General features: G+C 43.4%; 2 protein-coding genes across 4 annotated transcripts; one reads left to right on the top strand and one right to left on the bottom strand.

Annotated features, from left to right (window-relative positions):
• Window positions 1–26,745: 26,745 nt before the first annotated feature.
• On the bottom strand, window positions 26,746–31,682 carry LOC137384935 (putative nuclease HARBI1). Its single transcript, XM_068059645.1, has 3 exons — window positions 31,563–31,682; window positions 27,017–27,585; window positions 26,746–26,932 (listed from the first exon to the last, which is right to left on the bottom strand). Exons 1-3 carry the CDS (start codon window positions 31,680–31,682, stop codon window positions 26,746–26,748), a joined length of 876 nt encoding a protein of 291 aa, XP_067915746.1.
• Window positions 31,683–74,452: 42,770 nt separating this feature from the next.
• LOC137384717 (mucin-2-like) lies at window positions 74,453–286,542 on the top strand. Of its 3 annotated transcripts, XM_068059032.1 has the most exons (89): window positions 74,453–74,577; window positions 80,187–80,255; window positions 82,004–82,232; window positions 91,653–91,770; window positions 93,018–93,096; window positions 93,271–93,362; window positions 107,112–107,310; window positions 107,449–107,574; window positions 110,392–110,512; window positions 110,613–110,751; window positions 110,881–110,973; window positions 111,060–111,132; window positions 111,218–111,355; window positions 115,335–115,490; window positions 118,414–118,508; window positions 119,334–119,460; window positions 123,962–124,208; window positions 124,295–124,350; window positions 124,447–124,541; window positions 125,287–125,438; window positions 132,019–132,157; window positions 133,484–133,588; window positions 134,918–135,106; window positions 136,317–136,556; window positions 136,643–136,799; window positions 138,704–138,829; window positions 139,129–139,270; window positions 139,848–139,879; window positions 141,681–141,737; window positions 143,354–143,395; window positions 150,893–150,952; window positions 160,936–160,977; window positions 161,857–162,216; window positions 163,226–163,285; window positions 165,493–165,552; window positions 166,947–167,306; window positions 168,316–168,375; window positions 170,583–170,642; window positions 172,037–172,396; window positions 173,406–173,465; window positions 175,673–175,732; window positions 177,127–177,486; window positions 178,496–178,555; window positions 180,763–180,822; window positions 182,219–182,578; window positions 183,588–183,647; window positions 185,854–185,913; window positions 187,310–187,669; window positions 188,679–188,738; window positions 190,946–191,005; window positions 192,401–192,760; window positions 193,770–193,829; window positions 196,037–196,096; window positions 197,493–197,852; window positions 198,862–198,921; window positions 201,128–201,187; window positions 202,583–202,942; window positions 203,952–204,011; window positions 206,219–206,278; window positions 207,674–208,033; window positions 209,043–209,102; window positions 211,310–211,369; window positions 212,765–213,124; window positions 214,134–214,193; window positions 216,401–216,460; window positions 217,857–218,216; window positions 219,226–219,285; window positions 221,492–221,551; window positions 222,946–223,305; window positions 224,315–224,374; window positions 226,582–226,641; window positions 228,037–228,396; window positions 229,406–229,465; window positions 242,471–242,530; window positions 250,925–250,951; window positions 257,434–257,490; window positions 259,017–259,426; window positions 264,738–264,909; window positions 265,347–265,579; window positions 267,428–267,611; window positions 267,726–267,936; window positions 270,127–270,302; window positions 273,621–273,690; window positions 274,287–274,393; window positions 276,867–276,898; window positions 278,360–278,470; window positions 279,499–279,550; window positions 282,015–282,117; window positions 286,068–286,542. In XM_068059032.1, the coding sequence occupies exons 1-89, from the start codon at window positions 74,529–74,531 to the stop codon at window positions 286,258–286,260; spliced, it is 12,642 nt and encodes a 4,213-aa protein (XP_067915133.1). In that variant the 5' UTR covers window positions 74,453–74,528; the 3' UTR covers window positions 286,261–286,542. The 3 variants fall into 3 exon arrangements, with proteins under 3 accessions (XP_067915133.1, XP_067915134.1, XP_067915135.1); XM_068059033.1 differs by lacking the exon at window positions 229,406–229,465; XM_068059034.1 differs by lacking the exons at window positions 183,588–183,647; window positions 185,854–185,913; window positions 187,310–187,669.
• Window positions 286,543–288,358: the final 1,816 nt, after the last annotated feature.

Raw genomic sequence — 288,358 nt, 5'->3', positions numbered from 1 at the left:
CGTTAAGTGAGTTAGGATATGGGCAGCAGATTTTTGGATTAGGTCATGTTTATGTAGGATGCAAGGTGGGAGGCCAGCCAGGAGAGCATTAATGCCTGGAGATAAAATTACATGGAAGAGGGTTTCAGCTGCAGGTAAGTTGGGCAGGGGCAGAGACAGATGCTGTTACTTGGGTGAAAGTAGGTGGTTTTGGGATGTACAGGATATGCTGTCCGATGCTCATCTCAGAGTCTAATAGGATACAAAGGTTGTGAATGTTCTGGATCAGCCTCAGTGACTTGCCAGGGGCAGGAATTGAGTCGGTGAGAGGGAACGGATTTTGTGGCAGGGAGTGAAGACAGTGGCTTCTGTATTTTTTAATATTTAATTGAAAGGATTTCTGCTCATTCAATACTGGATGACAGAGAGGCAGCATGACAAATCAGAGGTAGTGGATGTAGTGCTGTGTTGTGTTCTTAAGTCTTCATTAAATGATAAATGCAGGCATTATATTCAGATTCAACACAAACACCATTTATTGTCTGTCTTATCTGCATTGCATGATCTCAGGTCCAGGTCATTTCCTCACTATGTGTGCTCTCTGTATGCCATGTGCTGAGTGTATCTCTCAAAATGTTGTCTCCAGCTTCTATATGTATGATAATGTCATCAGTTGCATCAATGGCCTGGTCTTTTTAAAAAAAATCATTCATGGGATTTGGGTGTCGCTGGCCAGGCCAGCATTTATTGCCCAACCCTAATAGCCCTTGAGAAGATGGTGGTGAGCTGCCTTCTTGAACCGCTGCAGTCCATTTGGGGTAGGTACACCCACAGTGCTGTTAGGAAGGGAGTTCCAGGATTTTGACCCAGCGACAGTGAAGGAACGGCGATATAGTTCCAAGTCAGGATGGTGTGTGACTTGGAGGGGAACTTGCAGGTGTTCCCATGCATTTGCTGCCCTTGTCCTTCTAGTTGGTAGAGGTCGTGGGTTTGGAAGGTGCTGTCTAAGGAGACTTGGTGCATTGCTGCAGTGCATCTTGTAGATGGTGCACACTGCTGCCACTGTACATCGGTGGTGGAGGGAGTGAATGTTTGTAGATGGGGTGCCAATCAAGTGGGCTGCTTTGTCCTGATTGGTGTTGAGCTTCTTGAGTGTTGTTGGAGATGCACCCATCCAGGCAAGTGGAGAGTATTCAATCACACTCCTGACTTGTGCCTTGTAAATGGTGGACAGGCTTTGGGGAGTCAGGAGGTGAGTTACTCATTTCAGGATTCCTAGCCTCTGACCTGCTCTTGTAGCCACAGTATTTATATGGCTACTCCAGTACAGTTTCTGGTTAATGGTAGCCCCTAGGATGTTGATAGTGGGGGATTCAGCAAAGGTAATGCCATTGAATGTCAAGGGGAGATGGTTAGATTCTCTCTTGTTGGAGATGGTCATTGCCTGGCACTTGTGTGGCGCGAATGTTACTCGCCACTTATCAGCCCAAGCCTGGATATTGTCCAGGTCTTGCTGCATTTCTACACGGACTGCTTCAGTATCTGAGGAGTCACGAATGGTGCTGAACATTGTGCAATCATCAGCGAACATCCCCACTTCTGACCTTATGATTGAAGGAAGGTCATTGCTGAAGCAGCTGAAGATGGTTGGGCCTAGGACACTACCCTGAGGAACTCCTGCAGTGATGTCCTGGAGCTCAGATGATTGACCTCCAACAACCACAACCATCTTCCTTTGTGCTAGGTGTGACTCCAGCCAGTAGAGGTCTTTCCCCCTGATTCCCATTGACCTCAGTTTTGCTAGGGCTTCTTGATGCCATACTCAGTCAAATGCTGCCTTGATGTCAAGGGCAGTCACTCTCACCTCACCTCTTGAGTTCAGCTCTTTTGTCCATATTTGAATCAAGGCTGTAATGAGGTCAGGAGCTGAGTGGCCCTGGCAGAACCCAAACTGAGCGTCACTGGGCAGGTTATTACTAAGCAAGTGCCGCTTGATGGCACTGTTGATGATACCTTCCATCACTTCACTGATGATTGAGAGTAGGCAGATGTGGCAGTAATTGGCCGGGTTGGACTTGTCCTGCTTTTTGTGTACAGGATATACCTGGGCAATTTTCCACATTGCAGGGTAGAGGCCAGTGTTGTAGCTGTACTGGAACAGCTTGGCTAGGGGCGCGGCAAGTTCTAGAGCACAGGTCTTCAGTACTATTGCCGGAATATTGTCAGGACCCATAGCCTTTGCAGTATCCAGTGTCTTCAGTCGTTTCTTGATATCATGCGGAGTAAATCGAATTGGCTGAAGTCTGGCATCTGTGATGCTGGGGACTTCAAGAGGAGGCCAAGATGGATCATCAACTCAGCACTTCTGGCTGAAGATTGTGCAAATGCTTCAGCCTTATCTTTCGCACTGATGTGCTGGGCTCCCCCATCATTGAGGATGGGGATATTTGTGGAGCCACCTCTTCCAGTTAGTTGTTTAATTGTCCACCACCATTCACGGCTGGATGTGGCAGGACTGCAGAGCTTAGATCTGATCCGTTGGTCATGGGATCACTTAGCTCTGTCTATCGCATGCTGCTTACGCAGTTTGGCACTCAGATAGTCCTGTGTTGTAGCTTCACCAGGTTGACACCTCATTTTGAGGTATGCCTGGTGCTGCTCCTGGCATGCCCTCCTGCACTCTTCATTGAACCAGGGTTGGTCTCCCAGCTTGATGGTAATGGTAGAGTCAGGGATATGCCGGACCATGAGGTTACAGATTGTGGTTGAGTACAATTCTGCTGCTGCTGATGGCCCACAGCGCCTCATGGTTGCCCAGTTTTGCACTGCTAGATCTGTTCGAAATCTATCCCATTTGCATGGTGATAGTGCCACACAGCATGATGGAGTGTATCCTCAATGTGAAGGCGGGACTTTGTCTCCACAAGGATTGTGCGGTGGTCACTCCTACCAATATTGTCATGGACAGATGCATCTGCGGCAGGCAGATTGGTGAGGACAAGGTCAAGTATGTTTTCCCCTCTTGTTGGTTCCCTCACCACCTGCCGCATTCCCAGCCTAGCAGATATGTCCTTTAGGCCTCGGCCAGCTCGGTCAGTAGTGGTTCTATCGAGCCACTGTTGGTGATGGACATTGAAGTCCTCCACCCAGAGTACATTCTGTGCCCTCGCCACCCTCAGTGCTTCTTCCAAGTGCTGTTCAACATGGAGGAGTACTGACTCATCAGCTGAGGGAGGACGGTAGGTAGTAATCAGCAGGAGGTTTTCTTGTCCATGTTTGATCTGAGGTCATGAGACTTCATGTGGTCCGGAGTCGATGTTGAGGACTCCCAGGGCAACTCCCAGGATCTATTCCCATTTGGAAGAAAATGGGCTTATCAGTGATAGGCAACATGGTTTTGTGCAGGGAAGGTCATGTCTTATCAACTTAATAGAATTCTTTGAGGAAGTGACAAAGTTGATTGATGAGGGAAGGGCTGTCGATGTCATATACATGGACTTCAGTAAGGCATTTGATAAGGTTCCCCATGGCAGGCTGATGGAGAAAGTGAAGGCGCATGGGGTCCAAAGTGTACTAGCCAGATGGATAAAGAACTGGCTGGGCAACAGGAGACAGAGAGTAGCAGTAGAAGGGAGTTTCTCAAAATGGAGACGTGTGAACAGTGGTGTTCCACAGGGATCCGTGCTGGGACCACTGTTGTTTGTGATATACATAAATGATTTGGAGGAAAGTATAGGTGGACTGATTAGCAAGTTTGCAGACGACACTAAGATTGGTGGAGTAGCAGATAGTGAAGGGGACTGTCAGAGAATACAGCAGAATATAGATAGATGGAGAGTTGGGCAAAGAAATGGCAGATGGAGTTCAATCAGGGCAAATGCGAGGTGATGCATTTTGGAAGATCCAATTCAAGAGTGAACTATACAGTAAATGGAAAAGTCCTGGGGAAAATTGATGTCCAGAGAGATTTGGGTGTTCAGGTCCACTGTTCCCTGAAGGTGGCAACGCAGGTAAATAGAGTGGTCAAGAAGGCATACGGCATGCTTTCCTTCATCGGACGGGGTATTGAGTACAAGAGTTGGCAGGTCATGTTACAGTTGTATAGGACTTTGGTTCGGCCACATTTGGAATACTGCGTGCAGTTCTGGTCACCACATTACCAAAAGGATGTGGATGCTTTGGAGAGGGTGCAGAGGAGGTTCACCAGGATGTTGCCTGGTATGGAGGGCGCTAGCTATGAAGAGAGGTTGAGTAGATTAGGATTATTTTCATTAGAAAGACGGAGGTTGAGGGGGGACCTGATTGAGGTGTACAAAATCATGAGAGGTATAGACAGGGTGGATAGCAAGAGGCTTTTTCCCAGAGTGGGGGATTCAATTACTAGAGGACACGAGTTCAAAGTGAAAGGGGAAAAGTTTAGGGGGGATATGCGTGGAAAGTTCTTTACGCAGAGGGTGCTGGGTGCCTGGAACGCGTTGCTAGCGGAGGTGGTAGATGCGGGCACGATGGCGTCTTTTAAGATGTATCTAGACAGATACATGAATGGGCAGGAAGAAAAGAGATACAGACCCTTAGAAAATAGGCGACATGTTTAGATAGGGGATCTGGATCGGCGCAGGCTTGGAGGGCCGAAGGGCCTGTTCCTGTGCTGAAATTTTCTTTGTTCTTTGTTCTTTGTTCCTTCCCTACTGTATACCACTGTGCCACCACCTCTGGTGGGTCTGTCCTGCCGGTGGGACAGGATGTACCCGGGGATGGTGATGGCAGTGTCTTAAAGGTATGGTTTCTTAAAAGTGAAGTCACCACTATACTACATTACATTACCCCATTCTTTTAAATTTAAAGTTTCCCCCATTTCTTTAAAGATTAATTATTGCAAAATTACATTGAACAAACAAATCTTGGTTGGACTGAAGTTTGAAACTTGGAGGGGATAGCTTTCAAGCATAACGCCCTCAGACCAGACTTTTAACCTGCCTGCCTCCCCTCATCGTTTGCATGGCATAGTCTTTAAATCATACAGGTAATCGATGAGGTTTTGATGCTTTCTGTGGATCTTGCAGTATTGATCTCGGCAATGCTTGATTTGGCTGAGCTGCTTCTTGGGTTGTCAAAGGCATGAAGTCATCGAAGTCATCTTCATCAATTTCTTCTGGAATTGTTTTAGCATTGACTTTTTTGAAGATGGGTACATTTCTCTTCATAATGTAGTTTGCTGTCTTCACTATGATCATGTTTCCTTTTCTCTGAACTACCATAAGCACTCTTGGGAGAAATGGTGAGCTAATTTTCGACGTTTTGTCTCGCTGAACCAAGACTCGGTCTCCTTTTATCTCGCTATCTTTTGCATGCATCCATTGGTCTGCATGTGTCTTTATCCTTTGTTTTTGACTCTTGTCTCGATCCCTCAGGCTTTATGTTGAGTGCATGTAAATTTGAGTCGGCGTGAATTGTGACAGTGGATAGTTCTTCAAATATGTCTTCTTTCATCAGGGAGTTCTGTCCTCTTATGGATCAACTTCAATTCACTGGCAGTTTTGAAACTTAGCAGATTTATCTTGCTTGAGTCTACAACATAGAACTCAGTCTGATATGTGGACCCATGGGAGGATTTGAAAGTAACATGGATGAACCCTAGGACAGGTAGAGGGGTATCTGATCCATTGGAGAAGATTTTAGATATCAGCTTGTTCAATTGCAGTTTCTGTTTTCCCTGTAACCCGTGGAATGTTGACTGTTGACTGTTGCTCCTGAGTCAATTACTGCAGAGATTGTTGAATTGCCTATGAACACATCATATATGGGCAGGCATTGGTACTTGTGGTTGCAAGCAACAAAATTATTCTCTTGTGCTGCAAAGATGTAATCCTTCTTCTGGCATTCAACTCTATTAATGTCTTCTGCAGGCTTCAATCGGCATACTCTTGTGAAATGTCTCATTTTCCCGCAGGCTTTACACTTCTTTCCTTTCTCAGGACATGTTTTGTAGTGAGGATGTGCACCACTGCAATGATTGCATGTTTGAACGTGAAATGATTGTAATCTCTGTCTTGGTCTTCCTTGATGTGCCTTCGGCCTTTCTCTGGGTTTCCTCTGTTCCTTCGTGTTTGGTGTGTTTCTCTGGTGAAACCATTCCTCTCATGGCATTCACGGATTCTATTGACGATCCTGACCTGGCTTCAGGGATTCTCATCTTATGATATTTGTCTCTTTCCCTTCTAAGACTTCAACTTGTTTTTCACTGGCTTCCAGTGTTCTGCCAATATTGAGTAACCTTTGTAAATTTAACGATTCACCCTTTCTAAGAGCTTGTCTTCTTAGTCTTGATGATTGGCAGGTCATAATGATCTGGGAGATGGTTTCTTTGTCCATGTCTATGAAGTTGCAATTCTGGCTCAGACTTCTGAGCCTTGTCATGTAGTAGTCAAGGGTCTCGCACTTGTCTTGTTTTGCTTGCCTGAAGACATAAACCAAGGTCTCCCCCTTCCCCCACCCTCGCACTCTCCCAACTTCCCCCACCCCCACTCTCTGCTCGCGTTACACGATGGCGTCATCTGCGCATGCGCCAACCACTCCTGGCAATGCGGAACGCAGCGCATGCGCAGAGAGTAGAAGCCAATCTACGCATGTGCGCAGGTTGGCGCAGTCTGATGACGTCAGCTGCTGGCTGCATTGTCAATGATCACTTTGTTATTTGAATGCATCTATTAGATATTAAAATACCTGAGTGGACCATAACATAACATTAGAATTGAGCCTGTGGTTGGTGTTCTGAGGTCATATTACTGAGACATAACTAATGTTATGTGACTGGCTTGGAATTTTTTTTAAAAAGTAGCTTTCAGTTGTCATGCTATTTCTATCCTTTGCCACCAGGTGGTGTGGGACTATTATTTATGTTCAAAACACTTCAGCTACCAGGACAAGATAGAATAGAATTAACAGTGGCATTGTAAGCAATGATTATTTTCAAAATATTAATAATTTTCATAAATAGAATCAAATAAGGATACAATGCAAAAGGAGGCCATTTGGCTCATTGTGCATATGCCAACACTTTGAAAGAGTTATCTAATCAGTCCAATTCCCTTAGTTCTTCTTCCAAGGAGAATTGTTAAAGAAATATAATTAAGGGAATGGAAGAGGTAAATTCAAACGATTACTTTAAATTAAATTGTGAGAGTAACACAAGGAAGACAAGTTTAATCCAGTAAAAGGTAAATGTAAGACTGCTATCAATCTACATACAGAGTGATCCAGACTGAGTATTGGAGACAAAAATTATTTATGAAATAAGTTGATGCTGCAATGGGTGGGGGGGGAGTGGTTTCAGGGTTGGTTGAACAAGTAGCCTGAGAGTCATGCTAAAACATTTCCTTTCAGAGCTCACAGAAAATATTTCAGGCTTTCAAATGATTGCATCTTGTCAAGTCTGTAATACACCTCTAGGGGCTGCTGTTGACATTCTAGTATCCTCCGACAAACCAGCACTGGACTGTAAAAATACAAGAGCTGAGTTTTTCTTAACAATCATTGAATGTCAGTAACATCTGGGTTTTGGTTTTAAACTTTGAAGTACGCCAATCTCAAAAATAGTTGATTCCATATTTTTCAATATGTTTTCAACTCATGCTAATATTAAATGTCACTCTCATTTTTTTAACATGAACTCTTTCTGTCCTTTCCTGTTCTGAAACTGTTTGTGTATCATTAACCAATCTAATTATTTCAATAATAAAAGCAAAATACTGCGGATGCTGGAAATCTGAAATAAAAACGGAAAGTCCTGGCAATATTCAGCAGGTCTGGCAGCATCTGTGGAGAGAGAATCAGAGTTAACGTTTCAGGTCGATGACCTTTCATCAGAACTGGCAAAAGTTAGAAATGTAATAGGTTTTGAGCAAGTGAAAGGGAGGAGGGGGGAAGGGGGAAGAAGAACAAAAGGGAAGTTGTGTGATAAGAGCAGGGGATATTAAAGACATCCTGTCCTCCTCCCTATCACACACCTCTTTTGTTCTTCTTCCCCCCTTACCCTTTCACTGCTCACAGCCTAACTTTTACCAGTTCTGAAAAAAGGTCACAGACCTGAAATGTTAACTCTGTTTCTCTCTCCACAGATGCTGCCAGACCTGCTGAGTATTTCCAGCACTTTCTGTGTTTATAATTATTTCAATTTACTGTAAATGGTTGTAAAAAGAACCCTCGTTGATCAATTCTTTGGAAGTTGCTCCCACTTCCAGAATGGATGGTCGGAGAGAAGGGGCGTGGGACACTTTGCGTTATCTTTGGAGAATGAAAGTACTTAAAATAGAGTAGATTAGAGAAAAAGAATTAAAAATTAAGTTTAAAAATTAGAAAATTAAGTGAGAGAAAGGAGAGAATATGAGAAAAAGGAAGGTTTGACAAACCAAAATAATATGTTACATTTTTGTTTTAAATTGTCACTTAAGTCTTAGTTTTGAAGGATTTTGCCAAGGCAAGTGTCTGCTGTTATTAGCTCTGTACAGTGCTCTGGCACACACGCACGCAGCCACACAAACTTTCACCTCAACCAGCTGCATTCTTACATGGGATGTTTATCAATATTATGGATCCCTCTAGTCTCTCACATTACCACAAAACAAGCCATATTCATGACTGATACACCTTTCATGTACCACGTACCTAGGCACATTACTTTAAGAAGGAAATCAAGGTCATAGAGAGAACGCAGTCAAGATTTACAAAATAATATCAAGAATATGAAGTTTTAGTTATGAGGGGAGACAAGAAAAACTACGAATACCAGAAACCTTAACCCATGCCTGTTGATTGCCATGCAGGCAGCATGCCAACTTTGTGTTGCCTGCTCATTTCAATGATTGCAGGGTCCACCCATTGCTAATTGCGCTGTTATTTGGCTGGACACATCGGCGGGGGCCCAATATTGTGAGTGGCTAGCACTATTTAAAGCCAGCCTGCACTGCTTACAGAGGAGGTGCATTGTAGCTGGAGTAGGTGCTGGCAGCTTAAGAACATAGGAAATAGGAGCAGAAGTAGGCCATTCAGCCCTTTGAGCTTGCTCTACTGATCAATATGACCATGGCTGATGTTTTACCTCAACTCCACTTTCCCACCCAATCCCCTTACCCCTTGATTCCCTTAGTATTCAAAAGTCTATCAATCTCTGTCATGAATATGCATGACACAGTTGTGCAGGAAGTGATTTTGACTAGGAAACATTGCAAAATGGCACAACATGGGAGAGAGAGCACAGGCTCCAAGGTTTTCAGTCACTGCACTGGAGTTTAGTTTAGTTTAGAGATACAGCACTGAAACAGGCCCTTCGGCCCACCGAGTCTGTGCCGAACATCAACCACCCATTTATACTAATCCTATATTCCTACCAAACATCCCCACCTGTCCCTATATTTCCCTACCACCTACCTATACTAGTGACAATTTATAATGGCCAATTTACCTGTCAACCTGCAAGTCTTTTGGCTTGTGGGAGGAAACCGGAGCACCCGGAGAAAACCCACGCAGACACAGGGAGAACTTGCAAACTCCACACAGGCAGTACCCAGAATCGAACCCGGGTCCCTGGAGCTGTGAGGCTGCAGTGCTAACCACTGCGCCACTGTGCCGAAAGGAGGAGAGATCCTTGGATCTACAAGGGAGGCAGGAGACCCTTCAGCAACATGCTCAGAAGGCAGTGGGAGCACATTGTTGTGACAGTCAATGCCAGGAGTCCAAGCCCCGAGTACCGAGTTGCCGTGTCACAAGTTCAATGACCTTCCACACGTGGTCAATGTCAGTGAATATATCTTCAAATGTCATATCCTATCAACTACCCCATTACAGACATGATGGGCCAAGTGACCTTTTTCTGTGCCGTAAACTTTCTATGATTCAATGATTCTGGCCTTGGGCACTACTTGATTCACCACACCCTCTTCACTCACCTACCATCAATCTCTTTCAGTCATGACTCATAGTTTACCTTTATTTGCTCCACCACACCCTCACACATGTAGCACTGCTGCAGGCCTCACACTCACATTGCACAGGTTGCACATAATGCCAGCTATTCAACCATGACAGCCAAATTACCCAAACAGATTGCATAACACTCATTGACATACTTTACTCTCTGTTGACATACTTTACTCTCTGTTGCTAAAGAAGGTTGACACATAACTTGAGGCAGCAGGGTCTAACCAGATAGGGACAGGCATGCCTGCATGTCCTGACTCCCATGGAGAAGACAGTGTTGGCCGTGATTGGGATGGCCATTGCTGAGGCCATGGCCAGCAGCAGGGCTGAAACCATTAAGGAAGCCTTATACCTAATCCTGCTTTTCACATCCCACCACTCCCTCATCCCACAATCTCTTCTGATTTACAAGCTGTAGATGGTGTAAGCATGCACCTCTTACATTCCCACCTCCCCTCACCCTTGTGCCTTTCACCTTTCAGATCCCCAAGAACTGCCACCTGGACACAAGTGGCCTGCAACCGGGGCAGGGGGCATGGAAAGTGCAGGTGCCAATGCACTGGAGGGCAAGATCACATATGCAGAGGACTCAGAAGAACACTTTGATGGGGCAGCTTACAGAAGAATGCTGATGGGATGCACAATGAAATGCTTGGTCCATTGGGAAGTCTGCCAGAAAGCTTACAGTCAAATGTCCACGAGCATGGAGGAGTCCAGAAGCAACTTAACACAGGGCTTTGTGCAGAGCATGGAGCCCATCCTTTCCATTATGGAAGTGGTGGCCAAATCCATTAGCACACGTGTGGACCCAACCATGACAAGGTGTCTGATGGCTGATGTTGCAGCTTCCATTGCAGCACAAGCAGCAAGCACCCAAGGGAATGCTGCAGGGGAAGCTCAGCTTGCTACTATGCAAGCTTGGACTGCTGCCATCATGGCCATGGATTACAGTGTGCAAAGGGGCTTGCTGGGTGTTTGAGCAGTCCAGCAATCCAACAGACTACTAAGATTACTGAGGCATCACCCTGGGGAGTGGCAGTGACTTCATGAAGCAGGAACCTGCTGTCCTCTCTCAGAAATGGCAGTCATCCTCCCACCCACTGCCATTCCGCCAGTTCCCTTGCTTTTACCTTTCAGCCAGCCGGCCCAGATCGCTGCTCTGCATGCCCAGATGGTGCAGTCCACAGCCAGACCTTCTAGACCCAGAGCTGCTCGCAGCCATCCTCCAATGTCGGCTGCAGACCCCCCCCCCCCCCCACACTGAAAGTCGACAGTCATGCTGGAGCCTCAGGGGTAGCATTGACACATGGAAGACAGGCAAATCAGGGATGACACAAGGGTGATTGGCTGACTTTTGTATGCAATATTACATGAATTCATGTATAGATTTTGTTTGGAATGATTATTTTGTGGTGGCTTTTATTTTTGCACGGTTGCCAAGCAGGTGCTGTGATGATCAGTGACAGAGGGAAGGTAAGGAGTGGGACTGTTTGTGAATAGGGAAGTGGATTTGCAACTACTGGTATATCTTGATTATGGACAGCCCAGTCAGAAAAGGTTTGTTTACGTTGCCTCCTCCCTTCCTCTTCCTCATGCTCCTGCTCCTCAGCTGCTGAGTGGATAGCTATTGTTTGGGGCTGTTCTTTCATGATAGTGAGATTGTGCAGCATGCAACAGTTCCCCATGAATCTTGGGACTTGCTCTGCCGTGTACTGCAGGTAATTAAGGTCATTAAACAGCCAATTGTCAGGTATATTTCTGCCTTTTTCTGATTTTAGCAATGTCGGATGGGATGCATGAAGCTGAGTCTCACCAAGTCAAACAATGAGAGATCTGGGTGGCAGATGAATTGTGGAGGGAATTGGCAGCCATACTGTGCAGCTGTCTGTAGGCTGTGTCTTTAAGAAGCGGGACTATCATGTTTGGAGGCACTGCAGACAGTGAAGTGAAGTGCTGCCAGTGGAAAGATGTCTCCCAGGTCCATAGCAACCGCAGGAGGCAGGAGAAGGTTCTTGAGAGGTTCAGTTCAGTGGAGGCTTCATCTGGCTATGGAGTCAATGGTTTCAGACTTTGACTGCTCCAGTGAGGAGAAGAGTGGCACAGAGATGGGGATGCAGACACATGGAGCACCTGTGCAGTGGCCAGGGGAACTCCAGCGACCTGAGGAAGCTGGTGGATGAGAGGGCGCATGGGGGCAAGAGGCAGCCTCATGGTCGCAAAGGACCCAGCTCAAAGAGTGTACTGTCAGAATCTCTGCATCATCGAGATGTCCAAACACAAATGTCTCCAGGAAAGTGTTGGTGGAGCTGTGCAGTATGCTGCAGCAGGTGTTGAGTCCATTGGGAAGAGGTGATCACCCAATGTCTGTAGCCTTAAAGGTAACTCTGGCACATTAACATTTTCACCTGTGGCTTGTTCCAGGGCTTGTCTGGAGATCTCTGCCTCTCTTAGTCTGTGGCCCATTGCTGCATAAATAAGGTCATGGATGCCATGTACTGTTGGGCTGGACAACATTTCAAGTTCACAACTGATCAGGCCAGTATGGCCGAGAGGGCAGTCGGCTTTGGAGCTTCCCCAGGTGCAGGGGGTTATTGACTGTACCTCTGTACATCAAAGCTCAAAATAGTCAGGCACCTTTGTGAACAGGAAGGGGTTCCACTCCCTGAATGTTCCAGTCGTCTGCGACCAACGTAAGTGGATCATGCAAGTGTGCGTGAATTTTCTGGAAGCTGCAAAGATTCCTACATTCTTCGACAGTCCAAAGTGCCTCAGCTGTTCAGAACACCTGAACACCTTCGTGGCTGGATCCTGGGTGACAAGGGCATCCACTAAAGATGTCGCTTCTACCCAGTATGCAACCCCAACACACAGGCAGAACACACATTCAACCGCTGCCATATGATTACAAGGGTCACTATGACTCAGATGTCACAGAGTGAACAGTTTCTTTGAAAAGCAACAAGGAAGGGACAGGAAAAATGCTTTTGGTGGTGAGATCTTGTCAGAGATGGCAAAGCATGATCTGTCAAATGTAGAGGCTGGTGAGGTGGAAAGTGAAGACGAGAGACCCTATTGCACTTATGGGGTGGGGAAAGTGAAGGCAGAAGCATTGGAAATGGGGTAGGTCTGGTCGAGGGTCCTGTCTAACATAGTGGAGGGAAAGCCTTGTCTCTGGATGTATTTCCAAAAATAGATGGTGATTCAAAAAGTTAGATCTTATAAAATAGCAACAATTATATGTTGGTTAAGTATCAGGTTGAAATCACACACAAGTTGAGATTCTGAGGAACAGAGATTTACATTGAAACAAATGAAATGAGGCATTTCAGGGATGGGGAGGGAGAGATCATGGATGGATTTGTAAATGAGGATGAGAATGAGCATTTTAAATTCAGTGCAGTGATGGGGATGAGGATCGGGATGATGGGTGAATGACATTTGCTGCGGCGTAGAATGTGGGTGGAGGAGTTCCATTTGGATTACAATTTGTGTTGGGTAAAGCTCGGGAGGAGAACTAGCAAGATATAGGAATATAGAAGCAGGAGTAGGCCATTCAGACCATCAAGCTTGCCCTGCCATTCAATACAATCATGGCTGATCATCCACAAATGCCTTTTTCCCATACTATCCTCATATCTCCTTATGTCATTAATATTTAGATATCTGTCAATCTCTGCTTTAAACATACTCAATGACTGAGCTTCCGCAGCCCTCTGATGTAGAGAATTCCAAAGATTCCCAACCCTCTGAGTAAAGAAATTTCTCCTCATCTTTGTCCTAAGTGGCTTCCCCCTTATTTTGAAATTGTATCCCCTGGTTCTAGACTCCCCAACCAGGGAAACATCTTACCTGCATTTACCCCGTCTAGCCCTTTAAGTATTTTGTAGGTATCAATGAGATCACCTCTCATTCTTCGAAACTCTAGAGAATACAGGCCCAATGTCTCCAATCTTTCTTCATAGACAGTCCCGCCATCCCAGGAACAGGCCTGGTGGACCTTCATTGCACTCCCTCTATGGCAATAATATCTTTCCTAAGGTAAAGGGACCAAAATTGCACACAGTACTCCAGGTGCAATCGAAGTAAGGTTCTATACAATTGAAGCAAGACTTACTACTCTTGTACTAAAATCCTGTTGCGATAAAGGCTAACAAACCATTAGCCTTCTTAATTGCTTGCTGCACCTGTATGATAGCTTTCAGTGACTTATTGACAAGGACACCCAGGTCCCTTTGTATATCTACAATTTCCAATCTGTTAGCATTTAAGAAATACTCGACACATCTATTCCTTTTACCAAAGTGGATAATCTGACATTTTTCCACATTATATTCCATCTGCCACATCTTTGCCCACTCACTAAGTCTGTCCAAATCCCCTTGAAGCTGCTTTGCATCTTCCTCACAACACACATTCCCACCTAGTTTTGTGTCATCCGCGAACTTGGAAATATTACATTTGGTCCCCACATCCAAAGCATTGATATATATTGTGAACAGCTGGGGCCCAAGCACTGAGCCCTGCGGTATTCCAGTAGTCACAGCCTGCCAATGCGAGAATGACCCATTTATTCCTACTCTCTGTTTTCTGCTTGTTAACCAATCATTAATCTATGCCAATATATTACCTCCTATCCCATGTGCTTTAATTTTGCTAACCAACCTCCTGTGGGGGACTTTATCAAAAGCCTTCTGAAAATCCAAGTATACCACGTCCAATGACTCCCCTTTATGAATTCTGTTAATAACATCCTCAAAAAACTTGAGCATGTTCGTCAAACGTGATTTCCCATTCATAAATCCATGTTGACTATGCCCGATCAGATCATTGTTATCAAAGTTAAAAGCAAAATACTGCGGATGCTGGAAATCTGAAATAAAAACAAGAAATCCTGGAAATGCTGCCAGACCTGCATGTGTCCATTAATCACATCCTTTAGAATAGATTCTACCATTTTCCCTACGACTGATGTAAGGCTAACAGCTCTATAATTCCCCGTTTTCTCTTTCCCTCCCTTCTTAAATACTGGGGTGACATTTGCTACCTTCCAATCTGCAGGAACCATTCCAGAATCTATAGAATTTTGGAAGATGATCACCAATGCATCCACTATCTCCATAGCTACCTCTTTCAACACCCTGGGTGTAGAACATCAGTTTCCGGGGTCTTATCAACCTACAGCTTCATCGATTTCTCCAATACAACTTTCTTACTAATATTAATTTCCTTCAATTCCTCATTCTCCCTAATCCCTTGGATCTCTAATTCTGGGAGATTTCTTGTATCTTCCTCAGTGAAGACAAACACAAAGTAATCATTTAGCTTCTCTGCCATTTTTTTATTACAGTGACCTATGTCATTGGTACCAATGTGGACCACAACCTCTGGCTGTTCACCCTCCCCCAGAAGGATGTCCTGCAGCTGCTCCATGACATCCTTCACCCTGGCACCAGGGAGGCAACACACCATCCTGGATTCACGTTTACTGCTGCAGAAATGCCTGTCTGATTCCCTGATTATCAAATCCCCTGTCACTATTGATCTTCCACTCTTCTTCCTCCCCTCCTGTGCAGCTGAGTCAACCATAGTACCATGGACTTTGCTCTTGCTGCATACCCCTGAGGAACCTTCGCTCTCACCAGGATCCAAAATGGAAAACTTATTAGCAAACAAGATATACTCAGGGGACTCCTGCACTGCCTGTCTGGTTCTCTTAGACTGCCTGGCGGTCACCCATTCCCTCTCTGCCTGCACGTTCCTACCTGCGGTGCGATCACCTCCCTAAACATGCTATCTGTGTAGTCTTCTGCCTTGTGGATGCACAACAGTGACTCCAGCCATCGCTCGAGCTCCAAAACCCAGAGCTCAAGCTTCTGCAACTGGTGATGTCTCCTGCAGCTGTGTTCATGTAGGACACGTGGTGCGTCCATGACTTCCCACATACTGCCGGATGTACATTCCACTTGGCCGAGCTGACATGCCATACCATAACTTTAAAAGCTTTTTATTACAATGAGAAGTAGAATAACTTACCAGTTACTCACCAATCAGTTTCTTCCCTTGTACCAAAGAGAGAGGCAGCTACTGGAGCCTGAAAAAAGGAGAGAGAGAGAAAGAAGGAAAGAAAGAAAGAAGGAAAGAAAGAAAGAAGGAAAGAAAGAAAGAAAGAAAGAAAGAAAGAAAGAAAGAAGGAAAGAAAGAAAGAAAGAACTTTACACTCTGTGCACTCAAAACAGCTCTCAGTGCAGTAAAATTTATTGAATTGGATTTATTGTGAAAAGGGAAGACTTAAAAAAAAAATTGTTCATGGGATCTGGTGTCATTGGCAATGCCACAGACCAAGGCTGTAATGAGCTTTTGACTCAAGTGGTCCTGGTGGAACCCAGTCTGGGCAATGGTTAGCGGTTCATTGATGAGTAAGTGCCCCTTGATAGGACTGTTGATGACACCTTCCATCACTTTGCTGATGATTGAGAGTAGGCTGATGGGGTGGTAATTGGCCAGTTTGGATAGTTGCAAAATGGATTCCGGTCCCATAGGCCACAATCTTACTAAGTACAGTAATCGAGGTTCTCATTGAATACGATTACATAATCTCATTTTATCATAAGGATATAAGGGAAAATCTATGAATCTGCACTGTTGACATTAAGATGCAGATACCATTGCACCTCTAATCTAGATATATGGTAGGAATATCAGTCTGCTAATACAACAAGGAAAAATCTCCACTGGTTGAAGTCATACCTAACACACAAGAAGATGGTTGTGGTTGTTGGAGGTTAATCACCTCAGTCTCAGGACATCACTGCAGGAGTTCCTCAGGGTAGTGTCCTACACCCAACCATCTTCAGCTGCTTCATCAATGACCTTCCCTCCATCATAAGGTCAGAAGTGGGGATGTTCGCTGATGGTTGCACAGTATTCAGCACCATTCGCGACTCCTCAGATACTGAAGCAACCCATGTCCATATGCAACAAGACCTGGACAACATCCAGACTTGGGCTGATAAGTGGCAAGTAACATTAACATACAAGTGCCAGGCAATGAACATCTCCAGCAAGAGAGAATCTAAGAATCTTCCCTTGATGTTCAATGGCATTATCATTACTGAATCCCCCACTATCAACATCCTGGGGGCTACCATTGACCAGAAACTGAACTGGACCACATAAATGGTGTGGCTACAAGAGCAAAGTCAGAGGCTGGGAATTCTGCGGCGAGTAACTCACCTCCTGACTCCCCAAAGCCTGTCCACCATCTACAAGGCACAAGTCAGGAGTGTGATGGAGTACTCTCCACTTGCCTGGATGGGTGCAGCTCCACAACACTCAAGAAGCTCGACACCATATAGGACAAAGCTGCCTGCTTGATTGGCACCCCATCCACCATGTTCAATGTTCACTCCCTCCACCACCGACGCACAGTGACAGCAGTATGTACCATATACAAGATTCACTGCAGCCACTCACCAATGCTCCTTCGACAGCATCTTCCAAACCTGCGACCTCTACCACCTAGAAGGACAAGGGCAGCAGATGCATGGGAACCCCACCACCTGCAAGTTCACACACCATCCTGACTTGGAACTATATCGCCGTTCCTTCACGGTCACAGGGTCAAAATCCTGGAACTCCCTTCCTAACAGCACTGTTGGTTACCTACACCCCAAGGACTACAGCGGTTCAAGAAGGCAGCTCACCACCACCTTCTCAAGGGCAATTAGGGATGGGAAATAAATGCTGGCCTGGCCAGTGACACCTACATCCCAAGAATGAACAAATAAAAAAAAAAGGAAATATCTTATTCACTACAAGCCAGAGAAAATTGGACCTATACTCACTAAATTGACCATTAGAGACCAGACCAGCTATACACAGACATTGAGCCGTCAACCTACTGCTAATATTTTTTTTACATGTCTACTTTTATAATCACTCTTCCGCCTTTATAAAACAGTTGCAAGCATTCCTGTAAACCTCTGTTTCCCATGCTTTACTAGTAACCTAAGATTAATGTTTCAGTAAAGAAAGTCTCTTCGTGCTCTTTGACAAAATTATGGAGTAGATCGACAAGTCATAATTTTCAGAAACTTATAAACACAGCTTCATATTTATCAAACATATTTGTTTTACTCTTTCTACAGTGCACATTTAATTAATTTACTAACAGTGAAAAAATGAAAACACACATCACATAATGAAATAATTCGAATGTGCTCATCACTTATGGCCCATTCAATATTTTATTTGCTGTAAACTGCTAATTCGTGATTTCTATTCTCTTATGAGACAAAGCCATGCTATGTATCATTCATAACAAAAGAGTTGTTATGTTCCTTTTTGTTTGTTTTTGTTTGTTAAACTAGGAGATGAAGGAACCCGATGCAAACACATTACTGCATTTTGTTCTGAGTATTTGGAAGTGCAATGTCTCTCATTCCATTTGAAAACCTATCAAACAGTATTCTGCAGGAAAGTGATTTAATATGATGAATGTATTAGTAAAGAAGCAACAATGAAGTGATATGCTAAATATACTGGTTGATCTCCCATGGTGTTGCACACATAAAACTGGAGAATATGGAATTTTCCTATTCATGGCAGTCTTCTGGTATCTTGGGAGTTCCAGCCATCACCACAACCCTGTCCAACTTATCTGGGTCGACATTCATCACCTGTACATGGTGGACCCTCTCTGGAATGCTTGCATCAAGAGGGGCTCACCAGTGCGACTGAGGAAACTGGTGGCACTGCAGCAGGGTTGTCGCTGATGTGGGAAGAGAAGCAAAAGAGAAAGAGAGAAACAAATAGAAGAGGAGAGGTAGAGAGAGGAACGGTTAACATGAAGACAACAGAGATGAGTAGGCTGACCATATTCTCTGACATGTACAATGCCACAAGAGAGCCACCAAAAAAAATTAAACGGTAGATTTGGAGCCTTATCATAAGCTAAGTCTTGACAGTGCGGTAAGAGAGCATGAAAAGAAAATTTATGACTGATGCTAATAACTTCTAAATGCAATTCAAGTGAATAAATGTTGCACAAGTACAGTCAAAATTTCCAACAGTATAAGAATATTTAAACTACAGAGTTGCTTTGTAATTGGATCTGCTCCTATCAAAGCCTCTCCTTTAACTGGTATGCATGAGTCAAGTTTCCCGAAGTAACTTAAAAATACAATGGAGTAATAGTTTTGATATATGCCAGTAGAACAACTCATTTGGAAAATTTTAAGCCGGGAGGTATGATTTAAAGTAAAAGAATAAAAGACTGATATATTCTGAAGCTGTTGCTATGTGTGTATGAATCAGTAAGGAATTTGTGATTGAAGACAGCACAGGATAGAAATATATGAGGCCACCCTTAAATCGCTGTGGTGCACTGTAGCTGGGTTAAAATTTCATATACTTAATAGTTTACACTTAATGTAGGAATATGTTGCAGAGAAATGAATGTGAAAAAATGAATACATAAATCAGCTATTCACAAGTGGCATTTAGTCTTCAACCTATTTTTAAGGGGAATCTATGAAGTATTAATCACCTTGTCTGTCTCCTACTTCCTTTAATATATAAATCTGTTCCTCTGCACTTTCCAACAGTTTGTTCCATCTCTTCCAGTATCAGTAGTAGGTCAATTAGCAGGATACTCAATCCACCTGTTTTCAGATTCCTTGCCAGATGCAATGAAGTGTCCCCTACAAATGTTAAACGTGACTTAAGATTAACAGTTATTGCTAATATTTTTATCCTTTCTGTGGAGCATTGAGGTTCTTTTTTGTGAGCAAAGTGTTGCATTGAGTCCAAACTTATGCTAAGTATTAAAATACTAGAACATGCAGCACAGTACTACAATTCTGGTAATCCTATCTGGTACATATTGTTTAAAAGCTCCCCCTTAGAAGTCCAATTTTGTGATGCACTATTTGAGCACCTGAAGGCTGAATAAAAATTCACTTGAGCTCATTCTTGGGCTGAGACTTGTTGCTTTGGAGTCTGTGCCTTCCCATGACAAATTGGCTGACCCCAGAGATATTTCCTGTAGGTAATTGGAAAGAATCTGTTGCACAGATGTTGAGGGTCATGGTGACCTCAGTGTCACTGATGGTACCAGTTGATGGTATACTCTGTTCCAGATGGCAGAAATCATTGAGATTTCCTGCTGAATCACATGGACCTCTTTCTCCTCACACATAGATCCTTTATAATGTGCAAGTATGTCATTCTGCTGTGATACGCACTTAAGTAAGTATTCCTTCAACAGGTTTGCCTGTGCAACACTCATGAGGTTGTCCACACAGAATTAGTGTTCTATGTTGTCATGCTAGGCCCCCACCTGCCAAGAATGAGGCACATTAATTTTGTCATGAACATTGATTTTAAACTGTTATTGGAGTGAGGGGAGGTCTTGTTGAACAGATCGACCGTGGCTGGAAGGGATGTTTGCATATTAACAGACAGTGTTCGGAAGGACAGAGCAGCCATTCCCTGACATACTCAACCCACAATGGACTTTTGATCACCAGATGTTGAAGGTGGGGGGGGGCTTGCATTCCAGGTTGACTGCTAACATGGCCGAATACACAAACCAACATGGTCAAACCAGCTAGTCACATGTCTAGCCTGCTGGGCAACCTGAGTTTTTGAATTTGTACAAACAGCTTGGGCAGAAAGTAGAATGTCCTGTCTGCTCCCATCTCTTTCTCACAAGCCTCTGAATCCACTGAGGACACATGAACCCCAAGAGAGAAAAGTCTCCTACAGCGAACAAGGTTTAAGAAGAAAATTATGCCCCAACAGATCTACCTACAAGCAAAGACTCTACAGTGAGCTTGAAGAAACGTAACAACAACTCTTCAGATATTTCCTTAAACCTTTCCACTTTGTTTTCCTTCTGCTCTTTTCTTTCTCTATTTGCATGCGTGTATTGCGTATGCATGCTAGCATGGGCACGTTATGTATCCATAGGCGTCAACTGAATTAGAGTTTAAGTTTAATAAATTTAAAATTTTCTTCTTTGAACCTATGAAAGCCAGTTTGTGCTGGTTTCTTTGCCTTATAATTGGAAAGCAGTGAACAACGATTTACCAAGGGGGAGCTAAAAACAGGTGTATTTAAAATTAAATCCTGTTACAGTAAGACCAGGTGAAGGCTGAAAGGGAACCCTAGACCTCTTTCTCGCCTGGTCGTAACAATGTTATGATTTTTTTTTACAAAGCATCTTTTCTTCTTCAATTGTTTCACAAGACTTTCCATTATCAGTTTTGTGTAGTTTTTCATTTATTGCTTGTCATTTCACACATGCCCAACCTAAGTTTTACAATGAACCCAGTTTGAAATAGGCTACATGTTGGATTTTTTGTATGCTTGATCCCTTGGCCAATTTTTATCATCTTTTGATGATCTGTGGTGAATTGTATCATTTTTATGCCAATGGAAATAGATTTGTGTATGTCAGTGGGCTGGAGAGTTAGTCACATGGGGGTTTGCTGGATCAATTCAATTGTGCATCAATTGGAGTCGGGGGTTGGCATAAATCCTATGTAAAGTGAATGTAATCTGCTAGAGTGCACAGCAATTAAACTGCAGCCTTTAAAAAGGTAGTTCTGGCTGAACTTTGCACCAGCAGCCTTGGCAGTGGTGGGGATGGGGGTGGTGTCGGGGTGGTGGCAGTAACGGGGGAGGAGGGCAAGGTGAGCAAGGAAGGAAGGAGCAGTGCTAGGCTCTCACTGACTCCCAGCTATATTCATTCTATGTCTCATCAATCTTTTCCTGATACTGTTTAAGAATGTCTGCCGCATAATCAACTGGCAAATGCAGCCAAACAAGGCAGGGCACTGAAGCGGGTGCTTTAATTTCACTTCTCGAGGAAATCCCACTGATCAGTGGTGACCTGAATCGAGGGTGCTGTGGGATGGTGAAAGCTGGAGTACTCCTGCTTTATATGAGCGGTATCACCAGACATCTCACTGTGGATATCGGTTGTGGGTGGGAGGGAGGTGAAAATTTGCCAATGATCTGACTCTGTTAGAAACAGTCAGAGAATGGATTCAGAGTGCCCACAAAGGCAGAAATTGCTAATGAAACTATAGTCTTTGCTGGCTGAACAATTCCTCACTTCTATCAGTTTCACCAGCGACTCTGTCTCAAAATTTCCGTTCTAACTTACTAGAAGTGCAATGCAAATGCAAAAAGCAGGAAACTTGGAGCTGTAACGCCTTTGGCCCTCATTATAATATATGTAAATGAGCATCTCCAGAAAAATATCTGTTACGGCCATGTGGTGCAATGTGGGTATGGTTCCCACTGTTCAGCTCCCCACCTTACCGCAGCAGGCATTTTGTTATTAGGGTTTAACTCCTTGGTGTTTTATTTTCAAATGAACGGACAGCGACAGGTTTTCTTGTAGGGTTTAAAAAACAGAAAGTCAATTGTTTATTGATCAATATGCCTTATCCTGAAATTCTCACAACCGCATCACTCACGCATTTGCTCACGTACACTACGAAGAGACAGATAGGAAGAGATAGATAGAGAGGGAAAAAAAGTAAGGTGACTTTTAGTGGGGGGGAGGTCATGATAAACCTGTTGAATTCTCTTGGAAATCAAGTTCTCAATGGGTGCAGGCCTGAGATGATTGTAGATTTCTCTCTTAATTGAAGGTTCAGTTGAGGACATTGGGTCACTTCTAGTTTACTGCTGTATAACGTATATATAATGCTGTAGATGTAGGATTATGCAGCAGGAGACGTGCCTTCTGGCTTGCTGGAACACAAGCTGTTAGAATGTCGTTTCTCTCTCTCTCTCTCCCTATCTCTGTTTAGGCTGTTTCTTTAAGGTAAAGCTATGTAACTTCTTAACTCCTGGTAGGAGACGTTCTGATCTTTTCCCCATGGTGATCGCACAATGGCCCAGGACATGGCTACTTCACACTTTCTTTGTTTCGGAAGAAGACATTTGATTCAGGAATGTTTTTAGGATGGGATCCAATTGACACCTCTTAGCTTTGAAGATTTGTCCTTTGTCTTTGTCAGACAGTCTGAATACACAAAGGCCAGTCCCTTTCCTTTGGTAGCCATTTTGGACCATTGTTCATTTTTTCTAAAAAAAGATTCATTTTTAAAAGACAAAGTCATTTTTTCATACCTCTTCAGAAATGTTCCATAGTTTATATCATCACACTTTTGGTGTGTGTGACACATCATTAACTGGATTATGTTTATGTCTAACAACGGCCACACCATTAAACACCATTTATGAAAACACAGTGGGAGAGAAACCTTAGTCTTCTGACAGAAATCAAGGGTGGAATTTATCATTGCTGCTGCCTTCCTGACAGTGGAACCAGAAGTTGTCATAACTTCAGCTCCGGCTGCAAATCCCGTTTCCCACGCGATTTTGTATTTAAATGAGCCATGCTGCGATGGGCATGGGGAACACGTGGGATCAAACGGCAGGGGCGAACTTTCATTGGTGGAACCCACCGTCACTGCCCCAAGCACCATGATGGCCACAGATATAAAACATTCTGTGCTATCAGCCTAAAGGAGCAGCAGCCTTCCTTTCATGTAAGTATCTTCAGAATAATTTAGTTGAAGCTTTCACTTAAATCAAAATGTTTTTCCTCTCTTATTTTGTGAAACTCGCCACCAACTTCATATCATTTATTTTCCCTACAGCCAAAGTCGATGACATGGCAGCCAGCAGGCAGCGTCCCGCCCCACAGTTCAGTGATACCTCCTGCAGGTTCTCCTCCAGGCTGTCAGGGAAAGGTGGGAGGTCCTCTTCCCAACAGATGGAGTCAGAAGGCTCACCAGCCTCACCAAGGCTGCCTGGATGGAGGTATCGGAGGAGATTTCGAACTGTGGGGTAACTGTTAAAATATGGTTACACTGCTGCAAGTGCATCAATGACTTGCTCAGATCAGCGAGGGTAAGTGGTCCTGGTGAGACTGCTGCATTGATTTCTTCCATGACTCCATGTCTTTAAGGCAGAGGGTACGCAAGGAATGCATTCGAATGCATGAGCAGCCTTGGTGCCATCTACTAAATGATGAAGATTAGCGTTGTTTATGTGATTGGATGAGTCGTGCGAAAGCCAATGCAGAATGAGAGATGTTGATGCATGAATGCAATGGTTCTGATGCATCATTTGCCATGTCATTAAATTTGCACTGTCTGTTGCAGGAAAAACGAAGCCACAACCAGCATGAATGTGCTAAGATGGGAGGAAGGGTCCCTGACATCAGGCTGCTGACTATGGCTGAGGAGGAGGCTTTGGAGCTTGCGAGAGAGGAGTGAGGCAGGGCGAGTGGAGATGGTGAGGCAGGAGCCACAAGGGGTAAGGATGAAGTGACATCTCTGCTTTTGTAGTCATATGTGGAAACTGAAGGAAATTCTCTGAACTCATGTGAAGCACATGTTTAAAGTGTCTCTGTTTATGTCTCCACTGCAGGTGCCCACACTCGAGTAGCAGAATGCCACGTGGCCCAAGAATCGTCCTCTGGGGAGCAAGATGAAGCCAATGCCCCAGAGGATGCACCGTCACCTGCCTCTTCTTACACCTCCGCCAGCGCAGATGCATCCACATGGTCTGTGGTGGGTTTAAGATTTGAATCTGGGTCACAAGCTGGTGGGCACGACACAGACACGTCCCAGCAGCTGAGGGAGCATGTGCCAGCCTGGTCCCCTGACAATTGGAGGACTGTTGAGGACTAGGCCCCTGCTCAGCCCACACTCATGATGATCCTCTGTTAGTTGCTACGAGGTCTGCTGGATGTGCAGCTAAGTCATGTGGAAAATATGTCAGAGATGCCTGCAGTAATGCATGTCTTAGCGCATGATCTGGAAGAGTCCATGCAAGCCATGATGTCTGCCATGCCCTAGGCATTTGAGCATATGGCTTCCATAGTAGAGAGTATGGCAAGTTCCATGGCATATCTGGTTGAGCACTCGAGCTATATGCGATCTGACCTGCACTCCATTGCTGTTGCCGTGGGCTCCATGCAGTAGAGTCTAAGCGAGAGGGGGTCGAGGAACCTGGTCCTCCCTCCAGGTGCTCCTTCGCCTCAGGGAGATCAAGTGCCATCATGCACAGAGATTGAGGAGGAGCATGTGCCAGCTTCCCCGGGGCCTTCCTCTCAGGGCACCCCAGGGAAAGCGGCATCTCGTCCTCCCCCCTGACATTGACCCCCTTACCTCCAGCAGGCGAGCACACGGGGGATACTCAAGCACCAGTGCTGCAGACCCCCAGTAGGATGGAGCCATTAAGGCCCAGTTCCTTCAGAGGATGCCCACCACAGTCATCCACAGCAATGGGGCAGCGCACTGAGCAGACCGCCTCCACCTCAGCTGCTAATGTTGGGGTATCACCTAGATGTAGTGGCAGGAAAATAAAATTGCAACTGTTTTGAGCATGGAGGTGACACAGGTGATGTAGAAATGTTAATGAATGCAAAGATGTATTAAAACATTTTTATTCCTTGCAAAATTTTATCCACTCTCAGAAATGTTTTGCTTGGTTACAGATGGATACAAAGAAGTTTTCTGGAGGCATATGGTAGGAATGCAATGATACTTGCAAAGCATCTCAGGAAATGTCCAGTGTCCATATCTCATTGGAATTTTAGTCTTCACTCTTCAATGATGGCTGCTTTCCTATTGATGATTATTAACTTTTCCAATACTGTCATGCCTTACTTTTGTTTTCTACAGTTATAACTTAACACAGCTTGCAGTGGTGTATGTTCGCATTGTCAGGCAAATCACCCACCTGCCAAGACTGAGGCACACATTATTTCGCCACATGAACAAAAACTTAAAATTGCAAGCCCTGACTGGAGCACTTTGCATAGTACCAGACAATGTTGAAACAATGGGGATCCAGCAGTTACTTCCCCAATACATAAAAGTGGTCAGACCAGTTTTAGTCACATGACTAACTGGCTGTTGCAGAGAATTTGAACTTCCAACAAAGGATTTTGAAGAGACTGTTCCATATAAGGAGCTGGTCACACGACTAACCTGCTAGGCAACCTGGTAGTTTTTTTGAATTTGAACTCCCAACAAAGGGATTGAAACAGAGAATGCCGTGTGCTCATGGACTGAGAACACCTCCTCTCCTGTCTGCCTGTTCCATCTTTTCCCATGGAACTGAATCTTGTGAAGACATGTAAACTCAAAGAGCGAAAGGTTTTCTACGTGAACAAGGTTTTAAGAAGAGTACTGGGCCCCAACAAAATGCAAGACCATATCTTCAATCAAGGACTACAGTGAGCTTGAGAAACAGTAATAAGATATTGCCTCAAACTGTTGTCCTTATCTTTTCTTCTGCTCTTTTCTGTCCCTATCTGCATATTTATATCACATGTGCATGCTAGCGTGGGTGCGTTGTATATCCGTGGGCGTGAACTGTATTAGAGTTTGAGTTTAAGATTTAATAAATTTCATCATTTTTAAAACAAAGAAAGTCTGTTTGTGCTCATTTCTCTGCCTTATAATTGGAAAATTGTGAACAAGGATTCAGAAAGGGGAAGCTCAAAACACAATGTATTTAAAATTAAACCCAGTTACAATAAGACCAATTAAAGATAGCAAAAAACCCCTAGACAGCTTTCACACCTGGTTGTAACAGCATTCATCATAGCCTATAGATGATTTCAAATGCCAATCACATGTAAGTGCAGCCATGTTTCATTAAGATTACAGGGATGAATAAGACCACATGTAAAAGGGAATTTCTGTGGGGAATTGTTATGTGTCTCCTCCCAACATTCCTTGATGATGTGTCTTATTGTTGGCTGAAACGTGCATAAATTAGTTTCTCCCTGATGTCCATTGCATGTCTCTCCATGGCTCTCATATCGATGACAGGATCGTTGTCATTGTTGTCCTCCTCCTTACCCTCTTCATCGTCATCCTCATCTGAGGAGGACAGATGTTCCTCCTGTTCCTCCGCCTGCAGAATGTTGCCGCGTCTAATGGCAAGGTTGTGCAAGACACAGCAGACAATGATTATTCATGCCACTGTCTGTGGCGCATACTGAGGAGCCCTTCCTGACTGGTCAAGGAAAGGGAATCGCATTTTCAGCATTCCAATGGAGTGGTCAATGATGGCTCTGGTGGATGTATGAGCAACATTGTACCTCTTTTCAGCAGTGCTTTGGGGATGGTGTACTGGTGTCATCAACCATGTGCAAAGTGGGTAACCCTTGTCACCCAGGATCCATCTGTCCACGTCAGCTGCTTCCTCGAAAACTGGTGGCAGCTGAGAGTTCCTCAAAATGTAGGAGTCATGACAGCTGCCTGGGAAATGTGCAGAGACATTCATAATTCTTCTCCTGTGGTCACAAACCAGTTGCACATTTAAAGAGTGGAAGTCTTTGCGATTAACAAAGACAGCAGGCTGGTCCCAGGGAGCTCTAATGGCTGCATGAATACTATCGATCACCCCTTGCACTCTAGGGAAGTGAGTGGTGGCGCTGAAGGCTGCAGACCTTTCTGCCTGGCTATCCTCGTCTACAGGTAAGTAGATGAAATCATTGGCACATTGAAAAAGGGCATTGGTTACCTCTTTGATGCACCTGTGGGTTGCAGACTGCGAGATACCACAAATGTCACCCGTTGATTCCTGGTAGCAAAGAAATTGAGTGCAGTTGTAATCTTGAGGGTCCGTGGCATGGGGTTTCCAAAGAAAACAAATGGCTGCAGGTAATGCTGAAGGATCGTACACATTTCTGTTGCCATTACAAGTCACATCCTTGTGCTTCTCTTGTCATTGCCTCTCTGACATCTGAAGGTAATGTGTCCTTGAACTGAGGATGCGATGACATGCCAGTGCCCATCTTCAATAATGCCTTTCCTGGATGGCTTGATTCTGAGCATCTTCATCCTCTTGTGCAGCCTGCTGCTCCTGTTGTGGAATCATCTGTTATCGCCAAAATCCCTCCTCAGTTTCTCACCGTGCAATTGTTCACGTGTTAGAGGACAAATTGCACGTATGAAACTCATGTCTTTGCAGCTTTTCAATTGTTCAGATGAGAAGAGTGTTGTAAAACTGCTCTTCTTCTGTCATTCAGCAGAACCATGATAGTCATGAGCAGATCGCTGTTATGTGCATTACATTTGCATATAGCAGGAAATCCCACCCATCATCATTTGTTTCCTCCCTTTCTTGGGCACGTGGTTTGCATTCTTCTTCCAGAAAATGTTGTGCCTGCGATACCAGGCAAGTTTTCCCACCTTCCAACCTCCTCCTGTCACCTTCCAGCCTACTCTCATCATCCTTGACCCACCCAACTTTACCTTCCCCCTTCCCCCTGTTACCATAGAGCCTCCCCCAATTACCATGGACTGGCTCATCATCAATGCCATCCCCCACCCTGTCCATACTCCAATTACCATCCAACTGCAGACTCTCACCCTTGAACCTCCAAGAATCCACCTTGGTATAGTTACAGATTCCCAATCCCCTCCCTATGATGACCTCAAATACCCAATCATAAGTCTTGACCTTCCCCCCACAATATGCAATTGCCCCCTGTGACTGTGACCGTACCTTCTGCCAGCTAGTCCCCTGATGTGGCCACACAAGACTCTGACATCGACAGCGTTCCTCCCACCTTTTAGGTCTCTCATGACCAACAGTTTTCTGACAGGAACACATCAACTCATCACTCCCTGAAACTGCACACATCCAGCTTCATCATCAAAATCAGCCACTATACACTCTAGACTCTGCCTTCCTTCCTCCCTTGCTCCTTCACGCACCCAAATACAAACCCTAGACACTGCTTTACTCCCTCCCCTGCTCCTCCATGCACCCAAGACCCCACCCTTCCTTCCCCGACTACTCTCCCCTGCTCCTCCATGTAGCCCCTGCCCATGCTGTCGCCGCCATTCACTGAGATGATTCACCCTTGCTGGTACCGAGCCTGGAGACAAACATCCATTCCAATGCTGGCGTTAGTTTAGCGGCTGAGTTAAAGAGAGAAGAACACAGTCCTGAGACTCAACTGCACAAATCTGACTGTTGCACGCCCTGTTGAAACATTTGTGAACCGGATGGCACTGGAATATCACTTGCCATTCACTTAATCTGACAGGTAGGACAATATCGTACCTATGCATAGGGTAATGAGTATTCATGTTATTGAAATGAATGCAAAGCTGCAATCTACCACTGTGCTGGGGGAACCCCGGAACGCCGCAAACCTGCCACCGACTTAATTCTTCTAAAATATCCTGTCGTCGGGAATCTGAAAAACACTTCCCGCCTAATTATATCACCCCGCACGCCACAAAATCTGCTGCGGCGAACTGTATAAAATTTCCCCTCTAAGTTTCTGATACGGCTTTTTAGTAACAAACATTTTTCTGTGCAGGAAGCCAGAAAGCCAGAAAGCCAGAAGCCAGAATGAAGAGAGAGACCCAGCCCAGCAAGAAGACGCTACCAGAATACCATCTTTAAACTATCTAGATGCAGAGACAAAAAGGTGACCTTTGAAACTCCCTACCCAAGAAATTGTAACAGGATTTTCGCCATTGAACAGTGACTGAGATTTGACCAAAGAAGTCGGCAACAAAGCATCTGTCCACTTGAAACTTTCCAAAGTTTGAAATCACTGAACCAGGAAAATGGAAAAACAGCCCTGCACCATTTTTAAATCTCACTCCAGGGGGAAACAAACAAGGTTTCACAACAAACTCTTTTTTAAAATCATCAAACCTAAATGCATGCTATCTTTTAATCTTTATCTTTTCTTGTGTGTACATGTGTGTGTGTGTGTGTGTGTGTGTGTTAAGTTGCGAATTTTTGGATATTGTCTAATGAACATTTATCTTTAAACATATGAGAAAACTTGTCATTTGGCTGTATATTGACCATTAAAACGCTCAAGGGTTAAAACGCAATTCTAATATAAACTCTGTCTTTGGTCAGTTGAGAGGTGAAGTAGGAGAACTAACCCTATCATTTCTCACCTGTCCGTAATAGTAGCCAATGGGATTCCCTGTTTCAACCACATATTTCCATGCAGTGGAAATCATTCAGATGGGAATCCATGGAATAAATGTGCATCCATATTGTGATTATCAAAGTCTCCGTTAGAATATTTTGAACACTTTGACATTCTAAGACAGTTTGACCTGTTGTGTGAGTCAAGTGTTCAATTGCTGATTGGCTGTATTCCATTTACCTCTGTACAATTATAAAATCATGTAAATAAGTTCTACTACTTTCAGCCTAAATGACATGAAGTTTTCGCCTTAAAACCTCTCCAAAGGTGCATAAAGATATAAGTATCAGATCATATCAAATGTGTGGCTGCCTATGGAAACTGCAATTTGCATGAATAGAGAGGATTGGGAAGAAGCTCAAATTATGGCCATTTATTTAGAGCAAACTTTAAAATTCCTCAATATTGATACTTAGTTTGAATGTGAGACATTAGAAGCAAAATTTTCCCTTTTATTTTCTTCTGGAAGAGTTTAACATGTCGGAATCCGATCCAACATTCTATCCCAAAGAGCTGAACTGGGACCCTAATCCCTTAATAAAAACAAATAACATTACTGTCATATTGCTGATAGACAGCAGGTTTTAATGGCTCATTCCTTTCTAACTTTTTACTGGGATTCTAGTCTCTTCAGGAAGCAAAGTGGAGTGGCATAGCCTTAGCCCCCAAACAAAGAATGAAGTAGGCATTCAAGGTAGGATGGAAGTCAATCCACCTTGTTGACGATATCCCAAGAGGCAGTGGCTGGAACTAGAAAAGCCCCATGGACTAGAGTCTGAAACTTTTTTTTCCAAAAATATACTTTATTCATAAAAACTTGCAAAAATACATTATAAAACAATTCCAAACAGTTCAAATTTCACATTTTGGAAAGTACAATAGAGATCAGATTTCTCCGATACAGAAAAACATGAAGTGCCTCACAATTCTTGCCATTCCATTTTAAATGCAATGTACATTGGCATTACATAGTAAAAAACATTTTGGTGCATACAGCCTGAGGAGTTTTTCATGGTTTCCAGCCGCTCGGTTCACTATGGCGGGAGGACCTTACATAGTGGCCTTTCCCCTTTGAGCCTTTGTGGCGGCTGCTCCAAGCTTTTGTGCTTCCCTCAGCATGTAGTCCTGGACCTTGGAATGTGCCTGTCTGCAGCTCAGTCGTGGACAACTCTTTTCTCTGAAAGACCAGTAGGTTTCGGTCAGACCAAAGTGTGTTCTTCACCGAGCTGATTGTCCTCCAGCAACAGTTGATGTTTATTTTGGTGTGCGTCCCTGGGAACAGCCTGTAGAGTATAGACTCCTGTGTTACAGAGCTGCTGGAGATGAACCTTGACAAAAACCACTGCATCTCTTTCCACACCTGCTTTGCAAAGGTACATTCTAGAAGGAGGTGAGCAACAGTCTCTTCTCCACCACAGCCACCTCGAGGGCAGCATGCGGAGGCAGTGAGATTCAGGGCATGCAGGAAGGATCTGACGGGGAGGACCCTTCTCACCACCAGCCAAGCTACTTCTTGGTGCTTGTTTGAAAGTTCTGCCGATGAGGCATTCTGCCAAATGACTTTGGCAGTCTGCTCGGTGAGCCATCTGACAGGATCCACCATCTCCGTTTCCCGTAGGGCCTTGAGGACATTCTGTGTGGACCACTGCTCGATGGATTGGTGGTCAAAGGTGTTTTTCTGCACAACCTTTTCCACAAAGTGGTACGGCATGGTCCAACTGAACGGAGTGTTCCGCGGTAATGTGGCCAGACCCATCCTTCATAACACCGGGGACAGATAGAACCTCAGCACGTAGTGACACTTGATGTTTGCGTACTGGGGTTCTACGCACACCACAGCCGCACCCAAAGGTGACCATCAGGATGAGGGTGACGTTGGGTACGTTTTTCTCCCTTTATCCTGAGGACTGAATATAGTGTCCCTATGGACACGGTCCATTTTCGATCTCCAGATAAAGCGAAAGATGGCTTGGGTGACCGCCACAGCGCAGGAGTGGGGTATGGGCTAGACCTGCACCACATACAGTAACTACGTGAGCGCCTCACACCCGATGACCAGGGTCTTACCCACAATGGAGAGAGAACGCTGCTCCCACATGCTCAGCTTATGTTTTGCCATGGCTATACGCTCCTTCCAGTTTTTGCTGCACACCCCATCCCTCTGAACCATATCCCCAGCACCTTCAGGCAGTCTGATCTGACAATGAAGGGAACAAAGGATCGGTCGGTCCAGTTCCCAATGAACATGGCCTTGCTCTTGTGAATGACTCTGGGTTAAAGATTGACTCATGACTCAAAGCTGCCCTGTTTATATTATGAATCACACTTCAGAGTTGTCCCAAGTCATGCTATCAACTGGGTTATGCTCACCTGCTCGTAAATTCAACAATGTAAAGTAAAAGATAATTGAAACCATAGATTTCTTTTGATGATCAACTCTGTTTTATTACATTCAGATTAAACCACTGGTGTGAAAACTCATCCAATTCATATGTTTTGCATTAGTACCAGATTTTGTATAACCTACTAACTACATTCAGTTCTCTTGGCCTACTAAATAACCTTAGCAACAGTGCACAGCAGGGCACATAGTCGTCTCTTTTGCCCAGCATTACAAGGGCACAAATGGAGGGGTAAATGCCTGATTTTAATCGGATTCAATGAAAGACAATTAAGGTGTGGCCAAACTGAAGGAAAACTCTGACAAAGTAGGTGTGCCCAAAAGTATTTTACTTTGTCAAAGGGATTGAATGACACATTCACAATGAGGATTTGCATTTTTACCATACCTTTCAGTTTAGTGCTCAATGTTAGAAGTTTACTTTTCATGACAGATGTTTGCTCACTCCAGATACTTTTACTTAATTATAAGTCTGCTTCTATAGGTTTTCCTCATACCCTGTGAACTGAAATGTATCGTTATGAACAAAGTATTTTGACATAGCCTGTCTGACCAAACAATAAATAAACTCCTGTATTGCAAAATTGTGTATAAAGAAGTATATTTAATGAAAAACTATAGGTGTCCCATGGAATTGCTTAATGAGAACTGTGGCTTTATAAGAACAAGAATATTATACAAAGTAGCATTACTAGGAATCGTGACTGATTGGCTTTGGGGTGATCCTGCTAGCTTGGAGTACTGGGATAGGGTCTGAAGGCTACCAGTACTTAGAGGTGGGGGTGGGGGAATGGGGTGGGTCACAGGATTCCAAGAACACTGGTGAGAGAGAGGTTCTTGGAAGGTTAGGTTAGGCCTGAGCCTTATTCCGCTTCATATGGGGATCCAAAATGGACTGGGTCTGGAGGGACACGATGTTCAAGCCTCTGGAAAAGGGTGGGAAAAATGTGCGTCACAGTAACAGTTTTAAAAAAAACAGTTCTCTTCCCTGCAACAGTTGGTGACATGTCCTTGATGAGACAAATGACAATGCAGGGTGAATGCAATCCTGGCTCAGTTTTTTGCTGGAGCCAGTTAATTCAGAGCTTCAAATAGAGGTTTACATTTCCTGCTGCCTGGGAACTGCAGTTAATGATGGGGCAGTTCATGGAGTAGGAAAAAGACATTCACAGAGTTAACTGCAAATGCAGATGAACAGATTGCCATGACAGCTTCTGTCAGCCAGCTTTCCCCTCAGAGGCCAAGAAATCATCTTAGAAAATGTGGCCCTTGGTTTCCTAAAATTAACACTGCTGTTCCCAGCTGCACTCAATTCAATACCTATGCAAATGGTCACTTTTACTGGAAGCCATAATATTTCTTTCTCTTCTATATGGTAATATTTCTTTAGCGTAGTATGGCTTTTAGTGTTGTAAATAAGTGTTTCAAATTTATAACTTATTGATACTGCCATGTTCTGTGGTTGTTGCTGAATTGCGTGCCTGGATGTTAATAAGCTAGTTTATTTTAATGCTGTTAGATAATCCTGCATGGTGTCTTTAAATATAATTTGGGTTCAGTCCATGTTGAATCAGACATAATTACATATGTATGTATTTTAAGAACATCAATTTAATCATTACTTATGGCAGACCTCATGTATATGAGCAACATTTTATAGCAATAAGAGGACACTGCACAACATTCTACCATGAGGAATGTTGCCAATCCTTACTGCCTTACTGCCACATCCCCGGAGGTGCCCAGATCATTCAGGATAGGCTGCAAAGTGCCAATGACACATGAGATGACATCACATAGACTGGAAGCAGATCTCCATAAAAGGAAAAAAGAATTTTTGTTTTTATAGAGGTGTTCACAACCTCAGGGCATCCCAAATACTTCACAACCATTTAAGTACTTTTTTTGGAAGGGTAATCACTTGTAGGAATGTAGAGAAATGTAACTGCCAATTTGCGCAGAACAAGTTCCCACAAACAGTTATTAGATAATTAGATAACCTGTTCTTATTGGTATTGTTGAGGGAGAAATATTGTCCAGAACACCAGGAGCATTTCTTTGAATAGTGCCATGGGATATTTTGTGTCCAACCTGTGAGGGCGGATGGGGCTTCACTTTAAAGTCTCATCCAAAAGGGCGAAATCTCTGACAATGCTGCATTCCCACAGTGCTGCACTGAAGGGCCAATCTAGATTATATGCTCAATTCTCAACATTGGGACCTGAAACCATAACATTCTGATTTAGAGGCAAGATTGCTACCACTGAGCCAAGTCTTACACTTGGCTACAGTAATAACTTAGCTGTAGTGGTGAAACGCCTTGGCAGGCCTTCTCTGAAGTATCTTCCTGTCCAGGAGGCTTGTACTGGTCAGTAGGACTCAGAGGAAAGTGTTACAACCAGGTGAGAAAGGGGTCTAGGGGTCCCTCTCAGCCTTCACCTGGTCTTACTGTAACCGGGTTTAATTTTTAACACACTGTATTTTTAGCTCCCCCTTGGTGAATCCTTGTTCACTGCTTTCCAATTATAAGGTAAAGAAACCAGCATAAACAGGTTTCTTAGATTTAAAGAACGTTGAAATTGATTAAAATTAAACTTTAACTCTAATTCGGTTAACGCCAATGGAGACGTGATGCGCCCATGCTAGCATGCATATACGATACACACATGCAGATAGAGACAGAACAAAGCAGAAGAAATGAAGTGGAAAAGTTTGAGGCAATCTCTGAAGAGGGTTTTTGTTACAGATCTTCAAGCTCACTGTAGATTCCTTGATTGTAGGTAGATCTTGCTTTTCGTTGGGGCCCAGTATTCTTCTTAAACCTTGTTCACTGTAGGAAACTTTTCTCTCTTGGGGTTCATGTGTCTTCAGTGGATTTGGAGTTCCATGAGAAAAAGATGGGAACAGACAGGAGAGGCTGTGGCGAGTCAGCCAGGAGAGATCTTTTCAGTCCAGGAGCAAACAGACACTCTGAGTTCAAACTATTTGTACAATTCAGAAAAAAACAGGTTGGCCAGCTGGCTAGTCACGTGACTAGCTGGTCTGACCCTGTCTGTGGATTCTCTGGTCTTAGCCAACCCTGGAATGTCTCTTCTTACACACAATACCTGGTGCTCAAAGTCCATTATGGGTTAAATTTGATAAGGGAAGTAACCCCTTTGTCTTCACAAGCACTGTCTGTTAATATGCAAATATCTTTCCAGCCAGGGGCCTGGTGATTTTTTGAACAAGTCCTTTCTTCACTTCAGCAACAGTTTTCAAATCAATGTTCATATAACAAAATTAATATTCCTCATTCTTTGCAGGTGGGGGTCTAGCATGGCAAAAGAGAAAAGGGATAAGAATTAGGATGGAAGATAGAAACTGCACATTTTCAGTTGATAGTCTTGAGAAAACAACTTGCTGCACCTTCACTAAGGTAAAGGGAAGGTTGTAAGTAATATTGGAAACTCCTGCTCTGGTATTCCGCCAGCTTTGTATTCAGCAATACCAGCTCCTCCTGGACGTCCTGCTGTGCTGGGATAAGGTCTTGACTCTCCCCTTCACATTGTGCACTGTCTTTCGACATACGACCATACGAATTAGGAGCAGAAGTAGGCCATTCAGCCCATCAAGCCTGCTCTGCCATTTAATAGGATCATGGCTGATCTGTTTGTGTCTCGGATTCCACACTCCCATCTACTTCCGATAATCTTTGATTCTCTTGCCTAACAAGAATCTATCTGCCTCCGCCTTAAAAATATTCAATGAGCCTACCTCCACCACCATCTGAGGCAGAGAATTCCCAAGTCGCACAACCCTCTGAGAGAACAAAATTATCCTCGTCTCTGTCCTAAAAGAGCGACCCTTAATTTTCAAACAGTGTCCCCTAGTTCTGGACTCACCCACAAGAGGAAACATCCTTTCCACATTCACCTTGTCAAGATTGTTCAGGATCTTATATACTTCAATCAAGTCTCCCCTCACTCTTCTAAACTCCAGTGAAATCAAGCCCAGTCTGTCCAACCTTTCCTCATAGGACAACCCGCTCATTCCAGGTATCAGTCTAGTAAACCTCCTCTGAACCGCCTGCAAAGCATTTGCATCCTTCCTTCAATAAGACCAAAACTGCACACTGTATTTAAGATGTGGTCTCAACAAGTCCTGTATAACGTAAGCTTTTCAATTCCTCTCATAATAAAGGAGAGCATTCTATTAGCCTTCTTTATTACTTGCTGTACCTGCATACTAACCTTTTGTGACTCATACACAGTAATCCCTCTGCACCTCGCAGTTCTGCAGTCGTTCCCCGTTTAAGAAATACTGTGCTTTTTTATTCTTCCTGCCAAAATGAACAACTTCACATTTTCCCACATTATACTCCATCTGCCAGATTTTTGTCCATTCACTCAACCTATCTATATCGATCTGCAACCTCCTTATGTCCTCTTCACAACATACTTTCCAACCTATCTTTGTGTTATCTGCAAATTTAGCAACCATGCCATCGCTTCCCTCATCTAAGTCATTGATATAAATTGTAAAATGTTGAGGCCCCAGCACAGCCCCCTGCAGGACTCCAATCAGAAAAGGACCCATTTATGCATACTCTCTATTTTCTGCCAGCCAGCCAATCTTCTATCCATGCTAATATGTTAACCCCCTACACCATGAGCTCCTATTTTGTGCAATAACCTTTTATGTGGCACCTTGTTAAATGCCTTCGAGAAATCCAAGTACAGTATATCAAGAGGCTCCCCTTTATCCACAGTGCATGTTACTCCTTCAAAGAACTCTCTTCCTCCACCTCCTGATTTACAGCTATTACTGGAATGTTTTTTGTATCCTCTATAGTGAAGACAGAAGCAAAATATTTGTTCATTTCATCCTTATTATCTACTATTAACTCCCCAATCTCACTCTCTAGAGGACCAACACTCACTTTACTTACTCTTTTCCTTTTTAAATACCTGTAGAAACCCTTGCTATCAGTTTTTACATTTCTAGCTAGCTTCCTCTCATACTCTAATTTCTTTCTTCTGAGTAACCTTTTAGTCATTCTCTGCCGTTCTTGATATTCTGACCAATCATCTGACCTGCCGCTCATCTTTGCGCAATTATATGCCTTTTCCTTAAGTTTGATGCTTTCCTTAACTTCTTTAGTTAACCATGGATGGTGGGTCCTCCCCTTAGGATTTTTCTTTAGAGTAGGAATATACTTATTCTGAGTATTCTGAAATATCCCCTTAAATGTCTGCCACTGCTTCTCTATTGATGTATCTCCTAGTCTAATAACCCGTTTCACTTCAGCTAGCTCAGCTTTCATGCCCGCATAGTTTCTCTTATTTAAGTTTAAAATACTAGTCTTAGATTCGCTCCTCTCTCTTTCAAACTGGATGTAAAATTCAATCATATTGTGGTTGCTGCTACCTAGAGATGTCTTTACTCTGAGATCATTAATTAATCCTGTCATGTTACACAATACCAAGTCTAATATAGCCTGCTCTCTGGCTGGTTCCAGAATCTGCTGCTCTAAGAAACTATCTCGAAAGCATTCTACACAGTGGCGCAGTGGTTAGCACCGCAGCCTCACAGCTCCAGTGACCCGGGTTCAATTCTGGGTACTGCCTGTGTGGAGTTTGCAAGTTCTCCCTCTGTCTGCGTGGGTTTCCTCCGGGTGCTCCGGTTTCCTCCCACATGCCAAAGACTTGCAGGTTGATAGGTTAATTGGCCATTATAAATTGCCCCTAGTATAGGTCGGTGGTAGGGAAATATAGGGACAGGATGTGGTAGGAATATGGAATTAGTGTAGGATTAGTATAAATGGGTGGTTGATGGTCGGCACAGACTCGGTGGGCCGAAGGGCCTGTTTCAGTGCTGTATCTCTAAACTTCTCATCCAGGCTACTAATACCAATTTGAATTTTCCAATTTATATGTAGATTAAAATCACCCATGATTATTGCTGTCCCTTTATCACAAGCACCCTATATTTCTTCTAGGTTACTTCGTCCTACGTTGTTGTTACTGTTAGGGGGCCTGTAGACCACTCCCACTAGTGACTTCTTTCCCCTACTAGTCCTCATCTCCACCCAAATCAATTCCACATCCTGATCTCCTGAACCAAGGTCATCTCTATTGCACCAATGCCATCCTTGATTAACAGTGCTGCCCCTCCACGTTTACCTAGCTTCCTATTCTTCTTGAATGTTATATACCCTTCAATATTGAGGACCCACTCCTTGTCATCCTGCAGCCATGTCTCTGTCATACTTATTTACTTCAATGTGCACTATCAGTTTGTCTACTTTGTTATGAATGCTACGTGCATTCAGATACAGAGCCTTTAGTTTTGTCTTTTTGTTATCTTTGTAACATCTAGTCTTGACTGTTGGTGTGTTCTTAGGTTTTTTCTCTCTGTCACTTCCTGCCATTCTCTGATCTTCATTTCCCATATTACTATTCTGCTTTCCTGCCTTGACTCTAACCCTTGATTTGCTCCATCTACCCAAGCTTGATCCTTCTCCCCCCTTGTTTAGTTTAAAGCACTCTCTACTTCTGCAGTTATACAATTTGCTAGAAGACTGGTCCCAGCATGGTTCGGGCGCAGACCGTTACAACGTTACAACCCCCACTTTCCCCAGTACTGGTGCCAGTGACGCATGAACCGAAACCCACTTCTCCCACACCAGTCTTTGAGCCACGTATTCATTTCACTAATCTTATGTGCCCTCTGCCAATTGGCACGTGGCTCAGGTAATAATCCAGAGATTTTTACCCGTGAGGTTCTGATCTTCAATTCGTTGCCTAACTCCTCATACTGTCTAAGCAGAACCTCTTTCCTAGTCCTACCTATGTTGTTGGTCATGTAGAAAGAGTGGGTGAGAGTTAATGGCTGATGAAAAGGTAAGTGGAGATATGTGGGGATTGTGCATATAATGGATGTGTTGGGAGGTGAAGAATCTAAATAGTATGAATATGGGGAGGTTCTGAATGTACGGCAAAGTTTGTGGAAGTGAGGAAGGAATGATGAGAGGAATTGGTGCAAGTGCCAGTATGTTAGAAGAGAATGATGGTGTGTGGTGTGAAGATAAGAAAGAAAGGGTTGAGTTAGATTGCAATGAGAAAAAAGATGTGTGCCCTTGTGATTGAAGGGAAAGAATTGTTGAGAGTGGTGGGGGTGTGAGTCAAAAGCATGTTGAGGGGTAGAGAAATTAAGAAGTGTACTTACCCTAAATGGTCTTCTGAGGTCATGGAACCTCTTCCTACACATAAGCCAGGTCCTGCGAGTGATGCTGAAGACACAGACCCTTTCAGCTACCTCTATCCATGCCTGCCTCATCCTGGCCTTGGAGACACTCATGTGGATCGTGGGGCAGAGCTTCTCCCTACTTCCACTCACTTCCTTAATTAAAGCCTCCAGGGAATATAGTTGTGGTTGTTGGGAGGTCAATCATCTCAGTCCCAGGACATTACTGCAGGAGTTCCTCAGGGTAGTGCCTAGGACAAACCATCTTCAGCTGTTTCATCAGTGACATTCCCTCCATCATATGGTCAGAAGTGGGGATTTCGCTGATGATTGCACAATGTTTACCACCATTTGCGACTCCTCAGATACTGAAGCAGCCCATGTCCATATGCAGCAAGACCTGGACAATATCCAGACTTGGGCTGATAAGTGGCAAGTAACGTTTGCGCCACACAAGTGTCAGGCAATAACCATCTCAAACAAGACAGAATCTAACCATCTCCCCTTGACGTTCAATGGCATTACCATCGCTGAATTCCCCCACTATCAACATCCTGGGGGTCACCATTGACCACGAACTAAACTGGCCAGCCACATAAGTGGTGTGGCTACAAGAGCAGGTCAGAGGCTGCGATGTCTGCGGTGAGTAACTCACCTCCTGTCTCCCCAGTGCCTGCCCACCATCTACAAGGCACGAGTCAGGAGTCAGGAGTGTGATGGAATGCTCTCCACACTTGCCTGGATGGGTGCAGAAGAGAACCAAAGGGAAAGTGTGTAATAGGACAGAGGGCTGGAGAGATTAAATGACAAAGGTGTCATGGGACAAAGTCAAAGGGAGTGCTCATGGTGTGGTGAAAGACAAAGAATTACTCCAGAGAGAGTGTTAATGACAGAATAATGAACAGCTCTGTCAAAAAGCACTAACATGAAAAACCAAGTTTAAGGCAGGCACATGCCTTAAAAAAAAATACAATAAAAAAGACCAGTCATGCTCTGAAATTATTGAACTCAATGTTCACTTTGGAAGTCTGTAGAGTCCCTAATCGGTAAATGAGGCACTGTTCCTTGAGCTTGCATTGATGTTCATTGGAGCACTGCACCAGTCCAAGGACAGAAAATGTGGGTGTAAGAGCAGGGTGCTGAATTGAAATAGCAAGCAAACAGAAGCTCGGGGTCATGCTTATGGAGTGAGTGAAGGTGTTCCACAAAGCGGTCATCCAATCTGCAATTGGTCTCCCCAGTGTAGAGGCAATCACATTGTGATCAGTGAATACAGTATACTAAATTGAAAGAAGTACAAGTAAATCGTTGCTTCACCTGAAGGAATGTTTGGGGCCTTGGATGATGAGGAGAGAGGAGGTAAAAGGGCAGGTATTACACCTCCTGTGATTGCATGGGAAGGTGTCATGGGAAGAGGATGAGGTGTCGGGGATAATGGAGAAGTGGACCAGGGTGTCACGGAGGCAATGATCCCTTTGGAATGCTGACAGGAGAGGAGAGGGGAAGATGCATTTGGTGGTGGCATTACGCCGGAGGTGGTGGAAATTTCAGATTTCCAGCATCCGCAGTTTTTTGCATTTATATATTTTAAGTGGTTGCTCAAACCATTTACAGCACAACTCTGGTTGCCTCAGAAAAGAAGGTGGAAACTTGTGCTATGATCCTGTAGTTTTTTTTTCCCGGGAGGAATGCGGTGTGCCTTTAAGGCTGGAGAGGGAGCAGTACAGTTTAAAGGCAACAAGCTCCAGAGACTGAGTCAAAGAATGCATTCTCACTGCCGGGATACGGCCACTCAGGACCAAAGACACAAGATACATTGTTGCTGATTGACGTTTGAAAAACTAGCTTTGGAGAGACAGTTAACAGAGAAACAGACAGACAGCTGGACCAGCATGCTCTGAAGGAAAGAGAGCTCTCTCTTGGTTTATTTAAACCATATTTATTATACTCTCAGAATTCTGGTGTCAAGCCAGATTAATTTCTTAAAAAGAAAATAACCAATTCCTTTAACTACTGAACTGTAATTGTTGAATTCATCGCTGGAAGAAGAGCATCGTTTTAACTTCTGAACTAGACCACTGACTATCCTACTGTTGAAGAACCTTTTTTTCCCCCATTGGACGGCTGTGAGGACTTCAAGCAACCTTGGACTATTCCACATTGGAATATTTCACTTCGGCAGCAGTGTAATATGCAGGGACACTAATTTTTTTTCTATTTTAAATGTTATTTATATCTTTGTAGTGCTTCAGAATTTAGTTTTCCTAAAGTTTTTCTTTAGTGTCTAGAGACACCTGATTTGGTTAGCCTCATTCGGGGGTTAATAGATGGTACAATTTGGCTGGGTCTTTCTTTAATTTGTAAAGTTTAAAATTATATGTTAGGCGATCTGTGGAGGAACGGGATTGAATAAACAGCGTGTTTCTCCCACCACATTCAGAATTGTATATTTTGATTGGGGGCTTTGACTTTAGCGGTCAGTCGTAGCATATTAATTGGATTTCTCGTCCGGGATTTGAATCATATCTTAATTGGGGGCTCACTCGAGATTGAATCATATTTAATTCAGTGGCTCACATCTGGGATCAGAATCAGACTAATTTGGAGGGCTTGCATTTGGAATCATATTAACTACTCATCTCTGGGATAACATATTTAAATTGGGGTCTTGTATTTGGCATCATATTTATTTCTCTTGCATTTGGGATCATAGCAATTGGAAACTCAATTGTTGGGATCTAAATCTAACAACAGTTAAAAAGAAATTAAAAGAACCAGGTCTCTTGTATAATAAAGTACAGTCTATACCATTGTAATTTCATGAGTGGTAGTAGCAGAGTTTTTGGGAAAGCAGAATGTTTCCCTGAGTGATTTGATAACTTAAACTAAGAACAAGTTGAAATAATTGGCAGTTGGGGTTGGAATTGAAATCAGGTGCCAAAAAAGCAAAGGTAATTGACATAATAGCCGAACATCTGGAATTAGTAGAAGAAAATGATGATGATGATGATACTGTTGAAGAGGAATACGAGGAACAAGAAAGGGAATATGAGAGAAAAGAAGGTCGTAGGACCGAGAGTGATGCAGTGGTATTGGCTAGGATTCAGTTAGAAGCTAAAAGACTTGAGGCACAGTGGCGCAGCCTCACAGCTCTAGTGACCCAGGTTCAGTTCTGGGTACTACCTGTGCGGAGTTTGCAAGTTCTCCCTGTGACTGCGTGGGTTTCCGCTGAGTGCTCCGGTTTTCTCCCACATCCAAAGACTTGCAGGTTCATAGGTAAATTGGCCATTGTAAATTGTCCCTAGTGTAGGTAGGTGGTAGGAGAATGGTGGGGATGTGGAAGGGAATATGGGGTTAATGTAGGATTAGTATAAATGGGTGGTTGTTGGTCAGCACAGACTAGGTGGGACAAAGGCCCTATTTCAGTGCTGTATCTCAAAATTAAAGAAAACTTGAATTGGCAGACAGGGAGAAAGAGAAGGAATTTAAGTTAAAAGAGATGGAACTAAGACAAAAGGGCAGTCTTGAATCCAAGGAAAATTCGGGTCAGGAAGAATCTGAATTTGGATCGGGACCCAGCGAAAGATGTTTAAATTTGTGCAGGCTCTTCCTAAGTTCGAGGAAAGGGACATGGAGGCATTTTTCATATCTTTTGAAAAAATAGCCAAACAGATGAAATGGCTGAAAGAAAGCTGGACATTGCTCATGCAGGGCAGGCTGGTAGGCAGAGCTCATGAGGCTTATGCCATGCTTTCTGAAGAGGCTTCTGCAGATTATGAGATGGCAAAAAAGACTATTCTCGCTGCGTATGAGTTAGTCCCTGAAGCTTACCGTCAGAAGTTTAGGAACTTGTGGAGGTTGGCTGGACAGTTATATTTAGAATTTTTGACAGGGTGAAACAAATTACTTTTGACCTTTGGATATGGGTATTAAAGATAGAAACCATATATGAGAACTTTTGAGAATCGATTCTCTTAGAAGAGATTAAAAACTCCATTCTTTCAGTAGTGAGAACTCATATAGATAACATACAAATTTTGAAAGCTAGGCAAGCAGCAGAGATTGCTGATGATTTTGAGCTTGTGAATAAGCCAACCTATTTTGTTTGTCACCCCCATAAACCCGAGAAGGATAGAAAGTGAGAGAGTGAAAGGAAGGCAAGTAGCTGGGGGACAAGAAGGAACAGCTGGGAATGCCCCAGGATCACCTCCTCAGGTCAGAAAGGAAGGTGCTGAGGGTAGAAGTGAGGTTCGCAAGCCAAAGTGTTATAATTGCAACAAACTGGGTCATCTTCGTTCAGAGTGCTGGAAATTGCATGGTAAACCCATAGGACTTGTTGGGGTACACAAAGTTAGTGCAGAGGAAAAGATTCTGACTGAGAGTATAGCAGACCAGGCGATAGCTTTAACGACAGTTGTGAAACCAGATACGAAAACTAAGAGGAGTTCAGAGGTTAAGAATAAAATACCTGAGAGTTGTAATGAAATTTTGTCAAAGGGGAGAGTAACTCCGTATCCTGTAAATGAGTCAGGAAAACCTATCATTATACGCAGGGACACAGGAGCAACCCAAACACTCTTGCTGGGGAAAGATATGAGGTTTCCACCAGAGAGCGCCTTGAACACTGAAGTTTTAGTTCATGGAATTGGTGGGGTGTGTATACCCTTACCTTTGTATAAAGTATGCCTAGAGAGTGACTTAATATCTGGGATAGTAACTGTAGGTGTTGTCCACAGTTTACCAGTAAAGGGAATTGATCTACTCCTAGGAAATTATTTGGCTGGATCAAAAATATCAGATTCTCCTATAGTTAAAGAGGAGCCAAGTGAAGCTAAGGAAATGGAACAATTACAGGAGAAAGTTCTGGGAATATTTCCTGCCTGTGTAGTTACCCGAGCAATGGCTAAGCAAGATCCATTGTCGGAGGTAAAAGGGGCACCACAAATAGATAGCCAAGTACCTGAAACCTTATTTGGGGATTTAGATAATCCAAATGAGATGTTTAACAGATCGTCTATCATTGCAGCACAGCAAGCTGATCCAGAGATGTACCGAATAGCACAGACAGCTCTGTCAGATGCTGAGGTGAAAGGAGTTCCGGAAGGCTATTATATGGCAAACGGGTTTTTAGGAGAAAATGCCTGCCGATGAAGACTGGACAGTTGTTGAACAGATAGTGGTGCCACCTAAATATTGACAAGGATTATTAAGGTTAGCACACGACATTCCTTTTGCAGGACATAGGGGAATTTGGAAGACCAAATCACACATAAGCCAACATTACTACTGGCCAGGTTTACAAAGAATGTGAGGCAATTTTGTAGGATATGCCATACCTGTCAAATGGTGGGAAAACCACAACCTATCATAAACTAGAGGATGAAGTATTAGTTTTGTTACCATTACAGGGAGAACCATTAAAAGCACACTTCAGTGGCCCATGTAGAGCGATCAAAATAATGGGTAAGGTAGATTATTTGATTAACACCCCTGATCACTGGAAGAAGAACCAGTTGTGTCACATTAATATGCTCAAACAATATTACTGCAGGGAGAAGGATAAGCCAATACAGTTACGTCTGGTAATCGGGACAGTTGGAAAGGGAAAGGATAGTGAGGATGAGGCAGAAGTAGGCCGAGGAAATTTTCAGATTGAACCTCCAACTATCCAGTTAGCGAATACAGAATGGCTAGGTCTTGATGTCTAAACCTGGTGGGTCGGCCCAAACTTGCATAGACTCTAGAAAAGTCACTGTGGTAAAGAAGGCAGACTTCTACCCAAATTCTCATTTAAAGGACTGTATGGACAGAGTGGGCAACACCATGTGTCTTAAAGAGACAAATGTGTTGGAGGAAACCTAGCAAATTCCTTTGACATCCCAGGGTAAGAAAAATCAGCTTCTGTTACCTCGGACAGGGTTTTCCAGTGTCAAGTGATGCCACATAGGTTAAGAGATACTCGAGAACCTTCTCAGAGAATAGTGAACCCGCTAGTGGTCAGTGCTCCTAGCTGTGCAGTTCACCTGGCTGAGGTGATGGACAATAGGGACATGTGGAAGGAAAATACAGAACAATTTAAAGGCTATGCTTGGAAATTTGAAATGTGTTAATTGGGACAATCTTTTGAAAATTTATAGCGGAAATGTTCTGGTGGTTTTGCTTTGGCATCTTGCCATAGAGTAAGTGTGCCAGTTATGTCTCACAATAATTTTTTTTTTAAATTTCCCATTTTAAATAGGATTATTTCTTTACTACATTCATTTGCTCCATAGGGCTTTTAAAAACCTTCCACCCTGGGACCATTAAGAACTTTGTGTACCAGGGCAGACAGCCACCTGTTTTTCCCAGTATTACTAGGGCGCAAATGGAGGGACAGTGACTGAATTTCTATCCAATCAAATGAAAGACCATTGTGATGTAAACAGGCTGATGGAAAATTCAGACAGAGGCAAGTGTGCCCAAAAATATTTGACTTTAGGCAAAGAAGTTAAATTGAACTTCTGCAAAGAATGGGAGTGTATATTGCTGTCATACCTTGCACTAGTTTGAGTACACACTTCATGAATTTTTGCCCAAGAGAAACTAAAGGAGAGTAGTGGTGGTGCAAGCTACAACTGGAAAGTGTCTCCAGTCATCCCAATCTGAGCTGCTGCTAATTACTGAAAGAAGGAAAACATTTTCTAGTCACTGCCAGAAGTAATGTGGAGGATTGAAGCAGAATATGGGAATGTTCCCATTGCCATTTCTGTACTAACTCCCAGCTCCCATTCCAAAGCTAACTCTACAACAGATCTGACCTGATCACAGCTGTTATTCATGACCTAGCTCCCCTGCCATAGCCAACCAGTTCTTTATTGACCTGGCCTCCCCTGTCAGATCAAACCTGGGGCAAGAATTTTAGGTCCTGCGGGGGCAGAAACAGAGGCAGGTGGGCGCCAAAAATAGCGCCACCGGCCGGCGTGCTGGTTTTCCATCGCCCTCCCTGCTGCCAATAGGTTTTATCAGGATGGGGGAATGCAGGCCCTGGCAACCTGCCCGATTCTACAATGAGGCAAATTACAGTAGTTAACAAGCTCATTGAGAGCTCATTGACGGCCAGTTTAGGATTTTGTTGGGGACACACGGGTTGCAGCCTGGGTTGGGTGCATATAGGGGTCAATACAGCAGCGAATCAGTCATGGCCACACCATTAATTTAGGTGGGCCCATAAAAAGGAGCATGGCTTGGAGGGGCACTCAGCCATTGACGCACTGGTGCCATTGGGTGTGCACAGGTTGCAGGGAGACTGGGCTGTAGACCTTTGGGCAGTGCAGGAGATCATCACCCTCCTGGCACTGCAAAAACATAAAAAAACTTCCAAACATAATCGGAAGTCCAGCTGAATACAAGGAATACAATAGCTGGCAATGGGAGTGCGACTCTCAAATTTTGGGTCTAGTGGCAATGATGATCAGCAGGAGAGGCAGACCCCTGGGTATGAGGAGGGCAGCAGAGAGGGACAAGGGGCAGGCAGGCAACTGAGGCCATGCCCTCACCATAGGGTCTACCACTGAAGATTGAGCAACCAGAACATGCTGGAGAATCAGTGGCGCAGGAGGCTACGCCACTGTGAGTCATCAACAGGAAAGGCTTCAACTCCCTCAAAGTTCAACTGGTCTGTAATCACAAGAGCTTTTTGCATGTGTGAGCTCACTTTCCTGGCAGCTGCCATGACTCCTTCATCTTCCGGCAGTCCAGGTTGTCGCAGCTCTTCACTCTACTCACCAAACTTCATGGTTGGATTCTAGGGAACAAGGATCATCCCTTGAAGAGATAGCTATTCACTCCCTTGAGAGACCCTGAGACAGAGACACAGAGGCACTACAACTGAAGCTATCTGCTCATATGGAGCAACATCGTGCAGACCATCAGGCTTCTGAAGATGTGGTTCCGGTGCCTGGACAGGTTGGGTGGTGCCCTGCAATACACTCCTGTAAGGGTCTCGCTCATTGTCGTGGTTTGTTGTGCTCTCCATAACATGGCCCTACAGAGAGGTGTGGACCTTGGAGAGGGTGAGGCCCTGGAACAACACAGCTCATTGGAGGAACAGGATATGGAAGAGAGGGAGGATGAGGAAGTGGAGGTGGAAGATGTAGAACACAAAAGTGCTCCAGCTGCACAGGGAGGTGGCCAGGCCCGGCACAGGACTCAAGGGTCACATCAGGCAGCCGTCAATGTAAGAGATATCTGATCCAGGCACATTTCAGCTGAGCCCTTCTAACCCAGGAGGACCACATGGTCTGGAACTCACTTTGAGCAGCCTGGAATAGATCAATCGTCAATGAATGATCTACGTCTGTCCATAGGTTTCACTGTTCCCTTTCAAGGACCCTTGCTTCCTTTAGTCACCTCTTCCCTCTTTTCCAGTGTTCCCATTAAAGAATGGAAGCTCATATGTCTGGCTTCATGTGTCAATATTCACATTGTGTTGAATAAGAGGAAAAATGCACATTTACAGGTGAAATAAATCCCAGTTTATTCACTTCTACTCAGTGCTGTCCTTGTGGCCTCAGATGAGCTGGAGGTAGCCTGCTCGTTTGTCTCTGCTTGCACATGGAGGTCAACCTCATTGTGAAGATGCCAGTGGGGGCACCTCCAGAGGTTGCTGCACTGGTGTCAATGCAGGAGCAGCCTCTGTTGCTGGGTCCTGCAGCATAGATGGCCCCTCGGTCAGAGGGGCCAAGGAGGCCGATGATGATGATGATACCCTATGAAGGGCGGCACCCTCATCCTCCTCTGTGACAGCCTCAGCCCTTGGATGGTGCTCCAGATGGCTGGAGGGGAGCACCTTCTGGGGTGCAACTGGCATCCACTCCATGCCCCTCTGCACCACCAGTGCCACTGACTGGTCAATGCTACAGCATGTGGCATGCATTCTGTGCATGTCAGTGTGCTGCTCCTGCACCCACTCAGAGTGCTGCTGAATATGGCTTTCCATGAGGTTGGCCACTCTCTCCATGGAGGAGCTCATGCATTCAGTGCCCTGAGCCATGGTGGTGCACATGAGCTGAATGAGCTCCTCCATTCTCAGCCCATGACCCTGCACTGTCTCATGGAACTGTGACATGTGGGAGCACATCTGTTGCTGCCAGTCTAAGTACAGCCTCCTTTACTGTGACTCCTGAGGCCCTGCATCTGTGCCCAGCTGAGCATGGTTGTATCTGTCCTCCATTTTCCGAAGGGGTCTGTCCACAGCTGCCTCTGCCTCTCTCACCTCTTCCTGCACCCTTGTGACATGCTCTTTACACAATGCTACCCTATCTAATTGCTGCAAGGACCCACCGATGTGAGTGTGTCTACACTGGTGGAAGCTGTGCTTGTAGTGACGGTGCTTTCCCTGATGCCTTTGCTTCCAGTGTTTGCCTTGGAGCCCGCGCTGAATTCTGTTCTTTGCCCGCCCTCCATGTCAGACCCTGCAGGAGACACAAGTAGACATCATGAGCCCTGAAGATTAGAAGACTCTGCTGAGGCTTCCCAATGCCGCTGAGTTGTTGGCATGCTATCGAACAGGGTGCAGTGCACTCTACCCCTTCAGCTACAGATTGCAATATCTTTTTACCCTCTCTACCAGGAATGCCCATCTTGCCTTCCCCAACTTGTTCCTGGGGGGATATCCTGACGATCTCCATGGCTCCCCCCTCCATGGCGGTGATGATGTGCTGATTGAGCACTGCTCCTCCTGTCAGCGCCTTTTCCTGGGCATTATGAGCTCTCTTCTCCTGCAAGTACAAAAGAGAGATAGATAAGGCACTACTGTCTTCTATGGCCTGTGCCAGTGGCTCATTGACATAGGAAGCTGCATGTAACAGTGTTGGCAGTTCCTCAACAGCACTATGGCTCTGGGTCTTGCTGAGGGGTCAGTAAATGCCCTGGGCACACACTCCTCTCATGTTCAGGAGCAGCATGCACCCTGAGGCTCCTCAGCTGGTGTGTCTGCTGGAGGTTGAATATCCAGAAGCCTGTCCTGTGGGTCTGGCATTGCACTCACTTTGCCAGAGCGAAAAAGGTAATTGACCCTTTTCTGGCACTGCACTCAGTTCCTGCTGCTTACAGTGTCTGCTCACCTCTCAGCAACCTCAATTCATGCCTGCTTAGTTTGGAATGGTGACCTTCTCCTGCCACCCTTTGAGAGGACCTCCCTCCTCTCCCTTACTGCCTCAAGGGGGATCTCCAGGATAGCGTTGGCAAAGCAAGGGCAACCCTGCTAGGGGTGCCAGCAGTCTGCCTTTCCTCTCCCATCACTGCTGCATCCATTCCTTTAGTCAAACAGCAGCCACAAAAGTGGCAACTGTGATGTGTTTAAATTTGGCCTGCACTTGCACAGTCCCACCTCCATTCCTACCCGCAACGGCCAATTAGCAGCCCACCTCCATGGAAATTGGGGACTGTGACTGCTTCTGTCCCTCAACAGGCTAGGTAGAGACCCAGAAACGGTCCCGACGTCAGTTTCCTGACCCCGGAAGGAACATCAGGCCCCTGATCTCTGCTGCAATTGCAAACTATTACAGGACAGTAGGAAACCCACCATTGGTCTCAGTGTCTGGGCTGGTGCTGGCTTAGGTGCTCTCTCCTGGAACCTCATTTCCCTCCCCGAATCCTTTTATATTAAATGATGTTCTAACCTCTATCTTAATAGCTACTTGTGGTGAAGTATCCCATGGTCTAATAGTCCTCAGTTCAAGAACCATCCTTATCCTGTCTTCCTTTCTTTCAGTCTTCATTCTCCGACCCTCATTCTCCATTTTCCCATGGGTGGAAACAAACTTCCACCAGGCACCTATACCAAGGTCCCCAGATTTAATTTGCCCCTAAACTGATAGCTCCTCTCATAGTGCCAGTTTCACGCACCATCTTGCGATGGCTCTGCCGAAAATGCTGGTTCCCAGGCCCACCCCATTCCCAGCCTCAGTCCCATCCCCACTTGATCCCCAATCTCCTGAATCCCATATCCCTCTCTTCTCCCACTTGAGCCAAAATCGCCCAAACCTGAGTCCTCCTTTATCCACAATCCCAATCCCCTTTGCTTCCATGATCTTATTCCCTATTTCCCCTCTTCCTCTGACCTGTATTCTCCAGTCTCCCCGCTTCACAATCCTGACACCCCTATTCCTCAGTCTACCTTTCTCCCAGATCCACAACCCCCAGTGTCCTATTCCCCTCCTTTGAGCGCCATGTCCTAGTCTCCCTCACCCCTTCCTCTGACCCCCATTCTGCAGTTTCTACCCTCCCATCCTCTGATCCCAAATCACCAGTTTCCCTCCCCCCCATCTCCTGCCCCCCAATCCCCAGTCTCCCTGTTCTCCCATTCTCTGATACTCATTCCCAGTATCCCGCTCCATGATCCTCATTCTCCAGTCTCCTGCTCCGATCCTCATTTCCAGTCTCCCGCTCGATGATCCTCATTCCCCAGTCTCCCGCTCCATGGCCTTCATTCCCCAGCCTCCTGCTTCACGATCCTCTGATCCCCATTTCCTTGGGCTGGATTTATGGTTGTTGAAGGGGAACTGTCCACCGGCTGAAAAGTCGGTGGCGATCCCGCCTCCACCGGGCCTGGGAATCCAGACCGGATTTTATGGCCCCCAGGCCCTTAATTGGTCTTGGGCGCGACTTCCACTTCATTGAGGCAGGAGGTCCCGCCTGATGGAGCTGCCAGCCAATCAGTGGGCCGACAGCTCATTCCGAGCAGCGCCACTGGGAGCGGTGGCCACTGCTGGGATTACACCCAACTGTCGTAGAAAGATGACGGCTGTCCCTGGAAAAGAGGTAGGTTTTTGGGGCCTCGCCGGGGGCAATCGGTTGGGCCTGGCGAGGCAAGGGGAGTCGGTTAGGGGGCAGGGGGCGTCTTGTGCATTTTGGGCAGTTGGGGCCTAGGGGGCGTTCTACCATGGGGAACAAGGTGCCCAAGCAGGTGCGCCCCCCCAACCCCCCAGCCCCCCAAAAGGTCGCCTAGTTTTATCAGGTCGGTTTTCTGAGACCTCAGCCGCCCATCTGCCAAACATAAAATACCCGTGGTGGCGGGCAGAGGTCCTTAAGTGGAAGATAATTGGCCACTTAAGGACTTAAGGGCCTTGTTTGGCCTGGGGCGGGTGAGCCGTTTCTCACCGTCGCCGCTCCGCTTAAATTGGCAGCGGAGGCTGGAGCGGGTTGGGAAGGCCCCCACCAGCCTCCCACTGCAATTTATGCCCCCTCCACCACCAGCTCACTCTTTTGCGGGGGCATAAAATTCCGGCCCCAGTCTCCCACTCCCCCCATCCTCCGACCCCCAGATTGTTAATTAATTTAAAAAATCTAATTTAAAATGTAGTTATTAATAATGAAGACATTTAACAATATTTGACAAATATAAAATTATCTTTACAGGGCCAGATCTGTTATAGAATAGGATAGTTACAGCACAGAAGGAGGCCATTTGACCCATAAAGCCCATGCCAGCTCTCTGCAAGTCCCACTCCCCTGTCCTTTCTCCATAGCCCTGCAATTTCTTTTCCTTCAGGTGCAGATCCAATTCCTTTTTGAAAGTCACCATGGAGTTGGAGGCTGGTGGCAGTTGGTGATACATTGGAGCGGAGGACGCTTGCTGCTGCTGCAGAGAGAAAACAAAAGCCAGATTATGTTGCAATGACTTGTTGTGTACTGCGCTTGGAAAATGCATGTGTGGCAAGACCGTCTATTGTAAGTTGCAGACTGCGGAGGTGTCGGTATGGATGAGATGCAGTGACAGAGGTGTAAGGTTGTGTTGAGGACTTGGAAAGTGTTTCCCTAGTTGACTTGATACTCAGCTTTTATAGCCATTTGTGGTAATGCGCTTCATATCCTAATAACATTTGGTTGGTTAAAAAAGAATCCTTCTAATTTTTCACTTGAAATGACAAATTTATGCCCCTTTATTTCACTGGCGGAGGGAAATAATCTTTCACTATTTAGTTTCTTGAATTCTTATTAAAGAATCCCTTATAAGCTTTTCATCCTCCACTCAAACAAATATAAAGGCTCGGATTTTGGAGTCAACGGCGAAGCAAGGAAACTCACTACTGACCTTGAAGAAAGCTGCTGTGAAAGATCCAGCAATCTCTGTGGTGAGAACTTTAACTCTCTTGATGTGCAATTGATTGTCGTTTAATGGGGATTCCTAGCATTGAGCTGCAGTGATGTTATCAAGCTGTCCAAGCAGCCAATCACATTAAAGAATTCTCACAGACAGCCAACCTCAAAATGAAAAGCACAAAATATCAAATCACTTTAAAAAATTTTTTACAGAGAGCAAAGTAAAGGGATTTACACTTGGGGTGAAGGTAGAAGCTGAACTATCATGAACCAACTTTAAAAGGAAACTTAATTAATTAAAAAAATCTAGTTTAAAAATTTAGTAATTAATAATGAAAACATTTAACAATATTTGACAAATATAAAATTATCTTTACAGGGCCAGATCTGTTATAGAATAGGATAGTTACTGCACAGAAGGAGGCCATTTGGCCCATTGAGCCAATGCCAGCTTTCTGCTAGTCCTACTCCACTGTCCTTTCTCCAGAGCCCTGCAATCGTTTTTCCTTCAGGTGCTTATCCAATTCCTTTTTGAAAGCCACCATTGAATTTGCCTCCATCACCCTTTCAGGCAGTGCATTCCAGATTGTAACCACTTGCTATGTAAAAATGTTTTTCCCCATGTCTCCTTTGGTTCTTTTGCCACTCATTTTAAATATGTGCCCTCTCATCTCAATGCATCCGCCAATGCGCACAGTTTCTCTTTACTCTGTAGACATCTCATGAACTATTGTTTAGCAATAGTTATTACTCACGTTGCCATTAAAAACCCAGCGACACCTGATTTAACAGGGCTTAACTTTTGATGGTGTTTCTGACAGTGATATGAGAGTGGGAAAGTTCTCACCAGATCAATTGATTTCACTTATTGCCGGTTTGGCAGGGTCCAGCAGTGAATGACACACCTGAATATCAGGATTCCTGTGTTAATCTGCCTCTGTGCTAAAGCCTGAAGTTGTGGTCAGTTTCAGGGGGAATGACAGAATGCTGACATTTTGCCATCAAAACCCTGCAACTTCTTGGCCAATGCTATATTCTTATTTTGAATAAGGTGTGGGGGTGGGGGGTGGGGGGGGGTTGTGGGTGGTGAAGTTGAGATGTGAGATGAGAAATGAAACTCTGGAAATCAGAAAATAAAATAGAAATGATTGGCAATGCATAGAAAATGTATCAGCATTTGAAAGAGATGTGTATCTTCACCTGAACTGAGACTGTGAATTGTGAAATGGGAGTACATTCCATAATATGCAGGAATGCCAAAATATTTCTCTTTACAATAGCCTTTTCAAATAGCAATCTATAGTTAAACCAAGCCTTTCACTGATTATATTCACAATGTTTAAATTTATTAAATTGCTTTAAAGAATTTTTGAGTGAAAAGAAATCTTATGGAACTGGAAGGACCAGTCAAGTACCTCCCTGCAACATGGTTCAATGACATTTGAAAGTAGTACGCATAGAAAATGCGACCCTATTCTGAAGAGTTAACTTTGAAGAAACTTTGGGACCTACATTCGGAGTAAGGGAAAAAAAAGGATTTGTATTTATATAGTGTCTTACAATTGCAACATATTTTAAAATGCTTCACACAACAAGCTACTTGCGCTCTGACTGTTGTTACGTAGGCAAATCTGGCAGCTATTCTTCACCAGAAATATCCAACAAACAACAATATAAACAACCAGTTAGTATTTATCCATGACTCTTTTAAAAGCTATATTGGCACCCATTTTGCGATAGAAATAACAGTGAGGCCATTAGCACTCACGGTTACTAAGCAGTTAAATGCGAAAGTTGCTCTCCGAGTTGCCCTTGCTCCTCCAAATGCTGCACTATACCAGTAACTCAGCATTCACATACATGAGGCAGCATCACATTGTGGTACTTATCTGTTGGATAACCACTAAACTTATCAGATAAAATCAGGGCTTGTCCATTCAAGTGTAAGTGAATTTTGAATCGTATGATACATCACAATTACTGACAAACAACCCCTCTGCCATTAAGATTCACTTTTAAAAGTGCGGAGTCTCATTCCTTCCGATTTTAATTATTGATGAAGTTTTTTTTTTAAAGTATTTTTTTACTTTTTCTTTGTCTCTTTTTATCCCTCTCCCTTAATCCCACCTTTCTTTCCCTCTCTTTATTTCACTTTTTGTTTATTATTTGCCATTTAATTAAATATTTTAACTTACACTTCCTAGTTTCAACTCTGTGTTTCTCAGTAAGGATTGTTCAATCTGATTGGTTAAAGAGACACACCGTTGCTTGCCCTATTCACCCAGGTCCCAGATTCCCTATGGAGGGTGCTGTGCTGTTTTGGCTCTCTAATAAACTGCAAAATTGAAGTGTAAAAGCCCATAGAAAGTCTGTGGGCGAGTGTAGGTGTATTGCTATTTGTTCACTGTTGACTAAAATCCGGGCCATTATGAATTCTATTCACATTACAATTTCTGGTGTGGATTTCTATACCATAACTACCCTTTGCATAAAACAATTCTTCCCTACAACTTCTCCATTAATTTGATGGTGATCTTCAATTTATGCCCTCTGGCTACTGATTCACCAACTGGTGGAAATAGCTTTTCTTCATTTACCTCATCAAAACATAGGAGCAAGAGGAGGCCATTCAGCCCCTCTGGCCTGTTCAACCATTCAATTAGATCATGACTTATTTGTACCTTAACTCATTTACCTGCTTTGATACCCTTACTTAATAAAAATTAAAACTACCAATTGACTCAGCATCCACAGCCTTTTGGGAGAGAGTATTCCACAGTTTCACTACCCTTTGTATTTAAAAGTGTTTCCTGGTTTCACCCAGTATGACCTAGCTTTAATTTTAAGACTGTGGTCCCTTGTTTTGGCTTCTCCCACCAGAGGAAAGGACTTCTCTGTCTCTACTCTGTTAAATCATTTTAAACACCACAATTAGATCACCTCTCAATCTTCCAAACTCAAAGGAATGTGAGCCTATGAAACTGCCCTCATGATTTAATCCTTTAAGCCCTGGTATCATTCTGGTGAATCTGCACTGTGCTCCCGGCAAGGCCAATATATCCTACCTAAGGTGAAGTGTTCAGAACAATACAGTCTGACCAAGGCTCTCCTCTTTGCATTGTGATAAAGGATAACATTTTAATTGTCTTTTTTGATTACATTTTGTACAATGAACTAATTTTTAGTGATTTATGTACCTGGACACCCAAATCCTTTTGATCCTCTACAGTTCCTAGTCTCTCACCATTAAGAAAACATTCAGATTTGTCTTTTTTGGATCCAAAGTGGATTATCTCACACTTCCCTAGATGGAACTCAATTTTCCACAGTTTTTCCCACTCACTTAATCTATGTGCCTTTGTAACATTCTCAGACACTTCCTATCAACCATGCTGGTGACCTCCTCAAAAAATACAACTAGTTTAGTCAGGCATTATCTACCCTTCACAAATCCACACTAACTCTCTTCAATCAGCTCATGCTTGTTCAAATGCTCAGTCACTCTGTCCTTGATGACAGATTCCAGTAACTTGCCACACCTGCTGTTAAACTAACAGATCAATATTCTTTTTGATTACTCCGTTCCAACTGCTTTAACCAATGGAGTGCATAATTTTTCAATGCAAAGACACAATTCCTGAATTTATGGAGATTTGGAGAATTGTAGCTAGCATACCTGCATTTTCCCCAACTATTTCTTTTAATACCCTTGGGTGCAAACCATCAATCCTTGTGTCAAACATAAGTCCCAGTATTTTCTCCATTACCATTTTGTAACATATTAAATCCAGTACGTTTCTCCCCCTGATTTATCTTTAGGTACCTTGTACTATCGGTACATCGTACTCTACCTATACTGTGAAAACAGTTACAAAGTATTCATTTAACAAGTCTGCCTTTTCTTTATTTTCCATTATAGTCACACCTGCATCTGCCTTCAATGGGCCTAATCTCCCCTTTACCATTCCCTTTATCTTAATATATTTATAAAAACATTTACATAGCTTTGATATCTCTTGCCAGTCTTTGTTCATACTCCTTCTTTCCACCTCTCATTATTTTCTTTGTATACCTTTGTTGTTTCTTATAGCTTCTCCAGCCTGCTGGATTTCCACTTTTCCATGCACTTGTGTAACCATTTTTCTTTCAGCTTGATACTGCCTCTTACATTGTTTGTTCCCAATGGCTGCTATATCATGATCCTGTATGCTTTATGTCAATGAGGATTCCTGACCCTGTAAAAATGAATTAATAATTGATAGCAAAATTTAGTAAAAATGGCAAATTCATTTGCTAATGGCTATGGCTATTCAGAACAAATTTGTGTAGAATTCTAGAGCTCACAGTCCAAACATCAAAAGTGTCAGGTCAGAACTGCTGTAAGTGGTTTAACAAAAGGCAAAATTTAAAGATTATCACAGTAGAAGTGAAACTGCAGGGGACCTTTCACCCTGAGAATTTGGGTGCAGCTGTCATTGCTGGTTTTCAAAGTAAGCAAAGCATGAAGAGAGCACAGCCCAAAAGCAGGGAGGGAAAGAAGGCACACAAGCCAGAAGTTTTACTTTTGCCAGTAACCTAGATAAAGGGGAGGAGCAATTCATGAGGAGACTCAGGCCAAGGAGAATGGGATCTATCACCTGGGCCCTGGTGACCGGCAGAGACATCAGGCTGTATTTTGTGTGGCCCCCTGAGACGAGGTCAGAGGCGGAGGGGCACGGAGTATCCCAACGGGTGGCGGGGTGGAGCACCCGCGCCGAGTGATCTTTCCAGGGGTGGGATAGACCGATGACAAATGACAGCCTTCATGCCCATTAATGGCCAATTAAGAGCCTCTTACTGCCGCTGCTGGGATCTTACCAGCAGCGGGGGAGGGGAGGGGGTGCCTCCGCTGCATGGGAAGGATGCTTGCAACATGAGGCGTTCTCCCTGTGGGCTTGTGGGGGGTGTTCCTCCTTTGTGGGCAATTTGTGGGCCACGGACGACCCCCCACTGGGAACAACTTTACCCCATGGGAACCCCGTCTCCTTGCACTACCCATCACCCCCCCACCCCCCCTCCACCCCCCCTCCACCACTACCTTCTCACACCCCTTCACTGCCCCTCACTTACCTGAGGTCTGGTGTTCCAGCACTGGGCCTGGGCCCGAGGCCTATGCATTACCGGCAGTGCCCGCTGCTTCCGGTGGTGCTGCCAATACTGCTGAACTGCCGGCCCTCTGATTGACCGGTAGCTCTGAGAGGTGGGATCCCCAGTTTTAAAGGAAAGGGGATACCCACTCCTGAAACTTTGGTTTAAAAAGACCGGAGGATCACTCCAGGGAGCACGAAAAGGCAAAGGTGGGGAGTCCCCCGCCTTTTTGGCCCAGCACCAGGAGCGCCACCTCCAAGACAAAATCCAGCCCATCATCTGTCTTGCACTACACGTGGTAGTTACTGTCACCACTTCCTTCAATCTTTACGTTATAGCTATCTACAGGAGGTATCACAACTACTTTATATGACTTTTGAAAATGTGACTGCACAATGAAATGAAGACAAACTGCACAATGTATTAAAAGTAAATTAGTTTTATTGCATTTTTCGGTGCCAGTGTTGTAGATATTTAAATGCATTTTGCTGCTGCATTTGCCTTTTGTGAGTTGCAAACTTTTTTGAATTTGGGGATGATTCATTCTGTTTCTAGATGTTCCCTTAGTTAAAGTAGCTGGTAAAAAAGAAAAGATAAAGGAAGAGAAAAAAAAGTAAAGGTGTGAATGTTAACTTCAGGGTGGAAAGACATGTGAAATCACCGGTCCTCAGCCTGGGAGTCGTTGTGGGAGGCCAGGTTGATTTTAAGGCCCTGTCTTCATTAACAGCTTCCCAGCCAGCCTCCTGCACAAAACAGGCACAAAGAGGTGTCCGTCTGGCTGCTTGCAGGTGAAATTTGTGAGGCCCAGATTTGTGAGCCCTACCAACACACAAGTAGGTTGTGGAGGCTGCTTGTCAGGGTTCTGCAGGTGAGGGAGTCCAGGTGGGCCGTGGAAGAGTACTCCTGCTCTTCCAGCTCCCACATTGAAAAGTTTTTTGCTTACCTTTTGAGACCACTGCTGCTTCTCATTGCCTGGCGCAACCATGGTGATGGCCCCAGCTAGTAGGCCATGAAAATTACCTGAGGGTCCTACCTGTGTGATTAGCCCAAAAGGCATTCGATAAGGTGCCACATCAAAGGTTACTACACAGAATAAGAGCTCATGGTGTCGGGGGTAAGATATTGGCATTGATAAAGGATTGGTTAGCTAACAGGAAGAAGAGAGTAGGGAATAAATGGGGCATTTTCGGGTTGGCAAACCATTACTATTGGAGTGCCACAGGGATCAGTGCTGGGGCCTCAACTATTTACAATGTATATCAATGACTTGGATGAAGGGACCGAATGTATGGTTGCTAAATTTGCTGATGACACAAAGATAGGTAGGAAAGTAAGTTGTGAAGAGGACATAAAGAGTCTACAAAGGGATTTAGATAGTTTCAGTGAGTGGGCAGAAATTTGGCAGATGGATTATAACGTGGAAAAATGTGAACTTGTCCACTTTGGCAGGAAGAACAGAAAAGCAGAATATTATTTGAATGGAGAGAAATTGCAAAACCTGTTGGTATAAAGGGATCTGGGTGTCCTGGTACATGAATGGGATGGTCTTTGCTCGAGTCATTCTAAACAGGCTCCAGAAGCTGGCCGAGCGCATCTACCCTGAGGCACAGTGTGGCTTTCGTGCAGAGAGATCGACCGTTGACATGCTGTTCTCCCTTCGCCAGATACAGGGGAAATGCCGTGAACAACAGATGCCCCTCTACATTGCTTTCTTTGATCTCACCAAAGCCTTTGACCTCGTCAGCAGACGTGGTCTCTTCAGACGACTAGAAAAGATTGGATGTCCAACAAAGCTACTAAATATCATCACCTCATTCCATGACAATATGAAAGGCACAATTCAACATGGTGGCTCCTCATCAGACCCCTTTCCTATCCTGAGTGGTGTGAAACAGGGCTGTGTTCTTGCACCCACACTTTTTGGGATTTTCTTCTCCCTGCTGCTTTCACATGCGTTCAAGTCCTCTGAAGAAGGAATTTTCCTCCACACAAGATCAGGGGGCAGGTTGTTCAACCTTGCCCGTCTAAGAGCGAAGTCCAAAGTACTGAAAGTCCTCATCAGGGAACTCCTCTTTGCTGACGATGCTGCTTTAACATCTCACACTGAAGAGTGCCAGCAGAGTCTCATTGACAGGTTTGCGGCTGCCTGCAATGAATTTGGCCTAACCATCAGCCTCAAGAAAACGAACATCATGGGGCAGGACGTCAGAAATGCTCCATCCATCAATATTGGCGACCACGCTCTGGAAGTGGTTCAAGAGTTCACCTACCTAGGCTCAACTATCACCAGTAACCTGTCTCGAGATGCAGAAATCAACAAGTGCATGGGAAAGGCTTCCACTGCTATGTCCAGACTGGCCAAGAGAGTGTGGGAAAATGGCGCACTGACACGGAACACAAAAGTCCGAGTGTATCAAGCCAGTGTCCTCAGTACCTTGCTCTATGGCAGCGAGGCCTGGACAACGTATGTCAGCCAAGAGCGACGTCTCAATTCATTCCATCTTCGCTGCCTCCGGAGAATACTTGGCATCAGGTGGCAGGATCGTATCTCCAACACAGAAGTCCTCGAGGCGGCCAACATCCCCAGCTTATACACACTACTGAGTCAGCGGCGCTTGAGATGGCTTGGCCATGTGAGCCGCATGAACTAAGAACAAAGAACAAAGAATAAAGAAAATTACAGCACAGGAACAGGCCCTTCGGCCCTCCAAGCCAGCGCCGATCCAGATCCTCTATCTAAACCTGTCATCTATTTTCTAAGGGTCTGTATCTCTTTTCTTCCTGCCCATTCATGTATCTGTCTAGATACATCTTAAAAGACGCTATCATGCCCGCGTCTACCACTTCCTCTGGCAACGCATTCCAGGCACCCACCACCCTCTGCGTAAAGAACTTTCCACGCATATCCCCCCTAAACTTTTCCCCTCTCACTTTGAACTCGTGACCCCTAGTAATTGAATCCCCCACTCTGGGAAAAAGCTTCTTGCTATCCACCCTGTCTATACCTCTAAAGAACAAAGAAAATTGCATGGAAGATGGCAGGATCCCCAAAGACACATTGTACAGCGAGCTCGCCACTGGTATCAGACCCACCGGCCATCCATGTCTCCGCTTTAAAGACGTCTGCAAACGCGACATGAAGTCCTGCGACATTGATCACAAGTCGTGGGAGTCAGTTGCCAGCGTTCGCCAGAGCTGGCGGGCAGCCATAAAGGCGGGGCTAAAGTGTGGCGAGTCAAAGAGACTTAGCAGTTGGCAGGAAAAAAGACAGAGGCGCAAGGGGAGAGCCAACTGTGTAACAGCCCCGACAAACAAATTTTTCTGCAGCACCTGTGGAAGAGCCTGTCACTCCAGAATTGGCCTTTATAGCCACTCCAGGAGCTGCTCCACACACCACTGACCACCTCCAGGCGCTTACCCATTGTCTCTCGAGATAAGGAGGCCAAAGAAGAAGAAGGTACATGAATCACAAAAACATAGTATGCAGGTACAGCATGTGATTAGGAAGGCAAATGGAATGTTGGCATTTATGGCAAAGAGAATACAAAATAAAAGTAGGGGTAGTGTTGCTGCAGCTATACAGGACCTTAGTTGCACCGGATCTGGAGTACCGTGTACAGTTTTGGTCTCCTTACTTAAGAAAGGATATAATTGCATCAGAAGCAATTCAGAGAATGTTCACTCGATTGATTCCTGGGTTGAAGGGGTTGTCTTACGAAGAAAAGTTGAGCAGGTTGGGGCTATACCCATTGAAGTTTAGAAAAATGAGAGGTGATCTTATTGAAACATATCGGATCCTGAGGGGACTTGACAGGGTGGATGCTGAGAGGATGTTTCCACTTTTGGCTGAGTCTAGAACCAGGGGATACAGTTTAAAAATAAGGGGTCTCCCATTTAAGACTGAGATGAGGAGAAATCTTTTCTCTCAGAGGGTTGTTAGTCTGTGAAATACATTTCCCCAGAGAGCAGTGGCGGCCGGGTCATTGAATATATTCAAGGCTGAGTTAGATAGATTTTTGATTGACAAGGGAGTCAAAGGTTATGTTCAAGTTAAATTTATACATCTTAAAATTCTGAAGAAGTTTGGAGTTTCTGAGGGATGGTTTTCTAGAGTAATATGTTGAGGAACCAACTAGACAACAGGCCATTTTAGATCTGGTATTATATAATAGAGTCATAGAGTCGTACAGCATAGAAACAGGCCCTTCGGCCCACCGCATCCATGTCGACCATAATGCCTATCTATACTAATCCCACCTGCCTGCATTAATTCCATATCCCTCTATGCCTTGCTCATTCAAGTACCTGTCCAGATGCCTCTTAAATGTTGCTACTGTTCCCGCCTCCACCACCTCTTCAGGCAGCTCATTCCAGACACCCACTATTCTTTGTGTGAAAAATTTACCTCTTTGATCCCCTTTAAACCTCCTCCCTCTCACCTTAAATATATGCCCTCTAGTTTTAGTCACCCCTACCATGGGAAACAGTCTCTGGCTACCTACCCTATCTATGCCTCTCATAATTTTATATACCTCTATCATGTCCCCTCTCAGCCTCCTTCGCTCCAGGGAAAACAGACCCAACCTATCCAATCTCTCTTTATAACTCAAGCCCTCCAAACCAGGCAACATCCTTTTGAATCTTTTCTGCACCCTCTCTCGCTTCATCCCATCTTTCCTGCTGTGCAGCGACCAGAACTGTACACAGTACTCCAAATGCGGCCTAACCAATGTTATGTACAACTGTAACATGACGCCCCAACTCTTGTACTCAACGCCTCGGCCGATGAAGGCAAGCATACCATACGCCTTCTTCACCACCCTGTCTACCTGTGTTGCCACTTTCAGGGAACTATGTACTTGCACCCCAAGGTCTCTCTGCTCAACAACACTCCCCAGGGCCCTGCCATTCACTGTATATGTCCTGCCCTGGTTTAACTTCCCAAAATGCATCACTTCACACTTGTCTGCGTTAAATTCCATTTGCCAATCCCTTGCCCACTTTCCCAGTTGATCTATATCCTGTTGTAACCTTAGACAACCTTCTTCACTGTCCACTATACCATCAATTTTGGTGTCATCTGCAATGCCCCTTACATTCACATCCAAGTCATTAATATATATGACAAACAACAGAGGGCCCAGCACCGATCCCTGCGGCACACCACTGGTCACCAGCCTCCGATCTGAAAAACAACCCTCTACTACCACCCTCTGCCTCCTATCACCAAGCCAATTTTGAATCCAATTTGCTAGCTCACCCTGGATCCCATGTGTTCAAACCTTCTGGACCAGCCTACCATGCGGGACCTTGTCAAAGGCCTTGCAAAAGTCCATGTAGACAACGCCCATCGCCCACCCCTTGTCAATCCTCTTGGTCACCTCCTCGAAAAACTCAATCAAATTCGTGAGACATGATTTCCCACGCACAAAGCCATGCTGACTATCTCGAATCAGACCATGCCTTTCCAGATGCATATAAATCCTGTCTCTCAGAATCTCTTCCAATAACTTTCCCACCACTGATGTAAGGCTCACTGGCCTGTAGTTCCCTGGCTTATCCCTGCTGCCCTTCTTAAACAAAAGCATAACATTCGCTATCCTCCAGTCTTCTGGTACCTCACCCGTGGCTAACGATGATGCAAAGATCTCTGCCAGGGCCCCAGCAATCTCCTCCCTTGCTTCCCATAGCATCCTAGGATACACCTGTTCAGGCCCTGGGGATTTATCCACCTTAATGCGCTTCAAAACCTCCAACACCTCCTCCTTTGTAATGTTGATATGCTCCAGGATATCGCTGTTCCGTCCCTTGAACTCACTAGCTTCCATGACCTTCTCCACGGTAAATACTGACAAGAAATATTCATTTAAGACCTCGCCCATTTCCCGTGGCTCCACACATAGATTGCCACACTGATCCTTAAGGGGACCTACTCTCTCCCTAGCTACCCTTTTACTCTTAATATACATGGAATCTTTTAGGATTCTCCATTATCTTACCTGCCAGGGAAATCTCATGGCCCCTTTTCTCCCTCCTAATTTCCTTCTTAAGTGTAGTCCTACATCCCCTATACTCCTCGAGGGATTCGCTTGATCCCAGCTGCCTATACCTGACATATGCCTCCTTCTTTGTCCTGACCAGACCCTCAATCTCCCTCATCAACCAAGGTTCCCTAAACTTGCCAGCCTTGCCCTTCCATCTAATAGGAACATTCCAGCTCTGAACTCTTCCTATCTCACTTTTAAAAGCCTCCCACTTGCCAGACGTCCCTTTACCTGTATGCAGCCTCTCCCATTCAACTTTTGAGAGTTCTTGTCTGATGCCATCGAAATTAGCCTTCCCCCAATTTAGGACTTCAACCTGAGGACCAGTCCTATCCTTTTCCATAACTATCTTGAAGCTAACAGAGTAATGGTCACTGGTCCCAAAGTGCTCCCCCACTGACACATCAACCACCTGCCCATCCTCATTTCCTAAGAGGAGGTCGAGTGTAGCCCCTTCTCCAGTAGGGCCATCCACATACTGCTTCAAAATACTATCCTGGACACAGTTAACAAATTCTTCCCCATCTGATCCCTTTGCACTACGGCAGTCCCAGTCAATATTAGGGAAGTTAAAATCACCCACTATTACAACACTATAATTCCTACACCTATCTGGGATTTCCCTACATATATGCTCCTCCACTTCCCTCTGTCTGTTGGGGGGTCTATAGTATAATCCCATCAAAGTGATCACCCCTTTCTTATTTCTAAGTTCTACCCATGTGACCTCGCTGGACGTTCCCCCCGGGATATCCTCTGTAAGTACTGCAGTGATGTCCTCCCTAATCAATAGTGCAACTCCCCCTCCTCTCTTACCTCCACCTCTGTCACGCCGGAAGGATCGGTACCCTGGAACATTGAGCTGCCAGTCCTGCCCATTCCTCAACCACGTTTCCGTAATAGCTATAATATCACAATCCCATGTACCAATCCATGCTCTGAGTTCATCTGCCTTACCTGTAAGGCTTCTTGCATTAAAGTAAATGCAGTTTAGCCTATTTGACCTTCCATGCTCCCTGTCCTGCCCCTGCCCGGCCTGTCCACTGGACTTGCTTGCTTTAACCTCTACATTTACCTCAACTATCTCATTGGAGAGACTACTACTTTGGGTCCCACTCCCCTGCAAGACTAGTTTAAACCCTCCCGAGTATTACTAGCAAACCTCCCCACAAGGATATTGGTCCCCTTTCAGTTTAGATGCAACCTGTCCTTCTTGTACAGGTCACCTCTGCACCAGAAGAGATCCCAATGATCCAAGTAGCTGAAGCCCTCCTGCCTACACCAGCTCTTCAGCCACGCATTCATTTGCCTTATCCTCCTAGTCCTACCCTCACTAGCACGTGGCACAGGAAGTAATCCTGAGATTACAAACCTAGAGGTCCTGCTTTTTAACCTTCTGCCTAATTCCCTATATTCACTTTGCAGGACCTCGTCTCTTTTCCTGCCTATGTTGTTAGTACCAATATGGACCACGACCTCTGGTTGCTCACCCTCCCCTTTCAGAATGTCTTGCAGCCACTCTGAGACATCCTTGACCCTAGCACCAGGGAGGCAACATACCATCCTGGAGTCTCGTTTGTGGGCACAGAAATGCCTATCTGCACCCCTTACGATAGAATCCCCTATCACTATAGCTCTTCCAACCCTTTTCCTTCCCTGCTTTGCAGCAGAGCCCTCCGTGGTGCCACGAACCTGGCTGTTACTGCTTTCCCCTGGGAGGTCATCCCCCCCAACAGTATCCAAAGCGGTATATCTGTCTGAGAGGGGGATGGCCACAGGGGACTCCTGCACTACCGGCATATGCCTACTACTCCGTCTGGTAGTCACCCATCTCTTTTCTGCCTGTGCAGCCGTTACCTGCGGTGTGACCACCTCACTAAACGTGCTATCCACGACGTCCTCAGCATCGCGGATGCTCCATAGTGAATCCACCCGCAGCTCCAGCTCCGTAATGCAAATAGCCAGTAGCTGCAGATGGATACACTTCCTGCACACATGATCGTCAGGGACACTGGAAGCATGCCTGATTTCCCACATAGCGCAGGAGGAGCATATCACGGGGTGGAGCTCTCCTGTCATGACTTACCCTTAGGTTAATTAGTTACTCCCTTAATTAAAAAATACTAATTACTCATTAATAATGAGAAAGGGCTAATTAATAACCTTCTTGTAAAAAAACCTTTAGGATGGGGGAACGATAATATGATAGAATTTTACATTATGTTTGTAAGTGAGGTAGTTCATTCTGAAGCCAGGGTGTTAAATTTGAACAAAGGAAATTCTGAAGGTACGAAGGGAAAATTGGCTAAGGTGGGTTGGGAAAATACATTAAAAGGTATGACAGTACATAGGCAATGGATAGACTTTAAAGAAATATTACATAGTTTACAGCAACTATACATTCCTTCAAGGCACAAAAACCCCAAAAGTAAAAGCAGTGAACCGTGGATAACAAGGAAGTTAAGGATTGTATAAGATTAAATGCAAAGGCCTATAAGGTTGCCAGAAATCATTGTAAACCTGAGGATTGGGAAGATTTTAGAATACACCAAAGGAGGGCGAAGAAACTGATAAAGAAAGGAAGAATAGAATATGAATGTACGCTGGCAAAAGCCATAAAAACAGTCTGTAAAAGCTTCTTTCGGTACATAAAAAGGAAACGTTTGGCTAAGACTAATGGGTCCATGACAGGCAGAGTCAGGAGAATTTAGAATAGGGAATGGAGGATAGAGAAATGGCAGAGAAGCTAATTACTTTGTGTTTGTCTTCACTGAGGAAGATACAAGAAATCTCTCAGTATTAGAGATCCAAGGGATGAGAGAATGAGGAATTGAAAGAAATTAGTAAGAAGGTTGTATTGGAGAAATTGATGGGGCTGCAGGTTGATAAGTCCCCGGGACTTGATATTCTACATCTCAGAGTGTTGAAGGAGGTAGCTATGGAGATAATGGATGCGTTGGTGATCATCTTCCAAAATTCTATAGATTCTGGAATGGTTCCTGCAGATTGGAAGGTAGTAAATGTCACCCCACTATTTAAGAAGGGAGGGAGAGAGAAAACAGGGTATTACAGACCTGTTAACCTTACATCAGTCGTCGGGAAAATAGTAGAATCTATTCTAAAGGATGTGATAAATGGACACTTGGGTAATAATGATCTGATTGGGCATAGTCAACATGGATTTATGAATGGGAAATCATGTTTGACGAACCTGTTGGAGTTTTTTGAGGATGTTACTACAGCATTGATAAAGAGGAGTCAGTGGGTTTTCAGAAGGCTTTTGATAAAGTCCCTCACAGGAGGTTGGTTAGCAAAATTAAAGCACATGGAATAGGAGGTAATATACTGGAATGGATTAAGGATTGGTTAACAGGCAGAAAACAGGGGGTAGGAATAAACAGGTCATTCTTGCATTGTCAGGCTGTGACTAGTGTGGTACTGCAAGGATCAGTATTTGGGCCCCAGCTGTTCACAATATATATCAGTGATTTGGATGTGGGGACCAAATGTAATATTTCAAAGTTTGCGGATGACACAAAACTAAGTGGGGATGTGTGTTGAAAGGAAGATGCAAAGCGGCTTCAAGGGGATTTGGACGGACTTAGTGAGTGGGCAAGAACATGGCAGAAAATGTGGAAAATATGAGGTTATCCACTTTGGTAGGAGGAATAGATGTGCAGAGTATTTCTTAAATGGTAAGATATTAGAAAGTGTAGAAGTACAAAGGGACCTGGGTGTCCTCGTTAATAAGTCACTGAAAGCTAACATACAGGTGCAGCAAGCAATTAGGAAGGCTAATGGTATATTAGCCTTTATCTTAAGAGGATTTGAGTACAGGAGTAGCGAAGTCTTGCTTCAATTGTATGGAACCTTGGTTAGACTGCACTGCAGTACTGTATGCAGTTTTGGTCACCTTACCTGAGGAAGAATATCATTACCATAGAGGGAGTGCAACCAAGGTTCACCAGACTTGTTACCGAGATGGCGGGACTGTCCTATGAAGAGAGATTGGGGAAACTGGGTCTGTATTCTTTAGAATTTCGATGAATGAGAGGTAATCTCATTGAAACCTACAAAATACTTAAAGGGATAGCCAGGGTAGATGCAGGTAAGATGTTTCCCTGGTTGGGGAGTCTAGAACCAGGGATACAATTTAAAAATAAGAGAGAACCCACTTAGGATCAAGATGAGGAGAAATTTCTTTACTCAGAAGGTTGTGAATCTTTGGAATTCTCTACCGCAGAGGGCTGTGGAAGCTCAGTGAGTATGCTTAAAGCAGAGATTGACAGATATCTAAATACCAATGACATAAGGGGATATGAGGATAGTGTAGGAAAAAGGCATTGAAGTGGATGATCAGCCATGATCATATTGAATAGCGGAGTAGGATTGATGGGCTGAATGGCCTACTCCTGCTCCTTTGTTCCTATGAAAGCGTACATAGGACAGCTATGACATGCAATATATTTGAGATGTGAACAAGGTAAAGAAAAATTCCCACACAAGTAGCTGTGCCCAAAAATATTTTGTGTTTCAGCCAAGATTGTAGGATGCTTTATCAACACAAGGGATAGTTCCACCACACCTTTTATGGGCTATGTTAACATCTCATGAACTCATGAAAAATGTCAACCAGCTGTTTGCTTTGCAGAACCTAAGTGGCAATAATTATATTGAGCTAGAAGAACCAGTCAGATACATACCTATAACATGGCTCAGTGTTATTTGAAAAGTCCTCAGTGTAGAAAATATGTCCCTACCCTAACTGATTAACTTTCATGGTCAAATTTCCCTTTAGGCACGAACACAAACAAAATTTGAAAATAAGCAGGTGAGTAGAACAAGTACTTAGAAGAAATAGCTCCACAGTTACCAACCCAGAGATTTGAACACAAAATCTAGGCTGACGTTTCAGTGCTGTGCTGAGGGAGCACTGCACTGTCGGAGGTGTTGTCTTTTGGATGAGATATTAAAACCAAAGGCCCCGGTTAAACCTGTCTGCCCTCTCAGATGGAGGTAAAAGATCCCCTGGTGTCCTGGCCAAAACTTATCCCTTGATGAACACCACTAAAACAGATTATCTGGTCATTATCTCCTTGCTGTTAGTGGAGTCTTGCTGTGTGCAAATTGATTGCCTCATTTCCTACATTACAACAATGCCTACACCTCTTTGACTGTAAAACGTTTTGGGACTTCGTGATGTTATTTTTTGACATGGTTACTTTTTGTTTTGCTTCCATTAAAAGTGATATACATATTCTTCTGAGATTGGTTGTTCCAAGTTTAGAATCTACCTTGAATATTCTCTCAGATACTGTGGTACTGGTCACTCCATGAAGTGATTTGAGCATCTTGGGAGTCTTGCCTTAACTAATTTCCCAAAAGCCACTAAATTATAATGTTTATAAATATAAATCTCTGATCACTGGAAAAAAAATCTTTTGGCTAACTCATTATAAATATGTAGCACTGACAGCTGGCAACCACAATGTTCTTTGTGGTTCAGTTTGAAGGATGAAGTGAGTTGGCAAGATGCAGTGAAGTGTGGAGTGTGTGGTGTAATCAATCTACCCCCAAATCATTCAATTTTTGAGCAACAAAAAAATCTAAATTTGTTGACTTCCTTCTATTCCTCCCTACTCAGGGCCCAGTGAACAGCAATAGTGGGAGCCTTGCACACATTGTGCAATAATGAGGAACAATCAATGAAACCACCAACAAAATGCTCAGCTGCAGTAAAAGTGATGAATAATGTGCTGGGTTGTGTTGCCAGAAGGAAGGACTACAAATGAAAAGGTTCAATTTGGAGAGATTTTCCTGGGTCTGCAACTAAGTACACTGGGATTGTTTTGGTGCAGCAAATATTGGAAAATTGGGTGGGTTGGAGTGCATTCCTGTAAATCTACCCTATTATTCGTCTATTAATTTATTTGAAAAGAAAAGCAGGCTCTGGTTCCTTTCCATTACAGGCATATGCTCCAACCTGCCTAATTTTCCAGTATTCTCTGCGTAATCAGCCATGATCCCAAGGAACCTCCTATATTATTGTATGGTCTGAGTCCACTTGGATTACAGAATGTGGTTCTGGTTATCTGGTCATAAACAGAATGTCATTGTCAGGAGGGCACAGAGGCAATGAAGATGAGCCCATGCATGAAAAGTTTCAGTTGTGGAATAAGTTGGACTTGTTATTTTTGGAAAAGAAACGTTGTCAGGTGGCCTGATGAATGATTTCAAGATTATAACAAGGATTAACATCACAAGGCTAATTCCAGAAAATTGTTCACTGTATGAAGATTTCAAAGCAACGTTCATGTGTTTCCCCTCAGAAATTTTCAAGACTGAGATTAACAGATTTTTATTGGGTAAGGGTATCAAAGGATCTAGATTAATTTCACACAGCGAGTGGTTAAGGTCTGGAATGTGCTGCCTGAGAACGTGGTGGATGTAGGTTCAATTGAAGCATTCTAAAGGGAATTAGGCAGTTCTATGAAAAGGAATAATGTGCAGGGTTATGGGGAGAAGGCCGGGGAATGGAACTGAGGGATTTGCTCTTTCAGAGAGCCGGTGCAGACACAAAGGGCCGAATGGCCTCCTTCTGCACTGTAACGATTCTGTGATTCTGTGAAATAGAGTTGACCTACAGATCAGCCATGGTCTAATTAAATGGCGGAACAGGCTTGAGGGGCTGTATGGACTACTCCTGTTGCTATGTTCCTGAGCATTAGGATGTTCTGCAATGTTGTGTAAAGCCCCATGTATTCCTTGTGAGTGAGCTTCAGGACATTCTTTCAGGCTTCTGCCTTCATGCTATATGTTGCCATAATGAAGAACTTGCAAATGCAATTGAGTACCTGACCAAATCTTGAATTTTAGCTGGGATGTGTATTTGCACTCCAAGATCCATGGATCCACAGATGGGAGACTCCCTGAGCCTATCCATCTTGAAAAATGAATTATCAATGGCAAGTTGGATAGTACCATTATTGATGTCATTATTTATACTATGTTACATGGCTAAAGACAGGATCTTAAAAATATTGGGCTAAAAATTGGTTTGCACTCATTTTCGGGTGATGGGGTTGCGATTGGCAATCTGCTCGCATCTGTTCCCATTGAAACAGGCAGCACGCAAACTTCATGCTGCCTTGTCATTTCCATGATTTCTTTGTACAGCCCAGTGCGACCTGCGCTGCTGGCTGGCTGCACGCACAAAAGGGGGCATAAAAATTTGTGAGGCTAGCGTGTATTGCAGTTAGCCTCCAGCTCTTAATGGCAGTCTGTCCCTCTTAAAGGGAAGCAGACTAAATCAAAGGAGGCTGGGTCCGACTATTAGTGCTGCAAGGGCAGAGAGATGTCTCCATGGTTCACGGATTCAGCTCTGGCAAGCACAACTCAAACACAGTGCAACACAAGCACTGACATTCTGCCCTCTGTCATGCAGTACAAGGTGCCCTATAATCGCAGTGAGCAGCAGAGAACAACTGGGAGCCAGGCACACCTTCATCCACTGAACCCAACGGAGTGGGTGGCATCATGGGGCTGGCTGCGACAGACCCCATTGCATCCAGTGACGCTGAGAACATTGAGGATGTCTGTATGTTCCTGCCTCATGCCTCTTCTTAACCCTCACCTCACCCTCAACTTCCTATCTGGCATGCAGTGCAAGCTGCAGATGGTGTGACCTTTTGCTTTATACACTACTGCCACACTTCCTGCCCTGTGCTCCCCCCCCCACACCCCGTCCCAACCTTCCCTGTCTGATTATGCCTTTGGATATCCAAGAACTGCCACCTGTCTGGCCACAACAGCCCCAGGAGGAAACACTGATGAAGAGGCCCCCTCACTTGTTCTGGTATTTGCACCCAACAGCTCAGATACTGGCACTACACATACCTTAGAAGCTAAAGCGTCAGGCTCTACACATGGTGTGTCACTGAATGCGAGTGGGCTGCAACCAGGCCTGGGTGAAAGAATATTTTATGTGCTAGCTGACCAGAGGGTGGGGTCGCCGATGAGTTCGGCTACAGGAGACTCAGATGAAGGCTTTGATGGGGTGGCATACAGGAGAATGCTTATGAGACTGCTAACTGAGGTGCTTGGAACATTGAAAGCTTGAAGCTGATCCTTTCCACCATAGAAGTGGTGGCCATCTCCATGACAGCAGTAGTAGACCCACCCACCATGTCTCAGCTTCCGCAGCAGCACAGGTGGAAGCCACCCAATGTCTCAGTACTGCAGCAGAAGCTCTGACGGGATGCATGAGATCTATACATGCTGCCATGCAGGCTCAGACCGCTGCCATCATGGTTGTGATACTTAGTGCTCAAAGGGTTCTGCAGGCTCTCCCAGCAGTCCAGTAATCTGTGATCCAGCAGATTACCAGGATTGTTGATGTGTTGTCCCATGGGAGTGGCAGTGACTTCATGAAGCAGAAATGTGCTGTCCTCTCTCAGGATGACAACATTTGTGTTCCCACCAGTGCCCTTGCTTTTGCCTTTCAGCCAGCCCAGACTGCTGTTTATCAAGGTTGACACTGCTGTTCAGTACTCAGGGAGTGCTGCATCTGATGGAGCTGTCTTCTTTTGGTTGAGGCATTGCTTAACCAGGAATCAATGTAGGTCAGTGAGCACATGAGTGATAGGTGAATAGGATTTGGTGCGAGTTAGGATTTGGGCAGCAGAGATTTGGATGACCTCAAGTTTATCGAGGGTAGACCGTGAGAAGCCAGCCAGGAATGCATTGGAATAGCCAAGTCTAAAGGTAACAAAGGCATGGATGAAGGTTTTAGCAGCTGATGAGCTGAGATAGGGGAGCAGTTGGGTGACGTATGAGGAGAGACTGAGTTGGTTCGGATTATATTCGCTGGAGTTCAGAAGAGTGAGGTGGGGGGGGGGGGGGGGGGATCTCATAGAAACCTATAAAATTCTAACAGGACTTGACAGGGTAAATGCAGGAAGAATGTTCCCGATGGTGGGGGAGTCCAGAACCAGGGGTCATAGTCTAAAGATACAGGGTAAACCTTTCAGGACTGAGATGAGGAGAAATTACTTCACCCAGGGAGAGCTGAGCCTGTGGAATTCGCTGCCATAGAAAGCAGTTGAGGCCAAAACATGTTTTCAAGAAGGAGTTAGATATAGCTCTTGGGGCGAAAGGGATCAAAGGATATGGGGGGAAAGTGGGAACAGGTTACTGAGTTGGACGATCAGCCATGATCATAATGAATGGCAGAGCAGGCTTGAAGGGCCGAATGGCCTACTCCTGTTCCTATTTTCTATGTTTCTATGTTTCTATGTTAGGGAGGGGGAAATAGTCGATCGTAGTGATGGTGTGGATATGTGGTTGGAAGCTCATCTCAGGTTCGAATATGACACCAAGGTTGCAAACAATCTGGTTCAGTCTCAGACACTTGCTAGGGAAAGGGATGGAGTTGGTAACTAGGGAATAGTGTATGTGGCGCTGAGCCAAGACAATGGCTTCAGTCTTCCCAGTATTTAGTTGGATGACATTTCTGCTCATCTAGTACTGAATGTTGGACAATGATTCTGATAATTTAGAGATAGTGAAGGAGTTGAGAGAAGTGGGGGCGAGGTAGAGCTGGGTATCGTCAGTATATATGTGGAAACTGATGCTGCGTTTTCACATGATGTTACTGAGGGGCAGCATGTAGATGAAAAATAGGAGGGGAACACTAGGTCGGCCAATTAATGGCCAAAAGGTGCGCTCGCTGTTCAATTAAGGATGGTGAGCAAGCTTCATAGATTGGAGGGCCAATAGGAAACCCTCTAGCAGTGATACATCGGCAGCACCACCGGCTGAGATGGGAGCTGCTGATTCCAACATAGAGGGAAGGCACCTCAAGATGGAGACCAGGTAATAAAATTTAAATTGAAAAAGACCACAGCTGTCTGGCTGTGATCGTGGAGGGGCAATCCCTCCATTGAATGGCCAGTGGCTGCAGCTGTGGCCCAACGGCCAATGCAGGTGTTGGGGGAGGCCTGAGCTTGATAGGCCCCTTAACTGGCCTAATTGGCTACCTGCCAGGTGTGGGCAGGTTGCCATTTTGCCCCCAACTCGGCTTCTTAAAAAATGGCTCTGGGTTGGAACCTGCTGGCAAACTGGCACGTTGGCTGGCAGTGGGAAGTACCGGGCTTTCCTGACTCTGGTCCCGCTCCCATTGGGCCTTGAAAATTTGGTCATTAATGTCAGTATGATGTTCAATAAAATTTGGGCCTTGGCTGCAGGTTGGGTGAGGGGGGTGGGTGGTGGTGGTGGTTAATTCAGAAACGCCTTTGTGAGTAACTGCATGTAACACTGTGAACAGGACTGCTGATAGGAAATGGCTTTGTGCCAATGTGTGGTAAGCAAATTGGAATTGTGTAACTAGCAGATGCCATAATTTTAAGCAAAACTTCATAAAACATTTTATTACTCTTACTTTTCGTTAGACAAAAGTGCATAATTAAGAGGTTGAAATGTTGTTTCAGAATGCAAAGGGTTAAATTTACCATCAAAGTGAAAATGCTCAGCAAGCAACGGCATTTAACTTCCTTATTCTATTCAAATGAGAATGAGGAGCAGAGCTATATAAATGGATGTAAGAAATAGATTCTCCATTAGTGAGAATAATTCACTGGGTTGACCCTAGTGTCTTAACAAGTCACAAACTAATACAATGGGAACACTTGTATTAGTTGTCCTCTGGGCTCTGTCCATGTGCAAAGGTAAGTCAAGTTCACACACTATAAAGTATTTATAATTTTACAGTGGTATAGCTTATATGTGTTTTTAGATTTATGTAAACAGTTATTGTGTGATATGAAATATTATAGTATTATCATAAAGACTTTGCAAGTTCTCCCTGTGTCTGCGTGGGTTTTCTCCGGGTGCTCCGGTTTCCTCCCACAGCCAAAAGACTTGCAGGTTGGTAGGTAAATTGGCCATTATAAATTGCCCCCAGTATAGATAGCTGGTAGGGAAATATAGGGACAGGTGGGGATGTGGTAGGAATATGGGATTAGTGTAGGATTAGTATAAATGGGTGGTTGATGGTCGGCACAGACTCGGTGGGCCGAAGGGCCTGTTTCAGTGCTGTATCTCTAAACTAAACTAAACTTTATTCTTTAATTAATTTCACAATTGGTTTGAATGAAAAAGTTGGGGGCAATGGAAGCAGGGAAAATGGAAATTTCAGGGGGTGCTCCTCATTCCACCAGCCTCACCTCCATTTGTGGTTTCAGACTGCAAGGGGTGGACACAAAAACTAACTGTCCCAGTCCTCATAGGCAATATAGGCTTAAGTTCCAATGGACAGCATCATTGTGTCCTATCCCAGTTTCTCCCACTGAATTTTTCCCCACATCCCAAATCCTCTGGAAAGTTTATGGATTTTCTGGGTCCATGTTGGCAGTTGGGTCTCAGCATTCCTGGAGGCAGGAGCAACCTAATTTACTTAAAGTGCTGGTATTAAAGTCAGGGCTTTAGAATTTTTGGTTTTCATCAAAGTGAGTCCTTGTATTGGACTCCTGCACAATGGACTTTGGGAATTCTGTGATGTTTAAGGTGAACAATTCTTTAACCCAGTGGCCTTCATTGTGCACATAAAGGGTAATGAAAGCAAAAGCAATACAATCAGTAGAAAAAAAATGACATTCTTCTTACTGTTTGATAGAATGAGAGGAATCATTGGTTGCAGCACTTACATATGTTTCCTCCACCAAGGTGAATTATGCAAAATCAATGATATTTTAAGAACACATAAATTGTATTTAATATCTCTCCAGGATAAGCATTCCTTCAGTATAACATACTTTTCTCCTAAAATAAATTTGAGTGAGAAGTTAAAATCAGCGGAATTAAACTCATACCTTGGTAGAGCATAACCATTGGCCACAGACATTTAAAGCACAGATGGAGGCCATTCAATATACAGGGCTGAATTTTACAGGTCCTCGGGCATCGGGGGTCATGGCGGGAAGGCTTGGAAAATTCTTCCGGGAGACGCCCGCCACGACGCTGGGAAGGCTCTGTCGCATTTTACTGGTGGCGCGAGGCCTTGGTGCGGTCCCACGCCACATGGCGGGGAGCCTTCATTTGCATATTATAATGAATACAAATAAATGTTAAATATCTTACCTGGATCGGGCGGCTGTCCCACGGCGATATTCCGGCTGGTGGCTGGAAGTCCCGTGCCTTCAGAACCCCATTTGGGGAACCGAGGCGAGACACTGGTGGGGAGGGGTGAGAAGTGTAATTCTCAGGGTGGGGAGAGTGGGGAGAACTATTGCCTTGGTTGTGGGGATGGTGGGAAGGGGTTGAGGGTCAAAGGTGCTGAAGTCAGGAGGGAAAGTTCAGAATATCAAAAGCCGTTTTTTGGGGGGATAAGTCAAATTATTAAATGAAGACTCAGTGGGGTGGGGGGGAATGGGTGGGAGGGGGAATCGTAATAAAATTAAAAGTATTCTGCAGTTTTCTTTGAAACGGGACCTTTAAAAATTTTAATGAGACTGAAGGGCCAGAAGCCCTTTAAAAATGACACCGGACGCCATGGCCGGGGTTGGAGTGGCTGCCCCCTCTATGTCATTGGGTGTGGCCGTTCCGCCCCCTCCATTTAAATGAGCCCCCGTGCAAAATATTGCAGGGTCCCAGCAACGGCGTATCTGCGCCTGAAGATCGCCGAGATCAGAGGGCGCTGCTGCGATTTGTGACGTGCACATAAATTTCAGCCCATTATGTCTCCACTGACTCATTGCTAGAGGAATCCGCAGCTAATCCTACGGTCTGGTGTTCTCCCAATACTCTTGTATAGAGCATGGCTACCCGACCCGAACCCGACGGGACACGACGACATGTGTCGGGTTCAGGTCGGGTTGGGTCGCTCTTCCGGGTCTGGCATTCGGAGTCGGGTCGGGCCGGGTTGGACACACTCCAACACTCTAACAGCCTTGCGTTACAATTGTGTTAGTGAAACACTGGAAACCGCAGATCTTTTGAAGTGTGCTTCCTACTCTGCTTGGTATTTCAGCTTACTGTGTACTAATCAATAAACGGTTCTTGCGTATTTTGTAGCAGAACTCAGCCCCAGGCTCATAATTATCTGGCTAACTCTTTCTTGCCCTTTCCTGATTCTAGGGGTGTTGAAGGTCTTTGCCGTATTAATCTTAATGAAATATTTACAATGTAATCAGTTGCTGCACTGTAATGTAATAAGATGTTTTTAATGAATTCTATTTTGCATTGACACAAATTTAACCTTTTTGTGTTTTGGTTTATCTCTTGGTTTTCCTTCGCGCTTTGTATTCTTGGTGACAAAAGCAGTTCAACAGCTTCAATCTGCATTAATAGGAACTTGGCCTTTTTCTTTAATTGCACCGTTTTCAAATGAATTGACTGCATCCCATTAGGGACTGGTAAGACTTCTCATGCCTGCCTCAAAACATATTGTATTGAATAAAGAATGTAAAGCAAAGGAGGCTTGTAAGGTAAATTAAGAGATTTAAAGGGGAAAGTGTGGCGAATCGAAGAGACTTAGCAGTTGGCAGGAAAAAAGACAAAAGCGCAAGGGGAGAGCCAACTGTGTAACAGCCCCGACAAACAAATTTTTCTGCAGCACCTGTGGAAGAGCCTGTCACTCTAGAATTGGCCTTTATAGCCACTCCAGGCGCTGCTCCACACACCACTGACCACCTCCAGGTGCTTACCCATTGTCTCTCGAGATAAGGAGGCCAAAGAAGAAGAAAGGGGAAAGACAATGAATTATGCTCTGAATTTGGAATATATTTAATTAATTGTCAGACCTGATAAATCGCTGTTTTTAGTTTAATGTGACCGCAGTGTTTATGGATAATTAACAAAATTAAGAGGCATTTTTTATATACAAAGTTGCACATTAGTACTTAATAGTTGATATATAATTTTGAATTTATTTTAGTTTCTTAATTCACATGACACCGCTAAATACAAAGCAGTCTTAAATCAGTTAATATTTTTGTTTGTAAAATCTGACCTAACGGATTAAAATATTACATCAAGGAGAGACATTTCAAAGATTACTGGACTAGTAATCCAGAGGCCTGGACTCATGATCCAGTGACAGCCAGGACGTCAAGGTGGGAAACACTCCGCACTAGTCTGCAGTGAGCAATTCCATTGAAGCTAGAGCACAACCACTTTAATATAGGAATGTATATTTTGTAATAATTAATCACTCAGAACCTTTATGGTCTCTACATCTCAGTTGCTCACTGGATAAACTTGCAGCAACTTACAGCAACCTGTAAAGCAGGAGTCTAGGTAATATATAATGATATTTTCTGAGCCTTCAGGCAATGCTGTGTTTATTTTAAGCAATACAGATACTGGTACAGTGTGGGACAACCTGTCTAGACACAACTCCATGGGTTTCTGTTTAACTAGTGACCAATCACTAACTTCTATGGTAACAATCTTCGGCTCATCACCTCTGGTACGTGGCTCCAATCTGAATGTACTTTTTAAACAACCTTTCAAGTCCAGTTACAGTTTTGTTGCTTATCTGCACAGGCTTAAAATGTGAAAAATGGAAGCTAGGTTAACTGAACATTCCGGCGGTCGGGTCGAGAATGGGAAAAAATGAAAGGACTGGGGCCGGGTCGGGCTCGGGTCGGGTTTCATTTACAGACCCGAGCCCGCCTTTACCCTTGTAACTTCCTCTTTTTCAAATATTTATCTAGTTTTTCTTTAAAAGTATTGAATGGTCTCTCCCTCAACTGCTCCCTGTGGTTAAACATTCCAGAATCCAAGTACGCTGAAATTTTTTCCAATCTCTCTCCTCAATCCCTTATGTTATCATCCAGGTACAGTATCGAAATGGTTTGAAAAATTAAAGCTTGTCTGTTAACTCTTTATGATGAAAGCAGTCATAGAAAACAGATAATTTTTACAGAAGAAAGTGTCCAGAAGCATTATGATCAAGCTTTCTCATTGGTACCTCAGACTGAAGATAGCTCACCACTTGTTAGCAAACTGCCCAATTCTAATTTCACATGTAATTAATAGAAGAGCAAAGCTATTTTAGATTGTATCAATCAGTTTATTAGTTGAATATAAGAAAAAGAGTGGGTGGGGAGCATGCCCATGTGTTGGTGCTGCTATTGGAAGATAACGTTTTTTATCACAATCCAGTGTTTGCTTCTTTTGATAAAGTTACATGTCCAATTCAACAGCTCACTAGACACACTGAAAAAAATCCAGCAATGTCATTCTAGAAAAGCTGCTAAAGCTTCGCTGGAATGGAATTTTGACCGAACAAATTCAGGCTGTAATTCTAATCTTTTTTACACTGGTGTGTGGTGGAATGTAATCTTCGTCATTTACAGTAAAGCTTACCTGTCAAAATGATTGTCTTTCCTAATGCCTTGAGAGTGAAATTCTATGGTTTGGTAAAACACACGACTGTCAGGACCAACATCTTATTGTGTCTGATTGACAGCTTATTTCACTTTACTGCCGATCCCCTTGAAGCCGAACAACCTGAAGCACTTGCTCCCATTATCTCCATCCCCACCCACACCTTTGATTCTTGTGCTGATAACAGACCAAGTAAAGCTGTGCAGAGCTTGCGGTTGTAACTAAATATGAGATCTTTGCCTGAATACCCGTGTAGTAGGAATGTGGCTCAGTGTCAAATTCTGTTTGACAACGTTCCTGTGAAGAGCTTTGGGACATTTTATTACATTAAAGACATTATGTAACTACAAGTTGCTGTTATTGCAGATATCAGGAAGCGAAGAATACTTTGATACAAAGCTCTTAGAGCATCACAGGCACCCAATGTTTTTAGAGAAGATGAGGAAATTTATAGCAGAAGTGCCAAGGAAACTGCTATTCCTACGACACGGGTATTTAGGCAATGATCTCATACTGCAAGATCTGCATAGCTTTACTTGGTCTGTTATCAGTACAAGAATCAAAGGTGTGGGTGGGGATGAGCTCTGCAGGAAATTTGGACATAATGTCCCATTGGCAGGATCGGTGTGCAACTGGTATGAATTTAAATGTAATTTTTGTGTAAGTGGGCTGGAGGAAATTCCGGGCCCAGTTTCTTCTTTCATTCGAGACATTTCTACAAGATTAGGTGATCTTTGGGTGTGTAATATACCATTACTTTTCCTTTTTTCTAACACTTAACAGTTACTTGAAAATAGTAGGGTGGCTAAATGTTTATGTTGTTCCTCTGGGGTTTCTATGGCTCTTCTGATGAAGCTACAGTGGCAAATGGCGAAACCCAATGGAAAGTCTGCATGTTATTTGTATATCTAAGCCTGATTTAAATTTAATATCTTCTTCTAACCAGGTTTGGAAAGCATATCTGAGAAACATGTCCCCAGATCTTTGGAGGAAACCACATTAGGTAGCAGCAGTGGTAAGTATACATTTATTTTCTTATAGAGATGTATGAACATACATGTCGGGCGGCACAGTGGCACAGTGGTTAGCACCGCAGCCTCACAGCTCCAGCGACCCGGGTTCAATTCTGGGTACTGCCTGTGTGGAGTTTGCAAGTTCTCCCTGTGTCTGTGTGGGTTTCCTTCGGGTGCTCCGGTTTCCTCCCACAGCCAAAAGACTTGCAGGTTGATAGGTAAATTGGCCATTATAAATTGCCCCTAGTATAGGTAGGTGGTAGGGGAATATAGGGACAGGTGAGGATGTGGTAGGAATATGGGATTAGTGTAGGATTAGTATAAATGGGTGGTTGATGGTCGGCACAGACTCGGTGGGCCGAAAGGCCTGTTTCAGTGCTGTATCTCTAAATCAAAAAAAAATCAAACATTGAGAATTGTAATTTAAAAAAAAATGTCTATTAGAGAGATGCCTGTGTTGAGAAATAAAAAATGTTTTCCATTCTGGGCATCCATGTCAAATATCGAATACTTCCAGGTTTAATGTGGCATAGTCAGCTGCAGTCAAATTCCCACAACCTCAGAAAAATACTCCTAGTGCACAGTGAGACATTTAATTTTCCTTACGGGCCATATTTAGGAACATGAAAGTTACAAGACAGAAGGAGGTGGTTGGTCTATTGGCCTTTTTCATGGCTTTAACTACCTGTACTCGCACTTTTAGTGAGTTTGAATATAGGAACATTGGAAAACGAGTACGACGTTCAGCCCTCAAGCCAGTTCAGTCAGTCAATTAGATCGTGGCTGATCCGTACCTCAACTCAATTCACCTGCCTTTGATCCATATCACTTGCTACACTTACCTAATAAAAATTGGTTGATCTCAGTTTGAAAATTTCAATTAACTCAGCATCCACTGCCTTTCTGGGGAGAGAATTCCAGATTTTGAATAATCTTTGTGTGAAAAAGTGCTTCCTGATTTCATGCATGAATGGCCTAGCTCCATTTTTTAAGCGTGTGCCACCTTGTTCTGGATTCTTTCGCCAGAGGAAATGTTTTCTCTGTAATACTATCCTATTGAATCCCTTAATTGTTTAAATACCTCAATTAGATCATTGATTCTTATTTAAATCCTGGATTTCTCCATTCATCCACATCAGTTTGTGTATACTCCCAAAGTGTATCACCTCACTCTTATCTACATATATTTGCAACTGTTACCAGTTTGCCCATTTTGGTAAACTGTCCGGGAGAGAAATTCGTTTCGGGTGGTGGTGCAAAATAGCTGGTATCCAAATGGCTGCCTGTTACACACAGCCCCTGATATTCAGTTCCATTGCAGTCAATGGAATTAAACTTTAGGCACTGAGTATAACAAGAAGGCGATTTGATACTGCTTGTTTTGTGCCACTGCCCGAGACAAATTTCTCCCTGTCTATTCTTCCCAATGTCCCAATGTCTTTTATAGTCTACCCCACTGTTTAATAAATTTGGGCTGTTGAACTGAAGAGATTATGGGATGATTTGATGGAGGTGTCTTATACTGTCTGGTGTAACTGTTAACAAAGTCGTTTAAGAGCACTTCTAGTCTGCCAACTCATTCCTTCGGTGCAGTGAGGTACTGTGCTTTCTCAGGACTTGGATTACTCAACCAGGAAGTAACAGACAAGAACAATACCTGGATTTGTATGCAATGTGGTTAGGTTACTGTATGCAGAGTACAGCCTACTTCCTTCCATCACCATCTGATGGTATTTCAACTGTTTTTCAGGAATTTGCAGCACATGGGGAAATGGAGCATTCAGGACATTTGATGACCAGTTTTACCATTTTACATCAACCTGCAACTACGTTCTGAGTCGTCATTGCAAAAGTGGTGCCGAGGATTTTAACATCCAAATCCGCCGAGGGTCAAATGGTAATCTGGAACACATATACATGCAGATAGAAGGCGTCAAAATTCTGGTGGTGAATGAGACAATTTCAGTTCAAGATGTGATGTAAGTTTTGTCTGTGTCTGCTTTTTAATTACAGACTTTTGTTAGCTGTGTTTTTGGTTCTGGCTACCAACACGTCACTAAACATTTCAATCCAATTAACATTAGCATCTAGTATCAAATTTACTTTTTTAGGAAATGATAGAATCAAGGAATAACACAGCACAGTAGGAAGCCATTCAGCCCATCATGCCTGTGCTTGCTCTTTGTGGTAGATCTATCCAAATAATTCCTTTCCACTGCTCTTTCCCCAAAGACTTGTAAATAATTCCCTTCCAGTATTTATCCAATTCTCTCTTGAATGTTACAATTGAATCTGTTTTCACCTACCACGTCAAGCAATGTATTCCAGATCATAATAACTCACTGTGTAGGAAAATGTTTCCTCATGGTGCCTTCGTTCTTTTGATAATCACCTTAAATCTGTGCTCACTGGTTACTGACAATGCTGCGATGGAAACTGTTTCTGCTTAGTCACACTATCAAAACCATTCATAATATCCTCTTAAATCGCCTCTTAAACTTCCTTGTTCTAAGGACAAAAACCCCAGCTTCTTCCATCTTTCCACATAAATGAAAACCTTTATCCCTGGTACTATGCTAGTAACCCTCTTCTGCACCCTCTCCAAGACTTTAGAGTCACAGGCCAGAAATTTACAGCCCCCCCAAAGAACTGGCTGGTGGGAGTGGGGAGGGGGGTGTAAAATGGAGTGGGAGGCTCGTGGGGCCCCTCCCTCCCCCGACATGCTCCTGCCTCCGCTACCATTTTACACAGGGCAGCGGCGGTGCGAAACAGCCCAGCCACCCCAGGCCAATCAAGGCCCTTAAGTAGCCAATTAATGGCCACTTCATGGCCTCCACCTGCCACCACAGGGATTTTACCGCTGGCAGGCGGGTGGCCCAGGCCTGAGAAAAGCCGCCTGATAGAAGTACGCGGCCTTCTGACGGCCTGAGGAGGGCCCTCCTGATCGGGCATCCTGTCCCTGACGCAGGGCTGCCCCCGATGCCCCAACTACCCCCAATGCCCAACACCGCCCCCCCCCCCCCCCCCCATCCCCCCAGTCAACCCACCTTGCCTCGCTGGGGCCCGACTGATCACCCCTGGCGAGACCCGAAAAACTCACTTCTTTTCCGGGGCTGGCCTTCCTCTTCATCTTGAAGCTGGTTGTTTTACTAAGGTTTAGCATAACTTCCTTGCTTTTGTTCTCTGTTAATAAAGCCAAGGATCCCATATGCTTTTCAACAGCCTTCTCAACTTGTCCTGCTACCTTCAAAGATTTGTGTACAAGGACCCGAGGTCTCAATGTTCTAGCCCCCTGCCTTTTAAAATTGTGCCATTTAATTCATATTGCCTCTTTTCTGTGTTAAATTTCATCTGCCACGTGTGTGCTCATTTTACCAGTCTTACTATGTCCTCCTGAGGTTTGTTACTATCCTCTTCATTTTTTACTACATTTCTGAGTTTCAGATCATGTATAAATTTTGAATTATGCCTTGTATAAATACCTAGGTCCAGGTCATTAATGTATATCAAAATGAGCAGTCATCCTAATACCAATCCCTGGAGAACACGACAGTATACGTCCTTCCAGACTGAATAACAACTGTTCACCACTACTCTCTGCTAGCTGTCTTTTTGCCAATTTTAAATCCATGCTGCCACTGTACCTTTAAATCCCATGGGCTTTAATTTTGCTGACAAGTTTATTATATGGTATTTTCAAATGCATTTTGAAAGTCCATATGTATATTAACTGCATGACCCTCATCAACTCTCTCCATGGGTGGAATTTCCATTCTGGAGTTGGGACCCCAATGTTTTGGTTACTTCCAGACCCCCACTCCACACTGCACCAGCAACACATGTGTGTTGCCGGTTTGCAATGTAAAGCAGCTAATTGGCCAGAGTGTGTTCACCGCAAAATTAGTGGCGGCAGGCACGGGAAGGAGGTGGGATATAGGCAGTGGAGGGCCTAATTAAAAGGGCGGGTGGCAGCCATTGCTGAGATTGCCATTCATCCAAGGGATGGAGGAAGATGCAAAGCAAAGGGCAGTGAGAAAGGAGGCCCCCCGTGCTAGGGCAGCACACCCACCACCACCACCACCCCCACCCCTTCACCACCCCTGTTTTTCGGACGCCTCAATGGAGGTGCTGCTGGTGGCACTGACCGAGAGAAGAAACATCCTGTTCCCTGTTGGTGTCAACAGAAATCTGAAAAACTCACCAAGAGGGCATGGCTGGAGGTGACTCACGAGGTTAGCAGCAGAGGAGTGGTGAGGAAGAAATGGGTGCAACGTCAGAAGGCTTTCAATGACCTTCTCAGGTCTGCAAAGGTGATTCAAAGATAGACCCATATGGCATGCCTCTGGTCAGTATTCACCAGAGTGCAAAAGAGAGGGGCACCCTGAGGGCACATAGAGTTCTCCTGACCATGAGAGAGACGTGTGCCCGGCAGCCTTGATGCACCATAAGCAAAAGTCAGAACCCTGGTGTTGCTGGATAGGAGGCTGGAGTGCAGACTGCAGCAGCGTATGCAACTGAAAAGCTGCAAATGATGAGGGAGAGAGACATTGTCCTAAATGCATCTTTGTTCAACTTGTCAGCCAAATGGGAGAATGAGAGGGCAGGCCTGGAAGTTGGGTTACCATAAATTGCGCTGCTGACATACTTTGAGCTGGCCTTTGACCTGGCCAGAGTGTCAAACCACAGGGATGCAGGGGATGAAGAAACGGGGTCCACCATAGACAGGGTGAAAATATCTCAACATCTCCAGGTTCAGGGGTTGTGTGGCATTGCTTCATGTGCAACGACCTGTCAGTGTCTAAGCTGCCATTTCACTGTCCCAATCTCTCATCTCCATCCTCTATTAAGTATCCCACCGGGCCAGCTGCAGAGGGGCAGGAGACCACACGAAGACAACAAGTGCCCAAGGAGTCAGAGGAGGACGACACCTTGGAGCCTGCACTGTTACACCTTTCCTGTGCACCCTCCACAGTGCAGATACTCACACCTTGGTGGGTCCTTGTGTGTTATTAGAGAGGGTGGCACAGGATGAAGTGAACCACACAAGAGCTGGAGGATTTGGGGGAGGCAGAGTCAGCTGTGGCCAGTCCCCCCTGGAAGATGGACAGACGCAGCCCTGTTTATCAGAACAGAGATGCAGAGCCTGGGGACTCACAAAATAGTGGCTCTACCTTAGATGCGTACCCACATGTCTGAGTTACCTGAGGCTCTGCAGAGTCATGAGATGAGAATGGAGGAGTCCATTCATCTCATGGGCACCACAATGTCTCAGTGCTTTGAGCACATGAGCTCCTCCATTGAGAGAGTGGCCAACCTCATGGAGAGCTGTGTGTGGCAGCACTCAGAGTGGATGCAGGAACAGTGTACTGGCATGCATGGAATGCCTGCTGCAGTCTGTAGCATTGACCAGTCAGTGGTGTAAATGGTGGAACAAAGCATGTAATGGCTGCCAGCTGCACCCCAGCTGGTGGGTCCCTCCAGTGATCAAGAGTGCCATGAAAGGGCTGAGGAGGCAACAGATGGTAATCAGGGGCTACCCCCAATGGGGAACCATCATCACCATCCATCCCCATGTCCCCTCAGACAGGCGAAGCATCTGTGGAGTCATGCCATGTGACTGAGGCTGCCCTCGCAGTGTCACCAGTGCAGCAGCTTTTAGAGGTGCCCCCCCAGCACCTCCATTCTGAGGCCGACCAACTGTTCCAGTCAGGCACTAGGGAGCAGTCTGCCTCCACCTCATCCTCAGCCACTGGGGAACAACTCGTAGGAGTGGCAGTGAGCACAGGCCACCACGTAGGTGATGTCACTTGGGTGTTTCTGATGTAAATAATAGTGAAATGTTAAGCAATAAAGCACTGGGAATGTTGCACTAAGGCTGACTTGTGAGTTTCCATTTCATGTTGGCGAGACGCAGGAGAATGGGAAGTGAGGGTTGGCAGAGCGATGGAGGGTGCTGGTGAAAATTGTGTCAAGTGCAGACTCTGGAGCCTTCCTCACCCCTTCACCCTCATTACCCAGGCATCTACCTCTGCTCCAGCAGATGATGCAACTCATCACTGGTTGGGGTAACTTTGGAGAAGCTTGATCCCTTTTCCTCTAATGTCTTTCCTTCGTTGGCAATGGAATGTGGAGTCTTCCTGAACCCCTCCCCAAGTTCTGAGCCGTAAGACCCATTAGCAGAGGACTGGCTCCCTCCCCCAACCACCCTGCCCAGTAACTCCAATCCCACACGTGCAAAATGCCATTGTCAAGAGTGCAGAGATAAGAAAGATAATTCTTCTCACTGAGCACAACTGGTTGACTATGAATGAGGGCCTTCTCTGAACCTTCCTTCTTCAATGCTGCCTCTTGTTTCTTTCCTGCTGTTCCAGTTCACTCCCTGCTGTGTCACCGCCTCCTCCTCCGTGCCGTGGTTCTGATGGTGCGTCGAACTTGCACTTTAGAAAGAAAATCCAAAACCGGCCCTTTAACGAGATAACAACAGCTCATTAATAGGTTTCAGTGGCCAATTGCACAAAGCCAGTGGGTTGCTTCTTCATGCTCGCACTGCTACTTTTCAAACTCAGAACGTCAGTTTTGCAGCGGGAAACTGGCATGCCGACCTGAGGGGGGCGGGGGGCACGGTTAAGCAACCACTCACCTTCATCAATAAATAAAAATCCCGCCCTGTTACTTCAAAGAACTCAATCAAATTAGTAAAACACAATTTGCCTTTAACAAATCTATGCCGTCTTTCATTTATTGGCCCACATTTTTCCAAGTGCTAATTAATTTTGTCCGAGATTGTTGTACTTACAAGTATCTCCACCAGTGATTTTGGCCTGACTAGCCTGAAATTGCTGGGTATATCCCTCTTCCCTTTCTTTAATCAGGGGTGTAACATTTGCAATCCACCAGGCCTCTGGCAACCACGCTCACATCAAAGGAGATTGGAAGGTTGTGGTCAGAGCCTCCACAATTTCTATTCGACTTTTCTTGGCAATTTAGGATGCATCCTGTCAGGACCAAGTGACTTTTCTGCTTTGGGGACTGCCAACCTTTTAATGGCATCCTTTTTATCTTTTTTTTTATCCTATCCAATATCATTACTGCCTCCTCATTTACTGCTACGTTGGCAGCGTCTTCATCTTTATTGAAGACAGATGCAAAGTAATTATTTAGTACTTCAGCCATGCTCTCTGCCTCCAAAAGAAGATCCCCTTTGTTAAACCATAATCGTCCCCACGCTTCTCGTGACTGCCCTTTTACTATTTATGGTGTTTATAAAATAATTTTGGGTTCCCTTTTATGTTAGTCACTAGAGTCATAGAGTTATGCAGCACAGAAACAGGCCCTTCGGCCCATTGTGTCTGTGACAGCCATCAGGCACCTAAATATTCTAATCCCATTTTCCAACACTTGGCCCGTAGCCTTGTATGCTATGGCATTTCAAGTGCTCATCTAAATACTTCTTAAATGTTGTGAGGGTTCCTGCCTCTACCATCTCTTCAGGCAGTGCATTCCAGATTCCAATCACCCTCTGGGTGAAAACATTTTTCCTCCAATCCCCTCTAAACCTCCTGCACCTTACCTTAAATCTATGCCCCCTGGTTATTGACCTCTCTGCTAAGGGAAAAAAGTTTCTTCCTATCTAATCTATCAATGTCCCTCATAATTTTGTATACCTCAATCATGTTTCCCCTCAGCCTTCTCTTCTCTAAGGAATACAACCCCAGCCTTTTCAGACTCTCTTCATAGCTGAAATGCTCCAGCCCAGGAAACATCCTGATGAATCTCCTCTTCCCCTCTCCAGTGCAATCACATCCTTCCCATAGTGTGGTGACCAGAACTGTACACAGTACTCCAGCTGTGGCCTAACTAGCATTTTATACAGCTCCATCATAACCTCTCTGCTCTCATATTTTATGCCTCGGCTAATAAAGGCAAGTATCCCATATGCTTTCCTAACCACCTTATCTACCTGTGCTGCTGCCTTCAGTGATCTATGGACAAGTACACCAAGGTCCCTCTGATCCTCTGTACTTCCTAGGGTCCTACCATCCATTGTATATTCCCTTGCCTTGTTAGTCCTCCCAAAATGCATCACCTCACACTTCTCAGGATAAAATTCCATTTATCACTGCTCTGCCCATCTTACTAGCCCATCTATATCGTCCTGCATTCCAAGGCCTTCCTCCTCACTATTTACGACACCACCAATTTTCGTGTCATCTGCGAATTTACTGATCACACCTCCTATATTCATGTCTAAATCATTAATGTACACGACAAACAGGAAGGATCCCAGCACCAATCCCTGTGGTACACCACTGGTCACAGGCTTCCACTCGCAAAAACAACCCTCGACCATCACCCTCTGCCCTCTGCCACTAAGCCAATTTTGGATCCAATTTGCCAAATTACCCTAGATCCCATGAGCTCTTACCTTCTTAACCAATCTCCCATGCGGGACCTTATCAAAAGCTTTACTGAAGTCCATGTAGACTACATCAACGCCTTGACCCTCATCTACACATTTCGTCACCGCCTCAAAAAATTCAGTCAAGTTGGTTAGACACGATCTCCCCCTGACAAAGCCATGCTGACTATCCCTGATTAATCCCTGCCTCTCCAAGTGGAGATTAATCCTGTCCCTCAGAACTTTTTCCAATATTTTCCCTGCCAGTGATGTTAGACTCATCGGCCTGTAATTACCTGGTTTATCCCTGCTACCCTTCTTAAATAATGGTACCACATTCGCTGCCCTCTAGTCCTCTGGTACCTCTCCTGTGGTCAGAGAGGATTTGAAAATTTGTGTCAGAGGCCCTGCAATCTCCTCCCTTGCCTCACATAACAACCTGGGATACATCGCATCTGGGCCTGGGGATTTATCCACTTTTAAGCCTGCTAAAACAGCTAATATTTCCTCCCTTTCAATGCTAATATGTTCAAGTATATCACAGTCCCCCTCCCTGATCTCTACACCTACATTGTCCTTCTCCATAGTGAACACAGATGAAAAGTAATCATTTAAAATCTCACCTATGTGCTCTGGCTCCACACACAGATTGCCACTTTGGTCCCTAATGGGCCCTACTCTTTCCCTGGTTATCCTCTTGCCCTTAATATACTTATAAAACACCTTGGGATTATCCTTTGTCTTGCCAGCCAGTGTTTTTTCATGTCCTCTCTTCGCTCTCCTAATTACTTTTTTAAGTATTCCCCTACACTTTCTATACTCCTCTAGTGCATCCACTGTTTTCAGCACTCTGAATCTTCCATAAGCCTTCTTTTTTTTACTGATCCAATCCTCTATATCCCTTGACATCCAAGGTTCCCTGGACTTGTTAGTCCTACCCTTCACCTTAATGTGTACATGTTGGCTCTGAACTCTCACTATTTCCTCTTTGAATGGCTCCCACTGATCTGATGTTGACTTTCCCACAAGTAGTTGCTCCCAGTCCACTTTGGCCAGATCCTGTTTTATCAACTTAAAATCTCAAAACTACTCTATTCTCATATTCTCTTTGCCCCTGTTATTCCCTTTTTTAGATCTCCACTGTCCTGTCTATATTCAGCTTGGTTTAATTTTTATTAAAAATTATTTTGAAATCAAAGTGTATAATTTCAAACTTTATTCTTATTGACGGTACTAATGGATGAGATACAAACATACACCTGAGGCTTAAATTCCTATCTAATTGGACACTGCCAAGATATTATTACACCATAATGTATAACCATTTCAGTAAAGGATTGTCTTTCTGAGCTATACCAAGTATTATTATAATGAGTAATATGTGATGTAGATTGTTTCTGACCACCAGTGGAAGCAATATTGGTTGTATAACCATTAGACAGCACCTTCCAAACACGCACCCTCTACCAACTAGAAGGACAAGGGCAGCAAATGCATGGGAACACCACCACTTGCAAGTTCCCCTCCAAGTCATATACCATCCTGACTTGGGACTATATCGCCATTGTTTCACAGTCACTGGGTCAAAATCCTGGAACTCCCTTCCTAACAGCACTGTTGGGTATACCTACCTCACATGGACTGCAGCGGTTCAAGAGGCAGCTCATCACTACCTTCTCAAGGGCAATTAGGGATGGGCAATAATTGCTGGCCTAGCCAGTAATGCTCACATTAAAGGCCTGCTCGGGTATAAAAGTGAAACCTGGCCTGGGCCTGACCCGACTACAGCCAACCCGAACCCGACCCAGTCCAGTGTCCTGTAATTTTTTTGCGCCCGACCCAACCCGAATGTTGCAATAGATTTAATGATATCAAACATGTTATTATGCCCTACCTTGTCCAAATGGTGGTACCAGTGATCCTGTTCAGCCATTCCAGCAGCAGGCTATCCCTGCAGATGGAGTTGTGGGGTATCATAGGTGAGCCTGATCCTGTGAGTTCCCGGAAGCAGCACTGTCCAGCCCGACCCGACTCAAGCCCGACGGCTGGACTTGGAACATAGACCAGACCCGACCCGAACCGAACCCGACACAGGTAGTCCGATCTAGTTAGGTTCGGGTCGGGTAGCCAGGCTTTAGCCCACATCCCATGAATGAATAATAATAAAAAAGAGCAGTATGATCTGTAATATATCAGTTTTAGTCGACTGGCATTTTTGTGATTTTCTTCATGATATTTGTATGCCACTTTTGATTTACATTAAGCTGTGAGGAATAATTTTTTTTGCAAATTGCATTAACTTTAGACTACCTCTCTATTACCATTTTAAATTGCTTTTATCTGCATGGGAGCACCATCCATATATGACAGAAATCAGATGGTAAACTATGTGATGAATGCCATCATGCCATGACGTGAATGTTTACCAAACTTTATGTGCTGAGTTCCTGAATGAAACTGTGTGAAAATGCTAAGCAGCAACCATGCATTTATCCAAGGAGGATGGTGATGGGGCTGAAATCAAAACAATGAGCCTATCCTATGCATCTAGATACTACTTTCAAGGAGGCATTCGACCACTGCCTTGAGTGATGAAAGTGTACGGTGTAGGGACAACCAAGAATGGGAAGGGGAAATCATACCTCATGAAAGGGAAAGCTTCACCCTGAAAAGAAAAAAAATATGAAATGACAGAAGCACTGTTTCCTCCATAAATATTAAATTCGAATGAGGACTTTTTTCATGCACAGGATTCATGAGGGTTGGATGCATGAGCATGTGTGATAAAGTTTTTATTAATCATGTGAAGGGCTTATAGTGCTTTGTGGGGATATGTGACATCATCCTGCTCCAAATTCCAAATATACAAACTGATTTCAAGAAGTCTTTACTTGTCCAAAGTTGAATTTTGAGATGCGCATCACTTTTATGAGATGACATTTTAATTGTTTCTCATTTTAGCTTAGAATAAGTTTCATTCAACATTACCTTTATTTTACAGAATAAATCTACCACATCATGACAAGGTAATTGGCATCTATAAATATGGAATTGACACACGACTTTCAAATAGGAAGCATACTATATCTGTGAACTGGAACAGTGGAGATGCATTATCGGTAAGCTAGTTTTATTCAATAGTTTCAGATTCATTTTTAACGTTGTTTTACGTTTATTTAACCAGCAGAGTAAACAGATGACAAATAGCACGTTGCAATTCTGATTTTCTTCAATGGAGAGCAATGTGTGTTCTTTTGGTAAGCAATATAAATCTGTAGGTACATTAACAAATGTCTGTTTCTTAGGGATTGGTCTGCTATTGGTCAACAATTTTTACATGTGATAACAGATATGTTGAATGAATATCTAGAAGTCAGGTAGAGGCAAAATCTCTAGCATTATCCAAGAATAGTTTAGGGCCTCCTATGGGGAGACGGTAGGTTTCCATGGAAGGAAGAGCTAGATAGATTGAATGGTCTCCCTCATTTATATTCATCCTTGTGATGAATACAACTGTGAGTTGATAAAAGATTTGGATAATGCCCTAAATACAAAATCAAAGGTTCAACTGTATGCAACTCTCATCCAAACTCCATTACCTGGTCATAGCCTGGTAATGTGGTGGATTTTGGTTTTGCTGCTTTCTAATGGGAGTGCATCTTTTAGTATTTAGCCAAACTGAACATCTGGGACAGGCAGAAGCAACATGTGTCAAAACCGCCACAATTACAAATGGGAAGACGATACCTTTGTGTTTCTGTAAAAATGTTCTTTAGCTTGAGCTATTTCCCAGACCTGGAGAATAGCAAACTGTTCCATTGTGTGTATTGAGGATCAACATCCAGTACTGTGTGGAGTTTGCAAGTTCTCCCTGTGTCTTCTTGGGTTTCCTCCGGGTGCTCCGGTTTCCTCCCACCGCCAAAGACTTGCAGGTGGTAGGTAAATTGGCTGTTATAAATTGCCCCTTGTGTAGTTAGGTGGTAGGGCATATGGGATTACTGTGGGGTTAGTATAGATGGGTGGTTGTTGGTCGGCACAGACTCGGTGGGCCGAAGGGCCTGTTTCAGTGCTGTATCTCTAAAATAAATAAAAATAAAAATAAATACTCCTAGATTCAAAAAGGCATAGGCCAGATGGAGTCTAAAGTTCCCCCTGCCTCATCTGAATTTCAGAAATATGTCAGGATGACTTGTTTTCTATTCGCCATATCAGTCATCCTATGACTGGGATTGTCAGTTTAGGAGAAGCAAGTACGGCAGAAATAGAAATCAATTGTTTCTTGTATCTTCTTTGGATGATTTGGAACTGTCAAGCGATGCTGTTTCAAACACATGTCTAAAACTTTGCATTTACTTTTTATTTATAGGTATCTCTTGATGATAAATATCAAGGACATTTGTGTGGTCTTTGTGGGAAATTTGAAAAAAACAGCAGCAGCACTTATGGTAAAAACAATAAAAGAAAAATGGCTATTTTCTTTACAGACTGAGTTAGGTTTCTAATGATATAATTGCCTCTATTATTATTTGAGAGCCTCAAGATAATTGTTAACATGTGCACGATTATTCTGGTTGATATAATTTAATGAGCTCAATTATCATGACTCCTTTTTTTTACAGATTCAACTTTCATAAATTCAAACAAGCTGGATGTTTTGGGGCACACATGCTCTAGCAACCCCCATTCAGAATCATCCTGTGAAGCAAGCACTGTAAGTTTATAACCAGAAATATATTGAGAAATAAATATATTTAGAAGTAACAACAGAAAAACAACAGAGAAACTTTAATCTGATAGTCATGTCTGTAGCCATAGAAAATATACTGTCGCTAAAATTATCAGACAAATGTTTCTCATTTTTCTCTAGCCCACTCATACGACCAACTCTCAGTTGACTTAAGTAAGCTAGTTTGGAAAATGAACATTTTCTCAAGCCAAACCCAGCGATACACACTGAGCAGATTCAACACCTATTCCCCCCTCTACAACTCTCCTTTTAACAAATTCAGAAAAGAATATTTACTAATATTTTTCCTTTTCATTCTGTTCCACTGCAGGTCTGTTAGATGCACAAAAGACTGGGTCTTCAGTTTTCTGAATTGGCCTTTGATTGCCATACAAGCTGAAGGAGTGCTAGTAGCAGTCATTTTAGTATTGCCCTCCCACAACCCTTATATAGTCTACCTTGTAGACTTCAGAGAACATCCTTAATGTTGCAGCATGCCATTGCCATTCGCTTACTCTTCTGTTTTCATATTCTTTCTGGTTCGATGTTTGGATTCCTGCATTTCTAACAGAATGGGTTCATCATCTATTCTTGTCTGCTGCATAATTTAAATGTCCAGCAAAATGACAGAGATAAATTTTGGTCTCCCTGTATTTCTACACGTTATGAGGACCTGCTAGTTCTAATAACTTGAAGTTTTCCACTTCTCCATTCAACAATTTTGGTATTGGACGTGACAGATTTGAGGTCTGATGTTGTGGTTGAGATGTATAAAACATAGAAACAAAGGGGGAAATTTTAACACAGCCACAGGCTGCAGGTGGGGCGGTGGGGGTAGTGGTGGTGGGTAGCGGTGGTGGTGGTAGGTGGCAGTGGTGGTGGCGGGTGGTGGTGCTAGTGGGTGGCAGTGGTGGTGGATGATGGTGGTGGTGGGTGGCAGGGGTGGTGATGGTGGCGGTGCTGGTAGGTGGCAGTGGCGGTGGGTGATGGTGGTGGCGGGTGGCGGTGGTGGTGGGTGGCTTGCGGTGATACCTGGAGTTAAGTGCAACGCATCTGTCAGTGGCTTTTTCACCCAAACAGTATTTGCATTTAACTTCCGGGTTTCCCAACTAATTAGTGGGAGCAGGTGTGATGACAACCCACATTAGTCAATTTCAATTAAACTCTTTAAAGTGACAGTACAAAGATGACAGTTGATGGATTGAGGCAGTGGGGGAAACAAAGAAGACAATTAACTTTACAGGTTCCCAACATGGCAAGGTTGCAGAAATGCCTCTCTAGACCCGATGCTGTGATCTGTAAGGGCCCGCAGGCTGATACTTTTCCCTGCCAATGGGAGGAAGAAGTCGCCAGAGAGCAAGAAAGCGTGGCTGGGGATTGCTGAGGTTAGCAGCAGGAGTGTGGCACCGTATTCCTAGATGCAGTGCCAGAAGCAGTTTAATGACCTAATCAGGCCAAGAAAGGTGAGAACAGTGGCAGATTCAGCTACATTGCAATCCGCATATCATCCCAAACCCCTCACTCTGCCCTCCCAAGTCTACTCCAGCACATCACTCCTCACACCAACTTACCTGACAGATGCACCCATCCCTTTCTGTTTAAACATTTCAATACATCCCCATCTGTTGTGCCTCTCCCTCATAGTCACTCTTAACAAATGTTGTTCATCCATCTATTCAACACCATCCCCCACCCCCGCCCCCTTTGCAGGAGAAGAGAGCATGGAATGTTAGGGAGAGGCAAAGAACTGGAGCCATCCCCATTTTGACAGCTGCAGAGGAGGAGGTGCTGGAGATAAGTGTGACACGCTGCTCCAGAGCAGCAGCAAAGAATGTGTGCGGTACTGGCCAGCTTTCCAGTCATATTGTGCATGCTTGTAGAGAGATTGGAGAAGTCCATCTCAAGCACGAGTAGCCTGATGTTGCAGGCCTTTGCGATGGTGTCATTGTCGTCGTCCATATAAAGGGTGGCCACCTGCATAGAGCACCAAACATGGCAGTCGAATGTGTGCACGCAGACCCTCGCTAATGGCTTGCACGCTCTGAATGCCACCTTAAACCCTAGCCTTGGCTGGTCAGTGCCTCACTGATGTGTAGCAAAGTGGTCTCCAGCTCATTGCTAGCAGGGAGTGGGCCATGAGATGGAAGATGGAAAAAGCAGGTGTGGAATTGGGGAGCCTGCTCAAAACATTTCTACTTCTCACCCATTCTCTCCTGCCCTGCAGTTGGTACACCATAGGCTGCCTCATGTCCCGATGGCCAAGTTTGCCCCTGCACTGGTGTAGGTGAAGCAGTCTTTGGTGGGCCCTCACCAGCTCTACATCTCCTAAAAGTCCAATTCTCACTTGCTGTGCTGTGTTATATAGGGTGCAGCACTCCACAATCATTCTGGAGCCCCTGACTGATGTGTACTGAATGACACCTCCAGATCTGTCTGAAGCACATCTTCAGTGTGCCAATTGTTGTTCAATGATACATCTCATTGTTATACGGCTTTGATTGTAGCTCTCTTGGGCCTCATTGCTTGGGCTCCTTATGGGTGTCATCCGCCACATTTGGAATGGGTAAACCTTGAATCTAAGTAACCAGCAGTTGTTGCTGTTCCGAGGTGTGAGGTGATCATTGAGGGTGGACTGGCACTAAATGAATGCATCATGGAATTGCGCACACATGCATAATCATCTTTCTGTGGTTGTAAACCATCTGACCAGATGGTGTGGAAGCCCTTCCTTTTTACAATCATTCCTGCTTAATCTGATGGGGGCAGTGGGGATATGTGCCTTGATTGCTATTTGTGTACAGTGGATGATGTCAGGCATCTGAGGGACTAGAAGCACAAACTCGAGTGACTGCTCACTCTGACAGGCATAATTGGTGGCAAAGTGTACACAATTGTCTGCTGCCCCCAGCAGACATGGCATGGTCATCGGTGTGATGTATTTGTGGGTAGCCGACTGCAAAGTCCTGCAAATGTCTTTTGCAGATCCATGTAAGGAAATGGAGGCAAAGAAGTTGAGGGCAGTGGTCATTTTGACAGCCACTGGTAAAATGTGGCCATAAGGTCCACTTGGCAGCAGGTCTTCTTCCAGCAGGCTGCGAATGTCTCCCACCACCTGATGTGAGCCACTGAGCTGCCTGAGGCACTGGTGTTCAGACATGTCCAGGAAGCTGATCCTCTGCCTGTACACTCAATTTTGTGGATATCACCTTCTTAGGGCAGCACCTCCCTTCTAATCCCCTCTCTCCTTCATAATGGCATGTATGTAAGGAGATGGCTGATGCTGCTGGTGATTGTCCCACTGCTGATCCCCCTGCTGTTGTTGCTGCTGCTGCTGGTCATGTTGGTCTTCATTTGAGGTCCAGGTTAAAACAGCATGAGGGGCAAATGGTAAGTGGAGATCAGACTCACAAACCACCCAAATAGTGTAAGTGGCCTCAAAGCAATTGAAATCAACTGTAAAATAGTTAAAGTAAAATTTCAGAACAAGTACAGCGAGCAAAAGCCTTTCACACAATTAGATGAAGGAGCAGGTATGAGGTCTCAGTACCTATGGGAATTTTTGCTTGTCTCTGTGCTCTCACCTTGCTTTCGCTGGTGAGTTCCAGGAAGCCTGGGAAACCCATACATCCAGAGTTAAAGGTGAAAATCTCTCTTTAAAAAGCTTTTAATCACCCATTAACTTATTTAAATTGTCAACCTGCCTCTCCTGAGGGGGTTTCTTGCACACAGCCGAACATGCTGCAGTTAAATGCAGAAGTCGATGGGTTGGAACCAGCTTCCCAATGCGCTGTCAATTGCAGCACTTTTAACCCCCACCTGCTCTCAAACCCATTTGCTAAAATTCCCCCCAAAATCCACAGTAAAACACGTCGAAACTCAATGCAGTGGAATTCTGTGTCTGCGTGGGTTTTCTCCGGGTGCTCCGGTTTCCTCCCACAAGCCAAAAGACTTGCAGATTGATAGGTAAATTGGCCATTATAAATTGTCACTAGTATAGGTAGGTGGTAGGGAAATATAGGGACAGGTGGGGATGTTTGGTGGGAATATGGGATTAGTGCAGGATTAGTATAAATGGGTGGTTGATGTTCGGCACAGACTCGGTGGGCCGAAGGGCCTGTTTCAGTGCTGTATCTCTAATCTAATCTAATCAAGTCTATAAGCACACATGAAATATTGAATAACATTTTAAATAGTCAATATCTCAAAAGGAAACATAGGGACCTTATCTTGAACCTACCTGTGATCATGAATTACTTGAAATTCAAGCTCCAAATTTTTTAGAAAAATTTAAAGAATATGTAAACCATTAAAAACGCTCTTTAGGCCCTAGCACCTACTTTCATACCTGAGAATTGAAATTCTTTTGGGTCATGATAACCCTGAACTGTCAGCAAAGTTTTCCAGCTGCCAAGTTCCCAAACTCTTAATGCTAGATGTTTTACGCAGGCAATTGTGTAAAGTTATGTCAGTTCTTCAGGCCTCAAATTATGATTGATGGGCTTATTTATTTTACATACAAACATACGAAATAGAAGCAGGAGTAGGCCACTTAGCCTCTGAGTCTGCTCTGCCATTCAACAAGTTAATGGCTGATCTGATTGTAACCTCAACGCCACATTCCTGCTTATCCCCAATTACCTTTCACCCCCTTGCTTATCAAGAATCTATCTACTTCTGCCTTAAAAATATTCCAAGACTCTGCTTCCACCACCTTTTGAGGAAGAGAGTTCCAAAGACTCATGACCCTCTGAAAGAAAACATTTCTCCTCATCTCTGTCTTAAATGAGCGACCCCTTATTTTTAAACAGTGACCCCCAGTTCCAGATTCTCCCACAAGAGGAAACATCCTTTCCACATCCACCCCGTCAAGACCCCTCAGGATCATTTATGTTTCAATCAAGTCACCTTTACTCTTCTAAACTTCAGCGGATACAAGCCTAGCCTGTCCAACCTTTCCTCATAAGAGATAACCTGCCCAATCCAGGTATTAGTCTAGTAAACCTTCTCTGAACTGCTTCCAACACATTTACATCCTTCCTTAAATAAGGAGACCAACACTGTACACAGCATTTCAGATGTGGTCTCACCAATGCCCTGTATAACTGAAGCATAACCTCCCTACTTTTGCATTCAATTCCCCTCGCAATAAACAATAACATTCTATTAGATTTCCTAATTACTTGCTGAACCTGTATACTAACCTTTTGTGATTATTCCTGCCAAAATGAACAATTTCACATTTTCCCACATTATACTCCATTTGCCAGATCTTTGCCCACTCACTTAAGCTATCTGTATCCCTTTGTAGTAAAGGCCAGCTACCCGACCTGCACCTGACGGGACCTGACGACATGTGTCAGGTTCGGTTCGCTCTTCCGGGTCCGGCTTTCGGACTCAGGTCGGGCGGGCCGGGTCCGGGTCGGGTCAGGCCGGGTGCGGGTCAGACACACACAGCAAGGAGTGTTAAAAGTGAAAAATACTACCTGAGCTGGGAGTCCGGGACGTCAAAGAGGAAAACTTTGCGTCTGCACAGTGAGCGAGTGAGCGTCTCTATGACGTCATCACGCTCATGCTGCAGCTTCCTGCAGATTTGGAGTCGCAAGGTAGGTAAAAGGAACATTCTGGTGGTCGAGTCGGGTCGGGCTTGGGTCCGATGTGGTTCTGTCGGGTTTGGGTCGAGTATTTTCTTCGTGACATGAGCAGGCCTTTACTTTGTAGCCTGATGCCCTCTTCACAACTTACTTTCCTACCTATCTTTGTGTCATCAGCAAATTTAACAACCATACATTTGGTCCCTTCATCCAAGTCATCTATATAAATTGTAAAAAGTTGATGCCTCAGCGCTGATCCCTGTGGCACATGTTACGACCAGGTGAGCAATGTGTCTAGGGGGTCTCTTGCTGTCTTCACCTGGTCTTATTGTAACAGGGTTTAATTTTAAACACACAGTGTTTTGAGCTCCTCTTTTTGTGAATCCGTGTTCACAGTTTCCAACTATCAGGCAAATAACTGAGCACAAACAGGCTTTCTTTGGTTTAAAGCAGAAAGATGAAATTTATTAAATAAACTTAATTCTAATACAGTTCACGCCTGCGGATATACAACGCATGCACACGTGATATAAACATGCAAGATAGGGACAGAAAAGAGTAGAAGAGATAAGTAGAACAGTTGGAGGCAATATCTTGTTACTGTTTCTCGAGCTCGCGGTAGTCCTTGATTGTAGTTATATTCTTGCGTTTCGTTGGGTCCCAGTAATCATCTTAAAACTTTGTTCACGTGGCAAACCTTTTTCTCTTTGAATTTCATGTGTCTTCAATGGTTTCACTTCCCTGAGAGATAGGCAGGCAGACAGGAGAGGCTGTAAGTCTTGCTTCAGTTCCTGGAGAGATGTTACTCCATGAGCAAATGGCTCTGTCTCTGCTCAAATCTGTTTGTTTGGGAGTTCAAATTCAAAAAGCTCCCAGGGTGCTCAGCAGCTTAGTCATGTGACTAGCGCCTTATATGGAACAGTCTTTTCAACAGCCTTTTCTGGGGGCTCTAATTTCGCTGCCACAGCCAGCTAACCATGTGGCTAAACTAGTCTGATCATTTCTGTGTATTGGAGAGCTGCTGCTGTGTCTCCTTTGTTTCAACATAGTCAGTTACCATGGAAATGTCTTTCCAGTCAGAGATTGCAATTTTTAAAGTTTTAATGTTCATTGGTGAAATAATGTGTGCCTCTGTCTGGGGGTTTGCCTGACACACACCACTCATTACATCTTGCCAACCAGAACCTTAATCCATAACAAGCCCAACGGTAATCCTAGGCACCAATTCCTCTCTGTATCTCTTTGGAATAGCTTGTTCCCTGATAACATCACCACACCTTTAGAATAATTCTTTTTCCAGGCAGTAGTGGCTCCTCCACAAGTTTAACTCCTTTATGATAATACTGAAGATTTGTACTCCATATCTAGCTGTGCCCTTAGTCAAGCTGTTCCAGTATGTCTACAACACTGGCATCTACCCAACAATGTGGAAAGTTGTTCAAGTATGTCCTGAACACAAAAAGCAGGGCAAAACCAATCTGGCCAATTAACACCCCAATAGCCTACTTTCAATCATCAGAAAAGCGATGGAAGGTGTTATTGACAGTGCTATCAAGCGGCACTTACTCAGCAATAACCTGCTCATCAGTGCTCAGTTTGGATTTCCCCAGAGCTGCTCGGCTGCAAACGTCATTACAGCCTTTGTCCTAATATGGAAAAATGGGCTGAATTCCAGAGGTAAGGTGAGATTGATTGTGCTTGATGTCAAGGCACCATTTGACCGAGTGTGGAATTGCGAACCCTAGCAAAATTGAAGTCATTGGGAATCAGGGGAAAATTCTCCACAGTTGGACTTATACCTAGCACAAAGAAAGATGGCTGTGCTTGTTGGAAGCCAATCATCTCCACCCCAAGGCATTGCTGCAGGAGTTCCTCAGGGTAGTGTCCTAGGCCCAACCATCTTCAGCAGCTTCAACAATAACCTTCCCTCCATCATAAGGTCGGAAGTGGGGATGTTCACTACACAGTGTTCAGTATAATTCGCAACTCCTCAGATACTGAAGCAGTATGTGCCTGCATGCAGCAAGACCTGCGCAACATTCAGGCTTGGGCTGATAAGTGGCAAGTAACATTCATGCCATACAAATGCCAGGCAATGACCATCTCTAACAAGAGAGAATCTAACCATCTCCCTTTGATATTCAATGGCATTACCATTGCTGAATCCCCCACCATCAACATCCTGGGGGTTACCATTGACCAGAAACTGAACTGGACCAGCCATATAAATACTGTGGCTACAAGAGCAGGTCAGAGGCTGCAAATTCTGCAGCGGGTAGATCACCGTATATCAGACTTCTCAAAGCCTGTCCACCATCTACAAGACGCAAGTCAGGAGTGTGATGGAATATTCTCCACTTGCCTGGATGGGTGCAGCTCCAACAACACTCAAGAAGCTTGTCACCATCCAGGGCAAAGCAGCCCACTTGATTTTCACCCCATCCACCACCTTCAACATTCACTCCCTCCACTGCCAACGCACAGTGGCAGCAGTGTGTACTATCTACAAGATGCACTGCAACACCTTCAAACCCCCTGCGACCTCTACCACTTAGAAGGACAAAGGCAGCAGCTGCATGGGAACACCACCACCTGCAAGCTCCCCTCCAAGCCACATGCCATCCTGACTTGGAACTATATCACCGTTCCTTTACTGTCGCTGGGTCAAAATCCCAGAACTCCCTTCCTAACAGCACTGTGGGTGTACTTACACCAAGTACACTGCAGCAGTTCAAGAAGGCAGCTCACCACCATCTTCTCAAGGGCAATTAGGGATGGGCAATAAATGCTGGCCTTACTAGCTTTGCTCACATCCCATGAATGAATAAAAACAGTACTCTATCTTTTGCAATTAGTTTTGGCCATACTACACACTCTGTAGTTTTGTCTCCACATCGAGTGCCTTATTTTTTCCAACAGATTCCTCACCCGGAAGCCAACTTCATTGACAGGTTGGGCTCCCTGTCTGGTGGAGAATGCTATGGAGGAGTAGGAACAGGTGGGGAACCTGCAGCTGGGTTAGTGAAAGTGTGAGAGATGGTGGGGTGGAGGTCCAGATCTAGGGGAGAGGTGGTCACTAGTCCTGGGGAAGGGGGAGGGGGTCTGATCATGTGGGGTGGGTCAGCGATCGTAAGGGGAGGGTTTGATTGTGAGAGGAGTGGGTATGATGTTGGGGGGTTCTCATGTCGACCAGAGTAGCAGGTTAGCTTGGGAGGCTGGTGGGAAGCACTCCTGTTCCTCACGGCCACAAGCACTGCTGTAAAGGCACTTCCTTCTTCCTCCTCTCCCTTTAGTACCGGGTTTCCTGAAGCCTGGCTGGCAAAGGTTAAAGCAGGAAGATAGGTTAAGTCTGAGGCACACAGCCTCATTACATTATTTAAATGACCAACCTACCTCCTGGAAGTGGTTTGGTCGCCAGTACCCCCACCCCCATCCCCCACCCCCTTCAACCCATCCTGTCCCCTGTAAAACCGGAGTGGATGGGTTGAAGGGGGATTGGGATCAGGTTTGAGATTTTAAAAATTTTTACATCTCACCTGACCCAAACCACTCATTTTCGCTAATACATTGTATAATGTGTTGTATTGTATCATTGTCTAAATGCTTCAACTTGGAAGACAATGAAAGTCTGAGCTGTGAACATCAGTGTACTTCATTATAGAGTATTGTGTACAGTTCTCATCTCCGTTGTATAAAAGATATAGAGGCACTGGAGTAGGCTCAAAAAAGATTTACAAGGATGATACCAGAAATGAGAAGTTTTAACTATCAGGAAAAACTGAACAGGTTGGGGCTCTTTTCTCTGGCAAAGTGAAGGCCAAGGCGTGACCTAAGAAAGGTCTTTAAAATTATGAAGGGGTTTGATAGAGTAGACACGAGATTTTAGCTCACTCAAAATTCATTCACTTAGACAGAGTTAAAATCGGGCCGGATGTTTTTACTTGTGGGGGTGTCCAAAGCTAGGGGCCCTAAATATAAGGCAGTCACTAATAAATCCAACACGAATTCAAGAGAAACTTCTTTACCCAGAGAGTGGTTAAAATGTGGATTTTAACTCTGTCTAAGTGAATGGGTTTTGAGTGAGCTAAAATCTTGTGTCTACTCTATCAAAGCCCTTCATAATTTTAAAGACCTTTCTTAGGTCACGCCTTGCCCTTCACTTTGCCAGAGAAAAGAGCCCCAACCTGTTGAGTTTTTACATGGAGTAGTTGAAGTGAATAGCCTTCAAGAAGAAGCTAGATGAGCAGAGAGGGCTAGATGAAGTAGGGTGGGTGGAGTCCTCTGTGGAACATGAACACTGGCATAGGCCAATTGAGCCACATGGGCTGTTTCTGTGCTATTAATTCTATGTAATTATCCGCACAAACCTCACAGAGTTTTTCTCGAGAGTTCCTTTCCTTCTGAGACAGAGTTTTTTTATAGAACATTACAGCGCAGTACAGGCCCTTCGGCCCTCGATGTTGTGCCGACCTGTGAAACCATCTGACCTACACTATTCCATTTTCATCCATATGTCTATCCAATGACCACTTAAATGCCCTTAAAGTTGGCAAGTCTCCTACTGTTGCAGGCAGGGCGTTCCACGCCCCTACTACTCTCTGAGTAAAGAAACTACCTCTGACATCTGTCCTACATCTATCACCCCTCAACTTAAAGCTATGTCCCCTCGTGTTTGCCATCACCATCCGAGGAAAAAGACTCTCACTATCCACCCTATCTAACCCTCTGATTATCTTATATGTCTCCATTAAGTCACCTCTCCTCCTCCTTCACTCACGAAAACAACCTCAAGTCCCTCAGCCTTTCCTCGTAAGACCTTCCCTCCATACCAGGCAACATCCTAGTAAATCTCCTCTGCACCCTTTCCAAAGCTTCCACATCCTTCCTATAATGCGGTGACCAGAACTGCATGCAATACTCCAGGTGCGGCCGCACCAGAGTTTTGTACAGCTGCAGCATGACCTCGTGGCTCCAAAACTCGATCCCCCTACTAATAAAAGCTAACACACCATATGCCTTCTTAACAGCCCTATTAACCTGGGTGGCAACTTTCAGGGATTTATGTACCTGGACACCAAGATCTCTCTGCTCATCTACACTACCAAGAATCTTCCCATTAGCCCAGTACTCTGCATTCCTGTTACTCCTTCCAAAATGAATCACCTCACACTTTTCCACATTAAACTCCATTTGCCATCTCTCAGCCCAGCTCTGCAGCCTATCTATGTCCCTCTGTAACCTACAACATCCTTCGGCACTATCCACAACTCCACCGACCTTCGTGTCATCCGCAAATTTACTAACCCACCCTTCTACACCCTCATCCAGGTCATTTATAAAAATGACAAACAGCAGTGGCCCCAAAACAGATCCTTGCGGTACACCACTAGTAACTAAACTCCAGGATGAACATTTGCCATCAACCCCACCCTCTGTTTTCTTTCAGCTAGCCAATTTCTGATCCAAAGCACTAAATCACCTTCAATCCAAAGTTCTCCACTATCACTCTGTTATTACAGGAGCTGCTGACCTACAAGTAATAAAACTCTCAAAACAGTTACAGCAGATTGTGAACTGGAGCTTGGCTTTTATTGCAGATTGTCTTAACCAACTCCAGTGGCCAACTCTTTGATTTAGCAGCCCCGTCCAAATTCATACTTTTCCAAGTACTTGTGCAAACAAAATTCTGCATGAAAATATTAAAAAATGCAGTAAAATATAAAGGCCCCAAAATTCCCTGGTTGGCATTCTTGGCATTTGTTCCAAGATAATGCCCAGCAATTACTTCTAAACACTGCTGTAGTTTGCAGGTTTACTGGGAGGGCACTTCATTTCCATGAGGGTAACAGGCGCAAGTGGCACTTGGGGCACATCTTTGGTATCCACTGGCCCCCATATCTGCAGAAGTGCAGACCACCCACTTACTTGTAGAAGTTGACCAGTTCCTCCTTCCATCTCAGTAATGCTCCATTTAGCCCCGGAGGAGAGTGAAAATTCAGGAGAAATATCTTTTCAACCTTGCAGGTCCATTGGAAACAAGGCTGTTTGTCTGGCCTAGAGTTTATTGGTATGGCCCACTTGTGTCCTTGTGGGGGGGTGGTATACTTCAGCTCACTTGATGTACCAGTATCACTATAATGATCAATTGGCAGCGAGAATCAGGAGCGAAGGTCAGGAGCATAGCCAGAGTCTATCATTTACCTTGTAGGGTTTGGGCAGAAGATCCACTTCTTCCAAGGCAATCAGGAAACTCCTCGCTGAGGCAAAGACCTGACATAATCGGACATTTCCAGAAGGCATTTGACAAGATGTCACATAAAAGGTTATTGCACAAAGTAGGAGCTCATGGTGTAGTGGGTAACATATTAGCATGAATAGAAGATTGGCTGGCTGGCAGAAAACAGTGAGTATCCATAAATGGGTCCTTTTCTGATTGGCAGGATGTAACGAGTGGAGTCCTACAGGGGTCTGTGATGGGGCCTCAACTTTTTACAAATTATACCAATGACTTAGATGAGGGGAGTGATGGCATGGTAGCTAAATTTGCAGATGACACAAAGATAGGTAGGAAAGATTAAATTAAAAACAGAAAGTGCTGGAAATATTCAGCAGGTCAGGCAACATTTGTGGAGAGAGAAGCAGAGTGGTAAAAGGTCACAGACCTGAAATGTTAACTCTGCTTCTCTCTCCACAGATGCTGCCTGACCTGCTGAGTATTTCCAGCACTTCCTGTTTTTTTTCAGATTTCCAGCATCTGCAGTATGGTTGCTTCTGTGGGTAGGAAAGCATGTTGTGACGAGGACATAAGGAGGTTGCAGACCAATATAGATAGGTTGACTGACTGGCAGATGGAGTATAATGTGGGAAAATGTGAAGTTGTTCACTTTGGCAAGAAGAATAAAAGAGCAGTGTATTACGTAAATGGAAAATGACTGCAGAATTCCAAGGTGCAGGGGGATCTAGGTGTGCTGGTGCATGAGTCACAGGTAGTATGCAGGTACAGCAAGTCATAAAGAAGGTGAATGGAATGCTATCCTTTATTACGAAAGGAATTGAAAATAAAAGTAAGGATGTGATGCTTCAGTTATACAGGGCATTGGTGAGATTACATCTGAAATACTGTGTGCAATTTTGGTCTCCTTATTTAAGGAAGGATGTAAATACATTGGAGGTGGTTCAGAGGAGGTTTACTGGATTGATACCTGGAATGAGTGGTTTGTCTTATGAGGAAAGGTTGGACAGACTGGGCTTATTTTCACTGGAGTTTAGAAGAGTGATGTTTCCTCTTGTGGGTGAGTCCAGAAGTAGGAGGCACTGTTTTAAAATTAGTAGTCGCCCTTTTAGGACAGAGATGAGGAGAATTTTTTTCTCTCAGAGGTTTGTGCGACTTTGGAACTCTCTGCCTCAGAATGTGGTGGCGGCGGGGTAATTGAATATATTTAAGGCAGAGGTAGATAGATTCATGTTAGGTAAGGGAATCGAAGTTTATCGGGGGTAGATGGGAGTGTGGAATTCGAGACAGAAACAAATCTTATTGAATGACGGAGCAGGCTAGAGGGGCCGAGTGGCCTACTTCTGCTTCTAATTCATATGTTTGTTTAGCCACTATTTACCTGGGGTTACTGCTGGTCTTCTGCTAAAGCTATGGGGGAGAATGATGAAACACTCATGGAATTTTGGGACCATAACTTTTGTCTAAATAAACCTGTAATTTGGTTGTCTTTCATATGCAGGCTGCCTAATGCCTGTTTCAGGTGGGTGCCGTGCACGTCTAGAAGTTGTCAGCTTCCAACTTGTCAGCCAGTGCACTTCTGGGGCATGGTCGGAGATCTCAAGTCATAAAATCGTTCCCAATTCCTTCATTTTTCACCCAAAAAACTGGGTGGAACAATGGTGAATTTCTCTGTCCTCCCCTTCCCCACCCACCCCAACATTCTCTTTCCCCAAATCCTTCCCCGTACATCCAGTAAGTCCTAATTTCTGCATCAAGCTCATTAGCTGTTGGGTTATATAATATTGGTGATAATGAACTCACCAGATTGCATTTAGAACAGATGGGTGTGCAGCTATTTGGAGTTTGGCAAATAAATGGAACTCCATTTTCATAACATAATTTCTCTTGGTATGATTTTTTTATTCTCAGCAATGTGAAGCAATTTCAGCTCTGTTCCTGTCATGTTTTGACAACCGTGTGATTGGAGAATACTGGAAGATGTGTCAGGCAGATGTTTGCAGCTGCAAAGGATCAGGATGTAAATGTGCTTTTTTTGCGGAAGTTGCACGGAAATGTGATAAAGAGACCTTTCTGATGTGGCAAAACTGGAGAACACAGGAAAATTGTAGTAAGTAGTTTTCTTCCAATTGGAGACAAATAGCAACTTTGACACACAAATCAAACATAGCTTCACATGTTTATATTTTGTAACTCAGTGGCATTTTAAATGGTCAAAATGATAAAAACCACAATTTTTCCTTCTCAGCACTGCCCACCTGTCCTGGGAATCAATTATACAAGGAGTGTGGCCCTGCCTGTCTTCCAACCTGTACCGATCCAAATCCAGAACAACAGTGCGATCAGTGTGTGAATACTTGTGTATGCCCAGAAGGTAATTAGATTTTGAAGATATTGACAATTCTGTTGTTTTTATCATATATTTTATTTTAATTTCACCCAATTTTTGTGATATTGTGAATTAACTTATGAAATCTAAATTTATTCTGATTGGATAAATATTGGGGGAAAGGCAACTGTTCAAACAGGAGCAGAAGCAATCGATGATGGAGATGTAGAAAGATTTTTGCACAAAACCAGGACACAAAATCTAAAGATATCATTATAAAATGAAGATGTCGCTAATGAGACTGAAGGGCCACAAAATTGGGCTCTGTAGCACTGAAGGCAGAGAATGGTGTGCACCGTGCTGCCCACACAGTGCCCAGTGCTGGGAACGGCCCTAGCTCAGGTGCGCCTTGTGTGTGCCAGAAGCATCAGGAGAGGTCTGGTAGTGACATCAATCAGCGATCCAGCTGATTTGACACAAGTATTCCTAAGTTGGCTTGCGCAGGTCCACTGAACATCTATGCTAATCACTCACAGCTGGAACATGCGTTCAACTGCACAAGGCACCCCACCGCCCTCCCCTCCCATTAGCACTATTTAAAGGACCAACCATCCAACTTTCAGGTGAGGTGCTTTTGACTTACTTCTGCTGTGGCAAAGTTAGTGGAAGTACTGTGGCTTGTTTTTGGAAGTCTGTTGGTGAGCAGATGCATTCATTCAGGGTCACCTGGACACGCAAAGTCTGCAACAGATTTGGGGGCTCTAGTTGTAGTGCCACTGGGCCTGCACCATTACCAAGAAATGGAGCAGAGGGTGGGAAGGGGTCGGAAGTAATCTCTCCACAGAAGGCCCTACCCACCAATGTATTTCTGCCAACAAGAGGAAACTTGCCAGTGCAAAATCCCAGCAGGATTGTCACTGCAGTACCAGAAGAGGAGGCTGGGCATCTTAACTGGCTGAAAAGTTCTGAAGAGCAGCAAATTGTCCATAGCAGATGTAATATTCTGCTAACTATTAAGTCATAGTACAGTTTGACGGTTAAAATAACAGGGGTTTATTCGACATGTCTTGGATCTAAGGTTTCCTCTACAATGCTCCACGAGGTTCTGTACAGATTGCATTATAATACTTTTGGGCAGCACAGTGGTGCAATGGTTAGCACCGCAGCCTCACAGCTCCAGCGACCCGGGTTCAGTTCTGGGTACTGCCTGTGTGGAGTTTGCAAGTTCTCCCTGTGACCGTGTGGGTTTTCGCCGGGTGCTCTGGTTTCCTCCCACAGCCAAAGACTTGCAGGTTGATAGGTAAATTGGTCATTGTAAATTGCCCCTAGTGTAGGTAGGTGGTAGGAGAATGGTGGGGATGTGGTAGGGAATATGGGATTAATGTAGGATGTGTATAAATGGGTGGTTGTTGGTCGGCATAGACTTGGTGGGCTGAAGGGCCTGTTTCAGTGCTGTATCAATCGATGACTTTCTGTGATGATGCACTTTCCATTTACATAATCCACCCAGTAAGAACCCAATGCCCACTATATTACATTGTACTACAGCAGAGACCATTGTTAATTATATATTAATTGAGTATTTAATTGTTTTCAGGTGATTGGCATTAACAGGCGATTCACTTGTGCTCCTATATATAGGAGCAGACTGAAAATGAGCTGGTTGAGTTTGGAAGTGCATGTTTGTAATGTGTGCCTTTGTAAATAAAAGCTTATAAAGTTGTAAAGATTAGGCTCTAATTCTATCCTACATTGCCTGGCTATCTGAAATAGAACAACCAGGTCCTATAAAACTAGAATGGCGGTGGCCAGATTGGAGGGAGATAATTTGCAACAAAGCCCTCTCCCTCCATTGGGAATCTCAGGGCCATAATCACTGGGAACAAGCAGCAACACAGGCAGACAGAAGGAAAATCTGTCACAGTCTTGGACCTCAAGCTCCGCATCATTTGTATGCAGTTGGGATGGGAGGGAAAGATGGCCATGGAAGTCTTATTAAGGATGGTTGGGAAGAGAAATTGAGGTCAGGGCTGTGAGGCAGCAGTAAACCTTATGACCCAATTTTTTAAGCATTATCCCACCTGATTTGCAATGTGAGAGCAGAGGAAAATCCATTTAGTAAACTCAACCCGATGGTCTAGCAATTTTATCACGACACAGTGCAGATTTGCATGTGTGATTCTCAAAATAATACTGCCCTGATCTTTTCTAAACTTTTAGAGGGAGGTGGCAAATGGGCAACTTTGGCAAATGGATGGATGGAAAACCAACGGATGAAACAGTTCAGGCCATTTTCACTGAAAGTCGAGTACTGATGTTTCAGAACTCTCCTTGACAAATGCTGACAGCAGACACTCACTTGCACAGGCGGGGAATGGTAATTAGGATGCAGAAGGAATCCAAAATGGGGAAAATTATGGGAATGGGAACACCACTACCCGCAAGTATCCCTCCAAGTCATACATCACTTTGAATTGGAAATATATTGTGTTCCTTCATTGTTGCTGGGTCAAAATTCTGGAACTCTGCCTAAAAGTACTGTAGGTGTACTTTCACCACATGGACTGCAATGTTTCAAGAAGGCAGCTCACCACCTCCTTCTCAAGGGCAATTAGGGATAGACAATAAATGCTCGCCTTTCCAGCACATCCTTATCCAATGAATGAATTTAAAAAACTCGGGTGTCTTTTTTTCTAAATGCTAACAGCAATAAATGTATTTTCTGTCAGACATTAAAAATTATGTATTGTTGAAATACTGCCAGAATATGAAAGTCACAAGGTATTCTGCCACTTTAAATAAAAGCCATGCACTTTGTCTTGTGAATAAATGTACTTATTTGTTTATCTTTATTATTTTAAGGCAAAGTTCTTGATAACATAAGAGGCACAAACAGATGCATCCCCGAAAGGGCATGTCCTTGTGAATACAGTGGAGAGATTTATCGATCTGGAGAGATCAGAAACACTTCGTGCCAGTCATGGTATAGTTTGCAGATAATTTACTTTCTACCTCCAGGAATTTTATGGATTTTGTTTGTGGAAATACTGTTCGTTATTTTGTTATCAATTGTTTTTACACAGCATTTGTGAAAGCGGAAAATGGTCGTGCTCTTATCATAGCTGTCCTGGAAGATGTACAATTGAAGAAGCAACCTATTTTACAACATTTGACAACACTTACTACAGTATGATCGGAGATTGTTCGTACTACGCTGTTTTTGTACGTGAAACATATTAGCTGGTTCTAACTAAGTTTGTAACTATAAATTGATGCACATAATCACATCTGTTTCAGAATTTTTAGTTTTAAAATGTGAGTGTTTTAACTCTTCCCCCACAACTCAAACAGACGGAGGACTGGACCATCAAGGTAGATATCCACCAGTGTCAAGCAGCATTTAAACAAACATGTTTGCAGCGTGTTACCTTAACTATGAATCAGGTGAGAATTTGTACAGCCATTCATTTTTATACTTTGGTTCTATAAATATGTTCGCTAAAGTGATACTTCTGCACATTTTTCTATAGACCACCTTTGTGTTCAGCAATGATGGCAATGTATATTTTGAGGGAAATGAAGTTGCAATTACTCTGAGAACAGGTAAAAAATGTTTTTTTGTGTTTTATGAAATAACTAAATGAATGGTTAAAAATGAGTTGAACGTGTACCTTTTCTCTTTAAATAGGTGGAATAATAATATTTCAGCAGTCCTCAATGTACTTTCAAGTCACAACGACATTTGGACTGAAAATGCAAGTGCAGATATTTCCTGTTATGCAGCTTTACATCTCACTGCCTGTGGATGCCAAAGGAAGCACAAAAGGTATGGCTAAGAATGCAGTACACTTCTGCATAAATTATTCATCTTACAGCACTGCGTTCAAAGGCAAGTGCATGCCTTGGGTTTGAAGTGGTTCCATTCATGATCAACATTATGGATCTGCCAACCTTTTGAATGAAGGCAATACTCTGCTTAACATAAATCATGAGTTGCCGAACCCCCATCTCCATTTCCAACCTCACAAGGTCTATGGCAGTGAAAGGAAGGGCTCCAAATGCCCCATGCTGCTTGTTCAGGGGTACCCATCAAAATTTAGAAATGTAACTATAAATAATGGAAAATCAAGATATTATAAAAGCAATGGATAGGAAATAAGGTTTCTTAAACAAGATGTGAATGCAGATGTACGATTTTTCCTTTCGCCTCTTTCTCTTTGCTATAAGTAGTAATGCTGCCCTTTGGGACCTTGCTGTGCCTATTCTCTCTCCCCTCCTCCTTCCTCTGTGCTTTTAGCAGAGTAGCGAGGTTGCAGTTTCGGGCCTCACTTCTGCTCCCCTTGACTGTTTCAGCAGCTCCCACTGGTGACCCTGCTCAGCCTCCGCTGGCCATGGCCTATTCTCCATTCTGTTGCTATGCTTCCAGTGATTGTCTTGTCTGCAGCCCATCTTGTGACCATTCCTGTTGGCTCTACTCTCTGTCCTGGTTTTACACCAGGCTTGGGAGCAGGAAGTTACAAAGGGAGAGCTCTATATAATAACTATATATGACTTTTCAAATCAGATGTACAGTAACATTGTCATGTTGAATACAAATGTATATAATAGATGGCTTAAACTAGCTTGGCAGGGGGATGGGAACCGGAGCGCAGTCTTAGATAGGATCATTTCATGGCAGGGAACAGGAGGCAGAAAATTAGCGAGTGACTCTGAAAGACAGAAGAAGCAAAGGTTAAAAAGTGTGCAGCACAGGAATTTGGCAGTGTGAAAGGGTATTTATTTAAATCCAACGAGTATAGTAAATAAAGTCGATGAGCTGAGGGCACTGATAGACACATGCCAACTCGATATCGTTGCTATAACGGAAAATTGGCTTAAGGAGGGGCAAAAATGACAACTCAACATCCTTGGATATAGAGTTTTCAGGTGGGATAGAGAGGGAGATAAAAAAGGAGGGGGTGTAGCATTATTAGTTAAGGAATCAATAACAGCTTTGAGGAGGGATGATATGCTAAATGAATCATCAAATGAGGCCATACGGGTGGAGCTCAGAAATAAAAAATGGGCAGCCACACTACTAGGAGTGTACTATAGACCCCCAAATAGTGAGAGGGAGATAGAAGAACAAATATGATGGCAAATTTCTGACTGCAAAAACTATAGGGCAATAATAGTTGGGGATTTCAACTACCCCAATATCAACTGGGATACAAATAGTGTGAAGGGCACAGAGGGGACAAAATTCTTGAACTGTGTTCAAGAGAACTTTTTTAGCCAGCACGTAACAAGCCCAAAGAGAGGGTGCGCAATTCTAGATTTAGTCTTCAGTAATGAAGTTGGGTAAGTGGAGGAAGTAACAGGAGATGACCATTTTGGAGCTAGTGACCATGATACAGTAAGTTTTAGCATAATCATGGAAAAGGACAAAGATAAAACAGGAGTAAATGTTATAAATTTGGGGAAAGCATATTTTAAGAAAGTGACCTGGGGAAAGTGGTCTGGATACAACTACTTGAAGGAAAATCAGCAGCAAACCAATGGGAGGCATTCAAAAACGAGATACTACAGACACAGTGTAGGCATGTCCCCACAAAGATAAAGGGTGGTACTGCCAAATCTAGAGCCCCCTGGTTATCTAGAAGCTTACAGGGTAAGTTAAAGCAGAAAAAGAAAGCTTATGACGATCACAAAAATCTTAATACTTTAGAAAGCCTAGAAGAGTATAGAAAGTGCAGGGGTGCAGTTAAAAAAAGAAATTAGAAAAGCAAAGAGAGGACATGAAAAACTATTGGCAGGTTTTATCAGATGCTTTATCAGTACATTAAGAGCAAGAGGATAACTAACGAAAGGGTAGGGCCTATCAGAGATGTACAGGGGAACGTTGATGCAGAAGATGTGGGCAGGGTTCTTAATGAGTTTTTTGTCTCTGTCTTCACAAAGGAGAGGGTTGATGTAGACATTTGGTTAAAGAGGAGTGTGAAATATCAGATATGATCAGCGTGAGAGATGAAGTACTAGAGGGTCTGACATCCTTGAAAGTGGATAAATCGCCAGGGCCAGATGGATTGCATCCCAGGTTGTTAAAGGAAGCCAGGGAGGAACTAACGGATGTGCTGAGGATCATCTTCAAATCCTCACTAGGTACAGGAGAGGTACCAGATGATTGGAGGTCTGTGACCGTTGTACCATTGTCTAAAAAGGGTGCGTGGGATAGGCCAAATAATTATAGGCTGGTCAGTCTGACCTCGGTGGTGGGTAAATTGTTAGAATCTATTCTGAGGGACAGGATAAACTGTCACTTAGAAAGCCATGTGTTAAACAAGGATAGTCAGCATGGATTTGTTTAGGGAAGGTCATGTCTTACTAACTTAATTGAGTTTTTTGAAGAAGTAACAAGAAGGATTGATGAGGGTAGTGAAGTGGATGTGGTCTATGTCGACTTTAGTAAAGCATTTGACAAGGTCCCACATGGCAGACTGATCAGTAAAATGAAAGCACATAGGATACAGGGGAATGTGGCAGGTTGGATCCAGAATTGGCTCAGAGACAGGAAACAAAGGGTAGTAGTCGACGGATGTTTTTGTGAATGGAAAGTTGTTTCCAGTGGCATTCCACAGGGCTCAGTGTTGGGTCCCTTGCTGTTTGTGGCAGATATTAATGACTTGGACTTAAATGTGGGAGGCATGATTCTGAAATTTGCTGATGACACAAAAATTGGCCATGTAGTCGATAGTGAAGAGGATAGTCGTAGACTCCAGAAAGATATCAATGGTTTGGTTGAGTGGGTGGAAAAGTGGCAAATGGAATTCAGTCCAGAGAAGTGTGAGGTAATGCATTTGGGGAGGGCAAATAAAGCGATGGAATACACAATAAACGGGAGGATATTGAGAGGGGCAGAATAAGTGAGAGACCTTGGAGTGCATGTCCACAGGTCCCTGAAGGTGGCAGGACAGGTAGATAGAGTCGTGAAGAAGGCATATGGAATGATTTCCTTTATTGGCCGAGGTGTAGAATTCCTAAAAGCAGGGATGTAATGCTGGAACTGTATAAAACGTTGGTTAGGCCACAGTTGGAGTATTGCGTGCAGTTCGGGGGTCACATTACAGAAAGGACATAGTTGCTCTGCAGAGAGTACAGAGGAGATTTACAAGAATGTTGCCAGGGCTCGAAAGTTGCAGCTATGAGGAAAGATTGGATAGACAAGGGTTGTTTTCCTTAGAACAGAGGAGGCTGAGGTGTGACTTATTTGAGGTGTACAAAATTATGAGGGGTCTAGATAGACAGGAAGTACTTGTTTCGCCTAGCGGAGATGTCAATTACCAGGGGGCACAGATTTAAGGTGATTGGTAGAAGGATTAGAGGGGACATGAGGAAAAACTTTTTCGCCCGGAGCGTGGTGGGTGTCTGGAATTCACTGCCGGGAATGGTGGTGGAGGCAGAAACCCTCAATTCTTTTAAAAGGTACCGGGACATGCACCTGAGTGCTGTAACATACTAGGCTATGGACCAGGTTCTGGAAGGTAGGATTAGATTGGGCGGCTAGTTTTTTGGCCAGCACAGACACGACGGGCTGAATGGCCTCCTTCTGTGCTGTAATTTTTCTATGGTTCTATAAAATGCCTTAATTTATTGATATTTCTGAAAATTCAATTCAATAATATTGCGCCACAAGGTGACATGAGCAAAGGCATATCACATCTTCGTTTCCTTATATCTCAATTAAATATTGTATAATCTTCAAACCACTAAGAGTGAAACTGAGGTAACTGTTCTCTTGGAATGACCCGCTTTGTTCTTTTCCCCAGGATTATGTGGCACCTTCAATGATGATGCAGATGATGACTTCCTATCTGCACAGGGCATCGTGGAGAGCACACCCATTACTTTTGCTAATTCCTGGAAGACTGAGGACAGTTGTTCCGAACCAACAATACCCTCTCCTTGTGTCAGTTCAGAAAATGGTAATTGTCCGTTTTAATGTTCCTTTTGACCACAAGAGTAATAGGTTTACTTTGTAATTTTCTTTTTAACTAAGCCATTAAAATGAATCACCTGAGATTCAAGTTTTAAAATATTACACTCCTGGTGACTGGATGATTCAGGAAACTGCCCTTTTAATTCTGCCACTGGAGTTTTAACCTAGTGCGGCCTAAAGGCATGAAGATCTTTTCTCTGCTGACTATAAGGATTCTTTAATTTCCAGTCTCTAAATGCAGTGCCGGCAAGGAACAAATCCACAGCATAGAACTGCTCACAATTTTTTATTCATTTATCCAATGATAGCAGTTGTCACTCAAAGAGGATGGGTGATTTGGGAATATAGAAATATTCAAATTTGGCCCTACTCACTTGTGAGCTTGACAGCAAGGTGCATTGTTGGAGCAAAATATTATTTCCACTGATTATTGAATTGGTCGCAAGCATGAACTCAGGATTAAAACTAGAAGAATAATATGTGAAATTAGTAGGAATATTTCACACAAAGAACATTTAGAATATAGAATACTTTACCATAAGTGGGCATTGAAGCAGAGACAATCACAATAATTAAGAGAGATTCACATAAATAGCTGAACAAAAAAAATCTAAAGAGTAGAGAAAAAGAGCATCCTAACATCCCTCAGTGTTCTGTAATGCATACTGATGAGGATTGGTGATATTTCTAGTTTCAACTTCATTCGCTTTTTCAATGTCTTTTTGAAAATGTACCTATTTTGGTGGTTATTGCACATCCTGTTCAAGCTCTTTTAGAGGTAGAAATTCAAGCTTGCCTATTGTTGGCTCAGTCCCTGCACCTAAATGGTGTAGGGAATTCCGTTTCCCCCAACTTAAGTTCGACTCGACAATTACAAGAAACAATGACTTCATAGAGTCATAGAGTTATACAGCACAGAAACAGGCCCTTCAGCCCATCGTGTTTGTGCCGGCCATCAATCACCTACCTATTCTAATCCTATTTTCCAGCACTTGGCCCGTAACCTTGTATGCTATGGCATTTCAAGTGCTTGTCTAAATACTTCTTAAATGTTGTGAGGGTTCCTGCCTCTACCACCTCTTCAGGCAGTGCATTCCAGATTCCAATCACCCTCTGAGTGAAATTTTTTTTCCTCCAATCCCCTCTAAACTTCCTGCCCCTTACCTTAAATCCATGCCCCCTGGTTTTTGACCCCTCTGCTAAGGGAAAATGTTGCTTCCTATCTAACCTATCAATGCCCCTCATAATTTTGTATACCTCAATCATGTACCCCCTCAGCCTTCTCTCCTCTAAGGAAAACAACCTTATAGATAAGGTTCATGCTTCATAGACCCAAGTTATTCTGGTTAATCAGTTATTAGGTTTATTTAACAATTTAATAACCATCCTGCAATGCAATGCCTCACAAATCGCCCCAGAAAGGAAACGACACACAATCACTTGTGAGAGGTCACCAGGCGTTGATTGTAGTCTGACAAGGCTACTGGTACCTTCACTCAGCTGCAGCAATGAACCCCAGAGATCGCTGTCTTTTATACCTCTTGCACAGGTCAAATGTTGAACAGACATGAGTTGGTGCAGGATGCTGCAAGTCTGACAACTGCCACTATTTCTTCTCTGTGTTAGTCAGTTTCAGCAAAATCCACTGGGCCTCCGTTTCCTTATTTTTTGGAATCTGACGTTTCAGCTGTGATATTGTGGTCTCATGTAAACTAATATCATTGTTTCAGTCTCATTCTCCATATCAAAACAAGGTTATCCTTGGACTACATGGTTAAACAGTCAGCTCATTTTGAAAGATTTTTGTGCTCGAGCTGGTCTGCAGCTTAGCTCATTTTGCACCCTCAGCAGTTCAGTCTTTCAAATTTCATTTCCTGGAGCATATTGGGTAAAATGGTCAACTTAGATGTTCCATTTCAGTTTGGCCAATATTTTGGCTGTATTTACTACAGCCTGCTGCTCCTCTGAAGCTGGAAGGCCTCTGATTGGCCCTCCAGATTTCAAAGCCCGTCTACTGCCCTTAATTGGACAGGGAACCTGTGTCCTTAGTCAAGATACCAACGATTGATTGTTTCTGCCTGGGAGTCGGTTCAGGATCTGGAAACAGTCCTGGCTCCTGTTTCCCTCCCCCAAAGTGAAGATACAGCCCATGACAATTGAATGCCGCAGTGGGGTGGCATTGAGGAGATTGGAGGCTGGGCGTGGGGGGCCGGGGAATTGGGTGGATCAGAGGTCAAGGGCATCGGAGGCTCTCGGGTGTGGTGGCAATTGGAGGGGGAGGGGGAAGCATTTTTTAATATGGGGTCATCAGGAGTATTCCTGTTCCGCCTGAGTCCACATTCACATAAATATATTTCAAAAACCTACCTTGTCTGATTCGAAAGATAAGCTGGATTGCAACCTCTTGCAGAGGAAGGAACCATCATACTGTGAGAATGAAATACACCAACTACTTGCCATACTGCCTTGGTCTTTTTTAACTGCAAAAAAAGTACCATAACATCAAAAACTTTCAGATTCTCAGAAGTAATTTGACAAGTTCACAGAATGAGTAATGCAATAGTGTTACAGACAGAAGACATCTTTTAGGTGCATGTGTTTCAATATTATAGTTATCAAATCTCTCCTCAGCTAAGGAATTTATGAATCTTGTGGCCCTTAGTCTCAGTTTTGTTCATCATATTCAGCAATTGTACAATTAATTTAATGTTATTATCAACTGATAATCTGCACATGTTTTCTCCTTACAAAGTAGAAATCTAAAATGGCATGTTTTCTGTGGAATTGCTGTTTATTTGAACAAGAGATTCAAAGTGTCTTTTAATATGTGAATAAGTTAAGAAGATTCCATGTACGTGTTAATGTTTGGATTCAACCATTAAAATTGCACACTTTAAATTTGATTACAGAAAACTATGCCAAACAACATTGCTCCCATTTAAACGATCCAGCAGGTGCTTTCTCCATTTGCCATTCTGCAGTGGATTACATGAAATATTATCAAGTAAGAATCCTGTGTAAATTTTAAAATGTGTATAAATTGCATCTGTCATGGCTCAGTGCTAGCACTCTCACCTCTGAGTCAGAAGGTAGGCGCTTCAAGTCCCACTCTAGACGCTTGAGTCAATGATCCAAATTGCTACTTCAGTGCAGTACAAAGGGAGTGCTACAGTGTCAGAGGTGCTGTCCTTCAGGTGAGACGTTAAGTAAAGGCCTCATTTGTCCTCTCGGGTAGATATTTCAAAGAAGAACACAGGTTCCCTGGTGGTCCTGACCAACAGTTAGTCCTCAACCACCATCGCTAAACCACATGATCTGGTAATTTGTGGGATCTTGCTGTGCACAAATTGGCTGGTGCATTTCCTACATTACAACAGTGCCTACACTTCTTAAGCACTTAATTGGTTTAAAATGCCAATTTGGGGCACCCTGAGGTGTAAAGGCACTATATAAATGCACATTTTCAAGTCCTTCTTTATATGTAGAAGTGATGCATAAAGTCTCCCCAGTCATGCTAATTGATGGAAAATAAATCAGATGCTTCGTAATAATTTATTGTGAAGTACACCTTTTTCGCTGTTGAGGTTTGATAAAGGATAATGACAAGTTGTTTACCACAAAATAAATCATCCAGAAATGTCATACCACAACCTACAAACCTGAACTGCAGTCATTTATACTGTATTCTTTTTTCAGTTTAGTTATGTGCACTGTAAACTTAGATTAAATAAATATGCATTGTGGACATAAATGAATAATGGAATTGTATTACGCACCACATTTTGAATGATGTATAACCCTGTTTTAACAATTAGCTTTATTTATTTAGATGTGTGTAGCTGCTACCTGTGCCTGTGAGAACATCAATGACTGTCTGTGTGCAGGATTGGGAGCCTATGTTCATGAGTGTGCTGCTCATGGTATCTTAGTGAGAAACTGGAGAGGAGACATTTGCAGTATGTTGTGATTTTATTTGTATTTTTAGTAAAATAAAAGAAGTAAATCGAGAATAGTGGGAGTGAATTTGGTCTTGGCAGGGACACAGAACAGGTAGAGTCACTTTTCTCGTCCGTTATATAATGCACCTGTAGGCAATGCAACTGAATGTTAGGTTATAACGTATAATGAGCATTTGATGCAATATTGACTGTTTTGCATTCCTGTTCATGCCTGATTTCACCCCCAGTGTATTTTCCATTATGCAAAAGGAGTATAATTGTCCTTTGATGGGGTGGGGGAGGGGGCGGGTGATGGTTCATGATGGAGGTAGTCATGCATGGATTGGTGAAGGAACAGAAATGTTCTTCTTCGATACTTTTTTGTGTTCTTACAATGCATCTCAACGAAGGGGAAACCTACCTTCTGTGTTTGTGTTAACTGTAGAACTCAGCCTGTTCCTATTTAAATAGCTGGCCAGCCATGGTGGTACATGGTTCTTGTGATACTAACAGTCCAGTTATAATTACTGAAGTTATAATAAAGTGGTCTATTCTGTGGAAATGAATGAGAACACCTGGCAATGAAACACTAAGGATGTCATTTGGCCTGTTTCATTTATTACACATCATACAAACAAACAAAATTTATGAGCAGGAAAAGACCAGCTGATCCATCAAGCCTGTCCCACACAATGATGGCTGTAACATATTGACATAAAAACTGACTCTCCACTAGCATTAGGTCTCTCTCCTGCAGTCATATAATCTCCTGGGAGAGGCATAATACTAAAGAAAAGCCAATAAGGGAGAGAAACATTCTGGAAAATTCCTTTCTGACCTCCCCACTGCACCCCCTCCCCCACCCCTAGGTGACCAAACCCAATCCAAGAGGTCACTTGGACCAAATATTATCCAGACAGCTATTTACCGTCTATATGATGCAGTCTCTGCCCCAGTCAAGAACTGGTCCAACTCCCTCTTGCAGGCATGCAGAAAGTCAACACCCACCACACCAGCCACCAGCTTATTCCAGAGGACCACTACACCTGGTCCTCTCTAATCTGTTGAATTGGAATAATCATACAAACATAGAGTTTCCTCTGCTGGTCAACTCCACAGTAGAATTTGCAGGAAACTTGATTTGGAATCCACCTGCCTCCCAGCCTCCTGTGTATCCAATGCTCTGTATCTCAGTGGTTTCCAAGGTGCTTACCAGACCTTATACCTCCCCGCTTGCTGTAGAAACCAATTTAAAATAGAGTATAAATCATCAAATCTGTAAATGGAAAGAGGCATAAAAGCAGATAAAGGTCATTTTTCTTGACATGTTTCACTCTGCTTTTCATGAAACCATCTTATAGCATATACAGGGTGTTTTCTTCAAATGCTTGGTTTGGATTCCACTGTGAACTGATAGCAAGAAACCTAAGTACATGAGGTACCATTTACAGAGCAGTTCAAAACAGATTCCAATGTAAAATTACTGCCAATCTCTTATCTCGCTCCCAGTTACATAGGATTAACTACTTGGAGTGCTGTAAAGACTTCACTGCCATGCAATTAGCAATTAGTGTGATTGTGAAATGAAGGTAAAATGATCTGGCTCACAGACAATGTATAATATTGACTTTAAAATCATTGGCTGTATTAAAGGTAACACATTTTGGTGGGATTCATTTCTTGTTTGGCTTTTACATCAGTGCAGAAGCTAATTTCTTTTCTGAGATGGCATGACTAGAGTGTCTAACATTGTTAGAGAGCTTAATGTCAGTCACGTATGATTTATACGGCTATACCCCTAGCAGCTGCTATCTATCTGTTTTCCCAACAATCTAATAAGAAACAATTTTATTGTGATCTAATAGTATTACATATTAAAAGTCTCATGTATAATGGATGCTTTTAGTGAGTGTCATGTTTACTTTTGCTGACACTTTTAGTTCTGTTAAACTATTCCCATGTGCCCACTCAATTATTCACTTGCCCTCTTTACCCCTCAGAACTGTACAATCTTCCTCAATTACCCGCTATTCTCAAAATCATCCCCAATTTTGCTCTAATGTCCCTTCACTGTGCCCAGCTCGTTCGTTGCACTGCGCGGTCCATTTAATATTGCCGTGCGGCCGTGCATGCCTGCACATGAAAGGGTCCACTGCTTGTGTACAGCCTGTTAGCCCCCTGCACAGCACATTCCCAATTGCTGCGTGACCACACACCACGTTTAGAGGGAACATTGATTGTCGCTACCTTTCTCTCAAAGCTACTGTTCCATTATTCCTCACTTGCTACCCTCAAACTTCTCCCACTCCACAACCCAAACTGCTACAAATCAAATCCCACTTCCCAAATGCTATCTCCTTTGATTTACCATCAGCTATAGCATGCCATATTCATTTTTTTTTAGAGATACAGCACTGAAACAGGCCCTTTGGCCCACCGAATCTGTGCCAACCAAGAACCACCCATTTATACTAACCCTACAGTAATCCCATATTCACTACCACCTACCTACACTAGGGGAAATTTACAATGGCCAATTTACCTATTGCCTGCAAGTCTTTGGCGGTGGGAGGAAACCGGAGCACCCGGCGAAAACCCACACGGTCACAGGGTGAACTTGCAAACTCCGTACAGGCAGTACCCAGAATCGAACCTGGGTCCCTGGAGCTGTGAAGCTGCGGTGCATTTCCTAATAGAACATTGTATTCTCCAACTTTCAGTAGGCAACAGCACTAAATGTCATCATAACATAAGAAATAGGAGCAGGCGTAGGCCATATGGCCATCGAGCCTGTTTCACCATTGAATATAATGGCTGAACTTCTACATCAACTCCATTTTCCCACCTGATTCCCATAACCCTTGATTCCTTTAGTGCCTGATAATCTATCAATGTCAGCCTTGAATTTGCTCATCAACTGAGCATCCACAGCCCTCTGGGGTAGAGAATTCCAGAGATTCACAACCCTCTGAGTGAAGATGTTTCTCCTGATCTCAATCCTAAATGGCCAATCCCTTATCCTGAGACTATGACCACCTAGTTTTAGATTTTCCAGCCAGGGGAAACAGCCTCTCAGTATCTACCCTGTCCAGTCTTCTAAGGATTTTATGTTTCAATGACATCACCACTTCTAAATTCCAGAGAATATAGATCCATCTTAGTCCATCTCTGCACATAAGTCAGCCCTCACACCCCAGGAATCAATTTAATGAACCCCTCTAAGGCTCCTTCCTTAGGTAAGGAGACCAATACTGTACATAGTACTCCAAGGGTGTCTCACCAAAGCCCTACATAACTGCAGCAAGATTTCCTTACTCTTAAACTGCAAATCTCTTGCAATAAAGGCTAAGATACCATTTGCCTACCTAATTGCTTGCTGTATCTGCATGTTAACTTTCTGTGATTCATGTACAAGGACTCAGAAAGCCCTCTGAATACCAACATTTACTAGAGCCTCACATTCTAAAAAATATTCTACTTTTCCATTCTTCCTACCAAAGTGGATAATGTTACACTTTCCCACATTATACGCCATCTGCTACCTTCTTGCCCAATCACTTAACCTTTTGCACATTACCTTCCCACCTAGCTTTGTATCATCAGCAAACTTGCATACATTACTCTCAGTCTCCTCATCTAAGCCAGTGTTATAGATTGTAAATAGCTGAGGCCCAAGCACTGATCCTTGCGGCACTTCATTAGTTATGCCATGCCATTCCAAAAATGACCCGTTTATTCCTACTCTCTGTTTTCTATTTGTTAACTAATCCACAATCCATGCTAATATATTAACGCAATCCCATGAGCCCCAAATTTCTGTAACAACTTCCTGTGTGACACCTTATCAAATGCCTTCTGAAAAACAAATACTACATCCACTGGTTGATCCATATTGACCCTGCTAGTTACACCCGCAAAAACTCTAATAGATTTGTCAAACGTGATTTCCCTTTCATAAAGCCATGTTGATTCTGCCTAATCATAGTGATTTTCCAAATGCTCTGTTACTACATCCTTAAAATTAGGTTCCAGCATTTTCCCTATTGCTGATGTTAGACTAACTGACCTAGAATTCCCTATTTTCTCTCTCCCTCCTTTCTTGAACAGCAGGGTTACAATTGTTACTTTCCAATTCACAGGGGCCATCCTAGAGTCTAGAGAATTCTGGAAGTTTCCAATGCATCCACCAGCTCTGAAGCCACCTCTTTTAAAACCCTATGGTGTAGCTCATCAGGTCCAGGTGGTTTGTCAGATTTTAGTCTCATTACTTTTTCCAGTATATTTTCTATGCTAGTATTAATTACTTTACATTTCTCAATATCCATAGACCCTTGGTTCCCCAGAATTTATGGTAATTTTATGTGTCTTCTACTGTGAAGACAGACAAAACAAATTGCTTAACTTCTCTATCATTTCCTTATTCCTCATTGTAATTTCTCCTGTCTCTGCCTCTAAGAGACCCACATTTACTTTCACTAATCTCTTCCTTTCCTAATGAAAGTGTTGTTTTTCTACCTAGATAAACCATGTCCCAACACTCAGGTCTTTGAGAATGACATGAGGACCTGTAACCGTACCTGTCGATCACTATCCGAGTACGATTACACCTGTGGAGTTAAGGATGTTCCAGTTTATGGCTGTGGCTGCCCTGAGGGAAAGTACATGGACAACACTGGAGTTTGTATTGACAAATCAGACTGCTCGTGTTATATTGGTGAACGGGTTATCAAAAAAGGTCAAAGCATTACTCTGAATGGTAGAACCTGGTAAGTATATTTTATCCTATTCTGCAAACATTGAGTGAATAGTTCATTAAATATGTGTAAAACAATAACCCTGTTTCTTCATTCAGCACTTGTGAAAATGGGAAACCTTCCTGTCCTATAGTTCCTGCAACTAGCAAACCAGGTGAGCTGTTGCTTCTATTTCTTCCAATGCGATCAGTATTAATAGATATTAAAAGTTAAATTTTTTTTCAACTAACATTGGGATTTTCTTTCTTAGGATGTCTGAATGGGAAAGTGTACAATGATTGTGCCAATGCTGTCTTAAATAAAAAGTACAATAAAAAGACATGCAGAAGTCAGAATATCCCATCTGTAAGTGCTGTTTGTGTATTCATCAATTTGTAATTTTTGTGGGCTTTAATTTACACCAAACGGAACTGAAAAATGACTGTGAATTATTTGTTTGATATCACTAGCTGTCTAGTTTTACATTTTTTTGTGCCAATGAGGGGTAATTTTGGATGCACACTGACGTGAAAATGGTGATGTAACTTGGAAGTCAGGTTGATGATTTGATTCCTGAGCTGACTGAACCGTAGCAATCTGAGAGCACTTCAGGAGATAGTCTCACATTACTTAAGTTTTGCAATTGGTGTGAAACTAATCTTAGGAAGGTCACTGAACTGCCTGAAAACATCTAAAACTTGATTGTCAATGTTGGTGGAGGACCATCTTTCATGTCTGCGCTCTCCTAATGATAGGGGAGCAGAGCTCTCACACAGTTTCTCTGCACCTGGGCTGAGTATCTCTGATGGCTATATATCACACCTTACAGTAACTGCAATATAACATCATAAATAAACAAATACCTAATTATTCTTATTCATTTTTGCCTTGTTCTATAAATTCAAACATATGCTGACAAATTTAATTAACTTCTGTGCAGTATATTGATTATCTATTTTTTTCTTTTTGCTAAAAAAGGTCATGTAATATTTGACTTTGGAATAATAATGCTTGTGTAAAATTAATAATATGTCATGCAAATCCACGTTGTTTGTTTCTCAATGGATTTAACACTGAACTGAAAAAAATGATTTGTTTTTTTTGTTAAAAGTCGAATAGTCATTGTGTCCCTGGCTGTATCTGTCCTGATAATCTTGTGGAAGATGACAGTGGAAGATGTATTCTTCCTGAACAATGCCCTTGTTTATTTGGAGGAGAAAGTCACGCTGCTGGAAAAACAATCCAAAGGGACTGCAATAAATGGTGAGATTAAATAATTCAAAAAATTAAAAGAAAATTTATATCACTCTTGTCGGATTTTGGACCATTGAGAATGTTGCAATTATCCTGTAACCTTGTCTACTAAGGAATGAGCCTATGCCTACATTCCAATACTCCATTCAGTCTGCAGAAGTACCTCTGTCAACAAATTTAAATAGGCTCGCTTGTCATTGGCCAATCTAACTTGTCACGTGGGGCCCTCTGATGACACTTTGTTTATATCAATCAATGGTTGAAAACCTTAAAAAGGCCAGGGAGCAGAAATGTAACTATGGAAAAACAACTTGGGAGGGTGGTCATGGAGACAGTGAAAATAAGATGAAGTAAGATATGCATTTTGACATAAACTTAAGGAGGCCAAAATATCTAAGACTAACTTGAAGACCACAATCAAGAACCTTTACTTGATTGGTAGAAGCATAGCAAAGTACTGGAATGGGAGTATATAGAGCATAAAGGATGATACTATAGGGATTGTTGAAACGTGGTTTATTCCAGGATTCAACTGACTGAAGAAAGCTTGTGATGGTAGAAGGGCAGGAGGGGTAGTTTTATATTTACAGGAATATCTGGATACTATGATGCCTCCCACCAGAATAGCAAGATAGGTGGATTTATGTAATAGTCTTGTTAATTTGATATATATGGATATCTGAAATCAACAATTTGGAGAGGAACTGAAGTGAATTATAAACAACTAGCCCTGAGGTGACATACCGGCACTACTAGGAATAGAAGCATACACCATTACATTTTTAAATGTAACAGATTTTGGGGCTGTTGGACTGCTTTCTTGTGCTAATTCATCTCATTGCTTTAAACACCAGAGTACACATACATGCAGATCCAACAATGCAAGGTCAGATTGCTATTAAGACATCATACTTCATGATTCCAGTATGAGTTTCCCTCTGCAATGGTTTGCTCACATGCAAATACCATTTTTTCCTTTGATCATTACATTTCATGCATATTATCAATAAATTACAATGAAGCAAAGATACATGGAAGTGACAGTATAACCAGTTAATTGTAGTGAAACCAAGATACATAGTATAAGCAATTAATGCACGGAGCTAAACTACATTTTGTCCTTGTCTATCCCTTTCAATTATTTCATTACTCGGATACATTGCCTTAATTAGTTCAGTAGCATTTCTCATAAGCACCAGTGATCAGATAAGCGTATTCCAGATCATTACAAATATTTCTGAGTGCTTACTTTCAGACATTGCATCATTCTCTTTATTTGTAGATATGCCTGTTCCCTGCATCCCCTTACACAATGCATGGCTTACAATTCCATACTCAGTAGAAAAGCTGTTTTAATTCATAATATGCTGCTCCGAATTTATTCTGCCTTGGTTCTACACGCTGCCCAGGACATTAAATGGACTTTTGTTCTGACAGTGGTGTCCTTGTCCATAATTTCCACCTTTACTCCGAGCTGTGCCCTGCAAGCCTTATAAATTTTGTGGAGCATTGCTCATTTCATTTCTCGGGATTCACGTGGGTTGAAATTGTGTCACACCTTTAAAATAAATGGATTAACACTCACTAAAACAGCAGACTAAGAATTTTCATGCAAATTTGTTACTGTGTTTTTATTTATATTATATGGCATAAAGTGATTCAAACTGAGAATTAAATCCTTAGCCATTTATCTATAAATTGAAAAAGATCTGAACTTTCTGTTTCTTTTGTTATTTATGTTGCCATTTGGCAATGCTATCCTGGAAGAACAAGCATAGCATGAAAAACATATGTTACGAGAAGGTGAGGAGGGGTTTAGTTTTAGTTTAGTTTAGTTTAGAGATACAGCACTGAAACAGGCCCTTCGGCCCACCGAGTCTGTGCCGACCATCAACCACCCATTTATACTAATCCTATACTAATCCCATATTTCTACCAAACATCCCCACCTGTCCCTATATTTCACTACCACCTACCTATACTAGTGGCAATTTATAATGGCCAATTTACCTACCAACCTGCAAGTCTTTTGGCTTGTGGGAGGAAACCGGAGCACCCGGAGAAAACCCACGCAGACACAGGGAGAACTTGCAAACTCCACACAGGCAGTACCCAGAATTGAACCCGGGTCGCTGGAGCTGTGAGGCTGCAGTGCTAACCACTGCGCCACTGAGCTTCCCTCTTTTCCCTCTCCTTGTTTGACCGCAACAAGGTTTATTTCTTTTTAAAAGTGAACGTACTTGCCAATTTAGTAAGTGTTTCACTATTTACATGTGTTACGACCAGGTGAGCAATGTATCTAGGGGTCTCTTGCTGTCTTCACCTGCTCTTATTGTTACAGGGTTTAATTTTAAACACACTGTGTTTTGAGCTCCCCTTTTTGTGAATCCATGTTCACAGATTCCAATTATAAGGCAAAGAACTGAGCACACACAGGCTTTCTTTGGTTTAAAGCAGAAAGAGGAGATTTATTAAAACCTTAAACTTAACTTCTAATACGGTTCACGCCTACAGATATACAACACACTCAAGCTAGCATGCACACATGATATAAACATGCAGATAGGTATAGAAAAGAGCAGAAGAAAAGATACGTAGAACAGTTTGAGGCAATATATTGTTACTGTTTCTCGAGCTCACTGTAGTCCTTGATTGAAGCTATGCTGATGCGATTCATTGGGGCCCAGTAATCTTCTTAAAACTTTGTTCACATGGCAAACCTTTTTCTCTTTGAGTTTCATGTGTTTTCACAAGATTCAGTTCTGTGGGGAGAGACGAAGGCAGGCAGCCAGGAGAGGAGATGTTCTCAGAACTAGGAGAAGGTCTTTACTTCATGAGCTCATGGCTTTGTCTCCCTTTGTTGGGAATTTCAAATTCAAAGAGCTCCCAGGGTGCTCAGCAGGTTAGATATGTGACTAGCATCTTATATGGAATAATCTTGTCAACATCCTTTGTTGGATGTTCAAATCCAAATGCTCCAGCCAGCTAGACATGTGACTAGAACTGGTTTGACCACTTTTGTGTATTGGAGAAACTGCTGAGTCCCCATTGTCTGGTACTATGTAAATGTATTTCCAGTCCGGGTTTGCAATTTTTAAGTTTTAATGTTCATGTCGTGAAATAACATGTGCCTCAGTATTGCAGGTGGGTGGGGGGGGGGTTGTTGCCTGACAACATGCTATGATCATAACAGAACCAATCAGACAAGTTTCTTGAGTTTAACAATGAAAGGTGAGGAGGGGTCGTAGAGCTCGCCTTTTTTCCCTCCTTGTTTGACCGCAACAAGGTTTATTTCTTTTTAAAAGTGAACCTTTATTGAACCTAAATCGATCTAAGTAAAATAATAAATTACGCTCCAACTTTCACACACACACACACAGACACACACACACACACACACAAAAGATTCACACACACACACAAATCGGTCACAGAATGGGGAAGGATAGACTGATTGGCTTAGAGTCTGGAGCAATGAAAAAGGAGTATATAGTATGTGGAGTTTGGTGACTCTGTTGTCTTTCAGCTGAACTCGGTGGTCCTGAGGCGTCCAACTTGTATAGGTGGCTAGCAGATTCAGGGTTTCCCTGGAGAACAGCGAAGCAGCGGCTTTCTTTCACAGGGTCTCTGTCTGCCGCAGTGATGCTTAGGTGGATATAGCCAGCAGGCAGGATTTGAAACTTGCCAGGTGGACTGGGGAGAGAGAACAAGAGAGGGACCACACTTGGGTCTCTTCTGATCTGTGTCGGTTGCTTGTCTGCTGCAGGGAGAGAACAGCCAGCTTAAAACACCCAGATGGTGGGCCTTTCACATGATAACTCAGTGTGTATTCCCTCTTGCAACTTAATTAGTTCATGTATAGGAATGCCCCATCTCTCAATCAGGGTCCCATTGAGTGGTCCATCTCCACCAGTTTAATGCCCCAATATTTCCTTTAATGTTTTGTTAATGGGGACTGGCCAGGTGAGGCACTCCAAACCTCTAAAATCATGGTTCTGGAGGGGACTGGCCAGACATCCTGACTCCCTCTCAATGCAGTGTAATGCAAGGGATTTTGATGCAAATTTTGGTGGCCATTTTAGCTGTGAGCAGCCACTTTTTTTCTGTTCCTTTTTCCTTTTTAAAAATTTAATTCAGGTGTCCAGCCAATGGATAAAAAATCATCATTCCGCATAGCATGTGTTTGTGAGACATATCATACATATTCGGTCAAATATCACTGTGCTGTGTACTGAACATTTGACAGGCTGAAAATCATGATTCCAAATAATAGGATTTTCAAAATAATGAAAGAAATCTAGACCATTGAGATGGAGCAGTCTCCAGAAGTAGAGCTATCATCAGCTGACAGAAATTTCCTATGTGGTTACAATAGCCAAGACTAAAATAGCATTGGTTTAAACAAAATATTTTTCTTGTATCCTATTTGCAGCATAAGCAGAATATTTATCAGCGGAGGCCCGAGAGGAGTATAGAAAGTGTAGGGGGGTACTTAAAAAAGTAATTAGGAGAGCGAAGACGGAGCATAAAGAATCACTGGCAGACAAGATAAAGGAAAATCCCAAGGCGTTTTATAAGTATTTTAGGGGCAAGAGGATAACCAGGGAAAAAGTGGGGCCCATTAGGGATCATAGAGGCAATCTGTGTGTGGAGCCGGAGGACATAGGTGAGATTTTGAACAAATATTTTTCATCTGTGTTCACTATGGAGAGGGACGATGTAGGTGTAGTGATCAGGGAGGGGGATTATCATATACTTGATCAAATTAGCATTGAAAAGGAGGGAGTATTAGCTGTATTAGCGGGTTTAGAGGTGGATAAATCCTCAGGCCTAGATGAGATGTATCCCAGGCTGCTATGTGAGGCAAGGGAGGAGATAGTGGGGGCTCTGATACAAATTTTCAGATCCTCTCTGGCCACAGGAGAGGTGCCATAGGACTGGAGGACAGTGAATGTGGTACCATTATTCAGGAAGGGTAGCAGGGATAAACCAGGTAATTATAGGCCTATGAGTCTAATGTAGGTAGGGAAATTATTGGAAAAAGTTCTGAGAGACAGGATTAATCTCCACTTGAAGAGGTAGGGATTGATCAACGATAGTCAGCATGGTTTTGTCAGGGGGACATCATGTTTAATAAATTTGATTGAATTTTTTGAGGAGGTGACTAGAGGTGTAGATGAGGGTAAAGCAGTTGATATCTTCTACATGAACTTCAGTAAGGCTTTTGATAAGGTCCCGCGTGGGAGATTGGTTAAGAAAGTAACAGCCCATGAGATCCAGGGTAATTTGGCAAATTGGATTCAAAATTGGCTTAGTGGAAGGAGGCAGAGGGTGATGGGTCGAGGGTTGTTTTTGCGAATGGAGACCTGTACCACAGGGATTGGTGCTGGGACCCTTACTGTTTGTAGTGTACATTAATGATTTAAATGTGAATATAGGAGGTATAATCAGTAAGTTTGCAGATGACACGAAAATTGGTGGTGTGGTAAATAGTGAGTAGGAAGGCCTTAGATTACAGGACAATATAGATGGGCTGGTGAGATGGGCGGAGCTGTGACAAATGGAGTTTAATCCTGAGAAGTGTGAGGTGATGCACTTTGGGAGGACTAACAAGCCAAGGGAATATACAATGGATGGTAGGACCCTAGGGAGTACAGAGGGTCAGAGGGACCTTGGGGTGCTTGTCCATAGATCACTGAAGGCAGCAGCACAGGTAGATAAGGTGGTTAAGAAGGCATACAGGATGCTTACCTTTATTAGCCGAGGCATAGAATATAAGATCAGGGAGGTTATGATGGAGCTGTATAAAACACTAGTTAGGCCACAGCTGGAGTACTGTGTACAGTTCTGGTCACCACACCATAGGAAGGATGTGATTGCAATGGAGAGGGTGCAGAGGAGATTCACGAGGAAGTTGCCTGGGCTGGAGTATTTCAGTTATGAAGAGAGACTGGATAGGCTGGGGTTGCTTTCCTTGGAGCGGAGGAGGCTGAGGGGGGAGATGATTGAGGTATACAAAATTATGAGGGGCATTGATAGGATAGATAGGAAGAAACTTTTTCCCTTAGCGGAGGGGTCAATAACTAGGGGGCATATATTTAAGGTAAGGGGCAGGAGGTTTAGAGGGCAGTTGAGGAAAAATTTTTTCACCCAGAGGGTGGTTGGAATTTGGAACACACTGCCTGAAGGGGTGGTAGAGGCAGGAACCCTCACAACATTTAAGAAGTATTTAGATGAGCACTTGAAATGCCATAGCATACAAGGCTATGGGCCAAGTGCGGGGAAGTGGGATTAGTTTTAGATGGGTGCTTGATGGTCGGCGCAGGCACATTGGGCCGAAGGGCCTGGTTCTATGCTGTAAAACTCTATGACTGTATGACTCTATGACTCATTGAATATAAAAATGATTTGACATGTGAGCAGAGTCTAACGTGATGTTACTCATGAGTAATTTGGGTCTTCCCTCACTTAACAACAATAACAACTTGCATTTACATAGCAGGAAGGTTATTAGACAATATTTGTCTTATCCTCCATATCCACATCTGAATGGCATTATGGAACAATACTACTTTTTTTTATATTGCAGTACTTGCAGAGCTGGAGAGTGGCATTGCACTACCAACCCATGTCCAAAGACCTGCCAGGTTTATGGAGATGGTCAATATGTAACCTTTGATGGAAAAAGATACATGTTTGATGGCAACTGTGAATATATCTTTGCTGAGGTAACTAAATAAGAATAAATGGTGATATAAAATGCTGTTCTCCTAGTTAAACTTATCCAATAAGACTGTATTTTTGCATTTCTTCCAAACTGGGTTGTCATAGATTGCAAACAGGATTGTCTGTAGGCTCACATGTCTTACTATGTACACAGATATCCCTATGCTTTGAATTCTAGTGGTGACAGTTAATATTATTTCTTATTTTTCAAATTATTCCCTTTATTGGTTATATTTTCTTATCCTTCACTTCATGCAGAACGTTTCCCCCTTTTCCATTTTTGAGTTTGGGGTATGGGAGAAGGATTAAACATGTGTGTAACATAGAGTCAAAATGGAAGTTTACAGCACACCCTGTTTATCCGGTTTGAGCCGGCTCTTAGCCAGAGCAATCCAAAAATAATGCAGTACTGAATGGAATGAATTTGGATTATTAAAAAAAAGTGGTCTTTATATGTGTTTGGCTGCTCCTATTTTCCCCCAAAACATTAATCCCATCCTCTGCCCTTCCTTCTCTTCATTACCATCCATTTTGCCTTCCTATTATCACCATCCATTTACTTACACCTTCATTGTCATTGATTTCTCTTTCCATCTCCCCTTCATTTTCTACCTTTCCTTTTTCCCTCACTGCTGTCCGCTGCCTACTCTTTCACTGTCATCCACTCTCTCCTCTCTTCCCCATCCACTCTTGCCTGCTGGGTGATCTGCTCCTCTCCTCTTATTCTATTCTATCTTCCTCCTTCCAATTTTCTTCCTGTGCCTTGTTATGCATTGTCTCTAATCTATTATACCCTGACCTCGCCTGTCCTGGTTATTGATGCACGGGACAGGTTTCACTCCTCCTCTTGCTACTATTTCAGTGTTAATAGCTGGAATTGCTGTCTCTCTAGATGATAGATGGGAACTCCTATTGCCATAAGAGTTGGGAATCCAGGCCATTAGGGCCATCGCAGCATGAAGAGGAGGAGGAGGAGTGAGACATGTGCACTTTACCGACCCCACTCACTCTTCCTCCTCCTCGTCACCTGGAACTGTAATCTTCAAAAACTATCAACTCATCTTAAAACTTTTCTATTTCATATTTTGGGCAACTAACAGTGACAGAAAATATTGCCTTTATCAACCTTCTGTTGCTATTCCAATTGATCTGATTGGTTCTGACAGCCTTCAGCTTGTGAAGTGTTAACAAGCTGACACACAAGTGAAAAAAGTGACTGTCATTTTCAAAAACTGAAGGTTCACTTGTATGGGTGCATGATAGGAAAGGGTGAAGATTTTTTCTTGTTCTAAACATTCTTATGTTTTTACTTTTATTTTTCTGTTCAGGATTATTGCAATCAAGGAAATGAAACATTCCAAATATTAACAGAAAGTGTGCCATGTTGTGAAAATGGTGTGACATGCTCCAGAAATATCAAAATTTTACTTGAGGTCTGTATTTTTAACATATTGATTTTTAACCACTGTCACACTTCTATATTCTTTACTTGTACCTGTATATCCATAAAGCAAGGGGAAATGGCATGTCTGTAAGTTCCTAGGATACAAAGTTTTCTAGTTGGCTTAAATTTTACAGAAGCTTAAGAACATCTCTCCTCACCTGACCACATTACCTATATGAAATTAAGAAAAATTCCATTCATGTTCAAAGGGCAAAAGGTTTTAATCAGTAAAAAAAAAATATGTTTCCCAAACAATACCCAATCACAATGCTGAAAAGTTTATTTTAGCAGCAGTTGCATCCCAACATAATCCACTATTTATTCAACCACGCCGTTGTATAATACCTGAAAGTTACTTTCATCACATGAGCGTAGTAAAATTATAGTAAAATAAATCCCCCAAAAACAAAAAAAAGCCATTTTACATTAGAAATGACTTCAAGAAATTTCCGATAGATCACTCAGAGTTCAACAACATCACTCTGCTTATACACTGTGGTGGACTAAAAGTCCCAGAATGCAGCTCAAGGCTGCTACATTGAGCTGGACAAGGAGCAGGGCTTCTGAACAGGAACTATCACTTACTCTGTGGGTGACCAGCTTGCTGCCAATCTGAAAAATATCCAGGCTTGATATCTAAACTTTTATTGTTCCCAATTCATGCAACACATTTGAGACGGGTGAAAAACCAGGGATTATTAGGATTGCCAGCAAAATGGGCCATTCACAGAGCATGCCATGACTTTGTGTAACCCCCTGCCCTGCTATAGAGGAGTTCTCTAGGAACATGCTGCCTGGTGAATCCCCCACTTCCTCCCAGACTCCAGCTACCACCTTCTGCTCTCTGCCAACTTACATCCTTCACTTCCTCTCCCATCCACACTTGCTACAGAGATTCAAGGACAGCTCTCCCCAGCTGGCCACATTTCAATGTTTACTTGATGTCATCTTGCTGCATGGTCTGGACTTCAAAAATTGTTGAAAGCTACAATATGTCAAGGTACTTTCTTGAAATCTGATTAAAAAAAGATAAACAGAATACATATTTAAAAGTAACTAAGTGGGGATGAAAGACAACAATAAGGTAAACAAGAGCGAAAGAAAGAGGCAGGGAAAATAGATGAAAATACCCAAAAAGATCACAGAATGAATTAGACACAGATGGAGAAAAACACCATTACTGGAAGATGGGGGGTGGTTTTTAGATTTGTGTCAATAATCTAGCATTATATTTTTAAAATGTCTGTTTGCAAAACCCAACTGGAATCATATATTATTACATATATGATTAGAACTCATTGGAACTTTTTATTTTTAGGATAAAGAATTCATTCTAACGGATGGAAGAGTGGTTCGAGCTGATAAATCTGGTCAAACCCAGTGCACAGATAATTCCTATTCACTTCACACTGTTGGGCTGTACTTAATCCTTACATTTACTAATGGAATCACTGTGATATGGGACAAACGCACAAGACTTTCAATCACACTAGATCCAAGATGGAAGGTAAGAAGGATTTGAAGATCAGATATTCATGTTTGTATTAATTTATGAATGAGGGTAACAATTAGTAAATCTGAATTAACTATATTTGGAATTAAGGATTTAATCACTTGGAGAAATAAATATATGTTGCATTCCATATTATTATGTTCTATCATAAATGGGTTAATGCTTTTGCTAAAGTGGTAGACAAATGAGTTTCATTACAAAGTTGCTAAGCTTTCATACATTAATATCAAGCTGAACATTTGGTTTGTGTGTGTGAATATATCTGGTATTCTTAATTATATACATTGTTGATCGTATTGTGCAGTTAACGCCGAAACAATTTACTATCATCTTATATTGACTCGTAGTGTAATAAATTGAAAATAGCTGCAAGAATCCATTTGGCTCACTTACAGCACAGGGAATATTTTAACCTCAAAGCCAATTAAATACAAAAACAATTTTTCTGACAGATTTGGGGCTAAATAGGTGTCAAGGACTGAACAGGTTCTGAAGTAAAGTGGAGTGAAACCAGTGTCTCCAGGGTACCTCTTTGCTGCAGTGTCAGATCAGGCCCTGACTCTCGATTCCAGCTGAGTTTATGCTATGAGGGCAGAGTCAGTGTAAAGGGAAGCTGCCTTGTTATAGTTAAAGTATGAAACCATCCTGGTAGAAAATTTTTCACTGACCAGTTTAAAATGGAGCCATACAGAACTGAAATAGTTTCAGTTTGAGCTGAATTAGCCAATCTCAGTTGGGGTGTTGGTATTGGGACAATTGATGCCTTGAGCAATGAAAGGGATTCATCAGATTTTTGGTCGGATAGCCAAAGTTATGACATTTAGGAAGCACAGAAGTAGAATTAGTTGGAGCATAGAAGGTTCTCTGAAATATAGGCTGAGGAGCTGGGAGAGGCAAAATTGAAGTGATACAGGGCTATCTCTGGTTGATAGAGGAATTTATAATGGGAAAGTGTGACAACATAAATTAAGGTTTTGTTGACAGGAAGTGGTCGCTGATGGGCACTGAAATTTGAAAGGAGTTCTTCTATTCTCTAGTCTAAATTCAATCGGACAGTGGTGGAACTCCCAGGGAAATGGAAAAGAATCCAGTCTCCATCATTCTCCTGGGGGAGATTCATCAGTCTCCTGCCAGAGTTACAGCATGAGAACATCTTCAGGGCCAAGATTTTTGTAATAATATATAGATGCATTTTCTATTACAGAACAATGTATGTGGTCTGTGTGGAAATTTCAATGATGATGTTGCAGATGATCTAACAACTAAGGGGAACTCGTTGGTGAGCAATGCTGTGAAATTTGGAAGCAGCTGGAAATCATCTCTGTCGTGTTCTGATGCAATGAATCAAACATTCCCCTGTGACAGAAACCCATACTGTTTAGCATGGGCTCAGAGGAGGTGTAGCATAATAAAAGATGCTGCGTTTCAAAAATGCTATAAAAAGGTGAGATAGCATCTTTTGAAGCAAATAAACTTAAATCATTGTAAAGCTGCTTGCAAAGTCTACTTTCTAATCATGTACTTTATCAGGTTGATCCAACTCCATTCTATGATGCTTGTATTCAAGAAGCTTGTGCCTGTGACTTGGAGGGGAAATATCTGGGTTTCTGTACCGCTGTAGCAGTGTACGCAGAAGCTTGTAATAAAGCTGGTGTTTGTGTAGACTGGAGAACCCCAGAACTGTGTCGTAAGTATTAAGAATAATTTTAATGACTGATAAATATTTGTAATGATTATTAGATTATTGTAAGTAAGTGAACAGACACCTGTATTTATTCAATGTTCATTACAAATTATATTCCAGAACGTCACCGATGATTTACAAAAATTTGAAAAAGTCATAAAGGAAATTTGTTTTCTATTGTACTTCATTTTATATTAATCTATAATATATTCCGTCTTGCTTATAGAGTGCATGCTGTTGTGGATATTCTCTTGAGTTCAGCATCACTGGTCTGGATCTTGAATTTATATTTACTGCTCAGTATCTAGTCATGCAATAGTGTTACGCAGAGTTGTAACAATGAAACCCTTCAGGTTAGATGAGTAGGTACTGAACAGCAGAATGATTCACACTGTAGAGAGATGATGTTACACCCAACCGCCCTTCCTTTACCCCTCTTCCTCCTGTCATCTCTTGATGCTCCCAACACCCCACACTATCTGCCCATTGCCTTACCCCCCGTTCCTCATTGGTAACCTTCCCTGGACAAAAACCCCTATCTCTGAGTTCCCGACATTGACATGGGAAATGGCTTTAGTTTCTTTAAAGAGTGTACTCTGTTTTTAACTAAGGTAATAAAGTCAGATCATTAAACTCACTATAATGCTTTCTCAATGCCATCCTGCAACTCCCATCCCACTGTTCCATTCCCTAGGATTCTCCCATCATAGTTATAGAGTCATAGAGTCATAGAGAGATACAGCACTGAAACAGGCCCTTCGGCCGACCAAGACTTCTATATAGTGAAACGCCTCTCTCCACTGCACCCAAGTTCCACCACCATAATTCCAGTGCTCCCACTCCAAGACCACCCAATCACCATTTCTACATCACCAACACACCACGAATGGGATCTCCAAACCTTGGAACCCTCCTTCCATAAATCCCACACACTTCCTCATCAGCCCAAACCTCAACACCCCTCCTCCCATAAATCTACACAGCTCCTCATCATCCCAAATCTCAACATCCCTCCTCCCATAAATCTACACACCTCCTCTTCATCCCAAACCTCAACATCCCTCCTCCCATAAATCTACACACCTCCTCTTCATCCCAAACTTGCACATTTCTACAGATTTTCTGTGGGCTTTTGCACTATAACTTGTGGTAATTGCAGAGCCATTTCAGCACAGTGCCCTCCATAGGGCATCAGGAACCTTTGTGAACAGAACAAGCAACTGTGTCTCCTTAACCAATAAGATTGAAGAATCCTCACTGAGTCACAGAGTCAGAACCAGGAAGTGTAAATTAGAATATTTAATTCAAGGCAAAATAAAGAGAGGGGCAGAAAATGGGATTAAGAGAGAGAGATCAAAGAGAGAAAGAAAAAGTTAAAACCTTTTAGCTTTTTTAAAATCTCCAGCAATAATTAAAACCTGATGGAATGAGACTCCACACATGTAAAAGTTTGATTTTCAGTGCCAGAGAGGTTGTTTGGTAAACATTAATACTTATAATGTCATTAAAAAATCACTTGTATTGAAATGGCTAAGCCCTAACTTTCTCTGGTGAATTTAGTGGGTATGTGCCACAACTTCATGCCCTTCATGTATTTCAATATTGTGCCTCTCAGCAAGATACTGTGAGAGAGAAGCTTCTGGTGTAGTAGGGCAAATCCTGATTTCCGCCTTTAACTGTGCATGTGTAGATACTGGAAGCTGCTGTCCAATTTGCACTTTAACAACAGTGAGCACTGATAGCCTCACCATTGTTCTTACCACAACATCCAGGTCAGTTCGGCCTCTGACTCGTCATGAGCAGCACCACAGGAAATCCATTAATCATGTAAAACAAATGAAATGGATTTATAAAGCTGAAACTAATCACTGATGGTTATAGATAACTGTTTCCCTTTTATGTTGCAGCTGTGTATTGTGACTATTATAACTCTCCTGGTGAATGCAGCTGGCATTATCAACCATGTGGAACATTAACAACAAAAACATGCTCGGACCATTACATTGGAAAGAAGTTCTCTGCAGTACTTGAAGGTTGTGTTTGAACATTGCTTTTTCTTTCCTTATTCACTTTTTATACGTTCTAAGATCGATTTGTAAATGATAATGATGTCAATGTCGTGTTTAAACAGTTTTACAAATATGAAATGTTTAATAATTTATATGACAAAACAGCATAGATTTAAAAAAATGTCTGGTGGGATTTGAGATAATTAAGTGGTTGTCGTTTTAAATACTCATGAAAAAATTATGACAATAGAATATGAAATGTCTTCATTAAACATACTAACAAATTATGAAATACTCATATTATCACTTTCTATTAAATATAGGTTGTTATGCAAAATGTCCAGAGAATGCTCCTTATTTGGATGAAAACAAAATGAAATGTGTTAACTTATCTGAATGCACTTGTTATTATAATGGAAAAATACTGCTACCAGGCAAAAGTACAAGGAACGACTGTGAAGAATGGTATTTATAAAAATGCATTCAATTTTTAGATCTTATTAGCAATGAATGAAAACATTTGATCGAATGAGTATAATTTTCTGCTTCTTTCTATGAAAACAATCTTCTGTAAAAACTATCACGAGGGAATATTTATTTAAATATACAATTAGATGACGTTACTATAAAGAATTACCTAGTACTGGAGATCTGGAATTCAATTCAATTCTTAGAAGAGGTAACTGACTCCCTATGAGGCTGTTGAGGTTAGGGGTGGACCATCCTGTTGGTATAGAGAGGGAGTTCCATTTCTCTGTGAAAAGTTGCAGGCATCAGGAAATGGAAAAACGTCATTTGAGTTTTCAAATGTCAGGTTGATTCAATATACATTTTTCTTTGGAAGATTTGACATAATAGCACCAAGAAATGCCCCTTTGATGCAGCAGATTTGAAGTTTGTTTTTATAATAATAATCATGGCTAAGAAAGTAATAAAATATCTGCCCAAGAAATATTTCTAGTGGTAATTAGCAGATGAAAATGCAAGAACTTTATTATCCGGTTCTCCCAATGACCTAAATCTATTTTGCAATCTTTTCTAGTGAATGCAAGAATGGGAAAGTCACATGTATAGGTTAGTAAGCTTTGAAATATTTAATGTGCAATAAAATGAATTGTTGCTATGCTGCAATTGTTACATTACTACAAAATGGAGTCAGAAATGTTTTTCTGTAGTACATATAGGATCATTGGCCTGGAATAGCTGTGGGCTGGTGACCTCTGATGTTGCCAAAGTTGGCAGAGTCAGAGGGAGTCAGCTAATTAAAATATCCCTGGTGGCTACCTGTAACACAATAAATGCATGAAATGGCCCAAAAATCTCCCTTTAAAGGTTTCAGGGTTAGGCCTAATACTCTGCTCGTCTGTGGGCACGGGGAGGGCAGAAATTGGTCCATGTTGTGCCCGTTTAATAATCGGGGACTAAAAGAACCAATTTCGGTTTGAATTGTCATGTGGCTTAACCAGTGGTCCTTAAAGGGGTCCCTCAAGGCTGCCATCAAAATGGCAAGTCAATCTTTTAAAATTACCTTTATGTGGAGCTGGAGGGAACAAGAGTGCTCAATCCAGCTCCACAGCACTACTGTGGGCCTGTAGCAACCTGTGCTAGCCAACCCCCATCTCCTCCAACCCAGTCGAGCATTTACCTGAGGGTCACGCTGGCAAGGCAGCTGGCCTACACTGATCCAGCTGCAACCAGACAAACTGCCACTGGAGGTCTGCCACATGTTGGCAGCTTGCTGAGGTTATTAAAATGAGGCCCAAGGACCAATAACGGAAGGTCCTCAGATCAATCCCTTTGTTCACATGTTGCAGTCATGCCACCTATTTGTTGCTTGTGTCCCCTCCCCAACCATGCCCTGTCCTATGTCATTAGCGAGGGTTCTAGATGCCACCCCCAACAAAGCCCTGCAGCAAATCTGGGGAAAGTCAGTCTTTTGGGGGGATATGTGTTGAAAAGGGGTTGTGGATCTTTGATCTCCATATTTAAGATTTTTCAAAGCTTTCATAATTGTGGAGTGCAGAAAGTTGTTCTCTTAGCTTTCAATCTTCAAAAGATAAATGGGTAGAATTTGTCCCGCCTGGTGGCGCAAAACAGGCGGTTTCAGATCAGTTGCTTACTATACACAGTGTCTGGTATCTAATTCCATTGATGGCATTGGAACTGAATACCAGTTCTGGCGTTTGATAGAGGTATTCAAAATCATGAGGGGTCTGGACAGAGTAGATAGAGAGAAACTGTTCCCACTCCTGAAAGGATAAAGAACAAAAGGGCACAGACTTAAAGTATTTGGTAAGAGAAACAAAAGTGACATGAGGAAAAACTTTATCACACAGCGAGTGGTTAAGGTCTGAAATGCGCTGTCTGAGAACGTGGTGGAGGCAGGTTCAATTGAAGCATTCAAAAGGGAATTAGACAGTTATATGAAAAGGAAGAATGTGCAGGGTTATGGGGAGACAGCAGGGGAATGGAACTGTGGGAATTGCTCATTCGGAGAGCCAGTGCAGACAAGATGGGCCGAATGGCCGCCTCCTGCTCTGTAACGATTCTGTGATTCTGTGAATCAGCACCTTCAGGAGAAGGGAAAAAGTTTGGTGGAAAAAGAAGGAAGAAAACAGAAGTATGAGTTTCAATACTTGGAGAAACTGAGCACCATTTCCCTCTCTGGGCCCCTGTTGGATACTGGAGATATGTTGCTCCTGTGACAGGAAAGGTGTTCACTGTTTTGCTCTCCCCTTCCATTTACATGGCCCAGGGAACATTCAGTTTGTAGGTCTGCAATCAGATAATCTGTTCGCTTCAAAGATGTATGTACTTGCTAGAAAAACGTAGATAATATTTTAAACATTTTTCTTGATTTCTTTTTGCTGTTTAGCACCATCTAAAACAACAGTGATGACAACACCCACATCTACTACAACCTACACAATTGGTAAATTATGACTTAGTTTTCCATTTAAAAAAATCAAGATAATGCATTTATCTTGAAATTATAACTCACAATATAAGCACCCAGATGTTCAGAGTTTGTGCGTTTGCTACATATCAAATATTAATCTTTTTATTTTGAATAGTTAATATCTTCATTTAATTGATGGAATTTATGTCCATTAGTTAAAATTATAGACTTCTCAATTGTAAATACAACCTGTTCATTTAGAAAATGAACAGTCACTGGGAGACAGGTAAGGATGCCATCCACTTGGGATCAATCCATTCAAACAAGGACACTCTACAAAAAATGCTTATTTCTTCTGTGTTATTGATTGTACATCTGAATTAATAAGCAGACTACTTGAAGATAGTGGACAGGATTTTATCCTGCCCTTGGAGACAGGAATGAAGTCGGGGAGCTCACAAAATGGTATGTCTGATGTCGTCCTGGCCCCTACCATTTTGTCCAGGATGGGGAAGACCGAGGATGTCCTTCCTGCCCCAGGCCAATTGAGGCCTTTAAGTAGCCAAGTAATTGCTACTTTAGGGCAGCCTTCTGCCTCCGTTCTGACTTTATGGAAGACGGAAGGGCGATCGCCATGTGGAGAAACTGCCAGGTCTAACCTGGTGACCTCCTAGTGGGCTCGGTGGTGGTGGGGGGGGCTCTCCTTTGGGGGCAATACATGGAACGTGGAGGGACCCCCAGTGGTGATGGCCACGCCCCCCCAGAAAGACCACACCCTTCACCAATGCCCCTCCCCACCCCATCGCCGGGTCTGCTGGACTGGCCTTGGCGACCCTAACCCCACACCTGTGTCCCAGGGTTCCCTCCATCTTCTGCACTGCAGGCCTCCTGCGATACCAGCAGTGGTCACTGCTCCCGGTAGTGTTGCCCATATGACAGCCCTCCAATTGACCAACAGCCCTGGAGGCAGGAGCTCATCCCTTAAAGGGATGGCGTCCCCGACTGCAGGCAGTTAATTGGCTGCCCACTCTGGAAGTGCATTGAGGGTCCCATAGAGGGCTGAGGCAGGTTCTCCCCCAGAGCCTTCTGGCCTGTCGCCGGGACCCTTGTTGGTGAAACAAAATCTGGCCCAGTATGTCAGGGCTATGAGACAATAGATACAGATTACTAGGCTATTTTGAACATCCTGGCCCAGAAATTCTGCAAACTCTTCATAGGGACAGATGTGCAATGAAGCGAGCATTAGGCCTCGCCATTTGGGACCATGTCCCAAATCTCAGGGATGGAGTAATTTGAATAATCAGGAGAATGACCCATATACGTAATGAAATAACTGTGACACTCACCCCACAGTGTTGCTGGAATATCAGAGCAGCATCTGGCTGGAGGAGTGAAAGACCCTTAAGGCTGAAGATGAATAATATTTTTTTCATTCCTTGCAGGGAGCAAGAATGCTCTGATGAAGATTTGTACCTGATTTATACACTTTTGAGTGTTTCCAGCTTATATTAATTAAAGAAATAAGGAGATCTAGTTACTCGCAGAAGTGAATACTGTTCTCATCATTTGAGCTTACAGGTGAAACTCGCAACAGTATAGCATTTCAAGTTTGACTGTAATGTTTTGAATGTTTTTTGTTTTTTCTTCAGAAGAAACAACTACAACAACAATATGGAAAGCAACCACAACTGGTTAGTGATGTCTTCCTTCATAGAATTGTAGACTAATACTGCCCCGAAGAAGGCCATTCAGCCAATCATTTCTGTTCCAGCTCAGTGAAAGAACTGTCCAATTCTTCCCAATCCCTTGCTCTTTCCCCATAGCCTCACAATTTGTTTTCCTTCAGGCATTTATCTAATTTTCTTTGCAAGTTATTATTGAACTTGCCTTCACCATCCTTCAAGCAGTGCATCCTAGATCATAACTACTCACTGTGTGTACTCGCTTTCAATATACATTAGAAAGTAATTTCACACAAGTATGTTTTTTTCAACTTTGGCTTAGTCCGTCTTGAATTTACCTCTTACTCATTTGAGCCTGTTTGAGCCTGGGAGAAGCAAAAAATAGCCCAGATTTAGGAAAAGGTCTGAGGAATCCTCTCTTACCCCTGACTTTGAACAAGCAAGCTCCAGGAAACTAGTGTGACTGGCAAGCACACCCCTCAATAATGCCACCAAATAGTTTTGCAGGCCATGGCGCACTTATCTGGCAGTGAATATAGGGAACTACCTTCTCAGGAATTGAGTCAGCCTACGAGCGGATGCAGAGCTGTGCCATCTTCTGAAAGGATATTTGTCACGACCATGGTACAAAGGTCTATCATATGCAGGGAAAGTAAGAGTCAGTTGTGAATCTTGAGTGCATGTTCTTGAAGAAATATTGCAGGTCGAGAGATGGTGTGATGGAGTGCTATAGAGGGTATCCCTCTTCCTAATAACTTCACGCATGAATGCCTTGACTTCAGCAATCGTCAAACATTGGCTGTTCTGTTGCTTTTTGAAAGAGTCATTCTGTACCTAGGGCTCCTTTTCCCTTTGTGTCAGCCTGCCAAATCATCTGGTCATTATCACATTGCTGTCTGTGGGTCTTTGCTGTGTGCAAATTGGCTGTTGTGTTTCTTACATTTCAAAGGTGACTGCATTTTTCAAAAATGTGCTTAATTGGATGTAAAGCAATTGACTGCATTTGCTGACAACGCGACCACCAGGTGGCGCAGTACCGGCACATGCGTAAATGCAGCCTCATCGACTGAAACGTCACTGTCTGCGACATCTCAGGCAGCTGCCAATAATAGAGGGCACTGCTCAAGTTAACACAAAAACAAATTAAACCCAAACCCCTATAATGGCTGTGATTGCAGCCTCCATCCCACCCCCTGCAGTATCCCGCTCTCTCCACCATCGCCATTCTCTTTGCCGCTCCCTCCGCACCTGTCTGCTCACCACTTGCTCCCCACCTCACCACTGCCTCCCCTCGGCCACTCGCTCCCCGCCTTGTCACTTTCCCCCTTTGGCCATTCGCTCCCCGCCTCACCACGTCGCCCTTGGCCACATGCACTCCACCTCGCCACTTCCCCCATTCAGCCACTCACTCGCCGATTTCCCGCCTCGGCCAATGGCTCCCCGCCTTGCTGCTTCAGCCGCTCGCTCCCGCTTCCTCCCCCGCCCGCTCGCTCCCGGCCTTGCTGCTTCCCCCCACTCAGCCCCTCACTCCCCGTGTCAGCCCGTCTCCCTTCAGCCGCTTGCTCCACCCTCAGCCACTTGTTCCCTGTCCCCCCTCCTCTGCCACTTCACTGGGCGGCGGGGAGCAATTGGCCAAGGTGGGGGGGTTTGGGGGGTTGCAGCGAGGCGGGGAGCGAGCGGCCGACACGACGATGGGGGGGAGTGGCTGAGGGGTGGAAGTGGGGATCGAGCAGCCGAAGCGGGAGGTGGGGTGGGGGGGGGGGTGGAAGCGGCGAGACTAGGAGTGAGCGGCTAAGGGGAAGCGGAGAGTGAATGGCTGAGAGAAGGCAGCGGTGAGGCAGGGAGCGAGTGGGTGAAGCAGGGTACTGTTGGGGGAAATGGAGGCACCCAATGAGGGGTGAGACAATGCTCGGGACTCTTTGCATGGTGACGGGGTGCGCACATGCGCAAATTCATACTAGAAAGCTAGCAAATGTCCGGACGCCCTGATGATGTTGGCGATCACTCTGCGCACGTTCTACGTTGTCAGGAGACACTCGAAAAGCATGTTGGAATGTCCTGCAGTCATGATCGTCGCTATATAAATGCAAGTCGTTTTTTTCTTCACAGGATTTAATAAATCATATAATTGGCATATTAACATAACAGCATTACAACTTTTTTTAACTTTGCTGGTTGTTTTAATATGTCTGCTGTCATTCTGTACATGGCAAACAGAAAAATTGTTGAGAGGCATAGGGCTGCATTTTACCAGCCCCTCAGAGCCGTGGGTCGTGGCAGGGGAGCCCGTAAAATTCTATGGGGAGAGGCCCACGTCGACGCCCGATGTCGAGAAGGGCCCGCCGCATGTTACTGGTGGAGTGGGGGGGAACCTTGGTGCATCCAAGCAGTAGGGCCTTCATCTAAATATTTAAATGAGCAGTAATTAAATGCAAATGAGCTTAACTGCTGCCGCTGGCTGTGACACGCCGATTTTACCACTACCTATTGCAACTCGCATGTCTTCAGAACATCTCTTCAGAGTTCCGAGGCAAGATACTGGTGGGGAGCGGGGGGAGTAAAATTATCAGGGTGGGAGCGGGGGGAAGCGTGGAAAACCTTTTTCATTGTGTGTGAGGATGGTGGGAAGGGGTTTAGGTTTAGGGTCAAAGGGAATAAGGTTCGTGGGGGAAAGGTCGTTACTGCTATTTTTTTGGGGGGGGTGATAGGCCAAAAAATGTCTGTATGTGCATTGGAGGGGTTGGGATAGGGGATTGCAGGTGTGAACAAATCTTTATTAAAATTGTTAAAGAACCAGTCCCTTTAATCATTTAAATGTCCTCTAAGGGCTGGAAGCCCTTTAAAGATGGCGCTGACGCCTGCGCAGTGGCACTCGATGCCACTGCCGGGGATGTGGCAGCTGCCCCCTCTCCGTCATCGGGGACGGCTGCTCCGCCCCCTCCATTTAAATGAGCCCCCGCGCTAATATCACGGGGGTTCGGCGGCAGCCGCTGCTTTCACAGCACGCTGCTGTGGAGCGGGGCATGCTGATAAAATTCAGCTCATAATATTGGCTACCATAGAAACAAATCTAGTACTTTCGCAATTGTCTAGAAACAGAAACTTTGAAAATCTGCTTTGCCATATCCTCGTTTGTACCTCTTGTTAAAGATTAAAATTAAAGCCAGAAAGTTACTTTTTTCTGTTGCAGAATTGCCTTGCTATGGCATATGGTCTCCCTGGTCTGAGGACTATGTGCTGACAACTATAAATCCAAACAATTCTTCATCACTAAACCTCATACGTAATGAACTGTGTCCTTCCACATCTTATAATATTGGTAAAGTTCAGTGTCAATGCATCAATAATCTTCAGCCAATGAGTGAATCAGAAAAAAATATGACCTGTGATGAAGATGTGGGTCTTATTTCTACAAACAATGAAGATGTTTCTCTGGATGCCAACCAGTGCTCTTACTACAAAATTCGTGTTTGCTGTGAGCCTGCTGCAGGATCCTCCACAACTAATCTGCCTAGAAAAAGCACCCCTGGTAAATAAGAAAAGTCTGCTACTTATGGAGAAGTGTCTAAAGTGGTTATTAAGATTTTATTAAGCAGTCATTATTAAGCTATAAGAGGAACATCAATAATACTGATGTCTAATACTGATGAATAGTCCGAGACTTTGAAGTGAATAAGCTATTATCAGTACATTGGAGAAAACTATGCTTACTTTATACCTAACAGTTGCAAAAAAATGTTATGCTATTATCTTTTACAAAGCCCTCAGTTATAATTGTATAAACTATGGAAACATAGAAAAATAGAAAATAGGAGCAAGAGTAGGCCATTCGGCCCTTCGGGCCTGCTCCGCCATTCAAAAAAGATCATGGCTGATCGTCTAATTCAGTACCCTGTTCCCACTTTCTCCCCATATCCCTTGAACCCTTTGGCGTTAAGAAATATATCTATCTCCTTCTTGATTATATTTAGTGGCTTGACCTCCACTGCCTTCTGCGGTAGAGAATTCCACAGGTTCACCACCCTCTGAGTGAAGACATTTCTCCTCATCTCGGTTCTAAATGGCATACCCCGTATCCTGAGACTGTGAACCCTGGTTCTGGACTCCCCAGACATCGGGGACATCCTCCCTGCATCTAGCCTGTCTAGTCCTGTTAGAATATTATAGGTTTCTATGAGATCCTCTCATTCTTCTAAACTCTCGTGAATATAGGCCTAGTCGACCTAATCTCTCCTCATATGTCAATTCTGCCATCCCAGGAATCAGCCTAGTAAATCTTCTTTGCACTCCCTCCATAGCAAGAACATTCTTCCTCAGATAAGGAGACCAAAACTACACACAATACTCCAGATGTGGTCTCCCAAGGCCCTGTATAACTGCAGTAAGCCATCCTTGTTCCTGTACTCAAATCCTCTTGCAATGAAGGCCAAAATACCATTTGCCTTCCTAACTGCTTGCTGCACCTGAATGCTTGCTTTCAGTGACTGGTGTACAAGGACACCCAGGTCTTGTTGCACCTCCCCCTTTCCCAATCTATCATCATTCAGATAAAAATCTACCTTTCTGTTTTTACAACCAGAGTGGATAACCTCACATTTATCCACATTATACTGCATCTGCCATGCATTTGCCTACTCACCCAACTTGTCCAAATCACATTGGAGCCTCTTTGCATCCTCCTCACAGCTCACAATCCCCCCCAGCTTTGCGTCATCTGCAAACTTGGAAATGTTAGATTTAGTTCCCTCACCCAAGTTATTAATATATATTGTGAATAGCTGGGGCCCAAGCACTGATCCCTGCAGTACCCCACTAGTCACTGCCTGCCACCTGGAAAAAGATCAGTTTATTCCTACTCTCTGTTTCCTATCTGTAAACCAATTCTCAATCCATGCCAATATATTGCTCCCAATCCCATGTGCTTTAATTTTGCACACTAACCTCTTATGTGGGACCTTATCAAAAGCCTTCTGAAAATCCAAATTCAACAATTCCACTGGTTCTCCCTTATCTATCTACTAGTTACATCCTCAAAAAAAACTCCAGTAGATTTGTTAAACCCTTTCGTAAGCCCATGCTGACTTTGTCCAATCCCGTTTTTGCTTTCCAAGTGTTCTGCTATCACATCCTTTATAATAGACTCTAGCATTTTCCACACTACTGATGTAAGGCTAACTGGTCTGTAATTTCCTGTTTTTTCTCTCCCTCCTTTTTAAAATGGTGGGGTTACATTTGCCACCCTCCAATCTGCAGGAACTGCTCCAGAGTCAATACAATTTTGGAAGATGACCACCAATGCATCCACTATTTCCAAGGCCACTTCCTTTAGTACTCTGGGATGTAGATTATCAGGCCTTGGGGATTTGTCAGCCTTTAACCCCATTAATTTCCCTTGCACTATTTTTTTTACTAATACTGATTTCCTTCAGTTCCTCCCTCTCATTAGACCTTTGGTTCCCTAACATTTCTGGGAGGTTATTTGTGTCCTTCTTTGTGAAGACAGATGTGTTTAATTGTTCTGCCATTTCTTTGTTCCCCATTCTAATTTCCCCTGTTTCTGACTGTAAGGGACCTACATTTGAGACCTTCATGGAGAAGAAGGGTTTTCCCAAACCAAATACATTTAGGGGTTAAATCCTCCAAGCACTATGTTTAGTGTACTAGTTAATGTGACGAAATCAAATTCCATGATCTAACTGTGTATCTGGAATCATTTTTCTCTCTCTGGTACTGCTTATCAAGTTTAAAGTTTTAATCTGAGTCTGTTATTTATTCAATCACAATTTATCAGTAAGTATTTTACGGGCTGAAATTTATGAGTGTGCCGCAAATCGCGGCAGTGCACTCTGATGTCGGTGACATGCCTGCACGCATCCGCCAACGCTGAGCCCCCACGCGTAATATCTCGGGGGCTCATTTAAATGGAGGAGACGGAACGGCCGTTCCTGATGACGTAGAGGGGGACGGCTGTTCCGTCCCCAGTAATGGCGTCTGGTGTCACCGTGCAGGCGCCAGCACCATTTTAAAGGGCTTCAAGCCTTAGCAAAAATTTTAATTTTTAAAGGTATATTATTGTTCATTTTCTTTAAAAAATTAAAAGCTGGAGGCCCTTTCCCAACCCCCACCAAAAGGTTTTTTTATCGGCCTATATGCAGAAAATGTATTTTAGTCCCAACCCGAACTTTCCCCCTCAATCTCTTAACATTTTCCCTCTAACCGCTTCCAACCATCCTCACAGCCAGTAAGAAGTGTTTTTCCCATCAGCACCCCCCTGCCCTGATAATTTCAGTCCTGCTGCCTCCCCAGCAGTGTCTCGCTTCGGAACTCCGAATGGAGTTTCAAAGGTGTGCGAGGTGCGGCTGGCGGCCATAAAATCGGGGTAGGACAGCTGCAGGACCAGGTAAGTTTATTTTCATTTTGCTTTAAATAATTTTAATACGTAAATGAAAGCCCCACTGCAAAGTGGCGGGGGTGGGGGCCACACCAAGGCCTCGCTGCCACCGGTAAAATGTGGCGGGGCCTTCTTGTCGTCGTGGGTTGTGGCGGGGCTCTCCCACAAGTATTTTATGGGCCTCCCCAAGCCATCACCCGCGACGTCGAGGGGCTGGTAAAATTCAGCCCTACATTTCAAGTTATTCAGCTGACTTTTGGCAAAAACCAATGACCATTTATGTTGGTGCATTGTAAAGATGTTTTTTTCAGGATTACGAACGTCAGTAATTAGATAGTCATTGACAGTCCTTTCCTAGGTTGTATCAGATCCTGGGGCTGAAATTTCACCCTAATGGTGCACTACTGTCACAAGTCTGGTGAGAATGGCAGAAGGGCCACAAACAAGGCTGTGCTGGGAGTTGCCAAATGACCTTGTAAGTAGGGAAGACTTCACACGCCACTCACAATGTCAGTGATGTGAAGGGGACAGGGCTGGATGCATAGAGATTTGGTACATTGAAAATTTCTGTTACCTTGGCCTCATAGATGGGCTGTACTGGTACACAACGAAAGAAGCACATTGATCTTACATATATCATTATCGTACTTCTTTCCGATATAGGATAAGGCGTGATGGCCAGGATTGTTGCCTGAGAATTTTCAGAGCTATAGTTTATTTGGGCAAATCAGGTCAATATGGATCTATCTATTGTAAGATGTTTCCACTGGACACTGAGCACTAATATTTACAGCAACTCTGTTAGCATCATGATCAAAACTGCCTGGCAATCCCAGCAACTCTTATATTTGAGGAAATGGTGGCCAGAATGTAAAGGTTAGTCAGCAGTTGTATTCTTTCCCTGCTGAAATAATTTAGTGAGGAGACTCAGATAAAAGGGAATAGATTTCACATTTGCTATTTTTTGGGTTGGCTGCATGAAGCCAGAAAATAAATCTTCCATCAAAATAGGGAATGCTGGCAATACTCAGCGGGTCAGGCAGCATCTGTGTAGCGAAAACACTTACTGCTTCACGTAGGTTACCTTTCTGATGGAATGTTTTCCTGCTCCACAGAAATGACACCACCACCAGTGATACCGACTACAACACCGTCTACCACCAGCTACGTACCTGGTAAGTGATAGGGGTTTTATACCTTCCATCGACTCTGCCTCCACAAGTGGATTATTTTCTAACTCCATGTGGTCTGTCATTGAGAAAGTAACAAAATACAGCTTTCACTTTTTAATCTCAAATTTTCCTAATTGCTTTGAAAATGTTTGTATTCATGGTCATTATGTTATACATTATAAGCGAGCTTTTAGGAAATTGTGCTCTTGACAACGTTTAGTGAAACAGGATGCAAATCAGGAATTTGATACCAGTTGATGGAGCATTTTACGATGTGCATTAACTTCCAGGACTATATTCCTCATATTTACCCCGGCATGGAAAGCTCCAAGCAAGAAGGTTGTATTATGATATGTCTTCATATTAAATAACATGTTTTCAGTTATCAAATATATTTGAACAAAAGAACATAAGAAGTATGAGCTGGGTAGGCCATTTGGCCCTTCGAGCCTGCTCTATCGTTCAATAAGATCATGTTGATCTTCTACCTCAACTCCACCTACTGCACCTTCCCAATATCCCTTGATTTCCTTGGTACCCGAAAAATCTATCGACCTCTGTCTTGAATATACTCAAAAACTGAGCACCCACAGCTCCCTGGAGAACAGAATTCCAAAGATTCATAACCCTCAGAGTGAAGAAACATCTTCTCATCTCAGTCCTAAATGGCTGACACCTTATTCTGAGACTGTGACCCCATGTTCTAGATTCTCCAGCTCGGGTCAATATTTTCTTAGCATCTACCCTGTCAAGCCCCTAAAGAATATTATATGTTTCAATTAGGTCACTTCTCATTCTTCTAAACTCGAGGGAACATAGGCCTCGTCTACTCAATCTCTCCTAACAGGACAATCCCTTCATCCCAGGACCCAGTTCTATTAAACCTTCATTGCACTCCCTCTACAACAAGTAGGTCCTTCCTTAGGCAAGAGACCAAAACTGCACACAGTCCTCAGGTGTGGCCTTACCAATGCCCTGAATAATTGTAGTAAGACCTCTTTCTCTTATATTCCAATGCCTTTTTAGAAAAAGCTAACATACCATTTGCCTTCCTAATCGCTTGCTGTACCTACTTGTTAACTTTCTTTGATTCATGTATATTGACAACCAGGTCCCTCTGAATACAAACATTTCCCAGTTTCTCACCATTTTAAAGTATACTGTTTTTTTATTTTCCCTATCAAAGTGGTTACCTTCATACTTTGCCGCATTGTATTCCATCTGTTATGTTCTAGCCCACTCACCCAACCTGTCTATATTCCTCTGCAGCCTCTTTCCATCCTCCTCATTGCTTACCTTCCCATCTAATTTTGTATCACCAGCAAACTTGGATATGTTACACTCAGTCTCCTCATCTAAGTCACTGACATAGATTGTAAAGCATTGAAGCTTGCGGCACTGCACTATTTATGCCCTGCCATCCCGAAAATCATCCATTTGTTCCTACTCTGTTTTCTATTTGTTAACCAATTGTCATGCAGGCCCAAACCTGCCAAGAATGAGGCACGTTAATGTCGTCACATAGACATTAAACTTCAAATTGTTGCTGGGAAGCAAAGAGGGCCAGCACAAGGGATTGCCAGGCCCCTAGCTGGAAAGACATTTTTTGCATACTGGTGGACAGTGTTGGAACAGAAGACTCATTCCCTGCTCCCAATACACAGAAGGCATGGTCAGACCAGTTTAGTCACATGACTAACTGCTGTTGCAGTGTTTTGAACTGAGAGTTTTAAATTGGCCACAGATATTTTGAAGACAGAAAGCTCCTGGCTCCTGGATTGAGAACATATCTCTGCTGTTTGCTCTCATCTCATTCTCAACAGCTTTGGAATCCACTGAAGTCACAGGAACCCCAAGAGAGAAAAGTCTCCTACAGTGAACAAGGTTTAAGAAGAATACTGGGCCCCAATGAAAATCAGGAATTACCTACAAGCAAGAACTACCTACAAAAGGACTCTACAGTAAGCTCGAAGCACAGTAACAAGAAACTCTTCAGATAGTGTCTCAACCCTCTCCACTTTATTTTTTCTTCCCTTTTCTGTCCCTAGCTGCATGTGTGTATCGTGAATGGATGCTAGTATGGGCGTGTTGTGTATCAGTAGGTATTAACTGAATTAGAGTTTAAGTTTTAATAAATTTCACTTTTCTTCTTTAAACCTAAGAAAGCTTGTTTGTGCTCATTTCTTTGCCTTATAATTGGAAAGCGGTGAATAAGGATTCACCAAGGGGGAGCTCAAAACACGGTGTGTTTAAAATTAAATCCTGTTACAGTAAGACCGGGTGAAGGCTGAAAGGGAACCCTAGACACCATTCTTGCCTGGCCGTAACACAATCCACTATCCAAGCTAATATATTAATGCAATCCCCTGAGCCCTAAATTTCTGTAACAACCTCCTGTATGACACCTTATCAAATACCTTCTGAAAATCCAAATATACTACATCCGCTGATTGATCCTTATTGACCCTGCTAGCTATACCCTCAAAAAACTCGAATAGATTTGTCAAACATGATGTCCATTTCATAAAGCCATGTTGATTCTGCCTAATCATATTGTGATTTTCCAAGTGTTCTGTTACCACATCCTTAAAATTAGATTCTAGCATTTTCCCTACTGCTGATGTCAGACTAACTGACTTATAGTTCCCTGTTTTCTCTCTCCCTCCTTTCTTGAACAGCAGGGTTACATTTACTAATTTCCAATTCACGGGGCCCATTCTAGAGTCTAGGGAATTCTGGAAGCTGGTAATGTCTCCACCATCTCTGCAGTCATTTCTTTTAAAACCCTATGATGTAGACAGGCATAACTAGGATCCATGTGGGTACCAATAGAAATACCTTTTATTTGAAAGAAGTGAGTGGAGTTGAACGAGAAGTTGTTCAAGTTCAGCCACGCGGAGGAGGGTGGTGGTGGATGGGGACTAGTTGGGCCTTTGTCCATGGAAGAAGCGGAGAGCCCTCAGACTGTCCTGGTGGGGGATGGAGGTGTAGAGATTGGATGTCCATAGTGAAGAGGAGGCGGTTAGGCCCAGAGTTGGCGCTCAGCCTCTGCAAGGTAGAGGTTGGTACGCCAGACAGCAACAACAGCACCACCCTTGTCAGCAGGTTTGATCACAATGTTGGGGTTAGACCTGAGAGAATGGAGTGCAGCAAGTTCAGAGGAAGACAGGTTAGCGTGAGCAAGGGGAGTGGAGAAATTAAGATGGCCCATGTCATGCCAATAGTTCTCAATGAAAAGATCAAGAGTGGGTAACAGGCCAGAGGGAGGGAGAATACTGGAGGCGGGTGAAAGGGTCCGCTTGTCAGGGGGAGGACTCCTGGTCAAAAAGTGAGCCCAGAGGCAAAGATGACGGAAGAAGAGCTCAACATCATGCCGGCCCGAAATTCATTGAGGTAGGGGCGCAAGGGGATAAAACTGAGTCCTTTTTTAAGTACAGATCTTTCAGCATCAGAGATGGGAAGGTCAGAGGGTATTGTGAATACATGGCAAGGGGTCAGATTAGGAGAAGGGATGGGGTCAGAGGAAAGTGAAGGGGAAGAAAGATCTGGCGAGGCATTGGTACTCATGAGCTGCTGGAGCTTGCATTCCTTAACACCTGAAAAGAAGAGAAAAAGTTTTTTGTTAACACAGCCAACACTTCCTCACACCCTGTTTCCTGTAAGCACTCCATCCCATTCTCCCAGTTTCTCCATCTCCAATGTATCTGTTCTGACCTGCAACCTTACACAACAGCGCATCTGACATGTCTTTCTTTGTCCTCAACCGAGGATTCCGCCCCACTCTGGTTGACGGGCCCTCAACTGTGTACGACCTATTTCCGGCACACCTGCCCTCACCCCTTCCCCTCCCTCCCAGAACCACGACAGGGTTCCCCTTTTCCTCACTTTCCACGCCACCAGCCTCCACATCCAAAGGATCCTCCTCCGCCATTTCCACCAGCTCCAGTGTGATGCCACCACCAAACACATCTTCCCTTCCCCTTTCTTGTCAGCATTCTGAAGGGATCATTCCCTCTGCGACACCCTGGTCCACTTCTCCATCACCCCCCGACACCTCGTTCCCTTCCCACGGCACCTTCCCATGCAATCGCAGGAGATGTAATGCCTGCCCTTTTACCTCCTCTCTCCTCACCATTCAAGGCCCCAAACACTCCTTTCAGGTGAAGCAGCGATTTACTACTTCCTTCAATTTAGTATACCGTATTCGCTGCTCACACTGTGGTCGCATCTACATTGGGGAGATCAAATGCAGATTAGGTGACCGCTTTGCAGAACACCTCAGCTCTGTCCGAAAGCATGATCCTGAGCTTCCGGTTGCTTGCCATTTCAACACCCCACACCCCCCGCCCTCAGTTCTTATGCCCACATTTCTGTCTTTGGCCTGCTGCAGTGTTTCAGTGAACATCAACACAAGCTCGAGGAGCAGCACCTGTCTCATCTTTCGATGAGACACTCTACATCCTTGCATACTCAACCTTGAGTTCAGCAATTTCAGAGCATGACTGACCTTTTTTAAAAATACTTTTTAAAAATTATTTTGTTTTATTTTATTTTATTTTTTTAACCGTGTGCCTGTTTTTTCATGTGGACAGAGCTGTTCATTATTCTGCCATTATCACTCTCTCTGGACTAATGCTTTGTCTTTCACCACAAGCATTAACACACTCTTTGCCTTTGTCCCATGACAGCTTTGTTATTGAATCTCTCCTGCTCTCTGTTCTATCACACACCTTCCCTCTTGTTCTCTTCCCCACCAAGCCACCCCTCCTTCACTTGCTTAAAACCTAATTCTTTTCTAACCTTTTGCAATTCTGATGAATAGTCACAGACCTGAAACTTTAACTCTGCTTCTCTCTTTACAGTTGCTGCCTGACCTGAAAAATATTTTTTAACGTCTCTCCCATTTCCTTATTCCTCATTGTAATTTCTCCTGTCTCTGCTTCGAAAGGATACATATTTACTTTCACTAATCCCTTCCTTTTTACTAATGAAGGTATTGTTTCTCTATCTAGATAAACCATGCACCAACACACAGGTCTTTGAGAATGACAAGTGGACCTGTCTATACCTCTCTGCAGCCTTTTTGCATTCTCCTCACAGCCTACCTTCTCACCTAATTTGGTATCATCAGCAGACTTGAATATGCTACACTTAATCTCCTCATCTAAGTACAGATCCTTGCGGTACCCTACTAGTTACAGCCTGCCTAGCCAAAAATATCCCGTTTAATCCTATATTCTGTTTTGTGTCCATAAATCACTACTAATATATTCCCTCAATCCCATAGTCCTAATTTTATGTAATAACCTCTTGTCTGGAACCTTATCGAATGCTTTTTGAACATCCAAACATCCACTGGTTCCTCCTTATTGATTCCACCAGTTACATTCTCAAAAACTCAAAGACACAGTTTCCTTTCAATATCCTTGTTGACTCTGTTTAATTACATTATGATTTTCTAACTGCCCTATTACCATGTCCCTAATAATGGATTCCAGCATAAGCTTACTATCGATGTTAGGCTAACTAACCTATAGTTCTCCATTTTCTCTCTTCTCCCTTTCTTAAGTAGTAAGGTTATGTTTGCTGTACCTGCTTGTTAACTTTCTTTGATTCATGTACAAGGACAACCAGGTCCCTCTGAATATAAATATTTCGCATTTTCTCACTATTTAAAAATATTCTGCTTTTTTATTTTCCCTATCAAGTGGATAACTTCACACTTTGGGAACTGTTCTAGGATCTAAGGAATTCTGGAAGATCAAAACAATGCATTCACTACCTCTGCAACTACCACTTTTAAAAACCTATGATGCACGCCATCAGGTTTGGGGGTTTGTCATCACTTAGTCCCATGAATTTCTCCAGTACTATTTCTTTACTTATACTGATTTCTTGAAGTTCCTCATTCTTGCTACACCCCTGGTTCCCCATTGTTTCAGGAATGCTTTTTGTGTCTTCTACCATGAAGACAAATACAAATTTGATCCCAATGATAGCGGTCCCAGCAACGGACCGGAGGTGTTGTGGGGGAGGGTGATCTGGCCACGGCCCTGTTTCGGACCCGGGCTGAATTCCAAGGCGGGCAGCCAATTAACTGCCTACTGGGATGGGGATCCCACTCCCTCAACAGTAGCTGGCCAATCAGAGCGCCAATGGGAGCAGTGGCCACCGCTGGTACTGCAGGAGGCCCAGGACCAGGAGCAGCGCAGGAGCCCCGGAGCTCAGCCAAGGCCAGTCCGGCAGGCCCTGGTGAGCAGTGGGAAGGTGGGTAGTTGAGGGCAGGAAGGTTGGTGGTGGCATGGGGGCGGCCTTTGCCACTGGGGGCCCTCCTTGGGCCACAGATTAACCATGCAGGACGTGGTTGCCTGGAGTTACTGGGCAGCCTCCTCACGTGGCAGTGGCACCCCCCTGCCATTGGTAAAGTGCCAGCAGAGGCAGAAAGAGGCTCTTAAGTGGCCATTAATTGGCTAATTAAGGGCTTTAATTGACCTCTGGGCGGGAAGGTCATCCTCGGCCTTCTCCTCCCCGGACTAATTTCCATGGCAACGAGAAGACAATGGGCACTCCTCCCCCACCTTCCCTTTCAATTTACAGGGCACCCGTCTCCTTTGCCATCGCTACAGAGCTCATAAAATTCTGACCAAAGTATTTGTTTAATATCTCTGCCATTTCCTTATTTCCCATTATAATTTCTCCTGTCACTGCTTTTAATGGGCCCACATTGACTTGGATCAATCTCTTTCTGTTTACATACCCATAGAAACATTTACACTCTTTTTATGTCTCTTGCTAGTCTAGTCTCACATTCTCTTTTGGCATCGTAGCCAGAGAATCACTTGCGATGGCTTCTCGTCCTGCTTCCGCACCGTAACCTCTGGTGTCCCCCAAGGATCTATCTTTGGCTCCCTCCTCATTCTCATTTACATGCTGCCCCTTGGCAACATCATCTGAAAGCATGATATTAGTTTTCACATGTATGCTGATGACACTCAACTCTACCTCACCACCACTTCTCTCGACTCCTCCACTGTTGCTAAATTATAGGACTGCTTATCTGACATCCAGTACTGGATTAGCAGAAATTTCTTCCAATTAAATATTGGGAAGACTGAAGCCATTGCTTTCGGTCCTCACTCCAAATTCTGTTCCCTAGCCTCCAATTCCATTGCTCTCCCTGGCAACAGGCTGAGATTAAGCTAATCTGTTCACAACCTTGGTGTTACATTTGATCCCAAGATGAGCTTCTGACTTCATAGTCGTGCTATCACAAAGACCAGCTATTTCCACCTCTGTAACATTGCCCAACTTCACCCCTGTCTCAGCTTATCTGCTGCTGAAACCCTCTTTCATGCTTTTGTTACCTCCAGACTTGACTATTCCAATGCACTGCTGGCTGGTCTCCCACATTCTATTCTCCAAAACTCTGCTGCCTGTGTCTTACCTTGCACCAAGTCCTGTTCTCCTATCACCCCTGTGCTCGCTGACCTACATTGGCTCCCGATCAAGCAATGTCCTGATTTTAAAATTCTCATTCTTGTTTTCAATCGCTTCATGCCCTTGCCCCTCCCTATCTCTGTAATCTCCTCCAGCCTTCACAACCTTCAAAGATATCTGCGCTCCTCTAATTCTGGTCTGTTGTGCATCCCTGATTTTAACTGCTCCACCATTGGTGGCCATGCCTTCAGTTGCCGCAGCCCCAAGCTCTGGAATACCCTCCCTACACCTCTCCACCTTGCTTTCCTCCTTTAAGATATTCTATAAAACCTACCTCTCTGACTAAGTTTTTGGCCATCTGACCTAATATCTTTTTTGTAGCTTGGTGTCATATTTTGTTTTATCATGCTCCTGTAAAGTGCTTTGGGACATTTTATTACATTACAATCACTATATAAATATGAGTTGTTGTTGTTTCTCTTTTTCCTTATCTAGTTCTTGGCCCTCTTTTGTTGAATTCTAAAATTCTCCCAATCCTAAGGCTTACTACTCTTCCTTTGATCTAATACTATTTTTAACCCCTCTTGTTAGCCACAGTTAGACTACTTTTTTGTTGGGTTTTTTGTGCCTTAAAGGAATGTATATTTGTTGCAAATGATGTATTAATTCTTTAAATTCTATCCATTGCTTGTCAACCCTCACATCTTTTAATGTAGTTTTCCAGTCTACCCTTGGCAACTCACCCCTCACAGCTACCTAATTTGCTTTATTTAGATTTAAGATCCTAGTTTTGGACTTAACTAAATCACTTTCAAACTCAATACAAAATTCTATCATGTTATGGTCATTCTTCCTCGAGGCCCCTTTACTACAGGGTTATTAATTAACCCTTTCTCATTGTACAACACTAGATCCAAAATAGCCTGTGTTCTAGTTGGTTCCTCAACATACTGATCTAGAAAACTATTTTATGTATCCCAAAAACTTGTCCTCCACCCTATTGTTGCCTGTTTGGTTCGCCCAATCTGCAAGAAGATTTAAGTCCCCCAATTACTGCAGTATCCCTATTACAAGCATCTCTAAGTTCCTGATTTATACTCTGCCCTACACTAGAACTACTGTTGGAGGCTAACAAACAACTCCCACCAATGTTTTCTGCTCCTTGCTTTTTTAAAATTTTTCACACGATGTCAACACTAAGGATTTCAAACCATATCAAGGAATGAAAGTCATGCAGCTGATCCATCTCACTCCATCATATGGGTTCAGCTGCAGAACTCTTTCGGACTATTCCTCAATTATCTGAGACCAAGTAAAGGACTTGCCAGTTTTTGTTTTCAAGTTCAGTAGAAAATCGAGTCTGGCGGCCTCAGGGCAGTGTGTTGTTTTGTAAAATTTCATCTCCCCTCGCACCACTGCCCTGGCTCTTGTTGCTCGCTGAAAACCACCCCTTACTCTTTGATATGATGAGTGGAATACTAATATAAAGAAACAGCCTGATGCTGGACCAGTCATGCAGTGACATGTTGTGCTGGATTGATATTCTATGTACCATTGTGTTGGAATTGTGTAACTAGAATCTGATAAAGTATCTGACAAGTCTATATGGAAATGCCATCAAACTTAGAATAGCTGATATACCTTCACTTCCTTCCAGACTAGCATAGGGTCTTCCACATTATACACCACTCTGGTGACTGGTGCAGAAGTCAACATGGCCAACAGTTTAATCTATATTCATATTGAATAAAAATAACATTGTGGCATGTGTCTTCATATGGTAGTGCAGGTTCCCAGCAAAATATTAAACTGAAGGACCTCCCACTGACACTGTGTACTATGGTCAGGTCAGCACTGTAGGGCCCTGGGAGGAATGAGTCTGGTATAATTACCAGGATTACTGCCAAAGTATCTTGTAGGAGGTAACCGAGCCTACCTGTTAAAAATGCTCCTTATAGCGTGATCCATCATGAAGATATCCCATACGTTCACAGCAGATTTCAATTCAAGGGAGGCATAAATTGTGTTCTTAAATGACTAACTTCTATTCTTTGCTTTTTAATTTTTTTGCCAATAAATAATAATAAGGTCAAAGAGCATCAGTCTACTTAAGAACACAAAAACCATCCCTTCCTAAATTGGGTGCCACTATTAAAAATCTCAGATTTCTTCATAACATAAGCCACTGTTTACCTGGACAGCTGAAGTTAATATCGATCTGTCTGTTGTGAGAGGTTTCTATGAGCCATGGATAACTAATATTTTCAGGAACTCCATTGATCGCACAATCAAATCTTCGTGGCAATTCCAGCAACACTTATGCCTGTGGAAATAATGTCCTGAGTGCAAGTGACATTAAATAGTTGTATATTATAGAATAATAAATTATAAAATAATTTTATCGAGTAGACTAGGATAGAAGTATCTAGATTTCAGTTTCACAACTTTTGTGCTCAATTACATGCAGCAGAAAAATAAGTTTTTAAAATTGATCCAAAAAAAGCCACAGTGTGCAGTGTAACAAGTTGAAATGTTTTCCTGCTTTCTAGAAACAACGCCATCAACTATGTCCACCACCAAGTACATTCCTGGTAAGTGACAGTGGTTTCATACATTGTCCCAAGTTTGTCTCCACAAGTAAATTGTTTTCGAACTCCAAGTCATCTGTCATTGAGTAGTTACCAAGATTTGGATTTCATTTGTACACTGAAATATTCCTTTCTAATTGTTTGCTTTGAAAATGTTTGTACCTCTCATCATTAAGTTGTACCTGGTAGCATTTAGGAAATTGTACTCCTGGCATAATGTTTAGCAGAACAAGAATGTATGTCAAGAACTTGATGCCAGTTGATGGATTATTTTGGAATGAGCATTAATTTCCACACCCATATTCCTGACATTTGCCCCTAACTTGTGAAACACGAATTGAGAAGAGTATATTGCAACATATATTCTTATTAAATAACACGATTTGCTATCAAACATATTTGCCACATGATGCCAACACTGAGGAAATCAAACCATATGAAGGAATGAGAGAAAGCAATGCAGACAATATATTTCACTCCATCATACAAGTGCAGCTGCAAATCCCGGTGGGACTGTTTTCACCTGTTTGAGCCCAGATACAGGAGCCAACTGGAAAATCGGTTGGGCTCTGGCTAGAAGGTTTTTTGAATTTTATTTCTCCTTCCCAGCTCTTGTAGGCAGCTGAAATTCTCTCCTCAATCTTCCAAATGATGAGTGGAATACTAGTATGAGAAAACAACACGATGCTGTCGAATGTTGTGCTGACTTGATATTCTTTGCACCATTGTGGTGAAATTGTGTGACGAGGATGTGATGTAGCATCTCAAATCTAAAGGAAATGGTACCAATTTAGAAAAGTTGTCTTGCAATCTTAATCGTTGTATTTCTTGTTAATTAACTTGATTAAAAGCTGATTCATTAAGCCTAGACTACTTTTGCAGGGGATGAATGTAACGGTGAATGGTCTCGTTGGTTTAATGAACACACACCTTCTCTGATCAGCCCAGGCGATTCTGAATTATTGGATCCCACACGCAATGAACTGTGTCCTTCCTCTTCCGATGCAATTAATAAAATTCAGTGCCAATTTGTTGATTACCCTGAGTGGCCAGTAAGTGAATCAACAGACAATGTGACCTGTGACAAAGACACAGGACTTGTCTGCATATTCAGTGAAAATACTGTGCAGGAGAGGAAGTTTTGTTATGACTACCAAATTCGAGTTTGCTGTGAGCCGCAAATAATAACAGAATGGACAACAACCACTCTGCCTGAAACCACTTCTACAACCATGACTTCTGGTAAATATGACATTTATGTGCAAGGAAATTGTCTTTTAGTGCAAACGCTCTTCGAACAAATCTGTGCCATTTCAGTGAAAGTTCTACATCCAACATGATCAGTATATCAAGCAAAAAAAGCAATAATTAGATCTAAGATTAGAAATTACTGTCAGTGGTAATAGTAAGCTTGCAAAGCTGCACAGATTTGCCAGAGGTTTTGCTGTCTGCTATTTTAATCAAATCATTAATCCACATAAAGTAAATGGGCTAATGCAACAATTAGTGAAGATGATAATGATAAGATGATTAATATATCTTTGAATTATTCGCCTAACATAGTTTCATCCATTATTTAAATCTTCACCTCAACCTTTATGCCTTCACCACCTTTCGGACTGGCATAGCAACCTTCCACATTATAAGCCGATATGCAGTCCGTACAATATCAAGAAAGTGATTGATACAAAGGTCGGTGTGACATCAATCTAATCTCTATCACCACTGATTAGAAAGAGCAACATGGCATGTGTCTGAATATGGTGGTGCAGGTTCCCAGCATCAATATTTAACTGAGAGGATCTTTCACTGACTTTAAATACTCTGGGCAGGTGAGCACTTGGGAGGAGTGAGTCCTGCATAATTGTCACGATGCTGCCCAAGTATCTACAGAGCCATTGTTTATCTGGGCAGGGGAGGTCAATATGAGTCTGTCTGTGGTAAGACGTTTCCACTGTCTATTGATAAGAAATATTTCAGGAACTCCTTTGACAGCAGAATCAAATCCATTTGACAATTCCAGCAATTCTAATACTTGTGGAAATGGTGTCCTGAATGTAAAGGCCATCAAATGTTGTATTCTCTCTCCACTAAAACAACTTTATTGAATAGACTAAGATAGAAGTGTCTGGATTTGGGTTTTGCAACTTTTATGCTTGGCTATAGGCAGCAGAATAGCAAATTTTTAAAACTGATGCAGACGAGCCTCAGTGTGCAGTGTAAGAGGGTGAAATATTTTCATTTTCCATAGAACCCACACCATCGATACTGACATCGACCTCAACTACGTCGACCACCAGCTACATACCTGGTAAGTGACAGGGGTTTTGTACCTTGCACCAAATCTGACTCGACAAGTGGATTGTTTTCTAAATCCATGTTGTCTGTCATTAAGTCGGTAACAAATATGGCTTTCATTTGTCTATCTCAAGTTTTCCTTCCAAATTGTTTCCTTTAAAATGTTTCTATCTCTACTCATTATGTTGTAACGGATTGGGCAGCTGTTAGGAATTAATACTCCTGACACAGCATTTAGCAGAATGGGAATGTGGATCAGCAAATTGACGCCAATTGATTTATGTTGTGATGTGCATTAAATTCCACACCCACGCTCCTGATATGTGCTCCGGACTCCAAGCAAAAAAGGTGTATGATCTATTAGTATTATATATATTTTCAGTTATCAAACATATTTGTCAGACAATCTCAACATTGAGGTTGTAAAAAATGCCAAGAAGTGAGTGAAAGTCATGCAGCCGATCCATCTCACTCCATCAAACAGATTCAACTGGAAAACCCTATTGTACTGTTCCTCACTGTTCAGAGCTCAGGTATCGGACTCACCAGTTTTGTTTTGATGCCCCCTAGAAAATCTAGGCTGGCAACTGCTGGGCAGCAGGTTCTTTTGTAGAATTTCATTTCCTTCCACCACCACTCCTTCCCTTTCTAGGCGGCTGATGCTGAGTGGAATACGAGTATCAAAAACAACCTGATGCTAGATCATTTGTGCTGTCGAATGTTGTGCTGACTTGATATTCTTTGCACGATTGTGGTAAAACTGTGTAACTGGAGTGTGATAAAGTATCTCTCAAGTCTGCTTTGAAAAGCCATCAAACGTCGAATAGCTGCTATGTGTTCACCTCCTCCTGGGCGATTATAATTGACTGCTGCCCATACACATTTCAAGAAATCGACTGAGACATAGGTCAGTCTAGTCAGCTGTTTAATCTCTATTCCCACTGAGTAGAAACAGCAGCATTGCATGAGTCTGAGTATGTAAACGTCAGGAGCTCCCACTCAATATGCTCAAGGTTCAGCACCATTCGCAATGACTCAGATACTGAAGCAGCCATTGTCCATTTGCAGGAAGACCTGGACAACATCTAGGCTTGGGCTGATAAGTGGCAAGTAACAATCGTGCCACACAAGTGGCAGGCAATGACCGCCTCAAACAAGAGAGAATCTAACCATCTCCCCTTGACGTTCAATGCATTATCATTGCTGAACATAACTCATCTGCTGACTCCCCAACCAGTCCACCATATAGAGGCACAAGTCAGGAGTTTGAAGGAATAATCTCCACTTGCCTGGACAGGTGCAGCTCCAACTACACTCAAGAAGCTCGACACCATCCAGGACAAAGCATTCCACATGATTGGCACCCTCTGCACTAACATTCACTCCCTCCACCACCGACGCACAGTGACAGCAGTGTGTACCATCTACAGGCGGCACTGCAGAAACTCACCAAGGCTCCTTCAACAGCACCTTCCAAACCCACGACCTCTACCATCTAGAAGGGCAAGGGCAGCAAATACATGGGAACACCACCACCTGCACATTCCCCTCCAAGCCACACGCCATCCTGACTTGGAACTATATTGCCGTTCCTTTACTGTCACTGGGTCAAAATCCTGGAACTCCCTTCCTAACAGCACTCTTGATGTACCTACACCCCATGGACTGCAGCAGTTCAAGAAGGCAGCTCACCACCACCTTCTCAAGGGCAATTAAGAATGGACAATAACTGCTGGCATCGCCTGCGACACCTATGTCCCCCGAATGAATAAACAAAAACTCACTCGGCATACTCTGCTGCGGTCAGCTCTGGATGGCCCTGAGAGGTGTTCTCCTCGTATAATTGACAAGATTCCTTCCTGAGTATTTTCAGAATCACTGTTTATCTGGATAACTCAGGTCAATATGCATTTGTCCATTGTAAGAATTTTCAACTGGCTATTGGAAACTAATATTTGCAAGGTCTCTATTAAATCTATGTGAGATTTCTAGTTACTTTTATATTGTGGAAATGATGCCCTGAATATAAGGGCCATTAAATAAATATATTCTCTCTCCACTAAAATAATTTTATTAAGTTGATGAAGATAGAAGTGAAGAGATTTCAATTTTGCAATTTTCGTGCTTGGCTTCATGCAAAAGAAAATTAAGTTTTTAGATCTGATACACTGCACGCTGAGGTTCGGCAGTAACAGGTTGAAATGTTTTCCTGCTCTATAGAAACCACGTCAACAACAGTGATACCAACGAAAACTACATCCACCACCAGCTACATACCTGGTAAGTGACAGTGATTTTATACTTTGCACCAGATCTGGCTCCACAGGTGAGTTGTTTGCTAACTCCATGTGATCTGTCATTGAGTAGATAACACAATACAGCTTTCATTTTTACTCCCAAAGGTTCCTTTGCAATTGTTTGCTTTCAAAATGTTTGTATCTCTGGTCATTATGTTGTGACCTACAGCAAAGTGCTTACGAAACTGTGCTCCTGACCTGACATTTAGCAGGGTGGGTATGTTTATTGGAAATTGATGGGAAATGACAGTTTATTTTGCAATGGGCATCAACCTCGCCACACATATCCCTCATATTTACCCCTGGCATGTGTAACTCCAAGTGAGAAGGGTTTATTGTAATATATATTCTTATTATAAAGCATGGCCAGAATTTATCGCCACCCCAGTGAGCTGGATGGTGTGGGGGGGTGGGGTGCGGGGGTGGTGCTGACGGAAAATGGAGCAGGAGGCTCTATGAGGCCTTCCCGACCCACTCGCGCTTCTGCCGCACTTTACATAGGGTGGGGGGAGGGTGCGGGGTGAATAACAGGCCACCCGTCCCAGGCCAATCAAGGCCCTTAAGTTGCCAATTAACGGGCACTTAAGAGCCTGCACCCACCTCCATGGGGATTTTACCTGTGGCAAGTGGGCGTCCTGGAGCCGGGAAAGGCCCCCCGGAAAAGGTTGGCGGCCACACAGCACCCCGGGGGTGGGCCCTGATAATCGGGCTCAGGGACGCCCCTCTTCCCCAACCACCCCCAAGACCCAAGACACCCACCCTTCCCTGCAAACCACCACCATTGCATCGCCGGGGCCCGCCAGCTCCCGTCCACCCAACATTAAGTCCAGCCCCATGTTTTTAGTTATCCCACATTTGCCACACAATATCAACACTTGGATAGAAAATTGGAACAAGAAATGAAAGTCACACATACGATGCACCTGACTCCATCATAAGTGTTCAGCTGCAAAGCCCTGTTGGACTATTTCTCACCATTCTGAGTGCAGGTTAAAGATTTGCTTGTCGTTTTTATGCCCGCTAGAAAATCAAGTCTGACATACTCTGGGCAGTAGGTTCTTTTGTAATATTCCATTTCCAGATCAACCCACTTGTAAGCAGTTAAAGAACATTCCCACACTCTTGCATATGTTGAGTATAATATTAGTATGAAAAAAACAACCTGATGCTCGATGAGTCATGCTGTCAAATGTTGTGCTGATTTGATATTCTTTCCACCGTTGTGATGAAATTGTGTGACTAGGATGTGATGTAGCATCTCAAATCTAAAGGAAATGGTACCAATTTAGAAAAGTTGTCTTGCAATCTTAATCGTTGTATTTCTTGTTAATTAACTTGATTAAAGGCTGATTCATTAAGCCTAGACTACTTTTGCAGGGGATGAATGTAACGGTGAATGGTCTCGTTGGTTTAATGAACACACACCTTCTCTGATCAGCCCAGGCGATTCTGAATTATTGGATCCCACGCGCAATGAACTGTGTCCTTCCTCTTCCGATGCAATTAATAAAATTCAGTGCCAATTTGTTGATTACCCTGAGTGGCCAGTAAGTGAATCAACAGACAATGTGACCTGTGACAAAGACACAGGACTTGTCTGCATATTCAGTGAAAATACTGTGCAGGAGAGGAAGTTTTGTTATGACTACCAAATTCGAGTTTGCTGTGAGCCGCAAATAATAACAGAATGGACAACAACCACTCTGCCTGAAACCACTTCTACAACCATGACTTCTGGTAAATATGACATTTATGTGCAAGGAAATTGTCTTTTAGTGCAAACGCTCTTCGAACAAATCTGTGCCATTTCAGTGAAAGTTCTACATCCAACATGATCAGTATATCAAGCAAAAAAAGCAATAATTAGATCTAAGATTAGAAATTACTGTCAGTAGTAATAGTAAGCTTGCAAAGCTGCACAGATTTGCCAGAGGTTTTGCTGTCTGCTATTTTAATCAAATCATTAATCCACATAAAGTAAATGGGCTAATGCAACAATTAGTGAAGATGATAATGATAAGATGATTAATATATCTTTGAATTATTCGCCTAACATAGTTTCATCCATTATTTAAATCTTCACCTCAACCTTTATGCCTTCACCACCTTTCGGACTGGCATAGCAACCTTCCACATTATAAGCCGATATGCAGTCCGTACAATATCAAGAAAGTGATTGATACAAAGGTCGGTGTGACATCAATCTAATCTCTATCACCACTGATTAGAAAGAGCAACATGGCATGTGTCTGAATATGGTGGTGCAGGTTCCCAGCATCAATATTTAACTGAGAGGATCTTTCACTGACTTTAAATACTCTGGGCAGGTGAGCACTTGGGAGGAGTGAGTCCTGCATAATTGTCACGATGCTGCCCAAGTATCTACAGAGCCATTGTTTATCTGGGCAGGGGAGGTCAATATGAGTCTGTCTGTGGTAAGACGTTTCCACTGTCTATTGATAAGAAATATTTCAGGAACTCCTTTGACAGCAGAATCAAATCCATTTGACAATTCCAGCAATTCTAATACTTGTGGAAATGGTGTCCTGAATGTAAAGGCTATCAAATGTTGTATTCTCTCTCCACTAAAACAACTTTATTGAATAGACTAAGATAGAAGTGTCTGGATTTGGGTTTTGCAACTTTTATGCTTGGCTATAGGCAGCAGAATAGCAAATTTTTAAAACTGATGCAGACGAGCCTCAGTGTGCAGTGTAAGAGGGTGAAATATTTTCATTTTCCATAGAACCCACACCATCGATACTGACATCGACCTCAACTACGTCGACCACCAGCTACATACCTGGTAAGTGACAGGGGTTTTGTACCTTGCACCAAATCTGACTCGACAAGTGGATTGTTTTCTAAATCCATGTTGTCTGTCATTAAGTCGGTAACAAATATGGCTTTCATTTGTCTATCTCAAGTTTTCCTTCCAAATTGTTTCCTTTAAAATGTTTCTATCTCTACTCATTATGTTGTAACGGATTGGGCAGCTGTTAGGAATTAATACTCCTGACACAGCATTTAGCAGAATGGGAATGTGGATCAGCAAATTGACGCCAATTGATTTATGTTGTGATGTGCATTAAATTCCACACCCACGCTCCTGATATGTGCTCCGGACTCCAAGCAAAAAAGGTGTATGATCTATTAGTATTATATATATTTTCAGTTATCAAACATATTTGTCAGACAATCTCAACATTGAGGTTGTAAAAAATGCCAAGAAGTGAGTGAAAGTCATGCAGCCGATCCATCTCACTCCATCAAACAGATTCAACTGGAAAACCCTATTGTACTGTTCCTCACTGTTCAGAGCTCAGGTATCGGACTCACCAGTTTTGTTTTGATGCCCCCTAGAAAATCTAGGCTGGCAACTGCTGGGCAGCAGGTTCTTTTGTAGAATTTCATTTCCTTCCACCACCACTCCTTCCCTTTCTAGGCGGCTGATGCTGAGTGGAATACGAGTATCAAAAACAACCTGATGCTAGATCATTTGTGCTGTCGAATGTTGTGCTGACTTGATATTCTTTGCACGATTGTGGTAAAACTGTGTAACTGGAGTGTGATAAAGTATCTCTCAAGTCTGCTTTGAAAAGCCATCAAACGTCGAATAGCTGCTATGTGTTCACCTCCTCCTGGGCGATTATAATTGACTGCTGCCCATACACATTTCAAGAAATCGACTGAGACATAGGTCAGTCTAGTCAGCTGTTTAATCTCTATTCCCACTGAGTAGAAACAGCAGCATTGCATGAGTCTGAGTATGTAAACGTCAGGAGCTCCCACTCAATATGCTCAAGGTTCAGCACCATTCGCAATGACTCAGATACTGAAGCAGCCATTGTCCATTTGCAGGAAGACCTGGACAACATCTAGGCTTGGGCTGATAAGTGGCAAGTAACAATCGTGCCACACAAGTGGCAGGCAATGACCGCCTCAAACAAGAGAGAATCTAACCATCTCCCCTTGACGTTCAATGCATTATCATTGCTGAACATAACTCATCTGCTGACTCCCCAACCAGTCCACCATATAGAGGCACAAGTCAGGAGTTTGAAGGAATAATCTCCACTTGCCTGGACAGGTGCAGCTCCAACTACACTCAAGAAGCTCGACACCATCCAGGACAAAGCATTCCACATGATTGGCACCCTCTGCACTAACATTCACTCCCTCCACCACCGACGCACAGTGACAGCAGTGTGTACCATCTACAGGCGGCACTGCAGAAACTCACCAAGGCTCCTTCAACAGCACCTTCCAAACCCACGACCTCTACCATCTAGAAGGGCAAGGGCAGCAAATACATGGGAACACCACCACCTGCACATTCCCCTCCAAGCCACACGCCATCCTGACTTGGAACTATATTGCCGTTCCTTTACTGTCACTGGGTCAAAATCCTGGAACTCCCTTCCTAACAGCACTCTTGATGTACCTACACCCCATGGACTGCAGCAGTTCAAGAAGGCAGCTCACCACCACCTTCTCAAGGGCAATTAAGAATGGACAATAACTGCTGGCATCGCCTGCGACACCTATGTCCCCCGAATGAATAAACAAAAACTCACTCGGCATACTCTGCTGCGGTCAGCTCTGGATGGCCCTGAGAGGTGTTCTCCTCGTATAATTGACAAGATTCCTTCCTGAGTATTTTCAGAATCACTGTTTATCTGGATAACTCAGGTCAATATGCATTTGTCCATTGTAAGAATTTTCAACTGGCTATTGGAAACTAATATTTGCAAGGTCTCTATTAAATCTATGTGAGATTTCTAGTTACTTTTATATTGTGGAAATGATGCCCTGAATATAAGGGCCATTAAATAAATATATTCTCTCTCCACTAAAATAATTTTATTAAGTTGATGAAGATAGAAGTGAAGAGATTTCAATTTTGCAATTTTCGTGCTTGGCTTCATGCAAAAGAAAATTAAGTTTTTAGATCTGATACACTGCACGCTGAGGTTCGGCAGTAACAGGTTGAAATGTTTTCCTGCTCTATAGAAACCACGTCAACAACAGTGATACCAACGAAAACTACATCCACCACCAGCTACATACCTGGTAAGTGACAGTGATTTTATACTTTGCACCAGATCTGGCTCCACAGGTGAGTTGTTTGCTAACTCCATGTGATCTGTCATTGAGTAGATAACACAATACAGCTTTCATTTTTACTCCCAAAGGTTCCTTTGCAATTGTTTGCTTTCAAAATGTTTGTATCTCTGGTCATTATGTTGTGACCTACAGCAAAGTGCTTACGAAACTGTGCTCCTGACCTGACATTTAGCAGGGTGGGTATGTTTATTGGAAATTGATGGGAAATGACAGTTTATTTTGCAATGGGCATCAACCTCGCCACACATATCCCTCATATTTACCCCTGGCATGTGTAACTCCAAGTGAGAAGGGTTTATTGTAATATATATTCTTATTATAAAGCATGGCCAGAATTTATCGCCACCCCAGTGAGCTGGATGGTGTGGGGGGGTGGGGTGCGGGGGTGGTGCTGACGGAAAATGGAGCAGGAGGCTCTATGAGGCCTTCCCGACCCACTCGCGCTTCTGCCGCACTTTACATAGGGTGGGGGGAGGGTGCGGGGTGAATAACAGGCCACCCGTCCCAGGCCAATCAAGGCCCTTAAGTTGCCAATTAACGGGCACTTAAGAGCCTGCACCCACCTCCATGGGGATTTTACCTGTGGCAAGTGGGCGTCCTGGAGCCGGGAAAGGCCCCCCGGAAAAGGTTGGCGGCCACACAGCACCCCGGGGGTGGGCCCTGATAATCGGGCTCAGGGACGCCCCTCTTCCCCAACCACCCCCAAGACCCAAGACACCCACCCTTCCCTGCAAACCACCACCATTGCATCGCCGGGGCCCGCCAGCTCCCGTCCACCCAACATTAAGTCCAGCCCCATGTTTTTAGTTATCCCACATTTGCCACACAATATCAACACTTGGATAGAAAATTGGAACAAGAAATGAAAGTCACACATACGATGCACCTGACTCCATCATAAGTGTTCAGCTGCAAAGCCCTGTTGGACTATTTCTCACCATTCTGAGTGCAGGTTAAAGATTTGCTTGTCGTTTTTATGCCCGCTAGAAAATCAAGTCTGACATACTCTGGGCAGTAGGTTCTTTTGTAATATTCCATTTCCAGATCAACCCACTTGTAAGCAGTTAAAGAACATTCCCACACTCTTGCATATGTTGAGTATAATATTAGTATGAAAAAAACAACCTGATGCTCGATGAGTCATGCTGTCAAATGTTGTGCTGATTTGATATTCTTTCCACCGTTGTGATGAAATTGTGTGACTAGGATGTGATGTAGCATCTCAAATCTAAAGGAAATGGTACCAATTTAGAAAAGTTGTCTTGCAATCTTAATCGTTGTATTTCTTGTTAATTAACTTGATTAAAGGCTGATTCATTAAGCCTAGACTACTTTTGCAGGGGATGAATGTAACGGTGAATGGTCTCGTTGGTTTAATGAACACACACCTTCTCTGATCAGCCCAGGCGATTCTGAATTATTGGATCCCACGCGCAATGAACTGTGTCCTTCCTCTTCCGATGCAATTAATAAAATTCAGTGCCAATTTGTTGATTACCCTGAGTGGCCAGTAAGTGAATCAACAGACAATGTGACCTGTGACAAAGACACAGGACTTGTCTGTATATTCAGTGAAAATACTGTGCAGGAGAGGAAGTTTTGTTATGACTACCAAATTCGAGTTTGCTGTGAGCCGCAAATAATAACAGAATGGACAACAACCACTCTGCCTGAAACCACTTCTACAACCATGACTTCTGGTAAATATGACATTTATGTGCAAGGAAATTGTCTTTTAGTGCAAACGCTCTTCGAACAAATCTGTGCCATTTCAGTGAAAGTTCTACATCCAACATGATCAGTATATCAAGCAAAAAAAGCAATAATTAGATCTAAGATTAGAAATTACTGTCAGTGGTAATAGTAAGCTTGCAAAGCTGCACAGATTTGCCAGAGGTTTTGCTGTCTGCTATTTTAGTCAAATCATTAATCCACATAAAGTAAATGGGCTAATGCAACAATTAGTGAAGATGATAATGATAAGATGATTAATATATCTTTGAATTATTCGCCTAACATAGTTTCATCCATTATTTAAATCTTCACCTCAACCTTTATGCCTTCACCACCTTTCGGACTGGCATAGCAACCTTCCACATTATAAGCCGATATGCAGTCCGTACAATATCAAGAAAGTGATTGATACAAAGGTCGGTGTGACATCAATCTAATCTCTATCACCACTGATTAGAAAGAGCAACATGGCATGTGTCTGAATATGGTGGTGCAGGTTCCCAGCATCAATATTTAACTGAGAGGATCTTTCACTGACTTTAAATACTCTGGGCAGGTGAGCACTTGGGAGGAGTGAGTCCTGCATAATTGTCACGATGCTGCCCAAGTATCTACAGAGCCATTGTTTATCTGGGCAGGGGAGGTCAATATGAGTCTGTCTGTGGTAAGACGTTTCCACTGTCTATTGATAAGAAATATTTCAGGAACTCCTTTGACAGCAGAATCAAATCCATTTGACAATTCCAGCAATTCTAATACTTGTGGAAATGGTGTCCTGAATGTAAAGGCTATCAAATGTTGTATTCTCTCTCCACTAAAACAACTTTATTGAATAGACTAAGATAGAAGTGTCTGGATTTGGGTTTTGCAACTTTTATGCTTGGCTATAGGCAGCAGAATAGCAAATTTTTAAAACTGATGCAGACGAGCCTCAGTGTGCAGTGTAAGAGGGTGAAATATTTTCATTTTCCATAGAACCCACACCATCGATACTGACATCGACCTCAACTACGTCGACCACCAGCTACATACCTGGTAAGTGACAGGGGTTTTGTACCTTGCACCAAATCTGACTCGACAAGTGGATTGTTTTCTAAATCCATGTTGTCTGTCATTAAGTCGGTAACAAATATGGCTTTCATTTGTCTATCTCAAGTTTTCCTTCCAAATTGTTTCCTTTAAAATGTTTCTATCTCTACTCATTATGTTGTAACGGATTGGGCAGCTGTTAGGAATTAATACTCCTGACACAGCATTTAGCAGAATGGGAATGTGGATCAGCAAATTGACGCCAATTGATTTATGTTGTGATGTGCATTAAATTCCACACCCACGCTCCTGATATGTGCTCCGGACTCCAAGCAAAAAAGGTGTATGATCTATTAGTATTATATATATTTTCAGTTATCAAACATATTTGTCAGACAATCTCAACATTGAGGTTGTAAAAAATGCCAAGAAGTGAGTGAAAGTCATGCAGCCGATCCATCTCACTCCATCAAACAGATTCAACTGGAAAACCCTATTGTACTGTTCCTCACTGTTCAGAGCTCAGGTATCGGACTCACCAGTTTTGTTTTGATGCCCCCTAGAAAATCTAGGCTGGCAACTGCTGGGCAGCAGGTTCTTTTGTAGAATTTCATTTCCTTCCACCACCACTCCTTCCCTTTCTAGGCGGCTGATGCTGAGTGGAATACGAGTATCAAAAACAACCTGATGCTAGATCATTTGTGCTGTCGAATGTTGTGCTGACTTGATATTCTTTGCACGATTGTGGTAAAACTGTGTAACTGGAGTGTGATAAAGTATCTCTCAAGTCTGCTTTGAAAAGCCATCAAACGTCGAATAGCTGCTATGTGTTCACCTCCTCCTGGGCGATTATAATTGACTGCTGCCCATACACATTTCAAGAAATCGACTGAGACATAGGTCAGTCTAGTCAGCTGTTTAATCTCTATTCCCACTGAGTAGAAACAGCAGCATTGCATGAGTCTGAGTATGTAAACGTCAGGAGCTCCCACTCAATATGCTCAAGGTTCAGCACCATTCGCAATGACTCAGATACTGAAGCAGCCATTGTCCATTTGCAGGAAGACCTGGACAACATCTAGGCTTGGGCTGATAAGTGGCAAGTAACAATCGTGCCACACAAGTGGCAGGCAATGACCGCCTCAAACAAGAGAGAATCTAACCATGTCCCCTTGACGTTCAATGCATTATCATTGCTGAACATAACTCATCTGCTGACTCCCCAACCAGTCCACCATATAGAGGCACAAGTCAGGAGTTTGAAGGAATAATCTCCACTTGCCTGGACAGGTGCAGCTCCAACTACACTCAAGAAGCTCGACACCATCCAGGACAAAGCATTCCACATGATTGGCACCCTCTGCACTAACATTCACTCCCTCCACCACCGACGCACAGTGACAGCAGTGTGTACCATCTACAGGCGGCACTGCAGAAACTCACCAAGGCTCCTTCAACAGCACCTTCCAAACCCACGACCTCTACCATCTAGAAGGGCAAGGGCAGCAAATACATGGGAACACCACCACCTGCACATTCCCCTCCAAGCCACACGCCATCCTGACTTGGAACTATATTGCCGTTCCTTTACTGTCACTGGGTCAAAATCCTGGAACTCCCTTCCTAACAGCACTCTTGATGTACCTACACCCCATGGACTGCAGCAGTTCAAGAAGGCAGCTCACCACCACCTTCTCAAGGGCAATTAAGAATGGACAATAACTGCTGGCATCGCCTGCGACACCTATGTCCCCCGAATGAATAAACAAAAACTCACTCGGCATACTCTGCTGCGGTCAGCTCTGGATGGCCCTGAGAGGTGTTCTCCTCGTATAATTGACAAGATTCCTTCCTGAGTATTTTCAGAATCACTGTTTATCTGGATAACTCAGGTCAATATGCATTTGTCCATTGTAAGAATTTTCAACTGGCTATTGGAAACTAATATTTGCAAGGTCTCTATTAAATCTATGTGAGATTTCTAGTTACTTTTATATTGTGGAAATGATGCCCTGAATATAAGGGCCATTAAATAAATATATTCTCTCTCCACTAAAATAATTTTATTAAGTTGATGAAGATAGAAGTGAAGAGATTTCAATTTTGCAATTTTCGTGCTTGGCTTCATGCAAAAGAAAATTAAGTTTTTAGATCTGATACACTGCACGCTGAGGTTCGGCAGTAACAGGTTGAAATGTTTTCCTGCTCTATAGAAACCACGTCAACAACAGTGATACCAACGAAAACTACATCCACCACCAGCTACATACCTGGTAAGTGACAGTGATTTTATACTTTGCACCAGATCTGGCTCCACAGGTGAGTTGTTTGCTAACTCCATGTGATCTGTCATTGAGTAGATAACACAATACAGCTTTCATTTTTACTCCCAAAGGTTCCTTTGCAATTGTTTGCTTTCAAAATGTTTGTATCTCTGGTCATTATGTTGTGACCTACAGCAAAGTGCTTACGAAACTGTGCTCCTGACCTGACATTTAGCAGGGTGGGTATGTTTATTGGAAATTGATGGGAAATGACAGTTTATTTTGCAATGGGCATCAACCTCGCCACACATATCCCTCATATTTACCCCTGGCATGTGTAACTCCAAGTGAGAAGGGTTTATTGTAATATATATTCTTATTATAAAGCATGGCCAGAATTTATCGCCACCCCAGTGAGCTGGATGGTGTGGGGGGGTGGGGTGCGGGGGTGGTGCTGACGGAAAATGGAGCAGGAGGCTCTATGAGGCCTTCCCGACCCACTCGCGCTTCTGCCGCACTTTACATAGGGTGGGGGGAGGGTGCGGGGTGAATAACAGGCCACCCGTCCCAGGCCAATCAAGGCCCTTAAGTTGCCAATTAACGGGCACTTAAGAGCCTGCACCCACCTCCATGGGGATTTTACCTGTGGCAAGTGGGCGTCCTGGAGCCGGGAAAGGCCCCCCGGAAAAGGTTGGCGGCCACACAGCACCCCGGGGGTGGGCCCTGATAATCGGGCTCAGGGACGCCCCTCTTCCCCAACCACCCCCAAGACCCAAGACACCCACCCTTCCCTGCAAACCACCACCATTGCATCGCCGGGGCCCGCCAGCTCCCGTCCACCCAACATTAAGTCCAGCCCCATGTTTTTAGTTATCCCACATTTGCCACACAATATCAACACTTGGATAGAAAATTGGAACAAGAAATGAAAGTCACACATACGATGCACCTGACTCCATCATAAGTGTTCAGCTGCAAAGCCCTGTTGGACTATTTCTCACCATTCTGAGTGCAGGTTAAAGATTTGCTTGTCGTTTTTATGCCCGCTAGAAAATCAAGTCTGACATACTCTGGGCAGTAGGTTCTTTTGTAATATTCCATTTCCAGATCAACCCACTTGTAAGCAGTTAAAGAACATTCCCACACTCTTGCATATGTTGAGTATAATATTAGTATGAAAAAAACAACCTGATGCTCGATGAGTCATGCTGTCAAATGTTGTGCTGATTTGATATTCTTTCCACCGTTGTGATGAAATTGTGTGACTAGGATGTGATGTAGCATCTCAAATCTAAAGGAAATGGTACCAATTTAGAAAAGTTGTCTTGCAATCTTAATCGTTGTATTTCTTGTTAATTAACTTGATTAAAGGCTGATTCATTAAGCCTAGACTACTTTTGCAGGGGATGAATGTAACGGTGAATGGTCTCGTTGGTTTAATGAACACACACCTTCTCTGATCAGCCCAGGCGATTCTGAATTATTGGATCCCACGCGCAATGAACTGTGTCCTTCCTCTTCCGATGCAATTAATAAAATTCAGTGCCAATTTGTTGATTACCCTGAGTGGCCAGTAAGTGAATCAACAGACAATGTGACCTGTGACAAAGACACAGGACTTGTCTGCATATTCAGTGAAAATACTGTGCAGGAGAGGAAGTTTTGTTATGACTACCAAATTCGAGTTTGCTGTGAGCCGCAAATAATAACAGAATGGACAACAACCACTCTGCCTGAAACCACTTCTACAACCATGACTTCTGGTAAATATGACATTTATGTGCAAGGAAATTGTCTTTTAGTGCAAACGCTCTTCGAACAAATCTGTGCCATTTCAGTGAAAGTTCTACATCCAACATGATCAGTATATCAAGCAAAAAAAGCAATAATTAGATCTAAGATTAGAAATTACTGTCAGTAGTAATAGTAAGCTTGCAAAGCTGCACAGATTTGCCAGAGGTTTTGCTGTCTGCTATTTTAATCAAATCATTAATCCACATAAAGTAAATGGGCTAATGCAACAATTAGTGAAGATGATAATGATAAGATGATTAATATATCTTTGAATTATTCGCCTAACATAGTTTCATCCATTATTTAAATCTTCACCTCAACCTTTATGCCTTCACCACCTTTCGGACTGGCATAGCAACCTTCCACATTATAAGCCGATATGCAGTCCGTACAATATCAAGAAAGTGATTGATACAAAGGTCGGTGTGACATCAATCTAATCTCTATCACCACTGATTAGAAAGAGCAACATGGCATGTGTCTGAATATGGTGGTGCAGGTTCCCAGCATCAATATTTAACTGAGAGGATCTTTCACTGACTTTAAATACTCTGGGCAGGTGAGCACTTGGGAGGAGTGAGTCCTGCATAATTGTCACGATGCTGCCCAAGTATCTACAGAGCCATTGTTTATCTGGGCAGGGGAGGTCAATATGAGTCTGTCTGTGGTAAGACGTTTCCACTGTCTATTGATAAGAAATATTTCAGGAACTCCTTTGACAGCAGAATCAAATCCATTTGACAATTCCAGCAATTCTAATACTTGTGGAAATGGTGTCCTGAATGTAAAGGCTATCAAATGTTGTATTCTCTCTCCACTAAAACAACTTTATTGAATAGACTAAGATAGAAGTGTCTGGATTTGGGTTTTGCAACTTTTATGCTTGGCTATAGGCAGCAGAATAGCAAATTTTTAAAACTGATGCAGACGAGCCTCAGTGTGCAGTGTAAGAGGGTGAAATATTTTCATTTTCCATAGAACCCACACCATCGATACTGACATCGACCTCAACTACGTCGACCACCAGCTACATACCTGGTAAGTGACAGGGGTTTTGTACCTTGCACCAAATCTGACTCGACAAGTGGATTGTTTTCTAAATCCATGTTGTCTGTCATTAAGTCGGTAACAAATATGGCTTTCATTTGTCTATCTCAAGTTTTCCTTCCAAATTGTTTCCTTTAAAATGTTTCTATCTCTACTCATTATGTTGTAACGGATTGGGCAGCTGTTAGGAATTAATACTCCTGACACAGCATTTAGCAGAATGGGAATGTGGATCAGCAAATTGACGCCAATTGATTTATGTTGTGATGTGCATTAAATTCCACACCCACGCTCCTGATATGTGCTCCGGACTCCAAGCAAAAAAGGTGTATGATCTATTAGTATTATATATATTTTCAGTTATCAAACATATTTGTCAGACAATCTCAACATTGAGGTTGTAAAAAATGCCAAGAAGTGAGTGAAAGTCATGCAGCCGATCCATCTCACTCCATCAAACAGATTCAACTGGAAAACCCTATTGTACTGTTCCTCACTGTTCAGAGCTCAGGTATCGGACTCACCAGTTTTGTTTTGATGCCCCCTAGAAAATCTAGGCTGGCAACTGCTGGGCAGCAGGTTCTTTTGTAGAATTTCATTTCCTTCCACCACCACTCCTTCCCTTTCTAGGCGGCTGATGCTGAGTGGAATACGAGTATCAAAAACAACCTGATGCTAGATCATTTGTGCTGTCGAATGTTGTGCTGACTTGATATTCTTTGCACGATTGTGGTAAAACTGTGTAACTGGAGTGTGATAAAGTATCTCTCAAGTCTGCTTTGAAAAGCCATCAAACGTCGAATAGCTGCTATGTGTTCACCTCCTCCTGGGCGATTATAATTGACTGCTGCCCATACACATTTCAAGAAATCGACTGAGACATAGGTCAGTCTAGTCAGCTGTTTAATCTCTATTCCCACTGAGTAGAAACAGCAGCATTGCATGAGTCTGAGTATGTAAACGTCAGGAGCTCCCACTCAATATGCTCAAGGTTCAGCACCATTCGCAATGACTCAGATACTGAAGCAGCCATTGTCCATTTGCAGGAAGACCTGGACAACATCTAGGCTTGGGCTGATAAGTGGCAAGTAACAATCGTGCCACACAAGTGGCAGGCAATGACCGCCTCAAACAAGAGAGAATCTAACCATCTCCCCTTGACGTTCAATGCATTATCATTGCTGAACATAACTCATCTGCTGACTCCCCAACCAGTCCACCATATAGAGGCACAAGTCAGGAGTTTGAAGGAATAATCTCCACTTGCCTGGACAGGTGCAGCTCCAACTACACTCAAGAAGCTCGACACCATCCAGGACAAAGCATTCCACGTGATTGGCACCCCCTGCACGAACATTCACTCCCTCCACCACCGATGCACAGTGACAGCAGTGTGTACCATCTACAGGCGGCACTGCAGAAACTCACCAAGGCTCCTTCAACAGCACCTTCCAAACCCACGACCTCTACCATCTAGAAGGGCAAGGGCAGCAAATACATGGGAACACCACCACCTGCACATTCCCCTCCAAGCCACACGCCATCCTGACTTGGAACTATATTGCCGTTCCTTTACTGTCACTGGGTCAAAATCCTGGAACTCCCTTCCTAACAGCACTCTTGATGTACCTACACCCCATGGACTGCAGCAGTTCAAGAAGGCAGCTCACCACCACCTTCTCAAGGGCAATTAAGAATGGACAATAACTGCTGGCATCGCCTGTGACACCTATGTCCCCCGAATGAATAAACAAAAACTCACTCTGCATACTCTACTGCGGTCAGCTCTGGATGGCCCTGAGAGGTGTTCTCCTCGTATAATTGACAAGATTCCTTCCTGAGTATTTTCAGAATCACTGTTTATCTGGATAACTCAGGTCAATATGCATTTGTCCATTGTAAGAATTTTCAACTGGCTATTGGAAACTAATATTTGCAAGGTCTCTATTAAATCTATGTGAGATTTCTAGTTACTTTTATATTGTGGAAATGATGCCCTGAATATAAGGGCCATGAAATAAATATATTCTCTCTCCACTAAAATAATTTTATTAAGTTGATGAAGATAGAAGTGAAGAGATTTCAATTTTGCAATTTTCATGCTTGGCTTCATGCAAAAGAAAATTAAGTTTTTAGATCTGATACACTGCACGCTGAGGTTCGGCAGTAACAGGTTGAAATGTTTTCCTGCTCTATAGAAACCACGTCAACAACAGTGATACCAACGAAAACTACATCCACCACCAGCTACATACCTGGTAAGTGACAGTGATTTTATACTTTGCACCAGATCTGGCTCCACAGGTGAGTTGTTTGCTAACTCCATGTGATCTGTCATTGAGTAGATAACACAATACAGCTTTCATTTTTACTCCCAAAGGTTCCTTTGCAATTGTTTGCTTTCAAAATGTTTGTATCTCTGGTCATTATGTTGTGACCTACAGCAAAGTGCTTACGAAACTGTGCTCCTGACCTGACATTTAGCAGGGTGGGTATGTTTATTGGAAATTGATGGGAAATGACAGTTTATTTTGCAATGGGCATCAACCTCGACACACATATCCCTCATATTTACCCCTGGCATGTGTAACTCCAAGTGAGAAGGGTTTATTGTAATATATATTCTTATTATAAAGCATGGCCAGAATTTATCGCCACCCCAGTGAGCTGGATGGTGTGTGGGGGTGTGGGGTGCGGGGGTGGTGCTGACGTAAAATGGAGCAGGAGGCTCTATGAGGCCTTCCCGACCCACTCGCGCTTCTGCCGTACTTTACATAGGGTGGGGGGAGGGTGCGGGGTGAATGACAGGCCACCCGTCCCAGGCCAATCAAGGCCCTTAAGTTGCCAATTAACGGGCACTTAAGAGCCTGCACCCACCTCCATGGGGATTTTACCTGTGGCAAGTGGGCGTCCTGGAGCCGGGAAAGGCCCCCCGGAAAAGGTTGGCGGCCACTCAGCACACCGGGGGTGGGCCCTGATAATCGGGCTCAGTGACGCCCCTCTTCCCCAACCACCCCCAGGACCCAAGACACCCACCCTTCCCTGCAAACCACCACCATTGCATTGCCGGGGCCCGCCAGCTCCCGTCCACCCAACATTAAGTCCAGCCCCATGTTTTTAGTTATCCCACATTTGCCACATAATATCAACACTTGGATAGAAAATTGGAACAAGAAATGAAAGTCACACATACGATGCACCTGACTCCATCATAAGAGTTCAGCTGCAAAGCCCTGTTGGACTATTTCTCACCATTCTGAGTGCAGGTTAAAGATTTGCTTGTCGTTTTTATGCCCGCTAGAAAATCAAGTCTGACATACTCTGGGCAGTAGGTTCTTTTGTAATATTCCATTTCCAGATCAACCCACTTGTAAGCAGTTAAAGAACATTCCCACACTCTTGCATATGTTGAGTATAATATTAGTATGAAAAAAACAACCTGATGCTCGATGAGTCATGCTGTCAAATGTTGTGCTGATTTGATATTCTTTCCACCGTTGTGATGAAATTGTGTGACTAGGATGTGATGTAGCATCTCAAATCGAAAGGAAATGGTACCAATTTAGAAAAGTTGTCTTGCAATCTTAATCGTTGTATTTCTTGTTAATTAACTTGATTAAAGGCTGATTCATTAAGCCTAGACTACTTTTGCAGGGGATGAATGTAACGGTGAATGGTCTCGTTGGTTTAATGAACACACACCTTCTCTGATCAGCCCAGGCGATTCTGAATTATTGGATCCCACGCGCAATGAACTGTGTCCTTCCTCTTCCGATGCAATTAATAAAATTCAGTGCCAATTTGTTGATTACCCTGAGTGGCCAGTAAGTGAATCAACAGACAATGTGACCTGTGACAAAGACACAGGACTTGTCTGTATATTCAGTGAAAATACTGTGCAGGAGAGGAAGTTTTGTTATGACTACCAAATTCGAGTTTGCTGTGAGCCGCAAATAATAACAGAATGGACAACAACCACTCTGCCTGAAACCACTTCTACAACCATGACTTCTGGTAAATATGACATTTATGTGCAAGGAAATTGTCTTTTAGTGCAAAAGCTCTTCGAACAAATCTGTGCCATTTCAGTGAAAGTTCTACATCCAACATGATCAGTATATCAAGCAAAAAAAGCAATAATTAGATCTAAGATTAGAAATTACTGTCAGTGGTAATAGTAAGCTTGCAAAGCTGCACAGATTTGCCAGAGGTTTTGCTGTCTGCTATTTTAATCAAATCATTAATCCACATAAAGTAAATGGGCTAATGCAACAATTAGTGAAGATGATAATGATAAGATGATTAACATATCTTTGAATTATTCGCCTAACATAGTTTCATCCATTATTTAAATCTTCACCTCAACCTTTATGCCTTCACCACCTTCCGGACTGGCATAGCAACCTTCCACATTATAAGCCGATATGCAGTCCGTACAATATCAAGAAAGTGATTGATACAAAGGTCGGTGTGACATCAATCTAATCTCTATCACCACTGATTAGAAAGAGCAACATGGCATGTGTCTGAATATGGTGGTGCAGGTTCCCAGCATCAATATTTAACTGAGAGGATCTTTCACTGACTTTAAATACTCTGGGCAGGTGAGCACTTGGGAGGAGTGAGTCCTGCATAATTGTCACGATGCTGCCCAAGTATCTACAGAGCCATTGTTTATCTGGGCAGGGGAGGTCAATATGAGTCTGTCTGTGGTAAGACGTTTCCACTGTCTATTGATAAGAAATATTTCAGGAACTCCTTTGACAGCAGAATCAAATCCATTTGACAATTCCAGCAATTCTAATACTTGTGGAAATGGTGTCCTGAATGTAAAGGCCATCAAAAGATGTATTCTCTCTCCACTAAAACAACTTTATTGAATAGACTAAGATAGAAGTGTCTGGATTTGGGTTTTGCAACTTTTATGCTTGGCTATAGGCAGCAGAATAGCAAATTTTTAAAACTGATGCAGACGAGCCTCAGTGTGCAGTGTAAGAGGGTGAAATATTTTCATTTTCCATAGAACCCACACCATCGATAGTGACATCGACCTCAACTACGTCGACCACCAGCTACATACCTGGTAAGTGACAGGGGTTTTGTACCTTGCACCAAATCTGACTCGACAAGTGGATTGTTTTCTAAATCCATGTTGTCTGTCATTAAGTCGGTAACAAATATGGCTTTCATTTGTCTATCTCAAGTTTTCCTTCCAAATTGTTTCCTTTAAAATGTTTCTATCTCTACTCATTATGTTGTAACTGATTGGGCAGCTGTTAGGAATTAATACTCCTGACACAGCATTTAGCAGAATGGGAATGTGGATCAGCAAATTGACGCCAATTGATTTATTTTGTGATGTGCATTAAATTCCACACCCACGCTCCTGATATGTGCTCCGGACTCCAAGCAAAAAAGGTGTATGATCTATTAGTATTATATATATTTTCAGTTATCAAACATATTTGTCAGACAATCTCAACATTGAGGTTGTAAAAAATGCCAAGAAGTGAGTGAAAGTCATGCAGCCGATCCATCTCACTCCATCAAACAGATTCAACTGGAAAACCCTATTGTACTGTTCCTCACTGTTCAGAGCTCAGGTATCGGACTCACCAGTTTTGTTTTGATGCCCCCTAGAAAATCTAGGCTGGCAACTGCTGGGCAGCAGGTTCTTTTGTAGAATTTCATTTCCTTCCACCACCACTCCTTCCCTTTCTAGGCGGCTGATGCTGAGTGGAATACGAGTATCAAAAACAACCTGATGCTAGATCATTTGTGCTGTCAAATGTTGTGCTGACTTGATATTCTTTGCACGATTGTGGTAAAACTGTGTAACTGGAGTGTGATAAAGTATCTCTCAAGTCTGGTTTGAAAAGCCATCAAACGTCGAATAGCTGCTATGTGTTCACCTCCTCCTGGGCGATTATAATTGACTGCTGCCCATACACATTTCAAGAAATCGACTGAGACATAGGTCAGTCTAGTCAGCTGTTTAATCTCTTTTCCCACTGAGTAGAAACAGCAGCATTGCATGAGTCTGAGTATGTAAACGTCAGGAGCTCCCACTCAATATGCTCAAGGTTCAGCACCATTCGCAATGACTCAGATACTGAAGCAGCCATTGTCCATTTGCAGGAAGACCTGGACAACATCCAGGCTTGGGCTGATAAGCGGCAAGTAACAATCGTGCCACACAAGTGGCAGGCAATGACCGCCTCAAACAAGAATGAATCTAACCATGTCCCCTTGACGTTCAATGCATTATCATTGCTGAACATAACTCATCTGCTGACTCCCCAACCAGTCCACCATATAGAGGCACAAGTCAGGAGTTTGAAGGAATAATCTCCACTTGCCTGGACAGGTGCAGCTCCAACTACACTCAAGAAGCTCGACACCATCCAGGACAAAGCATTCCACGTGATTGGCACCCTCTGCACTAACATTCACTCCCTGCACCACCGACGCACAGTGACAGCAGTGTGTACCATCTACAGGCGGCACTGCAGAAACTCACCAAGGCTCCTTCAACAGCACCTTCCAAACCCATGACCTCTACACCTAGAAGGGCACGGGCAGCAAATTCATGGGAACACCACCACCTGCACATTCCCCTCCAAGCCACACGCCATCCTGACTTGGAACTATATTGCCGTTCCTTTACTGTCACTGGGTCAAAATCCTGGAACTCCCTTCCTAACAGCACTCTTGATGTACCTACACCCAATGGACTACAGCAGTTCAAGAAGGCAGCTCACCACCACCTTCTCAAGGGCAATTAAGAATGGACAATAAATGCAGGCATCGCCTGCGACACCTGTGTCCCCCGAATGAATAAACAAAAACTCACTCTGCATACTCTACTGCGGTCAGCTCTGGATGGCCCTGAGAGGTGTTCTCCTCGTATAATTGACAAGATTCCTTCCTGAGTATTTTCAGAATCACTGTTTATCTGGATAACTCAGGTCAATATGCATTTGTCCATTGTAAGAATTTTCAACTGGCTATTGGAAACTAATATTTGCAAGGTCTCTATTAAATCTATGTGAGATTTCTAGTTACTTTCATATTGTGGAAATGTTGCCCTGAATATAAGGGCCATTAAATAAATATATTCTCTCTCCACTAAAATAATTTTATTAAGTTGATTAAGATAGAAGTGAAGAGATTTCAATTATCCAATTTTCGTGCTTGTCTTCATGCAAAAGAAAATTAAGTTTTTCGATCTGATACACTGCACGCTGAGGTTCGGCAGTAACAGGTTGAAATGTTTTCCTGCTCTATAGAAACCACGTCAACAACAGTGATACCAACGAAAACTACATCCACCACCAGCTACATACCTGGTAAGTGACAGTGATTTTATACTTTGCACCAGATCTGGCTCCACAGGTGAGTTGTTTGCTAACTCCATGTGATCTGTCATTGAGTAGATAACACAATACAGCTTTCATTTTTACTCCCAAAGGTTCCTTTGCAATTGTTTGCTTTCAAAATGTTTGTATCTCTGGTCATTATGTTGTGACCTACAGCAAAGTGCTTACGAAACTGTGCTCCTGACCTGACATTTAGCAGGGTGGGTATGTTTATTGGAAATTGATGGGAAATGACAGTTTATTTTGCAATGGGCATCAACCTCGACACACATATCCCTCATATTTACCCCTGGCATGTGTAACTCCAAGTGAGAAGGGTTTATTGTAATATATATTCTTATTATAAAGCATGGCCAGAATTTATCGCCACCCCAGTGAGCTGGATGGTGTGTGGGGGTGTGGGGTGCGGGGGTGGTGCTGACGTAAAATGGAGCAGGAGGCTCTATGAGGCCTTCCCGACCCACTCGCGCTTCTGCCGTACTTTACATAGGGTGGGGGGAGGGTGCGGGGTGAATGACAGGCCACCCGTCCCAGGCCAATCAAGGCCCTTAAGTTGCCAATTAACGGGCACTTAAGAGCCTGCACCCACCTCCATGGGGATTTTACCTGTGGCAAGTGGGCGTCCTGGAGCCGGGAAAGGCCCCCCGGAAAAGGTTGGCAGCCACTCAGCACACCGGGGGTGGGCCCTGATAATCGGGCTCAGGGACGCCCCTCTTCCCCAACCACCCCCAGGACCCAAGACACCCACCCTTCCCTGCAAACCACCACCATTGCATCGCCGGGGCCCGCCAGCTCCCGTCCACCCAACATTAAGTCCAGCCCCATGTTTTTAGTTATCCCACATTTGCCACATAATATCAACACTTGGATAGAAAATTGGAACAAGAAATGAAAGTCACACATACGATGCACCTGACTCCATCATAAGAGTTCAGCTGCAAAGCCCTGTTGGACTATTTCTCACCATTCTGAGTGCAGGTTAAAGATTTGCTTGTCGTTTTTATGCCCGCTAGAAAATCAAGTCTGACATACTCTGGGCAGTAGGTTCTTTTGTAATATTCCATTTCCAGATCAACCCACTTGTAAGCAGTTAAAGAACATTCCCACACTCTTGCATATGTTGAGTATAATATTAGTATGAAATAAACAACCTGATGCTCGATGAGTCATGCTGTCAAATGTTGTGCTGATTTGATATTCTTTCCACCGTTGTGATGAAATTGTGTGACTAGGATGTGATGTAGCATCTCAAATCTAAAGGAAATGGTACCAATTTAGAAAAGTTGTCTTGCAATCTTAATCGTTGTATTTCTTGTTAATTAACTTGATTAAAGGCTGATTCATTAAGCCTAGACTACTTTTGCAGGGGATGAATGTAACGGTGAATGGTCTCGTTGGTTTAATGAACACACACCTTCTCTGATCAGCCCAGGCGATTCTGAATTATTGGATCCCACACGCAATGAACTGTGTCCTTCCTCTTCCGATGCAATTAATAAAATTCAGTGCCAATTTGTTGATTACCCTGAGTGGCCAGTAAGTGAATCAACAGACAATGTGACCTGTGACAAAGACACAGGACTTGTCTGCATATTCAGTGAAAATACTGTGCAGGAGAGGAAGTTTTGTTATGACTACCAAATTCGAGTTTGCTGTGAGCCGCAAATAATAACAGAATGGACAACAACCACTCTGCCTGAAACCACTTCGACAACCATGACTTCTGGTAAATATGACATTTATGTGCAAGGAAATTGTCTTTTAGTGCAAACGCTCTTCGAACAAATCTGTGCCATTTCAGTGAAAGTTCTACATCCAACATGATCAGTATATCAAGCAAAAAAAGCAATAATTAGATCTAAGATTAGAAATTACTGTCAGTGGTAATAGTAAGCTTGCAAAGCTGCACAGATTTGCCAGAGGTTTTGCTGTCTGCTATTTTAATCAAATCATTAATCCACATAAAGTAAATGGGCTAATGCAACAATTAGTGAAGATGATAATGATAAGATGATTAATATATCTTTGAATTATTCGCCTAACATAGTTTCATCCATTATTTAAATCTTCACCTCAACCTTTATGCCTTCACCACCTTTCGGACTGGCATAGCAACCTTCCACATTATAAGCCGATATGCAGTCCGTACAATATCAAGAAAGTGATTGATACAAAGGTCGGTGTGACATCAATCTAATCTCTATCACCACTGATTAGAAAGAGCAACATGGCATGTGTCTGAATATGGTGGTGCAGGTTCCCAGCGTCAATATTTAACTGAGAGGATCTTTCACTGACTTTAAATACTCTGGGCAGGTGAGCACTTGGGAGGAGTGAGTCCTGCATAATTGTCACGATGCTGCCCAAGTATCTACAGAGCCATTGTTTATCTGGGCAGGGGAGGTCAATATGAGTCTGTCTGTGGTAAGACGTTTCCACTGTCTATTGATAAGAAATATTTCAGGAACTCCTTTGACAGCAGAATCAAATCCATTTGACAATTCCAGCAATTCTAATACTTGTGGAAATGGTGTCCTGAATGTAAAGGCTATCAAATGTTGTATTCTCTCTCCACTAAAACAACTTTATTGAATAGACTAAGATAGAAGTGTCTGGATTTGGGTTTTGCAACTTTTATGCTTGGCTATAGGCAGCAGAATAGCAAATTTTTAAAACTGATGCAGACGAGCCTCAGTGTGCAGTGTAAGAGGGTGAAATATTTTCATTTTCCATAGAACCCACACCATCGATACTGACATCGACCTCAACTACGTCGACCACCAGCTACATACCTGGTAAGTGACAGGGGTTTTGTACCTTGCACCAAATCTGACTCGACAAGTGGATTGTTTTCTAAATCCATGTTGTCTGTCATTAAGTCGGTAACAAATATGGCTTTCATTTGTCTATCTCAAGTTTTCCTTCCAAATTGTTTCCTTTAAAATGTTTCTATCTCTACTCATTATGTTGTAACTGATTGGGCAGCTGTTAGGAATTAATACTCCTGACACAGCATTTAGCAGAATGGGAATGTGGATCAGCAAATTGACGCCAATTGATTTATGTTGTGATGTGCATTAAATTCCACACCCACGCTCCTGATATGTGCTCCGGACTCCAAGCAAAAAAGGTGTATGATCTATTAGTATTATATATATTTTCAGTTATCAAACATATTTGTCAGACAATCTCAACATTGAGGTTGTAAAAAATGCCAAGAAGTGAGTGAAAGTCATGCAGCCGATCCATCTCACTCCATCAAACAGATTCAACTGGAAAACCCTATTTTACTGTTCCTCACTGTTCAGAGCTCAGGTATCGGACTCACCAGTTTTGTTTTGATGCCCCCTAGAAAATCTAGGCTGGCAACTGCTGGGCAGCAGGTTCTTTTGTAGAATTTCATTTCCTTCCACCACCACTCCTTCCCTTTCTAGGCGGCTGATGCTGAGTGGAATACGAGTATCAAAAACAACCTGATGCTAGATCATTTGTGCTGTCGAATGTTGTGCTGACTTGATATTCTTTGCACGATTGTGGTAAAACTGTGTAACTGGAGTGTGATAAAGTATCTCTCAAGTCTGCTTTGAAAAGCCATCAAACGTCCAATAGCTGCTATGTGTTCACCTCCTCCTGGGCGATTATAATTGACTGCTGCCCATACACATTTCAAGAAATCGACTGAGACATAGGTCAGTCTAGTCAGCTGTTTAATCTCTATTCCCACTGAGTAGAAACAGCAGCATTGCATGAGTCTGAGTATGTAAACGTCAGGAGCTCCCACTCAATATGCTCAAGGTTCAGCACCATTCGCAATGACTCAGATACTGAAGCAGCCATTGTCCATTTGCAGGAAGACCTGGACAACATCTAGGCTTGGGCTGATAAGTGGCAAGTAACAATCGTGCCACACAAGTGGCAGGCAATGACCGCCTCAAACAAGAGAGAATCCAACCATCTCCCCTTGACGTTCAATGCATTATCATTGCTGAACATAACTCATCTGCTGACTCCCCAACCAGTCCACCATATAGAGGCACAAGTCAGGAGTTTGAAGGAATAATCTCCACTTGCCTGGACAGGTGCAGCTCCAACTACACTCAAGAAGCTCGACACCATCCAGGACAAAGCATTCCACGTGATTGGCACCCTCTGCACTAACATTCACTCCCTCCACCACCAACGCACAGTGACAGCAGTGTGTACCATCTACAGGCGGCACTGCAGAAACTCACCAAGGCTCCTTCAACAGCACCTTCCAAACCCACGACCTCTACCATCTAGAAGGGCAAGGGCAGCAAATACATGGGAACACCACCACCTGCACATTCCCCTCCAAGCCACACGTCATCCTGACTTGGAACTATATTGCCGTTCCTTTACTGTCACTGGGTCAAAATCCTGGAACTCCCTGCCTAACAGCACTCTTGATGTACCTACACCCCATGGACTGTAGCAGTTCAAGAAGGCAGCTCACCACCACCTTCTCAAGGGCAATTAAGAATGGACAATAATTGCTGGCATCGCCTGCGACACCTATGTCCCCCGAATGAATAAACAAAAACTCACTCGGCATACTCTGCTGCGGTCAGCTCTGGATGGCCCTGAGAGGTGTTCTCCTCGTATAATTGACAAGATTCCTTCCTGAGTATTTTCAGAATCACTGTTTATCTGGATAACTCAGGTCAATATGCATTTGTCCATTGTAAGAATTTTCAACTGGCTATTGGAAACTAATATTTGCAAGGTCTCTATTAAATCTATGTGAGATTTCTAGTTACTTTTATATTGTGGAAATGATGCCCTGAATATAAGGGCCATTAAATAAATATATTCTCTCTCCACTAAAATAATTTTATTAAGTTGATGAAGATAGAAGTGAAGAGATTTCAATTTTGCAATTTTCGTGCTTGGCTTCATGCAAAAGAAAATTAAGTTTTTCGATCTGATACACTGCACGCTGAGGTTCGGCAGTAACAGGTTGAAATGTTTTCCTGCTCTATAGAAACCACGTCAACAACAGTGATACCAACGAAAACTACATCCACCACCAGCTACATACCTGGTAAGTGACAGTGATTTTATACTTTGCACCAGATCTGGCTCCACAGGTGAGTTGTTTGCTAACTCCATGTGATCTGTCATTGAGTAGATAACACAATACAGCTTTCATTTTTACTCCCAAAGGTTCCTTTGCAATTGTTTGCTTTCAAAATGTTTGTATCTCTGGTCATTATGTTGTGACCTACAGCAAAGTGCTTACGAAACTGTGCTCCTGACCTGACATTTAGCAGGGTGGGTATGTTTATTGGAAATTGATGGGAAATGACAGTTTATTTTGCAATGGGCATCAACCTCGCCACACATATCCCTCATATTTACCCCTGGCATGTGTAACTCCAAGTGAGAAGGGTTTATTGTAATATATATTCTTATTATAAAGCATGGCCAGAATTTATCGCCACCCCAGTGAGCTGGATGGTGTGGGGGGGGTGGGGTGCGGGGGTGGTGCTGACGTAAAATGGAGCAGGAGGCTCTATGAGGCCTTCCCGACCCACTCGCGCTTCTGCCGCACTTTACATAGGGTGGGGGGAGGGTGCGGGGTGAATAACAGGCCACCCGTCCCAGGCCAATCAAGGCCCTTAAGTTGCCAATTAACGGGCACTTAAGAGCCTGCACCCACCTCCATGGGGATTTTACCTGTGGCAAGTGGGCGTCCTGGAGCCGGGAAAGGCCCCCCGGAAAAGGTTGGCGGCCACACAGCACCCCGGGGGTGGGCCCTGATAATCGGGCTCAGGGACGCCCCTCTTCCCCAACCACCCCCAAGACCCAAGACACCCACCCTTCCCTGCAAACCACCACCATTGCATCGCCGGGGCCCGCCAGCTCCCGTCCACCCAACATTAAGTCCAGCCCCATGTTTTTAGTTATCCCACATTTGCCACACAATATCAACACTTGGATAGAAAATTGGAACAAGAAATGAAAGTCACACATACGATGCACCTGACTCCATCATAAGTGTTCAGCTGCAAAGCCCTGTTGGACTATTTCTCACCATTCTGAGTGCAGGTTAAAGATTTGCTTGTCGTTTTTATGCCCGCTAGAAAATCAAGTCTGACATACTCTGGGCAGTAGGTTCTTTTGTAATATTCCATTTCCAGATCAACCCACTTGTAAGCAGTTAAAGAACATTCCCACACTCTTGCATATGTTGAGTATAATATTAGTATGAAATAAACAACCTGATGCTCGATGAGTCATGCTGTCAAATGTTGTGCTGATTTGATATTCTTTCCACCGTTGTGATGAAATTGTGTGACTAGGATGTGATGTAGCATCTCAAATCTAAAGGAAATGGTACCAATTTAGAAAAGTTGTCTTGCAATCTTAATCGTTGTATTTCTTGTTAATTAACTTGATTAAAGGCTGATTCATTAAGCCTAGACTACTTTTGCAGGGGATGAATGTAACGGTGAATGGTCTCGTTGGTTTAATGAACACACACCTTCTCTGATCAGCCCAGGCGATTCTGAATTATTGGATCCCACGCGCAATGAACTGTGTCCTTCCTCTTCCGATGCAATTAATAAAATTCAGTGCCAATTTGTTGATTACCCTGAGTGGCCAGTAAGTGAATCAACAGACAATGTGACCTGTGACAAAGACACAGGACTTGTCTGTATATTCAGTGAAAATACTGTGCAGGAGAGGAAGTTTTGTTATGACTACCAAATTCGAGTTTGCTGTGAGCCGCAAATAATAACAGAATGGACAACAACCACTCTGCCTGAAACCACTTCTACAACCATGACTTCTGGTAAATATGACATTTATGTGCAAGGAAATTGTCTTTTAGTGCAAACGCTCTTCGAACAAATCTGTGCCATTTCAGTGAAAGTTCTACATCCAACATGATCAGTATATCAAGCAAAAAAAGCAATAATTAGATCTAAGATTAGAAATTACTGTCAGTGGTAATAGTAAGCTTGCAAAGCTGCACAGATTTGCCAGAGGTTTTGCTGTCTGCTATTTTAGTCAAATCATTAATCCACATAAAGTAAATGGGCTAATGCAACAATTAGTGAAGATGATAATGATAAGATGATTAATATATCTTTGAATTATTCGCCTAACATAGTTTCATCCATTATTTAAATCTTCACCTCAACCTTTATGCCTTCACCACCTTTCGGACTGGCATAGCAACCTTCCACATTATAAGCCGATATGCAGTCCGTACAATATCAAGAAAGTGATTGATACAAAGGTCGGTGTGACATCAATCTAATCTCTATCACCACTGATTAGAAAGAGCAACATGGCATGTGTCTGAATATGGTGGTGCAGGTTCCCAGCATCAATATTTAACTGAGAGGATCTTTCACTGACTTTAAATACTCTGGGCAGGTGAGCACTTGGGAGGAGTGAGTCCTGCATAATTGTCACGATGCTGCCCAAGTATCTACAGAGCCATTGTTTATCTGGGCAGGGGAGGTCAATATGAGTCTGTCTGTGGTAAGACGTTTCCACTGTCTATTGATAAGAAATATTTCAGGAACTCCTTTGACAGCAGAATCAAATCCATTTGACAATTCCAGCAATTCTAATACTTGTGGAAATGGTGTCCTGAATGTAAAGGCTATCAAATGTTGTATTCTCTCTCCACTAAAACAACTTTATTGAATAGACTAAGATAGAAGTGTCTGGATTTGGGTTTTGCAACTTTTATGCTTGGCTATAGGCAGCAGAATAGCAAATTTTTAAAACTGATGCAGACGAGCCTCAGTGTGCAGTGTAAGAGGGTGAAATATTTTCATTTTCCATAGAACCCACACCATCGATACTGACATCGACCTCAACTACGTCGACCACCAGCTACATACCTGGTAAGTGACAGGGGTTTTGTACCTTGCACCAAATCTGACTCGACAAGTGGATTGTTTTCTAAATCCATGTTGTCTGTCATTAAGTCGGTAACAAATATGGCTTTCATTTGTCTATCTCAAGTTTTCCTTCCAAATTGTTTCCTTTAAAATGTTTCTATCTCTACTCATTATGTTGTAACGGATTGGGCAGCTGTTAGGAATTAATACTCCTGACACAGCATTTAGCAGAATGGGAATGTGGATCAGCAAATTGACGCCAATTGATTTATGTTGTGATGTGCATTAAATTCCACACCCACGCTCCTGATATGTGCTCCGGACTCCAAGCAAAAAAGGTGTATGATCTATTAGTATTATATATATTTTCAGTTATCAAACATATTTGTCAGACAATCTCAACATTGAGGTTGTAAAAAATGCCAAGAAGTGAGTGAAAGTCATGCAGCCGATCCATCTCACTCCATCAAACAGATTCAACTGGAAAACCCTATTGTACTGTTCCTCACTGTTCAGAGCTCAGGTATCGGACTCACCAGTTTTGTTTTGATGCCCCCTAGAAAATCTAGGCTGGCAACTGCTGGGCAGCAGGTTCTTTTGTAGAATTTCATTTCCTTCCACCACCACTCCTTCCCTTTCTAGGCGGCTGATGCTGAGTGGAATACGAGTATCAAAAACAACCTGATGCTAGATCATTTGTGCTGTCGAATGTTGTGCTGACTTGATATTCTTTGCACGATTGTGGTAAAACTGTGTAACTGGAGTGTGATAAAGTATCTCTCAAGTCTGCTTTGAAAAGCCATCAAACGTCGAATAGCTGCTATGTGTTCACCTCCTCCTGGGCGATTATAATTGACTGCTGCCCATACACATTTCAAGAAATCGACTGAGACATAGGTCAGTCTAGTCAGCTGTTTAATCTCTATTCCCACTGAGTAGAAACAGCAGCATTGCATGAGTCTGAGTATGTAAACGTCAGGAGCTCCCACTCAATATGCTCAAGGTTCAGCACCATTCGCAATGACTCAGATACTGAAGCAGCCATTGTCCATTTGCAGGAAGACCTGGACAACATCTAGGCTTGGGCTGATAAGTGGCAAGTAACAATCGTGCCACACAAGTGGCAGGCAATGACCGCCTCAAACAAGAGAGAATCTAACCATGTCCCCTTGACGTTCAATGCATTATCATTGCTGAACATAACTCATCTGCTGACTCCCCAACCAGTCCACCATATAGAGGCACAAGTCAGGAGTTTGAAGGAATAATCTCCACTTGCCTGGACAGGTGCAGCTCCAACTACACTCAAGAAGCTCGACACCATCCAGGACAAAGCATTCCACATGATTGGCACCCTCTGCACTAACATTCACTCCCTCCACCACCGACGCACAGTGACAGCAGTGTGTACCATCTACAGGCGGCACTGCAGAAACTCACCAAGGCTCCTTCAACAGCACCTTCCAAACCCACGACCTCTACCATCTAGAAGGGCAAGGGCAGCAAATACATGGGAACACCACCACCTGCACATTCCCCTCCAAGCCACACGCCATCCTGACTTGGAACTATATTGCCGTTCCTTTACTGTCACTGGGTCAAAATCCTGGAACTCCCTTCCTAACAGCACTCTTGATGTACCTACACCCCATGGACTGCAGCAGTTCAAGAAGGCAGCTCACCACCACCTTCTCAAGGGCAATTAAGAATGGACAATAACTGCTGGCATCGCCTGTGACACCTATGTCCCCCGAATGAATAAACAAAAACTCACTCTGCATACTCTACTGCGGTCAGCTCTGGATGGCCCTGAGAGGTGTTCTCCTCGTATAATTGACAAGATTCCTTCCTGAGTATTTTCAGAATCACTGTTTATCTGGATAACTCAGGTCAATATGCATTTGTCCATTGTAAGAATTTTCAACTGGCTATTGGAAACTAATATTTGCAAGGTCTCTATTAAATCTATGTGAGATTTCTAGTTACTTTTATATTGTGGAAATGATGCCCTGAATATAAGGGCCATGAAATAAATATATTCTCTCTCCACTAAAATAATTTTATTAAGTTGATGAAGATAGAAGTGAAGAGATTTCAATTTTGCAATTTTCATGCTTGGCTTCATGCAAAAGAAAATTAAGTTTTTAGATCTGATACACTGCACGCTGAGGTTCGGCAGTAACAGGTTGAAATGTTTTCCTGCTCTATAGAAACCACGTCAACAACAGTGATACCAACGAAAACTACATCCACCACCAGCTACATACCTGGTAAGTGACAGTGATTTTATACTTTGCACCAGATCTGGCTCCACAGGTGAGTTGTTTGCTAACTCCATGTGATCTGTCATTGAGTAGATAACACAATACAGCTTTCATTTTTACTCCCAAAGGTTCCTTTGCAATTGTTTGCTTTCAAAATGTTTGTATCTCTGGTCATTATGTTGTGACCTACAGCAAAGTGCTTACGAAACTGTGCTCCTGACCTGACATTTAGCAGGGTGGGTATGTTTATTGGAAATTGATGGGAAATGACAGTTTATTTTGCAATGGGCATCAACCTCGACACACATATCCCTCATATTTACCCCTGGCATGTGTAACTCCAAGTGAGAAGGGTTTATTGTAATATATATTCTTATTATAAAGCATGGCCAGAATTTATCGCCACCCCAGTGAGCTGGATGGTGTGTGGGGGTGTGGGGTGCGGGGGTGGTGCTGACGTAAAATGGAGCAGGAGGCTCTATGAGGCCTTCCCGACCCACTCGCGCTTCTGCCGTACTTTACATAGGGTGGGGGGAGGGTGCGGGGTGAATGACAGGCCACCCGTCCCAGGCCAATCAAGGCCCTTAAGTTGCCAATTAACGGGCACTTAAGAGCCTGCACCCACCTCCATGGGGATTTTACCTGTGGCAAGTGGGCGTCCTGGAGCCGGGAAAGGCCCCCCGGAAAAGGTTGGCGGCCACTCAGCACACCGGGGGTGGGCCCTGATAATCGGGCTCAGTGACGCCCCTCTTCCCCAACCACCCCCAGGACCCAAGACACCCACCCTTCCCTGCAAACCACCACCATTGCATTGCCGGGGCCCGCCAGCTCCCGTCCACCCAACATTAAGTCCAGCCCCATGTTTTTAGTTATCCCACATTTGCCACATAATATCAACACTTGGATAGAAAATTGGAACAAGAAATGAAAGTCACACATACGATGCACCTGACTCCATCATAAGAGTTCAGCTGCAAAGCCCTGTTGGACTATTTCTCACCATTCTGAGTGCAGGTTAAAGATTTGCTTGTCGTTTTTATGCCCGCTAGAAAATCAAGTCTGACATACTCTGGGCAGTAGGTTCTTTTGTAATATTCCATTTCCAGATCAACCCACTTGTAAGCAGTTAAAGAACATTCCCACACTCTTGCATATGTTGAGTATAATATTAGTATGAAAAAAACAACCTGATGCTCGATGAGTCATGCTGTCAAATGTTGTGCTGATTTGATATTCTTTCCACCGTTGTGATGAAATTGTGTGACTAGGATGTGATGTAGCATCTCAAATCGAAAGGAAATGGTACCAATTTAGAAAAGTTGTCTTGCAATCTTAATCGTTGTATTTCTTGTTAATTAACTTGATTAAAGGCTGATTCATTAAGCCTAGACTACTTTTGCAGGGGATGAATGTAACGGTGAATGGTCTCGTTGGTTTAATGAACACACACCTTCTCTGATCAGCCCAGGCGATTCTGAATTATTGGATCCCACGCGCAATGAACTGTGTCCTTCCTCTTCCGATGCAATTAATAAAATTCAGTGCCAATTTGTTGATTACCCTGAGTGGCCAGTAAGTGAATCAACAGACAATGTGACCTGTGACAAAGACACAGGACTTGTCTGTATATTCAGTGAAAATACTGTGCAGGAGAGGAAGTTTTGTTATGACTACCAAATTCGAGTTTGCTGTGAGCCGCAAATAATAACAGAATGGACAACAACCACTCTGCCTGAAACCACTTCTACAACCATGACTTCTGGTAAATATGACATTTATGTGCAAGGAAATTGTCTTTTAGTGCAAAAGCTCTTCGAACAAATCTGTGCCATTTCAGTGAAAGTTCTACATCCAACATGATCAGTATATCAAGCAAAAAAAGCAATAATTAGATCTAAGATTAGAAATTACTGTCAGTGGTAATAGTAAGCTTGCAAAGCTGCACAGATTTGCCAGAGGTTTTGCTGTCTGCTATTTTAATCAAATCATTAATCCACATAAAGTAAATGGGCTAATGCAACAATTAGTGAAGATGATAATGATAAGATGATTAACATATCTTTGAATTATTCGCCTAACATAGTTTCATCCATTATTTAAATCTTCACCTCAACCTTTATGCCTTCACCACCTTCCGGACTGGCATAGCAACCTTCCACATTATAAGCCGATATGCAGTCCGTACAATATCAAGAAAGTGATTGATACAAAGGTCGGTGTGACATCAATCTAATCTCTATCACCACTGATTAGAAAGAGCAACATGGCATGTGTCTGAATATGGTGGTGCAGGTTCCCAGCATCAATATTTAACTGAGAGGATCTTTCACTGACTTTAAATACTCTGGGCAGGTGAGCACTTGGGAGGAGTGAGTCCTGCATAATTGTCACGATGCTGCCCAAGTATCTACAGAGCCATTGTTTATCTGGGCAGGGGAGGTCAATATGAGTCTGTCTGTGGTAAGACGTTTCCACTGTCTATTGATAAGAAATATTTCAGGAACTCCTTTGACAGCAGAATCAAATCCATTTGACAATTCCAGCAATTCTAATACTTGTGGAAATGGTGTCCTGAATGTAAAGGCCATCAAAAGATGTATTCTCTCTCCACTAAAACAACTTTATTGAATAGACTAAGATAGAAGTGTCTGGATTTGGGTTTTGCAACTTTTATGCTTGGCTATAGGCAGCAGAATAGCAAATTTTTAAAACTGATGCAGACGAGCCTCAGTGTGCAGTGTAAGAGGGTGAAATATTTTCATTTTCCATAGAACCCACACCATCGATAGTGACATCGACCTCAACTACGTCGACCACCAGCTACATACCTGGTAAGTGACAGGGGTTTTGTACCTTGCACCAAATCTGACTCGACAAGTGGATTGTTTTCTAAATCCATGTTGTCTGTCATTAAGTCGGTAACAAATATGGCTTTCATTTGTCTATCTCAAGTTTTCCTTCCAAATTGTTTCCTTTAAAATGTTTCTATCTCTACTCATTATGTTGTAACTGATTGGGCAGCTGTTAGGAATTAATACTCCTGACACAGCATTTAGCAGAATGGGAATGTGGATCAGCAAATTGACGCCAATTGATTTATTTTGTGATGTGCATTAAATTCCACACCCACGCTCCTGATATGTGCTCCGGACTCCAAGCAAAAAAGGTGTATGATCTATTAGTATTATATATATTTTCAGTTATCAAACATATTTGTCAGACAATCTCAACATTGAGGTTGTAAAAAATGCCAAGAAGTGAGTGAAAGTCATGCAGCCGATCCATCTCACTCCATCAAACAGATTCAACTGGAAAACCCTATTGTACTGTTCCTCACTGTTCAGAGCTCAGGTATCGGACTCACCAGTTTTGTTTTGATGCCCCCTAGAAAATCTAGGCTGGCAACTGCTGGGCAGCAGGTTCTTTTGTAGAATTTCATTTCCTTCCACCACCACTCCTTCCCTTTCTAGGCGGCTGATGCTGAGTGGAATACGAGTATCAAAAACAACCTGATGCTAGATCATTTGTGCTGTCAAATGTTGTGCTGACTTGATATTCTTTGCACGATTGTGGTAAAACTGTGTAACTGGAGTGTGATAAAGTATCTCTCAAGTCTGGTTTGAAAAGCCATCAAACGTCGAATAGCTGCTATGTGTTCACCTCCTCCTGGGCGATTATAATTGACTGCTGCCCATACACATTTCAAGAAATCGACTGAGACATAGGTCAGTCTAGTCAGCTGTTTAATCTCTTTTCCCACTGAGTAGAAACAGCAGCATTGCATGAGTCTGAGTATGTAAACGTCAGGAGCTCCCACTCAATATGCTCAAGGTTCAGCACCATTCGCAATGACTCAGATACTGAAGCAGCCATTGTCCATTTGCAGGAAGACCTGGACAACATCCAGGCTTGGGCTGATAAGCGGCAAGTAACAATCGTGCCACACAAGTGGCAGGCAATGACCGCCTCAAACAAGAATGAATCTAACCATGTCCCCTTGACGTTCAATGCATTATCATTGCTGAACATAACTCATCTGCTGACTCCCCAACCAGTCCACCATATAGAGGCACAAGTCAGGAGTTTGAAGGAATAATCTCCACTTGCCTGGACAGGTGCAGCTCCAACTACACTCAAGAAGCTCGACACCATCCAGGACAAAGCATTCCACGTGATTGGCACCCTCTGCACTAACATTCACTCCCTGCACCACCGACGCACAGTGACAGCAGTGTGTACCATCTACAGGCGGCACTGCAGAAACTCACCAAGGCTCCTTCAACAGCACCTTCCAAACCCATGACCTCTACACCTAGAAGGGCACGGGCAGCAAATTCATGGGAACACCACCACCTGCACATTCCCCTCCAAGCCACACGCCATCCTGACTTGGAACTATATTGCCGTTCCTTTACTGTCACTGGGTCAAAATCCTGGAACTCCCTTCCTAACAGCACTCTTGATGTACCTACACCCAATGGACTACAGCAGTTCAAGAAGGCAGCTCACCACCACCTTCTCAAGGGCAATTAAGAATGGACAATAAATGCAGGCATCGCCTGCGACACCTGTGTCCCCCGAATGAATAAACAAAAACTCACTCTGCATACTCTACTGCGGTCAGCTCTGGATGGCCCTGAGAGGTGTTCTCCTCGTATAATTGACAAGATTCCTTCCTGAGTATTTTCAGAATCACTGTTTATCTGGATAACTCAGGTCAATATGCATTTGTCCATTGTAAGAATTTTCAACTGGCTATTGGAAACTAATATTTGCAAGGTCTCTATTAAATCTATGTGAGATTTCTAGTTACTTTCATATTGTGGAAATGTTGCCCTGAATATAAGGGCCATTAAATAAATATATTCTCTCTCCACTAAAATAATTTTATTAAGTTGATTAAGATAGAAGTGAAGAGATTTCAATTATCCAATTTTCGTGCTTGTCTTCATGCAAAAGAAAATTAAGTTTTTCGATCTGATACACTGCACGCTGAGGTTCGGCAGTAACAGGTTGAAATGTTTTCCTGCTCTATAGAAACCACGTCAACAACAGTGATACCAACGAAAACTACATCCACCACCAGCTACATACCTGGTAAGTGACAGTGATTTTATACTTTGCACCAGATCTGGCTCCACAGGTGAGTTGTTTGCTAACTCCATGTGATCTGTCATTGAGTAGATAACACAATACAGCTTTCATTTTTACTCCCAAAGGTTCCTTTGCAATTGTTTGCTTTCAAAATGTTTGTATCTCTGGTCATTATGTTGTGACCTACAGCAAAGTGCTTACGAAACTGTGCTCCTGACCTGACATTTAGCAGGGTGGGTATGTTTATTGGAAATTGATGGGAAATGACAGTTTATTTTGCAATGGGCATCAACCTCGCCACACATATCCCTCATATTTACCCCTGGCATGTGTAACTCCAAGTGAGAAGGGTTTATTGTAATATATATTCTTATTATAAAGCATGGCCAGAATTTATCGCCACCCCAGTGAGCTGGATGGTGTGGGGGGGGTGGGGTGCGGGGGTGGTGCTGACGTAAAATGGAGCAGGAGGCTCTATGAGGCCTTCCCGACCCACTCGCGCTTCTGCCGCACTTTACATAGGGTGGGGGGAGGGTGCGGGGTGAATAACAGGCCACCCGTCCCAGGCCAATCAAGGCCCTTAAGTTGCCAATTAACGGGCACTTAAGAGCCTGCACCCACCTCCATGGGGATTTTACCTGTGGCAAGTGGGCGTCCTGGAGCCGGGAAAGGCCCCCCGGAAAAGGTTGGCGGCCACACAGCACCCCGGGGGTGGGCCCTGATAATCGGGCTCAGGGACGCCCCTCTTCCCCAACCACCCCCAAGACCCAAGACACCCACCCTTCCCTGCAAACCACCACCATTGCATCGCCGGGGCCCGCCAGCTCCCGTCCACCCAACATTAAGTCCAGCCCCATGTTTTTAGTTATCCCACATTTGCCACACAATATCAACACTTGGATAGAAAATTGGAACAAGAAATGAAAGTCACACATACGATGCACCTGACTCCATCATAAGTGTTCAGCTGCAAAGCCCTGTTGGACTATTTCTCACCATTCTGAGTGCAGGTTAAAGATTTGCTTGTCGTTTTTATGCCCGCTAGAAAATCAAGTCTGACATACTCTGGGCAGTAGGTTCTTTTGTAATATTCCATTTCCAGATCAACCCACTTGTAAGCAGTTAAAGAACATTCCCACACTCTTGCATATGTTGAGTATAATATTAGTATGAAATAAACAACCTGATGCTCGATGAGTCATGCTGTCAAATGTTGTGCTGATTTGATATTCTTTCCACCGTTGTGATGAAATTGTGTGACTAGGATGTGATGTAGCATCTCAAATCTAAAGGAAATGGTACCAATTTAGAAAAGTTGTCTTGCAATCTTAATCGTTGTATTTCTTGTTAATTAACTTGATTAAAGGCTGATTCATTAAGCCTAGACTACTTTTGCAGGGGATGAATGTAACGGTGAATGGTCTCGTTGGTTTAATGAACACACACCTTCTCTGATCAGCCCAGGCGATTCTGAATTATTGGATCCCACACGCAATGAACTGTGTCCTTCCTCTTCCGATGCAATTAATAAAATTCAGTGCCAATTTGTTGATTACCCTGAGTGGCCAGTAAGTGAATCAACAGACAATGTGACCTGTGACAAAGACACAGGACTTGTCTGCATATTCAGTGAAAATACTGTGCAGGAGAGGAAGTTTTGTTATGACTACCAAATTCGAGTTTGCTGTGAGCCGCAAATAATAACAGAATGGACAACAACCACTCTGCCTGAAACCACTTCTACAACCATGACTTCTGGTAAATATGACATTTATGTGCAAGGAAATTGTCTTTTAGTGCAAACGCTCTTCGAACAAATCTGTGCCATTTCAGTGAAAGTTCTACATCCAACATGATCAGTATATCAAGCAAAAAAAGCAATAATTAGATCTAAGATTAGAAATTACTGTCAGTGGTAATAGTAAGCTTGCAAAGCTGCACAGATTTGCCAGAGGTTTTGCTGTCTGCTATTTTAATCAAATCATTAATCCACATAAAGTAAATGGGCTAATGCAACAATTAGTGAAGATGATAATGATAAGATGATTAATATATCTTTGAATTATTCGCCTAACATAGTTTCATCCATTATTTAAATCTTCACCTCAACCTTTATGCCTTCACCACCTTTCGGACTGGCATAGCAACCTTCCACATTATAAGCCGATATGCAGTCCGTACAATATCAAGAAAGTGATTGATACAAAGGTCGGTGTGACATCAATCTAATCTCTATCACCACTGATTAGAAAGAGCAACATGGCATGTGTCTGAATATGGTGGTGCAGGTTCCCAGCATCAATATTTAACTGAGAGGATCTTTCACTGACTTTAAATACTCTGGGCAGGTGAGCACTTGGGAGGAGTGAGTCCTGCATAATTGTCACGATGCTGCCCAAGTATCTACAGAGCCATTGTTTATCTGGGCAGGGGAGGTCAATATGAGTCTGTCTGTGGTAAGACGTTTCCACTGTCTATTGATAAGAAATATTTCAGGAACTCCTTTGACAGCAGAATCAAATCCATTTGACAATTCCAGCAATTCTAATACTTGTGGAAATGGTGTCCTGAATGTAAAGGCCATCAAATGTTGTATTCTCTCTCCACTAAAACAACTTTATTGAATAGACTAAGATAGAAGTGTCTGGATTTGGGTTTTGCAACTTTTATGCTTGGCTATAGGCAGCAGAATAGCAAATTTTTAAAACTGATGCAGACGAGCCTCAGTGTGCAGTGTAAGAGGGTGAAATATTTTCATTTTCCATAGAACCCACACCATCGATACTGACATCGACCTCAACTACGTCGACCACCAGCTACATACCTGGTAAGTGACAGGGGTTTTGTACCTTGCACCAAATCTGACTCGACAAGTGGATTGTTTTCTAAATCCATGTTGTCTGTCATTAAGTCGGTAACAAATATGGCTTTCATTTGTCTATCTCAAGTTTTCCTTCCAAATTGTTTCCTTTAAAATGTTTCTATCTCTACTCATTATGTTGTAACTGATTGGGCAGCTGTTAGGAATTAATACTCCTGACACAGCATTTAGCAGAATGGGAATGTGGATCAGCAAATTGACGCCAATTGATTTATGTTGTGATGTGCATTAAATTCCACACCCACGCTCCTGATATGTGCTCCGGACTCCAAGCAAAAAAGGTGTATGATCTATTAGTATTATATATATTTTCAGTTATCAAACATATTTGTCAGACAATCTCAACATTGAGGTTGTAAAAAATGCCAAGAAGTGAGTGAAAGTCATGCAGCCGATCCATCTCACTCCATCAAACAGATTCAACTGGAAAACCCTATTTTACTGTTCCTCACTGTTCAGAGCTCAGGTATCGGACTCACCAGTTTTGTTTTGATGCCCCCTAGAAAATCTAGGCTGGCAACTGCTGGGCAGCAGGTTCTTTTGTAGAATTTCATTTCCTTCCACCACCACTCCTTCCCTTTCTAGGCGGCTGATGCTGAGTGGAATACGAGTATCAAAAACAACCTGATGCTAGATCATTTGTGCTGTCGAATGTTGTGCTGACTTGATATTCTTTGCACGATTGTGGTAAAACTGTGTAACTGGAGTGTGATAAAGTATCTCTCAAGTCTGCTTTGAAAAGCCATCAAACGTCCAATAGCTGCTATGTGTTCACCTCCTCCTGGGCGATTATAATTGACTGCTGCCCATACACATTTCAAGAAATCGACTGAGACATAGGTCAGTCTAGTCAGCTGTTTAATCTCTATTCCCACTGAGTAGAAACAGCAGCATTGCATGAGTCTGAGTATGTAAACGTCAGGAGCTCCCACTCAATATGCTCAAGGTTCAGCACCATTCGCAATGACTCAGATACTGAAGCAGCCATTGTCCATTTGCAGGAAGACCTGGACAACATCTAGGCTTGGGCTGATAAGTGGCAAGTAACAATCGTGCCACACAAGTGGCAGGCAATGACCGCCTCAAACAAGAGAGAATCCAACCATCTCCCCTTGACGTTCAATGCATTATCATTGCTGAACATAACTCATCTGCTGACTCCCCAACCAGTCCACCATATAGAGGCACAAGTCAGGAGTTTGAAGGAATAATCTCCACTTGCCTGGACAGGTGCAGCTCCAACTACACTCAAGAAGCTCGACACCATCCAGGACAAAGCATTCCACGTGATTGGCACCCTCTGCACTAACATTCACTCCCTCCACCACCAACGCACAGTGACAGCAGTGTGTACCATCTACAGGCGGCACTGCAGAAACTCACCAAGGCTCCTTCAACAGCACCTTCCAAACCCACGACCTCTACCATCTAGAAGGGCAAGGGCAGCAAATACATGGGAACACCACCACCTGCACATTCCCCTCCAAGCCACACGTCATCCTGACTTGGAACTATATTGCCGTTCCTTTACTGTCACTGGGTCAAAATCCTGGAACTCCCTTCCTAACAGCACTCTTGATGTACCTACACCCCATGGACTGTAGCAGTTCAAGAAGGCAGCTCACCACCACCTTCTCAAGGGCAATTAAGAATGGACAATAATTGCTGGCATCGCCTGCGACACCTATGTCCCCCGAATGAATAAACAAAAACTCACTCGGCATACTCTGCTGCGGTCAGCTCTGGATGGCCCTGAGAGGTGTTCTCCTCGTATAATTGACAAGATTCCTTCCTGAGTATTTTCAGAATCACTGTTTATCTGGATAACTCAGGTCAATATGCATTTGTCCATTGTAAGAATTTTCAACTGGCTATTGGAAACTAATATTTGCAAGGTCTCTATTAAATCTATGTGAGATTTCTAGTTACTTTTATATTGTGGAAATGATGCCCTGAATATAAGGGCCATTAAATAAATATATTCTCTCTCCACTAAAATAATTTTATTAAGTTGATGAAGATAGAAGTGAAGAGATTTCAATTTTGCAATTTTCGTGCTTGGCTTCATGCAAAAGAAAATTAAGTTTTTCGATCTGATACACTGCACGCTGAGGTTCGGCAGTAACAGGTTGAAATGTTTTCCTGCTCTATAGAAACCACGTCAACAACAGTGATACCAACGAAAACTACATCCACCACCAGCTACATACCTGGTAAGTGACAGTGATTTTATACTTTGCACCAGATCTGGCTCCACAGGTGAGTTGTTTGCTAACTCCATGTGATCTGTCATTGAGTAGATAACACAATACAGCTTTCATTTTTACTCCCAAAGGTTCCTTTGCAATTGTTTGCTTTCAAAATGTTTGTATCCCTGGTCATTATGTTGTGACCTACAGCAAAGTGCTTACGAAACTGTGCTCCTGACCTGACATTTAGCAGGGTGGGTATGTTTATTGGAAATTGATGGGAAATGACAGTTTATTTTGCAATGGGCATCAACCTCGCCACACATATCCCTCATATTTACCCCTGGCATGTGTAACTCCAAGTGAGAAGGGTTTATTGTAATATATATTCTTATTATAAAGCATGGCCAGAATTTATCGCCACCCCAGTGAGCTGGATGGTGTGGGGGGGGTGGGGTGCGGGGGTGGTGCTGACGTAAAATGGAGCAGGAGGCTCTATGAGGCCTTCCCGACCCACTCGCGCTTCTGCCGCACTTTACATAGGGTGGGGGGAGGGTGCGGGGTGAATAACAGGCCACCCGTCCCAGGCCAATCAAGGCCCTTAAGTTGCCAATTAACGGGCACTTAAGAGCCTGCACCCACCTCCATGGGGATTTTACCTGTGGCAAGTGGGCGTCCTGGAGCCGGGAAAGGCCCCCCGGAAAAGGTTGGCGGCCACACAGCACCCCGGGGGTGGGCCCTGATAATCGGGCTCAGGGACGCCCCTCTTCCCCAACCACCCCCAAGACCCAAGACACCCACCCTTCCCTGCAAACCACCACCATTGCATTGCCGGGGCCCGCCAGCTCCCGTCCACCCAACATTAAGTCCAGCCCCATGTTTTTAGTTATCCCACATTTGCCACACAATATCAACACTTGGATAGAAAATTGGAACAAGAAATGAAAGTCACACATACGATGCACCTGACTCCATCATAAGTGTTCAGCTGCAAAGCCCTGTTGGACTATTTCTCACCATTCTGAGTGCAGGTTAAAGATTTGCTTGTCGTTTTTATGCCCGCTAGAAAATCAAGTCTGACATACTCTGGGCAGTAGGTTCTTTTGTAATATTCCATTTCCAGATCAACCCACTTGTAAGCAGTTAAAGAACATTCCCACACTCTTGCATATGTTGAGTATAATATTAGTATGAAATAAACAACCTGATGCTCGATGAGTCATGCTGTCAAATGTTGTGCTGATTTGATATTCTTTCCACCGTTGTGATGAAATTGTGTGACTAGGATGTGATGTAGCATCTCAAATCTAAAGGAAATGGTACCAATTTAGAAAAGTTGTCTTGCAATCTTAATCGTTGTATTTCTTGTTAATTAACTTGATTAAAGGCTGATTCATTAAGCCTAGACTACTTTTGCAGGGGATGAATGTAACGGTGAATGGTCTCGTTGGTTTAATGAACACACACCTTCTCTGATCAGCCCAGGCGATTCTGAATTATTGGATCCCACACGCAATGAACTGTGTCCTTCCTCTTCCGATGCAATTAATAAAATTCAGTGCCAATTTGTTGATTACCCTGAGTGGCCAGTAAGTGAATCAACAGACAATGTGACCTGTGACAAAGACACAGGACTTGTCTGCATATTCAGTGAAAATACTGTGCAGGAGAGGAAGTTTTGTTATGACTACCAAATTCGAGTTTGCTGTGAGCCGCAAATAATAACAGAATGGACAACAACCACTCTGCCTGAAACCACTTCTACAACCATGACTTCTGGTAAATATGACATTTATGTGCAAGGAAATTGTCTTTTAGTGCAAACGCTCTTCGAACAAATCTGTGCCATTTCAGTGAAAGTTCTACATCCAACATGATCAGTATATCAAGCAAAAAAAGCAATAATTAGATCTAAGATTAGAAATTACTGTCAGTGGTAATAGTAAGCTTGCAAAGCTGCACAGATTTGCCAGAGGTTTTGCTGTCTGCTATTTTAATCAAATCATTAATCCACATAAAGTAAATGGGCTAATGCAACAATTAGTGAAGATGATAATGATAAGATGATTAATATATCTTTGAATTATTCGCCTAACATAGTTTCATCCATTATTTAAATCTTCACCTCAACCTTTATGCCTTCACCACCTTTCGGACTGGCATAGCAACCTTCCACATTATAAGCCGATATGCAGTCCGTACAATATCAAGAAAGTGATTGATACAAAGGTCGGTGTGACATCAATCTAATCTCTATCACCACTGATTAGAAAGAGCAACATGGCATGTGTCTGAATATGGTGGTGCAGGTTCCCAGCATCAATATTTAACTGAGAGGATCTTTCACTGACTTTAAATACTCTGGGCAGGTGAGCACTTGGGAGGAGTGAGTCCTGCATAATTGTCACGATGCTGCCCAAGTATCTACAGAGCCATTGTTTATCTGGGCAGGGGAGGTCAATATGAGTCTGTCTGTGGTAAGACGTTTCCACTGTCTATTGATAAGAAATATTTCAGGAACTCCTTTGACAGCAGAATCAAATCCATTTGACAATTCCAGCAATTCTAATACTTGTGGAAATGGTGTCCTGAATGTAAAGGCCATCAAATGTTGTATTCTCTCTCCACTAAAACAACTTTATTGAATAGACTAAGATAGAAGTGTCTGGATTTGGGTTTTGCAACTTTTATGCTTGGCTATAGGCAGCAGAATAGCAAATTTTTAAAACTGATGCAGACGAGCCTCAGTGTGCAGTGTAAGAGGGTGAAATATTTTCATTTTCCATAGAACCCACACCATCGATACTGACATCGACCTCAACTACGTCGACCACCAGCTACATACCTGGTAAGTGACAGGGGTTTTGTACCTTGCACCAAATCTGACTCGACAAGTGGATTGTTTTCTAAATCCATGTTGTCTGTCATTAAGTCGGTAACAAATATGGCTTTCATTTGTCTATCTCAAGTTTTCCTTCCAAATTGTTTCCTTTAAAATGTTTCTATCTCTACTCATTATGTTGTAACTGATTGGGCAGCTGTTAGGAATTAATACTCCTGACACAGCATTTAGCAGAATGGGAATGTGGATCAGCAAATTGACGCCAATTGATTTATGTTGTGATGTGCATTAAATTCCACACCCACGCTCCTGATATGTGCTCCGGACTCCAAGCAAAAAAGGTGTATGATCTATTAGTATTATATATATTTTCAGTTATCAAACATATTTGTCAGACAATCTCAACATTGAGGTTGTAAAAAATGCCAAGAAGTGAGTGAAAGTCATGCAGCCGATCCATCTCACTCCATCAAACAGATTCAACTGGAAAACCCTATTTTACTGTTCCTCACTGTTCAGAGCTCAGGTATCGGACTCACCAGTTTTGTTTTGATGCCCCCTAGAAAATCTAGGCTGGCAACTGCTGGGCAGCAGGTTCTTTTGTAGAATTTCATTTCCTTCCACCACCACTCCTTCCCTTTCTAGGCGGCTGATGCTGAGTGGAATACGAGTATCAAAAACAACCTGATGCTAGATCATTTGTGCTGTCGAATGTTGTGCTGACTTGATATTCTTTGCACGATTGTGGTAAAACTGTGTAACTGGAGTGTGATAAAGTATCTCTCAAGTCTGCTTTGAAAAGCCATCAAACGTCCAATAGCTGCTATGTGTTCACCTCCTCCTGGGCGATTATAATTGACTGCTGCCCATACACATTTCAAGAAATCGACTGAGACATAGGTCAGTCTAGTCAGCTGTTTAATCTCTATTCCCACTGAGTAGAAACAGCAGCATTGCATGAGTCTGAGTATGTAAACGTCAGGAGCTCCCACTCAATATGCTCAAGGTTCAGCACCATTCGCAATGACTCAGATACTGAAGCAGCCATTGTCCATTTGCAGGAAGACCTGGACAACATCTAGGCTTGGGCTGATAAGTGGCAAGTAACAATCGTGCCACACAAGTGGCAGGCAATGACCGCCTCAAACAAGAGAGAATCCAACCATCTCCCCTTGACGTTCAATGCATTATCATTGCTGAACATAACTCATCTGCTGACTCCCCAACCAGTCCACCATATAGAGGCACAAGTCAGGAGTTTGAAGGAATAATCTCCACTTGCCTGGACAGGTGCAGCTCCAACTACACTCAAGAAGCTCGACACCATCCAGGACAAAGCATTCCACGTGATTGGCACCCTCTGCACTAACATTCACTCCCTCCACCACCAACGCACAGTGACAGCAGTGTGTACCATCTACAGGCGGCACTGCAGAAACTCACCAAGGCTCCTTCAACAGCACCTTCCAAACCCACGACCTCTACCATCTAGAAGGGCAAGGGCAGCAAATACATGGGAACACCACCACCTGCACATTCCCCTCCAAGCCACACGTCATCCTGACTTGGAACTATATTGCCGTTCCTTTACTGTCACTGGGTCAAAATCCTGGAACTCCCTTCCTAACAGCACTCTTGATGTACCTACACCCCATGGACTGTAGCAGTTCAAGAAGGCAGCTCACCACCACCTTCTCAAGGGCAATTAAGAATGGACAATAATTGCTGGCATCGCCTGCGACACCTATGTCCCCCGAATGAATAAACAAAAACTCACTCGGCATACTCTGCTGCGGTCAGCTCTGGATGGCCCTGAGAGGTGTTCTCCTCGTATAATTGACAAGATTCCTTCCTGAGTATTTTCAGAATCACTGTTTATCTGGATAACTCAGGTCAATATGCATTTGTCCATTGTAAGAATTTTCAACTGGCTATTGGAAACTAATATTTGCAAGGTCTCTATTAAATCTATGTGAGATTTCTAGTTACTTTTATATTGTGGAAATGATGCCCTGAATATAAGGGCCATTAAATAAATATATTCTCTCTCCACTAAAATAATTTTATTAAGTTGATGAAGATAGAAGTGAAGAGATTTCAATTTTGCAATTTTCGTGCTTGGCTTCATGCAAAAGAAAATTAAGTTTTTCGATCTGATACACTGCACGCTGAGGTTCGGCAGTAACAGGTTGAAATGTTTTCCTGCTCTATAGAAACCACGTCAACAACAGTGATACCAACGAAAACTACATCCACCACCAGCTACATACCTGGTAAGTGACAGTGATTTTATACTTTGCACCAGATCTGGCTCCACAGGTGAGTTGTTTGCTAACTCCATGTGATCTGTCATTGAGTAGATAACACAATACAGCTTTCATTTTTACTCCCAAAGGTTCCTTTGCAATTGTTTGCTTTCAAAATGTTTGTATCTCTGGTCATTATGTTGTGACCTACAGCAAAGTGCTTACGAAACTGTGCTCCTGACCTGACATTTAGCAGGGTGGGTATGTTTATTGGAAATTGATGGGAAATGACAGTTTATTTTGCAATGGGCATCAACCTCGCCACACATATCCCTCATATTTACCCCTGGCATGTGTAACTCCAAGTGAGAAGGGTTTATTGTAATATATATTCTTATTATAAAGCATGGCCAGAATTTATCGCCACCCCAGTGAGCTGGATGGTGTGGGGGGGGTGGGGTGCGGGGGTGGTGCTGACGTAAAATGGAGCAGGAGGCTCTATGAGGCCTTCCCGACCCACTCGCGCTTCTGCCGCACTTTACATAGGGTGGGGGGAGGGTGCGGGGTGAATAACAGGCCACCCGTCCCAGGCCAATCAAGGCCCTTAAGTTGCCAATTAACGGGCACTTAAGAGCCTGCACCCACCTCCATGGGGATTTTACCTGTGGCAAGTGGGCGTCCTGGAGCCGGGAAAGGCCCCCCGGAAAAGGTTGGCGGCCACACAGCACCCCGGGGGTGGGCCCTGATAATCGGGCTCAGGGACGCCCCTCTTCCCCAACCACCCCCAAGACCCAAGACACCCACCCTTCCCTGCAAACCACCACCATTGCATCGCCGGGGCCCGCCAGCTCCCGTCCACCCAACATTAAGTCCAGCCCCATGTTTTTAGTTATCCCACATTTGCCACACAATATCAACACTTGGATAGAAAATTGGAACAAGAAATGAAAGTCACACATACGATGCACCTGACTCCATCATAAGTGTTCAGCTGCAAAGCCCTGTTGGACTATTTCTCACCATTCTGAGTGCAGGTTAAAGATTTGCTTGTCGTTTTTATGCCCGCTAGAAAATCAAGTCTGACATACTCTGGGCAGTAGGTTCTTTTGTAATATTCCATTTCCAGATCAACCCACTTGTAAGCAGTTAAAGAACATTCCCACACTCTTGCATATGTTGAGTATAATATTAGTATGAAATAAACAACCTGATGCTCGATGAGTCATGCTGTCAAATGTTGTGCTGATTTGATATTCTTTCCACCGTTGTGATGAAATTGTGTGACTAGGATGTGATGTAGCATCTCAAATCTAAAGGAAATGGTACCAATTTAGAAAAGTTGTCTTGCAATCTTAATCGTTGTATTTCTTGTTAATTAACTTGATTAAAGGCTGATTCATTAAGCCTAGACTACTTTTGCAGGGGATGAATGTAACGGTGAATGGTCTCGTTGGTTTAATGAACACACACCTTCTCTGATCAGCCCAGGCGATTCTGAATTATTGGATCCCACGCGCAATGAACTGTGTCCTTCCTCTTCCGATGCAATTAATAAAATTCAGTGCCAATTTGTTGATTACCCTGAGTGGCCAGTAAGTGAATCAACAGACAATGTGACCTGTGACAAAGACACAGGACTTGTCTGCATATTCAGTGAAAATACTGTGCAGGAGAGGAAGTTTTGTTATGACTACCAAATTCGAGTTTGCTGTGAGCCGCAAATAATAACAGAATGGACAACAACCACTCTGCCTGAAACCACTTCTACAACCATGACTTCTGGTAAATATGACATTTATGTGCAAGGAAATTGTCTTTTAGTGCAAACGCTCTTCGAACAAATCTGTGCCATTTCAGTGAAAGTTCTACATCCAACATGATCAGTATATCAAGCAAAAAAAGCAATAATTAGATCTAAGATTAGAAATTACTGTCAGTGGTAATAGTAAGCTTGCAAAGCTGCACAGATTTGCCAGAGGTTTTGCTGTCTGCTATTTTAATCAAATCATTAATCCACATAAAGTAAATGGGCTAATGCAACAATTAGTGAAGATGATAATGATAAGATGATTAACATATCTTTGAATTATTCGCCTAACATAGTTTCATCCATTATTTAAATCTTCACCTCAACCTTTATGCCTTCACCACCTTCCGGACTGGCATAGCAACCTTCCACATTATAAGCCGATATGCAGTCCGTACAATATCAAGAAAGTGATTGATACAAAGGTCGGTGTGACATCAATCTAATCTCTATCACCACTGATTAGAAAGAGCAACATGGCATGTGTCTGAATATGGTGGTGCAGGTTCCCAGCATCAATATTTAACTGAGAGGATCTTTCACTGACTTTAAATACTCTGGGCAGGTGAGCACTTGGGAGGAGTGAGTCCTGCATAATTGTCACGATGCTGCCCAAGTATCTACAGAGCCATTGTTTATCTGGGCAGGGGAGGTCAATATGAGTCTGTCTGTGGTAAGACGTTTCCACTGTCTATTGATAAGAAATATTTCAGGAACTCCTTTGACAGCAGAATCAAATCCATTTGACAATTCCAGCAATTCTAATACTTGTGGAAATGGTGTCCTGAATGTAAAGGCCATCAAAAGTTGTATTCTCTCTCCACTAAAACAACTTTATTGAATAGACTAAGATAGAAGTGTCTGGATTTGGGTTTTGCAACTTTTATGCTTGGCTATAGGCAGCAGAATAGCAAATTTTTAAAACTGATGCAGACGAGCCTCAGTGTGCAGTGTAACAGGGTGAAATATTTTCATTTTCCATAGAACCCACACCATCGATACTGACATCGGCTTCAACTATGTCGACCACCAGCTACATACCTGGTAAGTGACAGGGGTTTTGTACCTTGCACCAAATCTGACTCGACAAGTGGATTGTTTTCTAAATCCATGTTGTCTGTCATTAAGTCGGTAACAAATATGGCTTTCATTTGTCTATCTCAAGTTTTCCTTCCAAATTGTTTCCTTTAAAATGTTTCTATCTCTACTCATTATGTTGTAACTGATTGGGCAGCTGTTAGGAATTAATACTCCTGACACAGCATTTAGCAGAATGGGAATGTGGATCAGCAAATTGACGCCAATTGATTTATTTTGTGATGTGCATTAAATTCCACACCCACGCTCCTGATATGTGCTCCGGACTCCAAGCAAAAAAGGTGTATGATCTATTAGTATTATATATATTTTCAGTTATCAAACATATTTGTCAGACAATCTCAACATTGAGGTTGTAAAAAATGCCAAGAAGTGAGTGAAAGTCATGCAGCCGATCCATCTCACTCCATCAAACAGATTCAACTGGAAAACCCTATTGTACTGTTCCTCACTGTTCAGAGCTCAGGTATCGGACTCACCAGTTTTGTTTTGATGCCCCCTAGAAAATCTAGGCTGGCAACTGCTGGGCAGCAGGTTCTTTTGTAGAATTTCATTTCCTTCCACCACCACTCCTTCCCTTTCTAGGCGGCTGATGCTGAGTGGAATACGAGTATCAAAAACAACCTGATGCTAGATCATTTGTGCTGTCAAATGTTGTGCTGACTTGATATTCTTTGCACGATTGTGATAAAACTGTGTAACTGGAGTGTGATAAAGTATCTCTCAAGTCTGCTTTGAAAAGCCATCAAACGTCGAATAGCTGCTATGTGTTCACCTCCTCCTGGGCGATTATAATTGACTGCTGCCCATACACATTTCAAGAAATCGACTGAGACATAGGTCAGTCTAGTCAGCTGTTTAATCTCTATTCCCACTGAGTAGAAACAGCAGCATTGCATGAGTCTGAGTATGTAAACGTCAGGAGCTCCCACTCAATATGCTCAAGGTTCAGCACCATTCGCAATGACTCAGATACTGAAGCAGCCAGTGTCCATTTGCAGGAAGACCTGGACAACATCTAGGCTTGGGCTGATAAGTGGCAAGTAACAATCGTGCCACACAAGTGGCAGGCAATGACCGCCTCAAAAAAGAGAGAATCTAACCATGTTCCCTTGACGTTCAATGCATTATCATTGCTGAACATAACTCATCTGCTGACTCCCCAACCTGTCCACCATATAGAGGCACAAGTCAGGAGTTTGAAGGAATAATCTCCACTTGCCTGGACAGGTGCAGCTCCAACTACACTCAAGAAGCTCGACACCATCCAGAACAAAGAATTCCAGGTGATTGGCACCCCCTGCACTAACATTCACTCCCTCCACCACCGACGCACAGTGACAGCAGTGTGTACCATCTACAGGCGGCACTGCAGAAACTCACCAAGGCTCCTTCAACAGCAGCTTCCAAACCCACGACCTCTACCACCTAGAAGGGCAAGGGCAGCAAATACATGGGAACACCACCACCTGCACATTCCCCTCCAAGCCACACGCCATCCTGACTTGGAACTATATTGCCGTTCCTTTACTGTCACTGGGTCAAAATCCTGGAACTCCCTTCCGAACAGCACTCTTGATGTACCTACATCCCATGGACTGCAGCAGTTCAAGAAGGCAGCACACCACCACCTTCTCAAGGGCAATTAAGAATGGACAATAACTGCTGGCATCGCCTGCGACACCTATGTCCCCCGAATGAATAAACAAAAACTCACTCCGCATACTCTGCTGCGGTCAGCTCTGGATGGCCCTGAGAGGTGTTCTCCTCGTATAATTGACAAGATTCCTTCCTGAGTATTTTCAGAATCACTGTTTATCTGGATAACTCAGGTCAATATGCATCTGTCCATTGTAAGAATTTTCAACTGGCTATTGGAAACTAATATTTGCATTGTCTCTATTAAATCTATGTGAGATTTCTAGTTACTTTCATATTGTGGAAATGATGCCCTGAATATAAGGGCCATTAAATAAATATATTCTCTCTCCACTAAAATAATTTTATTAAGTTGATGAAGATAGAAGTGAAGAGATTTCAATTTTGCAATTTTCGTGCTTGGCTTCATGCAAAAGAAAATTAAGTTTTTCGATCTGATACACTGCACGCTGAGGTTCGGCAGTAACAGGTTGAAATGTTTTCCTGCTCTATAGAAACCACGTCAACAACAGTGATACCAACGAAAACTACATCCACCACCAGCTACATACCTGGTAAGTGACAGTGATTTTATACTTTGCACCAGATCTGGCTCCACAGGTGAGTTGTTTGCTAACTCCATGTGATCTGTCATTGAGTAGATAACACAATACAGCTTTCATTTTTACTCCCAAAGGTTCCTTTGCAATTGTTTGCTTTCAAAATGTTTGTATCTCTGGTCATTATGTTGTGACCTACAGCAAAGTGCTTACGAAACTGTGCTCCTGACCTGACATTTAGCAGGGTGGGTATGTTTATTGGAAATTGATGGGAAATGACAGTTTATTTTGCAATGGGCATCAACCTCGACACACATATCCCTCATATTTACCCCTGGCATGTGTAACTCCAAGTGAGAAGGGTTTATTGTAATATATATTCTTATTATAAAGCATGGCCAGAATTTATCGCCACCCCAGTGAGCTGGATGGTGTGTGGGGGTGTGGGGTGCGGGGGTGGTGCTGACGTAAAATGGAGCAGGAGGCTCTATGAGGCCTTCCCGACCCACTCGCGCTTCTGCCGTACTTTACATAGGGTGGGGGGAGGGTGCGGGGTGAATGACAGGCCACCCGTCCCAGGCCAATCAAGGCCCTTAAGTTGCCAATTAACGGGCACTTAAGAGCCTGCACCCACCTCCATGGGGATTTTACCTGTGGCAAGTGGGCGTCCTGGAGCCGGGAAAGGCCCCCCGGAAAAGGTTGGCAGCCACTCAGCACACCGGGGGTGGGCCCTGATAATCGGGCTCAGGGACGCCCCTCTTCCCCAACCACCCCCAGGACCCAAGACACCCACCCTTCCCTGCAAACCACCACCATTGCATTGCCGGGGCCCGCCAGCTCCCGTCCACCCAACATTAAGTCCAGCCCCATGTTTTTAGTTATCCCACATTTGCCACATAATATCAACACTTGGATAGAAAATTGGAACAAGAAATGAAAGTCACACATACGATGCACCTGACTCCATCATAAGAGTTCAGCTGCAAAGCCCTGTTGGACTATTTCTCACCATTCTGAGTGCAGGTTAAAGATTTGCTTGTCGTTTTTATGCCCGCTAGAAAATCAAGTCTGACATACTCTGGGCAGTAGGTTCTTTTGTAATATTCCATTTCCAGATCAACCCACTTGTAAGCAGTTAAAGAACATTCCCACACTCTTGCATATGTTGAGTATAATATTAGTATGAAAAAAACAACCTGATGCTCGATGAGTCATGCTGTCAAATGTTGTGCTGATTTGATATTCTTTCCACCGTTGTGATGAAATTGTGTGACTAGGATGTGATGTAGCATCTCAAATCTAAAGGAAATGGTACCAATTTAGAAAAGTTGTCTTGCAATCTTAATCGTTGTATTTCTTGTTAATTAACTTGATTAAAGGCTGATTCATTAAGCCTAGACTACTTTTGCAGGGGATGAATGTAACGGTGAATGGTCTCGTTGGTTTAATGAACACACACCTTCTCTGATCAGCCCAGGCGATTCTGAATTATTGGATCCCACGCGCAATGAACTGTGTCCTTCCTCTTCCGATGCAATTAATAAAATTCAGTGCCAATTTGTTGATTACCCTGAGTGGCCAGTAAGTGAATCAACAGACAATGTGACCTGTGACAAAGACACAGGACTTGTCTGTATATTCAGTGAAAATACTGTGCAGGAGAGGAAGTTTTGTTATGACTACCAAATTCGAGTTTGCTGTGAGCCGCAAATAATAACAGAATGGACAACAACCACTCTGCCTGAAACCACTTCTACAACCATGACTTCTGGTAAATATGACATTTATGTGCAAGGAAATTGTCTTTTAGTGCAAAAGCTCTTCGAACAAATCTGTGCCATTTCAGTGAAAGTTCTACATCCAACATGATCAGTATATCAAGCAAAAAAAGCAATAATTAGATCTAAGATTAGAAATTACTGTCAGTGGTAATAGTAAGCTTGCAAAGCTGCACAGATTTGCCAGAGGTTTTGCTGTCTGCTATTTTAATCAAATCATTAATCCACATAAAGTAAATGGGCTAATGCAACAATTAGTGAAGATGATAATGATAAGATGATTAACATATCTTTGAATTATTCGCCTAACATAGTTTCATCCATTATTTAAATCTTCACCTCAACCTTTATGCCTTCACCACCTTCCGGACTGGCATAGCAACCTTCCACATTATAAGCCGATATGCAGTCCGTACAATATCAAGAAAGTGATTGATACAAAGGTCGGTGTGACATCAATCTAATCTCTATCACCACTGATTAGAAAGAGCAACATGGCATGTGTCTGAATATGGTGGTGCAGGTTCCCAGCATCAATATTTAACTGAGAGGATCTTTCACTGACTTTAAATACTCTGGGCAGGTGAGCACTTGGGAGGAGTGAGTCCTGCATAATTGTCACGATGCTGCCCAAGTATCTACAGAGCCATTGTTTATCTGGGCAGGGGAGGTCAATATGAGTCTGTCTGTGGTAAGACGTTTCCACTGTCTATTGATAAGAAATATTTCAGGAACTCCTTTGACAGCAGAATCAAATCCATTTGACAATTCCAGCAATTCTAATACTTGTGGAAATGGTGTCCTGAATGTAAAGGCCATCAAAAGATGTATTCTCTCTCCACTAAAACAACTTTATTGAATAGACTAAGATAGAAGTGTCTGGATTTGGGTTTTGCAACTTTTATGCTTGGCTATAGGCAGCAGAATAGCAAATTTTTAAAACTGATGCAGACGAGCCTCAGTGTGCAGTGTAAGAGGGTGAAATATTTTCATTTTCCATAGAACCCACACCATCGATAGTGACATCGACCTCAACTACGTCGACCACCAGCTACATACCTGGTAAGTGACAGGGGTTTTGTACCTTGCACCAAATCTGACTCGACAAGTGGATTGTTTTCTAAATCCATGTTGTCTGTCATTAAGTCGGTAACAAATATGGCTTTCATTTGTCTATCTCAAGTTTTCCTTCCAAATTGTTTCCTTTAAAATGTTTCTATCTCTACTCATTATGTTGTAACTGATTGGGCAGCTGTTAGGAATTAATACTCCTGACACAGCATTTAGCAGAATGGGAATGTGGATCAGCAAATTGACGCCAATTGATTTATTTTGTGATGTGCATTAAATTCCACACCCACGCTCCTGATATGTGCTCCGGACTCCAAGCAAAAAAGGTGTATGATCTATTAGTATTATATATATTTTCAGTTATCAAACATATTTGTCAGACAATCTCAACATTGAGGTTGTAAAAAATGCCAAGAAGTGAGTGAAAGTCATGCAGCCGATCCATCTCACTCCATCAAACAGATTCAACTGGAAAACCCTATTGTACTGTTCCTCACTGTTCAGAGCTCAGGTATCGGACTCACCAGTTTTGTTTTGATGCCCCCTAGAAAATCTAGGCTGGCAACTGCTGGGCAGCAGGTTCTTTTGTAGAATTTCATTTCCTTCCACCACCACTCCTTCCCTTTCTAGGCGGCTGATGCTGAGTGGAATACGAGTATCAAAAACAACCTGATGCTAGATCATTTGTGCTGTCAAATGTTGTGCTGACTTGATATTCTTTGCACGATTGTGGTAAAACTGTGTAACTGGAGTGTGATAAAGTATCTCTCAAGTCTGGTTTGAAAAGCCATCAAACGTCGAATAGCTGCTATGTGTTCACCTCCTCCTGGGCGATTATAATTGACTGCTGCCCATACACATTTCAAGAAATCGACTGAGACATAGGTCAGTCTAGTCAGCTGTTTAATCTCTTTTCCCACTGAGTAGAAACAGCAGCATTGCATGAGTCTGAGTATGTAAACGTCAGGAGCTCCCACTCAATATGCTCAAGGTTCAGCACCATTCGCAATGACTCAGATACTGAAGCAGCCATTGTCCATTTGCAGGAAGACCTGGACAACATCCAGGCTTGGGCTGATAAGCGGCAAGTAACAATCGTGCCACACAAGTGGCAGGCAATGACCGCCTCAAACAAGAGAGAATCTAACCATGTCCCCTTGACGTTCAATGCATTATCATTGCTGAACATAACTCATCTGCTGACTCCCCAACCAGTCCACCATATAGAGGCACAAGTCAGGAGTTTGAAGGAATAATCTCCACTTGCCTGGACAGGTGCAGCTCCAACTACACTCAAGAAGCTCGACACCATCCAGGACAAAGCATTCCACGTGATTGGCACCCTCTGCACTAACATTCACTCCCTGCACCACCGACGCACAGTGACAGCAGTGTGTACCATCTACAGGCGGCACTGCAGAAACTCACCAAGGCTCCTTCAACAGCACCTTCCAAACCCATGACCTCTACACCTAGAAGGGCACGGGCAGCAAATTCATGGGAACACCACCACCTGCACATTCCCCTCCAAGCCACACGCCATCCTGACTTGGAACTATATTGCCGTTCCTTTACTGTCACTGGGTCAAAATCCTGGAACTCCCTTCCTAACAGCACTCTTGATGTACCTACACCCAATGGACTACAGCAGTTCAAGAAGGCAGCTCACCACCACCTTCTCAAGGGCAATTAAGAATGGACAATAAATGCAGGCATCGCCTGCGACACCTATGTCCCCCGAATGAATAAACAAAAACTCACTCTGCATACTCTACTGCGGTCAGCTCTGGATGGCCCTGAGAGGTGTTCTCCTCGTATAATTGACAAGATTCCTTCCTGAGTATTTTCAGAATCACTGTTTATCTGGATAACTCAGGTCAATATGCATTTGTCCATTGTAAGAATTTTCAACTGGCTATTGGAAACTAATATTTGCAAGGTCTCTATTAAATCTATGTGAGATTTCTAGTTACTTTCATATTGTGGAAATGATGCCCTGAATATAAGGGCCATTAAATAAATATATTCTCTCTCCACTAAAATAATTTTATTAAGTTGATGAAGATAGAAGTGAAGAGATTTCAATTTTGCAATTTTCATGCTTGGCTTCATGCAAAAGAAAATTAAGTTTTTCGATCTGATACACTGCACGCTGAGGTTCGGCAGTAACAGGTTGAAATGTTTTCCTGCTCTATAGAAACCACGTCAACAACAGTGATACCAACGAAAACTACATCCACCACCAGCTACATACCTGGTAAGTGACAGTGATTTTATACTTTGCACCAGATCTGGCTCCACAGGTGAGTTGTTTGCTAACTCCATGTGATCTGTCATTGAGTAGATAACACAATACAGCTTTCATTTTTACTCCCAAAGGTTCCTTTGCAATTGTTTGCTTTCAAAATGTTTGTATCTCTGGTCATTATGTTGTGACCTACAGCTAAGTGCTTACGAAACTGTGCTCCTGACCTGACATTTAGCAGGGTGGGTATGTTTATTGGAAATTGATGGGAAATGACAGTTTATTTTGCAATGGGCATCAACCTCGACACACATATCCCTCATATTTACCCCTGGCATGTGTAACTCCAAGTGAGAAGGGTTTATTGTAATATATATTCTTATTATAAAGCATGGCCAGAACTTATCGCCACCCCAGTGAGCTGGATGGTGTGGGGGGGTGGGGTGCGGGGGTGGTGCTGACGGAAAATGGAGCAGGAGGCTCTATGAGGCCTTCCCGACCCACTCGCGCTTCTGCCGCACTTTACATAGGGTGGGGGGAGGGTGCGGGGTGAATAACAGGCCACCCGTCCCAGGCCAATCAAGGCCCTTAAGTTGCCAATTAACGGGCACTTAAGAGCCTGCACCCACCTCCATGGGGATTTTACGTGTGGCAAGTGGGCGTCCTGGAGCCGGGAAAGGCCCCCCGGAAAAGGCTGGCGGCCACACAGCACCCCAGGGGTGGGCCCTGATAATCGGGCTCAGGGACGCCCCTCTTCCCCAACCACCCCCAAGACCCAAGACACCCACCCTTCCCTGCAAACCACCACCATTGCATCGCCGGGGCCCGCCAGCTCCCGTCCACCCAACATTAAGTCCAGCCCCATGTTTTTAGTTATCCCACATTTGCCACACAATATCAACACTTGGATAGAAAATTGGAACAAGAAATGAAAGTCACACATACGATGCACCTGACTCCATCATAAGTGTACAGCTGCACAGCCCTGTTGGACTATTTCTCACCATTCTGAGTGCAGGTTAAAGATTTGCTTGTCGTTTTTATGCCCGCTAGAAAATCAAGTCTGACATACTCTGGGCAGTAGGTTCTTTTGTAATATTCCATTTCCAGATCAACCCACTTGTAAGCAGTTAAAGAACATTCCCACACTCTTGCATATGTTGAGTATAATATTAGTATGAAAAAAACAACCTGATGCTCGATGAGTCATGCTGTCAAATGTTGTGCTGATTTGATATTCTTTCCACCGTTGTGATGAAATTGTGTGACTAGGATGTGATGTAGCATCTCAAATCTAAAGGAAATGGTACCAATTTAGAAAAGTTGTCTTGCAATCTTAATCGTTGTATTTCTTGTTAATTAACTTGATTAAAGGCTGATTCATTAAGCCTAGACTACTTTTGCAGGGGATGAATGTAACGGTGAATGGTCTCGTTGGTTTAATGAACACACACCTTCTCTGATCAGCCCAGGCGATTCTGAATTATTGGATCCCACACGCAATGAACTGTGTCCTTCCTCTTCCGATGCAATTAATAAAATTCAGTGCCAATTTGTTGATTACCCTGAGTGGCCAGTAAGTGAATCAACAGACAATGTGACCTGTGACAAAGACACAGGACTTGTCTGTATATTCAGTGAAAATACTGTGCAGGAGAGGAAGTTTTGTTATGACTACCAAATTCGAGTTTGCTGTGAGCCGCAAATAATAACAGAATGGACAACAACCACTCTGCCTGAAACCACTTCTACAACCATGACTTCTGGTAAATATGACATTTATGTGCAAGGAAATTGTCTTTTAGTGCAAACGCTCTTCGAACAAATCTGTGCCATTTCAGTGAAAGTTCTACATCCAACATGATCAGTATATCAAGCAAAAAAAGCAATAATTAGATCTAAGATTAGAAATTACTGTCAGTGGTAATAGTAAGCTTGCAAAGCTGCACAGATTTGCCAGAGGTTTTGCTGTCTGCTATTTTAATCAAATCATTAATCCACATAAAGTAAATGGGCTAATGCAACAATTAGTGAAGATGATAATGATAAGATGATTAATATATCTTTGAATTATTCGCCTAACATAGTTTCATCCATTATTTAAATCTTCACCTCAACCTTTATGCCTTCACCACCTTTCGGACTGGCATAGCAACCTTCCACATTATAAGCCGATATGCAGTCCGTACAATATCAAGAAAGTGATTGATACAAAGGTCGGTGTGACATCAATCTAATCTCTATCACCACTGATTAGAAAGAGCAACATGGCATGTGTCTGAATATGGTGGTGCAGGTTCCCAGCATCAATATTTAACTGAGAGGATCTTTCACTGACTTTAAATACTCTGGGCAGGTGAGCACTTGGGAGGAGTGAGTCCTGCATAATTGTCACGATGCTGCCCAAGTATCTACAGAGCCATTGTTTATCTGGGCAGGGGAGGTCAATATGAGTCTGTCTGTGGTAAGACGTTTCCACTGTCTATTGATAAGAAATATTTCAGGAACTCCTTTGACAGCAGAATCAAATCCATTTGACAATTCCAGCAATTCTAATACTTGTGGAAATGGTGTCCTGAATGTAAAGGCCATCAAAAGTTGTATTCTCTCTCCACTAAAACAACTTTATTGAATAGACTAAGATAGAAGTGTCTGGATTTGGGTTTTGCAACTTTTATGCTTGGCTATAGGCAGCAGAATAGCAAATTTTTAAAACTGATGCAGACGAGCCTCAGTGTGCAGTGTAAGAGGGTGAAATATTTTCATTTTCCATAGAACCCACACCATCGATACTGACATCGACCTCAACTACGTCGACCACCAGCTACATACCTGGTAAGTGACAGGGGTTTTGTACCTTGCACCAAATCTGACTCGACAAGTGGATTGTTTTCTAAATCCATGTTGTCTGTCATTAAGTCGGTAACAAATATGGCTTTCATTTGTCTATCTCAAGTTTTCCTTCCAAATTGTTTCCTTTAAAATGTTTCTATCTCTACTCATTATGTTGTAACTGATTGGGCAGCTGTTAGGAATTAATACTCCTGACACAGCATTTAGCAGAATGGGAATGTGGATCAGCAAATTGACGCCAATTGATTTATGTTGTGATGTGCATTAAATTCCACACCCACGCTCCTGATATGTGCTCCGGACTCCAAGCAAAAAAGGTGTATGATCTATTAGTATTATATATATTTTCAGTTATCAAACATACTTGTCAGACAATCTCAACATTGAGGTTGTAAAAAATGCCAAGAAGTGAGTGGAAGTCATGCAGCCGATCCATCTCACTCCATCAAACAGATTCAACTGGAAAACCCTACTTTACTGTTCCTCACTGTTCAGAGCTCAGGTATCGGACTCACCAGTTTTGTTTTGATGCCCCCTAGAAAATCTAGGCTGGCAACTGCTGGGCAGCAGGTTCTTTTGTAGAATTTCATTTCCTTCCACCACCACTCCTTCCCTTTCTAGGCGGCTGATGCTGAGTGGAATACGAGTATCAAAAACAACCTGATGCTAGATCATTTGTGCTGTCAAATGTTGTGCTGACTTGATATTCTTTGCACGATTGTGATAAAACTGTGTAACTGGAGTGTGATAAAGTATCTCTCAAGTCTGCTTTGAAAAGCCATCAAACGTCGAATAGCTGCTATGTGTTCACCTCCTCCTGGGCGATTATAATTGACTGCTGCCCATACACATTTCAAGAAATCGACTGAGACATAGGTCAGTCTAGTCAGCTGTTTAATCTCTATTCCCACTGAGTAGAAACAGCAGCATTGCATGAGTCTGAGTATGTAAACGTCAGGAGCTCCCACTCAATATGCTCAAGGTTCAGCACCATTCGCAATGACACAGATACTGAAGCAGCCAGTGTCCATTTGCAGGAAGACCTGGACAACATCTAGGCTTGGGCTGATAAGTGGCAAGTCACAATCGTGCCACACAAGTGGCAGGCAATGACCGCCTCAAAAAAGAGAGAATCTAACCATGTTCCCTTGACGTTCAATGCATTATCATTGCTGAACATAACTCATCTGCTGACTCCCCAACCTGTCCACCATATAGAGGCACAAGTCAGGAGTTTGAAGGAATAATCTCCACTTGCCTGGACAGGTGCAGCTCCAACTACACTCAAGAAGCTCGACACCATCCAGAACAAAGAATTCCAGGTGATTGGCACCCCCTGCACTAACATTCACTCCCTCCACCACCGACGCACAGTGACAGCAGTGTGTACCATCTACAGGCGGCACTGCAGAAACTCACCAAGGCTCCTTCAACAGCAGCTTCCAAACCCACGACCTCTACCACCTAGAAGGGCAAGGGCAGCAAATTCATGGGAACACCACCACCTGCACATTCCCCTCCAAGCCACACGCCATCCTGACTTGGAACTATATTGCCGTTCCTTTACTGTCACTGGGTCAAAATCCTGGAACTCCCTTCCTAACAGCACTCTTGATGTACCTACACCCCATGGACTGCAGCAGTTCAAGAAGGCAGCTCACCACCGCCTTCTCAAGGGCAATTAAGAATGGACAATAAATGCAGGCATCGCCTGCGACACCTGTGTCCCCCGAATGAATAAACAAAAACTCACTCTGCATACTCTACTGCGGTCAGCTCTGGATGGCCCTGAGAGGTGTTCTCCTCGTATAATTGACAAGATTCCTTCCTGAGTATTTTCAGAATCACTGTTTATCTGGATAACTCAGGTCAATATGCATTTGTCCATTGTAAGAATTTTCAACTGGCTATTGGAAACTAATATTTGCAAGGTCTCTATTAAATCTATGTGAGATTTCTAGTTACTTTCATATTGTGGAAATGATGCCCTGAATATAAGGGCCATTAAATAAATATATTCTCTCTCCACTAAAATAATTTTATTAAGTTGATTAAGATAGAAGTGAAGAGATTTCAATTATCCAATTTTCGTGCTTGTCTTCATGCAAAAGAAAATTAAGTTTTTCGATCTGATACACTGCACGCTGAGGTTCGGCAGTAACAGGTTGAAATGTTTTCCTGCTCTATAGAAACCACGTCAACAACAGTGATACCAACGAAAACTACATCCACCACCAGCTACATACCTGGTAAGTGACAGTGATTTTATACTTTGCACCAGATCTGGCTCCACAGGTGAGTTGTTTGCTAACTCCATGTGATCTGTCATTGAGTAGATAACACAATACAGCTTTCATTTTTACTCCCAAAGGTTCCTTTGCAATTGTTTGCTTTCAAAATGTTTGTATCTCTGGTCATTATGTTGTGACCTACAGCAAAGTGTTACGAAACTGTGCTCCTGACCTGACATTTAGCAGGGTGGGTATGTTTATTGGAAATTGATGGGAAATGACAGTTTATTTTGCAATGGGCATCAACCTCGCCACACATATCCCTCATATTTACCCCTGGCATGTGTAACTCCAAGTGAGAAGGGTTTATTGTAATATATATTCTTATTATAAAGCATGGCCAGAATTTATCGCCACCCCAGTGAGCTGGATGGTGTGTGGGGGTGTGGGGTGCGGGGGTGGTGCTGACGTAAAATGGAGCAGGAGGCTCTATGAGGCCTTCCCGACCCACTCGCGCTTCTGCCGTACTTTACATAGGGTGGGGGGAGGGTGCGGGGTGAATGACAGGCCACCCGTCCCAGGCCAATCAAGGCCCTTAAGTTGCCAATTAACGGGCACTTAAGAGCCTGCACCCACCTCCATGGGGATTTTACCTGTGGCAAGTGGGCGTCCTGGAGCCGGGAAAGGCCCCCCGGAAAAGGTTGGCGGCCACTCAGCACACCGGGGGTGGGCCCTGATAATCGGGCTCAGGGACGCCCCTCTTCCCCAACCGCCCCCAGGACCCAAGACACCCACCCTTCCCTGCAAACCACCACCATTGCATTGCCGGGGCCCGCCAGCTCCCGTCCACCCAACATTAAGTCCAGCCCCATGTTTTTAGTTATCCCACATTTGCCACATAATATCAACACTTGGATAGAAAATTGGAACAAGAAATGAAAGTCACACATACGATGCACCTGACTCCATCATAAGAGTTCAGCTGCAAAGCCCTGTTGGACTATTTCTCACCATTCTGAGTGCAGGTTAAAGATTTGCTTGTCGTTTTTATGCCCGCTAGAAAATCAAGTCTGACATTCTCTGGGCAGTAGGTTCTTTTGTAATATTCCATTTCCAGATCAACCCACTTGTAAGCAGTTAAAGAACATTCCCACACTCTTGCATATGTTGAGTATAATATTAGTATGAAAAAAACAACCTGATGCTCGATGAGTCATGCTGTCAAATGTTGTGCTGATTTGATATTCTTTCCACCGTTGTGATGAAATTGTGTGACTTGGATGTGATGTAGCATCTCAAATCTAAAGGAAATGGTACCAATTTAGAAAAGTTGTCTTGCAATCTTAATCGTTGTATTTCTTGTTAATTAACTTGATTAAAGGCTGATTCATTAAGCCGAGACTACTTTTGCAGGGGATGAATGTAACGGTGAATGGTCTCGTTGGTTTAATGAACACACACCTTCTCTGATCAGCCCAGGCGATTCTGAATTATTGGATCCCACGCGCAATGAACTGTGTCCTTCCTCTTCCGATGCAATTAATAAAATTCAGTGCCAATTTGTTGATTACCCTGAGTGGCCAGTAAGTGAATCAACAGACAATGTGACCTGTGACAAAGACACAGGACTTGTCTGTATATTCAGTGAAAATACTGTGCAGGAGACGAAGTTTTGTTATGACTACCAAATTCGAGTTTGCTGTGAGCCGCAAATAATAACAGAATGGACAACAACCACTCTGCCTGAAACCACTTCTACAACCATGACTTCTGGTAAATATGACATTTATGTGCAAGGAAATTGTCTTTTAGTGCAAACGCTCTTCGAACAAATCTGTGCCATTTCAGTGAAAGTTCTACATCCAACATGATCAGTATATCAAGCAAAAAAAGCAATAATTAGATCTAAGATTAGAAATTACTGTCAGTGGTAATAGTAAGCTTGCAAAGCTGCACAGATTTGCCAGAGGTTTTGCTGTCTGCTATTTTAATCAAATCATTAATCCACATAAAGTAAATGGGCTAATGCAACAATTAGTGAAGATGATAATGATAAGATGATTAATATATCTTTGAATTATTCGCCTAACATAGTTTCATCCATTATTTAAATCTTCACCTCAACCTTTATGCCTTCACCACCTTCCGGACTGGCATAGCAACCTTCCACATTATAAGCCGATATGCAGTCCGTACAATATCAAGAAAGTGATTGATACAAAGGTCGGTGTGACATCAATCTAATCTCTATCACCACTGATTAGAAAGAGCAACATGGCATGTGTCTGAATATGGTGGTGCAGGTTCCCAGCATCAATATTTAACTGAGAGGATCTTTCACTGACTTTAAATACTCTGGGCAGGTGAGCACTTGGGAGGAGTGAGTCCTGCATAATTGTCACGATGCTGCCCAAGTATCTACAGAGCCATTGTTTATCTGGGCAGGGGAGGTCAATATGAGTCTGTCTGTGGTAAGACGTTTCCACTGTCTATTGATAAGAAATATTTCAGGAACTCCTTTGACAGCAGAATCAAATCCATTTGACAATTCCAGCAATTCTAATACTTGTGGAAATGGTGTCCTGAATGTAAAGGCCATCAAAAGTTGTATTCTCTCTCCACTAAAACAACTTTATTGAATAGACTAAGATAGAAGTGTCTGGATTTGGGTTTTGCAACTTTTATGCTTGGCTATAGGCAGCAGAATAGCAAATTTTTAAAACTGATGCAGACGAGCCTCAGTGTGCAGTGTAAGAGGGTGAAATATTTTCATTTTCCATAGAACCCACACCATCGATACTGACATCGACCTCAACTACGTCGACCACCAGCTACATACCTGGTAAGTGACAGGGGTTTTGTACCTTGCACCAAATCTGACTCGACAAGTGGATTGTTTTCTAAATCCATGTTGTCTGTCATTAAGTCGGTAACAAATATGGCTTTCATTTGTCTATCTCAAGTTTTCCTTCCAAATTGTTTCCTTTAAAATGTTTCTATCTCTACTCATTATGTTGTAACTGATTGGGCAGCTGTTAGGAATTAATACTCCTGACACAGCATTTAGCAGAATGGGAATGTGGATCAGCAAATTGACGCCAATTAATTTATGTTGTGATGTGCATTAAATTCCACACCCACGCTCCTGATATGTGCTCCGGACTCCAAGCAAAAAAGGTGTATGATCTATTAGTATTATATATATTTTCAGTTATCAAACATATTTGTCAGACAATCTCAACATTGAGGTTGTAAAAAATGCCAAGAAGTGAGTGAAAGTCATGCAGCCGATCCATCTCACTCCATCAAACAGATTCAACTGGAAAACCCTATTGTACTGTTCCTCACTGTTCAAAGCTCAGGTATCGGACTCACCAGTTTTGTTTTGATGCCCCCTAGAAAATCTAGGCTGGCAACTGCTGGGCAGCAGGTTCTTTTGTAGAATTTCATTTCCTTCCACCACCACTCCTTCCCTTTCTAGGCGGCTGATGCTGAGTGGAATACGAGTATCAAAAACAACCTGATGCTAGATCATTTGTGCTGTCAAATGTTGTTCTGACTTGATATTCTTTGCACGATTGTGATAAAACTGTGTAACTGGAGTGTGATAAAGTATCTCTCAAGTGTGACTCGCAATGACTCAGATACTGAAGCAGCCAGTGTCCATTTGCAGGAAGACCTGGACAACATCCAGGCTTGGGCTGATATGTGGCAAGTAACAATCGTGCCACACAAGTGGCAGGCAATGACCGCCTCAAACAAGAGAGAATCTAACCATCTCCCCTTGACGTTCAATGCATTATCATTGCTGAACATAACTCATCTGCTGACTCCCGAACCAGTCCACCATATAGAGGCACAAGTCAGGAGTTTGAAGGAATAATCTCCACTTGCCTGGATAGGTGCAGATCCAACTACACTCAAGAAGCTCGACACCATCCAGGACAAAGCATTCCACGTGATTGGCACCCCATGCACAGACATTCACTCCCTGCACCACCGACGCACAGTGACAGCAGTGTGTACCATCTACAGGCGGCACTGCAGAAACTCACCAAGGCTCCTTCAACAGCACCTTCCAAACCCACAACCTCTACACCTAGTTGGTTGCAAACCCGCTTCCACCTTGCCTGGGGATCCATTCCATATTTTACGGGTCCCCAGGCTTTATTTGTGCTGAGGTGGGACTTCCACTCGCTTGATGTAGGAAGTCCCACCTCATTGAGCTGCTGCCCAATCAGTGGGCTGGCAGCTCTTAGTCCCAGCAGCGCCACCGGGAACGGTGGCCACTGTTGGGACTTCAGCCCAGCCGAAGATAGAACAAGATGTGGAGCCAGAAAGAAAGGTAAGTTTTGATTGCCTTGCTGGGGGTATTCGGTCAGGCCTCTGTGAGGCTAGGGTGATCGGTTGGGGGGAAGGGAGACGTTTTGGGTGCTGGGGTGGTTGGGGTAGCAGGGGCGGCCCTCCATTGGGCACCCTGTGCCTCATGAGAAGGGCCCCCCGTGGGATGATCTGCAGCCACCTGCTTTTCCCAGGAAGCTTTTCCCAGCTCCAGGACGCCAGCTTGCCACGTGAAGGATATTGGATTTCCTCTTGCCCCTTGTTCTTGCTCAGTTTGGAATCTAAATTGTTGGGTTTGGTTAGCTTTGAATTTTGCTTCTTCAGTGGGTAGATCCACATTGACCTCACTTTTCGTTTACTTGTGAGTTTCACAAGATTGGTTCACTTTAGGGTATTTTACCTTCCTTTTTTCTTTTACTTCAGAGATAGGTTCTTCCTTAATCTGACCCATGCCCTCTGGGACATTACTGCTCACAGGTGGCTGTCCAGCTTCCACTGCACTCTCCATTTCAACTATGTGAGGCATCTCCCTCATTCTTGGCTTCCCTATTTGGGAACTTACCCCATCTCTGTTTAAATCTTTAAAAAAGGTTTCAGCTAACGATATCTCTGGTGCTTATCCTTCAACCTTTGCCACTTTTATCTTAGCACCTTTAAATTCTTTTGGCTCTATTGTGGCCTTTCTAAATTCTTCTGGCTGTATCGCTCCCTGTGGGAATTTTCAGACTTTCTCAGCCCTCTGCAGCTGTACAGAGCTTTGCTTGTTCCCCTCAGTTTCTCCAGTCTCTGTGGACTGTTCTGGACCTTCTGGATACAATACCGTGCTTCCTGCCAAGTCATTGCCTCGCAATAGGTCTACCCACTGCATGGGTAAGCTCAGAATGATCCCCAATGTCACTATTCCAGTGAACAGCTTACTCTGTAGGTAACCTTTAACTAAAGGAACATTCAAGTATTTGCCAGTAAGCCCTTTTACCAATACCATGGTATTTGTTCTGCTTTCTGGTGGCATTTCTGCAAATTTGGCTGCCAGTAGGGTTTGAAAACAACTGGAATCCCTGAGGATGTTTATCTTCTTCCCTGGCTCCTGGGACACAAAAGGAGTCATTTTTCATTTGTGTAAAACATTCTGTTAGTGCTCTGTTCTTGAGTGATGTCATAGTACATGCTTATCACTTTCAAAGCTACAGACACTGGTTTGACTGCAGCACCTCCTGTTGTTTTTTTGGCATAACGATAATTTGCCTGGACATGCCCAGATTTGCTACATCGAAAACATGTCGGGCAGACCCTTACTGGTTTCTCACGTGGGTTCCTTGTAAAAGCTGGAGACGGTCTGGTTTTCCTTTTGTACTCTCCTTTTCTTTCAGGCTCATTTCTGCTTCCTCTGCATCCCTGCTTTCTCTCCCTAGCTTGTAAGAGTTATTAGACCCAAATTTATTCCTCGTTAGGGATTTGTGAATTAACTCATAATCATCAGCCATTTTTCTTACTCTTGTAACTCTTTGTTCTTCAATGTGGGTCCTTATCCTAACTGGGAAAGTATTTTTAAATTCTTCCAGCAACATCACTTCTCTCAAAATTACATATGAGTGTTCTGGCTTGAGAGATCATATCCAGCGATGAAAAACCATATGTTTAATTCTTTCAAACTCAGTCTGTCTAGGCCCTTTCCTGGTGTGTCTGAATTTATGTCTGTATGCTTCCGGTACCAGCTTATATGCATTTAGAATTGCAGTTTTAGTTTGTTCATAATCGGAGGAACTTTCTTCTGACAGCAGGGAAAAAACTTTACATGCCTTACCCACTAACTCGCCTTGTAAGAGGAGAGTCCAAAATTCTTTTGGCCATTTTAGCCTGGTTGCTATTTTCTTAAATGAGATAAAATATGACTCAACCTCCTCCTCATTAAATTTTGGCACTGACCGTGAGTGTCTCAGTACATCACAGTTTTGCTCTGAATTGGGGATAGGGTTTCAGTAGCCAGCAGCATTCTCATTTTGGGTTTGTAGCCTTTTTAATTCAACTCTCTGCAAGTGTACTTCCTCTCTTTTCAACTGAAATTCCCTTTCTTCTCTTTCCTTTCAAAGCTGAAACTTTCTTTCTTCATTTGCCTTCTGAAGCTGAAACACTCTTTCCTCCTTTTCCTTTTTTTAATTGCATTTCCTCTCTTAGCAACTGAATTCTAGCACAAGCTGCCTTTTCAGACTCTGATTCTAGTCTTTCTTCTTCTATTTCAGGGGTAAATTTTAAAATGGTTAGCTAGACTTTTCATCATTTCAGGTTTCATTGCTTTTTGTTTGAAAGTAGTTCCCAACTCCGTAGCTAAGCTTTTTAAATCTTCAATACTTAGAGTCATAGAGTTATACAGCACAGAAACAGGCCCTTCGGCCCAATGCATCTCCGCCGACCATCAAGCACCCTCCAATCTATTCCCATTTTCCTGCACTTGGCCCGTAGCCTTGTATGCTATGACATTTCAAGTGCTCATCTAAATACATCTTAAATGTTGTGAGGGTTTCTGCCTCGACCACCCCTTCAGGCAGTGTGTTCCAGGTTCCAACCACCCTCGAGGTGAAAAAATCTTTCCTCAACTCCCCTCTAAACCTCCTGCCCCTTCCTTTAAATCTATGCCTCCTGGTTATTGACCCTTCCACTAAGGGAAAAGTTTCTTCCTATCTATCCTATCAATGCCCCTCATAATTTTGTATACCTCAGTCAGATCCTCCCTCAGCCTTCTCCGCTCCAAGGAAAACCACCCCAGCGTATCCAGTCTCTCTTCATAGTTGAAATGCTCCAGCCCAGGCAACGTCCTGGTGAATCTCCTCTGAACCCTCTCCAGTGCAATCACATCCTTCCTATAGTGTGGTGACCAGAACTGTACATAATACTCCAGCTGTGGCCTAACCAGCATTTTATACAGCTCCATCATAACCTCCCTGCTCTTATATTCTATGCCTCGGCTAATAAAGGCAAGTATCCCATATGCCTTCCTAACCACCTTATCTACCTGTGCTGCTGCCTTCAGTGATCTATGGACAAGCAACCCAAGGTCCCTCTGACCCTCTGTACTCCCTAGGGTCCTACCATCCATTGTATATTCGCTTGCCTTGTTAGTCCTCCCAAAATACATCACCTCACACTTCTCAGGATTAAATTTCATTTGCCACTGCTCCGCCCATCTTACCATAGTGTTATACAGCACAGAAACAGGCCCTTCAGCCCATCGTGTCTGTACCAGCCCAACTACATCGTCCTGTAATCTAAGGCTTTCCTCTTCACTATTTACGACACCACCAATTTTCGTGTCATCTGCGACCTTACTGATCATACTCCTATATTCACATCTAAATCATTAATGTACACTACAAACAGTAAGGGTCCCAGCACCGATCCCTGCAGTGCACCACCGATCACAGGCCTCTGTTCGCAAAAACAACCCTCGACCATCACCCTCTGCCTCCTTCCACTAAGACAATTTTGGATCCAATTTGACAAATTACCCTAGCTCCCATGGGCTCTTACCTTCTTAACCAATGTCCCGTGCGGGACCTTATCAAAAGCCTTACTGAAGTCCATGTAGACGACATCAACTGCTTTACCCACATCTACACATCTAGTCACCTCCTCAAAAAATCCAATCAAATTTGTTAGACACAATCTCCCCCTGACAAAGTCATGCTGACTATCCCTGATTAATCCCTGCCTCTCCAGGTGGAGATTAATCCTGTCTCTCAGAACTTTTTCCAATAATTTCCCGACCACAGGCCTATAATTACCTGGTTTATCCCTGCTATCCTCTTGAATAATGGTAAACATTTGCTGTCCTCCAGTCCTCTGTGGCCAGGGAGGATTTGAAAATTTGTGTCAGAGGCCCTGCAATCTCCTCCCTTGCCTCACATAGCAGCCTGGGATACATCTCATCTGGGCCTGGGGATTTATCTGCCTTTAAGCCCGCTAAACAGCTAATACTTCCTCCTTTTCAATGCTAATTTGTTCAAATATATCACAATCCCCCTCCCTGATCACTACACCTACATCATCCCTCTCCATAGTGAACACAGATGAAAAGTAATCATTCAAAACCTCACCTATGTCCTTCAGCTCCACACACAGATTGCCTCTTTGAGCCCTAATGGACTCCACTCTTTCCCTCGTTATCCTCTTGTCCTTAATATACTTATAAAATGCCTTGGAATTTTCCGTTATCTTGTCTGCCAGTGTTTTTTCATGTCCTCTCTTCGCTCTCCTAATTACTTTTTTAAGTACCCCCCTACACTTTCTATACTCCTCTCGGGCCTCAGCTGTTTTCAGCGCTCTGAATCTGCCATAAGCCTCCTTTTTTTTCCTTATCCAATCCTCTATATCCCTTGACATCCAGGGTTCCCTTGACCTGTTGGCCCTACTCTTCACCTTTACGGGAACATGTTGGATCTGAACCCTCACTATTTCCTTTCTGAATGACTCCCACTGGGCTGATGTCTTCCTATAAGAAGCTGCTCCCAGTCCACTTTAGCCAGATCCTGTTTTATCATATTGACATCTGCTTTCCCCCAATTCAGTACTTTTATTTTCGGTCCTTCTATGTCCTTTTCCATAACTCACTATCCCCGAAATGCACCACCACTGCCACTTCTACCACTTGTCCGGCTTTATTCCTTAGGATTCAGTCCAGTACCGCTCCTCCTCTTGTAGGACTCTCTACGTGCTGGCTCAAAAAGCTCTCCTGAATGCACTTGATGAATTCCGCCCCCTTTAAGCCTTTTGCACTAATATTATCCCCTCTAATATAGGGGAAGTTGAATTCACCTACTATTATTACCTTATTATTTTTGCACCTCTCTGAGATTTGCCTGCATATCTGCTCCTCTATCTCTCCCTGACTGTTTGTTTGGAGGCCTGCAGTACACTCCCAGGCAAGTGAGTGCCCCCTTTCTATTTTTAAATTCTACCCATATGGCCTCATTAGAGGAACCTTCTGATATATCATCCCTCCTTACTGCAGTAATTGACTCCTTAATCAACAGTGCAATACCACCTCCTCTTTTACCCCTTCTATAATCATGTCTGAAGATTCTATACCCTGGGATATTGAGCTGCCAGTTCTGCCCTTCCCTCAACCATGTCTCAGTGATAGCAATAATATCATATTCCCATGTGTTAATCAATGCCCTCAATTCATCTGCCTTACTAGTAAGACTCCTTGCATTAAAAGAGATACAATCCACCCTTGCATTATTTGCTTGAGCCTTAACAGGTCTATATTTACTCTACCCTCCAGATTGACTTAGCTTCTCTTCAGTATTTGATTGTACATCACCCCCTACTGTACCTCCACTCTGTATCCCATCCCCCTGACAAATTAGTTTAAACCCCCTACCCCCCGCCCCGCCAAACAGCACTAGCAAACCTCCCAGCAAGGATGTTGGTCCCGTTCCGGTTCAGGTGCAACCCGTCCAACATGTACAGATCCCACCTTCGCCAGAAACAGGCCCAGTGATCCAGGAAACTAAAGCCCTCCCTCCTGCACCATCTCTTCAGCCATGCATTCAGCTGCACTAACCTCCTATTCCTATACTCACGAGCCCGTGGTACTGGGAGAAATCCAGAGATGACAACTTTTGAGGTCCTACTTTTTAATCTGCTACCTAGCTCCCTAACTTTTTGCAGGACCTCATCGCTCTTTCTACCTATGTCATTGATACCAATGTGGACCTGACCTCCGGCTGTGCACCCTCACCTTTCAGAATACTCTGCAACCGCTCGGTGATATCCATGACCCTTGCACCAGGCAGGCAACATACCATCCTGGAATCACGTCTACAACCACAGAAATGCCTAAATGTTCCTCTAACCGTAGAATTCCCAACCACTATTGCACTCTTGTCCCTTTTTCTCCATCCCAGCACAGCTGAGTCACCCATGATGTTCCGGTTATGACTCTCGGTGCATTCTCCAGAGGAACCGTCTTTCCCATTGGTACTCAGAACTGAATACTGGTTAGAAAGTGGGATGTCCTCTGGGAACACCTTGATTTAATTAACTTAGCATGGGATATGTTTCCCTGCTCGACAAACTCCTTAGCAGTAAATGTGGCCATCTCTTTCTTTTCTTGCACCGTAGAGAAAAAAACAGAAGAATACAATAAAACCTCTCTATTTACTTCTCATAATTTTGGAGGTCAATTTTCCTCCCATTTTCCAAACCTCTCATTTGTCTGGCAGTTCAGATCCTGGCTTCGAGCCTCCAATTTGTTCCAGTCATGTGATGAGAGGTTTGGGTGGATCCCACTCTTCAACTCCCACCTGAATGCAACAAGTGTGATTTGGCATTAGGGTTTCACCCTTTTGTGCTTTATTTGTCAAATAAACAGACCGACAAGTTTTCTTGTTGGTTTAAAGGAGAAAATCAATTATTTATTGATCAGTATTCCTTATCTCGAAATTATTGCAACCTCATTCACACACTCATTTATTTGCTCACACACAAGAAGAGACAGATAGAGAGGAAAAAGGATAAGTGGGTTTAAGTGGAAGTAGGTTTTGGCGGGGGGGGTGGGGGGGGGTGCGGTCATAGTAAACCTGTTGAATTCTCTTGGAAGTTAAATTCTCATTGGTTGCGGGCCTGAGGTGTTTGTAGATTTCTCTCTTGGTTGAAAGTTCAGTTGAAGACTGTGAATCACTTCTAATCCACAGCTGTATAAAACGTAGATGTATAATTCTATCGCAGGGCATCTTCCTTTCGGTTTGCTGGAAGCAAGCTTCTTGGATGATGCTTTCAGGGTGTCTCTCTCTCTCTTTTTCTCTCTCTCTAGGCTACCTTTTTAAGGTAAAGATGTGCTACATCTCATCTCTGCTGGAAGAAAGGTATTTTCTTCCCTGTAGTGATCAACAATGGCCTAGGATTTGGCAACTTCTCATTTTCGTTGTTTCAGAAGAACCCATTGTCATGCTAGGCCCTCACCTGCCAAGAATGAGGCACATTAATTTTATCCTGAGCATTGATTTTAGACTGTTACTGGAGTGAAGAAAGGACTTGTTAAACAGATCAGCCGTGGCTGGAAAAGCCACTTGCATATTAACAGATGGTGTTTGGAAGGACAAAGCAGCCATTCTCTGACACATTCAACTCACAATGGACTTTTGATCACCAGAAGTTGAAGGTGGGGGAGCTTGCATTCCAGGTTGACTGCTGAGATGGCTGTATTTACAAACGGAAATGGTCAATCCAGCTAGTCACATGACTAACCTGCTGGGCAACCTGAGATTTTTGAATTTATACAAATAGTTTGGGCAGAACATCTGTTTGCTCCTGAACTGAGAAGATCTCTCCTGTCTTCTCCCATCTCTTTCTCACAAGCCTCTGAATCCAGTGAAGACACATGAACCCCAAGAGAGAAAAGTCTCCTTCAGTGAACAAGGTTTAAGAAGAATACAGGGCCCCAATGAAAAGCAAGATCTACCTGCAATCAAGGACTCTACAGTGAGCTTGAAGAACCATAACAAAAACTCTTCAGAAATTGCCTCAAACTTTTCCACTTTAGTTTTCTTCTGCTTTTCTGTCTCGATTTGCATGTGTGTAATTGCGTATGCATGCTGGAGTGGGCGCGTTGTGTATCCATAGCTGTTAACCAAATTAGAGTTAAAGTTTAAGTTTAATAAATTTCAACTTTTCTTCTTTAAACCTAAGAAAGCCTGTTTGTGCTGGTTTCTTTGCCTTATAATTGGAAAGCGGTGAACAAGGATTCACCAAGGAGAAGCTAAAAACACAGTGTGTTTAAAATGAAACCCTGTTACAGTAAGACCAGGTGAAAGCTGAGAGGAACCCCTAGACACCTTTCTCACAAGGTCGTAACAGAAATGTAGGTGTTAGCATCTGGAATTGACCCACAGACAAACATGAGAAATTGGAAGTGGGAAGCCAAATTGTTCCCAATCAAAAAAGAGCATGATTTTATTACAGGCTTTCTTGTGGTTGTGTGTGCTTGAATACTAACATGTCTGCAACTGAAGCTAGTAGCTCTCCAAGCCAGGGTGAAGTAACTTGAGATAAGTTTAAAAGCTCTGTCTATGGAGGAGTTGAGGAAAATGGCTGAGCAGTGTGGGCAAGGCTCGGAAGTCTGAACTCCTAAGGCTAGGGGCCAACCATTTTTCCATTCAATCTGAAGAAGCAGAAGCAGTGTTAGAAGTAGACCCAGACAGGATACTGCGAGCAAAGATACAATTGAAACAAAGAAAACTTGTATTAGAAGACGGGGAAAGAGAAAGAGATAGGGAGAGACAGGAAAAAGAGACAGAGAGGCAGGAGAGGGAGAAAGAAAGAGTCTTCCAGAAGGAACATGAAGAAAAAGAAAGACAGGAGAAGGAACACGAGACAGAGGAGAGAGACAGAAAGAAAATTCCAGAAGGAATGCAAAGGAAGAGAGCTGAAGCAGCTTGAGTTAACTAGGGGGTGACAGAGTAACCCCAGTGAAAGCATGGCCAATATGGGGGAGCGTAATTCAGGGCTGGGTACAGAATTGTTAAAACATTAATTCCAAAATTCAATGAGGAAGATGTAGAAGTATTTTTTGTGTCCTTTGAGAAACTGGCAAGGCAGCTAAAATGGCCAGCTGAGACCTGGCCTCTGTTACTGCAAAGCAAATTAACTGGAAAAGCCCATGAGGTTTATTCCCTGTTTCCAGATGAGAGTTCATCAAATTATGAACTGACAAAAAATGCTATCCTCTGGGCATATGAATTAGTATCCGAAGCTGATCACCAAAAGTTTAGAACACTCAAGAAGCAAGCTAATCAAACTTATCTGAAGTTTGAAAGAAGTAAACAGCTGGCCTTTGACCAGCTCCAAGCTCTTAAAGTACAGCTGAGCTATGAGATTCTCAGAGAAGTAATTCTGTTAGAGGAATTTAAACACTCTCTTCCACTCTCCATAAAGACCCATGTAGAGGAGCAATGGGTGCAGAGAGCCCAGCAAGCGGCCGTTCTGGCTGATGAGTTTGCTTTAATTTATAAGTCGGTTTCCCAGGGGAAAACCTTTCCTACTCACTCCCACAAATCCGAGAAGGACAAAGGTTGGGAAGGTGATAGGAGTCTAAGCAGTCCTGTGAGAGAAAGGAAAGCAGGAGACACAGGGGGCCCTTCTGTAGCCAAAAAGGAAGGTGTTGTGAGCAAGAGTGTGACCCAGAGACCTGTGTTCTTCCATTTTAATAAAGCAGGGCATTTGAAAGCTGACTGCTGGAAACTAAAGGGAAAACTGGTAGGGTTGATCAGGGCACACCTGCTCAGTGAAGAAGTGAACCTGATGGAAAGCACAGCAGAACTAGCTGTGGCTTTAACTGCAGGAAGACTGAGACTATGAAGCTTACGGCTGCAAGTGCAGGAAAATTTTACAGGGTTCCTGAAGGTTATCAGGGTTTAGCATCTGAAGGGAAAGTAACCCTGTACACCTCGAGTGCGGAAAGCAAGCCCATAGTAATTCTCAGGGACACAGGGGCCACGAGATCCCTTTTACTGGGAAAAGGCCTGACATTTCCCCCCAGAGAGTGCAGTGAACACCAAAATAGTGATGAATGGTATTGGAGGGCAGTGCATGTCTGTAGTGTACATCGGGTGCACCTGGAGTGCGACCTAGTTTAGGGACTGGTGACCATAGGGATTGTCCCTACTTTGCCTGTGGACGGGGTTGACCTGCTCCTAGGTAATGATCTGGCAGGATTGAAGGTGGTAGCCCCACTGCCCCCCCTCCCAGTAGTGAAAGAAAGACCGCAGGAGGTCAGAGAGACAGGGCAGTGGCAGGAGACGGACCCCTGCAGTTTCCCTGAATGTGCAGTGGATCAGGCCATGATCAAACCAGTTCCCCCAGAGGACACTGCAATGGCCCTGCAGGCAGATGACCAGGTCTGTCTGTCTGAGACTTTCTTTGGAAATTTAGGAGACCCAGGGAATGAATTTAATGGATTTTCCCTAGGTGAGGCTCAGTGAGCCGACCCAGTATTGCGAGAGTTAGCACAGGCTGCCCAGTCTGAAAGTGAAGCAGAGGGAGTCTCTGATTGCTATTATTTAAAGAAGGAGGTACTGATGAGGAAATAGAGTTCTCCTCACAGACCTGAGAGCAAGGAGTGGATAGTAGTTCACCAGTTAGTGGTGCCGTAGAGGGACCGGAGAGAAATATTAAGAAGGGCCCACAAGACTACAGTGGCTGTACATGCTGGTATACGAAAGACCAAAGCCCGCATAAGACAACAGTTTGACTGGCCAAAACGCCACAAAGATGTGGTGGAGTACTGCAGGAGTTGCCACATGTGCCAGGTTGAGGGGAAACACCAACCTACAGTGAAACCTGCACCCCTAAGTCCTGTACTGGTGTTAGGAGGACCCTCCAGCAGAGGGCTGGTGAGCTGTAAGGGACCCTGCTGAGAACAAAAGGGGACAGGCAGGCAAAAGGCTGGCAAAAGGTTAGACAGGGAAAGGGAAAAAGTGACCACAAGGGCAGGTTAAAGGAAGTCCGGGAGGAATCCCGGATGAAAACCCCTACTGTCTGGTCAGCCATCCTCAAAATATGTGAAAGGTTAGACCCCACATCCTCCTATGTACATCCAACATGGATAAGTATATCAAGCAAATAAACCAATACGTATATCTAAGATTAGAAATTACTGTCAGTGATAATAGCCTGGAAAGCAGCACAGATTCTTTCGACATCTACTGCTATTTTAATCAAATCAATAATCCATTAAAGGTAAATGGGCTAATGCAACAATTAGTGAAGATGATAGTGATAAGATATTAATATATCATTGAATTCTATGCCTAACATAGTTTCACCCATTATTTAAATTTTCACCTCATCTTTTATGCCTTTACTACCTTCCGGACTGGCATCGCAACCTTCCACATTATAAGCCGATATGCAATGCACATACATACCAAGAAAGTGAATAATACAAAGGTCGGTGTGACATAAATCTAATCTCTATCACCACTGATTAGAAAGAGCAACATGGCATGTGTCTGAATATGGTGGTGCAGGTTCCCGGCATCAATATTTAACTGAGAGGATCTTTCACTGACTTTAATTACTCTGGGCAGGCGAGCATTTGGGAGGAGTGAGTCCTGCATAATTGTCACGATGCTGCCCAAGTATCTTCAGAGTCATTGTTTATCTGGGCAGATGAGGTCAATATGAGTCTGTCTGTGGTAAGAAGTTTCCACTGTCTATTGATAACAAATATTTCAGGAACTCCTTTAACAGCAGAATCAAATCCATTTGACAATTCCAGCAATTCTAATACTTGTGGAAATGGTGTCCTGAATGTAAAGGCCGTCAAATGTTGTATTCTCTCTCTACTAAAATAATTTTAATGAGTATACTTATGTAGAAGTGTCTGGATTTGGGTTTTGCAACTTTTATTCTTGGCGACATGCAGCAGAATAGTGAATTTTTAAAACTGATGCAGACGAGCCTCAGTGTGCAGTGTAAGAGGGTGAAATATTTTCATTTTCCATAGAACCCACATCATCGATACTGACATCGACCTCAACTACGTCGACCACCAGCTACATACCTGGTAAGTGACAGGTGTTTTGTACCTTGCACCAAGTCTGTCTCGACAAGTGGATTGTTTTCTAACTCCATGTGGTCTGTTATTGAGCAGATAACAAAATAAAGATACTGAAGCAGTTGTGTCCATATGCAGCAAGACCTGGACAATATTCAGGTCTGGGCTGATAAGTGGTAAGTAAAATTTTGCCGCACAAGTGCCAGGCAATGACCATCTCCAACAAGAGAAAATCTAATCATCTCCCCTTGATGTTCAATGGCAGTATCATCATTGAATCCCTACCATCAACACCCTGGGCGTTATCATTGGCCAAAAACTTAACCAGACCAGACTACAAGAACAGGTCAGAGGCTGGGAATTCTGTGACGAGTAACTTACCTCCTCACTCCCCAAAGCCTGTCCAGCATCTATAAGGCACAAATTAGGAGTGTAACAGAATACTGTCTACTTGCCTGGATGAGTGCAGTTCCAACAACACTCAAGAAGCTCGACACTATCCAGGACAATTCAACCTGCTTGATCGATATCCCATCCACCACCTTAAACAGTCACTCCCTCCATGACTGGCACATACTGGCAGCAGTATGTACCATCTACAAGATGCATTGCAGCAACTTGCCAAGCTTCCTTCGACAGTACCTTCATACTCACGCCCTCTACCACCTAGAAGTTCAAGGGCAGCAGATGCATGGGAACACCACCACCTGCAAGTTCCTCTCCAAGCCACACCATCCTGACTTGGAACTATATCACTGTTTCTTCACTGTCGCCGGGTCAAAAACTTGGAACTCCCTAACTGCACTGTAGATGTACCTGCACCAGATAGACTGCAGCAGTTCAAGAAGGTGGCTCTCCACCACCTTCTCAAGTGTAATCAGAGATGGGAAACAAATGCTGGCATTCCCAGGAACCCTCACATCCCTTGAAAGAATTAAAATAAACACTTATAGGGCAGCTTTTAGGAAATTGTGCACCTGACATAGCAGTTAGCAGAATGGGAATGTACATCAGGAAATTGACAGCAATTGATGGATTATTTTGTGAAAAGCATTAACTTGCACACCCATGTACCTCATGATTGCACCCAAAAAGCTACAAGTGAGAAGGATGCATGATAATGTATATTCTCTACAACCACGATTTCTGGTAAATATGACTTTTATGTACAAAAGCACTGAGTACAAATCTGTCCTATTTCAATGGAAGTTCTGGATCGAATCAGTAGATCAGTGGATCAGTATATCAATCAGATAAAGCAATAAGTAGATCTAAGACTAGAAATTACTGTCAGTCAGCTCAAAATCTGTACAGATTCATAAGACATTATCTGCATGTCATTTTAATTGAGTCATTGAGCTATACAAAGTAAATGGCCTAATGCCTCAGTTAGAGAAGTGAATAGTGACAAGGTGACTAATATATTTTCAAATCTTTGTCTGACATTGTTGCACTCACTATTTAACTCTTACATTAACTTTAATGCCATCACCTAACACAAAAATCTTCTGCATTATAAGCCAACAAGTTGTCCACACATATATCAATAAAGTGACTTATGCATAGGTTGGCATGGCCAACTGTTTAATCCCTATTCAAACTTAATAGAAGCAGCAGCATGTAATATGGCTGAACATGGCAGTGCTGGTTCCTAGCACAGTTTTTAAATGACAGGACCTTCCACTGACCCTGTATGTTCTGGTCAGGACAGTTACTCAGAGGAGTTACTCAGATGTCAGTGTCAGGATTTCTGCCCAAGTATTTTCAGAGCCTATGTTTATCTGGACAGCTAAGGGTCAATATAGATTGTCTCTTGTAAGTAGTTTCCACTGTCCATTGAAAACATTGTATAAGGTGCATAAAGGAGTGAGAGTGTTGGATTGTACTAGAGAAGGAAGTAGTACCATATTAAATAGGAGCAGACAAAGAAGGCCGATGTGAAATACAAGGTCAGGTTTAGAATGCATGTATGCAAATGCACAAAGTGTGTTGAATAAGATTGGTGAGCTATGAGTACAAATAATTGAGTGGGCCTAATAATTGTGTTGTGGCAATAACGCAAATGAGGCTTGAAAAAGGTGAGATCTAGACGCTTCATATTCAGGGATACAAAGTATTCAGTAAAGACAGGGAAGGGAAAAAGGGAGGTGGAGTGGCAAGACTGATTAGGGAAGACATTGTAGTGGTGGAAAGAGAGAATGTCCTTCAGGAGCAAAGACAAAATCTATTTGGTTAGACTTGAGAAGCAAAAAAGGGATGATCTCACTACTGGGGGTATTCTATAGGCTTCCAAATAATGCAAGAGAGATAGAAGGGCAAATCTGCAGGGAAATCACAGAGATGTGCAAGAATTATAGATTGGCGATTTGGGTGACTTTACTCAAATATTGATTGGGATAATGTTAGAGTAAAGGATAAGGTGCAGTGGGGTGCAGTGGGGTGGGGGGGAGGAATTTCTAAAATGCATTCAGGAGAACTTTGTTGACCAGTATTTTCTGTGCTGGATCTGGTGCTGAAAAGTGAGGTGGGCCCAATGTCTGTGGGGGAACTCTTGGGTGAGAATGATCTTTGTATCATAAAGTTTAGGTTAGTAATGGAGCAGAGCAAGGAACAACCTAAAGTAGAAGAATGCTAACATCAATGGGATGAGAGGGGATCTAGCCAGGGTAAAATGGGACCAAAGACTGACAGGAAAAACAGGATTATGGAACAATAGGTGATCTTTAAGGAGGAGATGTTTCAGGAACAGGCTAGGTACATTCCAACAAGGGTGAAAGGTAGAGAAACCAATGCCAGGGCTCCTTGGATGATGAGGGAGATAGAGAACATAATTAAACAAAAAAAAAGAGGGTGTATGATGCATGTCAGGTGAATTCTTCAAATAAGAGCCATGCCAAATACAATAAGTTGAGAGAGGAAGTGAAGAGGAAAATAAGACTGGCAAAGAGAGAATATGAGAATTGAATGGCAGTTTACATAAAAGGGAACCCAGACATCTTCCACCATCTTGTAAATAGTTAGCGGATTGTAATAGGTGGGGCCTATTAGGGACAAAGAAGGTAAGATATGCTTAGAGGCACTGGGCAAGGCCAGAGTACTTGAGTATTTTGTATTGGTGTTTACTAAGGAAGATAAGATATCAGTAGAAATGGAGTTGGCAGAGGTAATGGATGGGGTGAAAATTGATAGGCAGGATGTTCTGGAAAGGCTGGCTATGCTTAAAGTGGATAAGTCACTGGTCTGGATGGCTTACACCTTAGGTTGCTAAAGGAAGTAGGAATGGAGATAGTGGTAGTACTTGCCACAATATTCCCTAGAGGGGGAGGTGCCAGAGGATTGGAGAGTGTCAAATGTGACAATCCTATTCAAGAAAGGGTATAAAGATATTCCCAGTACCTGCAGGCCGGTCAGATTAACATCAGAGGTGGATGAGGTTTTAGAAACAATAATCAAGGGAAAAAATCAACAAGCACTTGGAGAAGGTTTGAGTTAATTAAGGAGAGCCAGCATGGCTATGTAAAAGGCTTGACTAATCTAATAGAATATTTTGATGAAGTAACAGAGAAGGTTGATGGAGGGAATGCAATGGATGTTGTCTATATGGATTTTAAGAAAGCAATTGACAAAGTACCACACAAAAGGATAGTTACCAAAATTGAGGCTCATGGAATAGAAGGGTCAATGTCAGCTTGAATAAAAAATTGGCTTAAGGACAGAAAACAGCGAGTTGTGGTAAATGGTTGTTTTCAGACTGGAGGATGGTAGACAGTGGTGTTCTCCAAGGTTCAGTGCTAGGACCACTGCAGTTTTTGACATATGTAAGTGATTTGGATATTGGAAGACAGAGTAAAATTTCAAAATTTGCTGATGATACCAAACTTGAAGTTATGGCAAACAGTTAGGATGATACAAATTGACTAGGCTAGCAGAATGGGCAGGCAAATAGTAGATAGAATTTAATACAGAGAAGTGTGAAGTGTGCATTTTTGCAGAAGGGTGAGGGAGAGACAATATAGACTAAATAGCACAGTTCTAAAGAATGTGCAAGGACAGAGGGACCTTGGCGTCCATGTACATAGATCCTTGAAGTTGGCAGGACATATTGAGAGAGTGGTTAGCAAAACATATGGGATCTTGGGTTTCATAAATAGAGGTATTAAGTACAAAAGCAGGGAAGTTATGCTGAACTTTTATAAAACTCTGGTTAGACCACAGTTAGATTATTACATCCAGTTCTGGTCACCACACTTCAGGAAAAATGAGAGGGTCCTTGAGAGGGTACAGAGGAGATTAACCCGAATGGTTCCAGGGATAAGGGAATTTCGCTACAAGGATAAGTTGGAGATGCTAGGGATGTTCTCCTTGGAGCAAAGGAGATTAAGGGGAGATTTGATAGAGATGTACAAGATTATGACAGGTTTAGATAAGGTAGACAAAGGAAAGCATTCCCATTAGCAGATGGTACAAGGACTAGGGGACACAGATTTAAGGTTTTGGGCAAAAGGTGCAGGGGGATATGAGAGAGAACTTTTGTACACAGCGAATGGTAATGGCTTGGAATTCACCGCTGATGAGGGTGGTGAAAATGGAGATGATGAATGATGTAGAAAGGAAATTGGATGGGAACTTGAGGGAAATAAACTTGCAGGGCTATGGGGATAGAAAGGATGAATGGTACTGAATAGATTGCTCAACAGAGAGCCGGCAGGATTTGATAGGCTGAATGGCCTCATTCTCTGCCATAATGACTCTAATATTTGCAGGAACTCTATGAAGAGCATGGTCAAATCTATGTGTTAATTCCAGCAATACTTATGCTTGTGGAATTGTTGCCCTAAATGCAACAGCCATCAAATAGGTGTATTCTCCCTCTGTAAAAATAATTTTATTGAGTAGACGAAGATAGAAGTGAATAGATTTAATTTTGCAATTTTCATTTTTGGCTACATGCAACAGAAAAGTAAGTTTTTAAACCTGATACCCTGAGCCTTAGTGTGTAGTGTAGCAAGTTGAAATATTTTCCTGCTCTGTAGAAACAATGCCGCCAATACAGACTTTGACTTCAACTACATTTACTACCAGCTACATACCTGGTAAGTGACAGTGGTTTCATACCTTGCACAAAGTCAGTTTCCACAAGTGGATTGTTTTCTAAATGTATGTGGTCTGTCATTGAGTTGGGAACAAGCTATGGCTTTCATTTTTACACCTAAATTTTCCATTCTAATTGTTTGCTGTGAAAATGTTTATATTAGTGGATATAAAGTTGTAATTTATAGGGCAATGTTTAGGAAATTGTGCTCCTGACATACTGTTTGCCAAAATGGAATGCAATCAGCAAATTGACTTCAAATTGATGGATTATTTTGTGATGATCAGTAACTGCCATGCCATTAATCCTGATCTATGTCCCCGGCTCCAAGTGAGAAGGGTATATTGTGATATATGTTTTTATCAAATAACGCACTGTCAGTTACCAGACCTATTTGTTACATCCTCAACACAGAGGATGTAAAACAATATCAAGAAATGAGAGGAAGTCATGCAGCCAGTCCATCTCACTCCATCATACAGGTTTAGTTGCAAAACCCTATCAGACTATTGATCAAAGTTCCGAGACAAGATACAGGACTCGCCAGTTTTTGTTTCGAAATCGAGCTTGGCAACCCTTGGACAACAGGTTCTTTTGCAGATAATGGTAGGTAATGGTGGTGACAAGAAACAGGCTGCCTGTCCCAGGCCAAACAAGGCCCATAAGTGACCACTTGACAGCCACTTAAGGGCCTTCGCCCGCCTCCATGGGGATTTTACCTGTGACAAGTGGGCTTTTGGGAGACGTGAAAGGCCGCCAAGTGAAAGCTGGTGGACTCTCAGCGGAGGGTGGGCCCTGATAAACGGGCACAAGGTGCTTGATTGAGGGCCGCCCCTGCTTCCCAACCACCCCTAGGATCCAGGACACCCCCCCCCACCCTTCCCCTCAAACGATCACCCTTGCCTCGCCGGGACGCAACCAATCACACTGGCAAGGCAAACCAAACCAAACTTACCTGTAGTCCTGGCTCGATGTCCTTGGCTGGGCTGCAGTCCCAGCAGTGGCCACCGCTCCCACTGGCGTTGCTGGGACTAAGAGCTGCCTGCCCGATGATTGACCGGCAGCTCAATAAGGCGGGACTTCCTCCCTCAAGCAGGTGGAAGTCCCGCTTCAGAACAGTTAAAGCCCGGGGAGCCCATAAAATGCAGGTCGGATACCTGGGTCGGGCGGAAGCGGGTTCACCACCGACTTTTATGTCGATGGCCAGTTCCCGTCCGCCTGACGTAAAATCTAGCCCATAGTGTTTAGCGCAACTAAAATGTATTTCAAGAATTTGGCGTCAATTGAGGTAAAATCTGCAATGTGCATTAACTTGCACGAGCTGATATGTGCTCTCAGTATCGAAGCTCCAACCAAGAAGGATGTATTATAATGTATATTCTTATTAAATACTACTTCAGTTATCGAGATTATTTGTCACAAAATGTCACCACTGAGGATGAGGATATCAAGGAATGGGAGAAAGTCATGCAGCTGATCCATCTCATACTTTATGCTTATGAATGCTAGGTTAGCTTGATAGAGATTGTTGGTAAGTGACTGATGGGGGTGTGCTGCATTGAGCAGTGTGTGGGGCTAATGGTGCAGTTGGTGGAATATGGCATTTCAATATACATTCGCTGACCTTGACCACTCGTGTGAGGCCATTGAACCTCTTTCAACCCTGCATCCAGGTCCTCGGGGCTACACTCCTGGCATTGACCACCACAGCTATCTGCTCACTGCCCTCTGAGAGATTGTCTGGGCACCCAGTGGATAGATGACATCTCTCCTCTTCTGCACCTCCTTGACCCAGGCCTCCAATGCAGTGTTAAAAATCTTGGAGCCAGCTCTCTGCCATGTTGTGCCATCATTCAATGTTCTCCTGGCTCACACTCTCTTCTGTAACCAGTTCCAGCACCTGTTTCAGCCAGAATGAACCCACTCTTGAAACGGTGCAGGTTGGCTTTAACTGGTACAAGCTGCCTTTAACTGATGCTAGCCTCTCATGATTTTGTACCCTCTGCTCAGGTGTGCAACAACTCAGCAGTTTACTAAATGCTCGCTGCATGCAGCTATCATGTAAATGAGCAAGCAGCCTGAAGTTTGTATGCTGCCTGTATCGGGGTGGGGGTTGCTGGTGGGGGGTGGAGGTATTAATCATGCATTGCGATCCCCGCACCCGTTTTCAGGCATTATCAAATTTTGCAGCCAAAATATCATCTACGATCTAGCTCTGTATTTGTTTCTTTAACTTTGTCATGGTTCACAAACAGTTAAAATATACAGCTTCACTCAAAATAATGACACTCATATTGTTGAAACAATTAATCACTTTGTCTTGCCAGTAATCTTTTGTGTGGATGCTTGTCCAATGCCTTCTATATAAATAACAGGCTGGGAGGCTGCTATACCTGTTCTCTCCCAGCTTGTTGGCTGCCTGGGGCAAGGAAACACCCATACTGAGAGTTCTGTAACCTCAAACCATGTGTTCATTTACTATTTTAAATTACTTGCTGTACTTAGCAATTATTTCCTCTCCAAGAAGTTATAGTAAGCTACTGATAGGCACATTTAACAGCTTGATTTTCATTTGTTATATCCCTGGCACTGGTTATTTACTTCTTTTGTGTTTTATTTAGGAATATATACAACAGTGTCCCTCTTTTCCCTTTGCCTCTGCTACCTTGTAAATGAATTAAAATGCCTTTTCAGCTTTTCCAAAAATGACATGAACTTTGGCCTCTTTTCCATGTTGCTTCTTTCAAAATGTTGACATCCCTTTAAATTTCAATAAAAATGCAATTTTCTGGTTCTTTTTTTTTTACTTTATTCTTTCTGTCTCTTTTATCTCTCTGTCTTAATCCCATATTTCTTCCCCCTCTTTATTTTACTTTCTGAATATGATTTTACAATGAATTAAATTTGCTCAATGGTACTTCTTCATTCATACTCGGCAGGCCTGATTTTAACTCTTTGCAATTGAATGGGTTTTGAGTGAATTAAAATCTCCTCCTGCATGTTTCAATGATTCTTCAATCTGATTGGTTGAAGAGCCACATTGGTGCTTGCCCTGCTCATATATACCACAGATTCCCTGTAGAGGGTGCCATGCTGGATCTGACACCCAATGACAGCAAGTTGCTATTCAAAAAGTCTGTGGGAAACTGTCAGCTTGATGAACAGTGAGCGCTGTTCCTTCACACTGACTGCAAAATCCAGACCAATGATTTCTTTTAGAATTTGTCAATCATGGGAATAAATTCATTGTTTCCTTCAGTTTTTTTCTGCATTTGCTATTGTAATCCTCAGTGCTGAACCTTCCTTTACAGAATACACTGAACCTTCCACCACCCCTGGTAAGTAATGGCTTTTTATAGTTATTTCCAGAACATGTGGCTGTGACAAATATGAAACATTTTTGTCTGAAATTTATCTAGGTATTGGTTTCTTTAATTCTGTCATAATACATAGTGAGTTAAAAAAATTTTCTTTGGCCTCCTAATCTCGAGAGACAATGGGTAAGCGCCTGGAGGTGGTCAGTGGTTTGTGAAGTAGCGCCTGGAGTGGCTATAAAGGCCAACTCTAGAGTGACAGGCTCTTCCACAGATGCTGCAGAAAAATTTGTTTGTCGGGACTGTTGCACAGTTGGCTCTCCCCTTGCGCTTCTGTCTTTTTTCCTGCCAACTGCTAAGTCTCTTTGACTCGCCACACTTTAGCCCCGCCTTTATGGCTGCCCGCCAGCTCTGGTGAACGCTGGCAACTGACTCCCAAGACTTGTGATCAATGTCACAGGACTTCATGTCGCATTTGCAGACGTCTTTAAAATGGGGACATGGATGGCCGGTGAGTCTGATACCAACAGCGAGCTCGCTGTACAATGTGTCTTTGGGGATCCTGCCATCTTCCATGCAGCTCACATGGCCAAGCCATCTCAAGCGCCGCTGACTCAGTAGTGTGTATAAGCTGGGGATGTTGGCCGCCTCAAGGACTTCTGTGTTGGAGATACGGTCCTGCCACCTGATGCCAAGTATTCTCCGGAGGCAGCGAAGATGGAATGAATTGAGACGTCGCTCTTGGTTGACATACGTTGTCCAGGCCTCGCTGCCATAGAGCAAGGTACTGAGGACACAGGCTTGATACACTCGGACTTTTGTGTTCCGTGTCAGTGCGCCATTTTCCCACACTCTCTTGGCCAGTCTGGACATAGCAGTGGAAGCCTTTCCCATGCGCTTGTTGATTTCTGCATCTAGGGACAGGTTACTGGTGATAGTTGAGCTTAGGTAGGTGAACTCTTGAACCACTTCCAGAGCGTGGTCGCCAATATTGATGGATGGAGCATTTCTGACCTCCTGTCCCATGATGTTAGTTTTCTTGAGGCTGATGGTTAGGCCAAATTCGTTGCAGGCAGCCACAAACCTGTCGATGAGACTCTGCAGACACTCTTCAGTGTGAGATGTTAAAGCAGCATCGTCAGCAAAGAGGAGTTCCCTGATGAGGACTTTCCGTACTTTGGACTTCGCTCTTAGACGGGCAAGGTTGAACAACCTGCCCCCTGATCTTGTGTGGAGGAAAATTCCTTCTTCTGAAGACTTGAACGCATGTGAGAGCAGCAGGGAGAAAAAAATCCCAAAAAGTGTGGGTGCGAGAACACAGCCCTGTTTCACGCCACTCAGGATAGGAAAGGGCTCTGATGAGGAGCCACCATGTTGAATTGTGCCTTTCATATTGTCATGGAATGAGGTGATGATACTTAGTAGCTTTGGTGGACATCCAATCTTTTCTAGTAGTCTGAAGAGACCACGTCTGCTGACGAGGTCAAAGGCTTTGGTGAGATCAATGAAAGCAATGTAGAGGGGCATCTGTTGTTCGCGGCATTTCCCCTGTATCTGACGAAGGGAGAACAGCATGTCAATGGTCGATCTCTCTGCTCGAAAGCCACACTGTGCCTCAGGGTAGACGCGCTCGGCCAGCTTCTGGAGCCTGTTTAAAGCGACTCGAGCAAAGACTTTCCCCACTCTGCTGAGCAGGGAGATTCCACGGTAGTTGTTGCAGTCACTGCGGTCACCTTTGTTTTTATAGAGGGTGATGATATTGGCATCGCGCATGTCCTGAGGTACTGCTCCCTCGTCCCAGCACAGGCAAAGCAGTTCATGTAGTGCTGAGAGTATAGCAGGCTTGGCATTCTTGATTATTTCAGGGGTAATGCTGTCCTTCCCAGGGGTTTTTCCGCTGGCTAGAAAATCAATGGCATCACTGAGTTCCGATTTTGTTGGCTGTACGTCCAGCTCATCCATGACTGGTAGAGGCTGGGCTGCATTGAGGGCAGTCTCAGTGACAACATTCTCCCTGGAGTACAGTTCTAGGTAGTGCTCAACACAGCGGTCCATTTGCTTGCGTTGGTCAGTGATTATGTCCCCTGATTTAGATTTGAGGGGGGGCGATCTTCTTGATGGTTGGCCCAAAAGCTCTCTTAATGCCATCATACATTCCTCTGATGTTTCCGGTGTCTGAGGCCAGCTCAATATGACTGCATAGGTGTTGCCAGTAGTCGTTTGTGCAACGCCTGGCTGTGCAGTGCTTCTGGCTGCTTTAAGTGCTAAAATTAACTGATTAAAGAGCCAGGGGTGTTTAAGCAGTTTGAGGGTAGATTGGGGGAGAAAACACTAAGAATGGGAGCAGATGGCCATGGATAGAGTTGAGCAGCAAGGGAGCTTCCTTGCTGCTCTTTGGATTACGTTCAATTTCATTGAGAAAACAAACAAAACTGCAAAGTACAGCTGGTGATACTTTGATCTCCGATCCTGCTGTCTACACCGTCTGGAGTGTCCGCGGCCACGGCGTGCGGTAAGTCCATTGCAGAGAAGAAGGAGCAGCGGGACCCTAGGGAAATAGGTATCACAGAAGGGAAGCCCCGAACACGCAAAAAGCCACAAACGGCTCCTCAGCCGCAACTTCAAAGCGCCCGCGGGAGATGGCTCGGAGAGCATCTACAGCACACTGTCGGCAATGCTGGTACCGGCGCCCGAGGATGTCGCTCACCTCCCGAAGGATGCGGATGAGCTTTCCAGGCATCGATGGTGGGAACTGAGGAAATGGCTTATTACCTGCACTCCCTTTCCCCCCCTTCCCCTTCCCAGCTCCACTCTCTCAGCTCACCACCCACCCCCCCGCACCCACCTCACAACCCCTCCCCCTCCTCCCACCGGCATCCTCCTACACCTGTGTAGGGGCCCTAACAACCCCACTGCCTTGTGGGCATCTCGGGAGAGACCAAGGCTAAGGGAGTAAACCCTAACAGAAAATCCGGAGCGGAACCCCGTAGGCGGTCATGTGTCACCTTTGGCATGTTTCCGGCAGTTCCTGCAGCCATACCGGTGCCAAACGTCGTGCTCTGCACTCCTTTGGACCCCACCAGAAAGGCCGAGAGGGGGGTTTTGACGCTTGGGCAACTCTCAACCTCTATACATTCACCCAGGCATGCGCCATGGAGAGGTCACTCCATAGTCGCCTCACAGCGACTGAAACAACACAGAAGGCAGCAGTTAAGGGTTATAAGTCCAGCTAAATTGGCTTAGAGATTGGGCACCACGGGTTGCCTTTGTTGGTGGGAGAGGTCATCGCACCTCACTGGACAGCTACCGCCCGCCTCAAACCGGGTAGCCCCCGATCAATAAGGTTCTGTCCCGCCACAGTCCACCTGCTTCAATGGGTGCTTGGAGCTCAGGGTCATTGCCCGAAAAGTGGACTACAACACCGCACCAAACAACATGAAAAAAGGAAAGAAGGTACCAGCCCTTCGCTTTGCAAGCTGGAACGTCAGATCTATGTGTCCTGGCCTGTCGGAAGACCTTACACAAATCAACGATTCTCGGAAGACCGCCATCATTAACAACGAGCTCAGCAGACTCCATGTAGATATTGCAGCACTTCAGGAGACACACCTCCCCGCGAGTGGATCTCTAGCAGAGCAAGACTACACCTTCTTCTGGCAGGGCAGGGATCCTGAAGAACCAAGACAGCATGGAGTGGGCTTCGCCATCAGAAACTCCTTGCTCAGCATGATAGAGCCTCCCTCAAATGGCTCGGAACGCATACTGTCCATCCGACTGCTCGCCACCTCTGGTCCAGTACACCTACTCAGCATCTATGCTCCAACACTCTGCTCCCCACCTGAAGCTAAAGACCAGTTCTACGAGGAACTCCATAATATCATTAGTAGAATCCCCAACACTGAACACCTGTTCCTGCTGGGGGACTTTAATGCCAGGGTTGGGACCGACCATGACTCATGGCCCTCCTGCCTTGGGCGCTATGGCGTTGGAAGGATGAATGAGAACGAGCAGAGACTGCTTGAGTTGTGTACCTATCATAACCTCTGCATCACCAACTTGTTCTTTCACACTAAACCCTGTCACCAGGTTTTATGGAGGCACCCAAGATCGCGTCGTTGGCACCAGCTAGACCTCATCGTCACAAGGCGAGCCTCCTTAAACAGTGTTCAAATCACACGCAGCTTCCACAGTGCGGACTGCGACACCGACCACTCCCTGGTGTGCAGCAAGGTTAGACTCAGACCAAAGAAGTTGCATCATTCCAAGCAGAAGGGCCACCCGCACATCAACACGAGCAGAATTTCTCATCCACAGCTGTTACAAAAATTTCTAAATTCACTTGTAACAGCCCTTCAAAACACTCCCACAGGGGATGCTGAGACCAAGTGGGCCCACATCAGAGACGCCATCTATGAGTCAGCTTTGACCACCTACGACAAACGTGCGAAGAGGAATGCAGACTGGTTTCAATCTCATACTGAAGAGCTGGAACCTGTCATAGCCACTAAGCGCATTGCACTGTTGAACTACAAGAAAGCCCCCAGCGAGTTAACATCCGTAGCACTTAAAGCAGCCAGGGTTAAAAAATACAGCTTTACTAATAGAAATGACATCCCATATTGTTGGAACAATTAGTCACTTCCTTCAGGATATCTGAAAAGAAGGAAGCAAACTATTCAATTCAATTAGAAACATTTTTTTTTGGATTTGTTGCAAAATTTGTTTCATTGGTAGTTACTGAAATATGTATGTATTTACCAATTTAAAAAAGTAATTACGTACACTAGCTTGGTCGTGATCATTTTTGTGCAGTTAGTTCTTAGTTTATTTTTCAAATGTTAAATTCTGGCTGTGGTCCTAACAAAGAGACTGGCAGAATATAGCTGATAAGATTCGATTAGAGATACAGCACTGAAACAGGCCCTTCGGCCCACCGAGTCTGTGCCGAACATCAACCACCCATTTATACTAATCCCATATTCCTACCAAACATCCCCACCTGTCCCTATATTTCCCTACCACCTACCTATACTAGTGACAATTTATAATGGCCAATTTACCTATCAACCTGCAAGTCTTTTGGCTTGTGGGAGGAAACCGGAGCACCCGGAGAAAACCCACGCAGACACAGGGAGAACTTGCAAACTCCACACAGGCAGTACCAGGAATCGAACCCGGGTCCCTGGAGCTGTGAGGCTGCGGTGCTAACCACTGCGCCACTGTGCAGAAAGGCAAAAAAAATTGCTTTATAACATATGTTATAGTTAGGCACAGCAGTGGCAAACGATTTATTTGCTATGACACGAGGAGTTAGCTAAGCTAACAACTATGGCAAAAACTGGTAGTGTTGGCATTATTTGTTCTCTTCCTTTTTAATAAATTTGTTTCACAGCTAAGTCTATGTCACATTGTCGTTGCGTCGTCAGTCTCGCGAAATGAGGATAACGTCTGCCAGGGTTCGTGATTTGTGTGCCCTCAGGTGACTCAGCAGGCCAATCCTGGAACCACAGGTCTTTGCGCAGACAGGACAAGTGTTGCCTTGAGGGAGGGGAGTTCTCAAGCCAGGGTCCTGCTCTCTCTCCTTCCGCTTTCACGTCGTAGTGTAGTGTTAATCTTCTGTCTTAAAGCCAGTAGCTGAATTAAGCTAAAGAGAGTTTCTTTTTCTTCTTGAACATGCTACAAATTCACTTAGATCTCTGGGCAAGTGAAAACCCCCTCTTTTCGACATAGAAAGCTCTGAGATACTTTCAGTAATTCCAAGAAAGTATTCGTGCTTCTGTTTTGGGTAATGATTTATTGCTTATATTCATTTCCTTTCATTTTCTGATTATTTTTAATTCTTTCCTTTTGAATTTGTGTGCAGTTGGCAATGAACATTATGGTGGTTTGCTGCTGTGTGAGCCATCTCGTAGTTTAGGAGCTTGTTAAATGTTTTCACTGCATTAATCTTTTTAAACATTTCAACGAGATTACAGTTCCCTAATGCCTAGACATCAATGTAGAGTCGGGTATCAAGACCTCCTGTCAGTTCAGCTGAGAATTAGTAGCTGATAGAAATATAGATTTTCATGAGGAACATAAATCATGTGGATGGTGGGACAGGGCTTTTTCAGCACCCAACCAGAGGAGTCGCTGTATCTGGCCAGCATAAAATCCCAATCTACAGGCAGAAAGGCAAGTTGGGTGGCTGAATTTGAAGGGCCTGTAGTAACACCTTAAAGGCGAAGGGTAGAAGTGTGAAATGAAAAGCAGCACCACTTTAAAACAGCAACCAACAGAAACAAGGACATGCAATGTGAAGCCTATAAGGCTCCAAATCCACAAGGAAATGTAATAAAATGTGCCATTCAATCAACCCATATGGCATTTCAGTGATGTTTTTAATAGGTACTTGTTCTTATAAGTAATATAAAGTGCATTAAGCTACAGAGAGACATATTTAAACACTTGATTTTCCTTTGTTATATTCAAACATTGGTCATTTAATTCTTTTGTGTTTTATTTAGGAAGATATACAACAGTGACAACAACCACAAGTCAGTCTATCAGCACCACCACTACAGGTAACAACTAATATGATGTATGACCAGATCTTTCACTGCGCTTTGAGTCATTACCCAATTAAACATGGTCAACGTATTGGTGTTCGAGAAAGCTGATGCTGAGCTTCTCTCTCATGCCGACACTTAAAGTGATGATGTCCCTTTAAATTTCATTGTCAGTGCAATTTTCTGATTAATCACTGCTCCTCCCCCACAAGTTGTGATTGCACCCTGAACAAGGCCATAGTTTCATAAGATACTATGACTGAGAAGTGTGACGTACAGTCATTGAATAGGAAGTGGCAGGAAGGCAGATAGGTCCATTTTGAAGGAGGGGTCAGTTTCTACTTGTTCCTGGCAGAAAATGGCTGTGGTGGGGAAGAGACAGTTGCCCACCTCCTTCTGGAATGTGTCTTTGCAAAACAGGTGTGGAAAGAGATGCAGTGGTTTTTGTCGAGGTTCATCTCAAGCAGCTCAGTAACACAGGAGTCTGTGCTCTACGGGCTGTTCCTAGGGACGCACACCGAGACAAACCTCAACTGCTGCTGGAGGACTATCAATTTGGTGAAAGACGCCCTTTGGTCTGCCCAAAACTTGCTGGTCTTCCAGTGCAAAGAATTGTCCATGACGAATGTTGCAGACTGGTACATTCCAAGGTCCAGGACTATGTGCTGAGGGACGCACTAAAGCTTGGGGCAGCCACAGCAAAGGTTCAATGGGGAAAGACCACTGTGTAAGGTCCCCCCACCAAGGTGAACTGAGGGGCTGGATCCATGGAAAACCCCTCGATCTGTATCCAGAATATATGTGTTTGCTGTAAAATGTACATGGCATGTAAAATGAAATGGAAGGGTTGTGAGACAACTCACTCCTGTATTGAAGGAAACTAATCCCCTTTGCACTCTTTGTATTGTTGACTTGGTGCTGTTTGGAACTGTTTTGTCATGTATGAATAAAATATTTTGGAAATAAAAAAAAGTTCCTGGCAGGAAGTGAATCAGCAGCATGTCAATGAAACCTGGGAGTTAAAATAGCCTGGGCCTCATTCTGTAACGGGGGAAGAGTTTACAAAACCCACCACACCACCAATCTGTTCAAAATCCACTCTGAGTTAAAATCAGGGTTTTAGTTTATTTTCTTAATATTGCGAGGTTGGATATAGGAAAGCCAGATGCAGAGTAAATTACCCTCCTCTGTACTCCAGCAAAGTGCCATTGCTGCAGTCTCAGGAGAGTACTACCTTCAGGTTTCTGCTTTCTGCACCTATCATTCTCATGGCATGTCTGAATGTGATTGCTAATTTATTGTCAGTTAGTATTGAACTGTTTTGTACTGTGAACCTATATCCATTAAGAACTGGGTTGAGACTGCCCACTCAGCCAGAGAGAAATGAAACCTGCTTCCACCTCAATCTGGGTTGAATTCAAAACCAGGCTCTAGCCTTGAAAGGCCAGCTTTCTATTGCACTGTGTCACCCGACATCTAACTGAATTTCTGATCTCATATTTATGATGAAGTTGACAAGCTTGTCTCCTTTTATTTCACAGAACTGTTTTGCAATGGTAAATGGTCACCTTGGTTTAATGAAAATACACCATCTATTCAGAACAAAGGAGATTCTGAATTATTGGAGCCAATTCACAATAAACTATGTCCTTTCACCCCTTATCAAATAAGTGCCATCGATTGTGAAGCTGTCAAGTTCCCACAACGCCCAATAACTGAAACAAAGGATAACGTTACTTGTGATATAAACAAAGGACTGGTTTGCAATTACAATGAACAAATGCCCGAGAATCACCTCATGTGTTTGGACTATAGAATTAGAGTATGCTGTGAGCCAACACTAACAACACAAATACCCAAAGTAAACACTACAATCTATGAACCCACAATACATCAAGTCACAGTACCACATGTAGGATCATGTAAGTGCAGTTCAAACCCACCGAGGAAGGTAAGAAAATTTGACTCATTTCTTATAACATTGATAGTGTATTGACCTAATACTTGAGACATTCATAGAGTTCAGCAGATGTTGTCATTTTAGTCATCTGTAGAATATGTGAAAGAAGTTACAGGTTTTTTTGTTGGGAAATTACCTAATGGCAATTGAATATCCCTACATAAAATAGTCAGGATAATTCATTTTATGATAATTCCTGATGAGATAAGGCACTACAGAAATATGAGTTATTATATTCATCCAGTGATAGAACATTGTAGTCATTTCGATGGACATCAGAGGATCTCCATCTCTTCGACTCTGTCAAGTATTAAGCCATGTGGAGCAGTAGACTGAACAAGGATGGCAGCAGAGAGATGTTGTCAATTCTATAGAATTTATGGCTAAAGAAGAAAATTAACTGTGTCTAGCCATTAAGTTACACTTACATTTTTATTCCAAAAACATAAGTGTTGCACTTCAACATTCCGAATCAATCCAGAAAATCCACACATTTCCAATGGTAAGTCTAACCTGTTGGGAGCAGCTATTGGACATGTTAGTGTGTACTCTTAATGATTGCATAACATTAAATCATGAACTATGTGCATTGGAATACACTGCAGGTTGTCAGGGATCCTCACCAAGAGTGGCACTTGTAAAATGATGCCTAGAATGTCAGTATTACTACATCCATGAGACACCAACTGGGTAACGGCACAAGCCAATTCATTGAATTTTGTTCAGTATGGTGCTGCACCTGTAATAGCAGAAACCAAGATTTAGCCTATAACATTCTAATTTCCCTTTAAAATATTTGTGTGATTTCATCAATCCTACTTTCACATTTACAGTGGCAGAATAAAATCGTATGTTGTTAATTCCACATTACCAACATATACCACAATGTAGCATAAGATAGCATATCTAACTCTCGGACCAAATCAGAGCAAACCAAAGATATTACAAAGAAACACCATCAAACAGACAGAAAAGTCAAATAAGAACAAATAAAATTACATTTTATTTCTATCTAATCTTTTTCTCTCCCCAGTTACTCTTTTTGTTTTTAAATCTGCACCTTTTGATCTGAATTCATGCTTTTCCATTTCATGTTATATATTTGATTTCCAATACTTCCTCCTGTCTACATCACATATGCTTTCCCATTATTCCATGGGGAAAATTTTATCAACTTAGTCCCTACTGGAATGGCAGGACCATTTGCAGGTCGGGAACCTGAATGGTGAAGCAGTGAGCTTTGCCGAGGCTCTTTAACTAAGCGGCAACATTGGCATCCTGCCTCAGGGCTCCCTGACCAATCAAGGAGAGCAGGCAGGATGACCCATCTATTCTGCCAAAGGAAGGCTCTTTAATTAAAGGGACCATGGTATGGGTTACAAGGGCTCACTTGCATTTGGATTTTTGAGGTTGCAGCAACCACAATATTGGAGAAGAGACCTAGGAAGGTCTCGGTGGAGATCTCAGTCTTACCTGTAGGTCCTGCTGCGAGACCTGAGGGGCTGCAGAGAGGTGAGTTCTCCCAAGGAGGAAGAGGACAGTCTCTCCAACCAGGCAGGCGTGATTGGAGGGGACCGAGGAGGTCAATAGCTGAAGTGTGGTCCCTCCAGCCTGGAGACAGTTAACCAAGAGGATCCAGGACCTCAGGAGGGCATGACAGGTGAGTGGCATAGCACTTTCAGGTGCCAAGCCCCGGGGCAGGATTTTGTCTGTGAACTGAGCCCTGCCATTGGTCTCAAATGTGGGTCAGAAACCAGCACTACGTGGGAACAGTCACTCAATGTGATTTCACCTGGGGCGGCCAATTAATAGCCGGAGGGTGGGCTTGCTTGCTGTTCAATTAAGGACAGTGGCTGGATGGGCTCTCAAAGCTGGAGGGACAATCAGTAGTCTTCCAGCTTGAAAGAAGCAGCAGGCTGTGATGTCAAGTAAGCAAGGGAGAGGGTGCTTCAAAATGAAGGGCACCTTCTCCAAATTTTTGAATTTAAGATTAAAAATGGTTTTTGTAGCCAGGCCAATACTGTGGGGGGTGGGAACACCTCTACAGGGCCGTCTCCTTTAATTGGCCTTAATAGGCCCTTAACAAGCCAGTTGGCTAGCTGTCACGTGAAGGCGGGTAGCCCTGCATCCCACTCCCGCTGCGAAAATGGCCTGGGAGCGGGATGGAGCTGAGGAACAGGTGCTCTGGCCAGTGGCACTATTGTTGGTGCCTGCCCACCTGCCTCCACTCCCAGTCTTAGTTGGGGCTTGAAAATCAAGACCTCACACTTTGACTTTGTCAGCATTCTCCTGCACTGCACTCCTCAGTAACACACCTTGCAGCTCCACTCATTCCTCTCTCTGCAAGCACCTCACATCCCCATCTGAGCTGCCCTTTTGCAACCATACCTCAGACTCCCCCTTCACAAATGTTGTCCTTCTCTCCGCTCCACACAAGCCATTACGAACACTTGCGCCTTTCTGCTTTCTCCTTTCAAGAGAAGATATCACACAATTTGGTGAGAGGCAGAGACCCGATGGAGGGTGGGGGACTACGCGTGGTGAGGTCGTCCTCTGGTGTTGGCCACCGGCAATGCTTGCCGACCTGCTCCACTGGGAAGGAGGTCTTGTTCCAGCAGATGCCAGCGGCGACCTGCTGTATGAGCCTGAGCCTCCTGATACTCAGAGGTGTCAAGAGAGCTGATCCTCTGCCTGTAGACCCGGTGTCGGGAGTTTTGCCTCCTTCCAGGTAGATTTCGGTGTCCATCCCCTCTGACCTATGGAGGGGCATGTGGCTGAGGAAGGCAGCTAGTGCTGCTGCTGGTGCTGTTGGTGGTGTGGCTTCTCCTCTTGACCCTCATCAGAGGTGCACAGTGCTGCTGCATAAGTTGCTCCCATGCTGTGGTGAAGGCTGGCAGCAGGGAAGGTGAGTGAAATGCTGGACAGGTGAAGTGCCTTCTGAGAAGTTGGAAATCATCTGCCAAGCAGTGTTAGCACTGTCTGAGAGAAGAAGTGCTTTGAACAGCAGCCTCTCACCTGACCATAGCTGGAGTTCTTCAATGTAACTGATCAAAGGCTGCCCAGCCTGTCAGTTTCACTGAAGAAGCTCTTCTCACTGAACACTCGCCTCCGTGACCCTGGCAAGTTGTTGAAAGGTCAGGAAACATGTGCACTGGCTGTTAAAGGCAGAATTGAGGGTTAAAACGATGCTTAATTAGCTTTTTAAGTGCTTTAATTACTTACATGACAGATCCAAGGGCACTCCCCACTTACTTGCAGTCCCACCCTGGTGAAACAGGGAAGAAGGCGGAATGATGTTGGGATTCCAACCCAACCTACTGAAACCGATTCCTTGGCAGTTAAGATTTTGCCCCATATTTCTGCATGCTTTGAACTCTTGCTTTCCTCTTCTCTCTGTTTCTTTTCCTGAACAACTGCGCAGCCTATTTCTGTGCTCTATGATCTATTCCTCAACCAGTGTGAAAGGTAATGATGCACTTTGGAAGGAAAGATGAGTAGAAACAATATGTTAAATGGTACAATTTTAAAGAGGGTACAGGAAAAGAGAGACCTGGAGGTTCACATACACAAATCTTTAAAGGTGGCAGGAGACATTGATAGGCTGTTTAAAAAAAAAGCCTATGGGATCCTTGGCTTTATAAATAGAGGCACGGGGCTGGATTTTACCATAGGCGGACGGGAATTTACCACCGACGTAAAAGTCGGTGGCGAACCCGCTTCCGCCTAGCCAGGGGATCTGTCCCACATCTTACGGGTCCCCGGGCTTTAATTGTCCTGAGGCGGGACTTCGACCCGCTTGAGGGAGGAAGTCCCGCCTCAGTGAGCTGCCGGCCAATCAGCGGGTCGGCAGCTCTTAGTCCCAGCAGCGCCACCGGGAGTGGTGGCTACTGCTGGGACTGCAGCCCAGCTGATGCCAGGAACCCTGGAGGGAAGGGAAGTAGGGGTTGCCTCACCAGGGGGATCGGTCCTTCCCTGGTGAGGCTGGAGTGGTCGTTTGGAGGGAGGGGGCGTGTCTTGGGTCCCAGGGGTAGGTTGGGTGGCAGGGGGCGCCCTCAATCGGGCACCCTGTGCCTGATTGCCATGCCCTCCTCGCCCCGGGACGCAGAAAGGCCGGTAGCTATGGCTGGGCGGCCTTTTACGTCCCCAGCATGCCTGCTTGCCATGGGTAAAATAACCATGGAGGCAGGTGAGGGCCCTTAAGTGGCCATTAAGTGGCCACTTAAGGGCCTTGATTGGCCTCAGGCGGGGGGTCGTTTCCCACCCCCTGCCCGATGCCGTAAACTTGGCTGGGGCGGAAGCGGGACGTGTAGGCCTCCTGGAGCCTCCCGCTCAATTTTACGCTGCCCCACGCCACCATCTGACCCGCTGGGGTGGTGTAAAATTCAGCCCATGGAATACAGAAAAAGTAAATCATGGTAAACGTTTAAAAAGCACTGGTCAGACCTCAGCTAAATTATTGTATCAAATTCTGGGCACCGCAATTTAGGAATGGTGATAAGGCCTTGGAGAAGGCGCAGAGGAGATTTACCAGAATGTTACCAGGACTGAGGGACTTCAGTTATTTGGAGAGACTAGAGAAGCTGGCTACATAGAGCAGTGAAGATTAAAGGAAAAATTAATAAAGGTGTTCAAAATTATGAGGGGTTTTGATAGAGTAGGTAGGGAGAAATTGTTTCCACTGGCAGGAAGGTCAGTAGCCAGTGGACACAGATTTAAGGTCATTGGCAAAAGATCCAGCAGGGAATTGAGAATTTTACTTTTTACACAGCAAGCAGTTATGATCTGAAACCTGAAAAGCTGGTGTAAGCAGATTAAATAGTAACTTTCAAAAGGAAATTGCAGAGATACTTGAAAAGAAGAAATTTGCAGGGCAATGGGGAAAGAACAGGGGAGTGGGATGAATTGGGTAGCTCTTTCAAAGATGTGGCACAGCTATGAAGGCCAAATGGCCTCCTTCTCTGCTGTAACATTCTATTATTCCACATTAGTTCTACATTGTTACATTTTTGGGTTGTTAATTTGGCTGTCCTCCCAGGTTCAGCAATATGTTGCTCCAGTAAAATTGCACATGCCGATTGATATAAAACAATTATCGATAATTTAAATTAGGCAAAGTTCTGGAAACCTAAAATTCTTCAGTTTATAGATTCGGAGAAGCTACTTTCTCATTTCTCATGGAATAATTATTGTTTATTCAAATAGTTGCCAAAATTAAATACTAGTTACTTTTATATTTATAAATTTGTCTAATTAAACTGGATCAACATTTTAGTGATGAATTTATTTCTAATTTCCTTTCTAGTGCATGGAGACATGGAAGGAAAACTGCACAATGATTACTTGTATAAAAGGAGATCTATTCAAAATGGATCCCATTGTCTGTCCAGAATTGATTAAACCGACATGCCGCAATGACATACAGCCTGTGAAAGTTCGCACCGCAAATGGATGTTGTGAGAAATGGGAATGTGACTGTTAGTATCAGTGATTTGTTCAAATTAGTGTCACATTGATTGGTTCTGATGAAAGGTCACTGGCGTGAAACGTTAACTCTGCTTCTCTCTCCACAGATGCTGCCAGACCTGCTGAGTATTTCCAGCATTTTCTGTTTTTATTTCAAATTTCCAGCATCTGCAGTATTTTACTTTTGTACTGTCATATTGATATTGTTTGAAATGATGGGGGCAAGTTTCAACTTTGACTGTGCCATAAATGGGCAGTAATGGATCAATTGCTTGTGATACATCCCAGCCAATTTTCCTTTCAATTGAAATTAGTGGAAGTGAAAAACGGACAGGATGGATCATGGGTGGCTGATCCAATGCTGCCCGTATTACACACCCCGCCAACATTGAGAGTTCCACCCCATAGCACGGATGCTTCTCTGAAATTCTGTTTGATTTAATTTTAGGCGAATGTGAAGTATGGGGAGACCCACACTTTCACACATTTGATGGTCTATGGTATGACTTCTATGAGAACTGCACATACACCCTTGTGGAAGAACAAGTTCCAAAATACAATTTCTCAGTTCTGGTAGATAATTATTTTTGCCTCCCCTCCATAAGGAAGTCTTGTCCAAAGGGCCTAGTTATTTCTTACAATGGAAATGTTGTACAAATTTCAACTGGAGAAACATATTCGGTAAGTACTTTTATATGTGTTGCTTATATTGTAAAAATTCATTGGCAGTTTATTATTAATAATAACTGGTGTCACCAACCAATATATGGTTTAAGTAAGAATGACACATCCACAATTGATTATTAATTTACTCATTGCCCATCAGCCAAACATCTTGATAATTTTCAAGGATAAATGGTGTGGAGCCACATCAACCTCTGACTGTAACCATGACCTATTTCATCTCCTATCCACAGTCCACCTTTCTATCTACCATATTCTTATGACCCCTTTCAGCTACTGCCTGCTTTCTCTTATTAAGTTCACAGAGGCTGCTGTTAATCTACAAATTATCCATTCTCTCAAAAGATTTGACCTAAGCATGATCAGCAGTATGGTTTTATTTTAGCATGGCTAACACCCAGATAATCATCTTGCCTACAATATGCACCTCTGAAATTTTACCCTTCAAAATATTGATGATTCATTTGTCATGATATTACATTTTTGCCAGTTTCTCAGATTACACTCACAAATTACCATTCCATGCTCTTCCACCTGCTACTTTTGATGAAGAAAAAAGGGTCTTTCATTTATGTAGATTTTTTCACATCCTCAGGACATCTTAAGGTGCTTCACATCTAATAAAATACTTTTGAAATGTTGTCACTGTTACGTAGACAAATGCTGAATTCAAATTGTACGCAGCAAGATGCCGCAAGCAGCAATGAGCTAAATGACCAGTTGATTTTTTTTTCTTTTTGTTGTAGGTGATTTGTTAATTATTGTTGGCTAGAACTCCTTGTGTCTTCTTTGTAATATGTGTATGGACTACTTAGTACCATAGGATCTTTCACATTCATCTAAACAGGCAGACTGAGCCTCAGTTTAACATTTCATTTGAAAGATGCCGCCTCTGACAGTGCAGCACTTCCTTAGTACGGCACTGAAGTAAAAACGGAAAATTCTGGAAATACTCAGGAGGTCTGGCAGCTCGAGGATAGAGAGATCAGAGTGGGAACAAGGTGAAGAATTAGAATGACAGGCTAGAATGTGCTGAAGTCCTGGAGCAGGTGGAGTAGTCCTAATTGAGAATTTAATGCAAATTTGTATTTTGAGAAGCTCTGTGCTGGGGATCCTTACCATCTGCAGGAAATATTGGAAATCAAGTTTGTAACACAAGATTATCCAAGTCCATTTAGTGTAGCATCCTGCAGGTAGCAGAGAAGAGGCTTGCCGCTGTATGAGCTAAATTCAACTGTAGTTTTAAGAGGAGCAAACAGTGTGTTGCTCTATGGCACCATCTAATACTCCTGTGACCTGAACAATTTGAAACAAACCTTTGCAAAAGAAAGCGCACCAAAATAGTGGAGAAACATTAAGAGTGAAAATAATAGCAATAACATTCTGTTACTCTGCTATTATGACCATTGTATTATAATGTACATAAACTTTTGCTGGGTTGATTATGTACTATCCTCGTTTAATACTAACAGCACACTGACAATATAGTACAGCCATTACCTATCTAGAAGGTCTTGATTTCTTCACTCATTTCACTTGCCTTTGACAAGCATAGGCTGTGACAGCAATCATATAATCATCCAAAATAATATCTAGATATATAAATAACAGTATAATATGTATCACCTGACTATGTAACCTTGCAAAATTCCAGTCTACACCTCAAACACAAGATATCTAATGCTGAGTTACTGGACAGCTTAAGTTTTTTCATTTAAGAAACTATTTCAAGTTAGTTTATTAATTATATAATGCACATCACCCACCTAATACCTTACAACATGTATATGGATTTCCTTGTCGCTTGGGACATCTTTCACAAAGTTCTATTCTTTTCTTTTACAGTTAACGGTCAATGGAAATGATGTGAGTCTTCCCTTCAGTTCAGAGGGATTTAACATTACTAAACTGGGCATTAGTACATATATTTCTATTCCTGATATCCGAACAAGTATTACTGCTTTCCGTAATGCCTTTAATATCAGAGTGCCAGAACAATACTTCATTAATAACACCCAAGGCCAATGTGGTACGTGCTCTGTGACTATATACAGTTATATAAAAATATATATTGTATTGATAATTATGCTGGTAATATGAACTTTAGTACACAAAACACTGCAACATGTTTTTCTGATCTTAGGATCCTGCTCACACACCCCACCCCAATGCATAAGAAAGAATGGGAAAGTCGAACCGTCTGACTGTTGTCACAGAACTGCCTATGATTGGAGAGTTGCTGATCCCAATAAACCTTATTGTCAATCAGCTCCTACTAATTTGCCTTGTACTCCAGTTCCTCCTCCGCCAACATGCAAACCTGAGCAAACAATCTGCGACATCATTCAAGGAAAGTAAGTGAACTCGTTCTTCACATTTAATTTTTTTCAAAGTAAATAACCAAAACACGAGTTACACATCCATCTGTATTTACCCTAGTTATACTTACTGCTTTCCATCTGCGGTGTCAACCGTTGCTCAGTGAGTAGCACTCTTGCATCTGAGTCAGAGACTTGAGCACGAAATCTAAACTGACATTTCAGTACAGTACTGAGGGGCTGCTGCACTGTCAAAGGTGCCGCCTTTTGGAACAGATGTACTCCTGAGTTTGTTTGCTCTAATATTGGCTGCCTAGGCCCTAAGCTCTGGAATTCCCTCCCTAAACTTCCCTACCTCTCAGTCCTCCTTGAAAGAGCTTCTTAAAACTACCTCTTTGACTGAACTTCTGGTTACCCATGCTAATATCCCCTTATGTGGCCAGTGACAGATTTTGTTTGATAAGGGTCTTGTGAGGCATCTGGAATGTTTTGCTAATGCTGGTGGTTACTGTAGTTCACTTGAAACAGACATTAAGCCTGTTGCCTATGCAATTTGGAGGCCTAGCACCTGCTTCTGGCTCCTTTGCCAAATTGGTTCCTAACTGGACACAGCATATGCCATAGATCCAACATCCAGTACTGGAAGAGCAGAAATTCCGTCCAATTTAGTATTGGAAAGTCTGAAGCCATTGTTTCCGGTCCCCACTCCAAACTCTGTTCCCTAGCTACCCACTCCATCCTTCTCCCTGGCAACACTCTGAGATTAAGCCATTCTGTTCACAACTTGGTGTTTCATTTGATTCTGAGATGAGCTTCTGATCTCATATTCACGCGCTAAGACCGCTTATTTCCATTTCTTTAACATCGCCTAACTTCACCCCTGTCTCAGCTCATCTGCCGAAAGCCTCATTCATGCCTTCATTAACTCCAGACTTGACTATTCCAAGGCACTCCTGGCTGGCCTCCCACATTTTACTCTCCCTAAACTTGAGGTTATCCAAAACTCTGCTGCTTGTGTCTTAACTCACAGTCCTGTTCTCCTATCACCCATGTGCTTGCTGACCTACATTGGTTCCTAGTCAAGCAACATCTTGATTTTAAAATTCTCCTCCTGGTTTTCAAATCCCTCCATGGCCTTGCCCCTTCCTATCTCTGTAACTCCTACAGTCCCACAACTGTCCAAGATTACCTGCACTTTTCTAATTCTGGCCTCTTGTGCATCACTGATTTTAATCGCTCCACCATTGGCTGCACCTTCAGTTGCCTTGACCTCAAGCTCTGGAATACCCTCCCTACACCCTTCTGCCTCTCTACCTTGCTTTCCTCCTTTAAGGCACTCCTTAAAACCTACCTCTTTGACCAAGCTTTTGGTCATCTGACCCAATATCTGCTTTTGTAGCTCGGTGTCATACTTTGCTTTGTAATGCACCTATGAAGCGACTTGGGATGTTTTATTATGTTAAAAGGTGCGACATGAATATAAGTTGTTGTTGTTGAATGCTGTGATCAGTTTTTATGGAACCATGGCAGCCAAACCAGTGGTCCTTAAAAGGGAAAACTGGAGGCTGCCCACACAAAATGTAGGTACAGATCTTATACTTGATTGAATGTGGTGCCAGGAGGAGCACAGATGCTCTTGACCCCTCCCAGTTGCCTTGCCCCCTCTCTTGGACTTATCTGCTGACCTTGGCTAGTGTCCCAGCCATCCATCCTGTCCCATGCTAGCTCCCACCACACCCCACAACCAGCAAGCTGCCAGCAGATAACTGGCAATATACAAGCGGGGCTGTTGGATCAATTTTCCCTGGTCCTGCTGCTGACCTCTTCAGGTATTTGTAACGGTTGCTGCAACCAAATCACATTTTGTGTCGAATGCGTTCCAGGTTTTGGGCGAAGGTTTTCAAAAAATAAGCCAGAAAGCCAGTTGTGACATAGATGTGAAGCTAATTAATGGGTTAATGGCCAGGGAACAGTAAAAAAAAATGTTCACGAGACTTCTAAATAGTAATTTAAATCTGGAAAAATCTAGCTGGGGCAACCTCAGGAACAGGAACCTATAAAGGTCTAATAGGCTAAATATTTTCACAAGAATTAAAGCACTTTAGAAAGTAATAGAAAATGGTCTGAATGTTTAAGTCTCTGTCTATTAAATTGATTGAGATATGAAGTGATACTTTGATAAATGACTTTCATTGCACTTTAAGCACTCTGTTTTGCATTATTCAGGCCATTTGAACAATGCAGAAGAAAGATCAACCTTGACCAGTACATCAAGACTTGTATCTTTGACTATTGCGCGCTAAATTCCACCATTGACTGTAGTAGCTTGGAAACTGCTGCTTTGGTTTGTGCAAGTGTTGGCATATGTGTTGACTGGAGGCCTTTCACCAATGGAGTGTGCAGTAAGTGTTTTAAATGTGGATGATAATCAAGTAGTTTAGAAATGAAAAAGAATTACTTCCAGGTACAGGAGCTACTCAACAAGATACAAAAAGCAAACAATTATTTCTAACCAAACTGTTTTATAACTGATATGGTGACACCAATGTGATTGTGACTTTGTGCAAATATATGGTTATGAATTTTCTTTCATTAGGTTGCCATACACAATAAAAGCCCCTTAATGGGAACAACTCCATGATAAATGGAGTGCTTCCTGTACTACAAGCTGTTACGAGCCGGTGAGGAAAGAGTCTAGGGGTCCCTCTCAGCCTTCACCCGGTCTTACCGTAACAGGGTTTAATTTTAAACACACTGTGTTTTTAGCTTGCTCTTGGTGTATCCTTGTTCACCACTTTCCAATTATAAGGCAAAGAAACCAGAACAAACAGGTTTTCTTAGGTTTAAAGAGGAAAAGTTGAAATTTATTAAACTTGAACTTAAAGTCTAATTTGGTTGACGCCTATGGATACATGACGTGCTCATGCTAGCATGCATATGTGATACATACATGCAAATCGAGACAGAAAAGAGTAGAAGGAAAATAAAGTGAAAACATTTGAGGCAATATCTGAAGAGATTTTGTTACGGTTCTTTGAGCTCACTGTAGAGTCCTTGATTGTAGGTAGATCTTGCTTTTCATTGGGGCCCAGTATTGTTCTTACACTTTGCTGCAGGAGACTTTTCTCTCTTGGGGTTCATGTGTCTTCAGTGGATTCAGAGGCTTGTGAGAAAAAGATGGGAGCAGACAGGAGAGATCTTCTCAGTCCAGGAGCAAACAATCTTATTGAGCTCAAACTCTCTCGGGCTAGTTCAAAAGAACCCCCTGGAATAGCCATTTATTCATGTGACCAGCTGGTCTAACCAGTCCTGGATTGTATCACCTTAGCAGTCTCTGGAATGCTGCTCTTACACACAATACCTGGTGATCAAGGTCCATTGTGGGTTGAATGTGTCAGGGAATGGTCCTTTGTCCTTCCAAGCACTGTCTGTTAATATGCAAATGTCTTTTCCAGCCACGGTTGATCTGTTTAATAAGTCATTTCCTCGCTCCGGCAACATTTTAAAATCAATATTCATGACAAAATTAATGTGCCTCATTCTTGGCAGGTGAGGACCTAGCATGACAATGCTCTCTCCAAAAGTAACTCTGAATAAAACAATAACATGTTAAGGTGTTTGTAAATGGAGCATTCTAAAATGGTGGATTGCCATCCTATTCAGATTTAATGTTTGAGGTCGAATAACTTTTCTGAAGACATTATTCTGGCCCCATATTTAGCAGAAATGTGGAGACACATAATTCTGGACTGGTTATGAGGAAGTGGCAATAATAACAACCTGTGTATTGCCTCACGTTCAGCAATGTAGTTTCGGTAGCAGGGTACTGTCGAGAGACCTATTTGATCCAAATTTCCCAGATTATCTGTGAAGAAATTGAAACTGAAACAAGTTGAATGTCTGCATTACTCACAGACTGTCCTGTAACCAGGGCTGCATTGAGTGATGTTCTGCTTTTTTATGCCTCATAAACCCCAGTGCTTGGTCCAAACTCAACAATGGCCCTGCTAAATCAGGTTTGAGGCTTGCAGACAGAATCATTCAAATGCGTAAGACATAGATAAACAACATCGAGAAAGGTTCCCTGTGAACTAACTCTCTTGTTATGTCAAGTGTCATGTAGAAATTTGACCCAACTTGCACTGCATGTTTACAATTCTTATGTAACTTAAGTTAATTACTGCACATTGCTATGATGGCAGTATTCCTATAGTTCATATCATGCATGAATCATAATGATCCCAGCCAGCTTCTCTGGACCAGTAGATTTGTTGGCATCCAGTCAAATGATATCTTTAATAGTGAATGAGTTGAAAATAATACAATATAAAAATAATACAATGTGCTATGTGTAGTTGAACTTTTGTTTCTGACCTTAATGCTGTCATTAACAGAACAGCAAACATACTCATTTCACAATCCACATGCCAAAAGTTTAATGTCCCTTGTTGCGCCTGCCCAAAGTGTCTGTACATGTTTAGTCTTCTCAGAGAAGAATGGAAAAAAAAGACAATGTAACAAAAAATGAGACTTTTGCCAGATGCTGGACCTAGTGCTGCAGGCATTTTTTTTCTCAAAGGTGATGGACACCTTTGGCAGGACTTTTAGCTTCTGTTGGGGCGGGGGACGGAAGCAGCCGGGCGTGGAATTTCACGCTGCCAGCCTACGTGCCGGTTTCCCGGCTCCATCCTGCCCTGGGGTCATTTTCCTGGAGGCAGGATGGGTGGTTGGGGGTGGTGGTGGTGGGGCATAGTGGCAGGGCTGCTTGCTTGCAAGTGTTGGGTAGCCAATTCAAGTAGTTAAAGACTTATTGAGGTTTCGCTGTAAGGTCTCTAGATCCCTGCAGGCAGTGGGGCCAGTTTAGCTACCTGGAGGCAGCCTACCAGCAGCAGACCAGGAAGGCCAGCACTCTAGGCAGGTTTAGAGGCCCTGGGTTCAGCAGCAGTCACAGGCTGGCCCTTGGAATGGCTTGCCACCCCCCCTCCCCACCCCACCCCCCTCTCCCTCACAGTGGTGGCCCAGCTGCAAAGGCAATTTCTATTTGATCCACTAGCTTCAAGAGCCCGCCCTCTGGACTAATTGGCCAAATTGGGGAAAATCACAGGTTACTGACTGTTTCCCACACTGTGCGGGCTTCTGATCCCCATTTGAGCCTGACAGCAGGGTCCTGAAGCCTGCAGGAAAATTCTGCCCAAGCTTGTAACTCCTTATCCGTCACCTAGTTCAGAGTCTTCATTTGGTCAGTTATTCTCTGTGACCTTGTCCTATCAACACCTCTTTTGTTATCTCTTGCCCCACCCCCCGCTTCACTTGCTTAAAACCTTTTACATTTCTAATATTTGTCAGTTCTGAAGAAGCGTCACTGACCTGAAACGTTAACTCTGTTTCTCTCTCCACAGATGCTGCCAGACCTGCTGATATTTCCAGGATTTCTTGTTTTTATTTCAGATTTCCAACATCTACAGCATTTTGCTTTTATATCAGAGTCTTCATTGTTGGGAAACCTGTGTTGTAACTTTGTTGAGGATAAACCTGCAATTTATTTCTGCTCTGTGCTAGTGCTCAAGCCATTTATGATGGAAGTTGGATACTGCCAGACAAGCTGAGCTATTGCCAATATTTACAGTGCTTTGTTCAATAATACCATGTTTAAAATGGTTGCTTTTGTAGATAGATATTTTGTCTATATTTGTACCTAATACATTTTTTTCATACTAAAGATTATACCTGCGATCAAGGATTAGTGTACAAGCCATGTCAAAGCAAGAAAGATGATCAATGTGAAAATCAGTAAGTGTGTTACCCATGTATTCGAACATAAAATTCAACTCTCAGCTATTTAAATTTTTTTATTATTTTTATTTAGAGATACAGCACTGAAACAGGCCCTTCGGCCCACCTAGTCTGTGCCGACCATAAACCACCCATTTATACTAATCCTACACTAATTCCATATTCCTACCACATCCCCACCTGTCTCTATATTCCCCTACCACCTACCTATACTAGGGGCAATTTATAATGGCCAATTTACCTATCAACTTGCAAGTCTTTTGGCTGTGGGAGGAAACCGGAGCACCCGGAGGAAACCCACGCAGACACAGGGAGAAGTTGCAAACTCCGCACAGGCAGTACCCAGAATCGAACCGGTGTCGCTGGAGCTGTGAGGCTGCGGTGCTAACCACTGCGCCACTGTGCCCCACCACTGCGCCACTGTGCCGCCCCACCACTGCGTCACTGTGCTGCCCCACAATGTGCCCATTATTTATGATGTGATTAAGAGACCCGTGACATTTCAAACATAAATTTAGACAAAATAATTTTCAATAAAATATCCGCTATTTTGATTTACTTTTTAAAATCAGAGCTACTGTTTCCTTCTTCAGTGTGGTGATAGCCGGGGCGACATTCACTCCCGCTGTGGAGGGCTGTTTTTGTCCAGATGGAATGATCCTATCTGAAGACAAATTCAAATGTGTTGCTTCTTGTCAAGGTAGGTTATTTTTATTTTAATTTTCATATGGACCTTATTCATATGTTTTCATTTGCGAAAAGGCAACTCCACATTATACACTCATAATCCCATTTACTTGTGGCTGCAATAGAATATATAACTCAAGCCAACATGAATACATAGCTGACAAAGATATATCATAATGCAGTCAGCCACTTCCTGCCATGCTCATCTCTCCACAGTCTTGCTGACCCAGCAGCCGTCTTGTGAAGACTTTTTGCTGAAATATTTCAATTGCCTCAAAATCAAAACAGGGAGTCCCGTTTCTCCTCACACTGTTGCCAGATATCTCTTCAGTCAATTTCCCAAACAAGCAATGGCCTTTAAGGCCTGTAGCTGCACACAGACTCTCTCCTCCCATTGGACATACCCTGGCACTGCATACACCGTACATCTTCAAAATGCAAGTTGCTTGACCTTGGAACTTGGTTCAGGTCTGATAGAGTTGGTGCATTTAGCAAGTGTGCTTGGGTAACAGGAAGAGGAAAACTGTCTTCATCCTATTTATACCAATGGAAATTAGAATTAAAAAATTGATACAGTTTATGACATCACAGGGGAGATTTTCCTGGGTCTGTGCTTAGGAACAGTAGACACCTGGGCACAGTGGATATCAGAAATTCAAGCAGGTCAGAATGCACACCAGTGAAGTAACCTGCCCAATTCATTGTGCCTTGGCAATCCAGTGGCCCAGGAGCATCTCGCCTCATCAGTGCCTGACATGAACATGGGGCAGGATTTTCCCTTCGGGGGCAGAAACAAAAGTTGGGACAGTTTCCAGGTCCTGAACCAGACCCCAGCGAGAAAAAGTCACTCATTGTGATTTTCACGGGGCGCCCCTTAATTGGCATGGAGACAGGCCCATCATCGAATTAAGGATGGCAGGCAGACTCTCAAAGCTGGAGGGCCAATCAGAGGCTTTCCAGTTTGAAAGGAGCAGTAGACTGCAATGGAGTCTAAATAAAGGAGAGGATGCTTCAAGATGGAGGCGCTGTCTCAGCAACATTTTTAAATCTCAATTTAAAAAGTAGATCTTGCATTGTTGGAAGAGAACCCCTCTACAGGGTGGCTTGCAGCTGCTGCTGCACCCAGGTAGGCAAGAAGGGCCACTAGGCCTGCCAGGATCGCTACCCCTGGGTCTGTTGCTGGGAAGGCGCCTCCAGGCACCTAAACTGGCCCCTGCCACCTGCAGGAATCTGAAGGCTGACTAGAAAATTCCAATTGGACTACCTTAATTTCCTTAAGTGGCTCTTAATGAGCTGTGTCAGCTGCCCACCACCTGTGAGTGGATAGGCCTGCCGTGCCCTGATCCTGCCTCTGCAAAAATGGCTTGGAGGCGGGATAGAGTCAGGGAACCGGCACACTAATTGCTGGGACTATTTTTAGCTCCCGTCTACCTCTGATCCTGGCCTTAGTGGGAGCTGAATAGCCAGCCCATGGTCTCTACACTGAAACAAATACAATCTATGGGGCTGAATTTTACCAGCCCTCCGACATCGGGGGTTGTGGCGGGGGGTGGGGGGGCCCAGAAAATTCTTCCGGGAAAGGCCCACCCCGACCCCCGACGCCGAGAAGGCCCCACTGCATTGTACCAGTAGTGACAAGGCCTCGGTGTGGCCGCGACGGGGCCTTCATTTTAATATTAAGATTAATTTTAAAAACATGCAAATAAACCTACCTGGTCCCGACGGCTGTCCCACGCCGATATTTCGGGTGCCGGCTGGGACTCCCATGCCTTTGGATGTCCGCACAGACATCCGAGGTGTGACACTGATGGGGAGGGGGCAGCAGTGAAATTCTCAGGGTGGGAGAGGGGTGAGAGGGGGACAAATCTTTGAAAGGTGGGGGAGATGGTGGGAAGGGGTTAAGGTTTAAAGTTAATAAAGGTTGGGGGAAAGGTCAGAATTGGCATAAAAGTTTTTTGCGGGGGTGGGAGGGGGGAATGAGAAATTAATGAATCAATTCTTCCTTGGGAATGTGGGTGAGTGGAGTGAAAATGTTATTGCATGTGTAAGTTTAATTTTGAATGTTTGTTCCCTTTGAAAATGCAAATGCTAGTGAAGGGCTTGAAGCCCTTTAAAAATGGCACCGGTGCCTGCATGGTGGCGCCGGACGCCATTGCTGGGGATGGAGCGACTGCCCCCTCTACGTCATTGCAATTTGCGGCACACTCATTAAAATTCAGCCCATGGAGTTGGTAACACTAACGTCCCAGTACACAAGTCAATGGGTCATGTTGTAAAACACTGTTGTTCTTTCTTGCTCCAGAGGTGGCTCTATAAGCTCCCTCGCCCTGTTACAACAAACACGATGAAAAGACACAACATTGTTTTCTGATTAACTGAGCAAGGTCATAGCATTGTCACTAGTTTACCAATAAGTCAAATATGTTGCATGCATATTATAAAGAAAACAGACATATTAACAAACAACTCCTCTGGTTTTTCTGTAGTTTGCCGTGACTATTTAGGACATCCAAGACAGGTGAGTGTTCAAAACCTCTAACACTAGTTTTAGTAAAAGATCTGTAAATTAAATCAGATATTTATTGTTACGGCTGAGATGGGATGAGATGGGAGTCTTTTCAAATTCCCCTTCTCCACAGGTCACAATATATATTTTAAATGTTTACCCAACTACTGATACGGTCAATCACATACTCTAATCTTAATTCCAGAATTAAAATACACCAACGAGGTTTCATTAATAAACAACAAAATTATCAGTTTATTATAAAACAAGACTTATCCAGTAATGAAGTAAAGCATTAACACAGATTGAAATATGAAAGTTCCCTTTTCAAATGCCCCACACACACTGGAAAAAAAATAAAGAAATTCCTTCTGCAGAGGTCTTGTACAAGAAAAAGGAATACTTTGGCCAAATAATTGCTAATTCTTGAAGAAAAAAAGGAGAAGATATGGAAGGATGTCAATTATCTCTTTTGTTCTGGTGTGTGGGTATATGGAGGTGGGTCACTGCAATCTTTTCAGAAGCAGTTCATTCTGGAGATGTCGAGAAATAGTCTGGTAGGTTTTGCAGGAGAAATGTGGCATCAAGGGTTTCAGTTATCACACTCTGGATTCACATGGTTTTTTCAAAGAGGTAGAGAAAGAAGAGCTGACACTCTGAATTTCTCAGGATCTCTTAGACAGGTGCAGGAAAGATGAGCTGGGGGATTTGTTTCAGCTGGCTATAAGACCAACTGCCTTTCAACATTGTCCACATCCCAAATGAACCAAAACAATATCTCAGAGGCAAAACCAGCTCCTGAACCTCATAAATCTTGACATGTCACTTCTTCGTAAACATCTCCCCCAAGTCACCAAGGCCTCTGTTTTTTATTTATCTTAAGGCATGTGATATCCTGTAAAGGTTTTTTTCAACACAACATCTCGTGTCTTCTCAGTGAACTTTCAACAAAAACCAAAGTCCAGCATCTATGAAATCTTCAGCCTTCCAAAATGAATCCATTTCCACAATTTAAATATGAGTCCTCAAAAAGGATTTAGCAAAAAAAAAGAAGCACTTTCGTAACATTCCTTTTCAGACTAATAAGCCAAGATACCTCAGTAGTTTAAAAACCATATGTCGGCTATCTCTTTCCTGATGGGAATCCTATTGAAAATGGTATTGTTTGAGGAAAGGAATTGGGAGGGCCCAAGTTTCAAAGTAAATTGGATTTAATCAGAAATTGCCTGGGAGAACTTAATCAGGAGGACACAAGCACATTTACCCAGAATGATTGAATTATTATTCCATAATAGAGATAATTTAAAGACTTGGGAATCTTTGAATTTCTGTAATGAGGACCATGGTAACAAAGAAGCTTTCTGCACCATTAATAACACAGAACAGGTTCAAGTCGATGGACAAAATATAAATTAGGCCTGGTAATGAAATACCTAATATATCATTACTTTATTTGTGTGCTTTTGTTCACAGGAGGGTGAAACATGGGAGGATGCAAAAAATCCATGCATCTCATATGGATGTACTGAGTATGGAGTTGTAATCCAAAATAAATCCTGCAATCAGGATGAAACCTGCCCTGAGGTGTGTGATGATCACTGTTTATTACTAGCATGTTATGCTTCATCACATTTATGTACTTTTCCAGATCTCTGAAGCACCAAGTTCAGATAATTGAGGAAGCCCTTCTGTAATATCGCCATGGCCTGTGTTTATAAACAGCCTGAGCATTTTACATTTAGAATCTAATTATTCTATGCAGCAAATTTACTAGATAGTGACAACAGCTGTCACTTAACAGTCTCAGAATCCCATGTAAAATATGTTATTTCAAGCTACATTTTTCAAGGTCATTAGGGGTGAAATTGATCTACACCAGAAATGGGCTCGTGGCCAATCGGCAGCCGGTTTTTCACTGCGTCCAATCTTGTTTGCCTTCAGAGAACAATAGTTCAAACTCTTTTTGGAGACTCATTTTCCAGTCTCACTGTCGCTTTTATTTGGTTTAAAATTACAAATCTTGACAATATTTTCTGAGTCCATGGAAAATAAAAACTGACGCGTGAAAAATCGGCTGCTGATTTGCTGCGAGCCCATTTTGCGCTGCTGGCATAGACCAATTTCACCCCCATTATACAAATTAACTTGTGATCATACAGTAGATTATAATTAAGTTTAGCATTTTGATTAAAGAGAATATTACTGTTCTTTTATTGCTTCAATGAAGTTGTCTATCCTCTCTTAAATTGAACATACTGTCTTCCATCATTGTCATTGTAATATATGTAGGTCTTTTAAACATATTTTGAACCCATTTAAACTTTTCAGTCCTATGGGACTTGATTCCAGAATTCACATAATATTAATTCCAGAGATCATATCAGATCTGTAGTAAAATGCAATCTATGTCTGTCAGTATGTTGAAGCATTAAGATACATTTTTACATTTAATTTATCCTATTATAAAGACACTGTAACATTGTAAGTGGCACAGTTGTAAGTACAAATATGACAATTCTTCAAAAAAGGAGCTTGTTTTCATCATGAGCTGTTTATATTTAAGGAGCAACATATCCTATTCTAACTATTCAATTTTTATTAATTAATTTTAGGCTCTCAGAATCTATGTCGATCGTTGTTGTTTTATATGCACAGCAGCACAAGGTACTCTTTTATTGTATTTACAGTATTTACTGAAAGCTAGTTTTAATACTGACATGTAAAAATGGAATAGCTAAATGCCTCTGCACAATCGATGACAACTTAAACAAGGGACAAACCTTTGTTATCGAAATTATTGTTCGGAATTTCCTCCCAATCAGCCACTGTAACTTTTGCAAATAATTTTCTGCCAATCCTATCAAAATAATGGCACCCTATCAGGAGAACCCATGATAAATTCCTGCTGTGTGTTTCTAATTTATTTTTAGAAATGGAAAAATTCCATTTCTTTCTAATCGATGCAAGCAAGACACTCAAGTTTTTCTTCTGCCTTTCATTGCCGAAATGTTATCTCCTTTCTGTGGTATGGGCTGATGGGCACTGCTCTTCCACTAGTATCTAATTGAATTGGGAGGATTTATTCCTGTGAGTCGACACAGTGCATTTCAATAGACTTTTGGATAGCATCTGCAGGTGACTTCCAGACACCCACAGGAGACAAAGCAAGAGTCTGCAACTTAGTTAGGCCCTTTGGACATCTGCCAGTTTCAATTATCAACAATGAAAGAATATCAGAATCTAGGATATATTAAAGATGCTAATGGCGTACTTGTTCAATGTGTTTCTTGCTGGCACATTTGAAATTTGAGTATCATAAAATTCTGGATGTGCCAGATTACTTAACTCTCCCCTAATTGTGCCATTGGTGAGTGATTGTAAGGGATACAGGAAGCTTGCTACATGTGCCTTTAATTAACCAAGATGTAATTTCATTAGCACTGGGGGTCTTCTTTGCTGCAGCCACTGTGAGTTCAGTACTTTCAGAGGCAGTGCCTAATGGAATAGGGCAGGGTCATGTGATGGCACAGAGTGTTGCTGACAGGATTGCCAACAGGCTGCTTCTGTTCTTTTCCATGCAGTCCAATTTTGGAAGACATTGTCATCTTGTTGGTCTAGGTTTGATTAAAATACTCGGTTTCCTTAAGGTCTTAAAATCCTGTCTTCCAATGCTTTCCACAAAGCAGGCTTACTATGGTCTATCTATCCATTCAACTCAGAAAGGACACTCAGAATGCTTGTCCTGCATTCTGCACGACATGGGCTTTTATCAATTGCTAGAACTGCTGTCACTTCTTCCCTAGTGCTTATTGTGTCCTCCTCGTAATGACTATGATCTTTTCCTATAGTATGTGCATCTTTTTTACTGTCAGGTAAAGTGTGAGCGATGACAATGAACTTATGTACTCATACAATCTTTTAAATTATCAGAATGTCTGCAGACGTCAGAAACTTATAGTGGTGTAAGTACTTCACCCCATTACTAATCTGAACCAGTCAGCTCTTCTCCATCTCCTACAGACTCCTTGGTGTGTTTGCCCAGGAATTGTAGAATTTCCTCCTCATGCCGACTCAAAGGCATGGTGCCTGCTGTTCCTCCACCCATAGCAGTTCTTTGCCTCTCTGTGCATGTTTGTCCTTTGGAAAGAAAGCAAAGATTTAGACATGCTACAAGATAATTTGCAGTGTCATTTACCTAAGAGTCTGCAAACATGCCCTTGTGGACATGCAATCAAGTGCAAGCCATACAGCAATCTCTTTACTTGTCACTCATACATTGCATGAGATGTGATCTAAGACAGTGGAATGCTAGGAGAGGAGGTGCACCCATGAGGGGAATGGTCTGGATTTCTTATGCCTCCTAAAGGTAAGATTCATTTTGTCTCTGACACTAAGGTGTTCTGGGTAGCATGAAGTTGCGCCATGCTTCCAGCAGTATCTCAGCACCTGGATAGATATTTATGCCTTCATTTACCTGGCTGTTTCAGCTGTATCAGACATTTGATTGCTATCCCCTGGTTCTGTTCAACCCAGTGGCAGAGACCTAGTGGGATTACCGCTCCAATCCTGCTCTGCAAATAAAATTAGAGCCTCGCCACCCCCACCCCCCCAAGGAAAATGTGGAACCACAAGTAGACAGAAGTCTTACCCTGCCATTTCAGGATAATCCAGCTCTAATTTCTGAATACAACAGCAGTTCTCCATCCTGGAAAAAAAAAAAATCTGTGTCCTGGATAAAATTTATGGCAGAAAAAAAACTCTTCTGTGGCTAACTAAACACAAGAATGATTTTCTTGAAGGCTTTTTGTGACTGACAAGCATTCGGCCAAATAGGAGGAACCACTGCAGCACTGCCACCTTCTGGGACTCTTTAAAATACAACAAAATCAAAGGATCCATAACTCCTGTGACAAACTTATCGTCTTATCTAATGCTATGAGATGCACATGGTATTGATTTACAGAATAAACTGCTTCCTAGCATTAAGCATGCAGACATAGCTGAGGCATGTGTAAAAGAAATAGGTTACTAATTCAACAGGAAATAAAAGGAGACAAATTTGGTGAAGTAGATCAAATAATATTCTTTAGTTCTAACTTGTGCTGTAATTTATTTTTCCCTACCTTAGGCCTATGCAGGGCTAGAACAGTCAATGAAACAATCAGATTGGGAACTTGTGAAGCAACTATTGAAGCAAAACATTGTGAAGGGCATTGTTCTTCAGCAACTCAGTAAGTAGGATTCTGACATCTTAAACACACAAACTATAAATAACATAATGTATTAGAAAGCCATATTTTACATCTGAATTGAGAGTTCATATTCAACTTGGTCTACTGGAATCATTTACCTCAGTGAAAGTTAAAATCTACCCATGGTGTCTATTTCCTCTGTTTCTTTGGCCTCCTTGTCTTGAAAGACAATGGGTAAGCGCCCGGAGGTGGTCAATGGTGTGTGGAGCAGCGCCTGGAGTGGCTATAAAGGCCAATTCTAGAGTGACAGGCTCTTCCACAGGTGCTGCAGAGAAATTTGTTTGTCGGGGCTGTTACACAGTTGGCTCTCCCCTTGTGCTTTTGTCTTTTTTCCTGCCAACTGCTAAGTCTCTTCGACTCGCCACACTTTAGTCCCGCCTTTATGACTGCCCGCGGTCATCTGCTTTTCTACCTGGCAAAGTCAAACTTGTGTATCTGTCATTATACCTGACGATGGCTAAATATAATTTTTGTTTCCCTGTTACTTAGAGTCAGAGTCATTTACAGCACAGAAGGAGTCCATTTGGCCCATCAAGTCCATGCCACCTCTCCATTGGAGCTATCCACTCAGTCCCACTTCCCTGCTCAATCCCCGTAGCCCTGCAAGTTTATTTCCTTCAAGTGGTCATCCAATTTCCTTCTGAAATCATTGATTGTCTCTGTTTCCACCAAAACTGTGGGCAGTGAGTTCCAGGTCATTACATCCCGCTGGGTAAAAAAAGTTCTTCCTCATGTTCCTCCTGCATCTCTTGCCCAAAACCTTCAATCTGTGTCCCCGAACACGACTCTGTCAATGACTCAGAGGTTTACAATACGAATTAGGTACATAAAAAGAAAACTTAAATTCTTAGCTGACTATCCTACAGCAAAATAAATCATTACCCAATTCAATTACATGTTTCGGGACCATTGCTTTGGAACATTAGAAACCTCAGTCCTTTATGATTTTACTGGCAGAATGAAGCAGTCTCACTATGGAGATGATCTCATTTCATAGTCATTTGAATTAATACATAACAGGTGAACGCTTTGAGGGGCATATTGTCTCCCTCCACCCAATGGAAACATGGCATGAGAGCCGTTAAAATGGAGTAGGTGAACTATCCACCCCATTTCCCATTTTAAAATGCCTGATTTTTCAGGCATATCAGGCACCCACTTGGGAGCCTCATAAATGTATGCAAATCGGGTACTATTATGTCAAAAGGACCCTGGCACCAGCTGAACCCAGATAAGAGCAGGGCTCCCTCAGCAGCTCCTCCATCAGTCACAACAGGTCTAAAGACCAAAGTGGACTCTTCAGGTAATTTAAAAAAAATTCTTTTGTGGGGCTAGGATGAGCAGGTGTGTTTGATCGGATCCCACATTGGAAGTGTTGGGCTCTCCTGCCAGAACTGTCCCCCACTTTGTGATTCACAGACCACCCTGGAAACTACCCCCCCCCCCCCCTCCCCTCCCCCTCACCACAACCCACCTTGTCCTACCTTATCCCCTCGCCACAGTCCCCACTTTTACCTTGGGCCTGGCAGGGGGCTTAGAGTTCATCCAACTTTCCAGTGCTTCCCACTGAATTCCCTCCCATTTTGGGTGTAATATCAGCTGTCAGTGTATTAATGAAGGCCAGCCGTTAAAATCATCCAACCTCCCATAACCCCACTGCTCGCTAGGCATCTTTCCTACCTTGAAGTTAAAATTCTCACCTTTAACTTCAGCCTTTACCAGTAAATTTCTTTAACTTCCAGTTTTTACCCTGACACCTTAGTACTTGGAAGATCAGCTGCTTAAGCATTTCCTCTATTTAACCTTCTGTAACCTTCTCCAGTTTAATTCAAGCCTTTCTGAACGTTGGTAAATTTTTTTCTTGCAAAAAGCCATTTGATTGGGTATCAAAAAAAAATCTTTTCTACATTTATAATTTGACAAAGTAAAGCCCATTTTCTGCCCATCTCAATGCCTAACCAATCAAAGTGACACATTATATTGCGAGGACCCAATTTTGTTGTTAATCCGCTTCAACAGAAATATGTCAAGGATGTCTAATGAGAAAAATTTAATTAATCAGCCTTAAATAATGGCAACAAGATGGTACAGGAATAAATTGCTCTGCTTAAGGTTATCTCAGAAACTTCTTATTTTTATCAGACAACACTGGGGAGATTTTAACTCCCTACATCAGGTGGAAATGGGGAGGTAACAGAATTAAAATGGAGGTGGTGGATTTACTGTACTGTGCCTCCTCCCCTGCTATTTTGTCCCGAGCTTTCCACAGTGCAGCCAAATTGCTCACCTGAATCAGGTGGGAGTCTCATTGGTGACAAGTGTGGGACCTGATGCTATCTTAGCTGTCTATTGGGCGGAGTGGTGCCATGAACACTTTGCTCAGTAAAACAAGGCAGTACAGCAGAACAAGCCTGAAGTGCTAAGTATTGAAATTATGTTTGGGCAAAAGGAGCAGGAGTGCTCCTCTGGGCTCCACGAGAATAATGTGGGTCACTGCCCCCACTCCCCACCAGGCTCCCCTCCACCCTGACCGCAACCTGCTGCATTTATCCTTCTGACAGCTGGGTCTGCTATGTTAGCCAGGAGCTGGCAAATAGCAGCAGGGCAGCTGTTTGGCAACCACAGCTTGCCTGTGGAATGGTAACGAATGTGGAAATAGTTTTTATTTTATTAATGGGGGAAATAGAAATTACGGCACTGTGGAATTATTAATATTCAATAAAATCTCTGCAGCAACAACAACCTGCATTTATAAAGCACCTTCAATGCAGTAAAAATGGCCCAAGGTACTTCACAGAAGTGTTCTCAAACAGAATTTGACACCGAACCATATAAACAGATATTCGGACAGTGACCAAAAGCTTGGTCAAAGACATAGGCTGGAATTTTACGGCGCCCCAGTGGGTCAGATGGTGGCGTGGGGGCAGCGTAAAATTGAGTGGCAGGCTCCGGGAGGCCTACCAGCCCGATTCCGCCTCCGGACAAGTTTACAGAGGTCAGGCGGGGGTGAGAAACTGCCCGCCCACCCGAGGCTACTCAAGACCTTTACGTGGCCACTTAACGCCCACTTAAGGGCCCTCGCCGCCTCCAAGGGTATTTTACAGGGTGCCCGATTGAGGGCTGCCCCCGCCTTCCAACTCATCCCTGGACCCAAGACACCCCCCTTCCCCCCAAAGGACCACTCCAGCCTCACCAGGGAAGGACTGATCCCCCTGGTGAGGCATGCCCCTACTTACCTTCCCTCCTCAATCCATGGTGTCAGCTTGGCTGCAGTCCCAGCAGTGGCCACCGCTCCTGATGGCGCTGCAGGGACTAAGAGCTGCCAGCCCGCTGATTGGCCGGCAGCTCACTGAGGCGGGACCTCCTCCCTCAAGTGGATGGATGTCCTGCCTCGGGACAATTAAAGCCTGGGGATCCGTAAAATACGGGACGGTTCCCCAGGCTAGGCGGAAGCGTGTTCGCCACCGACTTTCACGTCAGAGTCCAGCTCCCATCCATCCACCGTAAAATTCCGGCCATAGGCTTCAAAGACGAGAGGGAAGTAGAACAACAGAGAGGTTAAGAAAGGAATTCCTGAACTCAGAGCCTATGCAGCTGAGTCATTGAGTTATGGAAATTAAGGATGTTATTGGAAGAGAGTGGAGATCTCGAAGGGTTGTAGGGCTGAAGGTGGATACAGAGATAGGGAGAGGTGAGGCCTTGGAGAGAGTTGAACACAGGATGAGAATTTCAAAATCGAGGCATTTTTGGGTTGGGAGCCAATGTGGGTCAGCGAGCATAGGGATGATGCGTGAGCAGGACTTGTTGCGAGTTAAGATACAGCAGCAATATTCTGTTCATAACAGTTTCACAAGAGACAGGGTGACCAAACATTGTACTGACAAGTTAATAAATATGTGCTGCATCTTATGTAATGATTATTTTTCCAGATATGACTTCAAAATAAATCACATGGACCATTATTGCCAGTGCTGCCAAGAATACAAGACTCAAAAAATGACAGCGGATCTACAGTGTAAAAATGGAAAAACCCATACAGTCGAGTATACTGCCATCAAGTCTTGCATATGTAAAGCTTGTGGAACGGGGAAGTCACATCAGACACACAAGTACATCTACTGAACAAAAGATGACAATTTCGATAACTTATCGAGAAAGCTTTCAAATATAAAATTAAAATCAAATTTGGGAAATTATTCTCATGCTATCCTTACCAATTGACTACTTTTAATCAAATGTCACAATATGAAAAGTTGTTTCTTAAAAAACTTGATAATCGTGTTTCTGATAATGGCTACTGTTTTGTGGTGGGAGGTGGTTGAATATTTTCACTTCCTGTACTATACCTGTTACTCGCTTTTTACATGATCAAAAATGAGAATCAATAAACATATCTGCAGAGGACTGAATTCTTTCATTCATGTGCTTACAAATTAAATATTTCAGATTTCTGGTAGTCAGCAGGTACCAAGCTCAAATAATTATTTGGAGAACAATTGTTAATTAATTGTTTTGCTCCTGGTGATTATTCCTCAAGTTCTGTGAAATGATGCATATGTGAAATTTGGGTGAAGAAAAGATGGCATGCACTCAACTGTGACACCTGCAGTGAATAGATAGCCTATCAACACTCAGAACTGAATTTTACCAGCCCACTGGAGATGAGCAGAGAGGCGGGAGGAGTGGTAAAATTGAGGTGGAAGGTGTCGGAAGGGAAGCCCGATACCTTCACGTCGCGACCGGATATCACAATATGTGGCCGGGCTGGTAGAAGGAGGTTGTGCTGGATCGAGGCGGAAAAGTAATTAAGCCTGTTAAACAGGCAATTAACAGCAATTTTACTAGATTTTTCTAATTTTTCCACGGTTGTGCGGGAACAATGGTGCTTCAGAGCCTTGTGAGGTATAACCAGGTGGAGGCTTAGCGGGATGTCAGTGTTGGCTGCAGTCAGCAGCCATTGTGATTGGTAGTGTGGCTATTAGGATAGGGAGCAGGGGCTAACTTGCTAAGCACAGCAGGGTCATTTCGCTTAAGTGCCCTCTCAGACTTGGCACTGGTATCTATGGAGCAAGACGGGTGGGAGGCCCCGAGATCTGAGCGTGGCTATTTACCGTGGGCCTCATTCACTCAGGCTTTGAGACTTCCAGTGAGAAGGAGCATCAGAGAGGCAGAGAGCTGCAGCCAAAGGATCAGGAACTTGGAAGGGGGCAGGGAGGAGAAGGGCGCAGAAGGGCATGCAACAGGTATATGCGCGCAGATGACAATACCCCCCAGTGAGTGAGTACCATCAGCGGCTCAATTTCCTACAAATATTGGACCTGTAGTGTGACCGAAGACTGTGCCTCTCCAGGGAGACCGTTACCAAGCTGTGTGCCATGATGGTGGATGAGCTGAGCCCTATGGGGCGGGGCGGGCACCCAATTACTGTCACATTGAAGGTCACAGTCACACTGAATTTCTACACCACAGGTTCATTTCAGGGATCTTCTGGTGATATCTGTGGGATCTCCAGTCTGCTGCTCATCACTGCATCAAGATGGTCACCAATGCCTTGTTCAAGAGGGCCAACCAGTATATGTATTTTCGTGCTGATCTGGATAGACAAATTGAGGAGGCCTCCAGGACTCAGGGCCATTGCTGGATTTCCCCCGGTGCAGGGTATCCTCAACTGCACATATGTGACCATCAAGGCTCTCACAGACCAGGCAGCGGCCTTCATCAACAGGAAGAGCTTGCACTCACTCATTGTACAGCTAGTCTGCGACCACTGCAAATGGATCCTTCAGTACTTTTCAAGGTTCCCGGGACACTGCCATGATGCCTACATACTAAGGCAATCCCAGGTGCTCAACTTTTTCAGGCGCCTGGCATACCTTCAAGGATGGATACTGGGTGATAAGGGCTACCCACTGAAGAGATGGCTGCTGACACCTGTGAGTAATCCAAGCACAGATGCTGAGGCAAGGGGCCAAGGGGCACCTCAAATGAGCATCCAGCAGGCCATTTGGCTTCTGAAGATGCGGTTCAGATGCCTGGATAGATCTTGCGGGGCCCTTCAATATACACCCAGCAAGGGTCTCGTGCATTGTAGTGGTGTGCTGTGCTCTGCACAACCTGGCACTGCAGAGGGGAGAAGCTTTAAACAATGGGAACATTCTGGAGCATGATGCCTCCTCCGACAATGAGGATATGGTGGGGAATGAGAATCAGGCACCACAGG

Source organism: Heterodontus francisci, chromosome 27 (genome assembly GCF_036365525.1).
Source record: "Heterodontus francisci isolate sHetFra1 chromosome 27, sHetFra1.hap1, whole genome shotgun sequence".
Taxonomy (NCBI): Eukaryota; Metazoa; Chordata; class Chondrichthyes; order Heterodontiformes; family Heterodontidae; genus Heterodontus; species Heterodontus francisci.
Note: the sequence above shows the minus strand (reverse complement) of the source record. Positions and strands in the feature narration are given on the sequence as shown.

Excerpts from the sequence above, each read along its gene's own strand:
- LOC137384935 (XM_068059645.1), bottom strand. The coding sequence starts at position 31,682 with ATGCCGTACCACTTTGTGGAAAAGGTTGTGCAGAAAAACACCTTTGAC. Across the intron at positions 27,586-31,562 it reads AAACGGAGATGGTGGATCCT|GAATCAACGGGTGACATTTG; the intron begins GTCAGATGGCTC and ends CTTTGCTACCAG. Across the intron at positions 26,933-27,016 it reads CGATTCCCTTTCCTTGACCA|ACGCGGCAACATTCTGCAGG; the intron begins GTCAGGAAGGGC and ends CCTTGCCATTAG.
- LOC137384717 (XM_068059032.1), top strand. The coding sequence starts at position 74,529 with ATGGGAACACTTGTATTAGTTGTCCTCTGGGCTCTGTCCATGTGCAAA. Across the intron at positions 115,491-118,413 it reads TTGTGTCAGTTCAGAAAATG|AAAACTATGCCAAACAACAT; the intron begins GTAATTGTCCGT and ends ATTTGATTACAG. Across the intron at positions 124,542-125,286 it reads GAAGTCAGAATATCCCATCT|TCGAATAGTCATTGTGTCCC; the intron begins GTAAGTGCTGTT and ends TTTTGTTAAAAG.